Source organism: Diprion similis, chromosome 10 (genome assembly GCF_021155765.1).
Source record: "Diprion similis isolate iyDipSimi1 chromosome 10, iyDipSimi1.1, whole genome shotgun sequence".
In the NCBI taxonomy this organism is placed as follows: domain Eukaryota; kingdom Metazoa; phylum Arthropoda; class Insecta; order Hymenoptera; family Diprionidae; genus Diprion; species Diprion similis.
In genome coordinates, this window is record NC_060114.1 from 11,264,814 (window position 1) to 11,552,499 (window position 287,686).

General features: G+C 40.6%; 4 protein-coding genes and 3 non-coding genes across 7 annotated transcripts; 5 read left to right on the forward strand and 2 right to left on the reverse strand.

The window, feature by feature from the left end:
* Nucleotides 1–9,928: 9,928 nt before the first annotated feature.
* LOC124411005 lies at nt 9,929–205,079 on the forward strand. The gene is made up of 3 exons (XM_046889814.1): nt 9,929–12,091; nt 50,315–50,598; nt 203,834–205,079. Exons 1-3 carry the CDS (start codon nt 10,963–10,965, stop codon nt 204,599–204,601), a joined length of 2,181 nt encoding a protein of 726 aa, XP_046745770.1. The 5' UTR covers nt 9,929–10,962; the 3' UTR covers nt 204,602–205,079.
* LOC124411008 lies at nt 189,406–193,305 on the reverse strand. Its single transcript, XM_046889817.1, has 2 exons — nt 193,080–193,305; nt 189,406–189,849 (listed from the first exon to the last, which is right to left on the reverse strand). Exons 1-2 carry the CDS (start codon nt 193,288–193,290, stop codon nt 189,629–189,631), a joined length of 432 nt encoding a protein of 143 aa, XP_046745773.1. The 5' UTR covers nt 193,291–193,305; the 3' UTR covers nt 189,406–189,628.
* A 5,202-nt stretch (nt 205,080–210,281) lies between the features above and the next one.
* Nucleotides 210,282–215,984, forward strand: LOC124411006 (glutamate receptor 3-like). The gene is made up of 8 exons (XM_046889815.1): nt 210,282–210,587; nt 211,571–212,032; nt 213,488–213,660; nt 214,373–214,600; nt 214,715–214,898; nt 215,129–215,340; nt 215,450–215,683; nt 215,757–215,984. The coding sequence occupies exons 1-8, from the start codon at nt 210,289–210,291 to the stop codon at nt 215,921–215,923; spliced, it is 1,959 nt and encodes a 652-aa protein (XP_046745771.1). The 5' UTR covers nt 210,282–210,288; the 3' UTR covers nt 215,924–215,984.
* LOC124412024 lies at nt 212,797–212,915 on the forward strand. Its single transcript, XR_006929748.1, has one exon. It is a non-coding gene; the product is annotated as a 5S ribosomal RNA (ribosomal RNA).
* Nucleotides 212,993–213,111, forward strand: LOC124412025. The gene has a single exon (XR_006929749.1). It is a non-coding gene; the product is annotated as a 5S ribosomal RNA (ribosomal RNA).
* Nucleotides 213,189–213,307, forward strand: LOC124412027. The gene has a single exon (XR_006929751.1). It is a non-coding gene; the product is annotated as a 5S ribosomal RNA (ribosomal RNA).
* Nucleotides 215,985–216,968: 984 nt separating the features above from the next.
* LOC124411007 (phospholipase A1 2-like) lies at nt 216,969–219,426 on the reverse strand. Its single transcript, XM_046889816.1, has 7 exons — nt 219,337–219,426; nt 219,094–219,190; nt 218,530–218,680; nt 218,302–218,429; nt 217,499–217,806; nt 217,319–217,421; nt 216,969–217,239 (listed from the first exon to the last, which is right to left on the reverse strand). The coding sequence occupies exons 1-7, from the start codon at nt 219,404–219,406 to the stop codon at nt 216,984–216,986; spliced, it is 1,113 nt and encodes a 370-aa protein (XP_046745772.1). The 5' UTR covers nt 219,407–219,426; the 3' UTR covers nt 216,969–216,983.
* Between the last annotated feature and the right edge of the window lie 68,260 nt (nt 219,427–287,686).

Below are 287,686 nucleotides of genomic sequence, written 5' to 3' on the forward strand. Positions count from 1 at the left end.
AATAATTATGTACGGTGACGTAAAGTGCCCAGAGTGAACTGCTCATATTCCTTCTTTATGCATATATACAATGCAGTGCGTGCTGCATTTCGTTTGCAATTAAGCCGTCGAGCAATTAAAGCCGAGATTATTGTAAGCTTGTATTGGTTTAGTATTAGGAGCGAAGGCGTGTTCATATATTGAAATCGCAAACCATATTGGAAAATAGTGACCATAAAATCGTTAAAAAATCGCATGCAATCACTTGTGATCGTTCAAAATCACGTTTAATCGAGTAAAGTTGCGTGTAACCTTGTGACATCTCGTGAAATTACTTAAGATCCCTTGAAATTGCACGTGTATTCACTTGTTGAACTTGAAAAGCAGTCACTTTAATCGCATGGTATCTCTTGAAATCGTTTGAAATTGCGTGCGATCGGATGAAATCGTATGAGATCCCTTGAAATCACATGAAATTGTATAAAGCCTCATGCAATCGTATGAAATCACATGAAATTGCATTCGAAATCGCGTGAAATCACACGTGTGTACTTATTGAAATTTTAAATAAATATGGAAAGCAATCACTTGAGGATCGTTTGAAACCACTTTCAATTCATTTGATATCATACGAAATCGCATGAAATCCCTTGAAGTTGCTTGAAATCTCTTAAAAAAAACCTAGAAGGTTTGAGATTATTTAGCGCAACAAGTCTTTACTGATGATTATTTCTCCTTAGTGAAAGTCACTATCATCGATTGGCAATTAGCACACGGCTTTCTATGGTATTGAAGGCTGTCATGATTGAGCAAAGATCCCGACTAACCGCGTCGACGTTTACGATTACTCTTATCAAATCTCCAAACTCTCAAGGAGCGGCCAAACAATATTCATTTTGAAGTGTGTAAAGTGCACTATAAAAATTACGCAACAACAAGTGAGTTCATTCTTGTTTTAAAGCTTACTTCAATACATTTCAAGAAACAAAATTCACTTCGCAGTTCCACTTCGGCTTTTATCCCAGTTATTTTTCTCTTACTCGCAACAATCAAGACCCGTATTTCATGTATCCCTTATTGGGTGTAATCGTATAATCGATTATCGATAGTCAATCACTTGAATTTAGAAACCAAACGAGGTCTGGTGGCTGAGTGTCGATCAAGGCGACGATAATCGTCGGGTCGCTTGATTTGCATTAAGTCTTTGTGTGCGAGAGTCGATGATGCTGCGACAGACGTAAAATCTATGGGTGTGTCTATGTATGCATCATTCACATACCTACATGTGAAGCTTCGATCGGCGTCGAATTCAATTACCTCCAATTATTAAAATTTTAATTGGCCATTGATACAATAACATTCTATTATCATCATTGCTATCTTTGCTTGCAGCATATCTTTGCGTTGCCAGGTATAGTCAGCTGTCAATTATAACATCGAGAATTTAATCATGCATCGACCTTAATATTCTTTTATAAATATATATATATATAATGCATATTTGCTCACAAAATATATTTCAGGTGAGTAATTTATTCGAGGAAGCTGCATGGCGATAAATTATTCTTTCGGCCTTATCATTATGTTGATATTATAATCTGTATAATAATGTGTGTGATTGATATGGACCCCATCCGTATAATTGTACCTTAATTCAAATATGATCGAGCCAATTATTTTTCAAGGTATATCGTCCATAATTGCATGCTGTGTAAAATAACACATTAATTTTTCATTTTCGTATAATTTCAATATGCACAAGGCATGCGGCCTTCATCAAATATGCAATAACGCACAGCTGCAGTCATGCAGTCATGTTTTGGCTCAAAATAGAGTTTTATTTCAAAACTTCTGCAGGATAGATATGAGCAGGATTTACGATCAAGATTTGCTTGAAATGTCGTAACTTTTTCGTCATAAATTTACAAGACATATTCTGTCGAAGCAAGGAATTCTACGGAGATCTTTTGATAGATAATAAAAAATTTTAATTCGTCTTTCGATCAATGACATCTCACAAATTCCACAGGATTCCATTGGAATCGCATAAACGCACTTCAAAATGACCGAATTTTCTGATTAGCGTTTTGAAATCGTTTTCTAACGTCGCGTCATATTCTGCAAAGATCTCGATGACTTCGCGTGATTTTTTACACTAAATATATAAATAGCCTCTCGTTTTCTCGTTGTAGGAGACAGATTTTTCACCGAAAGTGACATTGACTTAGTTGATTAACGGTAAACATATCGAGGACAAGGATTTTCCCAGGATGACGACGATTCCACGAGGCGTTTTAACAACTCTATTCTTCGAGTTTGTCGCCGCGAAGCGATTGTGCGCAACAATATATAATGCAGTAAAGCGTCGATGTATGGGGCGAGTGACGTGACACGCGATGCCATAAAATTTTACCTATAGGTATAGATAAATATAACCTAGAGACGCGTGAAGCATTACTGCAGGGTACGTGCAGCGAGAGTTAAGACCATAAAAACGGCACTTCGATATCGTATCTTTCACAGTTGTACATGCCTCCCTCTATACCCCTATAGAGAATCGTAAAACGTACAAGGTCTTTGTGTTAGAACGACGAAAAACCGGCGATGGACTTCGAATGAATTCTATCATTTTCATAACGACTATACGCACGAGCACCGGTATAAACGATCATGCAATGCACTGGAAATATAGAAAAAATAAAACGGAAATGAAAAAAGTTTGAAGCCCCAGTGAATGAGCATCACAATATAGGTACCCATTCAGAAGACACTTTTGTACCCTCACCGAAGAGTTCTGGAGTTCATTCACCAGTTCCTTACTTTGTTGCTCTTTGATTCGAATCAGGAATATTGTGCTCCGCCACGCATTTTTCACGACTTCACAGTAAGGGAGAAGATCCAATTCCTTGTTCATCGATCCGTTTGATAGCACTTGCTGGTCTTGTTTAGTGTTTTTCATTCGTTTTTATTTAAAATTAATTCTACCAAATGGAGATCAAAGGTTCCAACTATCGCAACAAGACCAAATACGACTTCTTCAGGGTTAGCAGAATTAGCAATTTGAAAAAAACTGCTAATCCGCATACTCAGAGAAAACATTTTGCTTTTTAGAAAGAAAACAATTTTTAGAAAATTTTTGCTCGGGAATACAATATTTTATTGTATTTCTTTGTCATTGTTTGATGCGGCACTTGATTCATGTAGCATAAATTGCAATGAAACGATAACATTCTTAGTTCCAACAATTCAACAATCTTTACTCAATCTTTGCAAAATGACTTGACTGTTTGGATCTGATCTCGCAATCGAAACAGAACCCGTAGAATTACATTGCCAAACATTGTCTTAAAGATTACTAAAACATTTTCTTTTTTTGCTCACTATAAAATCAACTAAACTTTTTTGACTGTGTGAAAATAATGTTTGATCGGATGTACAGTATATATAATATATAATATCCTTATCCTTGAAGTAGGAGACATTTCGGATATAGTTTTTCGCGGTTCCAAATCTAACAGACAATCCGTTTTGCGATAATGGCTAAGGGTGCGTCACTTCATCATTTTATCCCGCTTCTACCAACGTTCCAGGTTGAATATGAACGAAGTGGATGAATGTAATGAACCACATCCCCTTTTCATTGTATTCGAACGGTAATTAGTAATTCGCGGTGGTTCGAGTCCGGCTGGTCGAGCGGTCAGAGCGATCCTGATAGCGGTTTGCATTGCTCATCGGAATTCGATAGAACGCAGTCCTCATATGCGGATAGAATTTTGATGGGAGAATTTTTTCTCCCTCTATTTTTCCGTCATTTTTCTACTTCATCATTGGCATTGACAAAATTTCGCTCCACTTTCATCATAAAAATCACTGGACGCTGATAATTTTCTTATACGAGCCTTTTATCCTCGATTTCCAATTCCAAAGGAGATAGGAATATATGTATATGGAGAAAGAGAGAGAGAGAGAGAGAGAGCTCGTATCCATCGAGTTGGGCGCATGTTTCATATACCTTCGCTAAACGGTGCGATCGACGCCAGCAAGCCCTTGAAAATTGTTGCTAATTAGCAATTACCACCCACGTAATTAGCTCGTAGTTAGACATTACAAGGAGGGTGACGGATACGGATTGATGTAATAAGCCGTAGGTATGCCGCGGGTTTATTTGAATGCAGGTGTGAGAGGGCAAATGTCGACACGAGTTATTTTTCAAAAGTTTAAAACCCTGCGTATTTGATGTATGCACGCGCCGTTGCATTCGTATATGAGGCACTCCGCATTAATCCACCTACATTTAACCAGTCGCTGGTAAAAGTGGTAACGACGTTTTTTTCGACTAGTTTTTCATTTGTTCTCCTTACTTCTTTTCGGTCTTAATCGCATCACGCTAATCCGAGTAGAAATTTTCATCGGGCTCAGATAAGCCTATCATTTCATCAAACTCATCTGGCTACCCGATCAGGGCCTAACCAGAAACGTAACGAGCCGTTCTAGGATGCCCTGATCAGGTGACCGTGAGTTTTAAGATTTTATCAAATGAAATCACAGATGTATCAACAACCAACTTCACATGAATAAGATCGCAATATTTGCCCTGCATTGTAAACACAAATCGTACTTTGTATCACGTACAAGAGCTTTTCAACATTGTTTACGTTCGATCGGTAAAATTAATTACGAGATGCATTAAAGTGCTCCGCGCTTTGTTTGCAGGTTTCTAAATTAGTCACACTTAGAATTTATAACGCGTTTGGGTAAATAAATCATCGTTTACGGATATAGCGATACGTTCTATTCGCTAAAACGTCCGTCACTGGCAAGTAGATATAATACCAAGTCAAAAAAATTTATTCTCAACCGGAAGTGATACCTACTTGAAGAAATCATCGAGGTCAGAGAGATTTTGGTTCGGGAGAAACATGGGAAGAAAAAATCGAGACGCAGTGCAAAATTGAAGAAAATAACAGTTTTGAATGAGGTTTATCTGTCGGTGTTCAAGAGCAGTTTTCGTAATCTTCCACATTTCGATCGGTGCTTCTCAATTGTAAAGCAAGAACATCCTCCTCGCTGAAGAAGAATCAACTTTTTCTATAGATCGTTGCATCGTGGATCATTGGATGCTGATCCCTTAGGGAGAGTTGAGTGAATACAGCTGCAGCGAGGCACAGCTGAAAAGTACAATCGTAATAATAACAGTTGAGTAAAATAAAAATCAAAGTGTAGGTATAGTTGTTTTTTTCTTTATTTCATTTTTTTTTCTTTTACATCCTATCGCGTCGCATCAGTGCTGCACTATGAAATGACTTTTGCGCGTAGCTCCGGTCTATAAATCTGGAGTCTTCGTTTTTGGAAGGGCTTGCAACGAGATGCGACACGAGGGAATAACGCTCGGTAATTCCGAAGAATTTACAGAGCCATTATGCAGTTTGTTTTGCAAAAGCATTCCCGCACGTCGAATCGCGAATCAGTTTTACCAGTGCTTATACATATATAACATAGATGGGGATTCCATGTGATGGTTAGTGACTGTTTAGTTAGCTTTTATTCCACATCCAAAAAAAAAACATCGTATTTGGAAAAAAAGCTTCTTTTTTTTTTTTACAGAAATGAGATATACAAAAAACGTATAAATTTTTCACAATCGTTATCAATTTTCAAGAGATATGAAACGTGTTTATTTAATACATTGGAAATTGTGTTATAACTTGACTCTATTAATGTCTCAATTCAAAAAAGACAAAAAAGTTTCAGACCAACGTGCTCATATGTGCATGATGCACGCTGAATGTGCATTGCCTACAATATAGGTCTAGTTTGTGCTCTAGGTGAGTCGCTCATTAGTCTGCAACTGCAGGATTATGTATAGCTGATATACCGCGGTAACTTATCTTGAAACGGCAATGTAATTTGCGCTGGCTAACCTGCGCTGGTAGAAATCAGGCTAACAGTATGGAAACAACTGTGGACGATCAATTCGCTGGAAATTATACCGAAGGTAGCTAAATGGGTAGATAGAAATAAACTTTTTCAACAGGAAGCGTGAATAAATTGAAGGTATCCACTTAAATGAGTTTTGACAAAATATGATTTTTTACGGTTGTTCAGACATTAGAGCAATGTAAAGTTAAAAAACTGAATTTTTGATGTTTTATTAATCGTTAATAAATACGTATGTAATAATTTTTTTCGAAAGATCTAAAAATTGGATATTTAACATGTAGTTAATAAGGAATGTTGTGTAAGGAGCATATTTTTAAAACAATTTAAGCACAGCTGCTAAAGGTAAAAATAGAAAAAATTGTAATTTATATTAACCAAATTTCCGTAGATTACGCAAAAATGATTAAAAAGAAATTCGTGTTCTGACGTGTATTGTTGTAAATATTTTAATCTAAATGATCGAAAATTCATGAAAATATCAGTCAGCCATACTTAAAAATTTGTTAGATGCGTTATTGCCAGATCAATTTTATGCTAAAAAATACTTGAGATATCTTAGATAACATCTAAATTCAAGTTTTTAAATCACATGTTCGAATTCTTATTTCAGTCAAAAAGGGGAAATATAGAATTCATTATAACTTTATAGAGTACAGTCTGTATTACGTTAAAAAAAAAAAAAAAATTACAAGTAAAATTGCAAACATATTGTCTAATGAGCGGGATAATCCGTCGGTAATTAAACTGAACTTATATACCGACGTGGAAAAGAGGCCTTCAGTTGTACCCCATCCATCTGCAGTACGTGTTTGCAAATAATTGCAATCATATCTGCATTATAGCGTGCGAGCAATCTCTTCCAGGAATCACCACGATGCTCACGATCAGCTGCAACGAGTACACGAGGCTTGTGATATCCAATTGCATGCTTACCGCTGTACCTGTACGCATATCCTCGCTCGCGTAGTGTTTCACTTCGCGAAAAATTGAGTTTGATATTTTCGGGGGCTTATGAACTACGTGTTTGATATTGAATTGATGATTTTTGCAAATTCCGAACTTCTGGATACTTGACAACAGCTGTTTCTTACTAATGGTTATTTTTGGAAGAGCATCAAGTTACTCAAAGGCTTGAGTGAGGTTATAAGCTTTCATCTTCACGTGTTCACGTCCACACACGGCATAAAAGTTTTTCAATTCGTATCGGAGAAACAATTTTTTACAGAATATTCAAAGATAATTCAGGAAGAATCCTTTTTTCAATATCAAATTGCTTAGCTCAAGAGTTTTGAGAAGGTACATTGTTCTGAAAATTCTGAATTTTCCATGTACAAGATGAGATAAATTTTCGGCAAGTAGAAATTCTATAATTACACAGAAAGAAACAGGAAATCATGAATTATAACCAAACTCGTGTATCATCAAAATAAAAGAGTTCCAAGAATGTGAAATTAAATACGTATATTTTGAAGGAGACGCGTCAGCTGTAGCACAATATTTGTAAACAACAGAACTCAAGAAAACAGGTACCTAAATACCGGACACCGGAGCCGGATTCGCTATTGCAGAGGTATCGCATAAACAGTCGAGAAAGGCACCACCAGGCAGTCGCCCTTCACCCCCGATCGAAGGTTTCCTCCTCTGTAATCGGCGAGAGCAAAATTGCGGTCCATACAGTTTAAGAGCTCATTGTCAGGCTGGTCGAAGAACCCGAAATTAACTTCTACGAATCGTCAGTCTGTGATTTATACACACGCGTCGTACGATCGGTCCTGTTAGCTGTCAAGAATTCTGTGGAAGCGGGAATTATTATGAAGCGATTCGGGCGATAGCGAGAGAAAGAGAGAGAGGAAAGGGGAAGAAGCAAAAGCGCGTTTCCCCGAGTCGGGCGGCAGGCCCTATCAATAATCAGTATGGAAGATCGCTGTTTTGTCCGCTAATTGCCAGCCCCCCCCCCCCCCCCCCCCCCCCCCCTCCTCACCCCCCGCGAATCGCCTCGCGCACCCTGAAATCAGTTCGTACCTACTTGCCGGCTGAGCGCGGCTGCCGTTTTCCCCCGCCGCCACGACTCAGCTCAAGCCCCACTACCGATATGATGGCCCCACTTTCGAGCCAGTCTCCGCCCCTGCCGACCGCTGAATGATGCACGCACGCACACGCACGCAGCGGAGAAACACATCCGCGAGACGATGAACTGACCCGTGTGTGCCCCCGGTAAGTGCGATCATCGATCTAGGCGTCGCGATTTTATGGATGTAGTGGAGTTAGTGGTGGTAGAAAAGGAAATTGGTTTATCGGATATCGCGCCGATGATGGTGTGTAGATAAATTTGTTGCAAGCAGGAAGTGAGTTACCTTTGTTGCAAACACCGTGTACAAGTGAATACACGATTATAGAGAAGGACATAGAGTCGAGCTGTCGTTAGTTTAAATCGTTGCATCCGGCGATGGTCGAAACTGGCTAGTATTATACCAGCTGAACGGTAATTAGTGTGCATAATATTGCCATTTGGCAGTAGTAAGGGGGGGGGGGGGGGGGGGGGGGGGGGGGGGGGGGGGAGGGGGCTATAGCCAAGAAAGTCGGCTTTTAACCGAGTAAACACCGAACGCCGTCATAAAACAAAGCTGCTTCAATCTTCATCGGCGTATTAGTACCTAACGAGTTACCGACGGGGCGTCGCGAAGTTATAGGCTTGATCCTCCAGGCAACGCGATGCGAAAACGTGAGGCGTAAATTAGCCACAGTCCAGCAATGCTGTAAAATAACAACAAATAAATCGTGAAAACATAACCATCCGCCTCCGAATAAATTGTCCTTTCAAACGCCTCCTCCTCCTACTCTTACCGATGCTTCCTCCCACTTGCAGCACCGTGTATCAATCCCTCCGCGCGAATAGCGCGACGATGAAATGGGTGGAGGTGGAGGTGGAGGTGGTGGAAGAGAAGAAACAAGAGGAGCGAGAGGAGAGGATCGAGGTCGCCGGAGGGGGGCGCGCGCGCCGACAGTTAACTCCTCGGTCAGCTCCCCCCTCCCTCCCGCCCCCCTTCTGCCACCGCTCGGGGCGACGAAGCCGTGCCGCGCAGAGCGAGTCGCACTCCCCCCCCCCCCCCCGCCGTTCCCCCCACCCCCACCCCCGCCTCTCCGCCGCAGTCCATCCCCACCACGTGAGCCGCAACCCTAAATCTTGCGGCAATCAGTCAGTAATCGGGCGGCAGCCGGCGCACGCGTTCGTTCTGTGTATCGCGTCTCGCCCCCACGTTATATACACCAGTCAGCTACTCCCACCACTTTAACCCGCCCGGACCCGGGGAACACGTGCTCGTCGCTCCTCTCTCTGTACCCGGTACTACACACCGTGTTGTTATAGTCGCGTGCGCGCTGGGTCACCTGTGATTTGCCCCGTAACACGTGGGTGCTCGGATCTTAGTCGCGTTTCGGTCGGTAATGTGTCGATGAACGCGATTTCGCCGATTTTCATTTATCTTGGTTTCTGTTACGTTTTTTTTTTTTACGATATTTGCGGTTTTTCGTTTACTTTTAGTGTTTGATCGTTTTTTTTTTTTTTTTTTGATTTATTGAATTGTATGTACGTTGAACGCGGATTTTGTGCACTGTTTGTGATATGATATGATATGATATGCCTGACAAGGTTAAACGGTATTTTCCGCGGTTGTTGCAGTGAATATTTTTCAATTTCTATTGAAAGAAAGAATATATGTTATAGTGGTTTTTGACAGTGGAAGGGAAAGATGGTTTAAAGGATTCGAATGTTCTTTATCCCCGATTTTGAGTTATAAAATTTAAACAGTTCGCATTTTACACTTGTACTCTATTATTGTACGCAGTGGTTAATCAATAGTGAAGTGAGAGATTAAGTGTACGAGCTGCGGTTTGAGATACACCAAAGGATTCACGGTCGCGTTGAACAATTGTGCAATTTGAGAAGATTAAATAAATAAACTTGAAAGGAGTAGAGAATAGAAGATACGTAAAAAATCCAAACCAACAACAAGACTCTGCGCACCTGAACGCTGCGTGCGTAAACAGTGTAAGTGGAGTGAAACACGGTGGGGTTAAAGCGCGCGGAGAGGAATTACACCGTGGCACAAAATTAAAAACACCACGAGTCGCGGAGCCCTGTATCATAAGCCCGCGCACATCTCCTGCGCAGACACCAAAATGCGCGAGCAATAAGCTTAGTGGCTGGCCCGCTAACTGCTAACGGCCCGAGGGCTGGCTGGCTACACAGTGACGTTGAGCTAATTAACGAGATTTAATTACGCGCGGGCAATTAGTGCCGCGAGACATCCTCGAGGGGTGACTTCGGCGTCGGGAACGAAGAAGTAGAAGAAGAAAAAGAAGGAGGAGGAGGAGGAGGAGGAGGAGGAGGAGGAGGAGGAGGAGGAGACGTAAAAGATGACGAGGAAGAAGAAGTAGAGAGTAAAAAAGAGACACGCAACTGCCAGCGAGTGCAGGAATAATTAACGGGCACTAGATGTTATTGAGCGTCTCAAACGGTCTTCGTCTCAATTCCGTTGAATCGTTGTACGACCGCCACTTAGCCGCGACAAACTGGATCGATACCGTTACACAAATAACCCTGAGGATATTATTCGAGTCTCCTCGTGTGACTCAATTTGTGGATAGAAAAAAGCCTCATCGTTCCCGATAACAATCACGCGGTGTTTTAATTGCTACTGCTGCTCGGTCGTTTGGATTATACTCGTCACCGTAGTCATTATATATCGTTTGCATGTACGCGTACGGTGTACATGTGATAACGGTAGTGATCTACCTTACAGAGCGTTATTTCGTGGGAAATAATGTGCAAAATGAAGAAGATTAAAGTACTAATCGTCGCCAGCTAATGACAATTAAAGCATAGAACTCTGGTTTCCCAAGTATAAAAGGAGGAGGAATTGTGATCGTAGTAATATCAAGAAGAATCGTCGGTCTTCTGAAAACCTAACGAGTCACGGCATGTCCAAGATGGATGTTTTTCAAGTCGCACGACGATGATTGTGCACGATAAATTTCCGTCGAATGGTAATTCGGGACCCTCACGGTAAGCAAGGTAAAAGGACATACACACATCGCGTGATGACGGACACAGATAGCATGCAACAACAGCAACACCAGCAGCAAAAGGATGAAAAGGTGGTTGGAGGTGGCGCGGAGAACCGTTTGGAGTCGATAGTGCCATGCGAGAACAACAACGAGACCAAGGCGAAGTCCGGTGTCGCAACGGTGACGAGTGAATCCGATGTTCACGGGGGTTCTGCCCGCGACATGCAGGGCACCGAGGGCACCCTCGCAGCCGCATGCGACTTGCCGATTGAAAGCGGTGCCGGTGCCGGCGGAGGCGGTGACGGAAGCGGTGTCACCAGTGGTGCCCTCCAGGTGAACTCGTGGCACGCGCACGTCTACGCAGCGCCACCTCGGGCCCCAACGCCCCACAGGATCAGCGACATTCTGGGCTGGGGTCGAGCCACTTCGGGCCTGAGCATGCACCACATCCATAACCACCTGAACAACAACAATAACAACAATAACAACAACGTGGTGAACAACAACACCGCGAACGACAACGGCGGGACCACCAAACTCCTGGCACCGACACCCCGGAGGTTGACAAGTCCGATGATACGGGCCCCCCTCGCCCTTTACTCCCCTCTTCCACCCCATTCACCGGCATCGATGCCGGGCTGTTTAACCTCGCCACCGTGCACGCCGAGCCCAGCACCGCCGTTAAGGTCGCCCTCATCTTGCGCGAGTATCGCCTCTCCGAAACTGATTAATAACGCCGGAATCGACGCATCGGCGGCTAGGTTGTCTCATGGTCAACAAGGCCCCGGGTATCAGGATGGGGGTGGTCACGGTGGAGGGTTGAATCATCTCGCCGCTGAGGAGGAGGATGATGCTCCGCTTAATTTAACCACGACACCGAGGACCAGGAGTCCCCCGACGTCGCCGAGCTCTTCTGTTCTCAGTGGAAGGTCGTTATACTCGAGAACACCGCCGAATCCGTTCCGAGAACCACCGCATATCGAACACCATCACGTTATGGCTGCTCATCATAACGCCAATCAGGCTTATCTTCACAACGGACGACACCCCGCTGACGCTGCGACCCTCGTTGTGCCTGGGAAACCTGCCAGACAACCCGTCAAAGGTTAGCTGTTTTTACAAATATCGGATTTTTCAAGTTTTTTAATAGAATTGGAAAGCAGGCACACATGTATGACGGAATTTAGAACTCAATTTATGTATGTGGCGCCTAAATTCAAGCAACACACGAGTGTTGTCTGATAGTAGAGCGATACATGACATGTCCTTTGTACCTATTACGTGCCACGTTGATAACCGTCTCACGATTCACGCGACAGTTCGACCTTCCGGTAAACTTTGGCAATTGATCTATTTACGGTTTCAGTAACAATGCTGTAATGGTTTTATACTATAGTTTTAATTTTACGGTGAACGTGATATCATTTCAGAATCAAAGTTCGAATGCTCTGCGGTCACGACAGTCCCTGCGATGGTGTTTGTAACTAGAGGGGGAATAAACGCCATTGGCAATTGTTTGGGCGTAAATTCCGTGTCGATGTATGTCGCCTACACGCCTACTTGCAAACGTGTTTGCGTGAGTCCAAGGAAGTGACACGCGTTGTTACTAGCATATCTCATTGACGAATATATCAACATATCTGCGGCGGACTCAATTCGGAGTTTCAGCTAAATGTATGCATATCCTACGTATATGTGTACCCGGACTCTCGATCTTGTCGTTAACAATACATTAGTCAACGATCATCTCAGTCACATGTCGTGGACGCACGTAGGTATATCGCCAACCGTCTCACTAATCAGCGTTAGAATAATTTGAATCAATGATCCGATCGGATCTCCATTTTCATCTGTATTCGTCGTATGTATTATTGGTGTACATTCATATGTATCTAACACGGAACAGTAGTCAGCCGTCACACAGATCTCAGATCATATTCGATCCGCGTGCTGCTGATCGTAGCGCGAGATGATTAAAATTATTCGAAAATCAAATGTCGAAGAAGCAACAGCGCCAGTGACCGTCAACGGCAACAATTTCCGTACCATCGAGTACAGTTTGTAACTTTTACCTTAGAATCGTAAACATACCATCTGGTTTTTCTGAATATTTGTAACAGTTTGAAAACAAGTCGTAATTGGTAGTAAGTTTTTCAATTTCTCAAGTCCTTTTGGTCTGAGATCATTTCTTTAGACTCGTGCATGTCATTATCATAGGTGTTTGTCATTGGAATAATCATAAGAAAAACACTCGCATCTAACTTCGATGATTATATACTACTGCATGTTTTTTTTGTTCGGAATGACATTGTTCTGTAATTTGACTTAACTAATACCATTCGAATTCACGGCGTGATGTTGTGTATTCATTTCGAAAGAGATTTCAAACTTTGAACAGCTCAACCTTGACGAGGAGGAAAAAAAAATTGTGTCGTTATCTCATTTACGACGGCAGAAAAACAATATCGTTCAACGAATACCGGAGTCTTAGTTAAACCTACAAATCCATAGAAGTACCCAATTAAACCCAGTGGTTCGAGACATAAAAAAAAATCTGTATTCCTTCAAACCTTAATTTCGATCCTCCGGACTTCCCCTCTATGTCGGTATCTGGAACTGAAGTATCGGATTTAGGTGACGAGGAACCACTCAACCAAATTGTGATCCAAATAAGGTATTGCGCGACCCTCTGCCTCCTCCTTCGCCGGTTCCTCGCCGCGTGATTAATTTTTATTCTAACCGTGTAGCCGGTGCTAGTCATCGACAGATTTGCCCGCGTTTTATGTCGGTTGTAAAGTTCCGTGGCAATACGAGCGTTGATTTGATTATTCAACGTAGATCGGCCGAAGAAGTCTCGTTAGAGTTAAGAGCTTTTGAAGACGGCTCTTATTGTCAGTTGTTTCGACTCCAGAGCGCATATCGCAGGCTGTATTTAGAACCAGAGACTCTCAAAGAGGCTTTTTAATGGACGCAGCAACGCCACTGCCTCATACCCTGCCATATACATTATACACCAATGCGATGTTCAACATAATGGGCTCCGTTCTGTCTGCCACGTTTCTCCTCCGTTAGAATATCCCATGCTGAAGGCCCCAGACCGCGTGGGCCTGCCAACCTCTTCTATGCCTGCGCCATGTGTCGAGCTATAAGGTATTTTGACTGGGCGGGAGGATTTCCCCATTTCAGGTCAAGTTTCGCTCGCTCCCGTCCTTTTGAAGGCTCGTGATATATCACAGACAGGCCCCGCAAGCAAGATGCCACACCACACGTGGACCCCGCCAGAACTCGAAGCTTGAACGGGCGTGAAGCTTGGCCACCGCAAAGACGCTCGAGGGCACCTTATCTTCTTCTGGTTCCAACGTCGATTAGCTCGACATTTAAATCGCTCTGAACAGTCCCACATGTGTTACCACTCGATATGGCCTTGGTTGTGAGATGCCCAACCAGAAGCACGTCCTTGACTATCTCCTGATGTACTTTCTTTGTTGGTAGTATACCTACAGCTATCGGAAATTCATCTCAACACAACGGCGCAATTTTCGCATCCACTTTACTCTACAGCCATTAGGTATTATATACTCCGTTTAAAATGGAGTAGCGGAACACCGGGAACCTTATACATAAAGAACGGCGAGAAGAGGGGTGCGGGTCGCTGGCTTGGCGGCTGCTTGGTGGAAGAAGCCACAGGTTCATAAACTACGCTCTGCGGGTGTGGAGGGAGTGCAAACTGCCTCTTAACACCCCCCAGCAGCCCATTCTCCGCATTCCCTCCGACGAGTTAGTTCGTTTTTCCAACCGCACGGCGTCCATCGACCCACCACCGACCAAATCGCAAATTGCCTTTTCATTCATTTAAAACGCTTCTTTCAGCACACTTGGAACATTTTTGATAACCCAAATTTATCATCTTCCGCGGCGAATGCCACAATCGTATTTACATCATCTACCTAATATTCGTTCATCCGCGGAAGAGATGTGCATAAAAGATCGTTGTCTATCGCTTAGGTACAATGCATGACGCTCGGATATGCATCAGTGATTCTAGATTGTGACGAAAATCGTTTTCACAATGCACCACGTCCCTACTTCATCGTAGATCCTCCGCTCTGCGGCAACTTTCCCACTGTTGACACCTGCGTTGTGTGTATAGTATAGAAGTCAACGGTGAAGAGCACTCGAGAAGAATGAGCATCGTCGTCTTCGGTGCTGGAGAAGATGAATAAACAAAGTCCTCTGCACTCTGCCCTGGCATTGGTATGATATGTGGAGCTCTGTCGCGTTACCATATATTAATAATTTATTAGTTATGGTTGGTCCCGCTGCACAGGGCCAGATGGCCTTTTGGAACAACAATGAAGTGGCACCGTATGAAACCGATATTTACTATCGAACCACGCTCATGTACGCCACCGCGTCACACGTTAGCGATGACCTCTATATTTCCGCGTCTCTGCACGCTGGCAATCAGTGTTCCATTTAACTAAACGGCTCCATACCCCGGACCTTGCATTCTGCAAACACAGCTTCGCGTGTAGTTTTTATAACCAATGTCGAATGGATGTACGAGTAATTGCCGTACCACGATCATCGTTAGAGCGTCGATTGGTGTTATTAAGTGTCGAGCAGTCTCGGCATAACCGCGTAAGAAACTGATTTACAAACTCATTCAACATCGGCTCAACGACTCCTCATATCCATCGCACGTATCCGGTACCGAACGATCTTTTGACGATTTCGTAAGTAGGTACCATCTTATGCAGCGACTGGCACATTCGAATTGTAATATTTTTTGCGCACACCGCGTCGTACCTTAGTGACAAAATTCGTGTAGGATTAGTTCTTCCCCAAGGCTCCGTGATCCTGGCAGCAACGACCATCAACGGCAGCAGCAGCGAGTTTCTCAACCCTTTTCATTGTATTCAGTAACGTGGGTGGGAAGCGGCTTGCAAACAATGCGTCATTTTATTCAAGGCTTGGTCTCTATCCCACTTTCGGGACTTTCTTCTTCCTCCTCTTCGCTTCCAATCTCCCCCTCCCCCCCTCCACCTCAGTAACCCTGGACGTTGATTTTTTTTCTTTTTTTTTTTTTCTTTGGTATTATTTGAATATTTATGCGGGCAGCGTTAAGAGAATTATTATGCCGTTCCTGAGGTTTCTCGCTGACACAAGCCGGGATTAGGACGATCTGCAGGCTCGGCGTCGCCAGGTTTCTCGTTATTCTTATTCTTCTCCCACACAAACGCTGCACGCGCGCAGACGGTCATCGCCGAACCTCGAACCCTTTGCAGCGGCGTCCGAGGTTTGCCAACTTCTTAGTTCATCAGTCGGGCTCCCGTATTGCGTGGGTTCAGTTTATTGCTCGTTAACAGATCGCCGAGCGTCGGTACACGAATCGATTGATTCAGACTAAATCGACTATTTAATGGGGCACTTGAGGATCAAGTACCCGGATTTCATCGAACTTCCAATCGCGTCGCATCGCATCTTTATCGCGAGCTCGATAATTGGCTCTCGTTACGGTATGTATACCCAAAAGATGAGGAAACAAAAATTATATATTGAAATATATCTACGTAATTGATTCGATGACGAGGCCTGACTTAATCATGCTCATTACAATAATGAAGTCCGAACAGGAATATGAAGCTCTTATTTCATATATACTGTATGTATATAATACAAATACCTACTTGCGCGAGGAATGGGAAACTAGGCTCGGAGGTTCGCATACCTTCTCCACAGCCGCGCACAGATTGCTTTAATATACATTTGCATAATTGGTAAACTTCTTGGGTGGGTGCGCTATAGGTTATATAACCAGGCAAAGCCTTCCTGGGAAGGCGTCGAGGGAAACCGCTCATATCCGAAACGAAGGAAACTTCCTAACGAGTCGTCGGGCGCCCCGCCTCGCCCCGCCGCATCCCGCAGGGTAAGATTATAGCCCTCGACCAGCTGTACACAATACACGTATATTACATAATACGTCTATATAACAGAGGAACGTAATAATATTATATATATACCAACGGAATATCGTTATAGATTCCTACTATTTTCTACGAATAATTATTTTCAAATCCGATTTTTTGGGTACATTCGGCAGGTGCATCTGATGGTTAATCGATTATGGAAATAGTCATGGAGGGGGGTTACAGTTTGCGGGTGCAGTCCGTAGGAAATCGGTGTACAATCGTGGGCGTGACTGTCGCTGCTGGTGATTCACCTTCGGAGTTAAGTGCAACATGTGTTAAGGCAGTCAGGAGGTATTACTGTATGTAACGTATAGGCACAACGTAAGAATATAACGGTATAAACGTACGGTGATGATTTATCCGTGTATATTTTCACCTGGCAGGTAATATACAATCTACTTGGATATTTACGCGCCGCCGTTGTTCAATTGGTACGTGAACAGTGATGTATCGTCGAGCGTGTACACGTTTGTTACACTCACGACGTGTAATAATGACGAAAAAAAAAAATTGTAAAACTCATAAGTAATGAAAAATTAATACTTTGAATGCTATCTTTTTTTTTTATTAAAACTTCCCTAACTAAACTATTAAAAATAAGACCCCAAAAACTATACGAGAGATATGAAAGAACGTTCGAGAATGGAATTATAAATTCAAAGTACGTATGAAAAGAAATAACGAATCAAGACCAGTGCTGATCTCAATAAAGCGTATGATTCAAGTCTCGGGAAAAGGTTGGCGCATCAATCGTATCAAACAGGATATCGAGGATCGCGTGTTAATGCGTCGCACACGCGAGTTACAAGCGCGAGTCCATTCCAGCAAGACGACTCGAACGAGGGCCGCCGTCCTGGGTTGATACTTATAGGCGTTCGCGGACTGCAGGGAACGGAATGTGAGATAATCAAAAGGTTATCACCTGCAACGCAACTCTACGCCTTCCTACACTCCGAGCCGTAGGTATAATGCCTCGCGTCTTTCAGCTCGGTATGCGCTCCGATGTGTGATCGTGGGCTCGAGGCGCAGACACAACGCCACAACACACTAATGTCAGACAATAATATGCATGTGCCCGAGACGACGCGTCTCGCTATCATTCAACATGTTGGACAGGACTGACCCCGGCTCTCATTCGCTCTGGACCACGGAGTTGGAGTGAGGAGTGCAAGGTATAAGGTAGCACTGACCGATGTCAGACACTTAATAGCGTACTTGTTCCTACAGCCGTGTGGACAAGCATGCAGCTCGGTTTTATTGCATGTGGATTACCGGAATCGTATTCGAATGTTGCTTAGCTTGTAAACTATGTTATGTATATATTAGGGTGCTTCATTTGAAACGAAGATTTTTTTTTTTCGCTGACACATAAAAATTTTGTTCCTTCTATCGAAAAAGAAATTTCCTGAAAATTTGAGCCCGTAATCTTAATTTTAAGTGGTTCCTCTCGATCGATGTATATTTCCCATATAACATGTAATTCATGATTTTTTTAATTTAAATTAACACAGCTCCGTTTGATTTCATGGTATTTCAATGCGATTAGTCAGAATTTGTAGTATGTTAGTGACTCTTTGAAAGTACCCACTAACATTTTTTTGTACTTGAACCCGTCTCATCGGTGTCGGTCTCGAAAGCCCAATTTTCTTAAAAATTGTTATATTTTCGTACTTATCAACAAAACAGTTGAAGTTATAAAAAAATTGTCAAGGAACAATTTGTAGGAAATTAAATTTCCTACAAAAATAGCCCTGTATGGATTTTCTGAGGTGCGTAGTCCAAAAGGTACAAATAGTTTAATATATTGAAATCCCCAAAAAAATATGAAATTTAATATGAAATACCGATGAGACGGGTTCAAGTACAAAAAAATGTTAGTCGGTACTTTCAAAGTGTCACTAATATACTACAAATTCTGACCAATCGCAATGAAATACCATGAAATCAAACGGAGCTATGTTAACTTAAATTTAAAAAATCATGAATTACATGTTATTTAAATAGGAAATATACATCGATCGAGCGGAACCACTTAAAATCAAGATTAAGGGCTCAAATTTTCAGGAAATTTCTTTTTCGATAGAAGGAACAAAATTTTTATGTGTCAGCGAAAAAAAAAAAATGTTCGTTTCAAATGAAGCACCCTAGTATATATAGATACAATGCTAAGTCGTCATGCACGGAATTAACACTCTAATGTTACTCGTCATAGTCCCAAGTTACGATGTTCATTCATAGTGATTTTCTTCGTACCTGTGCAGCTTGGTCGTTCATTTTATCGTAAATTTATCTCATGGATGTTCAGTTTGTCATTCGTGCCTATTCCTTGTTTTTAACGGTGGTTACTCATGTTCGGTAATTCAACTGTACTGTAATTTTGATTATCGATACTTTATAATTGTTGCACGAATTATTCAGTATTGATTGCGATGTTTACTGAGCAACGTAGCAGAAGAGTAAAAAATAAAAAAGCAATCGCACGGTGTAAGGGTTAATATCGTCATCTCTTATCCTGTAATTGATTTAGAACGCGTATAACATAGGATGAGAAGGTACTGGGAACGGTGACAAATGGCAATTATTCACTGGGAAAAAGTTGCTTTTCACAAATAAATATTATTCGATTGACACCCTTTATTTTTTCATTACAGTATTCATTTGTTGAATTTAAATAAGACGTACCTATTTAGATTTCATAAACTTACTAATCGTAAGGTCATGCAAAGATTGTTTGATTCAGTTTTCCTTTTCCTTTTCCAATCACAAGTGAAGACTGGCTAAAGAGTATTAAAATAATTTCACCCCATTTAAATCTGCAAAATAAGTTTTTGTTTCGAAAAAATGTACCCAAACCGAGGAATTTTTATTTCAATCAGGTAAATGTTTTTGGGATTCCCAACAACTAAATTATGTGATTATTATAATACTTAGCCAATATTTTCTTGTTGTCAGAAAGGAAAAATTGTATCAAATGTACACTGCATTGATTTCAGTAAGTTTAGTACATCTTACGTGTATCCAAGAAATGATTGAACCAATAAAGTAAATCAGGGAAATCAAGTGAACTTCATTTATTTGTAAAAAGCAATTTTTATTTTTGAATCCGTAGAGAGTCAAAAATGCATTTCTTCTTATGTATAACCGGCGTAAATGACGACTAATAGAGGCTTTCAAAAAATGAATCCACAAACGGAGAATCAAAACGATAAACAATTGCAACAACGATAATTATCGGCCAACCATTAACGAGAGGGTTTTCTAAATTGAGTCGACACTACAGGAACTGAGTTAATAAATCCGCGTGTTGCCGAGGATACTTATAATACGTCAAATGCGACCACCAGGTATATAAATGCGGCAAAGTGGCAAGTAAGGGAATGGAACTGCTGTTGGAGATGGTATTTCGGGAAGCGTGAATCGCTTATTGATCGTTTGCCCATCCAGTGCCGTGGAGTAAGTTACTCCTCGTTTTCTCCTCCGCCTCTTCCTCTTCCTCTTCCTCTTCCTCTTCCTCTTCCTCTTCCTCCCCATAACCGGTCCCCCGTATTGCCGTGCGAGCGCGCCGCGCCGGTCCAAGCTATGCGATACACCCCACCCAATTAACACCCCTGAACACGCCACCGCAACTCAGAAACCGGGGCGAGAGGAGTAGCCTGGAGAACTTGGTCGGGTGTTAAGGGATGAGGCAGAGAAACTAAGGGGTAAAATACATCCAGGTTCACAATATTTCTACACTGCTGCGCATTGCCGACTTTACCTCGTCATCCTAGCGCCACCAGGAACCAAAGAAAAAAACGTGCAAGAAAGAGGGCGAACATTCATCCACGGAATGATTGGAAAACCCTTTTCAGCTTGGACAGTGTAACCACGCACTTTAGATTCTATCTTTGAAGAAAATATTATCTTTGTGGCTTTGAGGAGCTGGTTAGCCATAAGCGACGTAGAATTATAGACGTCAACAAGCGTACGTACATCCATTTGCGTGAAATTGTGTAATCGCGAATATATATAAACATGTTGGCTCGATGACGTTTCGCAAATTGAAAATAAGCTCCTTCACCGGTACTAATTGTGGTCAAACCATCACCAGATACTCGTTGTAACTGACTAGCTATCACGACTACTTCCTACATCGGTACATCGGTGTTGGAACGACAATGGAGCTCCGTTCACTTGCCATAGACAAAGAAGGCTTCGTCATAATTGTGGAATACAAATAACTTGTTCGAAGCTGTGAAGCCTTACATTGTACAATTGCAGACAGTACGTGAAACTGCACAATGATACTTAAAGCAACGTAGATATTTTTTTCATTATTTCTTTCCGTCGCGATACTGTTGAAGAAAAGTGTTTTTATTTTTTCCTAGCGTCTTTACCATTCTTGAATTATCGCGTGCTACGTTTAACGCCGAATCGTCATGAAGATAAAATCCCGGTGCGGTGAAGTTCGACAGCAATTCATTTCCGTTCGGAAGTGTATACAGGGATCCACAAAGCCCTTCTTAGATATACCGACGACGGGTTTTGTCCCCACGTTCTCAAGTCATAAGTCTCAATAAATAGTCTCAACACGAGTTCCAGTTTGTTTTAAAATTAATTTTTTTACTTTTATTATGTAATTGAAAAACAAAAAGAGCTGATGACTGTGGTGTCTCGAACTGACAAGGAGTACATACGAGAGCATTAGAACGTTGAAGATAAATGGAAAGTGTCTACACCACATATGGAGTAGATAGATACATGCGCGAAGTGGGAAGACGATACCTAGCTAGTGTGATTCGTGAAGTACCGCCGAAAACGCTTCGTGCAGGGACGGCATGGTGTCGGAATCCTTAGAAGTTATGGCGATTCTGAGAAATCTGCTTTTATCTTTAATTTGTACGCTGCTAGGCTTCAGCGTCTCTTCTCTGAGCCGTCTCTCCCGGTCCTTGGCTGCGCTGCTGCGGCTAGGCTTCTACCTCTGACTCTCTCGCTTTATTACTCCCATACTTTTCGTTTAACAAGTCGCCTCTTTGTTCCCTAAGGCGTGTTGTTAACGCATAATAGCTTTATTCACTCCATTCAGCGCATCCCGTTTACTGACCCACAAGACCGCCTGAAGAAATCCTTGATAACGTTCCTCGATTCCGTCGCGGTAATTATAATATTGAAAAATAAACCAATTTATCGACGTCATTCTGTTTTCGATACGTTCACGTTATTAACGAGTCAAGTTTCTCACTGATAACCAATAGATTTTACATCTTGTTTTTCTTAAACGATTTTCAAAATTTTATCCCAAAGTACACTTTTCCGAAGTTATAAGTTTTTACTAAATTGTCATTTTTTCATCGGTCTCATGTTACGCGTCTATAATCTTTCGAGATATTCGCTACATGCTATTTTAATTTTGTTTTTCATAGCGGAAACGGTGTTCAGAGACTTGTGGTAACTCTTCAAGATAACCATAAACGAAGTTTTTATTATTCCATTTGTTTTTCACGATCGCAAAGTATCTTTGAAGGTTTCAATGTATCTTGAAACTGTATGCAGAAAAAAAAAAAAAAAAAAAAAAAAAAAATTTGAACCAGATGATAAGTATAATAATAAAAGACTTTAGTTATGATTTTATCTTTTCATTTTCAATCCCAGTTTTGCAAAATCATTTCTTATCTCGTTATCAGATCAACAATTTCTAATGACAGAATATCTTTGTTCGGTTAATATTATTCTTAATTTATGAATTTGGAGTTATTTCGGTCAAAGCTGCAATATGTGCTGCGCGAGTGAAATCAGTAAAAAACTAAAAGAAAAAAAAACCACAACTTTTCGAAATCATACGAATCACATCAATTCTTTGACGTTGCGAGAAATCACGTGTAATTTCACCTGTTTAATTTTCAAACGTTCCGATAGTCAAAATAAATAAATAAATAAATAAACTATTAAAGAAACGTGAAATATAAGTGTTTATAACGAACGTGTAGTAAATATTTTGAGCGTTCGGTATGCTGATATGACCTCTACATAGGCATTCGCAAACCTATAAACCACGGAATATTTTTTGCTTACCATTAGGCTATAATATATCACTGGGTATACGAAATTGTGGTGAAATTTAATGGCTCAAGTTTTATGACCGTCCAATACGTTATTCCTACGACCTCCGAGGCGAGAAATCTGATTTCAACCATCTAATTTATTATCTGAATAATGAATGGGGAGAGGGGGGGGAGGGGGGGGGGATAGAAAAATAAATAAGAAATAAAAGACCTATCACGAACTATTATAAAATAGACTACGTCGCTATTTCATGAATAATTAGTACTCGGAAATTGGGATCACTTATTTTCCTCGAACTCAGTACGCAGCATTAACGGACACTCGTGGCGACGTAGCGCAGAGCAAATGGACGGAAAGATGAGTTCCCACATCCGCTCAGAGCTTCCAACATGTGTGTAAAACGTCGCACGTTATATACTTGCATGAAAGAATGCGAGATGTATGTTCTATTCTCGTATCTAGTTTCCGCAACGTGTACAATCAGCAGATTAAATGAATATATATAATGATCGGGGCTAGATATAATTTATAAGAAAAGAAATTTTTAAACAACTAAAAACGAGTTTCAAGTTGTATTCAATTTTTACGTCATTCGTATAAAATCTTAAGGATTTATAAAAGTTGATGAGAGATTCCGTTTTCCAAATCACGTGGTCTCTAGGTGTTGTTGATTTATTTGCGGAGAATATTATATTACGTACTTTATACCAACCGACGCGGCAAGTTGTAGCGAAGTTTTCCGGAAGTCTGGAAACTTCGGAGGGATTGAATCCACGTGGAAAGCTAGATGGCAAAACGTGACTGCGAACCTTTTGCCTCGTCTTCGTCGTTTGTGAAAACCTTTTACAGAGTTGCAGTTACGGCGGTTTCGCAGCAACAGTTGCAACGAAGTATAGCTATATACTAGAAATAAAATAGTTTCTCGTGTAGGAGACAAGTTTTTATCAATGTGATTGAAAAATCAGAAACAACCTAGAAAACCTACGCGAAATTCCGGGTAATGATTATTTGCACCGGAAGCTGATAGATCCCTGCACTTCAGCTTCTCTGATCGTGTCTCTATCGATGAGAGGAAGAGGAGTTTTCAATTTCTGGGAATCGGAAGCTCCGAAATCAATCTCTGGTATAATTATGGCTCGCACATCCGGCGTTATGTGTGGCCCTTGTTCGGCGCAGAATGTAATACGTGCCTGATACACGACACGCGCGGTTTTCCGTGTCAACGAGCCATCTCTTGTCCTTCGTGTTGAGAAATAAATAATACCGGATATTCGAAGCAGTGAAAAACAAGTAGGATTATTAGCGAATTAACGACATTGTTTCTCGCAGAGACGGATACGATGATATGAATATTGCAAGTAAAACAATTGTCTTGTGGGATTTTTTTGCGGTTCAATTATGATAAGAAATAAGAACATTTCTAACCAAGGATCTAAGTGAGTCCTTGACGTGTCGATGCGATACGTATAATGACAGATTTTACAATCAATTGTGAGAATGTAAATAATATTCAACACTTTTTATTAGTTAGAATTTATTTGCGAATTATGTCTTTTGGTAAGATTTTTCATTGATTAATCGAGTCCAAAAAATAATCGAACACGACTCGATTGTATCGGTAAGAATTAATGGATTAATTCATTAGTTCGTATCTTTTGAAACGGTGCATTTGAAACCAAAATTTCGTAAATTACATTTTGTAATCCTAATAGTTTGAAAAATAATCGATTCTACTCAATTAATCGTCATTCCTAAGACTTTAATCAAGTAACATAGTGGATTGGATTGAATTTGTCGTCTCAATCTTTTACAGTTATATAAACTCGAAGAGAGAAAAAAAAAAAAAAACAAATTAGAACAGAGAAACAATGAAATCTGACTTAAAAATTTCGATGCGGATTTCTCGTAATGGAATGTATGTACGTGTGGTTTCCAAAACTGGGTGACAAAAAAGTGAAATAAAACAATACCGCAGGAGTATTTTGACGAGGATTGTAACACGCCGAAGTAAGACGAATCGAACTTCTCGAAGGCTGGAACAAAATTGTCTCTTGAATGAAAACGTGATTCCATTTCGAATCTTTTTCCTGCCCTCCCGAATAGATCCCGGCCTTGATCTTCAACAATATGGCTCGATATTTTCGATTACGTTTCTGTATAGGATTCAAGCGTATCCACGTCGTTGGACACGCTTGACTCATCGGTTTCCCCATCAATTGTCAGCGAAGATCTGCCATATCCAGCTGTGAGTGGAGGGTCAGCTGCATCCTTGTAAGATGCTGGATCAAATTCGTCATCGAGCTATTAGGCCTGAGAACAATTCAATGTACTCTCTCGTCTATTTTCACACTCTCTTATCTCAGATCTGGTAGCCGTTCGTCCGATGAATCGATCGTGAGAATACGCTCGATGAATTGTTATTGCCTCAAACTATAAACGAACACCTTTTTGGCGGTTGGACTGTAATTTTTTTTTTGTTTTTTTTTGTTTTTTTTTCATACATTTTCTTCAGTATCAACAACGCTTCGGCATAAAATGAAAAAATAAAAGACGAGAAATAAAAAAAACCACGAATAATTGGTCATTGGACTCGCGTAGCTTCTTACTACGAGATTGTTTGTATAAAAATAAAGTCGTGTTTCAATTCCTTAACTACTTTATTGGTTTTTTTTTTTTTTTTTTGTTTCCTTTTTCGTGACCTTGAGGCCCTGAGACGCCTTCGCCAGGAGGAATTCCACTTTTTTTTCTCTGTAGGTTATGCTAATTTTATGCTAGAGTGTGAAAAAATAAAAAAATAAAAAAATAAAATAAGAAATTATTTCGCCGCGAATTATAAGCCCAATATAATCGTGTCATTGAGCCGTCGTGTAGATCTCTCGCCTTGGTTATTATACGGATTTATATTTAATTGCCTAGCTGTCATGTCATATACATATATGTATATGTCATGTATGGATATGAGCCTGCTGGCGGAGCAAAAGTGAGTGCCAATCTTGAATGGAATCCGCGGAACTACCGGTGCTGCAAGGATGTGCGCCGTTGCTGCTGATGCTGCTGCTGTTGCTGCTGTCGATTGCCAAACGGTTGAAAGAAAACCGGTTGGTTTACAATTTACACTACCGTTAATAAATTACTGGCGGTGTCCGTATAATATTTGTATATATATATATATATATATATATACATTTTATACATAGATATAATATGCGTGTGCTCGAGTCCCTTGGAACTAAAACACTAAATCTAACGCTCATGCGATTATCTTACTCAGATTTCCGGCTACCTACAATCTTATATTCGTGTGAACGACCTGTGCCTCATCACGGATAGACAAATTGAAAATCAGCGAGTTGGAAAAAGTTTAAAGTACTTCTGAAAAGCAATCAATGAGTATTTACGAGGTTGAAGTTAGTTACGTTAACGTACCTAACGAAACATCATAAAAGAATCATTATTTTGCAATTTTTAAACGGTTTTCAACGAGCTGACTTTTAGAAATGTATGTGTATGTTTTGTTCGAAATTGTTCACAAAATTTCAGAAAATACTAAATGTGTGAAGTAACGATTTTTTCTTAAACATGCAACGTTACTGTAACGTTACTAACTTAATACTCAGGTGTTTGTGATGATTGTGTGATTGAAAATTTTTATCCGCGATACTTCCTTTCATATCAGCTAGGCGGAATATGTTCTCAGATACGACTTTACTACAACACGTTTTGAACTAATGATGAATATAAAAATTTCTTTTTCATGGTATCGATCTTTGGTATTCTATAATATATGGGTTTGATGAAGTGTGATTTGAAAAATGTACAACCGGTTTTGCGGTTCGGTTTATATTCGGCGTCACGTTCACCGACCGAATTGGGATCAGATTGTGAAAGAGGTGGAATGCAAACGCGGGTTCAAATAAAAGTCGTTTCCATCCGCTGATGTAACACAGAGGCTAAATCCACAGACAGGATTGTTATGACATTGTGTTAAAAAAAAAGAAAAAAATATATGTATACATACATATATATATATTTGAATCAATAATTCGAGGGCTTCTGTTATTCACAAGTACTATTATTCAACTGTTTTATATATTAATCCTGAGTGATGGAAATTTTACCACGATTTATTATTTTAATATTCAAATCGTTCTCGCTATCGCGTTACGTGGGTTTCTCTGATTTTATTATCTCGGACCTGCTACATGATTAATTTGATTTCAGAGAATGGGACTGACCCAGAAATCTTGACTAAATATAGTATCTAGTTCCATTATCCTTGCGGGCATCAAATTGTATGTTCAAAGGGACGTTACGCAACCGTTTTACTATATTTGATAGATCGTGAGTAAAAAAAACATGTTGATCCAAAGTTTGTTGAAATGACCCGACAACTTGCTAAAAAATTTATACATCCATTCGACGCGCATGAATGTTGAAATGTATAAAAAAAAAAGGTCGAAACAACACAAATATGAGATTTACGAGTTTGAAAATTGATTGACACCTATTAGTTATAGCGAAAACTCTATTAACAATGTTAAATTTAACATTAACTATGCGACTGCCGAGAATTAACGTTAATGCGAATTGAAAAATCAATTTTAAAAACGTGCAAATTGAAATAAAAAATCTTGATAATCGAGAAACATTTGACTTCGATGTAAATAAATTCCGTCTATGTGTGGATAGCAATGACATGTAAAGTAATTAGTCGCGCAGCATTAATTTTCCAAGTGTATAGATTTAATAGCCGTAACAGTTGATCGTCATTCGTATTACAGCAATATATATAGCTGTCGGTGTGATTTTAGCTGTGTTTTTTCCGTCTGGTATTGAATATCGCGGATGCTGAAGAAATTTTAAATTCTTCACATAACTCTGCATCCTGCATGTTGATACATATACATATATATGGTCACTTAATTGCTCGGAGGTAATTGGAGCCCGGCTTGTCTGCCACGGCGCTCAATACAGTCATCGATTTCCCCGCAAGTTCCAATTAGCATTGACTCGCGGAATAAGTAGCGGCCATCAATAGATCCATTAGAATCTACATAAGTGCACAGATATACGATCTTCCTCTGCTCTGATTGACCAATAATAATGCGATTTCGACCGTGAACTTATGGCGTAATTATTTTTTAAACACTGATCTGTTACAAGACGAGTCACAAATTATGTGAAGAGTAAGAATAATATATAAAGACGAAATAAATAAATAAACCAATAAGTATCACGTGACTATTTTTATTCTTCTTTCACTTTTACGCGTCCTCTCAATTTTTGCAGAATATTTCGTTCCACAGTGTGAATACAATACGACGCTCTGTGTTATTCGAATCTGAAAATGCGATTTCGGTAGTCTCAATCATTTCTCTAACAACTTGCAAAACTTTTTTGCATGCTCATATCAACGGAAATGCAACATTCACACTTTAAAAATTGTGTAAACCTCAATTTGATTGAAATCCAAACAGACAACAGACCATTCAAATATTCAAAATATTTTACTAGAACGGAGTATGGTCAGTGTAAAATTATTCAGATAATCGAATCAAGTTTTACCCCCATTGAGAACTACCATCTTCCAGAATTCAACCAAATTACCACTTACTCGTTTCAGAGAGTGAAAGAAAGACGAGAAGAGCAAGTATTTCGTGATAAGAGGCCGAGTCGGTCGATAGATGAAGAGTTTAACCTCCTATTGGTTAATTGATCAGTGAACGATCGAACGGATTATCTAACTAACAACTCGGAGCTCATTTGATACGCTAAACCGATCCTACACGCCTAATCTATGACGGTGCGCACGGTGTTTCGTTGAGTGGCTGGAAGTAAAGCTGCGGTACACTCGGCCGCAGTAATTCTGTAACGTCTGATTTTTTCCAACAGTTGGTTACGTTGGTAATACCGATTCAGCCACATTACAGGATTCAACATTACAGGATAACGAGCCGAGGCTCAGGAAAAAAAATTTGTGCCACCTTCCGGCTCAGAGTTACTTAGTATAAGGTTCATCCACTCCGAGCGTACTTGACGTTCGGTCGTTTAAATATTATAATTATTGAGTCGAAGCGAATTGCCTGTTACACAAAATTCAATTAAAAAAAGAAGCGATTTGTCCTGCAATTGTTTAGTACACGTCAGCGATAAGTATCGACAAACATTCGAAACTCCTCTACTATCTACTCCTCGTCCTCTTAGTCCTGACGTCACTCGATCCACTTCCGCAGCCGGCCGGTGGTGGCGCTGTGTGCTGAATCAGTATTGCCAGCGCAACAAACTTGTCAAAAAATCAGCCGTTCACGATCAGAACTCGAAGTCAATGGAGCCAAATGTACGCGAAGACGCGGAGTGAATTGCCCCCGAGGTCTGCAGCTGGCAACTTGTGCTCATCGCTGATAATTCCGCGACTCCAATTATCGACGGCATGCATCGGAAGACGCGGCGCCAAGCTGGTTTCACCCTTTCGATGCACTGCAGTGCAGGATTGAATATCCTTACAGGCGTGTAGGTGTCGTTAAAATTTAAGTAGCGCCGTTGGTATATACGAAACCACGAAAAGAAGCCTCTGGTGGGCAATACTCGTCCATCCTTAGGTAGGTATGTATGTACCTGCATTCACAACCCGGGTGTTTATGCATCTATGGTTCACGACGCAGCTGCTCCCTCGAGTCTACGCCACTTTCTTCGACGCTAACGACTCAATTCCCTCGATACCGACGATCTTGTTGTGTAGTATGAGGCTGTTATTTTACCGGGGACGAATATACACGCCTTCGAATCACGGCCCTCCAGGTTATATGTGCCTGTAAGACGCTAATTGTATTAGCGGAATATAAAGGTTAGTGCTGTTATTTACGACCTCGTATGCACTGCTCCTTCTCCACATTGCTTCGGGTAACAACGCCTCGATGTTTAAATATCTATTTCATTTTTTTTCTCACTTACTGTCTTCATTCAAGCTCAATTGAAAGGTGGTGCATGCGACTTTGCTCGTTCAGACTCGATGTCCATTATTTCTTACGGTATTAAGCTGTTGATTCATTTTATTGGATCGTTATACGATCTTAAACTGATTGATTGTTATTCACATACGAAAATGGCAGACGATATGCTGTACTAATTCAAAATGACATGGTATCAATCATGGATAACGCAAATCGTTAATCTATACACTTATTTCTCGACTCGATTGACGTTTCCGCGAATCCAAAAACTTATACGTTCCACTTATACAGGTATTGCAATTGACAGCATATGACCGTAATTTGTCAAAAACAGATGAAATCCAAACCGATCAGTCTTCAACTGACAAACCAAGGTGAAAGGAGGTCCTAAATTACAAGCACTTCTCGAAAACCGATTCTTCTCACGAAGTTCCAAAGATTCCCGACAGATCCCGCTACTTTCTCAGCGCGCTCCCCCAAGTAAAACGGGATGAGTATATACCTACACCCACTCGGTAGAGTCAGTGGATCTCAAGCATCCATTAGCTCGTTCCGGAGATGTGAAGTTGTCGAGATTCGTGTTCCGGGAGGCTCCATGCTCCTTCTCTTGAGCTCACTAGGCTTATAATAGCGCCAGGTCGCCACGCAAGGCTCGACTTTGAATTCGTTTTATAATTTCTTAATTAAATGCAATAACAGCGTCGCCGCGACGCACCGCAGCCCCACTGCAGACAGACGGCGTTAACGGTAATGCTGCGGTTAAACGCGGATGCTCCTGTTATAATTAGTCCTCGGAAGCTTATATACCTACCCAGCGTGGCGTTCCCGATTATGCTACCACTCGCTTCGACGTCACCCTCTTTTCCGACGGTCACAGGTACTTATGTTCATCATGCATGCGCAGGTTATCATCTCCGCACGACGTTGGCCTTAGTTCTTCCTTTCTGGCGTGGTAGGATTGATTGTTTTTTTTTTTGATTTTCAATTACTCAAATTGTCATTTAATTTTATTTCTCTTCTGCAATTCCTTCTATTACTTACATTACTACAGAAAAATAATGAAAATATCCGTCATTATTGTACAGTAATTGATTCTGAAGAGGAAATTGACTGTCGAGTATATTTCCAATATCGACTGGCATTTATACGAGATTGTTCGACATTTGATTTAATTGATTTACTCACCTGAGGGCGATTCTATTAATTATCGATCGATGATCTCTTACAAGTTTTAGATTCGAGGGTCTGTAATTAAGTTTCAAATCCTCGGGACATATTATATAGATTATATATTATTCACGAAAAACACGTAGAGCAATTTATCCACACATTTGATAGAATCGTTATGATTGAATTTGAATTGTTAATATCATCCTTAAGTGCTAACGATTAGAAAAAAAACACGATCCCGACATTAACAGTCTCATATTTTCAATTATGTAATACCGGGTTCAGCCTTAATCGTAAATAACTGTCTAGAAACTGCTTACTTCATGCACCATTTACCCCGATCTAATTGATCTGGCAATGCTTATGCGAGAGAAATTAGCTTCAAAACATTTCAGAGTGCATTAATTAATAGGTGTGCGAAAAGTGACGTGGCAATGTGTTCTTTACGTAGTGCTTGACACGTAGATGCAGTTCAGACATGTTTGTTTTTGGTGCATATTGCGTCCTGTCAGTGAACGAAGAATTTTTCTTTTTTGGGACTACCATGTCATTGCAATTATCAACTCGACGTAATTCAGGTCAGGTTGGGTTAATGGAATGCGGAGCGATTTCCAATTTCGTTATCTAGAGCTGCTGAGAAATCTGAACGAAACACACATCGAGTGTTATGTTATACTTTTAACACCCCGCACTGCACTAGTAAGGATAAACGATTCTACTTGTATAAATCAAACTTTCCAAACGGGCAGACTCTGATTCACTTTTTTCTCTTTGGTGCTTTACCGATCATTCGCAATACTTGTGAAAACGAAAATTCTCACTTACGATCCATCGTGAATTGGTATCGTATCGAGACTTTTTTTAAACTGGTCTGCATCCAATTATCATACATCTTTCCGTCAAGTTGGTATGAAAAACAAAATATTCAGAAATTCCTTCAATCAGTTCAGAAAAATGAAAACATATTAACCTACTTACAAAAATCGATCGACAATCTGACTCCATTGTATAAAAGTCGTTTGAATACTGCACTTCATTTGAAAATGTCATCATTGAAATGTCAATGACGTCACATTTTCCAGTGGATGATCCGGACCACTAGATGATAATCGATAGTTGACGCTTATTTCGACATCGATCATCGTTAGGTTCGTTTCACTTTGCTATTCTCTCCGCTCCGGTTCTCAGCAGGTATCTTGTCGACAGTGTAATTGAAGTAATCGTTCGAAACTCGATTATAATTCAGAGATAGCTGGCCTCGTTAGCTGTAGTATACGTGGTAGCTGAATCTTTTTCATCCACCATCTCACCCTGAACATTTCCGCATCAGCAACCTCATTCCCGCGAATAATTATCCGTGACCAGACTGTCTGCTCTGCCAAAATCAACCCCGCTTGGTGATGCAGTACGTTACGTACGTGTGATTGATACTGTTATGTATGCACATGTGTGTACATGTATGTATGTACGTGACGACGTCGCGCGATAATCGCAGAGTCATTTTGTACTGAAACCAATTATTACCACCAGGCTATTGTTATCGCCCGTTTAAAACGCCGCCACGAATTAATATGCTAGGTATCCGGGATACGCCGCAAAAAGGCGGAACGTGTTCAGGTATAACGCCGAGTGCTTTTAAAGCGGTGAGAAAACAAGCGCGGACACGGATCACCGGCTGAATTAAATAAACCATTGCTTGGATTAGAAACTGATGATAAAATTAAAGAAATAAAATAACAAACGTTCAGAGTTGAGGTGAAAAACAGTAAAATCACGATTAACGATAAAACTGATCAATTTAAACGTCGAATCGCGCACGGATTTTCATTTGTTTTAATCAATTTGGACAGGTATGTGTACATACACCGGTAAGTTATGGTGATGCAATAGGAGAAAATACCCGGTAAAGTTGATGTTACTTGTAAAGTTTGGATACCGAAATGTGAGTTCTGAAGATTTAACGTAAACAAAAAGGAAGAGAGTAAGAAAAAATCAGTTAATGGAAATTGAACAAGTTTTTAATCAACAATTTGACACTGAAGTACCAGAATTTAATAAGCAGGTTATCCTTTCGTCGATTAAGGTGCCGATGAAACAATGTCCAGCATTGGCTTTAGAAGTTGCAAAAGGAAGTTTTGGGTAACTTTTTGATTACCTACGAACCTAAGTGGGTCAAGTTTCATCCATTCTTATTCCAAGTATAATCACACCATTTCTCATCTATCAGTAAAAATCCTGCAGTGATTTCTCATCAAACAATCTAGTAGTTTACGCTTGATATTGAGTGAATCTCACTGATCCAGATTTGCATCGTACACCTTCTCAATGCCCTTAATGTTGATGACACTTGAAAAGTGTTTGGCGTTCAATTTCATTAACGTTTTGTCAATTTTATCTGCGACTACCCGCGTATAAGCAGTCTTACAGTGGATCGACTTCGAGGTTCGACTGGGCGACTGAATAGCGGCTTCTGGAGTCCAGGACTAGTCTACTGGACGGTTCCAAGTTTATTACTTATTAGCTAAAGACAGATTACTTCCTGGCTTGGTTTCCTTTGAAGCTGAAGCAGTCGGATATGATATACAGCGGCAGGATTGTTCAGAAGTCTTGATGGTATTTCGTCTACACTTACACACAACCAACCAGTCGTTCCTGAGTCAAGCACGATTGCATTCATACGTTGCCTATGAGATCCGAGGCGAGCGTGCGGCTCGACTCTTTGACTGCAGAACCACGGGGGCAGGAAAGTATCAACTGTCAAGACGTTTGCTACACAGCGAATCCTACATACCACCACCAGCAGCTACTTCGCTGCTCTCGGAGGTCAATTCCTCGGGCTGTGCGTCGTTCGTTGGTCTTATAAGTTCTACGCTTCTTTTCTGACGCATGGATAACGATACCCGAGACACTCGTTTTCCGATCTTCAAAGGAACAGGAACATTTGCTTTCTTTGTACACGTGGCTAAACTGTTGAAAGGAATGCGGTGATTTCAGCATTTGTCAAATATTTATCACGAGTATCGGAGTACATTAAAGTCATACGTTATGCTCGAAAATTGTTCGATTTATGATCAGCCTTGAACGATGGCACGTTTGTATGTCTCAAAATAAATATTCATGTAAATCTCATTCAAAAACATTGCCTAAAACAATGTCGATAATTCACCAAATTTTCACCCAATTTTAGGGGTTGTGTCTAGTTTTATTAAACTTTTGCCAAAACCAAAACCAAAACAAAAAACTACGAATTGCCTGACTCAAAGGATTAAGGATTGCTTCACTATAATATTGGAGACTGCGAATTGCAACTTGTCTATCGAACTGCCATCAGGTCTTTGAGCCGGTCGTCCAATCGATTGAAGGGGCAGCTTTTCGTGATAACAAAACTACCCTCGTTCCAATCCTTGGGAAAAATTCACCCTGTCGTTTATGTACATAGAATGAGCATTATACCCGGGGTTGTTGCCGCGGGGATGTCGGTGACTCGATGATGCGATGCCGAGTGCAGGCCTGAGGGGGGTGGAATCACTGAGTGAAACGAATCCGATCGGTGGTACGGAAGGACGTTGAAAAAAAAAAAAAAAATTAAATAAAAAGAAAGAAAGGAAGAAAAACGATGAAAAAAAAGAAACAAATGAATCGGATATCAAAGGCAAATTGACAAATTCTAATAACAAAATAAATGTAGGGTTATAACGGGGGTGGTGAGCCGGCTGTACATAACGGGGGCTTTCGATAATTGGAATGTTGCGGTCTATGTATTTCATTCTTTTGACGTCAACTTCGCTTGATATTCGCGTTTTTGTTTCTCTCTCTCTGTGCTCGTGCGCGCGCGCGTGTGTGTGTGTGTGTGTGTATGTATGTGCAGCTTATGCCCGATGGTTGCTATTCGTCCGTAACACAGTCGCGATCATCCCTGATTGCTTTCCGCCAGTTTTTAATACGGACTACAATCGCCGATTGACTTCGTCGAGTCCCGAGGATACCGAATTATTGTATTCGTTTATACATGTATATTTGCTTGTCATTTCCCTCGCAACAATATGTTACTTTGAAATTCGTCAAAATTTTGTGCTATTTCTTTTTTTTTTTTTTTTTTTTTTTATTGTTTTTTTCCGTTCTATTCTGAATAAATATTTTTTCTGCGGTCGCTTACGTCGGCTTATGTGACGGGGATAAAATTTTTTGCCTGCACAAATCTGTAATAAAATATTTTTACCGACTGTTATTTTTATTATGTATAATCAATAATTGATTCATTGATGTCGGTTCGTTTGTCCACGAGATTCGATGTTATTAGCAGAATTTTATTCATGCGTGACGTGTGATTTTTTTTTTTTTTTTTTATTCTCTACATGGTATTCCTCTTTATTATCGCCCAGGCAAATTTTCAGTCAGATGAAAAGTTTATTTCGCTCAACGAAGTGGATTCAATATTTCGTGACCGATCGAGCGCGATAAATAAATATTCGATTGTGACAAAAAGGATCGAGTATAAATTATTTTTATTTCTATTTCGTACAATCAATTTCTATAAAGAAAATAATAATAATAATCATTATTATTATTATATTTCAACATAAATCAGCGAAGTGAAATTCATTTTTACACTTTTATCACTGTAATTTTATACAGTTAATAATTAACATTTATTTCTTAGCAAGAGACATCTTGTATCGTCGTTTTCTCTTTGAAAAATCATTCGCGGTGACGTGTGTGTTGAGGTTTTCTTCTTTTCCTTTCTTCTCTCGGGATATTCAACAGCAGTTTCGTTTTATCTTTATCCTTTATCCGATGATCCTCCCTTTCGTTTTGTTCTTCGTTTTCATTTCCATTTTCATTTCCACTTTCACTTCCACTTGTCGATCGGGCTAATCTTCGCCAATTTCCCGCGGGGTGGCTACACTTTTATTTTGTCACCCGAAAAGCTCGTCAAGCTCGTCATCCTCGGAATTTACTACCCTGCGAGGGTAGACTCCGGTGATCTTTTCGCCTGTATACGGACACCCACATGCTTGGATGTGTATATGCATGGGTAGATCGCTCGCCCCAACGAAGAACCAGGCAATCTGTTTCGCATTAACTTACCCTTACACAGTTTGCCGGGATTTTCGCTGCAGAGCATTGTTATGGCTGTTCGCGTTCCGCAGGATCTCTTCCTTTTTCGTGCGGCTCTAATTCGCTTCGCTTGCTTTACTGTGTAAAAGATCCTCTTTAGTTTGCCGCATGACTTATCCTTGATCTTTTGAAAATCTTCCACAATCTCTTGGACGTCGGTGAATTTGCTCAGCGTAACTCTTTTCCTCGGATATTTTTATCTTCCTTCAAAATAACAACGAATAATAAGTTTTTACTTCACATTATAATTATGGTTGGAAATTTTTTGTCACATATTTCATTTCAATGTTTTTTTTTTTTTTGCTTTTTACACCATTCTACGCGATGTGTTTAGATTGTTTTTTAACCTCCGGTTGAAAGAAGATTCAGAATTCAAAGTTCGTAAATCATTATTTTTAGTCATTGGTTTACAATTCAGAGCTGCGTTTATATTTCAATTTTCATTCTGAAATAGTGTTTTACAATTCACAGTTGTCGATTTAAATCTTATCGGTTCTTGAATTACAAATTGCAATTCGCGAATGGTTTTTCGAAAACGTCTAATCTGCAATTCCAAACCAGCATTTATTGAGAATTGATAATTATGATTACGGAATTGCAGAGCAGTCACAATTCGAAACACTCAATTCGCAATATTATCAAAGCAGATAATTCAGATTCAGAAGCGGAAGCCAACGAGGCTCGTTAATTCTTTCGGACGAAGCTGATTTGCATCGCAATCTGTTACCGCGGGAGATCAGTCAGTCATTCCGTCCCTCGTCTTTCGTCTCTAGTCTATCTCTCTCTCTCTCTCTCTCTCTCTCTCTCTCTCTCTTTCACTCTTCTCTCCTCATCCCGCGGGATTCTCTCCGCAGCACTCGACCGCGCGCGCGTTGCTTTGAAGTGCTGCACTTTGAATCTGCCGCGTCCGGGCGACCCGTCGATGGCTAACTCGGCTTAGCCGACACGCGACGTCTTCACTCTCGGCCTAATAAGCGAACTTTATCTCCAGCCGCCGTCCAATTTCTCCCGCCGCCAATTCCTTGCATCTTGTATCCATCCGTCCATCCCTCTCCGCACGAAATTGCACACACGGAAATCCAGAAGCTCGAATCCAATTCACTGCTCCTTGAATCACTTTGCATATGTACAAGGTGTCTGGAAATTTACGATAAGTAAACAAAAGATCTTAATTTTTGGTCAAATTTACAATATAAGTGATTTTTTTTCTTTCTATTCAGTATTTTTTATGTACATACAGAGATCTATAGATTATGACAGAAATCTAACGGATTTTTTAAATTCCAATTTGATACAATAAATCGATTAATAGATTTCAAGCTCATTAGGATCACGGAATTTGAATGGATTTTGAAAAGTACCATTGGACGTGAGAATTTAAATCGATTTTGAGTAAAAATTGTTCACAAGAAGTCGAAGACGTTGAATAAACATTCGAAGCCCTAGTTGGATACAATATTGAACCAATTTCGTTGCGTCCCTCTGTACCTCCTTCGAACCTCAAAATTTGGTCTTCAAACTATATCCTTCGAAATATTTGAGATTCCTGCGCCGAATCTCATGTTACAATCCATTCATTGCACCCAACACTCCATGAACATTACCTTAGATTAGGCTCGATAGATCGAAACTTGAGATACGTACATCCTTATCTATAAAGTTGAGAAATCATGTGCAGTAGCTAAAAAAAAGGTGCAATTTGCCCCATTGAAAAGCACAGTAAATATACGTGAATCCAGTAAGTATTGGAAAATTTCCTCATGACGTCAGAGCCTCGTTGTCGGCGCCATTTTATCACCACATAACCTAAGTTTTTGATTTTAATGGAGGCAAATGGTAATTCTTCGGGCTTCAAATTACTCATGTCACATGATATACCTGTTCTACTATCCACACATCCTGGTTGTATTAGTTTGATTGTTTTCCACCAGATGACGCATTGTAGAGTCACATTAGTCGTGACTTTTGAGCGTTGACACTTGAGAAAAATCGTAGACAAATCGAGAAGCACTATTCATCCATGATTTTCCACGACGGTTAGGAACATGTTCGGTTTGTCATCGCGAATACTCGGACACCTTGTACAATTGCATGCTCACTCAGGATTCGTTTTATCTCGCCAGGTCACCCATCCATGCATATGCACACGCGTCTACGCTTGCGCAGTGAACTGTCGAACGCCTTCGGCTAACTAAGAAGGTAATTTGTAGCTATTCTAGCAATGGGAAAATAAGGATGCAGAGGTTCAGGTATGCGAGTAGGCGGCTCACTCCCTCGTTCGTTCGTTTGGCTCGTTAACTCGCCCGCTGCACCGCGTCTAGATTCAGATTCAGTTTAGCCGGCACATACATACATTCGCGCGTCTATAACACGGTGCTATTTCGTGCCTCTGCCAATTTCAAGATACCTAACTACTTGGAGGGAACTGCGCGTTCCTTGGCTCATTCGCTTACACGCTGAAGTAGCGAAATCCTGTTAGAGAAAGAAAGAGAGAAAACGCAGAAAGTTAATGAACCGCGATTACAGGCTTACCGAACGGACGAAACATTCTGAATTCCTCAAAGCAGTCCAACCTTTCAACTTCTCAAGAAATATGTATCTGACTTTCATATCCAAAGGATAAAAATTCGAAGTTGTTCAAACATCGAAACGGTTCAAAATTCCCTTGACAATCTCGGAAGTAGCATGAAAATCTGCCATTGAATGTCACTAATGAGACCTTGCGAGTCTAAGTCCAAATAACGAAGTGTCTTGGTAGTTGAATAAAATTATAACCGTACAACAGATGCTCAGCTCACAGCTAACTATACCACGATTTGAGTTTACCAGAAACGAGCGGGTGTGTCGTATAATCCGATGGCGAATTACGTCCCGAGTTTTCTTTCTTTGCTCTTCCCTCTTGGGGCTGCTGCTTCTTCTTCCATCTGAAACGACATAAGTTACACTCGCTTCTCCGCATGCTTCGGTAAAGATACATAAACGCAAACGGGCGTAATTACCCAGCGTCGAGGCTTAAGCTCACCCGAAGAAGACACTCACGCGTGTTTATGCTCATGCTTTTCTGCCTGCCGCACCGACGCCAGCGCCACGGCACGACTCGCACCGCGCGCCACTGCGGCGGAAAAGTGAAGCTCGCGGATCAAGGAAGCCCCTGAGAAAGCTGCGCCTTGTAGCGGGAGTCCCCGGCTCGCGATAATTACCAATCCAACCCTGAAGAAGCTCGAGGCGTGCACCGAGCTTCCGCACAAAGCCTCGCCTCCTCTCCTTCACTTTTACCTTTACCCACCTTTCAAACCCCGGCATCATCGCCGCCCGGATCTACCACTTGACGCGCTCCGGTTCAAGCTCAACCTCTAGCATCCTAGCTCCCGCTCTCTTCTCCCGTGACATCCTGAACTAATTAGTTTTCATCTTCCTGTAACCCCGTCGCCGCTGCTCCCTCGTAACTACCTCGTCTTTGCATCCAGGAATACCAGCCGCAGTGAGATACGTGAAAACGTGGTAACTCACGCATGCTGCTATCCGATTATGACTGTATTTTTATTCTCGCTTTCTTTCTTCGCGTTAAGAAGTTTTTATAGCGTTTAGTAAGTGGAGTTTTATCAGAAGTCATCCCACCGGTGGTTGAAAATTTTTAATTTAATTTGATTGAATTTAAAAATTTTATGATGAATGGGACACCCTGTATACTTCTACTTATCCCCTGATTCTCTATACTCTTATTATTATCCGCGACAACTCTCGTTCCATATCCGTATCGGTGCTTGCACTTTGATACGAAAAGTATAGAAGACAAAAATGCATTCTTCCGGTGGAACAAAGTGCTGAGACGCGGTAATGCGAAGCTCAGTCTCCGGCTGGAGCAGTCAAGGCAGTCTCACGCGATGTTCATCAACAGATTTACCTAAGCTCACATATATACAATATATATACAAAATCCCTATAACAGATTGGGCTGCAGAATTTCATCGCGAATTGCATGATTAATTAGTTACTTTGCAAATTCGATATCACGAACATTATGAGTATTTTTAATCTTATTAATTGTTTTGTATTTATTTTAATCTCCATAAATTTAATAATATATATGGTTCATTCGATCTCTGGACAATTTCTAAGATATTAGACTCAAAGACTCATTGATCATGCACAGTTATATTTCTGAGAAATGGAATTAGATTTTCCGACTCAATTTGTAAGATTCATTTATTTTCTTATCCCGTCAAAGTTGACTCGTTACCTGTAACGTTCACCGGCGTTAATCACTCAAGGCTTCAAGAAATTATAAAGAAAAAGAAGAAGAAAAATACGAGATAAAAAAAAATGTCCTTCGGAATGGGAATCGCGGTTGCAGTTTAGACACTGCACTTTTACGACGACGTTGAGATTCGCATATGTAATCGGTTGTTTAGGAAATGCTGAATCGCTCGTTAGAAATGGCAGCTGTATAACAGATATAAATAACCAATACACGCTTGGTGAATAATTGACGTTGAAACGCGTGGTGGATTATTGGGTTGAGTTCTGTTTGGTTCAATTAAGTAATCGCCTTTGAACGAGCAACGAGCAACGAGCAACGCGTTACGCCATAACCATACTGCCTGCTCTGATGGTTAATCTCCCGCTCTTATTATCCCTCCTCCTCCTCTTTTCTCCTTCTCTCCTTCTCTCCTTCTCTACCTCTCACTCTCTTTCATAACGACTCTTCCCTCAGCACGTTGTACATTATAAGCGACGCAGCATTATATTCCGTGTGCTTTGCTGATGATGCTGTTAACGTATTATGATTGCTTATTCGCACTTTTGCATACCCATTCAGATTATGTGAAACATAATTGTTACTAACTCTCTTGAAGTATTTATATTCTAATACCGTGAAATTGGATTCTTCTTCTTTTCTAGCCAACTTATCTTACTACAAAATATATAGACTTGCATATTTCCATTGAGAAATAAGACGAAAATTTATCCGATTGATCGATTGCGTAAAAATTTTCACGAATGCCGGGCGAACAATAATGACTTTCTGATCCTTGAAATTTCCTTTCAACTTTCGTGCGTTAGTCTGTATTTTGTTGTTATTTTATTTTTTTTTACGATGATAATTAGACGAAGACGTGTCAAGTATTAATTTCCTTATCTCCAAAGACCAGCAAATGAATCTTGCATAGTATTCGTAAATTATCATGGTTCATGGAAATGTGATCAAAAAGGAGAAGTGAAACTACTTTGTTGAAGATTTTCCTCAATTTAGAATTTTCAGATCTCGACTTTGAAACTCTGTTGAAAATTATATCTAAACCGGGAAACGAGAATCTTTAAAATAGTACCAAGCACCAGTACCAGCACCATTACATCGATCATTGTTTCTGTCTGCGTAAACCTATTGAATACCTTTCTTATCTAGCATCAGGAGAATCCATTAAAATTATTACCGTCAGGGAAATTTTCACTCATACAGACGAGCAAATTAAATTCTTGTCGAATTCATCGATCAATACCTACAGCAGTGGCCATAATGTGATTGAGCATTACATAATACCCATTGAGCATCAATTATACCGATCAATATATAATTGTAATTAAATAGGAACGCGAGAGTATAAATATAGTTGCAGGAAATAGATTAAAATCGTTGTAAAAAAAAAATAGAACAACTTTTCTCTACGCCAATTAATTATTGCCTTGATCGGAACTTGTTTTATTCACTATTACGCACATACAATCGTTGACTAGTCGTCGATAATTTTCATTCCGTGAAATTTTTAACGGAAATTTTATCTACGATATGTACGACGCAGACTTGCTCGTATTTTAATTCCACCTGAGATATTAACGCTTATAGATACGTGGCAGGAGGCATCCTACCATACAGCTAAGTAATTAGCTCCACAGGTCGTTTATCCGTATTATATCTGTATAATATCGTGCGATAGTGTAAGTATACGAATTGAGAAGCGAGTGTGCTACGGTGTGTATATACACGTATAATGGCGAGATAGACCGTTAACGGAAGCAAACTAAACGATCGAGCGGCTTCCGCGACTAGCTTGCGGAGAATGTTATTAAACTTTAATTGGCACCATTATGAGATGATCCGTCTTAATGATGCACCGCCGTGTTCGAAGTCATTAGCGGACCAGACGAAGATGACAACGATCTTGTCTCGGGAATATAGGAAAATACAAGAGTCAAGTTTTCTCGATTTTAAACAACTTTTTTGCTATTTAAGTACATTTTTATAACCAACATTGCGGACAAACAGTGAGGTGTTTGACATACACGCACTGTTTGGAATCGATGCGATCCGTAATTGAGCTTTAAACGCCTTTGATTCAGTTTTTGTCTCCAATTCAGGGAATGCGATCGAATTTAGGAGATTGTTTAATTAAGATATCAGATAAATCAGTGTAGAATAATTAACAAAGTGAAATTGTAGGATCAATGTGTCATCTTTAAAATAGAAGAAGTTTGGTAGATTATCGTATATTCGATTCGTTCGATTTATATTTTCCACAAACTCATTGAAACACTTTTGTAAACTGTTGGCATTTTTAATTTAACAAATTTGCATACAGATATTAATAATCACGATGAACAAGTAGCAATATCGAATTGACAACTAAAGAAAAAAAAGAAAATTTGTTCCAGTCACTTTATAGAGAATAATTTATCAATGAAAATAAGCCATCGTAGAACGAAATCGAACGAATTTGTTTGATTTTCAACAATTTTTAAGCGTTTTGCAATAAAGTGATGGAATATATTAACTCTTGTTCACAAACGCAGTACATTCTATTTTTGTATTTTTAAATAGATCTTCCAAATAATTTGATAAGCACTTGGTGTACGATCATTTTTCAATGAAATTGATAAAAATTTACATTTTTGGCCATCGAGCCCTCTTAAATCCTGGAGGTCGATCGAAAAGTTTCATTTTTGGGATGCTGATAATGACTCACCTTCCGCTTCTTTGTTGTCTGATAAATGAACAAGTTCAGTGATTCTAATCACCCTGAAAATGAAAACTTGACTTTTCACTAGATCTCCACGTTCTACGACGTTTTTGTCCGACAACATATCGAGAAGGAATTACCGAATTTTAATAATTTTGGTCTGAATCGACGCGGCCTTTCCAAACATAGAACCGATTAAACTTTATCTTCGATCTGTTCGACACATTTAGAATCAACTAGATAACAAAACTGATTAGAATTTGGCATCAATCGGTCTACCAATTTTTCTGTTACTCGAATGAAAGAAGCCACCATTAAATACAATGAAAAATTTCAGTTTTATCAACTCGAAACGCATGTCCAAACGAGAAGTTCTCAGGCTAACCCATCAAGTTCCGCCACATTACCCACTTCTTCTTTCCTTTATCAAACAGAGTAACATTATAAGCGGAAATTGAGGATCCAGGTGAAATTGTAAAAGGAAAAATTCTTCTCGACGTCTTCCGGGCGAATCGTTCGCCTTCCGCGTTCCTTCTTTCTTGGCTCATGCTGCAGACTCTCGTCTCTCTCTCTCTCTCACTCTCTCTCGCTCCCAATAAGTAATTCAGCACGTACGTAGGCCAATCTAGGCATTTCCCCGCGGTGTTTACGGTCGGGTGGTGAGAGCTGGTAGGTCGATCGGTTGCCCGGTCGGCGCGGAACGGAACGGAACGGAACGGAACGGAACGGAACGGAGTCGGACGGTTTGCCGAGGGTAAACCAATCATCGACGGTGTAGAGCCCCATGTTTCGCGTTTATGGTCTCTTGGCCGAGCGGCTATCGTTACACCGCGAGCGTTTGCTGCTCGCACAACCACTGCACTCACCCTTCTGCGTACATCCATCCACATTCTACACCTACGCAAACGTACCTACGTACCCCCGGCCACCCGTAGCAATTGCTAATCCGCCCCAGAAACTACCTACCCTTCACTGTTCTCTACGGCTAACGAGCCTCGCCTGACGTCATTTCCGATCGCCTGACCATCGCCTGATCCCCGAGACCTCTAGGGGTTGTTCTGATTCACTCATCAATCGTAAACAAATCGGAAACGGCGTATCGACCTCTTTTACGTACCTCGGATTCAACCGAGTCACCGTCTTCTGAGACTGAAAATATTTTAACCGATTCGCGGTATGTTAAAATGCCTGATAAACGATCACGAAAAGATTTCTTCCGAGGGTAAAAAAAAATATTTGAATCGACAAAAATGTTTTTTTTTTTTTTTCATCTGAACGGAGTCAAAATGTTCGATAATTTGCGTACAAAAAAAAAATTGACATATTGAAACATATTTACTGTCGCACGTATTTAATATTACGACAGAATCAAACTGTTTTTTTTTTTTTTTTTTTTTTTCAATATCGATTCATTAGACGTAGAAAATCTGGTCGTATAATGTTGTAATAAGTAAATTTATAAGCTTTGTTATAAAAATCGAATAAAACATTGTCACTAATGATTGGACTGAAAAAATTTTCCCTTGTTTACTGATTCCTCTCAGGTCAGTAATGAATTTCCCGAGACTTCTTGGACTTTTGATCATAAAATTACCCGTAATTGTGATGAAAAACTAAATGAATTCGGAACAATTTATCATTCTGTGTAGACGAAATACTTAGTTGCATATTAATCCATTCCCGAAAGTGCATTTGCTGTACATAAACGTTCACCTGAATAATCATCGAAATCGTTTTTACTCCCACAAATTTACGTTCACCGGGTATGAATATTAGCCTAACTTGACAGTGCGAAGAAAAAATTTCTTCAATTAAATTCGTTTACATCTGTTTGCCACGAGTGAATTGTTCATCGGATTATTATTGCTCGACTGAAACTTGAGTTTTATCCGGCACTTTATTTTTCTACGTAACATCCCGTCGGTGGGATGAAACGATAATCTTTCTCTCTCTCTCTCTCTCTCCACCAGCTTTTCGCTCCAATTTCTTCCTAGCTTCTTCCCCTTTTATCTCAAGCTTTTCTTCTCTCATCCTTGGAGCCTTCCGGAATAATATTATAATTACTCGTCGTTTGTGGTGTACAATATACGTAAATGTATAATAGAACGCCTTTTGTTTCGCTGGCAAAAGCGCGAGACGCGCTGCATCATCAAACTCTTCTCCTCTTTTCCGGTCCGCGTCTCGCTCGCTGCTCGCTCGAGCGAATCGCGAATTCGCTTGCGTCGGCGCTGCGCGCGGACGGACAGCCTACGTGAAACAATGTTACGCTAATCAGGAAAGATAAATTCGCGTTGTAAGGTATACCAGGCTCTCTCTCTTGCTCTCTTTATTTCTTTCTCTCTTCCTCTTTTCACCGCTCTAATGTATTTATCGCATCGCACTCTAACGCTCAAGAGTCTATCAAAATCCTCGGAATTATTGCGCACTGCGCCCCTGAATGAATACCTGCGCATTAGACGCCATGTTTACTGAATCACTGCAGCCTATACTAACCGAAGAACAATGCTGGTCGTTATAGCTAATTTGCTACCAGGATAATCCGCGTTTTCTCTTTTTCGCCAATTAATTTCCAGGCTCACTTTGAACTTTAACATTTCTTCGACGCTGCCTTTTTCACCTTTTACTTTTTCCTTCTTTTTATTCTCATGTTGCACGGTATACCTAATTACTCGAGATATTTCGCAACTATACTAGATCGACAACCAAACGGTGTTTTTTTTTATACCATCGTTGATTTCACTTTTTATATTTTAATCAGCTGTAACCTGATAATCAATGAACTTAAGACTCGCATTATTTCAGTCTGGTTTACTGAGTCTCGAATATTCATAATAACAAACCTAATGAATTCAACAATGAATTATGCAATAAATTATTCTCGCTGGCGAATTATTTTTATCAACCGTTCAGAATTTAAATTTTACACCTTTCAATGAATGATTATGTTTTCATGGTTCGTATTAGTCTATTAACCCACTTTGTGGCATTAATTCAACAAGTTTTTTCTCTACATCATCAACTTCATTACGATAACAATACAGATAAAAATTGAACACCGAAAAACTTAGTTTTCTTGTGTTTGGTTTTGTATTTCTAGACTTCGAAAAATGGTCCACTTCAAGAATTTACTTATTCCTGAGAGATAGTTAGTTAAAGAAAAATATTGTAACATATTCTATATCTGTAGTAAATGTATGGGGACAGCACTTTGTTGGAGTTAGATCTACAAGATTTAGAAATCCGATTAATTATACACAACAGATAGAAAATCTCCATCACATTGTTTTTCGGGCAATTCTGTGACGTCAGTTTTTCTATCGACCGGCTATTCTGGTTTAGAGGCTCGATTTCGAGGTGATTTTACGGACGCAATTGAAAGAAAACATCTTTGGTATCCATGTTTTTTATCAGTTTTTTTTTCGTTTACATTTTAAAAGTATAAAAATGTATTTTAGAGGAAAAAAAAATTCAAAATTGAAATTGTTACAGACCGGCGAAGTGTCTGTACTGGTTGAACTGATTCCAACCCTTCCGGTGATCTGAAACATAAATTTTTTGTGAATTCTCAAAAAATGAGGATGTAGATTCATAAAATGGCGTCAATGTAAAAAAAGGTCATTTTTTTTTTTGCCTCGTTTATTCAACTTTGGGAATTTTTTAAAAACAGTGAATAAAAGAAATCGATTTTTTCAAATTTCGATACCAGAATACCCTCGTAAATGTTTTCTTAACGTTTTGAAACGAAAAAGAAAATCTAAAATTATTTTGACAACACTTTGTTCACAATTACCTTTGTGGCTACGCGCAACTACCAGACAGATAGGGGAGTTGTCGAATCTTTGTCGAACGAAGAACCTCTCTCTCTCCCTCTCTCTCTCTCTCTCTCTTGAGGCAATTACCATTCACAGCAGGAAAGAGGACCGCGGCCTGTTGAAGTAGCAATCCATTCCTATTATGTATAAAGGTAGGTGCCCGTATCAAAGGAGGGAAATTCACGGCACGTGCCTCTATCCATTCCCTTTCACCGTGCAGTTGAACCATAATTTCCACGCGCTCCAGTAAACGAAAAATTTTCACCGTTACGTATCTTATACATGGAAAAATATGATAAATTATTGATATCCCGAAAACGGTTTGATTAAAAAAATTATTCATACTTTTGGCTTAGGTGTGAAATTAAAGTTGCGATGAAATATTTTTTTCTTAATTTTTGTGAACAGTTTTTTTTTCTTCCTACTTTTACAACTGCGTTCTGTGGAAAAAAATTATGGTCGTAATACTTATTATTTGTTTTACCACTGAGATATTTTTCTCCATTTGTTTTCATAGTTGTTGTGGTGACTCTGATATGTTTTTGAACACTTTTTGTGTATTTTCAAGCTATAATGAAAGGAACGCACCTGCATCTTTCCACTCGAATCGTTTAATTTCCAATCAAGCTAACGGTTATTACTGTCCTCATTTTAAACACGTAATTGTACCCTGGTTAATAGAATTCTATAAAAATGTTTTTCCAATATTTTTCGTTAAAATTGAATTTTAACGATTTTCTTGTAACTAAGCATAATACTTTTATTAATAGAAGTGTATCCCGAATTCCTCACATTCGTTCGCATCTAACGGTGAAACGGATGATACATTATACGGTATAATTGAATTTCTTTGTGAGTCAAGAACACGGATCTTAATCATTCTCAAATTCAATCAAATGTACTGTTGGATGTACTACGGCACAATATAATGATAATACGCTAAGAAACATATTATTCAGTTCGTGATTCTTTGATTCAATAAAATGAATTTTCATAGCCTTGAAGAAAAAAACAATTGAGAAAAAAAAAAAAAACAACAATTACGCTCTTAAATTGCGTAAACAAAATAATTTCTAATCAAATTAGGAACAGTTCAATTAGTCATATGAATAGTTTCATAAGAACAATTTACGACTGAAATTGTCGAAATAAATTATTTCCCGTCAATTACCGATAGTTTCAGAAAGTTTCAGAGTGAATACAAATTTTCAGTCAAGTGATTCAGGTGTCATCGAAAGTTGAATGTGTTAAAATTAAAAATTTGTGGTGAATTCGAACATACAGTGTACCTGTATACCTACCCTGCGGGAATGGGCATGAAGGTCGGGGTTGAAATTCCGTATTATAAACGTTACGACAGCGCCTAATTCCGAATTATTTGGTGGTGAAACTTGAAGTAAAGAAATCAAGCCTTGAGAAAACAACTAAGTTTCGAACGATCGAAAACCCGACGACTCAAAGTTTCGAAAATTCAAGTTCCGAATGAGAAAAATTTCAAAAAATAAAGTTACGATTGAGTAAAATAGTGAAAATCAACATATAATCATACAGCGTAGTTAACTCAACGAGTTAGTTTAAAAAATCCGAAAAACCAAAAGTCAGAATGACCAGAATTCCGACCATGAAACTATCGAAACTCCAAAACAAAGAAAGATTAAAGCGGTGAAATTCCACCAAGCCAGAAATTTACAGAACAGAAAATATTTACTCATTCGGAATTTCGATATATTTCAGATTTTTTAAATTTCTTCCTCAATTTTTCCCTTCCGGAACTTTGAGCGTCGGATTGCGGACCGTTCCAAACTTTTGAAATATCGTCAAAGTTTGATTTCTTAACTTGAAGTTTCACCTGAAAAAAAAATCCATTATCAGGCGCTTTCGTAACATTTCAAATTCGGAATTTCAACCCACCCCGAACATACAAGCGTCGTCGAACCATCGAGCCCGTCAAGCCACGGATCTATCTGGTGAACAAATAATTGCATCGATGGTTTATACAAAACATTTTTATCCCCTCTCACCCGGCTGCCCTAACAGCTTCCACTCGCAATCAGCGAGGCGTAGCCAAGCTCACTGCCTGCGTATACATAAGCGGGCGGCTCGACACGGGCCGTCATCATCGATTAGCGATTAGAACTGTTAGCACGAGGCTGCGAGGCGACTACAAACAAAGGGGCTCCCCCTCCCCTTCGAAGCAACGAGACGCGCGAACGAAGCGAGCGAAGCGAGGCGAACGCGATGCTAGCGAGCGAAAAGCGATCATGTCGGCTCTCCGTCCTTCGCCGATGACCCAGGCCTTTGTGCGCAAGCGGCCACGTCGCGTCGTTACATGGCTTACCTGCTACCCCCTCCACCCCCACCCCCAACCCCTCATCCTTCCCCGCCGCGCTCTGTGTGTGTCTATACACGCCGCCGGATACCCGCCAACTTGATCCTATTAATGCAAGCTTCGCGCTAATTAGGGTGAATTGCCGGACGACGATATACCTGCCGATCGATAGGTTTTACCCTGCAAGGGGTTGCAGGGGGGGGGGGGGGAATGGTTACTTGTACAGCCCTTGGCATTGCCGGAGAAAGATCTACGGAAATATATATATATATATATGTGTGTGTGTGTACTTGTAGATTATATGAATTTATTGGTTCAACCGGTATCGCTCAGGTTTGACAAATTGGGGGCAAACCGGGCTTTTCACACGCTCAAATCGACGACTACTGCACGCTGTGTGGAACGTGAGTTGGGTTCGTGGCTTTTCAGGGTTGTGTGACGGGGAGAGAAAGGTGATAGTGAAATTATTTTCAGATTTTTATCTTGGGGGAGAAAAAAATATGTAATAGCGTTTTTAGTACTTTTATGACGAGTTGAGAAGGCAAGTGTTGCGAGTCAAGATTTTGCTGATTTCAACTTGTTGGCTGAATAAAATATAACCGAGAATTGTTATAGCTAGTTAGTAATATTTAGGCAGTAATAATTTTGAATTATTTTTAAGAAATACAAAGGTTTCAATTCTTCGGTAAAATTGACTATCAGAGATAGTTGGTTTATATTCTTTGGTAAAACTATTCTTCCAAGAATCATGATTTTTCTGACTGACCGTATGACCTTATAAATATTCGACCATTGTTGCAATAAATTTTATTCAACTTGATCTCGTCCTCTTATCTGCACATATTTTGCAGTAATTTTTCAACGTAACTATAAAGCGATTAAATCACGTCGTAATCGGTTTCTTGGGTTTTTGTACATCAAATTAACAACAACAATAACAACATGTTATAATCCTAACGATTTTCGCATTTCTTTACAGACGGTGGCGTTCAGATAGCCAAGACGCCGCCTGCGAAACGGAAGAAACTCGATTCCGGAGTGAAGGAGGTACTTCCGGTTCTTAAGGGTGGGGGTCCGGGAGAAGTGCGGGTTACCAGTGAAGCTGAGGATGCCAGCGAGGCCGAGAGGAAGAAGAAGAAAGCGAGGACAACGTTCACCGGGAGGCAGATATTCGAGCTCGAAAAACAGTTCGAGATCAAAAAATATCTTAGCTCGTCGGAGAGGGCGGAGATGGCGAAACTACTCAACGTAACGGAGACACAGGTAAGACCTCCAACAATTGTAGTCTCAGTATTGTTATCATCATTTTATTTACCATCATCATCACTGTTCACGAGATCCGGGAAAAAGGTTTCGTTGAATCGTCAAAAACTATTCTCGCGGGGTCCATTTTTTTCAACCCACAGGTCTCATAGGTTCTATTTTGCACAAGACGGTCAGTGAATAGATAAATTATGACATTATTCAATTAATACGAATCTTCAATTTTCACGTTATTATGACGTTGTTCATCAGGCGATACAAAAAATCCGGATATTTTTTGGAATCAACATACTCGCAGTTGGTGTCGAATCTAAAAATTTATTCAATTCCGAGGAGATCCAGAAAATAAGAGAAAAGAGGAACAATTGGGAAATTTGACAGCGAAATCGATGGATAACATATAATTTTCATTGCATTTTTTTATTTTTTTTTTCATTGAACACTCAAAAATACTATTCAGCGTTGTGACGTCATGGTTTTATAATTTAAAACTAGCAATAAAACTCGATCATTTCGAAAATTTAAAAAATTCGCAAACCGTTTAGAATGAAATTTGAGTATGATTTTCCAAAGAATGCAACAAAAAAAGACAGTGAAAACTTCTTTTTTAGCAAGTTTTTCGTAATCCTATCGAATTTCAATACGTTCCTAATTTATAACACACCATTCCACCATGGTTCCATCAGAAATAAATCTAGTTTACGTGAAAGCTAAGTATCGAAATAGAACGTATACGAAATTTAATGAAAATCATTAAAAAGTTTTGAAAGACATCGTTTCGAGTGAAATGAGTGCAAATTAGTCGATCAATTGTTGCTCGTTTTTTTTAATTAAAAAGCTCCAATGAAAGGTAAAGAAAGGTCAACCACCCCTTCAAATTTTTTTCACAATTCAAAGAGTAAGCCACCCCGATTGCGAATAAATATATATATATGTATAATGTACATTTAGCAAATCATTGCATGGCGCGGTACCGAGAAGCGTATGAAAGCGTCGATTAAATAAACTGGTTTTCGAGGAGAGTTCAGGCACCCATGATGCATTATGGCCGTGAGCCTCGATCAGGTGAAAAATACCAACCGATTCCGTCGACGGTATGGCCGCAGGTTTAATTAACGTGGATTAAATGGATCCGGGCGTCGAAATTCGTTCGCGCTGCAGGTATCGAAAATTAAAAATCGAGCAAATAGTGAATGCCGTTTGTGTTCGCCATAGGGACGAGACTTTTTTCTTTATACCCTTCTTATTTTATTTATACCCTCCTCTTTATCTTGCCCTCTCTTTCTCTCTCTTTCTTTCTTTCTTTCTTTCTTCCTTCCCTCGGATTCTTCAACCGGACACAAAAGTCCCGTCCACGCGATTTGTCTCGCCTCCTGGAACACCTCTCGCGTTTCTCTCCTCGCCAGCATCCGAAGCCACAGCAGCCACAGCAGCCACAGCAGCAGCAGCAGCAACAGCAGCTATCTTATTATTAAAGGACGAGGAAAAAAGGACGAAAAAACGTACGAATGCACGGACGGGAAAAAGAAAGATCAAGAAAAGAAGGCTAAAACTGCGCCGCCGGAGAGAAGGAGTCAGCTAGAGGATGAGAGGCGGAATCGGGAAGAGGGAAGAGGGAAAAGGGAAGAGGAAAGACGAAAGAGGAGAGAGGAGAGAGGGAGGACCCAGTTAGTCGTCGACGACCTGTTCCCTGTCTTGTTATACCTGGAGGCGTGTTACGCGCGTGCAGCAGGATAAATCTAAAAACCTGCACCACCCGACTCACTTACACGTTCGACAATGTATGTAACCTGTCACCCGTTCGATCCTTTTGATCCCTTAGATCTTCGGACGATCGAATTTGCTATTCCGTCAGCGTTGTTTCCCCCTCGTTGGTATATTATGATCGTTTCTTGCCCGTGAAACACGTCGCGTTGGGGCTTAGAAATGTCGACGAAATGACTCCTCGATGCGGTATAACATCGTTCCTTTATTTATGTCAAGATAAAAAATCAAACACAACAAATAAATAAATAAAATAAAACAAAAAAACTTCGTCTTGAGACAGAACTAAACAGACTTCGTGACGTCGTCAAATCTCGATGAATCATCGCGAGCTTGAATGACGTCAGATTTTCAAAGTTGTCTGCAGGATAGGTGTGAAATCATTGTGATTAAAATTGTGATCCAAAGACTTTTTTTTAACGGACGTCAATATTTGACGAGATTTGAATTAATGTTCATAAGAAAAAAAAAAAAAAAAACTTGTCGAATACTGTATCAATCCAAACAGGAAAGAAATTTGTTTAACGGTTTAAATTTCATTTCCGTTAATGAAGTTGAAGTTTCCTGACGTGTTTCCTTAAACAAGAATAAGTGTTTTGCAAAATTATCAGTTGAAAAAAGTTCTAGTTGCAAAAATATGAGTTTCTCAGTCCTTTATGACGGTTCACCGAATATTAAATAATCTCAACGTTACGAAATATCGTGTTTTCCAAAAAATTGCATCGTTATGTTAATATTACAAACTTCAACCTCAAGATAAATTATGCATTCGAACACATTGAAAAATTTTTTTTAATTTGATTCGAGTGAAGTATAAAAAATTTTCAAATTAAAAAGTCCAAAGACGTATTGAATTAGCCTACTTTTCTCTGTAATAAACTACAATATCACCTTTTTAAAAAAATTATGACACAATATTGCGAGGGTTGAATCTGTTCCGCCGATTTCTTGCAAATTTTCATTATTGAATTATGAAACACGACGCGACGCAGAGAGAATTCCAGAAATCCGTACGTATCCACGTAACTGTATCTTTGAGACGAATGTAATCGCGGATCTGGAAGCGAATAATTGACGAGCATGAAAAGGACATCTGCCTGTGACAATCCGTCGTCTGTCGTTGACGCGCAGTTTCCTCATCCCTGATATCTGCAGAAAGAAGGGAGTGGATGAGGAAGTGGACGAATGATGATGATGATGATGATGATGATGATGATTACGTGAACGGATGGACAGTATTCATCCTTTCATACAGTTTGCAGTCTAGTCATTATCGCAATTTTATCATCATTTCGGTCCGTTTTGATCCGGTAAAACTTACAACTTCAACGATTTTGCCGAGTTTTTTTTTTTTTTTTTTTTTTTTTCCATCGAAATGCAATTAAACAGACACTTCATAGTTTGAGTAACCAGTAATCGAAAATAGAAGATCCTGCACTCCTGCACTTTAAAATAGAAAAAAAATCTCGTCATTCTTATGTCAGAAATGAAAATATTCTCAATTTTCGTCGAAAAATTTACACCCATTTTTTCTTGCCAAAGTTCAACACCGTGCGTATACGAATATATCTCACAGTGACATACCTACTCAAAGCATATGAACCGGTGTTTTCTCGTCAATAGTTAAAATTGAAAATTCTGAAAACCGTATCATCCCCCGGAAAAAAAATTTCACCGTTTTCGTGATAAAAATCTGAAATCATCGGTAAACTCCTGTAGTTGAAATTGAGTGGCCGTGTCCTGGTTTAACGAAGTCTTTACGAGCGGCCGAGTGTGTCATCTGTACTCTGAACTGAAGGGTGCATACGCATCATGTGTACATACGTGTACATATGCATATATATATATATATATATATATATATATATATATATAGTTTAATGTAACGTGGATATGATGTGCATTATGTTATACGGTATTTACACACGTATAAAGCACCCACATGCAGGAGGCCACACATGCGGACGCGTGTGTATGTTCAACTGAGGTTGTTAAGCACGAGCCTCGAACGAGCGGCTCCGCAATATTATTATCGGTGATATACGAGCCACGCCATTGCCATGTCGGGCAGCCTGCTAGTCGGCAGAGACTGCAGCGTGATAATAACTAATCGCTCGGTAATAACTGTACGTTGTAATTGTCCGAGTGTTGCCTGGCAGAGACACGCGTCGCGACTCTTTCTCTTGTATTACGATTTTTTTTTTTTTTTTATCCGGTGGAAGATGATGAGAATCAATTTTTTTTTTTTTTTTTTTCCCCCCCTATTTTTGGCAAATTTTTGTACAAGTTTGAATAGATTTTTTTCTTTTTTTAAAGACCGATGATAAAGAACTGTTGTGTTAAATTGAACCGCGGTATAAAAGTTTGTTCAAATTTTTTAACGCTCAATTGTAGACTCGGGAATTTTTTTTTTTTTTTTTTTTTTTTTCCAAGAGCAAGGAAATTTTTTTACTTTGGTTTATTCCGTTTTGTTTTTATTTAAAAAAATTATACCGTTGTCTGATTTTATTTCTACCTGCTCGTTGTCATTCGTACAAGTTCATATGTACACGTTGTATATATAGAACGAACGGTTTAAAAATTTGTTCATTCAAAAGACACGTCGATACTCAATTGCAACGATGATTTTTTAGTGATTGAAAATTAATAGCTCCGAATACGTTTATAATGGTTAAATCGCCCGGATGAAATTTGAATATCTACATTGAATACATCATGATATTTATTGAACTGACGCGCAACCGGATAAATTGAATACATTCAAATTGCCAGTCAGAATCCGTTTATCAGTACCGTGTTTTAGTACTTTAGTGCTCTACGTAATGTTTTTGACAAAAGACTGCTGTTTTTCTGGGAAAAATATTCCATATCAATTAATGAATTATGGGATGAAATGGAAGAATTTTTGTTGATTATACTTTCACGTTGGGTTAGAAAGTTTTGATGTATCTGTTTTTCATTTGAAAGTGATACCCGAAGTATAATTTATTTGCTATACTTTGAAATGGATTTCCAAAAAGCATGATTGGATTATTTAATGCCTCGTTAAAAAAATCGAACTTATCAAACCGTCGAGAGTTTGAATCATACAATTCTTTTAGCGAATGAAATATTTCATCCATGGAGAAAAATTTAAACGATTCAGTATTCAGTATTCATCAATTTTATTATGACTCTTTTCCGTTGTTGAGAAGAACTTTGCAATTGATAGACAAAACTTATTTGCCGTGAGAAAATCTCAAGTGCAGATTAAACAAGTTTAATATCGAAAACAATATTTGTAACTGAAATTTTTTATCTGCGCGATATAGTTCTTAGTAAACTTATAGTTGTTTTCGATCGCTATGCATGCGTATGAATCGATACGCGTTTCGTTGTTGATGCAGATCAGAACTTGAATTTCTTAAACGGTGAATTGCAAAGACAAAATCCTTGGAATAACAAAAAGTTAATTGCGCAGCGATAGTAGCGAGTGAATAATCGAGGTACGTGTTACTCAGGCAGCAACGTCCACAAATCCTGGCTTCTTGTTTCTCTGCTTTTGCAGTCTCTCTCTCTCTCTCTCTCTCTCGTATCTTGTTGTTGGTTGTGCTTTTCGCGCCTCGACGAGCCGCGGTAAGCTGCAGGCATAACTCGAGGTGATGGCGAATTGTGCATCGGAGGTCAGGCCGAGAAACTAGCAACGCGACGTGCCGACCGCGTGCCTGGAATGATGTTTCAAATGCCAGCCAACACTGCACCGGGCTTCCTGCTGACTACCGCATCTCTGGACGGGACCACAGATGGGTTACCCACCATGCGAACGAGTTTGGTTATGGATACGGAATTGAACCGACCAAATATCGAGATACTATGTTTTCAATCGATATTGGAAACGGTGATCGAGTTTGCAACTTGTTGTAAATTCAAAGGTAGATTCAATTTTGTCGAAAGTCTGAAGATTTCGCAATTTCACACCTGTTCCCGTGATTTTTTTGAAAAATGAATAGCCAAATCCAATTCCGCTAAATAATTCCATTTTTCCAATTCGTCGGAGTTTGATTTGGAAATCTACTTTTCCGTGTTCTACGATAAAAGTTCATACAGTAGAATTCATATGGTCTCCAAACTTTAATCCAACAGTGTTTCCAGCCTGATTTCCCATAGAATCTGGACAACACGGATTCCATAGTTTTTCTGAATATCGAAAAAGAGAATGCAACCAAAAGTTTTGAGCTAGAAGCAGCTATTTCACGTAGCATCTTATCCCCCACAGAACCGGAAGTCGATACATCGGCTCGAAAGTGGTGTTATCTCTTTCACCATTCAACCCAATGATATCAACAGCAATGTTGTGGGACCTCTAACTGAAAAGTCGAAAAAAAATGTCAAGATCCTGTAAGGGTTAAAGTTCTGCGCAGCAGGGAAAACTCATATAACCGCTCGTCACTATTCTGACCGAACATGTTTCTTCGAGCGGCTCCATAATGCACGTGCAGACACGTAATACACGTTGGCCAACAGCACAAGCCTCCAGAGCAGCTAATGAGACAGTGACTAAAAACCATTCCTCCCAAGCGTGGGTTATATCAGGAAACGGTGTTCCATACCCAGCTGGCGTATAATGGACACTCGATACGGCTGGTAGGAACACTGCGTAGGTACATGTATGTACGTACACGCAGCCGTGTGTAGTATCTGGATGCGCACATCGCATCGCATCGCATCGCATCGCACGTAGTATCAAATAATGCGGAATAACATTGTGTTACGAGGGATAACTGATGCTCGGACCATTAATTCAATTACCAATGAATGATACCTACGTCCGGTAATAATAATTAGCCGATAATCACGTGACGTTGCATATACCGCGCTGACGACGTCATGTGTACCTACGCATAACGCAAATACATAACCAGGTAATCGTATACAGATCCGTGAACACCGCGTCACCCAAGTGCCATGATGCAGAATCACGAAGAGGACGCGACTGCAGCTGGCCCCGACGTTATTAGCGTTATGACGTCATTATATCAGCCGTGGCAAATGGGCTTGTGTAGTTCGAGACGCCACCGGTCGGGGCGCCAGCATCGCTATGAGGAACGGCCGCGCGAATCGGCCAAGGAGAGGCTTCCGTTGTGCGGATGGTGAATAGAGGCAGTACAGGTACCCGGTAGGTATTGCTGGGTCGCTGAATTATACCCTTAATCATGCGAGGCATTACGCTGCGCGGTTATGTAAATTGGTTTATGTGCACTCGGATATGCCGATGCCACCGCCGTCGCATACCTGCCTGCCTGCCTGCCTCCGCGACGTCGACCTGCACTAGGAGGCTAAAGTCTGCCGGCCAATCAAAGCGCCGCCCCCGATGGGCGTCGGGACCTCCTGACCCCTCTTCACGTATGCGGTGTTTTACGGCGGTCGGATTTACTGGTGACCCTGCAGAAACGGCGATGCTGGAAATTAATGACGGATGGGCAAATTTGATGGTATAATTAATTAGCGATTTGGCACTGATTCGATGATGTGTTTGCACTTTTTTATGTCGTGATCTCTCATTGTTTATTGCTGAAGGATAATTCTTAGCGGGGCTTTTAATTGCGTTAAATTATCTATCTTTGAAGATCCTTTTATTAAACATAGGATCTTATTCAAATTAGAATTCTGGCACTCGCTGTTGAGTTCTATTGTTTGTAAATTCGACGTGAACGTTAAAAGATACGATCATAGCAGCGTGCTTTTTGTAGGATATAACAACACCTGATAATGAGAATGAAAATTTATGACAATTGTGGAGGAGTTCGGTTGAGAATAAATACCGATCGTATTATACTTCAAACTTTTTGTTCTGTGATAAAGTTTTTTTTTCATAATTTGAAACTAATGAAGAAAACTTTTACCCTGTGAATTGAAAATTTTTACTCAGGATTCGATATGATGGAAAGCGTTTTTTGTTCATAAATTAGGCTGCGGTGTACTCACATGAATATTTCGAAATGCTGATGATGTTTCCATTGGAAATGTTCTTCGTTATATGATCTCTTTGACAAGTTTTACAAACACCATAGAACGTCACTCAAATACACCTAATGCACGCAAGTTTTCTGCAACACACAGACGTCATTAGAGCATCAGTTGGGGACAGAAGTTCGTTAGCTTTCGGCACGCGGTTAGAAAAGTTTACGGTTGCCTGATTTGAAATGCTGCAGCACAGTTAGTGCAGCACTCGTGAAACTTATGCTAGACACTAAATGTCAGCAGCCACGACGGGTCTAACAATGTGTTAATGAGCGTAGAAAAAGCGAAGATTTAATCAAATTTGAGCTTGCTAATTTTGTGTTTACGTTTTAGACAGTGGATTTGAACTTGGTGCACTGAGCAGGGTGCGCCTAGAATTTGAAATTACAATCTGCGATTCTCATTCCTGCACAACTTATTCCATACGCAAATCCATATTGTTATGGCGAAAAGGGAGTTACTACTCAATTTTATTCACTGTGAAAATGCATGTATCCTTTCAGAAGATTTCACTGACCAAGGTTAAAATTGAAATGTTGAAAACTTGTTGATGTAAAGAAACTCTCACGGTATGGCTATAAATCAGGAAGCCGGAAGTATAAAAAATGAAAGGTAAACTGATCAAGTTGAAATGTTGAAAAAAAGTTGCATATCAAAAGTTTCCGAGACATTTTTTCATCGCCTACAATTCTTATGTTTCATTAAATATCCGTAGAGGAAATTACAATTTTGAATTACATATTTTAGAACCAACTTGATAAAGATATTTTTAAGCTGGTAATTTTTACACCAAAAACACATTCCAAGGTGTCAAGTGCTAACGGCTGACAACTCTTGCCACGTGTAACAGGTGCCCATATTACCATGATTTAAAAAATCACTCGAAAATTCAGTTATAAAGTAACACAACACCATTATAGATATTATTACATTGATTTATCAGTCTTAATTTGAAGGTGAGACTAAAAATGTCTCTCTCGGAAATCCGAGTCGAAGGGATCGGGGTATGCAGAGAGCAGTAATTGAAATAAATGTCATCTGTAGTCAGTTCAGTCGCCGACCTAGTAGCCTCTGACCTCCCAAGCATTGACTACTCTGGCATTCTATCGATTTCCGATTAGTTGGCTGAATAGCTTGTTAGGATTTTACGGCGAGAGGGGGCGTGGAGGAATCGCGAACGAGGCAAGCGATTTGACGCAGGCAACTCGCACACATAAATGGATGAAAAACACTCGTGTACAACACTAACTCCACACAGTGTTACCAAAGTGAGAAAGCTGGACAGCCATAGACTGGATCGAAGGAGCGGGAGAGCAGGGAAGACATTATGAAGAGAGAAAGGGAAACGGAACGAAGTTCGGGACCCAGTCAACCATCCCTGAGCTACTGGAAATCAGTTTTTGCCCCTGGTACCCGGGGCTCTTTCAGTTCTTCGAGTCATTTCTTCGCCTCGTGGCTCATCGCGTTGTCTATTGTCCGGGCTACAGGCGGGCTGGAGTTTCGATGAGCTTTTTGTCCTCGCAAGACAAGCTCGGCGCTGTCATCCTCTCGGCTTCCGACCTCTTGCTCGTCACTCTTGGACCGGGTCTAGTACCAAACCTGGACCGTTTAAATCCGAGCATCATCCTCGCAACCAATCATCTTCAAGCCACGCACGTTTGGGAGGCACATATTCACGCACACTTCTTCTTCGAATCATGCTCGGGGAAGAATAAGGCAAGAGTGGCTCTTTGAGCCAGGATTATTCCAACAACCTTAGGCTTAAAGGCTTCGTGGTGCTGAAAAGAGAAACTGACAACAGTTCGAGTGTATGGTATATCTTCATGGAATAAGATTAGATACTTTTTAGACGCATTTTTTTATGGTAGCCATAGGTGGTATTGCTATTGTGTCTATGCGACGTTTTATCGCGTATAGACGTTTGACACACGCGTATGATAAGATATAGCTATGCTACTCCATTTCTGGAAATTTGATCAGTTTAAAAGTATCTTTGTGAAACTGACGTGTGAGTATCCCATGGCATAAAAATAATGGTACCAACCTTGTAAGTTATAGCACGCTATTTATAATACGTTATTTCCACCATTATTCGCAAAGAATTTGCTATCAATCTACATTTATTTAAGCGAAACCTAAGCAGTGATCAATGCATTATTGGCACGGACGTGATCCTTATCTTATTGAAGTACCGTGGATTTAGTTTCAATCACAATTTCTGCGAGGTAGTTTGATCAGGGTGAAGGTCTGCAGAGGTAAAGATCAATGGCCAGCCTTCTATGACGCTTGGGAATTATTAGGATAATGGGGATCTAAGACGGCTGAGTGAGTGAGTGAGTGAGTGAGTGAGTCAGTAAGTGAGTGGGCGACATTAGCGTTCCTCCGGGAGATACTCAAACGATTAGCGGTTCCAGCTTCCAGCCCCAGCCCCCAGCCTCCTCCTCTTCTTCTTGGCTCTTACACAACACGCCAGAGCAGTCGACGGAAGACCCCGTCTCTCCACTCAGCTCGCCGCATATAATCGATCCACTTGGGTAACAGGATTCAACCCGTTTCGTTTCTGCCCTCGCTTTAATCTCGGCATCCCCGATCCCCGCTCTCATCTCTATTGCCTCTCGTTCTCGCCGGCCCGATTCCCCGCACCCTCTATTAATGGATATTACTGACGTCAGAGACTTGGCCCAAGGATCATCTCCAGCCTCCGTGACCTCGACAGTATTAAGCTGCAAAGTGGCGATGTAGTCTGGGTCGCGGCGGATTATGGAGTTGCCGTCGTTTCACCTCCTGCGAACTCGGCCTCTTGCATCTGTGTGGACGTGTACAATCTACGGGGACGAGCCAAATTTAAGCGTGTGCTTGTGCACACGCAGCTGTTACTACCTCGCTCAGGTTTTATGCGACCGTAAGGAGCTGACGATTAGGTCCGCAGACCTCGTCAGGACTTAACGATTCCTGGCCTGTTGAGTTATAACCGCAGCCTGACGCTACTCCGGATATAGTATATTTACATAGCCGTGAAAGTTGTAATTTCTTTACAATGCGGCTCGGTAAAGCACCTCGTAAAGCTATTGCAGAATCGCTGTATAACAATGCAGTTATCACATTGCTTGGATAGTATTTATGACAACTGTGCAACATTCACGCTTACTTTTCATTTGACCAGTTATATGTTGATACGTTTCGGAATATTAGAAACTTCTTTTAATCAGTGAGCAAAATTTTGTACAAGTAATTGTCAATTAGACTTTAACTGCGATTGAACAAATTTTATTGGCACTTTAACGCTAAATGATGTCTTAAGGCTCCGTCAAATACGCTGAATTGTAGTGGGAAATGATTTGGTCCATGATTGTACTTGTAGTTTGACTAAGAAAAGTTCGAAAAATTAACGGAAATTTCCAAATATTTGAAGCTACTCTTCGCTCGATTGTATATTATCAGTTTTCACGATAAGTCTTATGGTCAATCCACAAGTATGATCGGAAAAATCGAAGATTATAAAATACCATTTGCCTTATTTAACGAAGATATTTCGGTCAGTGATATTCCAAGCAATATCCGATTTTCCTTTGATACAGTATCGAGTATGATAAATTCAGGAATTGAGTAACAGCAGTGTATGCCTGATGATGATCAGCGACTAACCTCGCGGCTTTTGCTGCGATGATGAATCAGGACTGACGGAAATTCCCCGACTAGTCAGTGCTAGTGTGGGTGCGGTGGAGCAGTCTGACAGTTAATTCAACTCGTCTAGCCGAACCCTAGTAGCGGCTTGTTAAATCCAAGGCAACCGATCACCCTCAGTCAAGATTTTCCCAGCACTATAAAGTGGAGGTTCAGAAGTGAGTATTTGTGGTCTTCATCGTGATTCACAGTACCTGAGCCTCGCACTCTTACTGTTATATTCAATGCATCGAAGACTCAATTTGAAAAAGTATAATCACTCATTATAAACGATAAGGAGAATCGTTGAACTGACTGTTTGACGGACTGCTTGCTTTGCAAGAGAAGTAAAGGTAACGTCTCAACTTGAGCAAGAATTCGGCATCAGTATAAGGTACAATAAATCCTTGTTGAAATCCATTAGAAAGGACATGTCTTTGGTACTAGCAAACACTGCAGGATGATGGCCGTGCGGGAAATGTTTTGCGGACAATTTTTATCGATGATGGATCGAATGATAAGATGTGAAGAATCGTTTGGCGAACGAACAATTGTACATTACAAATACTCGGCTAGCTGCCTTTTGATGGATAGTTTTATCGTTATACGGCTTCACGGTAAAGCCTACCTTCCACTTACGTCCGAGCAATTACTCTCAACGACGTTATTATTAACGAGATTCTGATCACTGCTCGTGCTATTAGTGTTTCATTTTGTATTCAATCACTCATGATGGTTAAGGCGAAGTTTATTGAGTAGACATTTTTGGGCCTGATGTATGGTTGAAAGACTCGAAGAAGAAACACGCGTTTTCTTTGAAGCGTTTGCTAAATGAAGAACGTGAAATTCTTACACAGCTGTACTGACTTTGTGTTTTATCATCAAATAAAACCTTAACCATTATGGCTCAACACTTAATTAAGCCTGAAATTTCTACACGATGGTGTCATAAATTCGAGAGAAATTAGTATCCGCAGAGCAAATGATGTCTCACGTTTTGGAAATAGTATTTCAGTACTTTCTGCACACATTGAATTCATGCTAAATACGACGCTATGCCGGATTCTGCGAAAACTGAAGAGACTTCTTCAGTCATTAATCACTGCAATTCTCGGATTTCAGTTTCGAAACAAGTGAATTCGTTCATCAATCACACTTTCATTACAGTTCATTACAGTGTATTTAGAATAAAACTAACGACTATTTTATACCCGTAAGAATGATTCCAACATGGTGTTCGGTTAGAGTTACCAACCTTAATCTAGTTGCGATGTAATTTTGGGAGTGTAATTTTTTTCCTTGTATATATATATATATATATATATCTATCTCGCAGAGACGTAGTACTGGATGACCGTTTACCGAAGTGATAAATATCTCGGAATCAGTCCCGAACGTTTAGTTTAGCCGGATACATGCAGGTAGGTAGAAACGCTTGCTAGAGGCGTGATTAACTATTTAGCCTGAGCGGCGAGACGCGGTCCGACCCGGCTCGAATAAGCTAGGAATATGATAAAAGCTGACCGGCCAATGAGAAACAGGAATCTAATTGATTGCATTAGCGGTGGCTAATGGCCAGTAAGTGATATTCTGACTCCTTTCGTACCGGTTGTTAGCAGGAAACTCAGCCACTCTGTTTCTACTCGCTGCCTTCTACAGACGAATATATAGTGTATACCCTGCAGCTATATAGCTTCGGAGATCTCCACGTTATGCTGACCCGTAAACACGCTCGTGCAGTTCAGAATATACCTTATTTATCCTACAGGGCATTCCGTATCAATTTGATCTGCAAAACATTTTATTAGAGATTCAAGTCAAGCTACAAGGGCTGAGTTTTGGTTCAGGCACGGAATGCCTTATACGAAGAATTTCAGTCATCGTAGCGAGGAGTGCGAGGCTTACGATTGACACTACTGAATGCCTTATTAACGAGGCAAATCATTGACTTGTTAAACTTTCGCGCTCAAACTTGAAAGCAACGTTCAAAACTGTGATAAAAATTGGACACCCTGTACGTACGTGAATCATCTATATCTAAAAAGAGAGGGCTCGCTTAGATGGTAACAGTTGGTCACGAAACACGGGTGTGTAGGTTCTTCTTCTTCTTCTTCTTCCACCTTCGCCACCTCTTCTTCTTTTTCTTCTTCTTCTCTTTCTCCTTCTTTCACTTTTCTTCTTCCTTTTATTTCTCTTCGCCTTTTTTCTTTTATTATACTCAGAGGCACTTACAATCAGCTGGCTTCTTCTTCTTGCGGCTACCGAGCCGCAGGCGCTGAGCTATTCTTCGTCTGACAGTTCCTTAATTTGATCCGTTGATCTTCCTTCGATTAAAAACTCTTGCTATGACCAACGTAACCCGTCGAATCCGACATCCCAGATCCCTAGATCGATGCGATGGTGCTGCCTTTTCGGCGCCCTTTGTGGCTCACGAAGTCCCTCAGTTTCCATTTGATAAGTGAAACGTGAGAATGATGAAAAATTGAAGTGGTAATTGGTATGTAAATTCGTTTCCAAAAAAACAAAAAAATAATAAATTCGTTTTAACTCCAAGCATCCACCAAGGATGGGGTGATTTAACTACGCTTACAAATTTTTGTAAAAGCTAAAAGCAGAAACGACATAAGTTGAAAGACATTGAAATTTTGAAGTTTGAAATAAATTTTATAATTTCCTTTTAAGAAATGTTTTTTTTCATCAACAGTATTTTTATTATTATTTTACTTTTATTTTTTGACGTTTCATTCTTTCACTTCGTCTTCGTCTACGAGCACTACTTTTTATCTAGTAACTGCATTCCGTTTGATTTGTGGACGTGTGGGTATGAAAATGGACAAAAAATATATCGGGAAAAAGTGTATATGAAAGAAAGATACTTGATTGAGTACAATGCCTTCTTCTCGCCTTTGGACTTCAGAAGTCTAGACGTTTTGAGTTTCTCTTATGCGGCATCACGACTCTACGTGGTATTCATGTCGCGTAGTGCTAACGAGGCGTAACAAAGGACAGTCCTATTGGGGCGCACTTTTTCTCTGAATTACTGAAAACTGTGCACCCCTACGATTCAAACAACGAATTCGATGCTTGCCCAAGATGAGATGAGGGTTCCAATCGAAACGAAACGAGCAGGCATTCAATGCAGTGCAGTATACCCGCATATCACCGAACGCCAACTCCGCCATTGCCGAATTTATCACCTAATAGAATGCTGCGATAAGGAACACCGCGCGGTAAAACCTCCTCCTCGTCCTCGTCGTCATGTTTCTATTTGAAGTGGGAAAGTTTATAGGGTCGTATACAATAGCAGGCATCAAATTTAACGTGTCGACAATCGAAGTTTATCCGGTTCCAAAGAGGATCAAGTGTTAATGAAATGAATCGATGACACGTGTTTTCTGGTTTTGCTACAATATAACAAACTTTTGGATACTGATCGTGTATAATGACGCAATCAAATTTCGGAACCTCTAAAATCTAGTCGCATAACTTCATCGTCGTCTGTATCTATGCACTTACATTGGGAGTTTCCTGGAGTACCAGGACTGCTCTGGATCACCTGGAGCTGGTTACCATCTCGCTTATTGTTGGCGTATGGCTGTATGGCGTTGAGTGCACCGTTTAGTTGAACCGCGTTTAACGAGAGGCATGAACTTTGCCCGTTATACGTTATACGTGCATGCTAAGATATTATATAGGCTTTCGTCCGTTCTGCTTCCACTGTGCATTGCTCCCTTGTAACTCATACACGAATGCAGCTAGACGATGATACTAAGACACCGTGACGCCGTGATTTCCAGCACTCCGAGTTACCTTAGAATCGCAAAATGTGTATGGGGCATTCCGGTTCAATGGTGCCAAAAGTTCTTTCTCTCTCTCTATGCTGGTAATAACTAACATTTACACACTTTGGCCTGTATTAATCTGAAATATTCTTGCTCATATTCCACAACATATTCTTACGACGAGAGAATGATATGCAAAATATATTTATATATGTTTCGATCGAAATTCACTGGAAATTTAACAGAAAATTCAACGTTCATTTTCTCATGGTAAAATGGAAATCGGTAGCTTACGGGTTTCCATCAAGCTGCAATGTCAGTACGAAGTTTACGGTAGTATACAACATTATTCACAGATCGATACCAGTGTTTTTAAACGTTCATAAAAACGAATCATTCTAACCACGAATCCATCAATCTTAGCCTGTCCAGTTATAAATTGAAGACAATTGTGACAGTGTGAAATAATCACCGCAAATCATGAACTTTTCTGTTTACTATCTTCAAATTTCAGATACCAGTTATTCGATTTGATAGACGAGCGAATAGTGGCAAAAAAAAAAAAACTGATCCAAAAGATTCATAACAATTGTAATTCGGTCGATTTCAACTAATTGTTTTTGCATATTGCATGAAAAATGAAAAATTGAGACGAAAATTAATTTTTCCAATATTCAGAAGCACAAATAAAGATCGGATTTGTCATTTCCATTAAATTAAAGATTTTTAATTGATTAAACACACAAATTATTCCAAAGTACTTGTATCTGATCTTCTGTGAGGAAATTTGTCTTCTTACAATTAAAAACACTTTGAATTCGAAATTTAAATGTTGAGAATATTAGTGATTTCGAGTCTTGAAATCCACCTTATTGTTTGTTATTCTCTACTTTTTGGATCGTAAAAAGGCATATAAACTGTGGGGCTGATTGAGCTTGGTTGGAACGCCCGATATGTGTCGACTAACTCGCGCATACCTACCTAAGTGGTCACGCCTGACTGCAGCCGTTGCGTTGAGTTGCTGTACCGTGGCGTTCAGATCTTCGATCTCTCAAGAGCAATCTTGGGAGAATGACTTAAATCTTTCATGAAACAATCGCCACTTCATTGCGAAGCCGCGTTAAATAAGAAGAAAAAGAAAAAGGAGATGCGCCGATGCGGAGGGAAGGGGGAAGAGGGAAGACAAGGAAAATAATGATCTGGAAATGAAAGATGATGGTGTAATTTACAGTTCAATACCCATTTGAAGGTAGGAAAACAGAAGGAACGATGACGGTGAAGTCGAGTTATCATTAAGTGGAAACGAATTGATTCATTCGGATGGTAAAATTCGTTTAGTGGTAGGAAACAGAAGAAATAGAAAAGGATGAATATAAAATTTGAATCTCGATGAAACGGAAAGGATGAAAGTGAGGATGGAAAATACCGATGGTGAAATGTGGGAATTAGAGTATGAAGTGTAGATCTTCATAACTGTAATTACTGTAATTAACGATATAAGATGATAATCATATAGTAGAAGGCAAATACTGAAGAGTAAAAAAACGGAGGAGATTCAGGTCTCTCATAATAGTTTAACAAAGAGAAGATGTTTATCGAGACAGAGGCAATTAAGGAAATGAGAAAGTGTATATGATGAGATTTGTATATACCTACTAAGAACCATTCAAAGCGAAGAAGAAGACTGAAAGAAAAAGAAAAAGAATCATAAGGCGATTAATAAAACGTGAAAGATCGATGAAGTTCAACGTGTGGTGTACCTCAACCAAGAACGAAGCGATAGATTATAATGGAATGGTTGAAAAGTCTTCGACGAATTTATAACGGTCGGTAATTGGCTTCTAGTCCGCGACGAGTCTATTATCTTCAATTACACTTTAAATGGGCTTTTAAAAGGCCAGTTAAAAAGTATAAACAAAGCATTAACGCCGTAAATTACCGCGAGCCGGTCAATTAGTCGGCGTTAAGTTTAAGGTCGTTATAGCAGTACGTACGTCCATGGCAGCTATGCCGGTACGTCGGGTCGCCCAGCGTCGCGACGCGACGTTGCGTTGCGTTGCGTTGCGTTGCGCCTCAGCATCCTTTGGACGAGATGCTCTTCTCTGAGCCTCGGTGGGGAGGGACGACGGACGGCGAAAACCCCGGGGCGTTTCACGCAGCTTAAAGCCCGACAAAAACTGTGGCATTAAGATGCCTGGGATACCGAAGCATGTTTGTTACTTCACTTGACTCCACTTCGCTTCACTTCACTCCACTTACACGTCATAGTGTTGGACTTAGTAGTTATACCTCGCTCGGCAGTTATCCACCACTCTTATTCCTCCTCAATCTCTTCACCGAGACACTCGAACAGATTTTACTGCACTACGTTTTTATTCTGCGATATTCACCATTTTTTGCAAATTTTTCGTTATTTTGCGTTCACTACTTGTTTCACACATCGTTTTCCTTTATCTTCATCACGCGAAGACTCGCTTTGTTCGTCGGACAGATTTTTTCGTCTATCTATCATATATTTTGTAAATTATTTTTTTGTCATTTCGGAAATCCAACAATGTATCTTTCCATATTTCTATATCGAAGTAATTCAAAGATCCATTTCGTATCCGAATCGGTTATGAGTAGATGATGATGATGCAAAATTTCCGACGATTTATACATCGGTCGATATATTGTCCGAAGGAATATAGTAGTACAATCGTGAATAGAAAAAGGTAGGAATGTTGTCTATTTGTAGAGACCGACTATTAAAATAGTAATGTGTTTCTTATTCGAGGATCTTAATTAAGCTCAATTGTGAATTTCCATACTCGTGCAGACATTTCTATAAAAAAAAAATCCAATAAACGACAAGAATTCATTTGTCCAGTCGACACCTTCGTAACAAGCTCCGCTGAATAGAACGACCAATTTGATTTAGCGGCAGCGAAGTCATTATACGGTTTTGGGAGACCAGATACATAAAATAAATGACGAGATGGTGGTTCTTGAAATATTCGAAGTGTCTGGCTCGTTTCAGATGCAAAGGTTACGCGTCCCAGAAGTGAATGACACAGTAAAAGATTTACGATCCGCAACCGTGCGCGATACGCGAGAGCCGCAAGAATATTCAACATATTTGCCTCACCTTGTGTAGGGAACCGACTAGGTCCCGTTTAACTATATTTAAACCATTTATACGTAAATATGTAGTTTGGTTTGAATACAGTGTCTCAAGTAAGCAGGAAGCAAAGTGATACGATCTCCTTACCGCAGACTTGAACCTCACAAGATGAAGATAACGTTTAGTCGTATACCAGCTGATATTGAGTCCGTTTCAGACAGATCACAATAAGAAATACAGCAATGACGTGATTATTTATTTATCTTGCATGCTTTCACATGATCAAGCATCGAACGTGTTTGCGATCCCAATATGTCAATTGGCATTGCTGAGTTCTTCGCTAACATGGAGTACGATATCGGCAAGCCATTGACTAGGATAGGTGAGATTTGGCTCGTGTTGGCTTTGAGACGTCGGCTGATCCACTAATGATCACAGCTTAGGATTAGAGACCATTGAGAGTTGGCAAATCAGCAGACGTCCAATTAGGAATTGGATCTATTTCAAGATTGATCTGTGGGAGTGAAACAGAGCTACACAAATAGTCTGACAGATAGTGGATAGAAATTTGTACACCATTGGCATGCAATTACTGAAGGGGCAATGAAAGGGAGTCGACCTTGGGTCTTACAAAAATTGGATAAATCTGAAAAGGATATTTTCAATGAAACAGTGAACAAAATATTAGGAATCAGTTTTTCGAACGATGAACAATCAGCGGTTTGATCAATTTTTGTGTGAAGTTTTCGATTTATTGTGAGTGTCCGAGGACCGAATAGTCACTATGCAGTTCGTTTGCATCTTACTTGTTAAGGTTATCGTCACAATGGAATTGTAGCGCAGTGTAAAAGCACTTGGCCAGCTCGAAACGATTTATAAACGTGCTACTTCTAAAGGGGAAAAGAGCGATTGATACCGAATTGTCTGGTTTTATCCGTGAGCATAAAACCCGATATTGGCGTTGTGAACGCCGCAGCGGTTAAGCGCGAGTTTAACGGTCGCGTAAACGGCCCTTTCCCCCAGTTTCTTCATCCTTCTTCTGCTGCTGGACCAGAGGCTACCAGTTCCAGCAGCCACTTTAGCCTTGACGTTGGAGCTCGGAAGTATACCGCAGCCGATTTTCTTGTTACTTCTCTTATTTCTGTCACAAAACGTAATAAGGGATGAAGAAAAAGCACTTCAGCAACGTCTGTTACATTGACGCTATAAAGTGCGATGCTGTCCGACGGCGATCCTTCGGGCAATACCGAGCCAACAGGCAGAGAACATCTCCTTCCTTCTCACTTCCATCGACGAGCTAGTGACCCGGGATGCGTCCATATAGAGTTACTGCATCACTTAAGATGATGGATTTTGTGAGTTGGCTTGCTGCTCCGGTGCTGCATTTCTAAAGGATCCATAAGCGAGTGCATGGGCAAGTGTCTGTGCATGCCAGGTACAAGCCAGTCTTCTCTCGAATCTCTGAACCGCACGAGTGCAGCCCGTTGAATTGCATCCTATATTCGACGAAGGGGAGGGTAGGAAGAGATGAGAGATGGGAGAGCAAGAAGAAGTGGAAGAAGAAGAAGAAGAAGAAGGAAAAGAAGGGTCAGGGGCAACCAGCGAAGAGCATATTGATGGGTTGCCACGCTAATGCGCGAGGAGCTCGCAAAGAAGAAGAAGAACCGGTTGGCTGGTTAGAGTAGGATACGCGATGAAGAGCAGCGCCAGGAGAGATTTCGATCGGGTCTTTATACTCTCGGGTGATCTCCTTTCCCCTCGTTTTCGCCGATTTCTCACCCTTTCCTCCCCCCCCCCCCCCTCCTCCCTCCTTCTTTTCTTCTCATCTCGTTCGTCCGAGCGCTTTACCTCTAGTGCTAATCTCTACTCGTGATCTATTCTCACGCCCGTCCTTGTCTCCACGAGATAATTTACCCGCATCATTCCGCTACATCCAGCTGGGTTTTTTCTTCATATTACCAATCCTCGATGAGGCTCAACGATGTTGTGCATGCTCGTTTATGTATAGTGTTACATGTTCGTTGAGACACAAGTGTCGTGCCAGCCTGCGTATACCTACTCTGGATGGATAAGAAAAAACACATGTCTAGACTAGCTTCTGTTTATTCTAACGACCTAAGTAGTCAACATTACGTTTAAGTGCAGTAGCTTACTTGTTTTCATTTTTCGTTCATTCATCATTTTTTTTTTTTTTTTTTTTCTTTTTTGCGATTGCTTACATATATTGATCCGTTTTATAAAGTGAAGTAAATCAACGCAGTGATATCTTCAAGATATTCATTTCAAACAATACTTGAAAAAGTTTGAAGTATACAAACGTACCCCTTAATAGTACAGAACATACCATTGAAGTCTTTTGAATACACTTAATTATTGGTTGGAGTGAAGACCCAATGAACCCAATCTTTCTTTCTTTGATCATCGTAAAAGATGATCTCGTTGCGAAGGTTTAAATATTCGAGTAAATAGGTCCGCGCCTTAACATTCCAGTACCATTAACAGCAAGAATCAATAAAATTTGAGACTGAGAAAATTTAACAACTATCACTTCTGTACGCCACAGTGATGGTCTTCAGATTATTCTGCAAGCACCCAGAGTCGCATTTCAGAGCTTTGATATGCTTTACAAACCGCAATGAAAACTATTATCTTGTATCGTAATCAATTGATTGAAGATTAACTTTATTAATCTTCCTTTCTTTTTTGTTTCAGGTAAGAGACGCCATCTTCTAAATACCACTTAAGCGTCATGGGTAATCTGCTTTGCTGTAGTAAAGGTAATAACTATGCATCTGATCTGCATTATATTTGTATTGGTAGTGAATATAGCTATAATAATCGGTTCTTGTTTCCCGTCGTACAGTAGCTGCCTTGAAAAGTTTCTTTTTACATTCTTGTTCGTCGAATTGTTGTCCCCAGTTGCTAAAGATCTTTGAAAATTTTTTCGAGGTCTCATAAAACTTTATGATATCCTGTAAAGTACTTTGAATTCCGCGATGTCCATATTGAAACCTTTGGGATATCATGATTCACGAAAAATCCCACAAATCCCTATAAAGATCCATTAAATCTGTACAAGAATTTGAAAAAAGTCTTTCAAATCTCGCAGTCTTATGCACATACCCTTTCGCAATGACTAACATTTCGGTCAGACTCTTGACACTCGTGTGTTGATTGGAATTTTACTTACAGCGTGAATATCAAGACTCGCTTTGTTCCATCCTGATTTTATGGAGCGTGCAGATTTAAGGGATGATCGGATTCAATTACTGTGACCCGGCAATCGGCGCTACAGTTATGCTAATCTATATAGACGTACCTACGTGCTTGTATATGTATATACAGTGTTTGCAGTATAAGTTCCTCGATGTCTCTCGATTATTGGCTGTCTAGCTCATTTGCTCTTTCGCAGCAACTCAAATGCCGGTTATTTTCTTCGACTCGCGACTGAGCTGTATCCTGTTTTAGCGCAAGAAATCAAACTACATTGGAAAGTAGATAAGTAGATAAGTGGATACGTGCATGAGTGTATCGGTTAATCGCAGATTTCACGCTCTTTATACGTACATTATACTTAGGTATACGCAGTAATCACCACGATCTCGATTTACCTACGCTACTTTATTGCTCCAGCAATCACTCTTGTCAGTTAACCACGCCACTCGATATATTCTAGCTTCTGTTTGCGATTCTAACGGATCGAAAAATATCCTGAGCCCAGAATTTTACAGGGAAACAACTCGATCCTCCCTCCCTCCCTCACCCCTCCGAAATGGCGGTTGTTAACAGTTCAGAACAGAGGTTTGTTCGATAATAGACATCCCTATCTACTCCCCATACTCAACTTGAAACGGTACATACAAGCTAATGGGTCGAATAATCGATCAATTACAGTTTCAATTGAATTGTTCCGATGTTGCATCTGTGCAAGCAAAGAAGCGATGTGCGAGGAGAGGAGGGGGAAAACGGGCTGGTGAGGGTAATTGCTTTTAATTTTCATTCTCTCTCGCGTCTTGATGCTCGCTTCGATTCAGGCTAATCGACAATTGCCAGGTTGATTTGAACTGGAAAACGTGATCGAGTTTGAACGTCAAAATTTGCTGGGTTAGATTTTACGTGCGACGATCATTTGAAATCAAATATCAATTTACCGGTTCTATTATTGTTGTCACTAAGTTGTTCCGTACAAAAATATTTTTACATTTCTTGACCAAATTTTAATTTAATCGGGCCCAAAAGACAAGAAGAGTGTGACTAGAGTTTAGATCTTGTATAAAATTTCACAAGTTCCTTTTCATGAGCTGTTTTTTACTTTTTTTTTTTATACAAAGATCATAGATTTACGTACCGCGAAAGCTCTGGCAACTTAAGCTGATATGCAGCAACAGGTCGTCGCCGGAAATGAAACCGCCTTGCATACTGCTAAACAGAAGCTTTATACTCATGTCCGTGATGCGTAATTAAACCTTACCAGTTCTCTAATTAACCCTTCTCCACAAGAACCAGATACACAGAGACTTCTATAATTGTGCTCCGCAAATTACAGGCGATTCAGCAAAGTTTTATACCAATCAAATCTTTAAAATCTTTAAAATTGGGTAAACGAAATATGCTGTTGAGAATCGAAAAGTGGCCCGTTTCAATGTGAACTATGATAACTTGTTCATTATTTAATCATATTCTACTTCCATTGAAATTACTTTAACCCTCGTTTGAAACATTTCTGTAGAATCACAGAAAACAAATTTTACTCAATTTTTTTGGAAGTTTTTAAAACCAAAAGGTTATATGCCAAGGGTGTCGAACGAGGGTTCAAAATTCAGTTTTTTTGGGTTAGAATACATTGTTTCAATTATGTTACGAAGTCGATAAACTAATTTCATTCTCGTTCTGCTCCAACATTTGCTTCATCGACTGCTTGACACTCTTCCAGTTTTCATAAAATTAACCTAATTAGCTTAATAATTATACAGTAATGTTTTTCACTGACAATGAGACAGTTTTATTTGCAAAGAAAATAACCTAACCTAACCTAATCCAACGCTCGTCGGCTTCATGTCTTTTCAATTAGGCAAGCACCACGTCAGCAATGGGTACGCGTGTTAGTCACGTAGGTATACCAACCACTCGAGCTGCACTTCACAGTCGTAAAACGGATCGCCTAAACTGTGGGGACGGTGTATTATTGTTCCCCCTGCACAGCACACACTGGCGGCAAACGGAAATGAAGGATTAACTTAAGGATGTCCCTCTAGACTCAAAAGCCGCGTCCTTACCCAGCTAAGAGCTCCCTAAAAACAAGACAGCTGCTGTCTTCTGGAACGCTAAATCTTTTTTCGAGACTTCTCATTTATTCATACAGCAAAGAGACATTAATAACCATCATAAAAACGCAGTAACAGTCTTTTACAAATTCGTATCTGCAGTAAATTCAAATATGAAATCGCATAATGGATGTGGGAACAAAATTACAAACTACTTTTGAGAAATACGACAGCCTGAAATATAAAAACGACTATTTTTTTAACTTTGTTTTGGCTAGATATACAGAATTTCTTTTTCCAACTGAATACTTTAAATTGGAATCGATTTTTTCTACAGGCTTAGTAATTTTTTTATAAACGGTCGCTTCGGTCAGCTGATTAATCCTCTTTCTTCTCCTTCTCCTTGTTAATTTCTGCTCTCACCCGCATGAAGAAGGCTCATTGTCATATTAAAGGGTGTTAAAACGGTTCGTAGAAAAATCCCAAGAAATCTTAGGGTTGTTTAGTACTTGAAACAATTAAAAAACAAACATGGATAAGACCCGATATGATAGGGGTTGAATATCGGTCAAGATGTAACGTCAACCCCTATTATAAGCAGCATGCTTACGTGTTGGATAAATGTCGTGAAAATTGTGATACAAAAGAAAAAAAGCCACTGCTAATTACAACTTCACAGCATTGATTGGTTCACATGCATGTTACACATCTCTTTGAGCCTGCTTGAAGTTCTCTGTTCGGCACAAGGTACTAGGGTAGGCTATAGTAGGGTAGGATAGGATATGTAGGTACTAAGAAAAGACACGAGAGCGTCTTTGGCGTGGCTCTATATTTAAACGTCCATCACAAAAACCGAGGAGCTCAAAGCCGGCAGCCGCTGCGTGTGAGTGGGTGTTGCTTGGTAAGAAGACAGAGATGCGGTTTAGCCGAGAGTAAAAGAGAGAGAGAGAGAGAGGCGCGAGGGAGAGAAAATTAGGGGCGGGGGAGGAGATTGAAGCGGGAATATTTACTCAGCTTTGTCGCCGCGGCAATATCTTAACGTAAACCAATTAATTGTAACGAGATACGGGGTCCTTTGGTACCCTGTATCATCTTTTCTCTCTCGTCCCGTTGCCTCTCCTTTACCTATACTTTCTCCTTTCACGCTGCAGGGGAATTAGGAAAACCAATGCGTCTTTGTTGTTGATTTTAAGTAGCTGCAGAGCACCGCTGTTTACGAAGATCTTTCTTATGAGAATTATCCCGCCTCCTTCTTCTTACCCGCCAAATTGCCAGACCGTTGGAAAACGAAGATTAATTATCGGATTAAGGGAAATTTCATCCCCTTTACAGCCTATAAGCTTTTCCTTCGGCCCTCAAATTTTCCTTCGTAATTTATATATGATACCTACGTTGTTATTACTTGTGGTAGCTCTATATATTTATTACAACATCGATGCTATCGTATCGAAACGATGGTAATAATTAAACGGGGTTTGTCTTATGTTAGTAACGTTTACGTAAATTCGAACGAGTTAAATTTACAAAAATATCGCCAAGTGGAAACTGATAGAAAATACGTGGCAGAAAATTCGGAACATCAGGCTAGAAGCAGTGATTCGCATGTGCTGGCTGGAATTCAGTTCACACAGTCGTTAAACACAACAATAAGAATCTTAAACATTGAAAACCTCGTTGAGTGTTCTTCCAACAACTCCAAAATTGCTTCTGAATATTTACGATGTTGAAAAACCTAAGAAGAATTCGGTTGCAAAAAAATTACCAAACGCCAGAACATTTTGGGATTGTTGAAAGAGTTTTTTTTTTTTTAGGTACTCCTCACTTTTTTTAGCTTGACAACAATACAAATATTTTCAAGCAACTTTGAGGTTGTTGGAAAAACACTCAACGAGGTTTTCAACGTCTACAATTTCTGTGATTACGTTCAACGACCGTGCGAACTGAATTCCAGCAAAAAAATGAGAACCACTGGTTCTAGCCTGTAGTTCTGAATTTTCTATCAGTTTCCACTCCTTAAAACTATGCGGTTCTTGATGCTGTGTAACAGTCTAGTGCATTTCAAACAATACCAAAGTTACGAGGTAACGAATTTTCCCCAAAAAATACATCGTAACATCAACCCAACGAACTTCATCCAAAATTTTTAAAAACCCCGGCGATAAACAGTCGGTTATAAATTATTGTAACGTGGATGAAAATTCGTGACACAAAATGGCGGAATGAGCTGAGTACGGGAGTGATTCGTTACGGGAAAAAATGGATAGAAAAAAAATAAATAAAAATAAAAAATTGTCGAACCGTTGGCGGCTTTTTAAGATACTCAGGGAAGACTGGGGGCATCAAGGGCTTACGAAGCTATTAAAGGACCCCCAGGGCCGTCGTTCGGCTCCAGGGTAGTTTTTGCTGCCACGAAAGTCGAGCCGAGGCAGTCGTGCCTCCCGCAGCTTGTGACGACTTTTTTGTTTTTCATTTTACCGATCTTCCTGGGTTCTTCGTCTTCGCCTCTTTATTCCATCTCTCGTGGAACGTTTATTCCTATGCTTATCGCTGGTATTTCTGGGTATACTTAAGCATCCATGTTTACTTTGGATGTATCCTATACGTATAATGGAGATATTTCAAATGCATTTTGTCGACATGGTTGAGGGACCTTACAGTCGTGGGTCTGTTTTACAATTTCATCAATGAAACGGTCGTTAGTTACTTGAGAACGCTATCTTTACTGATTGTAAGACTTTCTTTATTATTCATTTAATAAATTGCTTCTTTTTTGTTACTTTTAACTCAACTGACAACCATAGTTAACGTTTCTATTCACGATTGAAACTTTGAATTAAGTATTGCACGATTTTTGAATCGTACATTCTATTCCTTCTACAAATATATAGCTGTCTAGTATCACTGTACCAAGTATATGGGCATTTCTACCCTATGCTATTGTCCTAACTCTGAAATAGTTCTCCGATTTTTTTCAGATTTTTTATTCAACTGGTTTATTATTCATAAATATTCAAAAGCGTGATTTTGAAAAGGACTTTTTTTTTTAACTCTCAAAAACTATATTGTCTTTTGAAAACAATTCGAGACCGAGTCCACAATGGACCGATTTTTTTTTCTATTTTTTTTTTTTCAACACTTTCGATCAACTCAAACATTGTTCAAACGATCTAAGAATTCCCAAAAAATTCTGAAAACCTGTATCTTTCACTGGAAACATTTCTAGATTGGTTTCATTACGAAGTTGATGATGAAGTTGAATGAAAAATAGAAGTCTCGAGGATTTCTCGGGAATTTCTAGACCGTTCAAACACTGTTTCTGTCAATCAAAAAATTGAAACTGCTGAAAAAGAAAAAAAAAAAAACGGAAAAAATCAGCCTACCATGAGTCTGGCCATGAAACGTTTTCGGATAACGATAAAAAAAAATCTATTTTTCAAAAATTTTACACCACGATGATCCCTTGACTCATCAAACCCGTGAACTGTCGTCTTTTTAGAAAGACGCGTTTCCGACCATCCGCTGCGGCAAGTCTCGCTCTTCAAACTCCCAGAAGCATCATAGTAGATCACAAGAGTCTTTATTTACCGAAATACCGACAATCGAGCATATACATACGGCGTGCTTGAAACGTGCCGTAGAAGTAATTATGACGCACCACGTGTTAAAGCACTCGCAGCGGTAAAGGGCGATTGTCAGTTCACTGCGGGCCTCCCTCGGACGAGGTTCCCATTAACGCGTCTATTTCCGGCCTCTCCTTAATTTGTTTCTATAATTGGTCCTTCGCCCTCCACCCTTCTCACCCTCCGTTCCTCCGACTCCGCACTAGGCCATCGAAAGTAACGCAACCACCGCGTGCACATGCAGGCGCAATGCACATGGTCCTGGAATCCCGCCCTGACTAAGTGCGCGACTCGGGACCCTCCCTCTGGAAATGCAGGAACGGGATCAACATCGTTCCTATAGGTTATACCTAAGTTTATACCCTCGGGTTTGTGTTCTCAGCCGCTTCCTCTGGTCTTTCATATTATACGCATGTGCTTCTATACCTGCAGCCCTGAGTTTCGGGGTTGTTTGCGTGCGGGTTGTTGGGACCCTCCAATCATCACACCTCCTGCACCTCATAATTCATCCTCGTCGTCTAGCCTCGTCCCTTGTCCTTGAGACGACACGTACCGGGGGTTCGGTGTCCACTTTGGTTCAGACTCACTTCCCGATTCGTTTCTCTTTCCTCGTCGTGTCAAGTATGAACGCATTTTTTATTCTGAAGAGAGGAATTTCTCAGAAATCATCAGTTTTATTGTTCGATAATTGTAATGCTTGCACGGATACATGAGGAAGTTGACTTTAACTATTCAAAAGACAGTTTCTATCAGATTTAGATCTATCTTTTACTGAAAAATAGTTTTTTAAGATAGATGTTAAAATTTTATTTCGATTCGAACGTGTGAAAGTTAATCCATGTTCCTAAAGATCTTGAAATCATGATTGACGATATATTTTACAAGAATCGAGTCATTTTTTTGTGTCGTTATATTTTACCTATCTATTTTGTTAATTAAAGATTGCATAAAATTGCAACAAAATAAAAAACATTCATGAGCTATTCTAAACATTATAAAGTATACTAACTAGATTCAATAAATATTTTGATTAGGACATCGGTGTAGATTCGTGAGTTGGTACCATTTTGAATTTATTTTATACCTCTTACATCATTTCATTACATTCATTTCAGTTTACTTAATATATTCTCCCGTTTTATATCCAGAGTTATTATAAATTACGAAACACAGCGTGAAAAAAGTTTGAGAAAGCAAAGATGGTGAAACAGTGATCGTAATCGGAATGGTTTTATTTGCATCGGGTATACAGTAAGATGGATTCCTTCTTCTTCTTTTTCCTTGCAAATGCATGCACGTTGGTATATTGAAGCAATAATTTGTGTCTGAACATTTCTCCTACCGTACATCGCATCTCGTTTATCATTTTTTTTTGTCGTTCGCGATTCCTTGTACGGTGTAAATTAATTATGACAAACATGGTATAGTTTAATCGAAGCGAACGAATGAATCCATTTACCACGTCTACGTGTAACGGATGTAACTAGAAATTAATCAGATTTGAAAGTTGAAATATAATTAGACCACAAAATTAATCAGAAAAATACGTCGGTAAGCCCAGATGTCAGGCGGAAATGTCAATTAAGTAAAAATCTTGATCAGTTTACAATATATCGCAAGTCCGTGTTTTATCTTATTTTTATCAATCACAAAATTTGTTTTGATCTTATATCTGAGTTTTGTTGGAAATCGTATTTGGATCTTGAAAATACTTAATACTCGACAAGTTACATTGTAATTTTATAATTTCATGTTTCAGAAAGTTGTTATAAAGTCTCGATTAGCCTTACCTTGGTTCAGAGTGATTAATTAACCATTAAGAGTGATTAATTCATTCCGTCGCAATTCTTTTCATCAATGCTTCTCGGTTGTCATATTTTATTTTCCAATTTTTTTTTCAATTCTAGGAATTGAAAAAAATTCTCATTAAGATGCGATTTCACCTATAACTCAATTTACGATTAGCGATATACATCTTTGCATTATTTATACAGTAGTAATTTTAATGATGAAATACTGCTTACGAGTCACCAACCGGATGATCATTGACAATTTGAATAATTTGCGGTATTTTTTGTATTCGTTCAAATATTTTATCGAGCGTAATAAGAAATGATCAATTATAACGACTGTTTCATTGGTTGGAGAAAGAGGCTCGTTTCATTCGACAAATTCAAATTATTTGAATATTCCTCGACCTCGTCCTCGCTTGTCACTTAGTTTATGTCCAAAAAAATATCTGATCAAATCAAATTGCAAATGGGATACATTCTTTGAATAAAACATATCGATGGAAATTAATTTCGCACGGAATCTCATTATTTCAGTCTTAATCACTGCTGTTCTACCTATAAACTCGCAATAAAAACTGACGAGATCTTGAGCAAAACAGGCAAAGCTGTTTCTATAAATTGATTAAAAAATTGAACATTTTTTCCTCAAAGATTTATCGTAGTAGAAAAACGGCAGTTCCAAAAATGGTCCTGGAAGCTTCAAAGTTCATCAAATCAACGCAACGGAATAGTCTTCGACAAACTTGTCAAAAATTGAGTAAAACCACAAATCTTTCGTCGTGTTGTCGTGTCCTTCTTGATCAATATCTTGTAGATTCTTAACTCGAATTTTACTGAACTGAACGAATTTGAAAAATAGTGACCAATATAAGATGCTATAATAGAACATAAAGTATTGATTTTATAGTACTTGGTCAATACTTGGAGTCCCATTTTCGACCTCAGTACCGTTTTCTGTTACCTAGAGTCTCGAAAAATCGAATTCGCTTATCGTCGAACTTTTATTCAGATTTTTTATCAGATCCAAATTTGATTTGAGATCTCGACAATGCTCAATAGGACATTCGCCCTGCCAGAGGAGTGAGTTGAAGAATGAGTATCTTCGGGCGTGTAGTGAGCTCGTTGAGGTGCGGCGAGTTAATAAATCGGCCAATCTGGTCAGAGCGAGCATTAGCGTCTTGTTAAAGGTGGCGCCGAACGATCGCTCAGACGATAGGCGATAGCCTAAATTATTCGAAAGTGGTTGCGGACAGGCATAATGGCCTCCCCTGTCTTCGGCCACCCGGCTCTACAGAGAAGTCAAGAGCCCAGGTAGTCGGACCGTCGCCCAATTACTACCCACTTAACATTCGTCATTAAAACAGCTACCGACGCTTCGAATATGGGCGTAGATGACATGGAAGGCCCGGATAGACGTCTAGGGGCATTCGTTGATGCCGATGAAGCTATCGACCTGGCAGGAAAATCTACTTGATATAGAACTCCATACATTGTTGGAAAAATTTATTTATATAATTCTGTCAGTGAATGTGATAAGAATTTTTGGAATTTTAGCTTCAAAATTGTGAGCAATCAATCCAAAAATTTTAGCAGACCTGCGGGACATTTTTTTTTCTAGCACTGCAATTACACGGACATACGAAAAATAGCCGGAAGAACAGTTTTTTAGAGTCTGGTAGTCTGTTCGACAAATTGATAGTGCTTGGCATGAAATCTGTTTGTTTAGTTTACTAATACTTTTAATGACATCTTGACATGAATTTATTTCTTCATCAGCAACAAATCGTCGCAATAGTTTTAAGAAAACGTATCACGAGTGACTATATTCGAGACGAATAACAACGCATGAGAAATTTTATAGTTACAGTTAGGTACTAGACTCATTTTCATTTTTCACCCTCAACGACAATTTCGGTTATAGTAAAAAAAAAAAAAAAAAAAAAAAAAAAACGAACATATATAGTCAAGAACTGTATAGATATCCACAACTAGAAATTTCTACTTATATAAGGATCGAAATTATATAGCTAACGCAATACATTCCGGGTATAAAGTACAACGATTCGTGCAGAGAGTAAAAATTATTGTGTAACAAGCGTTTCGCCATATATAGTAGACATGGTTTTTTCCTCGCTCGCCTTAAAATGACTAGGTCACATGTATTTTGCCGAATTACTATACCTGCTGGACCGAATCGGTTAGCTTTCTAAATTTAGTGAAAACAGTGCAGGGTGTAAATATAAAGGGCGTAACCAGAGGTGCAGCAGAGGAAGGACGGGGGTGAGCATGAAAAACGTCGAGAGAGAAAAGTACTCTATGAGGTCGCTAAGGTTGACTGCATTTCACTATCGAACTAGTTTCACATTACTCTTACCTACCTAGATTGCAACGCAATAAACTATGCGTCTAACGTATGCATATATATATATATGTATATACACTGGGACGTGGTACAATAAATAATCGTACAACGATTTACGTTGGAATTCGAATTGAGAAATCACTCGAGTCTGTAAGTTCTTGGCTTTGTTCACGTTGAAGAGAACAGAGAAGACGTTACGAAACTGCTCAGTGTTTTTGTCCCAGAAAAAAAAAAATCAAGTACCCAAATGATTTCTTCCACTTTGCAAATTCACTTCGGAAGGTTCAGGAATGATTTGAGGAAAAAACCTACTTTCGGGCGGAATGAAAGCGAAGAATTGCATCTTGAATTCAAGATGATCAGGGTCATTCAGGGATTTCCTAAGTTTGCATGAAGTGCTTTTTATTATACATTTCAATTTTAACCACCCAATGACGTATCGTTTTTTAGTAATAACTTTACCATTAATGAACCTTACAGCGACTGGATAAACTTCGCTAATCAATTACCGACAGAGCTATTGCGCAACTGCTATAGATCCTTGATCCGCGCACTGCAAGCTTCTCTAAAAAGTACATGGGTATGATCTATAGTCTATACCATGCATGAATACACCATACGCACGGGGTCCAGGGCATACTTGTGCATAGGTGCATCTACAAGCTGTAAACACATATGCAGGTACTCAACCTGCATAGTTTATCGTTTATCGACATTCACGCTAGATTATAAACACCGTATCACCTACCAAGTATGTGTATGTGGCTATAACGCGTTGGCCTCTCCCTCTTCCATTATCGGCCGATAATGTCAAACCAACTGAACATCCGAATTATCGCTTCGTTACAGTCACGAAACAATAATAAAAAAAAAAAACTGTTTTTATTACATGATAATATAATTATATTCATAGTAGTGTGAAAATGAAAAGAATACGATGAGTTCAGGTGTTGTCTTCACGTACCAGCTGCCGCAAAAGTTTTATCAAGTTCAGGAATTATCTCTCATAAAATTTTCAAAAACCTCATAAAATTCTCATAGATATTTTTTTTTCATTAGATTTCCTTCAATACCACGAAAAGTCTCGATGTCCTGTGGAATTCCCCATAGCAATCGGTTATCAGAATTCTTTCAACGATTTAAAGAACCCCATTTAATTCTAGTATGTAGGCATGTTAGTCTACATTGTTAGCAATTCAATATTTTTCAATCATCCCAACGATTGTTAGATAATAAAAATCACTCGTAAAAATCCAAAAATATTTTATGAAATTTCCTAAAACCTTCCGGAGTTATCTTTTTCATTCTTCGCTTTATTTGGAAGAGAAAACAAAGAGGACGTGAGGAATCACTTTTGGATGAATCGTCACCACATTTACACCCACGTTACCTGCGGGAGGTGAAGAATCAAATATTCAGGATTGTTCATTCGTCACGTATCATTAAACCGACGTAGGTGTTACAGGGATATTGCCCAGGTTATAGCTGCCGGGCAAAAATCGGTTACATTTTATGGTACCTTTGATTTTCCATTTACGACATAGCTGGACAATGAACAATGTGCGCCCGATAACGCCGTAATCGCTGCATCACGTAACTCGTCATACAATCTGCGATACCGTTATTTAATCGTTAACGATTATTATTACCCTCAATACGCTCGTGACTGTTGCGAATATTACGCTTTTTATACCGATGATAATATAGTACGTTCTGTACTTTAAGAACTCCTTAGCTCAGCTGTGAACTTGATAACGACTAGTTGTAAAAATACCAAGATTGCAAGGTAAATTGATAATTCAGTGCTAAAAAAAAGTTCAACAATTTACTCCAGTTTTCGAATTCCGAAGCTTAAAGTGAAAATGAAACTAATATCCCTCCCGTATCACTAGCAGAATGAATTCTCGATCTTTTTCAAATTCCAAGAATTTCTCACTCCAACAGGCTCTCGATATCCAAATGGTTCTTTTGACCGTTAATGAATTTCTAAAAAAAAAAAAAAAAAACCTGTTTCTATTGTACCTGGTTAAAATGCGGTTGTGTATGCAAGAAGAATTAAAGAAAAAAAAAAAAAAAAAAAAAAATTAATAAAAACAGTGACAACGAAAAGAAAAAGAAATAATGAGTCCTGTAGGTATAATTTAATCGGGAACGTGATACCAACGTGACAAATAAACCGCGTTACATCGCGTATAGCTGCAGAATTTTCCTCCGGACGACCGCGACGTATGATCACGTATCGAGTTTCGCAGTCCGGCACGCAACTCGACGTACGGTCAAGAACCCTCGGCATTAACTCTCGTCTCACGGTTCGCGCGGCAACAAGTACGCCTAGTTATACTGTATACATATATCGACCTGCCCGGGGTGAGCAGCGAGACCCGTGCCCGCGTAATCAATTCGTGTAATCACGCGAACCCATTAATATCGCCAACGAGGGGCACAGCGATGTGCAGCGATGATTCCTCCCGCCTCAATGGAAAGGAACCTCCTCCGGCCCGACCGATTCGACCGCCATCTATCGACGCCGCTGGAACATCTCCCGTATAAACAAGTCGTCAGCGCCACGGGGAGGCCGAGAATTATCTATACGGACACCGGTGTTCATCGGCGATAATTCTGGACGAGAGCTGGGCATTTGATGGTTTTCGAATATTGGACGTGGTGGGAGTTTATATGGTGTGTCTAGAAGTGCGGCTGCTTTTTTCCGAGAAAAGTTTCTCTCTTGATTTGGACTGGACTTAAGTAAGATGGTAAACCGTGTACCAATGGCGACGAAATACCCTAGATCGGTGGTGATTAATTTTTGTCACGTTGAATCTGCGTGGGGAAGAATGAGCGGGACTTTGAATTACTCAGGTTACAACTATGCGTGATGGTATTATCGAGCAGGGTAGCGTTAGTCAGAATAATAATTCCCTAGACGTATGGGGATTTTTTTTCAAACAGTTGGTACTCATCTCACTTGAAAGATTTAACCTCGCAGAGAGGGGAGTGTTATAGGAGTTTCAGTAGGCTGATGTCGAATTGTTTGGCGAATTTTAAGGGGACCATTTCCCATAAAACTTTTTTGTTTCTTTTTCTCTTTTTGGAGGGTAAGGAACGTATATTTCTTTCTAGGGTTGTAGGTGCTTTTTATTACATAGTAGTGGTTTTCTAAACGATTTTTGTTGCTTAAAAATAATGAAAAATGGCGGATGCGGTGTGCACTCCAGCATCTGGTAGGATTAGATGAAATAGTCTGCGCAAAAAAATTAATCATAGTATAGACACGTGTTCACTTGAGAAATCCAATAATTATTATTGAAAAAATAATGCTAATTATATAAAGAGGCGGCCTTAGAACAAAGAAGTTGATTTTTTCGGAAACAGATTTCAAACTTTGACCTACCCTTTGACATGTTTATTTTGATAATTTTTGAGTCGATCTTAGGTCCGTCAATTAGACATAAGTATGATAAAAACGTGTCCCACATATGAGCTCGATCGATCAAATATAGTTTTTGAGTGATCTTGTACACCGACTTTCAACTCGTTGGAAAAAAAAAAATGTTTTGAGATAATCGCGTTTTCAAGTTTTGACCAGGGAAAAACGTATGATTCTATGACTTAGCGGCTAGTCAGCTATTCCAGCAGCATGTAATAGTCTTTCAGCTTCCTCGTAATACTCATTTTGTCTTTCCATCTACTCTCTGCTCATCTGACTTACGGGCCTTTTTTTGTCGCCAAGTAACTGCGCTTCTCTTGCCACTCGATTCTTTGCCGATCGGATTTCACGGCGAAATTCTTCGCGACGCTTGCTTCCAACGTCGCTCTCGGGACGTCGTTTTTGAGAATTGACCAAAATCTCTAACTGCATCGAATTCTAAAGGTTTCAAATTATAAATTTGGGTAGTAAAAAAAAAAAAAAAAAAAAAAACGCATCTTTTGAAACCTCTATAGGGAGAAAATTGTTTCCATAAAAAATTCGATCCTTCTTTTATCCGTGTTACTCGAAAATCGGTGTATAAATCATGCAATTCAAATTTTCCGTATCGATTTTAATAACTTTTATTGGAAAATAAAACGCGGAGATTTTCCAGCGCAGGATTTCGGCTGTACCTAACAGAGTGGATTTCGGACTAGGATCCATCGCCTGTGTCCATCACGTGTGCGCAATGTAAGCCAAGATAAACGTTTCGGAGTGTTCGCTTTTCGCGGCCGGATGACTGTAGCAAGTCTGCCAAACTGACCATCGCATCGTTTCGCCGGAATGATTGCACGGCAGGAATTCTCTAACCATGTGTTCGTTCCATTTGACGATAATAAATCATCCGGTTGATTGTAGATATTGCTTCTGGCTAGTCTATTTTCGGCATATGCATTTGTGAATCCTTTTATTTTTATCAATTTTTTTTTTTTTCATTCTTTTCAACACTCCTTTCATCATCCAATTTCTCTTCAGTCACGTGAATTGTCAAATTTAATTCATCGTATTCTGGATTTGAAGTGAAGAATGTCTTACGGTGTAATGTAAAATACTCGATTCATCACAGCTAAGCATTCATGTACGTGTCTTTGAAAAATCCTTTGCGAGGAATCTATAATGTACGTTTTTGTAATACGTTACAAGTTTGATGAAATTTATTCACACTACAAAATTCCGGAATGCGCTATGCGTATGAGGCTATATAATTATAAATACTTCAGTTTGAGTTAATATAATAATTTCTTTATGTTGAAGTGTAAATTTAGTTTATTAGCTCGCATGATCAAAGTCGGAGGAATCTAACAGGCTCTTATAATTTAGTACAGAATTTTACGGGTTTGACGACATCGAGGAGATATTAGGGTACAAAATACATAGTTCTTTATTTGTAGATCCATAAAATTACATCAAGAAAAAACAAACATTCAGGATGTTCTTCTAAAATTTTGGTGACTTAGCAAATAGAATGAGTAACTAATATATATATTAAAGAACTAAGAATATTAGTTATTATGGTTTATTAGAAATAAAAAAAAAAAAGAAAAAACAATTGTCCGAGATACGAAATGTACGACAAACTGTGAAATTGTGTCAGTTTTAACAAACATATTTTGGCAAAAAAAATATTCGACACTCGGGCAAATTATTTTCAAGATTGTATGTATATTTCTTCAAAGCCTTACCACCGGCGCTGTGTATCCGTATATTAAATATTTGTTTTGGCGCAAATACCAAAACTTGTTGTAGCCTGATGTACAATGGACCATTTAAAAGTAATTATGTTGTAGAAACTTATTTCGTAACTCAAATGTTACTATTGACGCAGGTCAAGCGTTATAGAACTCGCGACTTTACGTCATGGTATCTCATTCATCGTACTTGCAAGGTTGTCTATTCGCCATTACGGATATTCACGTGCAATTTTAGTGTGATGTATTTTCGGCTGTGAACTAATATACGGCCAACGGCGATGTCTTTGACAGAGCGGTCTAACATCTTTGAAATATCTTTTACTACAGCACTTCGAACAGAAGTCTACCTCAGTTATATTCAGTTCTGAATTATTAACAATTTTCTCACATTTGCACAAGTTTATTGTTTATTCATAGAAGTGAACTGCAGTTTTTATTTTTAAATCGTTTCCTCAGCAAAGCGTACAAAAAGGATATATTAGCACTTTTGCTTTTTCTTAGCCTGTAATTGATTTTTTGCTTCAAGAATAAACGCTTCGGAAAATTGCATTGCATATGAAATTAATCAACCTTCTTGTACTCAACGGAGTTATACGATATAGTGCAAGCTAATCGTAATGTTCTTGAAATATGTCTTCGGATTGATGATCGTAAAAAACGTTCTCATAACTTGATACTCGTTCCAGAGAAACGTGTAATTAAAATTTATGTACGCAGATCATGTTCTATCACTATACTATAATTATCGCAGTCTATATTTAATATTGCTCATTTGAATATGTCTATTTAATTCGCCACTTGATTCCCATTGAAGTTCGTGAACACGTCAGACAGGAAATTCTTGTTCGTAATTGAAATTGACAAAATGATTCTAGGAAATTAGCGGGTATATGGCTATGAATAATTATATATGACTTTCAACATGTCTGCAGGTTTCGCAAGTTCAAATTATGATCTATCGATAAATCCGAAAAATGCACAGACAGAGAATCCTGCCTATAAACCGCAAAAACATCAACGAATAACGTTATCTCAATGCAATGATACAATAAAGAATAATGAACCAAATAAACAGAGTACAAAAAAGAAAAAGAAGAAGAAAAAAAAAAAAAAAAATACAAATCCAGACGGAAAACTGAACGAAAATCGAGACTTTAGAGCGACGCGACGACAAAACTCTGCAAAGTCGAGCAAAGCTTGTGGGGATAAAATGGGTGGAGTCGTGTTCTAAGAGCAAGATGAAGATGGCTTCGAGCCATGCCCAACACATTAGCGGATAAACAATCGTCGTAGCAATTCCGCTTGTCGTCTTGGCGATGGATGTCCGCGGCCGGTTTCTCGCCCTCGCAGCTTCGTCCATAATAATAATAACAACAATCAGGATACTCCGAGTGCAAGATAGAGCGAGAGAGTCTAGCGGCGATATTTCCCCGTTTTATTTAGTTTCTGGGAAAGACGTCGACGGCGCGCGACGCCCGCCGGCGGGGCGGGAGTTTTGAATATTTATCGTCACACTATCGTTGTTGGGTCGGGTTGCGTCGTCGCGCGGTGGGTTATCGTTATATCGAGCGTTATTATCCCCGACTGGCAGTGTCTCCGGGGCTGCCGTCCAGGATTTTATTTATAATGTTTTACGACTACACGTTCACGTAGTGGCCGAGCGGGCCATGCGCCCGCAGTATTTATATCGTCAAGTAAAGCGGCTGCGGTCCACCGCGAAGATTCCATTTAATTGTCACCTCGGATATACAGCGAAACTGGCATGTCGAGCCAACATCCTCCCACGTCTCTTCTCTGTAATCTTCTCAACATCATTTTCAACTCTTGCCGAATAATCATAATCCAGATTTTCGTCTATGGTCCTGGCCTTAACAAACAAACCAAAAGTATCAACCAGCTAGACGATGGATGTTTTCGATTTATATTTTGTTTGAGAAGAACTCGACGAGACACTTTGTGAAAATGATATAAATTCGAAAATACGCGGTTTCCGTTTTCTCTACTGGCTAATCGTAGAGCATCACAGATGCTTACTCACCGGAAACGAATTGATTTTAACTCAAAATTGGTAATCCAGCAATTGTTTAGTGAACTAAATCGAGCAAATGACTAGGTATTAAATCCTAGTGACATTAATCCCATCTTTTTTGCGTATTACTCGAGTTTCTTACTAGTTCTTTTATAAAAACCATTAGAATGAGCTCGATGGTCTACTCGATGAATAAAAACACGCTTCTCTTATACAGTGTGCGAGATTTAAATAATCCGTAAACTACTTCCGCACCAAATACTTCCGTATACCTTACCTTACGTTTTCTGTCTTCGTTTTTCATTCCTGGCATTCGGTGGCTGGATTCTTCCACGTTGGTTCAAAATCGGCATACAAAAAATTCAATACTCGTTACTCTTTATTCTTCGGACGTGCATATTACCATGCGTTTACGGAGAATCTAGCGCTGACGGATGTCTTCAGCTGCCGTGTGCCTAACTCACGAAAGCTATCTTGCGAGTCGAAATGAGATGCTGGCTGGCTGGCTAACCACCAAAGTGCATCTTATTAGTACCTTCGTAATATGTCTACGGTATACTTGTAGTAGCAGCGTAGGTGTGCAAAGTGAGCGTTAACATTTAAATATAGGTCAGAATTCCGCGTAGAAATTGGTTTCAGGCTGCGAGTAATAGGGCCCCCTTTGCTTGCTCGCTTTTGCAGCAGGCCCTCGCAGTGATGCCAAATGACTACGGAAGGTTCGAAAGACTTTAAAAAATACGACGATGTGACTTTTTCTGGTTTTTGACTGACTAACTTAATGCCAATATGAATGAACTTTATTTTCCAAGAAATCTTTAAACGTGGAAGTCTCGATTAAACCTGTTTCATAAAAAGAACATTTTCACAAAATTTCGACACGGAATGGCGTAGGAGAGGAAATAGAATGAGACGAGATTTGACGGTGCAAGAGCTGCAAGCTACTCAGCGTAGCTGAAAAACGAGAAGTTCCAAGCGCGTAAGCTGACTACGGAACTAACAATAAGCGTCCAAGCTCTCAAAGTCAAGCAAAGTTTCATCTCTTGGCACCAAGGCGTACCGTTTTATCGCCGAGAGCTGAATCGAGTCAATAGGCGTCGACGCGAAGCTACTCGACGCCTAGGCAAGTATTTATACCAGAGGACGTCAGTTTTTGTCAACTGGTTATTGTCGGTGTGCTTATAGAGCAGGCCTGTCTCTAAGACGAGTGGTGGGAATGTGAAACGTGTTCTAGCAATCAGTGCCAAGATTTTGGTAACGCGGTACCAAGTGCCAAACGCTCGCCACGCACGTTAAAGAACGAATCTACGCGCTTCTGGGGGTTTCAGTAAATAGTTGTGGAAGATGACAGTAGCGAACGGACTATTCAAAGGGTGTCCAATCCTCGAACTTCAGAAAAGTAATGAAGCACCAAGCGAACCAAGCATCCCAAGTTGTTTAATACATTGTAGCAGTGATGAATAGTAGTTTCATTGGTCTGAAATGCTTCATTTTAGACTTGAGAATAGAATAAATCGAGGAATCTTGTCACATTAATTATGTCCTCGTGTGGTAATTCGATCATAATGCAGCATTCGAAATTTCCACTTTGCGTTTTCGGGATAATATTTTGTTCTGGTTTCTCGAATGAGATGTTTGCCATTCTGTGGTAGGTGCCATTAACGATTCAAGCTAGACTAATATTAGTTCTCCATCCCATCTCGTCGTCTTCTCGACGTTGCAAAAATATGAAAAGATCTATAGATTCAGTAACAAACTGTTGACCCAATTAACCTATATCCTTACTAGTTTTGAAATGTGATTGTGAATTGATGCCAGTATTATTATCGCCTGGCTCACCGCCACTGCGATCCGTAATCATATCTTCCCGATCCCCGAGGTATAATAGCAGTCGTCTGGCAGTCTGCGGAGGGTCGATTAACGCCCTACCGCACGTCCTTCCATCATCTCATCCTCATCCTCATCCGCGTCATCCTCCCGACACTGCTGCGGACCGAGATCTGCGTTAGAACGTGTGCGTCCACATGGGAGGGAACGACTCGCTCGCATTTTGTGCTACAGGAAAAATAAATCCAGGACAGAATAAGTAATGCGAGTCAATTGGTTAACCGTCGGCGCGTGCATAAACGCCGGCTAAAAGTAAGTAGGCAGTTAGATGACAGCGACTATCAGAACCATTAGAGACAATCAGGGACAATCCGTGCCCAGCTACCGCGTCCAGTTGTTGTACCTACACCGTATACCGAACACCCGTAACGCGAACCTCCGCATACGTATATGTCTACGGGTTACGTGCCGCACTTGCGTCCGAATGCTGGTACTAGTCTGGACATACACGTGCCAACACACAAAGTGCCTCTACTTGCGCATTGCAGCCTCCCGGGCGGGCACTCGCCTATTACAGTGACATGTGCGCCGCATAATCTGTCCCATCCTCTCTAGATGCCCGGATTCTACGCGTCTCTCCACGAGAGAACTATGCTCTCGTCGATCCACCGTCTGTCCGTCTGTCTCTACGTCGTCTGTCGGTGTCCGTCCGTCTGTAACGAGGATGACTATTTATAACCGCCTATCCTGTGTACACGTACGTACCGCGGTCCGGTGTGCTGTGCATGCCTGTGTTTGCCCTACGTGTCGAGGTTCCTTATGGCTGTTCGCCACCTACGCAAATCCGCGATCTCGACTATCGCCGTTCCCCTATCAACCGGGAACAGGCAATAATCCGGACTGAAAGTGGGCAGGCAGGTAGATGGGTGGATAGGTAGGTAGGTAGAATTACATTGACTCGGACGTGTGTGCGTTGAGTAGGTACTTAGATCTACTGTACATACCAGGCTGCTGCACGGTGTCGAACAGGCGATCACTAATTGTCCGGATTCCCGGTTTAGCCTGCCAGGCGGAATTTATTTGCGCGTGGGATGTTCAACGCTGTGCCGTACAATAATTTTAATTAGAATCTGATAACGTGGCCATCTGACCGTGCCTCAACGATGTGATATAAAAATACGTTGGGACCTACATACTTTCACACGAGGGTAACACGGATTCAGGATATAGCTTTGATATCGAATGGAAAATTCTATATGTTCAAGATTTATAAATAATAAGTTACAACCTTACGTGCCATTGACGATCCTATAGTTTTACGATGTCTGCCTGTGGATGCACTTGCGTGGAAATCGCAAGGTTGTTTCAGCTGGTTTGACGGGAATTCTATTCTCGTAAGGATAGGTACGTCTTTTACGAACCTGACGATCTTTTGTATGTATAAAAAAAATTCTAGTCAGAGAAAGACCTTGCACAGTAGAAATGTCCTTAAGTTCCTATAACACGACGTCGATGTAATCCCCAAATCACATGGCTGGTTAAGTGAGTGAAATTCTTTCATCTTTCACCAAATTCTCCGATGATACTCTTGAAGCTTGAAACTTGAAGGCATACCTACAGAAAAGAAACATGGAAATTTGATCGGCAATTCAGGAGCCTCCGGTTCATCCTTGAAGAATTGGCCGTAACCATCGGGGCCGTTTTACACTGTCGTTAGTTGGATATGGGGCTAAGCTAACGACGTCAAGTGGAAGAAGTTGGGGTACAGCCTGTAATAGCGGTGAGCTAAAGCGATTCGCTCCGTCAAGATTCCGTGCGTTTATTATGCTCCTATATAGCGAGCGTATAAATGTTTCACGAGCGATTCGTATCTGCGGAGACTTTTCTGTGGTACGGCTGCACTTAGGAGGACTTTAAACTACTTCTTCGAGATCGGTGGTGGTGGTGGTGTTACCACTGCTGGGGAATTTAGTGCCCCGTTAATGACCGGCCAAAACGGACGCCACGAGTGTTACACCTTGGCCAAATCTCGCGAATGAGCTGGACGTGACACGTAGTCCAAGTTCGAAAGCGCAGTTTCCATTTTACCACTTTTCGTGGGCTTATATCGACCCCCGAAGACCCCTGATCGGTCACGCTGGACGGCTAATCTCAACCTCGATCGTCAGCCGCACAAAGTGCGATCGGAAGACCCCCGAAGGGCGAAGAGTCCAAGGTGGTTATCTGCTTGGTTGACCTCCTGCCCTTCCTCACCGTACGTATTATCCGAGTCCCTTGGGGCGCCTGCAACATTCCTCAAAGCGATAAGCGATTTCCTCTGGGCTATAGACCCTTTAGTGAATTCTGACGTTAATTGGAAGAACGAGTAGTGAGGAGTGAAGAAAAAAATGTCAAGGTCACTGATGTTTTAAACTACGATATGTACCATGACTTGTAGTAACTTATACAACGTGGTCCTTGAACGATTGGCATCCAATTACACTATATTTCGATTCAAGTTTCCCAGTAATTGATTACTCTTGTGAAAAAAGAAATAATTGTAAATAAAAAAAAACAAAAAAAAAAAAAAAACAAATCAATTTCAAACAAATAAATTCATCGCTTGGTTAGACTTGTAATGAATAATGGCATATTCAGGCTAATTAAACCGTGCGTATAGGTATGCCTGATACATGCGGCGCAAAGCACAAGTGGCGTTTCAAGCCATGCGACTGCATTTGCAGTGGCATTCCAACTCCACATTATATACGTATAACTATGTACACATATACGTACTTCGCATACCTCTGCACGCTGGGCCAATATGCACCCAAACACAACTACCTATCGTTGCATATACATATGAGCCCGCGTAAACGAGCGTCGCGATGCTGTCTCGCATGCAGCGTTGCGATGCGCGTTCCGCAATTAAATCCCGCTGTTATAATCGATCGTCTGCTCGCACCGGGCTGCTGCTATTGCTGCTACTGCTGCTACTGCTGCTGCTGCTACTGCCGTTGCTGCGGTGCAGAAATTCCAGTGTTATATCTCTGTGAAACGCGTCGGTGTTTTGTCTACATGTCTCTGATTTGCGCCAACCGAAAGTTTTCAATTCCCTGCAATACTATTTTGCTGCACTCGCGAAACGTCCTCCGCATCATAAGCCGACTAACGCTAGCCGTGGTCCAGCTGTTGCAACTCATACGATCGCGAAATTCCCTTCGCATGGCGCAGCGGATTCGTCGCTAATTTGCACTTTCGACTCATTGCGTGATCGTTAAAAAAAATGATGTTTCTGCAGGGCTAAAGATTATACAGACATGCGTAGATCCAGATTTAGTTATACTGAATGGCATTTTTTGTAAAACTCAATTTTATACAATGTAACGGAACAACCTAGCCTATTTTTATGTGAATTCATTTTCACCTGTAATTCTAAAGGGCATTTTTTTATTCATTGATCATTTGCGATCGGTGATAATTACAGGAAGACAAATCACGACGGTTTTTCAAAAAGTGATATTCTCCATGTTGTAAAATTTTTGAGTTATACCTACAAGTTTGTTTCATTTTCATTGTAAGGGTATTCAAATTAGAAGCTTGAAGACCACATGAATAAAAAATAAAAAATTGAATATTTGCTTGCAGTTGCCAGGATCAACGAAAAATTTGATTTTGTTAACTGATATTTAGTTGATGTAACACAACTTGTTTGAGTCTGCTACGTGTTTTTTATCTGTATTATAGATACCCATCGTGGCTGACATCGTGAATCCACATCTTTCGTAACTCGGTAAATGTAACCTTGAATTTAGTCTCCTAGTTTAGAATTCGTGGTCCGGAAATGACAGAAATGCAGAAGTACATTCTTGAGTCAAAGACAAAGAGGAAAGGGTGTTCAAATTAGACTTGAGTTTCTTTTCTCTCGCATATACAGTGTAGATACTCGTTTAATCGGAAATAACTATAGAGCTACATGTATCTGTAGGCATCTGTGTATTTTGATTTTTACGTTTTGAGAATGACTCGCTTTTCTTTCAGCCTATTGGAATCTCGAGTTTCTTTCAATTGTAAAACCATTAAAAATTGTCCTTGTCCGCAAGAGAAGGGAGAAGAAGAATTGCGGGATTATAATTTTAAATCGTTCTGCGAGTTTTCGAAGTGTGTTTACTCATCCACGTCAACTTCCAAATCATCGAGATTTATTGCTTGTTTAAAATCCGTCGTACTTGAATAATCGGTGATCCGGAGTGATGAATATACACAATTTCAAACAATTTTGTGCCGGGGCTGACGGGCTGCGAGCGTCTAATTCTGCGGGAATTAGACTGTCATTTATTATGGCACGGATGGACGCCTGTGGTTCCCGAATATCTGGTAACGAAGGCTTCCACGAAGAACTTTGCCCAGACACAGCGAGCCCGTCCGAAGAAGCGTGTTTCGCATCACTCCTTGGACTCTTATTTACCCACGCCTTCGGTCAACCGTCTTAAAACAGTTTACAAAACCCGATTTCCCGCCGAGGTTAAAACCAAGGCACCCCGCCGGCTCCTCATTCGCAATACCGGAAGCAAGAAATAAATTTTCTCGCAAATATCCAATAGAGAAGAAAATATCAGATACGAATTATGATCAAGCTTAACATCTCTTGGATGTCGAACAAGTGTTGAAGTATGTTCGATGATCGTTTTGACGCTTGTGTCAATTTTTTCTCAGTCAGATTTAATCAAATCCTGACTCCACCATGCTTCCCTTTATTTTATTTTTTACTTTTCTCTCCAGCGTGTACAACGTCGCGTCAAGTACTTAGTACTCCGTCAGTTTTGGCTTTGTAGAAACCGATCGCCGAATCAGGATCTAAACGTCAATGGAGTAGGAGGAAGCCTTTTCTCTTCCCAAGCTCCCATCGCCCCCGCGGTCATCAGATAAGCGTAATTTGCCGGCGCGATGTATCGCACCGCCTAAAACTCAGCTTTGGACGAGCCCGCATCCACATGCGAAAGACTTATGAATACACGTGATGTGTGCACATTAGATGACCGGGAGATCTGGCCGTCGGAATTTACCGTGTGACCGAAAATGGTACCTATGAAGAAATGGCTTATTGTTCGAGCCCATCATAAGAGCTAGGAAAACTACTGGAGCAGCTCCAATGGCTGCAGACACGAGGATTAATAAAGCATTTTTCTCCGTAGTGAGTCACTGTCGAAATTTCGAACCGTGTAACGTGGACTGGACCGCATCGCAGAGCAGACGACGAGCAGACGCTTGGTACACAAACTTAAACATAATTAGCACACGACGGTTGACTTAAGCTCAAGTACTTGAAGCGACAACTGCGAAGCCTTCGTTGGAATTGAGGAGCCCCAGTAGTCGCCGCCAGTCACTACGACCAGTCGTCGTACTACTACACAAAGAAAATGATATGAGCTCATATAAGTGGTCAATTTACACCTTGGATATGGTCGTGGTAACAGAAATTTGAGGCTACATTGACTAGTTTCGGAATGTTGCCACTGTCAACAGCTAATTTTTATTTATATAGATGTTACAATTTCTTTCATATGAGAGAGTTCTGAGTTGAACACCAGTGACTTTCACCAAACGTCATTAACGTGTCATTAAATTCCAGCGTACAGTCACACGTCGTCTTCACCTTTCTCAACCACCTATTGCCTCTACTTGCTAACTCTTCCACATTCCATATAGTCACGTTTTAGTTTTTATCATGTCCTCGTATTTCCATCCAGCCTCAAACCACTTGTTACCCCCCTTACTCCGCTGATTCTATTCATCATTATTCTGTGTTCTCAATCATATTCTTTGTCCCAAGCCAATTTTATTCCAATTTTTTTTTAAGTAGACTTCTAATCCAGCCTTTATCAATTGCACTTGAATCCTACGTCCAAACACCTCAACTTCTAATTTAAAATCCCAATTTCATCTGTTCCAAAATCCACTTCGTTTACACGTTTACTTTCCTCACTAGTCCAATAAATCGTCTGCCCATTCAATTAAACCTTCCGCAGCTCATTTATTGCTCCTTTCTCCTTTCCACGAGCCAAAGGCACGCTTGTCAACACCAACCCCTCTATTCCCTAACAAACGCAGCAGACATTTATTTTTGGGAAGTTGAGAAGAACATAACAAACGTAACAGTCCATTATCCTCGGTAAATTTTTGAAGACTAACCATCCACCATAGTCATGGGTAAGGATGGAAGGTCCTACTTTGGTTCTGATCATCAGATAAGTTCGCGGCTTGCGACGTTCAGAGTAGGATCTTGTTGCCACTAGGCACGAAGCACGGGGCGGCTGGCGAGATGGGATCTTGGATCTAACAAATTACATTAGTGTAACCACGGTGCTGAAGTGCGAGGTGATAAAGAGACCAAGAGATGCTAAGAAGGGAGTGAAAAAATCACTGAGACAATGGCAGCCCACGCCGGTGAAGAACCGTGGAGGCTAGAGAGCGAGGAACGTGGATTTCAGGCAAGGTCCGTGAGTGAGCGAGTAAGCACGATGGGCACGAGTAGGCACACCTATACAGAAAACCTGGGCCGATGTGCATGATCACAATGGGTCGTAAGGCGTGACCGAGAATCTATTGCCCGATGATGCCGGAGTGACGATGCTTATCCAGGTCTGATCTCAGCCCATAAATATCCGCCGTCTTACGGTCCAGCCCGTTGCGGAGTCGATCTTCGAATTTATACCCACCTCCCGTGTGACAGTCGAAACGAGACACACAAGATCGCCCATTTAACCGACGATCGTTCTCTCGCTAAAAGCAAACAGTCAACTAACGACCGATCCGAATCTCAAATCACGTTTGCGACGATCAAAGATCATGCTGATCGAGCCTAGGACCGATACCTCGACCGATAAACACCTTTACTACACTCGAGAACTTCGATCTTTTCAGCGGTCCGCTGAAGTTAGGTTCAAGAATAGTGTGTTCCGCGTAGTAAAATCGCTTTTAACAGTTCTCACTGATATACTAATACTCTCTGGGATTGCCAGGTGTTAATTAGACAGTATGCTGTTATTGTCGTCGACCGAGGAACTAATCTCTAACCAAACATTTGTCATTTCGTTACTCGGCTCATAAACTATCGTCATTTCGGTCTTACCGAAAGGTACACTCGGTTACATCAGGGACACCCGATAGGTTTTGTAAACAGTGAAATTGCGTTTCGATTATAGCTCAAAGTTCGATGGACCTCTCGCCTTTCCATTGACGTGCCTAAATTTCTCCTCGCATTCTTGTCACAATGAGAAGTGCCCTCGCCGACTGGTGATCGGTGATCCCTAACCCCGGAGAAACGCAAAAAAGGCGATGATGATGATGATACTACTGAACTACCGCACTGACAGGTAGTGAAAGTGTATTCTAAAAATGCATTGTTCACATAAGTCCGACGAAAAGCCTGCGGTGGTCAAAAAATTCTAGCTAAAACAAAAACAAGCATCAAAGATCAAGTTTTTCAGGTTGAAGTAACCAAATTTGTAAATCTCAATTTGGAAAAGAGGTGAAATCTGATTTGGTACAATGTATCTCAGAGAGGAGTCGAGGCGTGACGATTGAACCAGTGTAAATGGTACAGGTGAGCCGGATGAACGAGAGAAGTGTATCTTTGGCTGGTCTCCCAGACGTATAATGGACTGCTTACATTAACTTCTCACTCTCCGGGCATATCGACATCTAGAGAGCAGGTTTTTCGACACAGTCGCATAGAGAGACAGAGAGTCGAGAGAGTGGGAAAACGATCGTTGGATCACGTGTCACCGTTGAAATGATGGATCACGTGAATGTGGTGTAACACGGTCGACCATCCTTCTAATGACACAACTACCACGACGAGGATGGCTGTGCCCACACTCTCGTGGGCAAGGAGGTGCGGAGATGAGGAACGCTCCTGGCGTTGGTCGTTGAGTGACGACACGCCTGTCAAACCAAACCGAACCAAACTGGAAGAAACGTAACGAAACCGAACCTTTCAGATATAGACGCAACGTAATAACGATATGCCTGACCGAATCCCCCCGGTATAGTCGCGGCATGGCAGAGTGACGAATCATTGCTGTTATCATCATCAACGTTATTACTTTGTAACATCCGGCCCCTGTGCGTAGCACGCGAGTTGGCGTTTTATGGTAGGTGTGGGTACAATGCTCTCTCAGATTCTTGTCCGAATTATATTCCTCTATTCGAGCCAGCATTACTTACACCGATTATACTATATCCATCTGGAGTTCCACATGTCTATTCTTTCCTATTCATATCCAAGGTAGGTATAAACGAAGGGTCTTCCATGAGAAAAATATGAGTTTGTATATATATAGGCGGTCAGACCTCCTTACCCTCGACTCCTATCTTATGTCTATTCCCAGTACGTACGAGAACATTGAAGGCGATGTTGAATCACGTCATTGATTACCACAGTCGTCTATTATCTTATAGTAGAGTTAACCATAGCTTAGTCCGCGAAAATGCAGACCCTCACGAATCGCATGCAACCTATCCATCAACTCACCGTTTTCACATCTTTAACTATTCAGTAATCACATTTACCGACAACTACGGTTTATTGTTGTACAGTAGAAGCCTTTGCTTTTACACAAAGTGAAGAGAAATCACTGTCACTAAACAGGTTTCATTAATTTATCAATCGATTCGTGACATGGACAACTGTGATCTGAATTACCAAGAATGCTCGAAAAGCGAATGAAGTAAAAAACTGTTCCGATTTCTTTGAAAGGTGAAACAAGTTTGAAGAATTACATAAGACCATAAATTTGAACGTTAAACTCAGTCTCTAATCTAGACTTGCTTACGATTCTGTGTCTATAATCATTGGCGTTGCTATGACAGATTTGAGTCGAGATTTCAATTTGTTTCTAGACTAGCCATGCATATTACCCTAGACGATCAAGGCATTCGAATAAAAGTATTCGTGGCGGTTGATGGTGGGTCGTAAAACCAAGCGACCCTATCGCTGGCCCGTCTCTGCACCTGATGCTTTTTCTCCCGAATCCTTTCCCCGATGCCACGGGGAAGAGAGATGAATCTAGGCGAACACAATCCTTGCGGGATCCTGGCAACGTTATATCCCGTTTACGGCCTGGATTCGGTCGGCTGTTTGCGTGTGGCTGTACCACCGGTATTATACATACATACATGGTAAATGGCCAAGCGGTGGTATCGAGGATACGTGCATGGCTGTTCCCCGTTATTATCCAGAGCCAAGCTGCTCCGTATGATACGATAAATTCATAAATATTGAAGGAAAACATATTTTGATAGAAATTTTATCCCTTCTTTTCACCTTTCTGCGAGGTGAACTGATAACAAAAGACCCTATGGCCTTGCGATCGAGATAAAAAAAAATATCTGGAATAACGTTTTTGGTTTTTAAAATCAATTTCGATCAATCGTTTAGTTTATAGTAGCTAACTTGACTTGTGAACTTGAATAGAAGTTTTTTTTACCTAATTTTTTCAATTCTTGAATTATAATCCATTTTAATTCTAACTTTGTTTGCGTTTCGTTAACGTTTCAATAACGACTTTCGCTAGAAAACTTGCACCGAATTCACCTGTGTCAATTAAGATAAAAAACCTGTCTTAGTTTGAAGTATTAAAATGCAGCAAACTTATTAGTTTCAACGCAAGACGTCAAATCCAGGTTGAGTGACGGCGAAAAAAAAACAAGCCCGGCAGAAGAAACGGTTGAAACAAATCGAATGCCGTAGCCAATTTTATACTTTTGCTTTGTCTTCTTTTTTTTCACCGTTCAGAACATTTCAAAATCATATAAATATATACATACGTAATTATTACCCGAAGAAAAGAAGTAGATAGCTGAAAAAAAAAAAATTACGAAAATGAAGATCACTAGAAGTAATTAATCGTGTTCAATTTCAGGAAGAGACTGAATTTTGTACTTTAACGATCTTATCGTTAGATTTCGAGATTCAAACGATCTTTAAACTTCATTCACACTTTTCAGCTAATCACCGCGATGACGAAAGCAGGAAAGGGGATTTCCCGTACTGCATATAATTCCCGTCCCGGTCTTATAGAATGGAGGCACGATGCAAGACCGATAGTAATGCACTCATCCCACGCAGCTAAGTCTTGTATGCGTGGGCACAGCTGAACGCTGAGATGATGCTAATGCCTATTTCTCGGCACAATCTTGACTCCTCGTCGAGCGATTCATAAGCCAACCGACAACTTACGAGATGCAGTCTCGCGTCCGTCGCGTGTTACCGGGTAATTTAATTTAGCTAAAGCGACTTTTGCGTAGGCACAATATGCTGTGTACCTCTGGCAAAGACTTTGAAGGAATTGATCCAAGGATACTCGCTGTGATCCACGTGAATACACGAACACGTTCGTGCATTTTTATTTTATTTTATTTTTTTTTTAATTTTTTATAGATACGTATAATTAACATTTTTTCGTTTCGTCATCATTTTTTTTCTGTAAACCTTCTTGAATTCAATTTTAAATCTATCGTTCATCCACATTTACCTGGTGACTCTTCAGAGAGCCTGTAAAAAATTGAGAGCTATTTCTTGTCAGTATAATAACACTTGACGAATTATCAACCCTGTAATACGAGACTAATTTTTTTATTTTTTTATTTTGCACCTTTCAAGTGTGAAAAACGAAGAATCACGAGCCGAGGACTTGATAACGACACATTTTCAGCGTTACGTCGACCATGCGAGAATGGAGAGGGGTTTTATTTGCAGAAGAAATTTTTAACGAGCGTCGAGTCGTATCTTATTCGGTCTATGGTGCCTGCTCGCGTCGACAATGTCGTAAATTCGATCGTTCGTGCGTGATACAGTTAGCATCGTCAGGTGTATGTAAATGAAGGTTTTATATCCATATACCCTGCATCGTAACATGACGATCTGTGAGTTGGGCAGCGTTTAATAGGGGAAATCGATAGACATCTTTCGTAGGCAAGCATTTATCTGCACGTTACTGGGGCTGCTCACGCCCCTGGTTATAATCACAATGAACCTCAAATCGAATACAATGATCAATAAATAATTCATAGACAGACTTACGATTAGCACGCCTGTAAGTGGTAGCTAGTCTAACTGTCCTCCACCCACCCGATTTCAATGAAGTACAATAAGTGAGCGCGTAAAGTAGAATAAATTTTTTTGGAAATTTTATAATTCCAAAATTATGTTCAAGATAAAATGAATGGAAAAAATGGAAAAATTTTTTTTAAATGAGAGTGATTGAAGGGGAAGAATCCAAATTTATTTGAAAATGTTGAAATTTATTTATTGTAATAAAAAAAATCGGCCTACAGGCAGAAATATATAACGTGTAATACTGATATGTAAAACACGGAGGTGTGTTGGACAGATTTGTACGACACGAGGACACGGCACACCTGACTAAGTGTGGATATATGTAACGATGTGATGATGTGCGGTATAATCATGAAACCGAGTATTATAGCGGTAAAAAAATATGCGTTTCATTTAAACCGTGCCCACGGCTAATGGCGTATGACACAGCATGTAGCTGAGGTCATTAATTCCGCTGGTGGCGGCAGTCGTTCGACCAGTTTACTAAATAATTAATATCTGTAGTTACATATTTAACACCAGTGGCAGTTTTCTTTTTTCTTTCTACATTTTACCCGTCCGAGATCAACACTTGCTGTCGAGTCCGGCAAGTTTACTTCGTGAAGCGCCATCTTTACACGTGTAGGTATAATATAACGCCGGAAAAGAGCTGGAGGGAAGGCTAATCGGGAATACTGTGAATATCAAGGTGCTTGTTATTCATTATTTGCCGCATGTTCACCCGGCTCGAAATGAGGGCTGCAAAAGGTTTCGCTTGGAAAACAATGGGATTTGGAGGTTAACCGTTTTCTCTTCTCGTTTAGATTAATAAATTAAATTAGCTACCGGTATACTAACGCTGCTCGATTAGTATGTATACAACAACTTTGTAACTCCGTGCGTATAGTTCTCTTCTTACATAATTAATTCCGTGTAGCTTCTGAATTCGGGATTTCAACAGATAACGCGAATGAAATGTAAACTCGATATAGTAAAATGTCGTAACACGATTTTACTCAACCAAGAACGATGGGCATTAAAAACTTGACATATTTGTTCTATTCAAGGGATTCGAGTTCAGGCAATATCAGGTATTTCGTTACATATCGTAAGTTGCAGAATATCGTCGTGATACTTTCAGACTTTGCAGAACATCATTCCGACATCGAATTTATATAGCTTTTTCGTGAAACTGTATATTTTGGCTGTCATTCGACACGAGTCTTGGATTTTTTTATTTACAAATCATAGATATCGTGATACAGTGTGGACGCGACTAAATTTCGTAAGATGATATACTAATTCAATTGAATCTTCAAATTCTTCGTCTGAGCGTTAGACATTTAGATTCTGAAAGAATACTAGTTTCGTCCTTAATGCCACGTTGAGATCGATACAACCTACACTAAACACGAGATGAATAGGTTCTGATATACTAGAGTAATTTCTTCTACCACAAAATATGTCGTGGATGAAACCGAGAGTTATCGCAATGTACTCGGTACAATGATGGCCAATGCGTCGGAACTGACACGACGACTTTTTCGACGTCATAAAACGGTAATCTCGTATTTATTTTTCCAACGACAGGTACTTGGCACAACTGAATCGACATTGATAAAACTGAACTAATCAACTCACGACACATTTCACACTTCATCCATAAAATAATACTCCGAAATCTCACAACTAACGATGTAACCGAACGTTGGTTCGTTCTCACAAAAAATGGCAAACTGAAACTAACATGAAATCCAACATCAACTGCCGAAATATCACAATGACAAACCTTCCATCAAGAGACGACATTAAGCGGAATACTTTATCTTTGAAACAAATATCTCATCAACACCTTCTTGGGTATAATTGTAAATGGTAAGAACCAACCCCGACCCATATTTAGTAAAATGTATAAACATTGGAGCAGGCTCGTTGGGTTCATTACCGTTAGTGTGTAAGATGAAGGCGGGCATGATACAATATTGTCTAGGCAGTCCGAGAGTAGTGGGTGACAAACGAGCCGTGGCTGGGACTGACTGGGCCCACTTTGCCCGGGTGATCGGCTGGCTAATTGCAGGGCCGTGTACCCAGGTACCCAGGTATACCTACTCGCTTGGTCGAGGTACACGTAGGTACTTGGACGACCCTCTCACGCACTTGCGACATAAACGCAGGGCTTCGCAGGCACGTAGACGTGCGAGAGACCCGCAAACACAGAGTTAATGATGCCGATGGTATCGTGTCCGTGACCAATGCACACAGCCACACTTGCTGACTCCTTCCTCGGCGGCTGCCAGCGCAGCGTCTTCGAGACCTCTTCGCCCGCCTCCGGCCACCTTGTACAGGACATCACCGGGGCTCACGTCTCGTCCAATCCTTATAAATTATAATCTACCTTGCGTTATTAATCGTCCAGCCCGTTCATACATTAGTTAACCACCCTCAAGCTGCCCACGTATCTAGCTATAAAGTGCGCGCACCGCAAAGGACGCGCCAGGCCAAAGGCTTCAAAAGCATATCCCGCGTGACTGACTTCGCTGAGGGTACCGACATGTGTACCTCGGGCATTCCAGCCGAAGTCGACAAACCCTGGATATGCATACTCGCTTACTTACTTACTTACTTACTTACTTACTTACATACTCACTTACTTTGTCCGTCTTTACGTCACTTTGCAGTCGTGTAGAATCGCGTTTGCCATGAACCCTCTCCTTAATTTTGCAATGAAAAAATTTACTCAGGTACTTGAAATTCGGCTGTAGTTGATCCTTGGAAATCAGGTAAATTCATGTTTACAGAATCGTAAATATGGATTGCGGTGAATTTTGTTTCGATTGATAGGTTAGGCACATAATTCACGTACTGGTTCTTAAGTCGATTTCGTTTGTCTTCATTTCATAAATTAATTCTTGAAAATTTTGACAAAATCATTAGAACACCAATAAATTATTGACAATGTTTTCACTAACAAGAATTACAGAGAGAATCCATCGTAAAAAAAAAAATCGCGATTGATCACGGTATGTATTTGAAACGTTATGTTTTCCATATCAACATTGGAAGAATTGAAATTGAGTAGAGAAAGAAGTTACCTGCCCATAGATTTCAATATTCATAACTATATAACGATATCAAATTTTCTTTTTGTTTTTGTAAGGAACGTTTATTTTCATTGGAAGATCAATATTATTTACCTAATGAACATTAAAAATCACCATCAAGTGGACACATGATAGAGATGATGCTGGTGTAGTCTCTAGTATCCTTCGTAATTCGGGAAAAATAAATAAATGAATGAAAAAATGCGTGAACAAAAGAACAGATTTTTTCCCAATGTCATCAATGTATTCTCTATTGATTCAAACTGATGAGCGTTGAATCCGAGGCTAAATTTTTTATGTTATTACATCGTCTTTGCTAATGTGAAGTTGGATAACTATAACTTCGAATACTTACCTACTTTCAAATAATTGAGATATTCTTGTACAAGCGTACAAGAGTTTCGTCTCAGCTTTTCCTTTTTTCTTCTCTTTAGTTATGCCAACTGCAATCGATCACACGGGCTAATTACCCCGTGGTATACAGCTGGAAGATCGCATCTTCACTCCAAGTGTCTCCTACGCCCACGTCTCTATACAGATATACATTTACGTGCGTTGAGTATCCGTGATCGTTAATGTAGTTCGACGGCTATACGAATTTGTTCCAAGTTCTCATCAGAACAAGGTGAATTTGTACGATCTCTAAATCAAGAAACGATCAATTTCGAAAAATACGCTTGCACTAGAATTCCCTTTTTTACAAATTTCGTTACAAAAAAATTAAGTCGTTTGAGCAAAGTACGTTTTGTTCACATGATACCGATTGTTATGTACACATAAAAATATTGAAAACTTTCCATTTTATAGCCTAGAATCGAAAAAGCGTCCCAACAGCACTTTCCTCCCCTGACAATAAGTGTAAAAAATGAAACTATCCTCAGTGCGAGTGTCGCACATGATCTCTCCCGCATAGATTATCACGCTGGTAAGTTCGTTGTGGCTTCGACGTATGACTATGGGCGTAGCGTTTAACGGTGTGCAGAGGCCATCACGTTCCTTGTATAATTCATCAGCCAGTAGACTCTGGCTAAGCGAGTGCAGCCTGGCCGAGGCGTGGGCGGGACGACGAAACTACAGCTGAGTATATATTCGAGAAGGACGGATGAACTACTAACAAACTACACGGTGTGACCGAGCAGGCGAGGCGAGGTGAGCGAGCGAACGTTTCGGCCAGGTGTGCCTCGACAGCCTACATATGTGTCTCTTGTTCCTGGATATCATTTACATCGCGGACCCCGCACGTCCGCGTACCGCGCGTCGGGCCCACACCACACCTCCAGGGCCTTAGTAGTCAAAATCGGTAGGCATTTTGTCTAATGGACGCTATTTCTCGTGATTTACGTGCCTAGTCTCGGCGTTCATCCTGAATACCCGGTCGAAATATCGAGGTGTTTAAAAAACAAGTATCAAAACCAACCTTAATCACGATCGAAGACAGGTCTGACTCGCTACGATATCGATTTTCTTTTTTTCCGTTCTGTATCACTGAAAAAATTAATTTTCGGTACATTTGTTCTTCAATGAACCCGCATTATCAGATTGACAACATGAAATTCAAAAGATTCACAAACTCACTATCCAAGTATTAGGATTTTGATACTTAATTATTTGATCAGTTTTTTAATCCAATTTTGTGGTTTGAATCGTTGAATTCAAAATGATGTATCCAAGGTGGTAGATTCAGTGTTCAAAATTACTTCGATTACCATAGTAAGTAAATAAATGGCCGGTCATTACAAGGTAATTGCTTTAGTTTTCCGACCACTTCAGACACTGGCTTGTACCATACAAATCGCATTTGTATTTCCTTCACGACATATGTCCCCCACTTTGGATTCTCGCCTGAAATTCTAAATTCTCAATCTTAGACCCGCCCGAATCAATTACGCCATTTTTGATCACATGTCCCGCAGCCATCTTGTTTTTGCCCATTCACGTACAAACCCACACATTGCAGACTTTGAATATATACTACAAGTGCATCTGATGTCGGAGAAATTATGCAACACGTTTTTAATGCTTGTGCATCCATCCGAGTAGTAATTTTGAGTTGGATAATGATGCCAAGAAATGGGATTGAAAATTGAACGAGGTGCGGAGGGTCCTAGTAAGTTGGCACCGAACGCCTAATTGGAATAAGGCATTCATATTAATGCTCGTAAACGATACGACTGGACAACGCAATGCATGTAGGATGTACGAAAATACGTAGGTGGGAATACGGTTTGGTTCAGTCGTGATTGACGCGGGTTATATTCTATTTACGTTACAATCCGTCACGTTCTCCACTCTGGCTCATCGGCAGAGCTGCATGGCTGTACAACCGGCTTGCGGTCGTGTTACATTTCTTTGCGCTTATCTCTTCCATCTACATTCTGAACTGCGGAATGAGTGACACGCAAGAATTGCAGTATAAAGTGATACAAGCGTGAATACAAGCTGTTATTTAATCTTTCGGCCAGTATACTTCGGCTGCAAACAAGTGCAACGACTTTACACCTTCCGAATTTCTTGCCTTGCAGGTTATGAGTCTCTAACAAGTTAGGCGAAGCGCGCTCTCGCGGTGGCGTCCGGTACTTTAAGTCGCTCCGTGATTGGTCCAGAGCTTCGACTGACTCTTATTGGAAAACTGTCAAACTGATGTGATTCTCACTCGATCAAAAGCAACTGTTTTTTTTTTTTTTTGATCGTACGACTATTAACTGACTATATTCTTCGACAGCAAATTTGAACGAAAATTAATAACGGTTAACTCGTTTAATCTCGAGTCGCCGTTGGACTACTGTTTTGTGTTCTGAATACTGCGTGGAAATGAACTTGACGCCCAACTCCATTTACGCGTTATATGTACGTAGATTATACGCGGAGTGTACTCTACGGCGGTTTCAATATTCTAGCATGACTCATGACGACAGGAATTATCTATATAACGTGAGCATGTTTTACATGTTTTTCTATTCGTGTTTTACATACACAAAGTACCCGTCTTTATTACGGTCGAGTGAGTCTGCGAATGCACATACGCGAAGTACTGAAAAAAAAACACCATTTTCAAGTCCTAGCAGTTGAAAGTGGTCTTTTCTGTACTGCATGCATGCGTTGTGGCAAGCAAATCTAACATTATGCGACGCGAATTTACAATATTCATCTTTGCCTCTAACAATAACAGCCTGGACCATGGAAAGAGGGTCGTTATTTTTCGCAGTTTGATTAAGGACTTCGGGACATTACACAGCGTTGGTGGTTGTGAACTGAAACGGCATCTTCCATTCCTCCTTTCATTCTTTCTCTCTACCATTTTCGTCTCTTACAACATTCATCGATTCATCGCATGGCCTTATCTCATATACTCGGAGCAGGTATCTTCCCACGATTATCTTGTACAGATGCGGTGTACCACCCGATTTATCACAGCAGCAGACGCGTGTCGGCTTGACTCGTGTTTTCGGTACCTCTGAGGAGGCGACACCTGGGTCATGGAATAACAAGCTTCGAGTCGGGACAAACGCGTCGCTATTGAAACCCCAAATCAAATCTAACTTCTTGGCATTCCGGACACGAATTGTGCTTCCTTCTTTGCCTGGCGTGGGGATTCCCCGTACTAAAGGGGGCAGCTATACCAGGTGCGAGGCGTTACGATGTATTAAAGAGAAGGAATAGCCGGGCGTTATTCCCCACCCCGTCACCCTTTCCCATTCCACGTCGCTTATTTTGATTCGCAAAATTGTTGTGTACCGCGTCCTCGGCATCAATAATGCATGAACGTTCCGTGCCCACGAGGAGTGTCCGTGATACTTGTAAACAAGCCGACCTGGGGAAAGAAATTGGAAGAAATTCTGGGTAAGTTACTGAAAACGTTAGGTCGAGTCGAGAGAATGAAAAGCTGTGGCTAACAATAAGATCTGCAGAAATCTATAGAAATTGATTTTTCTTTTCAGCCTTGCTTTATTTATTTAGTTTTATTTGTTTACAGCAAAGCTTCCGAAACAGTATACTGAACGAATAAAAATTCACGTTACCGTTTAAAATTGAGTCGCGTGATTTTCGTATTTGAATATTTCTTATTGTTTTCACATCGGTGATGAGATTTACGTAGGAACAAGTTTACGGGACGGTTCACTTGAATTATAAAAATCAAGAGCATGCTGCACTGTCAACTTGGTTACCTTAATTTGAAAACAGTCTTTTCAGCATTTCAATCATAGGCGGAGTTCATCGTTTAGATAATTCTTGCAAATCGAAGTAATTACAATTAGAAAGAAGATTACATGTTGGAAAAAAATGAAGCTCGAAAGAGACGTGATAATGAATTTCAAAGTTTTTGTGCTTGATATTCTGACTCGTTCAGCATCACGTAAGAAAAGCAATCAAATTTGACTTCATACTCCTTTTTCTCCGTACTTCTCCCTAATCACTTGAACCCCTCTCGAATTTTCTCCGCAGAGATAAAAACCCGCAGTTTAATACTGCCTTACCACCTCTTTTTTATCATGCTTTATGCGGATCAACAGGTAGTAGAGGTTCTAAAGTCCATAGTAGAGGCATTTCGGTCCGGTTCTTTATTTCAGCTCATTTCTATCTCCAGTTTATCCGTCGAAACTGGCGTAATAAGGTCATGTTTGCGTTGAACTAACGGCGTGTATTCCTACCCACTGAGCAAAAGGGCGGCTTCGATTTTGGCTTTAAAAATCGACAAAATGTGTCACACGTGTTTTCGGCAACGAACCCTTTGAGTTGGACTCACAACGCCCCTATCCACGTCCTTCGCAGAGGGCGAATCCGCTTTGACAATTATTACCAAGCGATAACCCTTCTGGTTCCGTGACTGCTTCGGAGATAACGTTGACCTGTTATAACGCGCCACAGTCTTTCCCACGTCCTGTTGATCACTTCAGGGCCCTTGGCTGGTCTCGTGGCAAAATATCTACCTCACTGCGGTAATAGAATATGCATATCATTGTCGGGGACTCACTATTACCGGTTTGCTTTAAACTCGACTCTTGCCTGACTTTCGTTGCGGTGAAAATTTATCTGAGAACTCGTCAAACCTGCGGTGAAATTCTTGCTTATTACCGAATAGTGATACGTGATCGTATGAATATATTAATAATGTTTATAACAACAGTGCATATACCTATCGTAAGACTTGGACGAACTTTTCATAAGAACATCTGCCACGAAGTATCTTCCATCGAGTAAGTATCATGCAAAATCTAGAATCTGCTTGTAGATAATACCCAATGTTTGCGGTATCAGTCACGTTTCAGCCAGTATGATACATTTTCTCGTCCATAACATTCAGTTCTTACTATTGCTCAGAATATCACGCACGTACTCTCCGATGATTGTATCAATTTTTGACCTACACGAGTTGGAATCCACTTTTAGTCTCGTCTTACATTCAGCACAAAGTCGTTCCATGGTACCTGATTCTGAGTTCTTAGTCATAATTGACTTTGATTCCGCGCTGTCCGTTGACCGCAATGACTTAATACTCTGTAGATTCTGTGCCAGATGAATGGAGCTGCAAGAGTAGGTACTGATCTAAATGCGACCTCGTGTTTTCGAGAGGATGTAAAACCTGGTGTCACCCTGCGACACTCGAGCTTAACCCCGAATAACGAACCGCCCACAGTGCAGCCCAGTCTGCACTTCCATGCAATGCTCTGCAAGGACCATCGCTCGCCCAGTTATGCTGCTCCATGTATATTCTATACCAGCCCTGGATGCTGCACCAGAGCGTTATTACACACGCTCGCACACCTAGCAGAGCTGCTTCCTGTGTGGTGTTTGTGAGCAACTCGTTCTTGTAGCGTTTATAGACACGTGGTTCTTGTCCGACACCGCTGAGACAGTGACCGCCTGTTTTAAAGCTCGAAATCCACTTCGCCGCCGAGTCAAATGTTTTCACAGCGCCGGCGATCTGCTGTTATTCCATCTCATCTTGACTAATGACCTCTCGCCTCGTGCACACTCCTCCCCCCTCTCTTCTATCTTCTCCACCACCGCGTCCCCTCTTCGACCTTCTTCGAATCTCTCTTTTCCCTCTTCAACACCGTGACTTCGTACCCGCGATCTATTTCCGTGAACGAACGGAGCAGCGAACGCCTGAGAAGTCCGTACCCCCTACCCCCTACCCCCTACCCCATTTCACTCTTCTTGGTTCCTTGTGCTTTTTAGACTCTCGGAAGCGCGCCTCTTACGCACTCAGAATCAAAGAGATATATGCCCGAGTTTGAATCCCGACTCGTCAAGGGTTTTTGGGAATCGGACATTTCGAATTGAGACGTGGAACATGCCGCTGCATCAACTCGGCTCAGCCTGCACTCTTCGGCCTTTGAAGAACTGCGCTCTAGAGTAAGTAGTTTAACAAACCAATTCCTCCTGGTTTATTCACTTTTCTGCTGCGCGTTTAGTGTATTATTAGGTGCTTGATCAACATTGGACGTGTCCTGTTTCGAAAAGACTTCTTCTTCAGGCGTCTTTTGGCTTACCGTGAAGATTTTGTTTATGTATTACCTTGTATCGGCAAATCTGCGGTGGTTATGAGTCGAATTCTCGCTAGTTAGAAAACAACGCGTGGATTTAAGTAGGCTGGTATATGTCTGGAGCTCGGAAATACCAGATTGCGGTGATGATAAGCACTGGCCGCGGTCACACTCAACTCCCAAAAGATTGACACGCAGGACTGAGCATTAATAGATTTTCTTTCGAGTCTACCATCTCTCGGATCTTCGAATCGTCCAACGCGTAACAGACGACGAGCAGACGTTCTTGTTTCCACGAAATTAAAACCCATCATAAAGTAATTCTGACGACTTTTAGAGATTGATCATTCATATTCATATTATTCACGACATAGCAGGTCGTACTTACTGGAAAATAAGTTTGATAAGCAAATTCAGTCCTTCTCCAAGGATTTGGTAATTTTTTTAAACGACTGTCACCGCTATATTCACTCAAAAAAATCACAAAAAGACTTCGTTTCAGAATGAAGGTAAGGATTGAACTCATGGTGATGTGGCAATGATCAATTTAATCTTCATCGTAATTTTCGATAATGACACAAATTTTTCTTGTTCAACCATAAATATGTATTAACAAATTACTATGAACCGATAAAATTAATTTCGATTTAACGTATCCTAGTCACTAATTACCGCAAGTCGGATAGCATTGTCATTATTAGTAATTAACTTTATCAATGTGATATCGTAGTGTATTTCGAATATAAACGTCTGGAAAAAATTCCACTTCACGATTACGGGATGCCTAAAGAAGTATCACGTCATTCACTTTTATAAATGACACGAAGTATCCAATAGATGATAGAATGAAAAATAGATTCGAGTACTGAATTCAAGTCTTTGATAAATTGTAATTTTATCATTCTAAAACTTCATACCATATAAACGATTAATAAATAATTTCTCGTTTTATCAGCATTCACTTCATAAAATTCATCTAAAGCATCAGTGAATTCTGGTTAATATCAATGATTACCCTTTATAAACTATTTCCACGGATGAACGAATCAGCAAATGAATCTCTACATGTCATTTTTTTTTCTACTAAAAATTATATCCTTTTGTCACCGAGTTACGAAATCATCCAAACCCAGTCAACCACGCTTCAAAACCTCGGGACGAAAAGCGGCTGGCTTGTTTCCTGTTTTTCTGACGGCTGTTTACAAAATCACTATAATTTATTAAATGCTGCGATAACTTGGCGAGGAAGTGGTCGTCACGATATACAGTAGATAAGAGGTAAACCTATTCCCAAGCCGCGACTGATTCTTTCTAAAAAAAAAATAAAAAATAAAAAAAAACCACGTTCAACGGTGAAACATGTTATCCAAATTTATCGAATCGCTGTTATAAATTCGTAAATGGGAAAAAATTGTGAAAATAAGTAAAAGAAGAGAGGAAAATTCAAACGCGTGGATACACACACGCTGCGTGTCTATGCACCGTGCGGAGCGGCGTGGCGGGGCGGATTGAAGCGCATTAAGAGTGACTCATCCACTCCTGTATCTTTATAGCCTCTTGCTCACTTGTACATTGTGGGCGCGGCTGCGCTCGGCTGAGACGAATATTTACCCACTAATCGTATATAGGTACCTGTATTTAACCGACTATCTGACCCCCTCACAAACAGAGAGAAAGACCGCAAGAGGAAAGTGTGAAACTAAACGTTGCGAGTGCATGAGACTTGGGGCTCGTGCTGCAAAAGCGAGCAAATCAATTTGCAAACTAGAGCGTTGAATAACGGATCCCAGAAAGTAATGTTAAAGAGGAGACATAATTACGCGCTAAAAAAGTCCACCATATTTTGGTCAAAATTTTTTAGTGCCAATTGCGCTATTCGTAGTGCTGGTATCGTTCGTTGAGCTGCGCCTGATCGCTGGTAACACTAATAAACCATCAAACTTCTGCGCGCGCACAAACGACACCAGCGCTGCGAGTGGCGCTATCGGTACTACGAACTTTGACATAAATCTGTTTCACTTTTGCCGTCCGACATAGTAGGGAGATATGTCTCCTCCCGGATGTTACTCAAAGAATTTATGGTTGAAGTTGACAATGACGAGTAAAGTAGAATGAATTTGTCGACTTGAAATATTTCTTGGGTACAGTTATTCAGAAATGCGGAATTGTAATTAGGATTCTTTTCAATAATCATCTGATTAGCTGAGCACGTTTAGTTCTGGTTTGAAACTATCTTTTTTTCATTTTCATTTTCATATAATTTGGGCTTTCTAAATTTGTTGAAAACTCTAAACCGAATAACATTAAAAATTCGATATTTCATCTCTAATATAATTCCACCGTATGATTATTCTGCTCTTTGATCCTCACCCAACCTTGCACCTCCTTTTCTTTTAATTTTCTTCCGAATCTTTCCGGGAGGAAAAATCGTAAAATATTTTTACCAACCTGGTCTGGGTAAAGTGCATCACGACTTCGGGAAAATCGGTTCAAACGCGCCTGACTGGAGGGACTGAAACAGTGTATCGCTTTGACGACACGAGGTGCGAGACGATATCGGCCATAATCCCTGCTATTAACGCGCTCTGGCAAAGACTTATCTTTATGCGCTGAACCGAGTCGGTGGAACTTGGAGTAGGTATGATTGCCTTCCACGTGTCGGCTCACACATCCATGCATCGTAGATGCAGCCGGAGAGAGCAGACTGCAGCTGCAAACCTCTCACAATCAGTCCCGTGGCGAGGTTCGCTTCGAAATCTGTGCAAGGATTGCAACGCTACGACGGAATTAAACCAGTCCACCTATCCAACCGCCGGCGACTCCTCGATAACTTAGCCGAGGTGAAATTCCACCGCGGATATCGCACGCGGATTTAATGCGCTGTTTAATTACACCCTCGGCAGACGCATATATATTTTCAAACGCCGTGAAAATTATTCTCTTTTTTTTCAGCTCTCTTTTCGCCCACCAATTCCATTCGTTTCGTGTTATAAATAATTCTAATTTTCTTATACCAAGACCCGAAAAACGAAGGGTGTTCAAAGTTTAAGAGTGAAGATTATAGCAATACGAACGTCACGAAATATTGAAAGAAAACATCAAATAATCCACAAATTTACAATTTTAAACAAACTGTCATAATTGCTTTCGAATTAGGTCGAGTTAGGTTAGCTTAGGTTAGGACAGGTTAACAACAACTTATGCACAAATTTACAATTCTCAAGAGACTATCACAATCGATTTTTAATTAGGTTAGGTTAGGTTAGGTTAGGTTAGCAACAACTTACGCAAAAATTTACGGTTCTCAAGAAATCATCATAATCGATTTCAAATTAAGTTAGGTTAGAGTCTGTTAGGTTAGGTTAGGTTAGTTTAACAACAACAACTAACACATATATTACAAATTTTCACATTTTTAAACTAATTACGTTCTTGTCAGGGTAAATCATGTTTCTGAGGCGTTATTGGAACATTTATACAGCCCTGTACGCATCAAAATTGATCTCTCAACTGCGAACTCATTCTCTCTCCCACAATAATCTAGAATTTCCCGAAAGTCAGTGATATGCATGCGTGCATTCCTTCGATAGTATAGGTATAATCCGTAAGTTGCAGGAGCATTGGAAGAGCGGCAATCGAACTGCAATAGGCGATAAGATGCGGGAGATTTTCGAGTCAGTCCATTGTATAAATTAGCATTAATCGCTGAGACGCGTGTTTCGGACAAAACATTTCCGGCGGACGATTCGATCTGAACCACTTTGTAGCGCGCCGCGCAGACGTTGAGATGCACTCAGTGCCGCGGGATGCTGCGAGCCGAACGGCGATCCAATTGTCCAATTAACGCCAACTCGGACTCGACCGTCGAACTGTGGGTGGCGAGCAAAGCGGAATCGTAAAACCAATGGAGGCACTCAACGACCCCAGTGACGAATAATTATTAGCTTCGATTCTGCCGCGGAAAATATATAAATACGCGAAGTGATTGCGGTTTAAAAAAACGCCGGAAAACTGTATTTTTTATTTTATCCTGATACTAGCGAATTCTGATTGAATTGTATATGTATGTTTTTAGTTAAATGAGGTATCTGTAACAAATTATTGTAATAATCACATGAAGATATATAGTTCAAGTGTGTAAACTAAGGCTGTGCGACTAATCGTTTGATCGGGTTTTCAAAATAATCGTTTCTCCGATTAATCTGTAACAAAAAAAGGCCCAGAAATTATTTTCAGACTCGGATCGGAGACGCTTTTTTTAAATTAATTTCGATTACTTACCTTTTTTATTCCGTGCAAGACTTCCATTCAAACTAATTATCCCCTTTTCTCTTTTCTTCCTAAATTGCTTTTTAAGAATCCCATCTCCTATCGAATGGCTGACACTCGGCAATCCGCAAAAAGACAAGGGTCAAGGAAAGTGATTCTGCGTGTATGGAACCCCTTATTTCGATCCCGTGGGAATTGACAGACGCCTAACAAACGATTCTTTTCTTTTTCGCAAGAATCACGGCTCGGCGACGCCAATTAATTTTTACACACTCGTGTAATCGGGGGACCATTTGATTAGGATTCTTATAGATTTATCACCGCTAATTAAACGCGGCGTGACTCAAAAAACCTTTTAACAATGAATGAATAAATTTTTTTTTGTATTTTCACACTAGATTTCTTGTTTTTTTTTTCCAAACGTCCGCAACAAGTGGTTTGTTCCTGTAAAAAAGTCTTCATCAAATAACGATTCCAAAAAAAAAAAAAACCGTGTGCACAAGAATATGATTATATGTTATAGTTAGCAGACTATTCTAAAAATTGTAGAACGCTCCGCAGGTTAAACGTCGGTCAAATTGGCGTGGAATTAGCCCTATATTCTTTGACATAAAAAAGCTAAAGTGGTATTGTTATATTCATCATACCGGCTCGTCACCAAGACGAAACTATAACAGTACAACTTTAGATAAAAAGATATATATACCTACTTGAGAGTTGGTACGGCGTAAGCGCGAGTCGTTATTCAGGTTCTGCTGAGTAATTGGCTAATTTACGGACTTTTATAACTACCCTCCGCACCCCAGCTCCAAGCAATCTCACTGTGTTCGAGATGTTTCTACGTCGTCCAGAGTCGCCTGGAGGACCCGTAGAGGCGTGGGAGGCGGTTTTTATTACCTTTCATTCGACTCTGCGCCACGTTCAATGTTCGACTTTCAATGTTCAATGCTCAGGGCAGCGCAGCACCGCCAGGAGAAAAAGCAAGCGCTCTCTTCGCTGGGTGCTAATTGCTCTGGCAAATTACCGATGCAATTATTATTATTCTACGTGTCGCCCGGACCCGACGCGTATGCTAATAGATCCTTACGACGGTGATCGCCGACCTCAGAGTAGTGCATCGTCATCCTGTTACTCCCTCCATCTCGTGTGTACCTGACCCAGACGCAGCATCCAGTAGGTACCACTCGGGATGAGTGGATCCCAGTTATCGTTACGTGAGGATGAAACGCGTTCATTATGACAGTGGAAAGAACGCCGAGAGAGATGTAGATGACGCAAAAAATGGAATGGGGTACTAAAACGGAGATTCATGATCGAGCTTTTCTCAGATCGTTTTCTTAATTTTTGTCATTACAGAAGTCCGTCACCCGCAGTCTATGTGTTAGACATTTTATATATATATATACCCGTACCTGCCAAAAATATTGAAATCAAAATTCTAAAGCGAACTGACCATTTTATACAGATGTTTTTTTTTTTTTTTTTTAATGTACTTGGTTTCTTGATTAAGTACCTAATAATAGGGTTTGAGTTTCACGTTGTCGATCTCTTTTTCTCTGAAATAGATCCAAGCCACTTTTTCGCATAGTCAATTGGTATCCTTGGAAGTATAGAAATTAATGAGTAGAGAAACCTTTGCGGTTATTCACATTGAATGACATGCTTCATTCAAGGATACTTAAGTGCGATGAAACCATATTGGTACTCAACGTGTTTTCCTGCATGTACGTGCATAATTGAAACAGAGCTACTCATTGATCGTTTTTTGTGCCTCTTTTGTAGATCAAGAATCGCAGCCAGCAAAGTTTGAATTCACTGTTGTACTCCATCTGATTTCAAGCATATTTTATGACATTGAGAAAGTGTGTTAAAATCAATAAGTCTCTATAAACTCTAGAAGAATATCGAACCTTCGACTAATTTGCAAATGTGGGAAAAAACCATCCGCAAACGGTCGATAATATTCATCACTTCAGTCAGAGATTGAGTTTCAGTACACTTAAGTATAAAAATTCTGGAACTGTGTATGATAAACTTAGTTTTGAAATGTAATTTCTTCGGAATTCACCTCTCCGCTAAACGTGACTAGATAGAAAGTAGAAATAAGGAGAAGTATCTCAAATGGGTTGTCAACTGAAAAAGTTTGCACCAAAAAGCGACGGATAGTGGTTCAACAAGTCATCAGAATGGCGTTAAAGCAATCCGGGTTCGATCTCAACTTGGTGGATTTAGCTGAAGTTTTTAAGGTTAGATGCACTCCCCATCTCTATAGTGCTTTCTTCTAAATGTAAAACTTTGGCTACAGCAACGCCACCTTAATTGTACTCTATTTTATCGAAACTTTCTATACACGGAGATAATCCCCCTCACATCCACCCTCCATACTCGTGAAGTATAGCTGCCGGGGTCATTAAGAGTTCCAAACCGATTAAACCAGGCCAAATTCTCGATCCACGATCTCTTGACGATGAAATTCGAAGTACTTCAAAGTACGACAGAGGCTCCATTAACGTTCCGCTGAATAAGGTTAAACGAGGTTCAGGTTCCGGCGCGAATTCATTTTAAGAAGCATTAATTACCTACCCACGGTCGCGCTTATATATATAGAAGAAGCAATTACGACTCCTGTACGACGCTATTCGGAACAATCATGGTTAAAAATGCGAATACTCGACCGCACAAGCATGACACGCTCACACTGCCGCGCATGTGCGAAGCTAATGCCCAATTACGAGTCGCGTATCTAAGAGGAGAGAGAGCAAACCCTAACCATGCCGGAGCGGCTGATCAGGCGAGATCGATGTACGATAGAGTTAATTGCTTAATGAGACCAGGACCCGCGGAGGCCGCTTCGAACCCCCCGCCGCCCCCCGACGACCGGGAATAAATAAAACCCGGGACAAGCCGAACGGAAGATCTCTGGACTCTCTTCAGGGATCCTGCGATCTAGCACAAGTATAAGTCCTACGCCGCTGTTGCGAGGACCACCAGTGGCGCTCCGGGCCCCGTGTCGTTTCGTTAATTGAAAACTGCGCCCGGGAATATTTATTGGACCACCTACCGCAACGTTCTCTTCTGTATCTGTGCTACCCGGTAGTATATATCCGTGTATGGAGGCTCGATGGACCAACCGGACGGAACTCGCGTGGCCGATGCACACTCCAAGAGTGCATTGATCGATGGTGATTCGACCTCTTCCACCATCCTCGATCTTACTGGTTTTTTCACTTGCGCATCTTTCATTTTTTTTTTATGGATCACATGTGCTTGATACCCTTGATGCCAGGTTGATAGATTTCTGACTTAATCATCGCGTGCATACTTGTTGTGTATAATGCTGATGTCACATCGGAGTCGCTGGAGTTTAGATGGTCGGTTAATACTCGAGTTTTTTGTTTTACTAATCAAGCAACTTCTTGGTTCTACGTATTAAAATGTTCGTAGAATTTTTTTCCTTCTTTCAAATTCTCAAGTCTGAACACCAGACGTTTCGATGAACTTGATTGATCCAAAGAGAAGCCCCAAGTACAAACTCAAATCGATTGAAAAGGCTTGTGACCAAACGCTACTTCACGTGAGAAAGTGAAGTATGGTTTTCAAAATCCTACAAAGTGCCGCAGCAATATCACAAAAAGAAGCTCCGAAATGAAAAAAGATCAACTTTGAAGGCATAAAAAATTCCATTCCCATCAGAATCACAGTGCAAGTAGTTTGGCTCAGTGTTTCCCATATCTCAGGTACTTGTAACTGCATATTTGATAACCAATATCCAGTTAAGTTAGGTTAGAATTCATATTTGAATGGTCTTCTCGTGTATGAGAAATAGAGCACTTGACCGTGTAATTACGACAAAAAAAATCCACAAAGAGAAACAAGATTTTCTCCCAGTGTCACATGTTCTCGTGTCTTCAACTTTTATAGCTGCCATACCATAAGCTGCTAAGTCAGGATTATTTCGTCGTCAGGAGCGCTTTCCAAAATCTTAAAAAAACCGTGTAAATTAAGCTAGCGGACGTTTAGATCGGCTCTGAATAAGCGGGATGGATTCATTCGGATTCCTCGGTATCCAGTCGGCATGGTTCAGTGAGGCGTGCAATATCCGACCAGGACGTTTGTTCTTGAGTACAGGACACCTGCAACCTTCGGATTGGTACTTAAATTTTGATTTACGCGATATCACGCTTTGCAAATTGCACGCATCGCATCGTTCCATAACGCTGGACGATAATCTCGCAGCTATTTTGAAAGCGTATAAATTATAAAAATAAACATTACCAAAATACTCGAGGATTTTCCTGCACTTAGCATTGACATAACTACACTGTTGGGAAGAAAATGTAAGTATTGGATTGTTGGATACAGAGTTAATCAGGTAAGAGTTTACTATTTGCTCTTGTTGCACGTCTGTTTGGCTTTATCTTTTTTTTTTTTTTTATTTGTTTTTGTTTGTTTTTGAGGAAGGGGCGGGGGGGGGGAGATTAATATTTGTCAGCCTCGATTTAATTAACAATAAGCATATTCAAATGTTAATTCTGACTATAATTCGCTCGCGTACTTGACATTTTTGTCAATCAAATGCCTTTTTAGTTCGAGAAACTAAAGAAACGTTACGTCGCGTTCGTGTTACTCTTTCGTATGTCGACTCGTGTCTGTCAATTTCTAATCACTGCGTGCGATTAGAAACTGTCAACATTCCTACAGAATTATAAACTTTCTTTTCATAGGCGAAATGTCTTTACCGTAGAAATTTATTTATTTGATCATGACAATTTATACACTTTTCTTAAATTAACAGTATCTTCGTATAAAAAAAAAAAAAAAAACCGCCCGTTATTCTCAAGTTTTTTTAATCTAGTTTCATAAGAAATAACAACAGTGATAATAAATCATCAAATCGTTTCGCTCGTCTCTACGCCATAACAGCTGGGACCGATTCTAGCTACTTCGGCGTACATGACGCGGTTTAGTACAGCGATAATCGACCTGCCGTACACACACATGGAGATATTCTCGTACCTTATATATACTACATGAATAATACGTCAATCGAGTCTGTCAACCAGTCATAATTGGCTCAACTCGACCTGCAATATCGAATAATATGGCTACACATATCCGTGTATGTATATATAACATATCACGTGTCTATTGGCATAAGATCGCAGCCACCAAAAATGCAATTTTTATTACACTGGTCAATATTTTTTGGACAGTATTTTTATAATTGTGATTTTTTATGTTGCCTAAAAATGTAGAAACAACATTTTTATAGTTTCAGGCATTTTTTTCCAAGCTTATCACGACATTCTCAAAATCTGCATCTTCATACCAATACGAATTTACTGGATTACTGCTTTGAAACTGATAAAAATATTCATTCCAATTGAGTTACTCTGACAAAAGAATCTCTCCATAAAAAATCATGATGTGATACGTAAAAATGCAATTGATATCCGGTATCAGCAGACCAAAATCTTTAGTCATACGAAAAATTGAAGATCTGACATCCGATGACATCAGTTAAAAAAATTAGTATCACCTGATTTTGCACCTGATACAATTAGAAAAATATTACTTAACCGATTGTGAGAAGTATGAAAAACTATTCTCCGTGTCTATTATGTATCATAGAATATGATCTGAAGTGTAAAGCGTGGTTATATATTTTGAACCTTCAAAAATACATCCAATTATTTTTTTGCACTACACACATTGGGGGGTAAAAAATTAATACGTACAACATGACACACTTCCAATCGAGAACCTCAGCCGTATTTGAATTCTTCGGCATTCGAATGCTGAACACTTTTTTTTAAATTATAGTACAATCATGGTTACAATCTACTGGTCAAGGTTTATGCGTAAATAGGCGAATACGTGAATTATTGAAATATCAGATTGTTACGCATCGACAGTCTTCTAGATTAAAAAAAAAAAAAACGTTGTATTACGTGTCCGAGGTTTAACTATTATTGTATCACCTCAGAAAAATCAAAAGAAGTTCGACTTATTTCTTCTAAACATATAATAAATAACATTTAATCTAAAGAAAAACTTGTAAACTTAAATGAAATAGAACTTTGAAAATAATTAATATTATAATTATCAATGTACGTATATCCAATTGAATAAATCCAATTCAATCTATCGATCAAAAGTAACGTTGATATCAAATTTTATCAATATTTCTAACATACAAAAATAAAAGAAAAATAATCACGGATCGGAAAGAATTTCTCCCCTCGACCCCTTTTTTTTTTAAATTCTCTCACCCTTATTTCCGATCTTGCGTCCAATTTAGCTTCTTGGCGCTTGGCGATAAATTGTCACGTTACTCGGATTTTGTACAACTCTCGGATCAAGAAGAAAGGGGGGGGGGGGGGGGGGGGGGTGAATAAAAGGCGTAAAAAAAAAAACAATTCCTTTCCTCGTTCAGCATACGCGGCAAACGGACCGCGACGATTTGTAACTCTCTGGCAGGAATTCAAAGGCCATCTTCAAAGATACGGCCACTTTATTTCCCGGCCCAAAAGAGTGTCTGACAGTGATCGTGCCTGGTAAAAAGATAGATCCGCCGCTTTGCGCTGCGCAGAGACAGACGTAGACTCAAAATTTGTTGTAAATATTGCAACTAGATTTTCCACATTTTTGTCTTCTTTGTTCCTGCGAAATCTGATGAAGAATTTTTAGCCTCTCGAGTTAATACATTTTCCAATAAACACTGTGCTTTGTATTTCATTTTATATGTTTAAAATGACAGATTGGTACTAGAAATTTCATATACCTAGTCGGTGTGATATTTTACATTAATGGTTGTGTGAACTTTTTATCATTCAATTCATTTTAGTCTGGGGATTTATTATTTTTCGTAGACTAGGAAAATGTCGGAATAACTCGTTAACTGTGTCATCACTACAAAACTAGCCTGAACATAATTTTTTCTCTAGTTGTATTCCAGATATTTTATTCCTCAATGTTCAACGCTGCATGACGCGCAAGTGTAAATTCTAAACATAAATCGGTTAGTGGATCTTCCGGGACGTTGAAAAAATATAGAAATTTTCATTATATTATTTTTACAAACGTGTAGAAAAGAGGAGAAACGTTTTTCTGAATTATATCTTCGTAATTTTATAACGACACAGATATCTAATGGTTAACACCAAGTAAATTTCCATAAATACATTATACCTTGTGACATTATTTGTTTTATTTTACTCTCTGTTACCGTTTTGGATTCTTTCAGTATTTATGTTATTCTTTGGTCTCTTCCTCGTACCAATCTTCTCTTGAATGTTTTTTTAATTTTTAATAGGACTGTGATAAACGATCTCATCTCTTAATTTCTACTCTCTGAATTCTCCTGACTCTTATTCCTTAACGCTTATATTTAGTCATCGAATACAAATTTTAAGAATCTATTTAGAAAATCACATTCGAGTCTAAAGATGGTTGAGTTCACAATCATTTTTTAATCGAAATCTTTCATTCTTCGTCGACAGAATTCAAAGAAAATTATTCCATCACGTGTAAATATTGCAAGTTTATTGAATATAAAATCGGCATGGGGTTAATCGGCCAGAAGCAGATTATCAAAAGTCACTTGTTTGTAGCTTTTGCATAACCACATGTAACGAGCGAGAAAAAAAATACAGAGTTAATTTTCTCCAAGTGGATGGTTTACCTGTGATTTTATTCAGTAATAATCTAAATCCCTCACTTAAAGCTTACACAGTAAATCACACCATTCCAAAAAGCAATCCATTGGTACGAAAGTGAAAATGTGATGAAGAAAAAAACGTTCCAAACCCTTAATCACTGTGGAGAAACTGCCCTGAAATATGGTCAAAATCAGCTTTGTACTGGAAAAAGTCTTCAGCCACACCCAAAGACGATTTCGTTTTTCTCTCATGATTCGTTTCTTCTTCTCGTTCGTAGAGAGCAGTTAAAATTTTTATGTAATTACCACCCAGTGGGTCTGACGCGCCGACGTCTATCATCGGTTGGGGGTTATCACTGCAGTGTGTTACACCGACACGTGGGCCCAAATAAACGCGAACCATACACAGGGTGCGGCAAAAAATGCAAGGAAAACGAGCATTCGAGCATAGAGAGGAAGATACAGAGCGAGACGAAAGGGAGAAAGAGAAGGAGGTAGAAATAAACAGGGACACACATTTGCTGCAACCAACGGTCGTGTAAAAATAGATATACTCACGCTCTCGCTTATAATAATACTAATCGCGTTGTCTAGTCCTCCGTCTATATCTCGCCACCTCGCAGTCACACTCCAAACACCTTGTCACTCTGTAACTGGAAACTATACGTACATTTTCTTGATCGACTGTCAGGTACTCTGCCGGTAATAATTTGTGGAGGGTAAGAAAGATTCGAGTAGTAATATTTTTTTTTTTTTTTTTTTTTTTAACGAAATTGGCACACTCCTCGAGTGCATAGATAATAAAAATATCTTGTTCGTTGGGTCGGTGATCTACCTGTTATGATCGATGTTCTATCATGAAGGATCTCGAAGTGATTTTTTACTATAGAACTAACCTTCGAGTCACACGTGCACTTTGTTAAGAACAAATCTCTGAAAGAGCTATAGTTTACTGTCAAGGTTACTCAGGATTTTCAGATCCTGACTCGTTAAGAACCCTTCTTATCACATCCTCATCATCCACGATCTAGTCTCCTTATTATGCCTCTCATTCAATGTTACTTGAAAGGGTTCAGCACAAGTTCTTTAGACAGATGCCATTCAGATTGGATAGACCTCTGGCTTTGGAGAACCACGACTATACTGATATATCAAGAACTCTAAATATTACTCACCATTTATCTTGATGTTCTAATATTATTTATGGTGTTTAACAATGGATAGATTGCCACGAGATGGCGGACAGTTTTGGAATGCATGTTCCGAGGGACATGCTCACCAACAATTTTTCGTTTCGATTCCCCTTGTATTGATTTTAGTCATCGAAAAATTCACAATTTGTGCCGTCAATATTATAGTACATTAACTGGATCCAAACGTGACAATAACTGGTACACTTATCTTAAGTGAGTTGTCAAACTGTCATGTGAGATGGTTGGACCTATTTAGCCATATCATCTCTGGGTACAAGACGTTATGTAGAACCAATCTACTTTACTTCGAGTATGGTTTTCGTCATTTTTCAGTATTCTTGTTTCCTTTAATGTACATTTGTATGCTATGTGTTATCGTTTCTCTTTATGTTACCTTTTCTCTGTACCTTCACGGGCGGTGAGCTGTGTCCCAGACTGCTGGCATTTACTTTTTATTTATGTTGTAAAGAGCAAGCCGTGAGTGGATAAATAAATTAGGGAATTAGTTTCATTACGTTATAGGATATAATGAAATGTCATTTTAAAGCGCTTTTCAAGTGACGATGGGGTTGAGTGGAATGAAAGTCGTGAAGTTGTTTTCGAGTCTTTGAAACACTTGGGGGATGTCGTAAAGACGTTCAAGCTGTGCTGAACAATGATTACGAGTTGAATTTTATAAGAAACCTGAGACCTTTTCAGAATACGCCGCTTCAGAAATATCTTCAACACTCTCGACAATTACGTTAAGGAAGACTTTTCATCCCCCCCTGTTTTTGGAGAGGCAATTTATAAATTGTTTTAGTCATCACGATTTGATCCGGCAGAACTTTTTGCATACAAATAAAAACGGAGTCACGGATTCAAATTTAATTTTACGCAGATGTCAACATTTACAGATTTTTTAAATATCTTCATATCCTTCACACTTGCACTGATTTACAATTGAAAAATAAGTATCCATACAACAAAATTCCTATTTCACAAGTGAACAAGTATATTCTTGTTTTACTGGGAATGGAAGACGTTTCTAGGATGAATCAAAAAATCTTTCTTACAAGATGGGAAAGCATCGTGTTGGTCTCTCGCTGTTGTTTTAAGGCATCTTTCAAACGATCCAAGACCCGACTGAATACCATCACGTTGTTTACATGTTTCCAAAATACTTAGCAGACGTCATTACATTTAATTTTACGGTGAATGTGAATTCGAATGTTATGACGATGTCGGAACATCGTAAGGTCGCGATCTCTCTTGCACGCTATTACTTATGGATATAACTTTCGCCTGAAATATATCCACACTTCGTCAAGATGTCATAAGAACTTCTGCGAGATGTCCAACATTATTCTAGACTTCTTTGAGACGTCGGTGCAGCCAGGATTAAGAGCAGACTAATTTCAGATTTATTTCAGTCTTGACAACACAAAATTCAAGACAAACGGACTCGGTCATTTGTAAGAGTTGTTTTTTTTTCATTTTTTTTTTTTTTTTAGAATATTTTCAACTTATTTCGAGAACTGCTTCTGACGTTAGAATGACGCGATTGAATGCAGGCTGCACTCGCAGACCACTTATTTTCCGCGTTCATTCAACTTTGCTTCTAACGATGTGTCCTACACCCGACTTGCAGTGGCGCCTCTGTATACACCAAGAGGAATATCAGATTGCATCGAGTACAGTCCGTGCCATGCAGCTGCAAAATCGTGATTATTAACTCGAAGTGGAGGCAAAGTGTGCAGAGGAGTTCTCGTTTAAACGCTACATGAATACTCTCTTCATCTTCGATCTTCTCCAAACTTTTTCAATTCGTCTAGACGCTCCGCAGCAAAGTACACGCAACTTTCTCCTCGTCGTCTTTGCTTCCAACTGCTATTCCAAGATCGAATCAAAGTCTCAGAAAGATCGATGCAGCCATCATGATTGTCCGATTTACTTTAATTGGCCATCTGCAAAGTTTTTTTCCTCTGGAAATATACGAACCTGAATGAACTTCAGGGTCAGAACCGCATGGAAAACGTTGATGGATTTTAATGGTGATATATTTTAGTACAGTTTTATCGAACATCGTGAAGTTCAAGTGTTAATTTTAACGATGTCTGATAGTAACAGACCATTACATACACAGCTTTGAAGTCTTTTGACCGCTGATTGTAGTCCGCTCTTATCAAGCACCAATAAACTTCAACTTTTGATTCGAACCCAAATCTTGAGGGTGATAACATTCAATAGAAAGTACCGTAAATTATACCCGTTGATAAATAATCCGTGAATGTAATTTCTCGGTGTTCGTGTTTCGAGCATATATGTAAGTCTAGGTCATTGAAAACTAGAATGAAGCAGGTACTCGTGGCATCGAACGGAGGTTATGTAATATTGTACTGAAATGTGTCATGGATAAGTTTAAGAGCTATAAACTCTAGTATCACAAATTACCTTGTATGGTCAGCGTTATAATCACCGACTTTATTATGCACTTTAACTACCAGTTTCGTCATCCTGCACTCACGATTGCGTATCATTTTTTACTTCTTACTTATTTAACTGACATTTCAATCATCCGTCGCGGACTAAACTTGCGTCATAAATTTGACCAGTCCTCGAAGCCTCGAAGCTCGTTTCGTGTATTCCGAATACCATCACGGTCCGCGATCATACCGAGCCGTCTTTGAGGCGGCGTTTTGCTTCCAACTCTCAACTCTCGCCTCTTGTCTCTTGTCTCTTGTCTCTTGTCTCTGGATTCTCGTCCCTCGAACGCCAACTGTTGCCGCCGATCAATCAGACCGAGACGACGTGGAGAGGTTGTACCTCGGGGAAGAAGCCCCCTCGTGGTATCCTCATCAAGTGGCATCCGCGCTGCACTGATGAGTCTCGATATTGCTCCACTTAACGACTCTGCTCGTACAGATCAGAGGCAATTGCTGGCTCGCGATGCTTAAAGGGGTGCATTTCAAATGGTCGGACTCTTTTTATCGAAATACCTTCTCCCAGCAATTTACCGTCTCTTTACTCAAGTAAAGGCGCACGCGGAATCCCAGGATTTTCGATTTTAAGACATTGTGTTAAGCATCGCTTTATCTCTCGGCACGTTTTACTTTACAAAACGATCGCACTGTTCTTATCGACAATTCGATGTCCAAAATCTTCTCGATAGTAGACCATGACCATGAGTCTTTTTTCCCAGAGCAAACCAGAAATCTCATTTCAAAAGTTAATTGGATATTTTTTAAGTTATTTCATTTTTATCTCGAGCAATTTTACTTTGTTTCATTGATTGTGTTCGGAAAATTTTTATCGATCAAGCATCGAAAACTCAATTTGCCATTACCATTGAGGTCTAACAATGAATATTCTTTTAATGTAAATCAGCATGAAGTTGAATATTGCATTCAATTAAATAGTCATGTTTTGATATAATTCAGCATTAATAACGTTTCAATTCATTTCAACGCATACAAATTACCTTGGAACAAAAATTAGAAATGATGGAACAATTTCAACATAATTTCAATCACGTTGTTCTACTTCAAGGAAGCTTCGAGTGCTTCCAAAATATCTTTTAACGATTGACGTTAAATAATTTCAACCTGAAAATTATCTTAACAATGAATTCAACCGACGAATACATTTCAGACTAGTATATTTCCATAAGGAGAAAAAAATTTCACATCAACTCAACTCGCTCTCTCCGATTGCTCCGCATCTTGTCCAACATTGTTGTGGATAATAATAACAACCTACCCATCCATCCATCCATCCATCCATCTCTCTCTCTGTCTCTCGCATGCGGTAATTGAATGATTAGGAGTTAGTCTAGGCGCTGGTTTAGCCCCTGAACGATTAAGCAGAAGGTACACATTATGAGGTACAAGTTCAGCACGCGATGCCAAGTCATGCCAGCAGCCCCGCAGCTGAATAGAGTGATGTTAGGAGTCAATCTTGTCCTCCAGCTGATCATCGCGTGTTCAAAACCGCTGCCAGCTGTTTATTTTCCGTTATAGTGTCTGCGGTGTCTATAAAATACGCACGTGCATCACGTACAACGTTGAATACGGAGACGTCGCTTTGGTAGTCTAGTACCTACGTACCCATACATGAAATTCGTTGGTGTGACGGACGCTGAGAGTGGGGTGCGTGGAAATTCGGTTAGCTTTGAAATTAATCACGGTGCTCAAAAGGGGCCGAGAGAGAGAGAGAGAGAGTGTCTATGTATACATACAATAATCGATCTCCGAAACCGGCTCGATCTTCCTCAACGCGTTACAATGTCTATCGGCATAACCGTGCACGTGTATTCATTACACCCACAATCTCTGCTGCTCCGCGTTTTACGTGTATGAACACACGTGTGTGTAACACGCGAATGCGTTCACACACGCACGCATTACACGGGGCTAAAGTTAGAACGGATAAAAGGTTCGGAGCGTTAATGCCTCGTGATTCGCAACTGAAATATTGTCCCTGGTCGATCAAAGACTGCCTCTTTGATGTTTCAACTCTCAAATGCACTTCCGGCAAGACAAAGGGACGTTTAGACTCACGCCTTTTTCACCGATCGATTAAATTTATCGCTTCAAATACCCCGCGAAGTATTCCTGTGATATTGTGGGGTTTAGGGAGTGTTTCAAGCATTAGATGTGTGAACGGTAAGTTCTAATTTATCAGTAAATAGATATTCTTGTGGACGTTGAACGCGAGGAGACTCTGCGAGCATTCAAAATATCAAAGAATAGGGGAAAAAAATACGGTTCTTGAGAATTTTTTTTTTTATTTTAAAAAAGGTACTTTTTAAAATCGATATCAATATTAATATTTGACCAATTGAATAAAAGATACGAAAAAAAAAAAAAAAAAATTGGGTACTGTTTCAGAGTTCGGACAGTTGCAGAAAAAATTTTCAACAAAATCGAAAATGGTGAGGGTCAGAAGCTGGTTACGTTAACATGGAATTCCCCAAATAGAAGTCTGATATAGTTCGCCTAAAGCTGTTTGTGCTTTGATATTCGCGTTATGTACCTGCAGAAACAATTGACTGATTGCATCAACTTTTTGCCGATATTAATTCTTGTGAAAAACTTTACTTGTTAAAATCACTTTCACTTCGCAGGTAAATAACTTCCGTGCAATTTTATAAACCTACGAACGTAAATGATTGTCGATTTCATCTTACTGTCAAAACGTCAGAAGCAATTTCAATTAATTCAAAATTGAAGAAAGTAAAAAAAAAAAAAAAAAAAATTATATCAGAAATCGAAAAAACATTCAAGTTTCTAATTACTATGGATCATAACTACATTTTTATTTATTTTTTTTCATCCGTTACCAATTTGATTCGAAAATGAAACTTACGGTACGGTAAATTTCTGACCAGTTTTTCAGCGGAAAACTATATGGATTTCACATTCAGAAACAAATAAAGATAGTAAAAAAAAAAATGAATATTTCACTTCAAGACACTGTAACATTACAATTTACATCGTACTTTATCCGAAACCGAGAGGATACGAAACAGTGTGTTCAAATATTGCTATTTTCGATAAAGATGAAAAGCAGAATAGGGACACAGAATAAGAAACCTCAAACCCACGTCTCTCTCTCTCTCTTTCTCTCTCTCTCTCGCTATAGTATATCTAAGAGTGTTTAAATCGAAACTCGGCGAAGGGGTTGAAGTGTGATGGGTGAGGGGGTGAGTTGGGCAGAAAGGAGGGGGGGGGGAGGGGGGGGGGTCGAAGCCCTGGCGAGGTTTTTTCACGTAGGTGTAAATTAACCTCTCGATGCTGTTAGCGAAACAATTACCATTACAAAATAATGTAAATATCTATGTACCTACGTAGGGAATATCTTGCGCATGTATAATGCATCATCGCGTCGAGAGATATAAGCGCGAGCGGCCGGCGCGTCTGGTTGTCGGAAGAGCTCAATGAACGGGATGGGAAGAGAAGGAGAAAGAGAGCGAGAGGGGGAATGGAATGGAAGAGAGACGGGAGAAGAGAGGGAGAAAGAGAGAGGGAGAGAGAGAAATGATGCCTTGAAATTATTGTCGCCCCGCCAGCGTGCCTTGCTTGCTTGCTTTGCCGTCAAGGCATATTCATAGCGGCAGGAAACGCCTTTTGACTCACCACCGCCAGTTCGGCGTATATGCAGATGACGATGATGGTTAGGTACTGGTTTGCCTTACGATTAGATACTAGATAGCCGATCGAATTGATATACGTCTGTCGAAACTTCTAATCACCGGCTCATTTTACCGCTGAATCGGGCTTCTCTCATTTTTTCAATCTTGAAAGATTAATGGAATATTAATATGCGAAGTACAGATTCGGATGAATTTTCCTGGTGAGGCGGGAATTTTTTTTTTTTTTGCATTGATATCGAATAAAATGTCAATTTTTTGGAAAATTTTTCGGTCAACTTTTCACGAAATTTCGACGATTTGTTTCTCGTATACATTGGTTGACGGTTGTGTGATAATATGTTGGTTTTTTTTTTGTCAATTCAAAGATCAACATTTTTTTAGCACAACTATTTGGTACTAATTTTTATTTTCAGACAAGTCATGAAATAACATATTTCAATGACTCTCAAAGAAGTATGAGTTCTTTCGGAAAAAAATTTGAACTTTTAGAAGCTTTCGAATGAAGAAAATCCTTTACATTACAAGAAAAATCGAAAATTAAACGACAATTTGATAAAAGTTGGAAAAAATTCCATTATCATAAAAACGAATAAAAACCTGCGCTACAGATCCGATTCCTAATTCCCCTATTCAAAACTTCGACGTTACTCATGAAGATTTCTAAAAAAATCTGTTCTCCCGAGAATAAATACCATTTTTGAAATTCAATAACGCGTCAAAAATTGCTTTATATGAAAATTTCAAACGTGATAACTTTTAACACAGAATTGTTGGTGAATCTAAATATGTTAAACAAAGTGTTTATCACCTCCAGATTTACAGCTGGATTGTTTATTGTAAATTGTTGGTGATCTTTCCTCTCTCACATTAACAAGACATTTATTACTGTATTTTGAAAAACCTAATCAGAATCAAATTGAAATAAATTTCCCGAGTTTTATTCCTAGATTTTGTGTACCTATATAATTCGAAAATTTTTCACTCTTTCTTCTTGGTTTTTCAATTTTTTTATCACGAGTTCCGGGCGACGTCGAGGACAGAAAAATGTTGATTGCGTACAGCTGCCTTCGTTGCGAGTCGATTTCCGCGCGCGGAGCGAGTCAATGATGGCCCGGCATCGTGTAGCTGAGAAAATAACGTGACGTGGTACAAATTAACCGCAACGTTTTGGTTTATTATACCAACGCTCGCTCCGGGCTTTTTCTCGAACGGGAATCGTTCAAGACTATGGCTTGGCAATGACGATGATACGTGAGCCCGAGTCGCTGTATGCTGTCAACGACAACCCAAGTCATTGTGGACATGCTTCCACGTACAATGGCGTATTACTTGAAATTTAAATTTTCAATAACGAAATAAAAAAGTTTCTTGGAATATTGTTAGTTTCATATTTTAGGATAGGTTAGGAGAAGAAGTAATTTGGTTGGTTGATTCCCTTTTTCTTTTTTCTTTTTTTTTTCTCTTTATTGTAAACAGAGTTGAAGCAGATATACAAAACCAGTTGAAAAAACTTAGGGTGAAGTATATTGTGCATATCAAAAGTGTTGAATTTCCATTGCATATTAGTTTTGCGGTCATAACTTTTAACGGAAATTAAGAAATACGATATCATTATTTTTACAAGTACTATACTTTATGCTTACATGAAAATTTAGAGAAAAAAAATGTTCTCCTCAAGTTTTCCTAGTGTTATTATAAAAAAACTGAGTTGGGTATTTTTTTTTTTTTTTTTTTTTTTTTCCAATAGTTGTAAATTAAATTTACAAATTAAGAGAATCTACTTGACTGAAATACTCTTCAAAATAACGGGGAATCAATCGAGATAATTGCAATCAATGGAAATCATCGCTAATCGCTTGAAACCACAAAACAGTGTTGCAGAATTCAAAATGCCGTGAATGTCAGACGGTTTTAAATCATTAACGTTCAATTCATTTCTACCCGTAGACCAAATGATTTCGATTGATTTCCAATTATCCCGGTAGTTTCCAATGCTTTACTGTGGTCTCCTGTGAATGTATCCAATTCGAAAAGAACCAAAAATCATTCACAATGCTCGGAAGTTATTCGAAATAAAGTAGAACCCTTGAACTTTTCACTCAACCGTTTTCCACATCATTGCGAAAGTTTGTTGAACAGATTCGACAGAATCTTCTCTTTCCGTGGCGATGAAAATTATCGCGAAAAAACTCTTTTTCCGGCTGATTATTATTATACCTTTTTTTTTCTTGCCAAATAAACTAAATTCTTGTCGAGAAAATTGAAATTCTCGCATTGTGTCAGTCGAGCTGCTTCACGCCGGTGATGAATCCTCGAGTTATTCCCCCCCCCCTTCCCCCCCACTCCCCCCCCCCTCAATCTTCCCAACCCCCACCGTGCGCCGGTATGTACCGGGATACCTAAAAGATGCCGCGTCTGGAATTCGTGTCCGGATCGTTGTTGGGAATAGGTGAGATAAATTTCTCTCCATCGTTCCAATCAATTATTCAATTACTAACGCGTGACACGTAGTCACGCCTACACGTGCGATGCCGCGTTCTTAAGGTATAGACTTTCCGATTATGCCTATGTTTATTAATAAACATCTTCTCGATCTTGGCGTAGAATCACTTATTACGGCACACCGTTTTAATCTATGATCCAACATTTATTCGGCAAGTTATATCAGTTTTTAGTTTTTGCTTTAGTTGTTGAACGCATTTTTTACTCTTTCAACACGTTTCAATAAATTGCTGAAGAAAGAAAAATTGATGAGAGAAATGAAAAAACCACTTGTACGAATTTTTACAACCGAATTCTTATTTCTCGTAATCTATTCTTCTTTATTATTTTCATGATCGAACACAATTTCAGGAAAATATTAACAAGGTTTAATAATTTATTACGTTTGTTTGTTTTCAGGTAAGACGGCACTTTCTTCTATTCTCAGAATTATCTTGAAAACTTTGATTATCCTTCGTGTGGCTAACGTGAGTACTTCAATAATTATACCAATTCAACGTTCGTTTGCATAATTATGTAATTACAAATCATTTTTTTTTTTTTTTGTTCTTTATTATCACGTCACTTCACTAGTTTTTGTGCAAAGTTTTCTAACAAGTTTTACGTTTGTCACTTCACCTTCTTAGAAATTACACTTTTTAGCTCTGTTTAGAAAATGTTGGAAGCAGTTTGTAATACGTACATTCTTTTTAGGGTTTCGTGTTAGGTTCGAGATTTTATATTTCGTATTTCTGTCAATTTTCTAAAACGTTCCAAACTTCGTATCCAACAAACTTTGCTCGATGAGGAATAATTCCTTACCGAGAAAAATGTGTTAACGAGGTCGGCTGACCGAAAATTGATACTTTTCATTAATTATACTACGAAATAGTTTCACATGTAGCATTTATCAAATTATTAATGTAACGAGCCGTCGTAAAGTGAAATTGAACGAATATACTAAGCTTGTAACAAGTTTTAAAGGGATTCGAACGAAAACATCCATATAATCTAAGCCCTTGTTTATAATTCTACTACTTTCTATTTTTCTCTTTTTAAAGAACTATTCAATGAGCGGTGAAATCTGATAATAAAATTTCCGAAAAAATTTCCTTCAAAGAGCAGAAAGCTCCGAATTTAAGTGACACGTTCAGAGAGAAGCGCGACACCCGTTGTTGCAGTCAATCGCTTGGCGCCACGTCGTTGGAGGCGGATATTTCCGTGACATAAATTTTTGTTTATCCAGATTTCGCCATGCATCTGTTTCCACTCGCGAGATCATCGCGATCTGGTTAATCAGTGACGGGTGGACGCGCTTCGGAGCCCATAATTATTTCCACGGCTATAAATATAACCACGCCGTCGTCGGTCGCGTGGAAACAGGGACATGGGGATGAGACCTGGGCTACCGGGGGGCGACGACATCGATAATTACAACACCGAGGTGGTGGTGTGATAATCAGAGTGCTCGTTACAACTCGAGCGGTGATATTCGCTGCTTGTCTCAATTTGAATCTACTTCGTTTTCCGAAATTCGAATAGAGATATTATTCGTGACGACTTTGGCACATGCGACAAATACGATGCGAGCTAAAATGATCGTGAAACTAGGATCGGAATCTTGATCGATTATATGTTGAAACTGTTTTTTTTTTTTTTTTTTTCTTTTTTTTTCTATAATGATTTAGTTTTGTTCAGAATATTATAATAGTTTTAATTAGGTCCCAGACTTTTTGAGTGATTTTGTAATTTTATCTTTGTAAGCCAAGAAACTCAACACACACAGATGAAAATCGTAGTAATAGTCAACCATTCAATCAATTCGAAAAGGAAACTTTTGGAAAACTAAATTATAAAATAATACTGTAACTTGCTTTGTGCAAAGTGTTTTTTCATAGATTTTTTATAATATATTATTATTGTAAATAGTCGTGGGATCAAGAAGATTTATAATCGAAACTATGCAAACAATTAATTCGAAATAAAATTAACACTTTCAAAATCTCACGGTTGAAATAGAAACAGGTAATTTATGTCTGAATATTTTACCCGTGGGAATAGAAGACCAGAATTAGCATAACAGCTTTAAGGAATATGTTTCATTAATTGGCTTGTAGATGGACGTCAATAAACTTTGTCACTTCAAGACGAAAAAAAAAAAAAAAGAAAAACAATTAGCAAAATATTCTAAGGAAAGTTTTTACAGCTTGCAGGTTGGTGGAAGTAAAACTATAGAAATATAAAAAAAATCAAAGGGTCACGAAGCCGAATTTTTGAAAGAATAAAAACCTAATTTAGAAAAGTTAAATTGTAGAATCTTCAAAAATCGTATCAATGTCGTTTCATGTCTTGACCTTTCTATTTTTGTTTTTCTTCCCTTCGACTTTCTATGTTTTCAATTTTCTACACTCCGACTTTCCGCATATTTAAATTCTACGATAAGACTCTCATGTATCGTTTAACATCCATACATGTTCAAAATGTAGATAAAAGTAAGTCCTTGAAGGTCTTTGAGAATGGAATTGTCCGGCAATCAGTGCCGTCTCAAGCAGGACCGATTTCTGGGATTCTGGTTTAGTTTTGAAGGGGGTCGATTAGCAGCTGCTTTGGTGGTCCCGAATAACTTAATGTTCTGGTCCAGCTGAGCCCAGGCAGCTTCTGCATCGGACGAGGCCCGGAGGGCAGGTCGGTCGGAAATGGCGCCCCTCGACCCGAGACCAAGGATCGTTGATCAGCCCGAGAAGGTAACGAATTAACGATTACATCGCGGGAATTAATAGCCCGCCGCGGTATATAAAGCTGAGCCTCGAATGAATCATTAGCGGTTTTTAGGATCACAGAAGCTCGAACCTCGAACGTCAATTATAATTTCTAATGAAGCGATGGATCACCCGCTGGGCTCCTCTCGTCTCTCGTCTCTCGTCTCTTTCGTATTATACAGTCGTTTGAAATTAATCTAAAAGACCCGCGGAGAGTTCTCGGTTTCATCAATTTTTTTGCTAACGATCGCACGTATAACTTATGCATCGTAGTTAATTTTTTTTTTTTTTTTCCTCAACCTTCCTCTCTCTCTTTCTCTTTCTTTCTCTCTTTGTTTTAGCATTCTTAGTTCTTCAAGTGCTTAGTTCGGTGGCCATCGATTTGGTGTCCCCCTCTGATTTCGTTGAGACTCATGTATGTTGTAGAACATTGAAAACTAAAACGATTTAAAGGGGTGAAAAAAGACGCACTTCATGTATTTGAACGAAACCAACACTGAAATGTTTTTTCAATGAATGAAATCCATCAAGAAATCACCTCGCTGGGTGCGCATTTTTGGGGGCCGTTTTCACCCCTCCAAATCAAAGTGGACATCAAACTGATGTTCTTTGTTATTCCTAAATAGCAAAAATCCTGGTCATTGCAATCTATTTCCCCTTGATCCTGCCCCTTGATCCTCCCCTGCAGGGCATCCAGCATACTTACTTTCTTTGTCAGCGGAGGCGAAGTCGGGAGTGGGAGAAAGCCGCCCACGCTGAGGGACGCTAATCAAAAGGAGACACACTCGCAAGCGATGCACTAATGAGATAATGTATGGCCGCCTTGTTGGGCCGGTCAGGCCCGATGCCGTGGGACGCTTCGAGGCACAGGTATAGCCGGCCCACCTCTTCCACTTCGCTCCAACGTCCCAGTCCTCGTCCTCGTCCTCGTCCTCGTCCTCGTCGTCAAGAAGGTGCAGTGCTTACGGAGACTCGAGAGGAAGATGACGAATGGGACCAAAACTCGTAGGCGCCATCGCCATCGCGTGATCTTGCATTTATTACACACCCTGTGGAACCGTCGGCTTTCCTTCACAATCAAACTCCTTCACGAGTCTAAACTCAATGTCAACGTCAAGCAAAAAATATTTACTTGATACGCAATATCGATGCTTTTTGAAAATTTTTGGAGAAAATTCAAAATAACGCTGAATAATGTTTACAGAAGTTATTTTTTACTATTTAAAAAACATTTTGAGAAACGTGATTTTTTTATAAAGTTTTAAGGGTACCCCGTTTTGCCCACCCTGCCCCTAATTTCTTTTAAGAACCGTCTTAATCAGTGTTTTCTGATTCGAGATTTAGTAATTTTTTCCACAAGTGAAACGGAGAATTTAGCGTTTGAGACTATTTCGTTACCGTTAAGTGTCCTTGCATGTAGCGCGATTCGATTTTATGGAAGAAGCTCATCAAGCATTCCTCTTCCTGCTCCTAGGGGGGAGGGGAGCTAGAGGTTTGAAGGGCACGTAACTTTATTGCAGTGTCACGGTAAAAGACGAAGAAAATCGACCAGTAATCCCATTACTATTCCATACACCCTTCAACTTTCACGAAGTTCAAACTGGAAACATTGTCAAATGAATACTGCTGGAATAAAAATCGAACCTACATCGGGATCAGAAGAGACACCGAGGGGATTAAACTACTGGAATAACATCATTAATATCGCAGTATCAGCATCAGTAGCTTTTCACGCGAATGTTTATTGTGACTTGACCATAAAATCTGACTTCAGACTCGTACCTAATCAGCTGCCCCAAAAAACCCTGGACAGAGTTTTTTCTCCGGATTTGGTGAAATTTGAAATTTTCGTCCACCATATTGGACCCACCGTCTTGAATTTTGTAAACCCTATTTCAGAATACTAATCAGCGATCGGAAAAACGTGTGGGAAATTAATGTGAAAGATGTAAATGAATTATTCTTGCGATTTCCACGACTTCTTTCAATCCATTCGTTTTTAAAAATAATAACTCACGTTATATCACAATAGTTATTCTCGAGTATGAAAATCTATCATCAAAATTCTATCAGAGATAGCAAAAAACCGCGAAGAAATATGTCGACAAGTTCTCTAGATACACAAAAAAATATGGTAAGAATACTTAGCACCGCGACGAAGATTGCCAAACAATTACGTACCTACCTCTGAAAGAAATTTCCTTCCCTTCGAATCCTGCGATGAATGGCAGGAGAATTTCGGTTATTTCAGCCCAGATTCACCCCAGCGCATAATTTAAGTTGAGTCGTGTTGGCTAGCTCGACATATCGCTCGTCGTCGTGCACAGAGAAGAATAAGGATAAGGTGGTCCATCCAGGTAGCCGGAGGCTGCGCCGAAGGAAAAGGTCGGGGGTTTTATCTCTCGGAGATATAATTCCCGGACTGAGATATTGAAATGTCATTAGCGCTGAGCTCCAAACAGTCGCTACTGTGCTGCGCGGCTTGATCTGGGCGGCCGAAGACCGGTTAATCTCTGGTCGGCTGCTCCCGGTTGGAAATCGATCGGGAGTCAATAGTTTCGCCGCGTCGCGTCGCAGGCTGGAGCATATCAGAAGCGGCGGCGCCGGCCCCGCGTAATTGATGGTTTTATCTCGATTGCCTATTCAGGCATTTTTATAATCCCATATTTAAAACGAATGATAATTTTACGCCGGTGTTGGGGAACGGCTGTCGGGTGAGGGGTGAGGGGGCGGGAAGGGGGGGTGAAGGGGTGGAATGGGATGGGATGGGATTTGCCTCTATTAACGCGATAATGCTATTACTTGGTGGGAATTAATGAACGTCGGTAGGGTAGATCGGCCTCAACGAATGCTCGGAATGTCATTCAATTACCCCCCTCAACTCGAAGTCTCTAGGGGCGAGGTGCGGAAGGCAGGCGACGAGACGAGGGGGTTGCTTAAGTGCTTTTTGCCTCGCGTCCTCTCCCCGATGTCTTACCTACGCTCAATTCTTCATCTCGCAATCAGCGTAACGCCGTTAACTCGATATTATATATGTATATGTGTATATATATATATATTGTATATATATTTCGTCGGCTATCCAACCGCTTGTGTGAATTTACCCACGTGATTTTTGACCCAACGACAGGCTTTTTTTTCTCTCGTCACACTGCGTGTAAGCAGGCTATTATTCAAATTTTTTACTCTTCGTTCTCTCCTTATTTGCATGGTGTTCGCGCAAGGAAAGGTATAGGGGAGGGTGGGGCTAAGTGGGCCCCCTTAAGAAAGTAATGCCTAAAATCAGAATAAAATGTTTACTTTTCATATAAACGATTATGTTAAATTATTGTCCAGTTGAGAGTAAAGCACAACTTGAAACGTTTCGCGTTATGAGCTGTGCAATTACTCGAGTAAATAATTTCCGAATAATTCATATTTAGGAAAAAGTTTAGGTGCTTAATTTTTTCCCTTGTTATTTATATACCACTTTGCCCCCAAATTTCTTGGGATATAAAAAATTTTAAACTGCCCACTTTGCCCCAACCTCCCCAACTCGAGGTTTTCCTCGTCGATTTTTGATCGATGACGTCTGATTTGTTTTGTGTAAAAATTTTTGATGATTGTTTAGAAATTTTGAGCAATCGATTTTTAGAGAATAAACCCTGGGGTGGTTCTGTCTAATACTTTTTGAGGTACGACAGCATGTCACGGAATGAAGAAAATCTTTGAGTCACATCTCGGGAATTTTTCTGGTCTTTTGTCTTCTTCGTTTCTTAAATTTTCTTCTTCTCCCATTTCTGAAGTCCACTATATTCCGAGATCAAGATTAACGAAATTGATTAATTATACTTTCTGGAACTTGTGATCCCGATTAATGTTCCACGTCGTGTGTTTTTCCGTTAAATTAATAACGCGTTTAAACGAAACACGCGCTTTCGTTAGTGTCACGCAACCCATCGTGTTGAAAAAATCTATACATGTGACTTGAAACAGCTGATTCAGTTTTATTTGACTTGAAAGATCTTTATTTCGCTCAAAGAAAGTCATCATTACTTCTACAACGTTGTTAATAATTTCATCAAATTTAAGAGTTTCACTAAGAATATCGTTTGAAAATCAGTAGACATAAACGTGTCGATGCAGTTTTTATTTCACGTTTATAGTTATTGTTTAAAACACGTTCAATAAACATTTGTGCGTCTACGCAATCTTCCAACTTCACAGCAGAACGTTGAAGTTTTTTCAACTTCAACGTATATGTGTAAAGGATTCTCAGTGAAAGGTCACTAATAATGTAAAAATCAATTGACGTTTCGGGCCTAAGGCGGGCCCTCCTCAGAAATGTAAATACTATGTAAGCACCGTGTGAGGTAAAATTACCGGAAACACAGGATGTATAGAATCATACAAACGTGCAGACATCGTGAGAAAAAAGACAAGAAAATTCGAAAAAAATTCCTTATCCTTATAACTCTCCAAAGTCATACCAGACGAAGAAGAAGCTACAGATTATTTGTCTGGTTTTTTCGGAAGCATGATTTCTTTTTTCGAAAAAGGATTAATAAACCAATTCAAATTCTCATTTCTGTCAGTCGTATCAATCTTACAATTGTGCATCTATTTCGCACATCGATTATTCGACGGCTAATTGGTCGGCCTTGTCCAGACTGCAAGCTGGTTGTCGCTCATTGTCTTCTTCGAGGAACCAGCCGAGCTGTGCAGAGCTCGATACGACGTTGAACAAGGTACCTATAAGCTTTTCCAGTGGAGCTATATCGCGCAGCTCAAATCAGATCGAGGCGATAGATACGGAAGAGAGAGAGAGAGAGAAGGGCGAGAAGAGCAAGAGGGAGGACGAAAGGAGGCTGGTCCATGTCCTTCTGCACATAATTGCTGAGCGTGCTCGCCGCGCACCGCTCGAAGAAACTGGCATCAGAGAAGCCGACGCCGACGCCGACGCCGCGTGCACGCAGGCGTCGCCCACGCACTAACAAATTGATATCTCCCAGTGTGCTTAATCTTTAACCCATGGGCTCTCGCTACCGGGTATACACTGGGGAAAATTTAATTCCCTACTATAACCATAAAATTATAGTAAAATTAGCATCGGCACGATAACGGTTTGAATGTTGTTCGAATGACAGGAAAACATGGTACAAGAGACTATTCACATCGTGAATATACTTGACTACATTTTTTTACTTTAATAGATCTGAACTGGCGCATAATCGATAAGTTATCTCAATAGTTGGAATAAAATTTAGTACAAGTGACCATCGTGAAAGAAAAAAAAAAAAGGAACAGTGTTACAAAATTTATTTTCGTTTTGTACCGAGATCTGTATTTCTTTTTTTTTTTTTTTTTTGTCTTTTATCTACAGCGTATTTTGTACTTTTTATTCTCTTACACGACGCTTTTAAAACTCCCCCGAAATCCGGCCTCTCGATTCTCTTCGTCTATATTCAAAGCTTTGAAGTCCACGCCGCTTTTGCCGCCCGTTATCACTTTATCAACACCGTTGACCCCTGACTGGATCGAGCTCTAAAGAGAATCCTTGTCGATACTCGATCTGTATCACTGATTCATTAATGAATCAGGCCTGTCCATCGGCTTGAAATACAATTTGGGGTCGACGGGTAAGTGCTTTTCAATATTACGCCACACGTCGCTAAGCCCCTGTAATTAAAGATGCGCGATTGACGCCGTCGGATAAGAATTATATTGTTGAAAACGCGTAGCTGGTATCGTGATCTATCAAATCTAGGCTCACTCTTCGTACACTGTGTTTCCGTGTTTGAATGCTCAGAGTGTCCGGAAATCGCTGAAGAGCTGCTCGACACGTTGGGGATTTCGAAAAAGAATTATTGCCGTTTGGTAAAAGAATGGAATCGCTTCTTGGTATAATTCAATTATAAATTGGTTTGTAAATCGTACGTTATAAAAAGTTGGGAGTATATTCCGGTTTTAAACAGATGAATCGATTCACAGTCATAATGAAAATTTTTTGGAAGAATCTGAACAAATAAAAGGCTCGAAATGCAGAAGTTAAACGAAAGTTCAAAGGAGGGTTGATCGTGCTGACTTTATTCGAATGTACAGCAACAAAATATAAAGGTTATTAAGAATTCATGTGACGCGATTTGTAAAAAATCCACACAGAAGCAAAACTAGCTATAATTATCTATCGAAACCTGATAATTAGTGCAATTTTGGCATCGAAGAAATCAAAAAGCAACTTCACGTTTCGAATCAAAATCAACTCTGATTTAATTTTTTGAATCCTAGATTCGTTTTTTTCTCTTTCGTTTGTTTGTTTTAATTCGTTGCAATTTTTGGACTATACGCTTGATACACCTTTTTGGAAAAAATTCGACCAACTACTTCGACACTTGCGAACGTAGCATCGCAATGCAGGTGCTGATATTATATTTCAATAGAGATTTTGAAGCACCTATTCTCAAAAGGCTACAGGGTGAGTGTAAAATGGGATTACAGGGCGGGCGATGATGACAACTCAAACCGTTAAATTTTTCGGTTCAATAAAACCGCGCGGCATAAAACCGAGGCCGCAAGGCGCAGTTTGCTGGCGCGGTGAACGGGGCGAGGGATAAAATATCGACTACCTGTTGTAAGGGTAGTTTCGTCTCTGCCTCGCCCCGTTCCGAGAGGAATAACGTTTACCGTGAAAGTACGTTCAGCGCGGACTTTACTTTCATAACCCATTCCTCGTCGTTCCGGATAGAGCCTCTGAAATTTTTTAAAAATTATGCAAAACGAACCGATTTTTTCGCGTGAAGTATTATACTTTATTATTCAAAAGGTGATTTCGGGACAATGGAAGAAAAAATTTAATATATTCATGGTTTTATGGTTTAGTAATTTCCAAGTGTGAGTAAAACAAAATTCCGAATCAAATCCGATTTTGAAAAAATGAGGAGAAGAAACATTGCAGAAATCTCTGTTTTACAGAACAAAAATATTCTACAAACATCACGAATTTCGTAGGTTCGGTATTTTTGTTTAATTTTTTTTTTTTTTTTTTTTTCGAGTTTCAACAACTTTAGGTTGAATTCATCAACGATATTTCCCAAAGTCAGTTCATTCTACGTTAAGCGTAGAAAAAAAAAAGAAATTTAAGAGTCAAACAACGAAAAAGTAAAAATTGCCAAACCTTTGCAGCCACCTTACTTACCTATTTGAACAAAAATTCGTCGAATACACGATAAGAAAAAAAAATGACAAAGATTATAAGGAATCTGTACAACTTCACAAGTTGATTTGCGCTGGTTTAAAAAATCGTTGTGAAACAATGACTTTCTATCATTTCATCACCTACTACACACGCATTTTCCTCACTATTGTCATTTGCTTTTTAGGATTAAAAAACGGGGCAATTAGATACAGATTGCACCTGGGCTTGGTCAATTTGGTATAAACGTAGATGGGCCGGTGTGTTTGGCGGTGATGAAAGGATTAAAATAACAGCGTACCATGTATATAGAGCAATGGATCATCAAACGTGGCGTATCGCGTTCCCATTTTGCGGAGCAATTAATATTTCCGAATAATAAACAGGCGCCATGCCGGTGTTGGTTCCTACAGCAGTGACATAGGCGTCGCCCCTAGTTACTCAATTACGCCTCCTATAACACAGAGAGGACTAGGAGTGCCCGGGGTCACGGCAAAAGCCAGACATTTCGTGTGCGAGTGAGCCGCACAAAGCGTCGGCATGACACATCTGGTCCCGTCCTTTGTTCCCCGGTGAAGTCCTGCAAACAAGTCTTTACTAATGCAGAACGCTTCCAGGATGGGTAGAGAGAGGTTCGTCCTCGTCTTGTGCCTTGGCTGTGGTTCATGCCGCGAGCTAAACGGCTCTGTGCCACCCTCTCAAAGCTTCACCCCAAACGGGCGGCTTGACAGGGATGAAACCGAACCGCTGATATTCCGCGCCAGCGGTCTGATCCTTTCGAAAAAGATCCTGCACTCGCCAAGGCTTGATTGTTACTAGATTTCATGGAGTCGTGGAATTTTCACACATTTCTAAACTGGGAAAATTGAAAATTTTCACCGGAGGAAGAAACATTTTATTAATTTCAACGCGTCCTGTTGCGCGCGGAGGAGTTAAGCTGCAGGATTAGGCGCATGCGCAGGAGCAAAGGCGGTATCTGCGCGTCTCGGGACATGTATTATTCATCCCTTCACGCCTCAAACGCCACCCCTGTCTCGATCAACGATTCTCATCTATTATTCTCTGTCTAGTTTACGTCTATCCAGACTCGGTGGCACAGGGGAATACTCGACACGGTCGTCGGGCCAAGAGGCGAGAGATAAATATCGTTAATCCGAGGGGTAATCGTTGGAGGCGACGATTCGTCGCTCATACTTAGGTTATACTGAAAGAAAACGGTCGTCTAACAAAATTTACTAGAAGTCCGAAATATGCATTTGAAGGACAATTTCAAACGTCAACCCTGTCTCGACTTTAAGGGAGGTTTCTACGTTGCTGGACCAAAGGATGTTCGATTTTTCACCAATTGTTGTCGAGATAAACACTAAATATAGAATTTTGATGTATGGTATACAGTTTAATGAGCGCTCTTTATTAAACAAGACAACATTTTTTCTAATTCGACAAAACAGGATGCTGGGAATGGGAGAAGCCGATTATATTCTTCGCTTGCGGAAGTCCCAATTCGTAAATTACAAGGCTGAAATGGAGGACGATTACAACCGCAACAGCAAACCTTGGATGCTATTGGTTAGTGCGGTTTCAGCAACCCCGGATTTTGGTGCCATTTGACGCGTTAACCGATTCTGATTAGTCAGTTCATGCAATATACGTGATTGTGTACAGAAGCATTGACGTTTCCAGTGACACGGTTGTCCTGTTTCTGGTTATACTAGGCATATAGAGAAGATAGGCATGCTGCCGGCAGATGTTACTCGGGATATGGTAACGGGAGTGCAGGTGGGATGAGGTGACCTCGATCCAGTACTTGATTTTTATTCGGATGACGGAACGCTAATAGTGCCATCGGCTACGGACATGAATATTCAATCAAAATCTAATAGAAATTCACGATGTGACGTCGTTTCGTGTTTCGTCGGATCCGCTGTGTACGTTCTCTGGTGTCAGATTGAACCGATTTTTCGCTAACACATTACGATCCAACGAACATTCGTCTCTTTTGAATTGGACCGATGCAAGGCTAATCATGGGTCGAGAAAGTGACACAATGATAATGGAGAACATTGACAAACGCCGCTGTTCTCGTCGTTCTCCCCCATGACCAAAATCATCAGCCACATGTTTCCACGAACAATGACTTCCAGCCATTTTAGCCAATGTATCTACGATTAGTTTCGTCGCTCCAAGTTACATCGAGAACTGGTCACCTCCTCCTTGATTCTCGGACTACACGAAGCTAATTTACCTACAAACGTGTGAGCTGGCCTGAGTATCGATGCTAATTGAATCCACTCGTTCTTCTTCCTCACCATGTTCACCTCTTTCCGTTTCTTCATCTCTTCGAGTATCTACGACGGTGTCTTGGAGATAAAATAAATTGAGTTCATTTACTTGACTGACCCGGGTCGAAACCCATGCGCATCCTGCTTTCATACAAGAATCTTGGATTCTCTCACAGTGTCTCGGGTGTATTTATACCGGTTCAGTTAGACCTAGAGGCGAACGTGTTGCGCGAAGTTTCAGATGCTGCATTTGCCCCACGTTTTCCGCGGCTGAGATATCGTTCGAGAGCTCGAATAAACCGCGGGAGGTCACGCGCCGCGTGTCCCGGAAGCGAGGAGAGATCTCGGCACCGCGCGTGTCTCTGCAGTTTCTTTATCCATCGACCCAGAGACACGCTATTGCCTCTAGAGTCGAAGATCGAGCAACGGCGAAGACCGTTCCTCCGCAACGACTTCGGGGCGACGATCCTACCTCCCGCCGGCTAGAAGGTCAACCTCGTTCCTACCTTACCCAGTGACAACTACACGGACAAACTTTATACCCCTATCCCACGTTGCTGGGCAAAAAGCTTTCCATGCTTCTTTTATGACTCTAGCTTATCCATCTTCACGTGTGGTAACCATCGGTTAGCATTTTGCACAGATTTCTGCAATTCATGGTGTAAATTATGATAGGACAACAGTGTTTGACCGTAACAAAATCAAGGTGAAAGTGCTGAAAATCCACGTCATCAATTTCCTTCCCGTTCATCAACAAGCAGACATTAATTAGCATTGAAAGGCATAGTTGTTAGGTAGGGCTACTCAACATATCAGTAGAAATCGGAAGCTGAGTAGTAGTAAAAATATCGTCAAGGTATGATAATAGTGATAATAATGATGATGATAATAATGATACGTAATTGACGGGATCCTAGCTGAAGGGTGGGATGAGGCAGGGATGGATATTCGATGCCACGGGCTGTCATCATGAGTGTTACATGATCCGCTCGTTGGAAGTTCGATGGTCTGTAGTGGCTGATGAAATATATGAGAGGTAATAATTCACGGGTCAACCGTTGCCAATAACACACCATCGGGTTTGCTTCATCGTGTCCGCGTTCATACAGCTTCGCTGAAAGCTGAAAAAATAATATCACGGCACAGGTACACACATACAATTGCCTCACTGCCCGTCGGCGTGTGCGAAATTGAACATGAAGGGTGGCGGGCGAAGGGTGGCTGCTTGTCATTCCGACAATTTCGTCAATGATTCATATACCCTGTATTTTCCGATCCGATACCCCGTCGAGATAGCTCAGCTCGACTCTCGACATTTTATTGATGCATTTGTGGATGAGATACTGGAAACGGATCTTCTTATACTGACTTCAAAACAGTTTTTAATTCTCTTAATTTAAATCAATTTTTCATTAAATATTGTTACGATTAAACATTTCAAAACGTCAATAGTTTACAAATTGATCGAATAATCGAATGGATTTTTTTTTCTGCATGTAATCGTATAATTGGGTTTATATATTTGACAGTAAGCAATTTTACTTGATAGTGATGATCTTGCTTTATGATGGTTTTAACAGGGGATCTGAGTGACGCTTTTTGTTTACACCAGTTATTGACAAGATTCTGCAAATGACATTTAATGCGAGGTTCGTAAATACAATTTGAATTTTTTTTCACCAAGGGACTCTACCTCCCAATCCAATTTCAAACTACATTTACCACAGTCAGCTATTCGTAGAATTCAAGGAAAATATTTTAGATCAACATTCTCTCTCCTTCAGGCAGTCTTGTACGATTCAGCTAACGGGATTCCCGAACTTCTTTGTGATTCATGGTGGGTTCGAATCAATTTTTCACGAGTAAGAATTTATGGGTTTGTACAGACATAGGTCTACAAGGTTATGATCTTCCAAAGTTGAATATCACTGAAAGTATTTTGTAAAAATTACTCTAACATGATCCTCTTAAACCAAAGCTTTCGATTTCTTGTATCCTCGTGTGATGTGGCAGTCTTAACGGTGTAAACGAAACCTCGACTCTCGTAGCGAGATTGACCTAAGAGAGAAGAAGATAAGGTGTGCTTGAGTTGTGTATAGCTAAGAAACGGAGGTGAGTACATCGGTGCATCTCGGCAGGAGAAGAAAGAACGGTAGTGGGTAGGTATCTGCCAATTAAAGTACTACGCGTCAGTGGTAACCTTTTACGGTAAAAACGACGTACAACATTCCCGGCTAACAATGGTTTGAAAAAATCAAACACCAAGCCGATCAGGCGTCCTAGATAAGGTGATAAAAAGCAGTAGTACCCATCTTCCTACCTACCTGCCTACTCCAACAGCAGGATCAGCCGGCTGGAAGAGGGTTGCATGGATCTATCGCGCCTCCATACATCATCTGTTCAAGGATCTTCTCGATAGCATGGTCGGGATATCCACTCTCTCGTTTTTACGGTGCTCACCAACCACACACGTGTGTCTGCACGGTACACTGACACTGTGCTGCTTCTCATGGTGCCTCGGAAGTCCGAGGACTCGGAAAGAAGGTCCGTTTGTCCGTTGCTCCTGCCCATCCTCCCGCTCTGCTCCATCAGCCACTGATACAATTACGTGCCTCGTTACGGCACCGACGCCGCGGTGATCCAAGAGAGGAAAGAGGGTTTTCCGGTCTGCCAATAGGGTCGGTGGTGCCGGGGAATCGCTGCTAATTGCAGAATCAGGGCGCGTGTCACGTACCGGGTGGGTTCCCAGGATTTGGAACACCTGCCAGGGATATCAGCCTGACATCTTGTCTTTTGGCTGATTGATTGATTGATCCAAAATGTATCCTTAGATTCGATTCGTCAAGTTTGATCTAAGGACTTTCAATTACACGCGTATGGATCAATGCAATATTCAGGTATAATTTCACTGTTCAATACTCCTCTCACGTAGCTATGAATAACTCATGTCCAGCTTATGATCACTCCTTGAAAGTCTATCGTTGAATTGCAGTATTGGCATAATAACAGTATTCGATCGATCTTGAACGATCGGAATTTCAAGTAGGTACCTGATCCGAAAAGAATTCTGCCTCAACGATTCTTCATCTTTTGGGTTGTTGTTGATACGCTTTAGTTTCTGGATCTATTAATGGCTGACAATTGTTGAGAAGTCACAGAATGATCTTCCGAAGTTACAATGGATAGTAGGGAAAAAAGGGTCTATGATTTGGGGGTGAAAAATGTGACTTCAAGATACATTTTCTCGCTATGGAATTCGAATTTTCCAGCCTTTACATTCACTTGTTGTAAAAAGAAAAAAACATCAATCGCAGCCTCTTAAAACATAAATTCTACGATTTATCTCCTAAAGAAAGCTTTTTAAAGTATGAAGAGTATAATGATGATATGTCTGCAGGTAGACTTTGCTATGTAATTTGATATTTCCTTAGAGAAATTGGGTAGAATCTTTTCCAAAGTAATTTTTCCCCGGCAATCTGAACGGCGCTGGAAATTAATGTGGCAGGAGCAGGGTCGTGCAGGGAATGAAGCGATATTTTTCAAACGAGAGCACTGCATCGATAATCGATATATCGAGGAGTGAGGCGAGACCAGGGACGAACGATTTTCCGTGTGAGAAGCGAACGTTGTTAGTTCGTGTTTCAACGGTGCGAAAAAATTAGCCCGGCTCACCTGCTTAGCTATGGATCCTGTCGATGATCACCTGTCGCAGGTTACCGAGCTGTGATATGCGCATGCATGTGTAGCCATAGGTGTGCAGCAATGCCGATACACACGTGACACCCCGGGCATCGTTACAGACGTCGTTGCCGTCGCCTTCTCACGATCACAGCAATTTTCCATCCCATTTGACGTCAAAAGCTCGACTATAAATACCTGCAGGCTTATAAACCACCGACCTACTCGTAGGTGTTATACATATATCGCGTGTCTAATGGTATAAGGATCACTATACAATCTCTTACCTGCATCCGTACAGGTAAAAGGGTGTACTTTGTTTCCTCTTCGTATTTTCGCGAAAAATGTGAGGATATATTCGAAATCGTTGAAAATCGAAAATGGTACCCTACCATAAATTTTTTTTTTACCACATTCAATGCAATATTTGTCTTGAATATCCAAAATCTGATTTCAGATTCGCTATCAGCGATCCCGTACACCATAGAATACTACCTGGTTGTAAAAGTTGACTCAGCACAATAATCTGTTACTGAAAGGGCTAATCGGAAAACGTTGTGTAATCAGAGCAACTCAGGGGTTGTCGGAAGAGGGTTAAAATTTCCGTTTCGTATTTGAACAAAATATTATAGCTCCGTAATTAGCCTTCATTAGCCGACACGGTTAATTAAAATGTGGAATTACCCGACCGTTTGTAATCATGCCTGGTGGGGAACGAGCCTCTATCTCTGTAAAGTGCAGCCGTGCATTCGCGCGTTTATATTTGCAACGGGTAGGCGTGTGCCTATGTGTTTCCTCATGACGCGGATACACACGTGGACGGATGTACGCAAAGCGTGGATACACGCTTCACGATTACACACCGAGGTATAATCCACCGCGTATTCAGAGTGAACTTTGCGCCGATTTAAGGGCAGTGGATAAAAAATTTAGTCGACATTGCCGATTCATGATTCGCACCACTTGCGTTAACCCGAAGGCAATTTCATTTCGTATTTCTCATCTCCGCGTTAAACGAAGGGACGGAAGAGAATGAAAATTAAATGACCTCGATCACAGCTTTCTTTTCCTTCATTTTTGTTCAACCAATTTTCAAAATGAATTTTATACCTCATTTTTCGTTCTCGTTTCATTGACAATAACGTCTAGTTTAGATTTGCAAAATTTCGATCAGTATCAGATCCTTTTTACTGGGTATAAAAAGATAATTCGACGCAGAATAAATTAGAGAAGTACTTAATCACAAATAAAAAAGAAAAAACTCTTCCCTGAGAGTGTAACTCTGGGGTGGTTTGAAATCTGATATTTAATGGCCATCACTGTGTAGCTGGTGAAACGTAGGGTTGGAGCCGTAACTCGGTTATTGGATTTCCGGAATCGCCAGTTCGGTAAAGGGATGTCGGAAACGGATGAAAGAGGGGAGAAAATTGGAAGGGTTCATTTTCCGATTATTGCATGCTCATATCGGTATTCGGTATACGCATAGTGCGTGAAAGCGTAACACATATGCGTTGCTGGATTCCAGCAGCAGAGGTATTAACCGAACGACAGAATTTCAATTCGGTTATCGGAGACGCACGTAAAATTACCGTTAAACTCGGATGATCGGCTCACTAATAACGTAAAGCAATTCAAATATTTCCCCGCCTCTGCCTCCTCCCCCCGCTGTAACCAAATAACGATTTTAACCACGGCAACGGGTCAGATAACACCACGCGACTTCACTTCACTCGCGCCTACGTAACGTGTTTCCCAAATTTTCGAGGTAATACCCGACGCAAATTATTCTTTTAAACTGACTGGTGGGTGGATGATTAATAAACGTTGCGATTTTATTTCGCAGGTAGAATCGAATCGGAATTGAAGTATTAGCTATTCATTCAAGGTGGTTATTGTAAAAAAACGTTATAGTATCAAAAAATCTGAGTATCGCGAGACAGAATTTTTGTCATCCGCAGCGAAGCAGGAATATCAAACGATTCTCACGCAACGATCAGGAAGCTTGAAAAAATATCAATTGATCTGCAAACAATTTTTGCTTTCTTTTCTAATTTCGATTGACGTATATTCATTCAAATTAAGGGGACATATCATACAAGTAGAATATTTTTTTATTTTACCGAAAGTTCGAAGTATGAGGAATATTGTGTATAAATTACATGATGAGATTCGAAGAATTGTCAAAGTTACCGCCGATTCGCCGAACTTTAAACCTTTTGTCCCCTTAAGGTAGCTACTTATGCCAACGACCTGTTAATCGTCTCCAACTGACAGTGTTAGATTATCTTAAAAATTGTAGAGGAAATACAGTACCTAAAACCTGAATTCAACAGGTCAAAAATGTCTGTGTTTCATATTTTGATGTATAAACGTGAATTGGACGTGACCGGAAGTACTTCTACCCTTGATGATTTTCCACTTGACCATTTCGAATCTTCAAAAATTTCCAAACCCTTATCGGTCGTCTCAGTCCCTTTTCTCTTGTGTTTTCCAGGGCTGGTAAAAAATCGTGAGTATGAACCGATTGAGCTCTCACCATTTCGGTTTCAGCCACATCTGTACGCTCAATGTGCAGTAGGTACATGTGTGGCACGCGTGCAGCCCTCAGATCGTGAATCACGCGACTACTACGAGCATCGTCAGTTTTACAGCAGTTTAACGGAGGCAGGCGTGTGCTGACAGGCTCTGCCGTAAATGAAAAGTAATGAATATACCTACACCGAATGTATTCCGCCCCAACCCTCGGCCCTTCCGTCATCCCTTTAACGTTGGCGTGTCTGTAAACCCTCCCCCGATGAGACCGCACGATGATAAATCTCTCGACGTATAAAATCACGTTCTGCCGTGATATTACGCGCTTCGAAAGCGTTGCATTCGGATACGAGGTGTGGGTAGCTTGTTTATTCATACTAAGGTATAATTCGAAAAATTCTTTGATGATGATGATTTATCAAGCAATAATATTGCCTGTCTAATGGTATAAAGTCGTAATCGCCAAAAATGCAATTTTAGTGGCAAAAGGACGTATAATTTTTTTTCTTCTTTCGTCATCTGACTTTTTTACATTAATAATAACATGAGAAAAAAATATCCAACGGAAGGTTGTAACGACCATTTTTTTTGTTTCCACAATCGTTCTGGAAACCATTGAAAAGCACAGATAAATCGAGATCTGCCAAAATTCAGAAATCTTATGAAATAATCCTCGAAGATAAGAACGGAAGATCGTAAGCGCCAATTTTTATATTTTTCCAAATTTTTTGCAAACGCTCTAAAAACTATTAACCCTAATAGATCACTGGGGGTGAATTTCTTAAACTCCCTCTTAGAGTCCCTTAGTCGTGGAAATGAGCTAAATCGTCAATTCTCGAAATGATAGGAATAACAATAATAATTTTCGGCAGTTACGCTCTTATGCAATTATCGTCGTAGATCAGTTTTTCAATTTTACCAGCACATACGACATCTTGCTTTTAGTCGATGAACTCATACTTGGACCGAAAAAAGTTAAAAAAAAAAAAAAAAAAAAAAACATATTTTATTGCAGATGGGACCTTATAGAATTAATCGACATAGCTTTTTATAATCAAATCACTATAGCAGAAGATCGTATCTACCGGCACATACAACCTTTTTATCAGACTCTTAATTAGGTTATAAAAAATCTAAGAATAATACGCTCAATCTCAAAAAATTGTTAACACAATTTCTAACCGTTTCAAAGGCACGCCAGGCACACGACCAATTTCCAGAACAATTTTTCCACAATTCTCAAATTTATTGCAAACAAAATGAGGTTGGGAATCATTCACGACTAACACATTCAATTCGGTGTATATATTTAATACATTATGTCGGTACATGTACACGGGGAATACCGGGGTTGGCAGTGGATCCGAGAGGGATTTGCCGAGGGGGAATTCAAGAGTGGGGGGGTGAGGGGGAGGGGGTGGCAAGGGCGAAATTGGGGATGGGGCGGGGCGGGGCGGGGCGGGGCGAGGCACGGCAATACATTATATGCCGCATTTCTCATGCGGTATTAGCGTCCTCGACCGCGTTAGGGGAAGAACCTGCCCGTTCTATCATATTCAACATCCCACGGGCGCTTGGCTTGCCTCGAGTGTTTGCGCAGGGGGTTAAGTTTATCGAGGGCGCAGTATCCACGTTCTGCTCTTCATCCACACATACCTACGTATTGCGGGAGACTCGCTGCTTTATTTTCGTTGCCCCCCTCTGCAATCCTGAAAGCGATTTCGATTACGCACGGAAAAACGTTATCCAAAAAACAGAAACGTAAAAAAACAAGAGAAAAGAAGTAAAGAAAAAAAATAATAATAATATCAAAATGAATAACTTGCTAATTGGCTACATTCGTGTTCATAAAAACATATAAATTATTTATTGATATTTCAAAGAAATTTCAAGATACAAAAATTTTTACAATCAAATTATTACGACTATTAGGTACGTGTTATTCCAAGGACTTGAAAATCGCTCGCGAACTCGTGAACTTAATTAGGTGTCAATTGCTGGTTACGTTTCACTGTTTCAACGTCTGTTCTTATGCTGCAAATGATTTTTCATTTTAATCAGCACTGAAAGGATCAGGATTTCCGGGCTTAATTTCAAGATCCTGAAATAATTTGATTATCTACAACCTGCTTTAATGTTGTGAGAAAAAAACAACGCATCAAGAAAAACGTTTAAAAAATTAGAAGCAAGAAGTCATTTCACCATGGATATTTGCTCAAACATTTTTATATGTCAAATTCGATTCTTGAAAATATTTTCATATTTTTCACAAAATATTTTTTTTTCATCTTCATTTTGCTGATAAAAAGAAAATTGAAAATCGTACAATGGTTTAGATAAATCTGAAAAACAATTAACGGAACGAATCACGTCTATCACGACTGTTTCCCGCTTATTATAAAAAATGCATCCTAGAATCAATGATATGTTCATGTATTTCAGTGGGTTGAGAGTTGGGATTGTCAGTGAGATTCCGATTCTCTTAGTCGCAGACGTTAATACAGAAATAATCAACCGATCCGTGATCGGTGACGTGCGTTTCGACAGCAAGGGTTTGGTTCATCCCATTTCCACCGATAGTAGGTATAATAGAAAAGGTCCGATGCACGTGCACACACAATACACACATATCATATATATATATTTACACATCTACGCACGTAGCCATAGATCCGACTCTCGAATTCGGAATGACGGATATTAATACAGCAACGCGATTCTCGATCGTGCGACGTGCACAGCCATAAGCGATGCTCCCGGTCCCCAATCGGCCAGACAATACTTGACCGACCAGCCTCTCCCCTCTGCAGATATTGGAAACGTGGAGAGTGGAAATAATTAAACGTCGCAGCATCGACTTCCCCGGCCTTCACAGTCGCCTGCTTCACCCCTCGTACAGGTCCGTGCAAAGTAGCTTGCAGTCACCCTTGAAAGAGGGTTGAAAGTGAAAACATGCCGGTTTGCATCGCCGGGTAAATTGTGTCCAAGAACGTTGATCGAGTCATTGATTTATCCGACGCAACCACATCGGTTCAGCTCTCCATTGTCTCCAGATTCATAGCTGAGTAAGCTTGACTTGAATCACCTTGTAGAGTGTGGAAGGGAGGGTGGCAGGATACAACCTCAAAGCTCGCGCGAATAGATCGGCCGGGGGTCGCCGCTCGAAGGATGAGATTTCCATTCCCTCCGAGTGACAGGAGGCCGAGCCTATTTCGTGCAGCTTCGATCGTACCCCGGTTATTATGATCGTTATTAATACTGTTATCATTATCATCGGCGTCATTGTGTTTCGCTTGTACTCAAATCCGTACGGCGGCGGTGAATCGTGGATTGAATCACAGTTGTATGGGTATTATATCCAAACCCTTCTGGTCCCGTTACACGACTCTGAAGCTTGGTAATGTTATTCCTTGATTGTAATTGAATCTGGGCTTGAAGCGAAAGTCATCCTAAAGACGGGGGCTGCTTTTGTCTTCTGCCCCGTGTTGCGCTAACGCCATTTCAAATAGGCCTTGGATTGGTCTAACGTCAGTCTATCGTGTGTTCCGAATAAAGGGCGAAGAAATGACTCATATTACGTACCAATTCTTCTAATATGTAGTTATCCACTGCTTCCAAATAATAGAAGCTACAATTTACCTCATCCTAAGGAAAGAGTGACTGATTTTCAAGTCTAGTCACGACAAGTTCACAAGTAAAATCGTTTTCGCCTTATGCTCAATGCGGAGATTGTTCAAAAGATATAGAAGTCTTCAGAAAGTTTTACGGAGAATTGATAGTGGTTCTCAAATCTCATAAATAGCTCACGTAATTGTCTCGAGGATGTCTCTGGTTCGTCATAAAATTCTAATCGTCGCTCAGTAGCACATAAAAGTCCTAACGAGGTACACTGAGTGCTTAAGAGTCCCATAAACAACGCGACGACTCTTGCACATTACAGCTAGATCAAGTCGTATCTACAGCACATACTTTCATCGACTTGAATGAAATGTTTTCGATACATATATATACATCTACAAAAGTTTTTCCGTAACTGAAACTTCACTGCAGTGCGATATCACTTCCACAACATCTCGACGAGAATAATTTGTCGACGGCTTGATTCTCATGTAAACGATTGATTTTCATGACACATATAAACCTGGCAAACATGTCAGTTCACTTGACGGAAGATCAAATAATCGGTGATTACTTCATAAATGCAATTAATGTCAGCCTTCCAATTCTGATCTGGCTATCGGAAAAGCAGCAAATGTCGTAACTAATGTATGAAATCAAGTGATTTGTGTCCTCATTGCATTAACCCCATCTGTTTACGTGAAGTGTATTTTCCGTGTTCCGTGAGAGGTTTGAATAGCTCAGCGGAGGTTTGCTTCGGGGGTTGGGTTCGTCGCTATAACTTCCAATTAGGCAAATAGTTCTCCTCGCCAGAAGTGAGCCTTCCCATTCCACCCTCCGGCACTTCCGTCGCTCTTCTCTCCCCTGTCTGTATCCACACTAACGCTCCACCACGGGGATGACCAACGATCGATATCGTAGCATCGGTAAACCGAGTATCACTGGTAAATCAGAGACCTCTAAGCTGTACGTGCGATTTTTGGCATATTCTTCACTCTGGAAGACGCCTGATTTCGCTCGTAGTTCTCAGAACTTTGGAAACGCTTACGTTGATTTCAACGTTAGCATTTGGCACGGAAGACCAAGTGGACCCCGAAGTTTCAGATCGAAATGAGGATTCACCGTCCTGCAACTGAGGATGTAACGACTGTTAAATTGACCCTATTCTCTTCAACTGCAAAACGAAAAGTGCAAGAAAGCAGTACCAGCAGCCAACATTCGGTACCCTTCAAGTAACGATTACCTCATCCGTCCACAGAATTCTATACTGATTTGTGCTCCGCACAGGTGGATCGTGTCTTAAAATTCCGCGGGTCCTATAATCCCGTTATTCTTAGCTGTCGTTGCAGCGTTCTCCTTCGGCATTGGGTCCATTGCAGCTGGAACTGAATAGTCCGATCTAAGCTCATCGTCGGTAAAGTTGTCTCCAGCCGTTCGTCCCTCGTCAGATCTTTCACCCGGAGAAATCCACCGTCTTTATCCCCGCGTTTCCCATTCCACGGCGCATCCCTCCCTCGGCCATTCCTCCTTCCCCAAGTTTCCTTCTTCCTTTTCCCTTTTCTCTATTCCCTCGTCAAAGTGGCATTTGTCTCCTTGCTGGAATATAACTGTCCCGTTGAATATATAAGTTATTCCACGTGATCCAACCTCCCCTCGGGCTCGAACCTTGACTGTATTTAATTGACGCATAACTCGTTTAGCGCCACGCGCAGATTACGAAAAGCTTCTTCTCTTCGCGGCGTGGCTCAAAATGCGCGGCGACACTGAGTTTCAACGATCCCGGAAATCTTCGCGTTCCCGACTCCTCGCACCTCCTTATACGTCTTCCGCCTTGATCCTCGCTTTCGCGTCCAGAGCGCCGTGAAGGGCTATTGTCACAGACCACCCTCCCCTTCTCTTCATTTTAATCTTATTTTCTCTTTTCTCGGTTTCTTGCGTTCACCGTCGAAGAGCGCTGGCAAAGCTAGTTCCCGCTTTGTTCTTTCGGGATGCAAAACGTCGCGGGGCGTCGCTACGATGGATGTTACGTAATTTGAAAGGCACGTGGGTAGTCGCGCCCCGTATCACCCCAAGGGACACGGCCGCCCCGCCGCCGGGAAAAACTTTACGGCCATTCTCCGACTCCCGGCTTTCTCTCTCTCTACGTTTCGCGGATGGGACCTTTTCCACCCTCGATTTGCCCTTGGCTTCGAGCACAAAAGGGAAAAGCATCGCATCCAGACGCTGGGAAGCGGACATATTCAAAGAATGAAAAAAAAAACCACTTGGTACAACGCCGTGTGGAGACTGACGATCGATTATTTACCCCAAGACACACACGTATTAAATGCATACAATCCAAATAATATATATATATATATGTATATTTATCGATTATATTACCGCAGCCCCGAAACCTCCGACAATCCAGTCATTAAGGAAATTAAAAGGAAGTAAGTTGAGGGGCGCCTGCTTATAAAACTCAGCGTCCCTCGGGCGCGGATTAAAGATGAGGAAGTCGTACCGCTTACGCAATCCACTTACGATCCGGTGTCTACACTGGAATAAATTAGAACTCACGTCTTATCGTGCTGGGGTTCAAGTTCCTGTTAAAAAAATAAAATAAAAACTGCAGAGGCCAACTCAGATTGGTACTGAAACCGTACTTATAAACGTGCAATACTTTTCAAACGACAGGCATTTCAATCCCCGGCCAATAGCAGCTCGCTAAAGAGTAACGGTTATTCTGCTTCGGGACGCCACCGCTAGTCGGCGCCTCAGTCTCTCCCCGCGAGACGTATTATGACGTCGCGTTGTATTGGATAATTTCGGATTTTTTCTCGTGGAATAATACCGGTGATCGAGAGCTTTCTGGTTGACCCGTTAACGCGGTGTATAAGCTCAATAAATAATTGCGCAATAAACTGGGGCGCTTGGCACGTCGTGTCGATGCCATGGGCAGCATCGGGCGCGGTTATAGGTATACCGATAATACACGGCACGTTTGTCGTTACTGTATTTTATTTTCACTTTTATTTTTTCATTCTTTCTTTCTTTCTTGTTTCTCTTGTTTTTTTTCTTTCTTTCTTTTTTTTTTGGTTTTTCCCAGAGGCGTTGTAAAGGCCGACAATAATTAATGGTTATTTAGCCAGCAGAGCGAGATAATTATGTGCAGGTGACGCGGTCTGCGCTGCAGGGCTGCTGGTCGGTCATCCCAATAAATACGACGAACTCGTCAAAAGGGCGGGGGTGAAGGGAAGGAGAGAGAGGCGCCGGTACAACCATAATGCATGTGCAAGTAGAAAAAATGAGAAATCGGTGTGCAACAGCGTGTGTTGAAAAAATTTTGGGATAAAATTTGGATGACTAAATTTGGCAGAAGGAAAGAAAGGAGAAGAATGAAAAAAAAAAGGAAATCAAAGATGGAGTAGGGTGAAAATAAAGTGGCGACGGCGCTGCCTCTGGGGATTAACTTACACCGTTTCTTTCCGCGCACCCGGAAGTCGGTGGCTGGCATCCGGTTGTTGAAAAAGAGAAGAGACTCCGCGCTTGGATCGCGCGGCTTCGGCGCTAGTATAATGCACCTACCTACGTCGTTGTAAAATGAAAATAGAAACGGAGAAATGGAGGAGGAGGACCGCCCGCGTCTTTCCACCTTGCGCAACTATGCGCCATCACCATTCATTCGACTTGGGATTATTAGATTTCAAGTGGAAGGGGGGGGCTCGGAATAGAATGATATAGCGTTTAATTGATAATATTTAATTATTTAATTATCGTATTATCGTATTACACTTTTTATTCATCGCTGTGATTCCTTTTTAATAATCTCGTCGTTGATTTTGTTACTCCTAATGATTTGAATGATTAAATCAATCGCTTGGTGTAGTTTATTTTTAAAGATTTTTTTATTTTTATTCACGCCATTCAAATGTTTCTTTACCTGGTTTAAAAATCATCAGGTAAACAATGATAATTTTTTTCGTTAAAGATGCTTGAAAAGTTATGCACGGTGGGGAATAAAAAACATTCTAAAGAACTCGTTCGTTATCATCCATTTTCCATCTGATATCACGATTTTTTATTAAGCTTGTTTGTCAATTGACAAGAATTGAAGGGTGCTGTAATCAGAATTTCTAAATTCATCTCCTCGATCGAACGAAAACGGTATTTGCCGGCATGACGATTATGAAAAACATCATTTAAATGAATTTTGATGCACAAATTATTAGCCAAAAGAATGAATAATAATATCGCATGAATTAAACGAGGACCGTTATAATTTGAGGTGCAAGTAAATCGCATCATAAAGTAAATAGTGTCTTTCGATCATTTCAAAGTTATATTATTTATTGTATCCCATATGGTGTCTTGCCGCGTATAAGTTTTCTAAATGTCGATACCACGCAAGCGCTGCGCTATCACGTAAATATATGGAAATAATCTGATGCGGCAACAGGTTAAAACCGTTAAAACTTGTCAATAATTCAATCTGATTATTCGAGGAAATACGTAAAATAATGGCGAAAACGTACCGCAGTCAATAACGTTTACTTTATTGCATTAGTTACGATGCGTGTGGTTTGACGCAGCGCGTACATAACTGTCGATGGTGTGGACCTACACTTCGACGCACTTTATACACGTACGAACACAGCTGAATAACATCCTACGAGTAACCTAAAATGGATTGCGGACCACTCAAACGCAGCGCTGGAAGCACAGTTGAACAAACCGTGTTGAATTTAATCGCTCGGTATCACGTGCAACGTTTCACGTGACGTGCTGGCAAAACTCACGTAATAAATGCACATATATGTATACTGTATGCATATCTATAAGTAGACGTTTGCTTGATTTTCTATATCACTTGTACGATCTCATTTAAGGGGTGAGGTGGGTGCAAGACGGCGTTTTTAGGGTGTTTTTCATGATTTTTTTTCAACAGATAAAGAATTTATATGATTTATTGATGTCGTGAGGTCATTTTATACATATATTTCTTATAAATGTATATATAGCTTCTGAAATTTTCAAACATTTTCCTCGAAAAGTAACGAGATACCAGCCGACTGAGCAGATTTCGTGCACCTTGGAAGCTGCAATTTTTATCTGAAATGAATTGGACAAAGAATTTACTTGTTTTGTATGTGTCTCTTCTGTGTAAGCTTCAATTCCTTCGAAAAACTTGAAAATTAGTATTGTTTAGAGGGGTGTGAAGATAAAGCATGACATTTTGCTATTTTTTCGTACACTTTTAAAAACTTTTTAAGCTACTGTGTACGCAAATTTGAAAAAAGTCTTTACGAGAAAAAGGTATTTGAAAGACAAGTGTCAGAAAAAGTAAATTAAAGGCAGTAATGCAATCCTTCTTCAGCTTCACATGCTTCGTTTTCAGCTTGCAACATATCTTTTCAAGCTATTCGTCCAAGGAACTGCGTCGATTTTGTCGGCTTACACTTAATCGCTTATAACTTTTGAACGAATTAGAATTTTGATTTGAAATTTTAGGAATATATTTTTGAATACTTTTACAAGTGACTTCTGAAAAAAAACATTGAATTTTTTTAATCTTCTACACCAATTTCCACTCTTAAGGGTGGCCAAAGTCATTGAAAAGAAACGGTTGAACAATGTCTCGAAGAAGCAATCATGCTTGTCAATTCAAGGTGACATAATTTCTTCAGCTAGTAGACTTATCGTAATCTGTAATTAACCGATATCGCACTTTAAAATCGCGAAAGAATAGGTACAAATTCGCGAAGTGTAAATGTGAGCAAAGGTCTACCTCCACGTCTCGCTCGTATTACCGCACCCCTTGTGCGTATAGTACATGAATACGTAACTTGTACACGCAGACGCGTGCAAATCTGTCGAAGGAGGTGTTTCACTCAAAGAGGAGGCAATCAACACGGAAGCATTGAGGGCACTCGTATAAGGCCCGCAGCTTCGAAGGCTGTAACGCGTTTCTAATCATCCGGCTAATTACTTCGTCGTATACTAATTAGTCCGGCGAAAAACCGCTCACGTTCGTCGAGTGAGAGGAGGGAAAAGGGGGGGCGAATACTTGGGCGCGATAATTGCCTTCCGGGACAATGAACCGCGCCTCGAAAATGAAGGTATCGAGAAAAAGGTGGGGGTGAAAAAAAAAGCAGAGAAAAAATTGTACGGAAATCTCCCCCTTCGGATAAACCGCGGTGGCTATATCGGCAAAAATATTGGGAGAAAAAAGATTTTTATGAGAAAAGAACCGTGTGATCATATTTTGGCAGAGAGTTTTTTCCAAGTGTAACTTCATTTTTTTTTTCTCTCTTTCTCTGGGAGGACCCGACTGTAACCTGTTGCAGTTGCGGTTATGGGAGGGGAAATATATAAAAATACAGCCCCATATTTATCGGAATACGAGAAAAGCCGGAGCTTCTCTCTAATTGGGACTCATCCTTGCAATAAATGTCAGCGTAAACCGCAACTTGGGAGCATTGCAGTTTCAAGGGAAATAGGAAGGGGAAGGGAAAGGGGAGAAGGTATATTAGGTTGGCATGAATTTTTTTTAATCCGCTTAAAAGGCCGGCGTACGAAGCCTCCAAAATTTAGTATCGATCGTTGGTAGAGTATAATTGACGCTCTTAAGCGACGTCGTCGCTTCGTCCTCGACGAAAGCGAAGGAAGAGAGAAGCACGGACGGCGGAGAGACATTCGTCTTCATTAGCGCGTCGTTCTGCTGGATTTATGAAGTCCGTCCGTTCGTCTTTGGCGAAGTTTCCTCAAGCAAAGTCTAAAGTATCGGTAACGGGAGCTGCCGAAAGACTAAACTGCATTTTATACATATACCGACAATAAAAGCAGCCAGCTTTTTCCTCCCTCCCCTTCTATTGCTCGAAGATTTATTCGAGCGTTTTTGAGAAAACTGTAGGCGGTTTATCCATTCGGCCACTCCGATTATGCCGAGGACTAATTAAGATCGAGTCGTTAGCGGACTGCAGCCTTGACGACGTCGCGTTATTTCAACTCGCTATTTATGTCGAGGGGGGGGGGGGGGGGGGTGGAATAAAACCGTCAATACGTCTCTCCTTCTCTCCTTCTCTCCTTCTCTCCTCGAACCCTTCGAGCCTGAATACCGATCAAGTCCTCAAAGATCCGATCATCCGAGCCTCGAGCCTTTTTGCCCGGCTGCTGTTCACCTGCCTGTCTACCTGCTGTGATTTCCTCTTCTCTCCCTGCCGGAGAGCTTCTTTGATCGGAGATATCGAGGCTCGTATTTACCTGAAATGAGACACGTTTTACGGCGAGTTCTTTCGCCGCAAAAGATTCCTTCCTCGGCGGAAGAAAAAGAAAGAAAAAAACGAAGAATAATCCCGCGAATATTTTTTCATTTAGCAAATTTAGCGAATATTAACTCTGATTTATAACTATCACGATCGTAATATAAACCCCGCTTGCAAGATGACGGGTGGCCAAAAAAAAAAAAAAAAAAATCAAACAAACTGGCTGGAGGTGACATTTCTTATTCGTGAATATTGATTATTCTTCATTAGCACCGTCGCTGGCGTTGCAAAAAATGAAAGAAATAACGGGTCCAGCCTCCCCCGGTTAACATCATTCAAATTGCTTTCAGTCCGAGCTTACGAGAATTTTATACGAAAGAAATACAAACTTTCAGCAGATACTGTTTAATGTCTAACTAATGCTACAACTCGTCTTTGGTATCGGTGAATGAAACTTACTTAAAACTGAACCCAATATTTGCTGAATCAAGGTTCGATCTACTTGAGGATCCAAAATTCCGTAACTAGCTCTTCAAATTGTACACACTTCTCTCAAATAATGATATAGCTTTTTTGCCCCTCCATCCATTTCTCGGCAACTCCTCCCTCCTACGTTCAAACCCCAAAATCATGTCTAACGGGATAATCAGTGTTGCACCTGAACACACATCCCAAGGGTGCGGATAGACACAGAAGACAGAGAACAGACGGTGGTCGTCGTAGTGGTGGTGGTGGTAGTGTTTCCACTCCAGGATGCTTCAAAACGAACCAGACAGATTGGTATAATTTGGGGAGTTCCGAGTATGGCAAGTGCACGGCGCCCCGTAAATGGTGACAGTGGTGGGATGAAGAGGATGTTGCTACCAAACTGACTGGCTCCAGGGAGGTTAAAGAGGGGTTAGGGAACGAGCGTGTGTTCCCCAGAGCGGGCGGCGAGAGGGGCGAAGAGGAGGGCGGGGGGGGGGGGGGGGGGGATGTTGCCGCTCCGTCGAGCTATGGCACACTACGCGATGGAGAAACATTTATCGATTTACTGCTGTGCTCTCCGGAGCTCGACTCGCTCGCTACCCGTACACTCGGTTCCCCCCGTGTTGTTGTTATGCAATCCAACATACATACCCCCCAACCACCCTTTATCCCCCACGCCCCACCCCCACCCCGCTACTTTCCGCTTTACGCCAGCCGCCCCGCGCCTGCCCCAAACTCCACGACTTCTCAAACGACACAGAGGTTCTCAAACTGCGTAATACTTCCGTTGCGACCCTCTTTCTTCCGTCCACCTTACCGCCTGTTTACTCCGTAACCGCTGAGCCCCTTTAGCAAACTTGTGCAATAAGCGAAACACTTTGCGGGGGACGCTTTTAAATGTTGAAGCACCTCGCTCGGTGTGTGTTACATTCATCTTGTTTACCGCTGGAACTGCTTAAATGCTCTTCCTGATACGTTGGTCTTATGTGTATTTTCACTACGTTGCACGTGGATCCGTCCATGTTGACTCCATTTATCTCTGACCTTTGCCAACTTTGATTTCTTCTTTCTTCTCTTGAGTCGCAGTGAGTCACTTGTGAGATATATGTACTCAGATATACGCTTTTAATAGTTCTAAAAATGTGCTACTCAATATTCCGACCATTTTATAAGTAAATGAGACTGTTTTCTATTACACCTCTTCGAATTTAATGATTTTTAAACGCCAGATCTCGATTATAACTCGTTTCAAAAACACACCAGAATCGGTAGCAAAAACTAACAAGTACCACGGAAATCACAAAAATGATACCTTTCGTTTTTTTTTTTTATATACGACAAAAATCTTTCAATTTGAGTTAATTCGAAGCTCTGAAGAATGTGTCAAGTCTTGTGGTCAGAATTACAGAATTATATTTCGTCGTTATGCGAAGACTTCATGGTAACTTTTACTTGAATCTAAATCAATACCAGACCCAATCTAAAGTTAGTTATTACAATTAAACTTGTAATTTTTATCAAATATTTTCCTCACCATTATTTGAAATGAAATGAAACATCACGATTAAAATGTGACAGACGTGTGCAAGCAATTTGCAATTTTTAATATTTCCAGGGAATTTTTCATACTACTACAAAAAAACAATTCTACGTAAGTGGAAAGAACAGTGTTTAACGTCACCAAGCATACCTTCTAGTAACCAGCTATCGGGAAAACGTGAAAATCTTCACGCATCACATTCTTGAGTTACACCTCCACAACGCGCTAATTGGAATAACGAAGATCGTAAGGGTTACGAGCGGGTCGAGTTAACATGGAACGCCCCATACACTGAGAACAAACGGGTTCGGCTAGCCCGCAGCAAGGTTATTATGGCGGGAATTTCGATGGTGCAAAATCGGGGGTGGCAGCTGCTACCATGTCCAGTCGGCCTGAATTACCGTACCAAAGCTGGTCGAGCGCGGCGCTATGCATGTGCCCTAAACACATTCAGTCTGTACCAACTATACTGGTACGCTTTGCATTCCGAATCACGAATCTCTACCTCCGGATCCCATCAAATTACGTTCGGTGCAAAATGCACCAGTCACCCCCACCACGTGAGGGGGATGAGATAACACCCCACCGATTCAACTTCCACTAAATTTCAAACGAATTGGAAGTTGCGGTTTAACGAGCAGAACGATGTTTATTCATTTACTTAGTCAGGTTTATGGAGAACACAGTTCACTGGTACATTTTGTGACAGCTATATGTCATCGTTTTAAAAACTCGTCGGTTTAACATGTTTATATACTCTCATCGAAGCGAAAAGTGTAGCCATTCGTGTTGTCCGGAACGATACTCGTACGTTGTTCTTTTGCAAGAAAATATAAAATCAATAATTCAAATAATAAACATAAAATAAACAAAAATCAATATATCAATCCATTGGGTGTCCATCATCAAAAAAAGTTCTCAACCATTTAGATCGATCTAGCCATCTAGCTCTCTGTGATCCGTACAGTGTCTATATTCAAACTTCTACAAACGTTGTCATTCGTTGAGAGTATGAATGAAGTTTTCGAGATTTATAAACTTGCGTGTGCTTTGGTACGCCACAGATTGTAAGCTCTGAGCTCACACGAGCTTTCGCGTATACAGCTATGATCAGTGAACAATCCAAAAGTCATCTTGGATGACTTTTAGCTATGGTGAAAAACCCGACCATTGAACTCTTTAAAGAGAGCCCTTTACATCAGTTTATTGGCTCCATTGTCGAAAGGCAAATACAATACTGTGAGTCTGAATCCAACACAACTCCCACAGTAATTGCTTTATAAAACAATGGTAACTTTACCTCCTTGTAACAGAGATTCACAGCGCAGTTACAATTCCGAGTACATCTATCTAGTCACCTGCGTCACAGGCGATTCCGTTAACCATTTAATTCCCTGAGCCGACTGTACCTAACGGCGAGTGGGTATCAAAGTATCGACATGTCGCCTGCACGGTCCGCCATATCTCATCCTGGCCCCGTCGCAACCCCTCGCGTTATCCCCCGACCTCCATACGGGGCAATAGTTGTCCCGTCAGAATCAGGGCTTCAAATCGATTCTTTCGCTACCGCGTCAGCTCGCAATAAATCAGAAGCTTCGCAGTTCAATAAACCACCAGGGAAACTCATGCCCAGCTAAGTGTTTTCTTACCGCAAGTATATATATACTATATATGTATAGGTAACACATATATTTCTATTCGAACACGTAACGTAACCGCTGCGAATAGCGAATGAAAATAAATAAATAAATGAAACGGACGACGAGGCCCTAATCGACCGTAAGTCAATCGAGAAGGTGGAAAAAATATTTTATAGATACGTAGGTATCAACCATTGATGATTATTTACTGACATGCATGGTCTGGTATGGTCAGTCAAATTACCACATTTCGGAATTCTGTAGTCATTTCTGATTTTTTCTGCAATATCTCTGGCCCGAAATAAAATTCCAGATGTGCTTACTATACACTCCTTCATTGTGTTCATTTTCTACTCCAATAACAAAAAAATGTGACTTTCTATACCAATTTACAAACATACGTGTCACAGCTGTCAGCAAAAAATCTATCATGTGCTTTTTGGATTCAGTCACCCATATCGTAAGGTTTCATTGGATAATTTTGGTAGCTACACAAACAGATCAATATCGCAAAAATATTAAAGCATAATTTTATCTGCACTTTCGCATTCACCAAAGCGATAAATTAGTGTGAACAAAACACGTCAGCAAATGTTCAATTCGTACAAGGCATTGGAATATATCCAGAGAGCATTTTGATCGTCCTCCGTTACCGAACATTCGAGTACGAATTAAGAGGTAACGTCCGAGCTAGATTTACGATCTGAACAGTATCGATCGTCGTCCCATTGTTACATAGACGTGTGTTATAGATGACTTTGAATTCCGTTTCTATTTTCTTCTTGCTCTTGAAGTGGGTGAAACCCCCGACTGGGGTGGCAAAGGGAGCTATTTTTCCGTCTAGCGGTAATGATATTTCACTCCGTTACCGATATCTAACTATATCTATATGTGCTCACACATTCGAACACACGAGTGTTTTAGACTGAATAATGTATAATGGATAGCAGGCGCCCAGTTGTTATGACAACTTATCATCGACGAGCCAGCGCCAAATCGTCGACCACGCAAACACACACACATATGAACATGCATGTGTGAAAACGGGACAGGGATCTCCCTTGTCACAGGATTTTCATCTTATTCAATATCGTTTCGTATCTTCTCTGCACACGTACCACTTTGGTCGTAACTAAAACCGTCGCGACGTTTCGAAAAGAACGGAGAATAAGAGAAGCTGTTCTTTACGGAATGCTCTTACGTTGGAAAAGATATAAATGACCCTGGGATGAAACGCCGACGTCGACATATCTCTCCGATTCTTGCTCGATTTCCCAAATACCGTTTCTCTTCATTGTGCTCCAATGGATACACTCCGGAATCTCTGCTCGGCATATCGATTTTCTTTTTTTCACAAAAATCGAGAGGCTGCCAGTCATCGCGAACACTGCTGAGTTCGAGTTGCGTACAAATCATCGTTTCTCGCGCCGCCTACCGGTGGCGTCTCACATTAAAACGACCGTTACTCCGAAAATCATTTTTCTTCGATTTGAAAACAGCTATCACAGTCCCAATTGTTCAACATAGAGACTTACTCCACACCAAGGAAGCGTAAAAGCTACTGAAGTTTGCACTCTGCAAAAGGAGAGCCAGATTCTGCTTTGCTACATTTTCTAACCCAGGGGGCAACGTCGTGGTTTTAGCAACAACGTTACAAGGAGTGAGCTTGGTGATCACTCCGTTTGATCCACTTACGGTCAGAAAGCGTGGCTGGACGTGAGGCATCCTTGCCTTCAGCGTCGCGTTGCCATCGGGCACTCGGTCGAGAAAAAAAAAGGACATTGAGATGTGCTGAGAGAAAAGGCCCGAATCGCTGATAATTAAAACAACCATATGTGCATGTATGCATTGAGTGCGTTAAACGCAACAGATCCAAGAGTCAGGAACTTGCAAAAGGGAGCATGTCAGCTACTGAGCTGAACTTTTTGCACTTTGAAAATAACGAATAGAATAATATTATTGTACCGAAAGAAAATCACAGGATAAAAATTGCTGATAATTAACAATTTTTTTTTTTATCCTGTCTGTTTCAGGTAAGCTGTCAAAGCGGGGGAGCAATATCGATTGGAAAAATGATCAAAGCCACACGAACACGGTACTCTAGCCACGTAATTACCTCGGACAGGTTGCCAGTCGAGCGCTCCTGGAAACTTTCGAGGTAATACCCATACCATAAATAATACGCGTTACTTTGATGAACAGGCAGCAAAACGCTCCAGTTATACTCTGGATATACAGGCGCCTAGTCACTCGAACATGAGCCAATATCCCGGACAAATCTTTGCCTGCAGCCTCCGTAATCCACGTATACATAGACGTACACCCGTCTTCGAACAAACGGCATCCTCTCCTCGACAAATTCTCTCCATCTCCTCTTCGCATCTGCTGTAATGCGATTGAGAGAGGCTATATACATTGCATGCCGTATTATCCGTGCATCGCTGCAATTGCAACGAGGATAGATGAAGAGATGATTTAAGGATGTATCGACGGGTACAGTCGGATCATAAATGCGTCGAAACAAAAACATGACAAATAACGATTCGAAAGGTGCAATTGAGGCGAGTCAAGTTGAATCCGATTGAAAATTTGTCTTTTTTTTAAACACTAAGTATTAACTGTAAACGTCTTGTTGTTTCAACAACGTCAGAGGATTCTCATGATTCTGCTGTTTCTTTTTTTTTAAATCCGTTTAGTTCGATCGATATCACTAAACAATAGCTCATATATTGGTAAATAAATTCTTTACATATCGTCTGAATCCATTTCTTTCGTCAGCTCGTCGAGTGACAAGAAATCTCGCATGTACAGATTTATCATAATTTACAGGATGATCAACTCATGATTCAATAAAAATCATCTTATCATTAATCACGATTTTTCGTAGCTCATCAGCAAAAACGTAGAATAATGTTATTTCTTCTGATCTAGTTGAAATAATGAGAAGATTACAGATAAAATAATTTCTAATCGATTTAATTAATCCTTGACGAAAATTTAGTCATTGTAATAACTAGGATCTTTTCATCTTTTGTTTGCCAGTGTCGTGCTGCGTGTTTTTAAAAACACCCTCAGTGACTGATTTTTATTAAAAACCCGTGGTAACATTAGCCTCGTTGGATGTATTTAAAACGATTCGCGTGCGGCATGCGTTACAAGCTAGACAGGGAACGTTTAGTCTTACAAAGGCGCGGGTTCCGCTTCCAGAAGGAGCGCGAGTGCCGCGGTGCAGAGGGTGGATATCCTTTGTTCAGGGTCTGTTCAATCGCCTCGAGGAGGGCCGTGCTCGTCCCACCCTCGAAATCTGCCTACCGAACCGACTCCATTGAATCAGATTCGCTCTCTTACCTCGCTTCGGATAAACCAGCCGCGACTCGAGGGTCACCTTACAAGAATAATAAAATTGCGCGAAAATCTACTTGACTAACGTTTCTCCGCTACGAGAATCTCTACGAAATTCGAGCAGGCTGCTAGCTGCTTCCGGCGACACTCGACGAAATCTTTTTGGTAAAATAACGAAAATTAGTTTTTTATTCTATGCAGATCGGAGAAAATCATGCTGGAGGTGAAAATGTAGAAAGATTCGAAAATAGATGACATTTTCGAAAACTGGAAAATTTTGTCGAAATTCGAGATATAGAAAACTGTCAGAATTCCGAAGATTCTATATCTCGGCTTGGTATTATATAATATTCTTCTTAATTCTGAGGATTTTATATTTACCGTTTTTCATCCTTTCTTTTATACCCTCCTAAGTTTTAAAATCCTTTCGAAATCCCGCCTATTTACATTTTGAAATTCTACGAACCAAATATTCCCGTCCTCGAAAATTCGGCATTGCGATCCCTCTTCCATTTCCTGATCTTTCTATAAATTATCACCCCCACTCGAATGAACGACAATCTCAAGTCGTAAAATCGGATTTTCCACATTTCTCTTAATTTCTCCGCTCCCCGCGCGATTTGCGCACGTGGTAGCTATGAAAACACTCTGAATATCGGTAAAAACCAATTAGAGGATCCTCGATTAATTTAATGGGGTATCTTTCGGTGCTTGGTCCATATCGCTCGGGAGAACGTCAGGAGAGGGGGAAGAATCGTGTGTTCAGGGATGCCGCAACGGGGTAGTCGGGGTGGTGGTGGCGGGACGGGAAGAGCGAAAGGGGGATGGGGGTAGGGGAAGAGGGAGAGACGATGGGGCTGGCGGGAGACTCCGGAACAAATTATCATCCCCGTGTAACAGACCCTTCCAGCGAGTCGATCCCCCGGGGGACCAGGAGGGAGGGTAGGAACGGCAGAGATGCAGAGGGCGAGGGAGGAAAGCTCATGGTAGTCATGGCAACTCCGCGTCTCTCTCCATCTCATTGTCTCCGCCTCTCTCTACCGTCTCCGTGAGTCTTCGAGTCTTCGAATAAACGGCGAATCGTGAGATGACTGAAACTGAGCGAACGAAATTCCGCGACTATGTGTGAATATGATATAGACACACATCGAGGGTCGTCGAAACCCTTCTTTGGATACGATACCATCGAGTCACGTCAACTGGAAGCTCACTCGAAATCGACGGCTTATCTTCTGAGCTGAGCCGACGTTGGTCATGTGATAGAATAATTTTTGTACCTTGGTTTGGTGTGATTCAAAGAGAAGAAAAATCGTTCGAAATGTCGGTAATCTATTACGGATCGGTTAAACGAGAGGAAAATTTCTTTGCACCAGGGGTTAACGCGTCGTAGAAGGACGTCGACGCGGGCGGGAATAACTGGAAGGATTTCAATAACTCAGTTTTCTCTCGCGCTTCGTGAACTGGTTCGCGAGTCAAAAAGGTAGAGCAGTGTAAACAGTGTTTCCGTCGGTATGGAAATCGCGAGGCGTGGAGGGAGCGAAGAAGCGACAGGACGGGGGGACAAGAGGGACAGATAAAGTGGAGGAGAGATATTAATTTGCAGAGCGCCAACACGGAAGGATGGGATCTCATAACGCGGAAAACATTTCCTGCGGGGGGAAAGGCCCCAACCCCCGAGTAAAGTTGAAAGTCGACAGGATCTCCTCTGCAGCGGCGTGGAAATTCATAAATTCAGAAAATTCATAAATTCATAAATTCATACACACCCTCCCCACCTACCGCATCGCGTCGTCGACAGCGCGGGGGCTTAAGTGCCTTTCACAATCGCAGAATTAAGAGTGCGTCACTCATTCCTTCCGCGTGCAACCGACTTCCCCCGCGCTTCCGTACACATTCGCGAATTAAACATTCACGCGTGAGTGACTTAGGGCCACGCATAAACGTGTAACTTGAGGTAAAGCCTTGACTCTGTTTTACGACGTAATGTAAAAACATTTTTAAATCATCTCGTCGGGTCATAGCTTTTTAATAATTATCCGAGATAATTTTTCTTAGAAAACAAGTGGTTTTAAACAGAGCTACGTTGATTGATACCAAAATCATCGAAATCCGGTGATCCGCTCTCGACATGTCATCATTTTTATTGCTTTTTTGATGATAACCACCTACTCCATCATTTCCAAAACCTAATGAGGTCTAATTTAGGGAAATCAGTGTAGATTGAGACCTAAATCAAAAGAAATAAAAATTAGCCACAAACCTAAACGTTCATCCGGAAATCGTCGGAGGAGATTCTCTAGATCTTGAAACGTCGTATTATCTTTTCGTTCTCCTTTTCAACTTTTCGCTCCTTTTTTTCTGGAGAGAAAAAGAAATTCGGGGGATTATTATAATCGCCCGAAAATGAAAAGTTCATTTTTCACTAGATTTCAAGTCTAGATAATTACCTACGAACAAATGCACGGATTTCTATGAGTTTGTTCTGAACCAAAGCGGCTCTTCTGTTCCAAGAATTAACTATAGATTTTTGATTTTATCGGCAAAGTATATTTCGAGTTATTCGAATTCGATGATATGACGTTTTTTGAGCTCAAAACGCATCCGAGCGAAAAGTTCCGACATTTTTCCCATCAGGGTCAGTGAAATTATCCAATTATTTTTTCTTCACTCCAACCGTCGTGGTCATGAAACTTGAAGACTGTCCGATTTTTGTCCTTACGCCCTCGAAGTAACAGAGAATTTGTTTAAACGTAGTACATAAGCTGCATAGCGAGCATAAGGAGGGTGCACATCCAGACACGCGGAGGGGTTGATGAGGGTAATAGAACGATGGATAGGTGAGAGGGGAGTGGGGAGTGGGCGGGGTCAGAGGGGTTGAAAAAGTAATTTAATTAGCAAGATAATGATCTAGCTAAGTGCCGAATGGCGTTCTTCGTGCTGTACGAAGCGCAGCTTTGGGGTGGCAGAGGGTGGCATGGAAGCGCAGCAACGACCAAACATCCTACCCCGTTTCTACTCTATCTATCCGAGAAACTTTGCCCCGGCTCATATGCACGCTGTGTTTACTCGCTCTGGCTAATTTCGAGCTTAAACTCGCTTTCCCCAATTAACAGATACGCAGAAATTATTCCTCGTGTGCAGAAGAACTCGTCACAAAATAGATGCGTTTAATACGAGTGGGTGATAATCACAGAAAAAATATTCAAACCTAATTGTCATACCGAATTCGTTAAACGGATGAAAAAAACTTGAATTACAAAATTGTAAACGAGTATAATTATTATCTTTGAATTAACTGGACAGTTTTACATAAAAAAAAAAAGAAAAGAAATTACATAAACTATTGAAAAATACAAATTTCATTTGATGCGCAAAAGTTGCCATAAATCAGTCATATTATGTAGAATTCAGGCATACTTTTTTCCTAGGTGTACTTATAATAGTTCTGATGATTCGGTAAAACAAATGGTAATCCGCAAGATTGCAATATAATTTACAGACCGAGTTGCTCTCACAATCAGAGGCGATGACAAATTGTCTGCGAGGAGATTGACACCACGGCTGACGCGATTGAAGATCGGTAATTAAGGCAACCCTCGCCGTTAGATGGCTCGTTAAGTGGTCTGATCACTTTCCGTTTATGTAAGTCACGACGGTACACCGATTGTGAGAGACTTTCTGACCCATTCTCACCATCTCCTGATTGTGAGGCAAAATTTATTCATTCTTCAAAATGAGCCATAAGCTCATTTCATTACCATGAAATATTATCGTTAGTAGAAAACCTTGTACAGGCAATAGCAAAAGTACTAATTATTTCAATAAATCCAAAGCGTCGTTAGGAAGTGCTAGAAAAAAAAGAACACCGGAACTAAAGCCTAATTTCACAGTGTGAAAATTAAAGATTGGTATACGTGTTTTTTCGGCATAAAGCAAGTTTTTCAGTATACTTTTAATTTTGGTGAAATCAAATTTGTTTGAAAATATTTTTTACTATAGAATTCGAGTGTATTCAATTTAAAAAAACTGGTTTTTGTCGATCTGGTCGATTGAGATATAAATATGGCATTTATACCGCTTAAAAAAAAAACGGTATCTCTTTTTGTAGATCTTGATGAAAATTTCGTTGCCGACGACTTGTAGGAAGTTCTCCAAAATTTATTTCGCACTGCATCACACGGCGTAGTTTCAAACGATACATATAACGACCCTGATTCACATGAACTGCTTCATCCGTGATAAGCGTAGCGCAATGCAGTTCTGATGCTCTAAGTTTAGACGGTGTTTGAAGCGGGGCGAGAGGGACTTTAAAATTTGGTATCCATTAGGTGCCATGAAATCTGGAGAGCCATCAGGTTGATACATGGGGCGATAAGTGCACCCCGTATAACGTTATGGCGATAAAATGAAGTAGTTATAAAATTGAATATCAGTCTTGGATATCGAGCGCAACGCGGTGCATATAAATCGAGCCATTAATGAAGGGTCATGTGAGAGAGATGGGATGGCGTAAGGCGTCGGAACCATTACCCTAACCGCTAGCTCTCTCATTCAGGTCCTGATACCATCCTAGAGTCGTTTATAATATAAGGTTGATCCTGGCACCTCGTTTGTATTCATTGACCGTGTTAATTGTTTAATGGTTTTTTTATCGCGCTCCCTATGGACTCATGGGTACGCATTCTCATAACAACCATCTTATATGATGATACGTATTGTGGTGCTTCATGCAATAATCGCATCACGCACATCAGATTATCCAGCTCATCCATTTGCTACATTACCGCCATTGTAATTCGGTGCTCACCTAGTTTAAAAGTTTAGTATCCTGTCAGTTCCAAGCCATCGTATCTTTCATTTCAAAAGCACGCTTCATCACTCCCGCATATTTCTTACTTCTTCATTTTCAGACATGTCGCGATTCTCACTGTATACATACAACGACGACCATCTTAACGTTGGAAAAAGTCTCTCACAAATTTTAGTTAGATAGTTTCATTAATTTTTGTGCATAGAATTCGAAACAGTAGAGTCGCGTATGTACTTTGCCAGCATTATGAATATAAAGTCACGAAAAATTATATGCTATGTGCTAATGCTGCGATATATATATAATTTATTTCTCTATTGTTGTATCCGAGGCAAATTTCATATTTATTCATACTCTATAACTTATTTGTAAATAAATTTAAAAAGTCGAATCCCTTTCTTGACTGGATACAGAACTTCGAAACAAGGCTATCATTCCAACGACACCGCTCACCAACTGCTCGCAGGTCTGCATCAGTGAAGGCAATCCGTACGTGTTCAGCCGTTTAAATCTTTCACGACCGGCTGTAGCTGCAGACTGAAATTAAAGATTTCGCCGGGTTGCGTTATTTATACGTAGACATATCTTGGTTAGCATCTATGTACGAGTTGCGAAGCAAAGACGCAGCCATTTGCCCCTTGACTTCTTGGTTCAGCTGAACGAGAGAATACGCAATCTTGATTAATGTCTTCATCTCGTTTTGGAGTTTACGATTTTCTAAACGTCCCAAATGAGACGCCGCTTCAGCCGCCAGTGATCCTCGTAATTGCCGAGGTGTGCTAAAAGAACGCATTTGAACAGCCGCGCGTCGTTTTTATCCACTTCGAGAACGCATTAGCTCCCCCTCCTTCGGCCGCCCATCGCACCGTAAAAAGGCAAGTAGGCCTTCACAGCGCCATCATCGGGGTCTGCAACTGCTTTTGACCGCCGCGCGTATCCCGGTAGTCTTAGCTTCGTTAGTATGCGGGCCGAAATCTCTCATCGGCTTAAGGTGCGGTCGAAACTTTTTTCGTCGATAATAGTTCCTCTTGAATTATTACAATTTTTATTATTACAGGAAAACTAATGATCGAAATTGATTCGTTTGAGAATTTATAACGATAAAATAATTTAACCGGAATTATAATATTGAAGCTCAAAAACAACAGAAGCTCATAGCAAGTAACAACATCGAGTTATTATAAAAAAGTTTTCAATGCTTGGTTTCATCGTGTTCAACCGTCGTATTCAGCTCACAATCAGTTTAATAAATAATATCACAGTGTTATTTTTATTTTAACCAACATCTTTCCTTCTCGAACAACCAAATGCGCAACTAATTATCAACAAATTATCGTCAGAGGCATAAAAATTCGCGGTCGCCTCGAGGTTATGTTGCGTTCAAAATTTCAGTTAGCCAAATAATGTCACGGATCTACATTTGACTCAACATAACTTAGAAACGCTCGCGCGTATCGTCAGTTCGCGCTGCGATTCAACCAAGCAAGGTTGGCGAGCCTGGCTGAGCAAACGTAAATCTTAGCGCATGCGCACTCGGATGTTCAATTTCACGAATCTGTTAGGGTATTTAGTTGCAGGAGTGAATGGACTTTTATTGGTGCTCTGTAACTAGATGTTTCTCCATATTCAGAGCTCGAGCTCTCAGATCCAATAATAACCTGTGAAACGTCTACTGAATCAAGAACAGTCTCACCTTACCTAACCTCAAAGCAAAATTGGCAAACGAAACGGCATCGTGAGTACAGTTTTGAACCGTTTGCGAAATTTTGTACCAGGTTCTAACCGCGCTCTGACGTCGAACCCGGTTCGAAGTGTGTGTGAGTGTGTTGGTCGGTATGACATGCCTACCCGTAGTCGTTTATGCGCCGTTTAATTCGGCGGTTCATGCTGGCAGCATCTGCCGAACGTATATGGGTATTGTATAGATATACCATGTACTCGGAGCCATCTACACATAAATTAAGCAATTACAACACGGCTGGTATGTATTCCACTTGATAACTCGATCTCCCTCGCAGCAGCGCACCCGCGGCCATTCTCTTTCTTTATTTCTCCCTTCCTCGCCCAACACTCGCTGCTTGTTCGACCCTTATCACGACCGCTTATACCGCGCGCAAAATCCCACTTTGTTGACGACAAGCTTAGGCTTATAGGTATGTTTGACGCGTACGTCTGCGTTTCCACATATATGCGGGTCATCGCGTGATTTCTGCATGGTTACTTAGAACGTGCCCGGACTAATAAAACTCGCCTTGTATCATTCCTCGCGCGTTGAGTCCAGCTGCGAAATATTATTCATCGTCGTCTTATGTAAGTCTCCGTATTTGACATCGTATAACCACTTTACGCGACAATTGATACATCCAACCCCATCAATCGCTGTTTTTCCTTAATTCAACGAACTCTGTGAACGCAACTTTTTTCCAGTAGCGATAGAAAAAAACTGTTATACTTAATTTACATGCCAAGGATTTGCTTCGTATGTTCAGGGGGGACAAACTGTGCTCAAAAGGACGTTTTTCTGGTAATCGGTTCACTGTGATCCGTAAAGAAAAAATTATCACTTTACAGCACTGGTATTTTTTCTTTTTATACGATCGATTAGGGAAGGCATTTGACCGTCTAATTAATTGCTACCTCAAAATGGCACACAAAACTTGCACTGGCCACTTTCTATTTCCTCATTTGTTCCTATTGATTATTTCAATCTTCACAGTCACAGACCGATAGTGATAGGCATGAATTAAAGTCTAAATAATTTAGGTATGAGTAAAGAAGTCGTATTATTATAAAAGTCGTTCCCCTCCCTTTCCTTTCCTTTTTTTTTTACTTCCTCCCGACTCCTCATCGAAGCGATTCCCAGTGCCACTTTGTCCCGGCTTCCGACTATAAATCAGCTGGCAATCGATCCGCACGGAAAAGCCGGGGAATTGAGGAACGAGAAACGAGGACCTAAAGGGGAAGAGGGTGATCGGACGAAACGAACGAGGACGAGAATAGAGAGAGGAAAAGAGACAGAAGTAGAGAAAGAGATGGAAGCCAAGAGAAATATGAGCACGAAAAGGGAGACGGAGGATAAGAACGTGTCTTATCCCAGGATCAATTAAGTGGCGGGCAAGCGGCGTCGGAGGAGTCTAAGAGGAGGGTAGAAGGGGTACTTTTGGTTCTGTTGCCTGCGCCGACTCTTCCAGCCAACATTTTCTGCCCCGGTATACAGGGTGTACCGAATACTAACCCGTACTGTTAGTGCCTGTGGTATTATTCGTTGTGTGAATCTGAAAAATTAAACTATCGATGAAGTCAGGAGTCTCCAATAGGTTTCAAGCACCAGTGAATTGAAAGTGCCGACTGTTCACTGAACAGGGTTAAGAAATACGAGCTTGCGCTGCCAGATACCGCCACGAATTGGTGCACAACTTGCTCTTGCTTAATGTCAATTCCACGATAAACCCAATTTTCGTTAATTTTTCATAGCACCGAGTGTTAATCGTTTTGTATATTTGAAAATACTTCAAACAGTAAGAAATAAAAAAAATACTCCATAGGATCGTACGGTACCTCTTGAAATGATTGAAATTGGAAACACCATTTTTTAAAAGAAGTGTTATTATCGTCTGAAAAAGTCTCAACCAAATTAAAAACAGTGAAGTTCAAAACCCTGTTATTGGAAATGGAATGCTCCTTATAGAATTACTTGAATTAAATACGTCGAAGTAACATCCAACAATTATTCATCACTTAAAAATGCAGCTGGTAGTTTGCTGAAACTTGCAATCAGCTATATGACCAATTCCATCCATGAGCAGGCCTGATCTCTGACTCACTGGCACTTGAGAGCAAATGTTTCAACTTTCTTGTATAATAAAAATTATCTTCAACAATCGAATCTCTCGGATCAATCTGAACACCTGCAGCAGCTAGATGGTAAGAGTAAAAGTGCATCGTGCGTATTTGTGGCAAACTTGTCCAGCACTCCCTTTTCCTGTAGGAAAACCTAAGCGAACGTACTTCACTCCTCCCATCATAAAACGTGAGCTTACGCTGATACCTGCTCGTTGATCAATAGCGCCGCGCCTATCTATGCCCTTGTACCTACCACTACCTACTACCCGCCTCACGCTGTGTCCGCCTTATTCACCCTCTTTCCTAAAGCGCCCCAGCTACGTGTCCAAGTGTCTGCCTGACGGCTCCGCTTAACCAACCGCGGAGCTCCCCTCCTACAAGTTCAAAGAAAATTGTCATCGCAATTGTTGAAGGGCTTCTCGGGAATTTATTACTACCCATCTCTCAATGGTAACCAGTATAAAGCAAGCAGTTAGAAGAAAAAGAAAGTGCATCAGCCATTGAAGATGATTAGCGATCGTGTGGTTATCCATCAGTTTTCATCACCATACGGAATAAATACTCCAGCTGTAGCACTACTCACGATTAAGAACTTCCATCAAATCTGGCAGATGATGAAAGTACACCTGAGTTCATGAATGAGGTACTTATGACCATAGCAACACCGCATAACGTGACGCGACGGTACAAATGAATCCATTTTTATCACTGACAATGAGTTTCTCCGTCCCCTGATCTCAGTTGTTTTTATCTCTGGAGAAACTCAAGGCACGTGTCTGTATAAGGCATGGAATTGGTTACGTGGCAGTGCTGATTCCTACCATACAAGGTACTCCTCAATATCGATATCCTCACCTCGTGGCTCTCGTACATTCAGCAGATAATGCCGTTGGCGACACGAGGGGTCCTCTTACCTCGAGCAGCATCCAACTATTTCGTGGTTCGGAGTACCTTCCTGATGTCAACTTTGTCTTCAAAAAGTGAGATGGAACCCATGTGAATGCAGAAAAGAGAGAGAGGGAGAGAAAGAGAGGAAATGTACATCTGAAGTGGTAGCGAAACTCCACCTTCACATCGCTTTCTCGCAACGAAGCAGCAGAAGCGCTGAGGATCAAGTTAACGTGGAACTGGGGATGCGAAGAAGGAATGGAAACAGAATTGGGGGCGGGGGATGGGTGGGATATGCTGGCATGAAGGGGTGGCTGGCTTCGTGATGTAATAAATGTTGGGAGGCGGAAAGCCGGCCAGGCGACGCCGCGTATAATCGAGTGAGAGAGACCAGGAACGGAATGAAAAGTAGCTAACTCCGAGACTGCCGGGTTGAGTGGGAAGCAGGGTTTCACCCATTTTCCACCGACCAAGATTCCTGAACCGTCATATCTTTCACCGAATCTCAAGTTTCCTTTTTTTGATATTTATTGTTCCTCTTTCACGGACAAGTCAGAACAATTGTCCTTACATTCAGACGCTTCAACCCACCGTGAATTAATCGGCGAACAAAGGGACTGGAGATGGAAAATTTTTGCATCTTTTGCAATGGGGTGGATCAAAGAAGGAAGGGACAACCGAGGATGAGGGGTTGAAGAGGGGTGGACGAGGAGGAATTTTCACCGCCCTGTAATGCGCTGGCATTGTAGGTGTCTGAGGGAGATAACTATTCTATGGAAATAAACGTCATATCGTTTATATCCAGAACGCGCGAGGGGCCATGCAGTTTGAACGGTGTGTACCCACCGTGTTGAAACGGTAAATCACTTTATTACAACGCAGTCAGGTTGATAAATATTCTGGCTGCATCGTTGTAGCGCGAAAACATCGCCTTGGGGGGATCTTGCAGGCACTGTAAGTAACATTCTATCTTGTCTGAAGAAGAGAAATGATGAAACAAACGTTAGCACCGTCACCATCATCAATAAAGAGGCCATATTTCAACTTTTCAGTCTTCTGATATTGGCAACTGTACTGAACGTCGTACCCATTTTCGAGCCAACAAGTCCGTACCTATAATTCCATTTTGTTTTCCAAACAGCTCTCAAGGTGCAATATACAACTGTAATTTGCTCACCAGAAATTTATTGACTTCACTTCAATATATACAGCGAAAGAAATGTTTTGTCGATAGAAAATATGGGGTTTCATATATCAAATAAAATAGTTCTTCCAATCAGGTTTACAGAAGATTGCCGTTTTTGGTAACAGTAATCGAATCCTTTGTGTACTTTTTATTGGATATGACACTGCTTGAACAGTCCAGAACGTTGGATAAGAAAACTGATTCGGCTTTTAAAACTGAATCAGAAATCATTCACGTGTTTCGAGTATGGATTCCGTGGTACCAAAGATTTCCTCATTCCTGATCTCGTTCCCATTTCTTTTCGTTACCTTAGCGTCTCTTCCTTTTCTTGGCGAAACCCTCGTAGGTTACCCTGACATTTATTTCGCGGTATTCTCGCACCGCTGACATCCGTTTAACTCGAGCTCCGGAAACTTTCCGCACGATATAAAAATCACCCCATTAAGTGGGCGAAATCGGCAAATCGTGGAGGGTGCGAGGTGAGCAGCAGTGATATAATGGCTGCCATGACGGCACTCGCTAATATCACACCCAGCCATCGGCGCTCCCCGTTCCTCAAGGACTCTGCCTGATGCCGAATGATATCCTTTGGCTTCAGCTTGGTTTTCGTACGTGAATGATGCGAGATATCAGAAAGAAATTCTGAAAATCTATAGCACGCTTTTCAACTCAAAACTTGAAGTTTGGGGTTCCAGAGTAGATGCACCATTCATGGATACTGTACCATTTACTACCACCTTTTTAAATTCCTATATTTCTTAATATGACTCGGAATCTCTCAATCAGTTGAACAACAATTTAATTATTGGTAGACTTTATTGTTTGAAAATATTTTACTGGTGTTTGTGTAGTTCAAAGCACGTTTGTGCCACTTGTGGACGTAACTTCTGATTTCATGAAATAAATATGGCCAGTTACTGGTACTCAACTCAGATGACCGAAACCGGTACATTCACCCTACACAAGTATGGGTTGGAAAGTATTGATATATATGTGACTACGGGAACAGCTATTATTGCGATTTATTGATTTTACCTGCACAGCGGTGAATTAATCTCTAATTGAGGGAGTGGAAATGGTAGGTGGGTGGACGGCTGGCTTCAGAGCGAGCGAGCGATGACTATTTGGACATTATGCACGGATATAATGTACCGTGAAAATTATAAGCTTGATCTCTAACGAGCTTCGAGCTCTAACGGGGCTGGTTGGCAGGTTAACGGTGTTTGAATAGCTGCGTTTGACAAATGGCTGAATTGCTAAACTATCCATTAGGATCGGTGGAAGGGTGCTCTTGGCCAGCTCCCGCGTTGTGCAGGATAGGAGCCAAAATCCTCCCTCCGGAGTCTCTGGCGGAGGATTTATCACCGAGAAAGGCGATAATCTCGATTCCCGACTTTCTTACGTAGACTTTGCCGGGCTATAAGTAAGTGTGGCGATTTTGTTCCTGGCAAAACCTGCGGGAAGAGTAAAGACCGTTGATCCCCACCCGACGTTCCATTTCCTAGTAATCAATTGACTCGACCAAAAGTAATGAGAATCCATTCTGCTTTTACTCGTGTCGATCCAATTCGTGCGTACTTCTATGATCGAGTAAAAATGGGATGAAAACAAAGGTATAAATAATGGAACCGGACTTTTCGTGAATCAAATAGTCGAGAGTCAAATACAAGTCGAGTGGGAACTAGTTGAAATTCCACACCAATCACAATTCACAACTGGCAGAGACTGAGGAATGGGCCAACTGATGCGAGCTTCTGCTAGTAGAACATCTACATTCTCCATCAGTTTATGATTGATCGGCAGCTTCCATTTTCTCATTTCAAATCTATCACACCCGGTTCTTTTATTTCAACTTCCCGTTTCGCTGTATTTTGAGAAGAAGTGTACTGTCTCATGTTCTTGTATTCTCATGATTTTTGTATGGACCAATGTGGTTTTACTAACTCGGAGTTTCTCATATGTTATTTAGAAAAGTGTATTTTTTTTTCGTTTGTCAACAATAACTGGAAAACAGACCGACCAAAAAGGACCGTATCTTAAGTTTTCCATGAAAACAGAAACCTCTTTGTCGATATTATTTAATTTAACAAATAATGAGAATGCCGGGAAATCGCATATATCGCTGCGGTTATCCAAGATATGTAGTCGGATAATTGTACCCCATCTAGAACGTGAGATCTGCGCACATGCAACGTGTAGACCGTTGTAATTAATATTCGTGCATTTACCGAGCTTCGCGCTTTGAGCGTCCTGAGTTCAATCAGTCCTAGCGGTAGGTTCAAATTACGTCGGGACACCGATCACTGTGTCGATAAGCAAACCGACGTTGGACGTCGCTCTATGATGTCTCTAATTAATGATGATTTGCCTGACAAACCACAGCGCAACATTCGCGACGTTCAAACAGTTGACGATGTTGATTGTTAGTGGGGTAGATTCGGATAAATTTCACAGACACCGAAACGAGACGGAGTTGGTTCCGCGATCATCAAGGCCTATGCAGTCCACTATGCAGACATCAAGGAAAATGAATCTTTCCACTTCCGTGTAATATTTCAAGGTCGTTAATCCCCCACAAGAGAGCGAAGAATCCGATAATCACCCTCATTATTCGGTATAGTTATACACGCGTGTACCTCACATTTCCGAGTGCGCCCATCGTCGATCCATTACCACCCCAATAAACCCGAAGGCTGTCTGTGTACGTGTAGCGAAAGGGGGTGAAAGTAGCAATGGGGGTGGTGGGTCAGAAGTGGGGATATATAGCTGAGCAATTGATCGCAGTCAGCGGCGTGTCAGTAGTTTCGTGCCGTTGTCGTCAACGGAATGATCAGAGGGTGGGGGGATGAAATTGCGGCGTGACTGCAGGAGCTGACGAAGGGGCGGAAATTCTCCCATTCCCATTGCCCCGACTCTATCATCCCCACTCAAACCCCCTACGACAGAACGCGCATCAAACACAATTTACCGCTCAATAAAATGTAACAAAGAGCGCTACTAACCGACTGAAAAACATCAGCTGTCAAGCCGACCCCCCCCCCCCCCCCCCTTCCTCACGCGCCGGCCAATCACGCCTTGCGCGGCTACCCAGCAAAGTGGGGGGGACGATACTACGCGCTCGCTGCTACAGAAATCAGTTATACCGCGTTATCGGCAGAGCGCTTACCAACCGAACTTTCCGTCGTTCGTCGCTACGTTGGCGACCTTCTTCCACGAATGTCAGTGCGCGAGGTTAACCGTGGGTATCTACTACACGTGTACCATGTGCTGCGTAGAGATGATCGTATCTAGAAACGGATGAACAACGGTACGCATTCAATTCGACATTTCATGTCCAGTGTATCTAGAGTGAGGTGGTCCTTAATTTTTAAAGATTTTTCTTATTAACGCCCCCCCCCCCCCCCCCCCCCACACACACACTTGGTGCAAATCGGTGAAAAATAACAGTGCCGCAAAATTTCAACCACCTAGATTAATGCAAACTTGAGAATCACTAAGCTGGGATTATCATCACTCAGGATTGATACTCAGAGTAAGGTAAGAGAATTTTTTTTTTTATGGTTTGCGAAACTCTTCCTATCACAGAATTTTGATTATTGCTTGTAGAAGAATATAACTCGACTAGCCGTTGAATTCGGTTGGAGATGTTATTTCATAGAGAAAAAAATCATCAAACCATTATGAGAACAAAAATTATCATTAGCTGCAAATTGTTTGTTTTATTTTTCATCAAAGATTCAATTTGATAATGAAAAAAATTGAGTATATTTGTATGAATTTATACTAAGACCTGCGATAGCACAAATGCAATTGAAGAATTGTCTCGTCAATGTCGTAGTAAAAATTTTAAATTTAGGGAAACAACGAATTCGTTGTAATTTATTTTATTAGGTAGATAATCTAGATAGATTGTCCGTACCTTGTATGCGAATTCCGTGTTATTGAACTGAATATCGTTGTGATAACAGAAACAAAATAGTATTATTCCTTCTTCTTTTCTTTTTTACTAATACGTTTATTTACTTATTCATTTACGGGTTTCTCGGCCGTTGAGAACCAACCGGTTCGATGTAAACATCAAACCAAAAAAAAAGTTAGAATCAGTTCGCGAAAATGTTTAAATCCATTGACTCATGTCTTGACAATTAAACTGATTATGCATAATAAGTATAAGAAACATACACGAATGCGTTAAGGTTTTCTATGTTTTGATAAATCTAAAGCGATCTAGTCTTGTTTTAATCACAAAGTCGTGGGTATCAATATATAAGCATGTTGGTGAAGATTATAAAATCATTGATTACAATGAACGCCTAATTTCTCGTTTTGTTTGTGTCATGCGAAATCAAAACAAAATCAAAGCAGAGGTTACTTTAAAGTGTACATTTGTTTACTACAATGGCATGAGTGGGGGATTTCATTAGAAAATCAGATCATACGAAACGTTTATATATTGTAAATGTATTGAAAATATTGGTCGGTGATTACAATTATACAATTATCTAAGATATGGACCCAAAATGCACGCGCATTAGGATTTCTTAACATATTACTCGCTTTGCGTAGATGGGATGAACTGGATCATTGGCTTTGAAAGCGTCTTGTTTTACACCGGTTAATAATAAATTTGTCAAAACAATTCAAGATTATCTTCGTCACTAACTTAATTTTTTAACATTACATAAAATTCATTCACAATCCTATTTGAACGGTAAACATATGATTCGAACTGATTTCGTTGTTCTTTTGAAAAACTCTTAACTCTAGCAATAATCGACGACGGTTGTACATCTGTAACAAATTTGTATTGTTCCAAATTCAGGCAACGACTGGTTAAGATAAGACTCAAAATTCGCAGTTCACAATAATTGACATTTTTTTCTTATATTACATTCCCTGAGGATATGTGATTATACAAATCAAAAACTGAAGTAACATTAGTGCGATCCACTCCTATCACATGTAAGAGACATTTGCGCTCACACCACACACCATACATGTAGAATGGTTAGGATGAGTAGTCGACTCGGGAATACGTTTGGTACTTTACTCGTCCTGTGTCCTGTGAGAGTGCGATCACTAATATCAGAATGATAGGCACCGCCAAGATAGTTAGTACGGCAATTGTTACTAAGATCCGACGTAGGGTGCAACAAGATTTGCTCGGTGGCATGATGCGTGGTCCATTCATGTACGGGATCGTCACTACAGACACCGGATCTACAACAATATTCAGAACATCAAATTAGGAATAACTAAAATAATTGCACTTACTGTACTAAAGTGACTCTCGTAGACGATGAAGGTTAGAATTTGCAGAATAATGGAATAGGCAGACAATATATCGGGCCTAAAGGTGGAAACAAACCGCCTTGGCGCTTCCAGATAGGCAACCGGAGTTACAATTTGAAATGTCATCAACATTTGTCAACGCCCGGTTGCCCATCTGTGGGCGTTGAGGTGGCTTCTTTCCATTTTTAGGCCCGGTATATCGACCTTAAAAATATTTTGCAGTATACTTTTTAAAAGTTTCTGATCTCGAAATATGCAGGATGAAGATTTCCTATGGAAATCGTGCGAATGATGAAACGAAACAAAAATAAATTGCGTAAAGTTGATGTGTAGAGATCAGAAATCGTGTTACTTCGCAGCTTTATCACTATCCAAAATTCCATAAACTGTTAAGGTTACCAACTTCAACTTGGTGAGGAAAATGCGTGTAAAAAAGAAGGGCGAAGAGTAAGAAGTAGAGAAAAAAAGTCAATTTTCTGGGATTTTTACAACAGATTGCAACACTAGTATTTTCTAGGTCCACCTCGTGAATTCGCAGCATCTTCTCAGTAATCCTATTTTGGCTTGATCGATAACCCATGAGTTTTATGAGTTAGCAGACTCTTCCATTCGTTAGTATCCTTCTTGTACTCTTACTAGCCTTTTTCTTAATTCCAGTTTACGTTGTAGATATTGAATAATTGCACCAGAATCGATATACATTTTTTTCCCATTGCTATGCTGCTCGTCATTTAAAGATACTCTGTATTCAAAAAATGCAGTTTCCGAATTTAAGTTGCTGAGCCTGAGAACGTTACCAAGTTTCAATGTTTTGCGTATTGTGCAAAAAATTTCTCAGAACTCCACCCAGTTTAACTGTACAAGTGTAGCTCAACGAACGATATAGTTGACCTCGGTTAAGGTTAACAGGATAAAAATATTCGAGAACCACTGGTCAAAACCATGCGTCAGCGGTAAACCACGAACATTCAACGAGATAAGACTGTTTCCTGCATTATAAATCGACACAAAGCGAATATCTTTGTTTGCAGAAAGTAGGAATTCGCCGGACCAGAATATTTTAGTCTTGATCTAGTCAGAGTAAGATTTTCGAAAATAAAATAATGCAGTCCAGTTGTTATCCTCACAATTCTATGAAACTGTTAGGAGCTTAAGGTATTTCACAAAATTTTCATTTTTGGACTTCACTGCCTTATTCGAATGAATATTGGAACGTTTAGGTGCTCATTATGACTCCCATAAGATTTAGTCTCGTTTATCGCTGTAACGACCGCTTGGTAACTTGAGATCCAGATTACAAAATGTATACCTATAAGTCTATAACGCTGCGTTTTAATTTTGCGGCGTAGTTTCACATACTCGGGAAAGAAATTACACTGGACGGGCACGTTTATTCAAAATGAAGAAAGTTCACTCAACGAATTGTTACGGGTATACGAATTTCACACAAAGCATGATAATTATTCGAAGTCCTGAAGAATATAGCATAAAATCATTGCTAACAGGGACATACAACGTCTATTTCCCATTTATCCAATTCACGATGCAAAGTAGGTACGCGATGTTTTAGACATTAAAATGTGCCTAGTTCGCAATCCACGTATTCGTGGAAGGTTGCAAAAAGAAAAAAAAACATCACTAACTGGCGTAGTCACTAATCTCAGGTCACAGATTATCGCAGGCACAACAAAATCGAAATTCATACGGACAACCCAGCGAAACGCAACTAGAAAACCAAGAGCAAGTCGCGATATTCACCTACTCGTGAAGGTATCGCTATTCTTGTTATTTCTCCAAGACTATCACTGCATACTCACTCTCGAGAGGTCTGTACGGGGACGAAGCGTGATCCATGTTGAAGCTTAGACATGAACTGAGCCTGAGCAGACTGTAGAATGAGATCGAGTAGTCGGTGTAGCGTTGGCGCTGCTGTTGAGACAGGAATACCGCGTGGGTACAAATGCATGCGACAGACCGACAGCGAGGAAGATTATTCAAAAGCGGAATCTTGTCGTCGAGACATTTTTCATTTCCTGTTCGTCTATTTTCCCGAGAAAAGATAATCGCAAGCAAGGAGGTGCGGGGGAGGAGAGTAAGAAACTCTTGATTGAGGAAAAGTGTGGATCTTAGTATAACGAACGGAATTTAGTATAACGGAAGATATTCGTCGATTTTGGTCGTGATAGACGTTTTATTGGAATAATGTGTTTTTGCGATGTTTTAGACTTGGCTCGGCCGATCATCTTCAAGCTACTGTTAGCACGGAAAACAAACAAAAAAAAAATGTTTGATAGAGCATTTATCCTGGACATTTGACTGATCCAAAATTCATCTTACATATTCGTCTTTTTGATTACTTCGATTGTCTCAAGAATCATCCCAATCGGTTAAAAAGTTTAAAACATATCGTCAAATGAAAAATTTGGTGAATTTTCGGTAACACATTATTCGGAATGAATGAGTCTAAAAAAAGAACGCTTCGAGACAGAATTTTGCGCTGCAAAACTTTTGTTTTACAAAATAATAGTGGTCAAAATTTCAAATACTTACATCATGGGAACACGAGTACTGCTAAGCTTGGAGAAAAATTCTTGTCATCGGAAAATTGGTAACAATAAGGATAACAATTCACGATTATAACGCGTTTTTTTTGGTTCACCATCGCATTTCACAAACAAAAAAATAACCATCAAAAACCATTATGCTATCGAAATTTATCATCAGCTTTAAATTTTGTTTTACTTTCCATCAGAAATTGCGTCTATCTGTATGAAACTATACAAGAAACTGCGATAGGGAAAAATGCAACCGGAAAATTGTTTTGTTGGTATTAGTTTACATGGTAATCGTGGGGGGAAAGCTAATTTCTTATCATTCATCCTCTCAGGTGAATAATATATAATCAATATTCTATAATCGAAATCTGTCTTAATGAACTAATGTTTTACTTATTCATCTACGGTTTTGTCGGCAATCGCAAAGCTACCAGTTCGTTGTAAGCTTTCGAAAAAAACAAGAGGAAAGTTATTTAATGTATATTTATTGATCCATGTTTTCACAAATACACTGATTGTCCACGATAAGTACAAAAAATGTGCACGCATACACTGATTGTGAGGTATTTTTCTTATGGATACATGTAAAGTCATGCAGTTTTGTTTCAATCAGAACAACGCGGGTATCAATAAACGTGTATCAATGGAAATGATAAAATTGTTGATTATGTTTAATTGAGTAAAATATATGATTTTTTGTTTTGTTTCATTGAAACGAAGCCGAAACAAAATGAAGGAAAAGTTTGCTTTTGATTATATATTTGCTTACTACAATGAGATGAGTGGGGAAATTTCATTAGAAAATCAGATCATACAAAACGTGTATATTATAATAATTGCATTAAGAACATTGGTCGACGATTACAATTTATTATACCACTATCAAGTAAATGGTACCAAACATTAGGATTTAACATATATGTAACTCGCTTCAGGTATAATCGATAGATCAAAAGTTTCGAAACCGTCATGTTCTTCGTTGAGTTATAATCGATTTTTCGAAACAATTTAATATTTTCTTTGTCTCTAAATCGTTTCTTAATACTACGAAACATTTAGTTACAAAAATCGTATATTACATTGATACAAGTATTCACATAAGCGTGAAAGTGTGTACATTACTAACAATTAAAACGGTAAGCATATGATTTGATCTGTCTCGTTGTTATCTTAAGAAGTTCGGAATCTGGCAGTAGTCAACGTTGGCTGTACATACTTATCATGATAAATATTTACCGTTTTTGGATTCAGGTATAAGGCTCAACATTCGGATTCACAATGACTTACATTTACTTGTTACATACATAAGACTTAAACAAAATTAGCGTAATGCAATCCATTCGTATCACACGTACAAACGTTTACGCGCGTACCACTCAACACACACGTAGAATGGTTAGGATAAAAAAAAATTCAATTATGGAATTCGTAATCCTTCTCACTCGAGGCTACGATTGCGGCCACAGTAAGGAGTGGCGCTATAACGAAGAATCCAATAACCACCAAGTACAACACCGTCAGAATTATTACGGCTATTATTACTAAGGTCCGACGTGAGGTGCAGCAGGGTCTGCTGCTCGGTGGCATGATGCGTGGTCCTTGGCCATACTGCTCCATCGGTACAGATACCGGATCTGAAACAATATTCAGAGCGTCAAATTAGTATTAACGAAAATAACTGCTATTACTTTAACAGTCTTTTACATTTTACTAAGAACACTAGTAAAATCATGCCTCAAGAATGGCAAGTATTAGGCGGAATAATTATTCATTGTGATTCTCGTAGAGGGTAAGGGTTTGAAGTTTCAGGGGGATTTTGATATCACTGCAGAATACTATAACAGTTTTTTCCTTCCTTCCTTTCTATTCGACTTCCCGATTGCCTACAGTGTATACCTATAGGCTTCAAATACTTTACAGTATACTTTCGATAAGTTATAGTGTAGACTATAGTAGTAGAAAATTGTATGTTTGGTCATGTTTTTTACATGCGGAGGGTGTTAACGAACGGTTAGATTTACACCAAGTGTTGCTGATTGCATTGTGAAAATTGTTCGCTTTCTCAAATGTCGAAGTGCTATATTATACTCCAGCCTCAACGAGTCCGGTAACTCGTGATTGGATCGAAAACTTTAGCCTGTATGATGTGGAAATTTCCAGCGATATCATTAACATTCATGGATGTTTACTATTCTTCAATGGATTCTCAGAACAGGTAGTAAAAATGGAGGATAACAAAGAAGAAGATAAGAAAGTAGCATGACGCAATTAACGAGTTTAAATATACCGAGCGAGGTCAGTTGATATCCAAAATATCGAGCTGTGTCGTGAACTTCTGAATAAAAACTTGAGAACCAGGTCAAATCAGAGATGTATTGGTCAGGCGCTTCTATTTCCTTTGTCCGTTCAGCTGTATGCTTTCGTCACCAATTCACGCTGGGAATCGTATTTATGTTGTAATGTACGATTTTTGTATCAGTTCGTGATTCATCTCGCTGGAGGCAGAGTCGGGCCTAAACGAAAGCTACGCAGTTGTAATATATACAAGATGGTCCATTTTAATTGCCCCAGGCGAATATCTCGAAAATTACAAGAGATACAAGAAAAACTTTAATACAAAACTTGAAGGGTTTTGAGGGGGAAAAATTATGGCGATACGTGTCGACTTACGGATTTTTCCACTTCCGAGATCTTGCAAGTAACTTCGGACGTTGGATAGGAAACACATATTTTGGATATGAGCAACTGATAGCGAGATTGAAAACTAATTCTTTTTTTTTCATCATCATCTCTTGTAGCTTTCGAGATATTCGCCTGGGGAAATTGAAACGGACCACCCTGTACACATTCGTTTTCGTGGATGGGCACCGGAGTCCCCTAATTATAGGCAATTCAGGGTACAAGTCCCGCAAACAAATGAACAGCGGAGTCGCTCAGAGTTGAGATGATGGTGCTCATCCACGAAAACGCCCGGTACGCCATTTGCGTTTAGTTTTCAAGCTGCAGGTACCTAACCAGTGTCAGTGCGTAAGGCCGTATCAGACCTGTGTAAACTTATTTGAAAACTTCGTGTTACACGCTACGCAAACTTCAACTACTCAGTCGAAAAATGAAATTTTGTTTTTACGAATTAATAGGCTGATCCAAATGTTACTTAAAAATATTGCAGATCTATAACGTAAATGTTTAAAATGATCTCAACAATATAAGACATTGTGACATCAATATTTCAACTATTATAATTACCCATTTTTCATTTTGAATAATTAATTCGGTATGATTAAAATAATATTACTTCCAAGATGTTGCTCCATGAAAACGAGCGTTTGAAATTGATTTTATAAAATTATTCATTATTGTCTTTACATCACTGAAATACGTCCATGGAATCAATCCAAAACGAGAAATTATAAAACTTGTTAAGGGGTTGCGGAATCGCAATAGCTTATTGTGAAGCAGGAATTTTTAGTAATCGTACAAAGGTTTATCAGGCAGTACGGAAGAGACCGAGGCGAGCACCGAGGCTTATCGGTACACGAGGCAAGTCACGCTACTGTGGGCAGTGTTGCGCATTTTTTTAATTAATTATATTCTAATTAGTAATTACAAATGTATAATTTTAATAATTTAAAAAACAAACATCCGACAAACTTCGGATCCTAACCGTTTAATTCCACCGTATCTTTTGTTTCTCTAAAACACAAGCCTTGCTAAAAATATCTATTTTGTAACTTCAGAATTTTCGTTGCAATACCTAAACATTAAAATAAACTTGTCCACCGTGCTTTGACATTTTTTTTAAACGCGTTTGTGCTGTATAAATATCATGTGAGTATCAACGTCATAGATAACTTATTCTGTTACGGTAATTTTCTCCTAAAAGAATTGAAAACTTTTTTAGGTCGTGGCTGTTGATAACAACTTTTCTCAAGATTGGTCGTTAAACACTTTACTTAATAATAATAGTTAGCAGGGCAAATCTTGGTTTGAAGTTTAAAACCGAAATGCATGAAATTATTAAATACGATCGTGAGTATCAGTGAATCTACTGATCTTTAGTATTCCAATTTTATATCAGATATTTGTACAAAAGTGAACTGCATGGAAAGTAGAACGATTTTTCTTCCCGTCTTTCCTGCCAGCAAAATAGACAAGCTTCGCTACGATAGTATTTTTGGACGGAAGGCTCGACTTTATGAAAACATGGCTAAAGGGACGTATCTAGTACAGCCAAGTTAAAGAAATTTTGTCAACAAATTTTGAACACGTCGCGTACGCTTCTTCTTTCATTCCATAACTGCTCTCTGTAGCACGATTGTCTTTATAATACTTAATAACTCCTAATTGCAGTTGAAAATTACAGTCAGTATACAATATCATGTCACTGTCAGTATTTCAAAGATTCCAGTAGTTCGTTTCGAACAAATTCTGAGATAAATTTTATTCGCTCAAGACAGTAGCGTTACAAAGAATTCCGGGATTTTCATTCTCCTGCGATCCGATTTCCCAAGTGTTATACCAAAATCGTAAACAGTAAATTTTCGTTAATATGATTATTCGACAGAAAGTATTTGGCAACTTTGACACTGTTTCCATTCTCTGATCGAACTAGTTTCTTTTTCCTTTGAAAACAACTCACGTGTTCGTAGAAGGTCACAAGCACAAACAAGATCACTGATTAGTGTATGATTAAGGATTTTAGGACACAACTATCGCCAACACCACAAAATCCAACCTCACGAAACACACGTAGAAAACTAATAACGATCCACAATATTCACGTTTCTCATTATGGTTTGGCTTTCACGCTATCGCTTTGGGATTTTAGGACACTGGGCTTATCACTACTCTATGGAACACTCACCCTGATTAAGAGCGCTGTACGTAGGTAGATCGTGAGACATATTGAAGCGTAGACCTGACCTGAACGTGGATCCGTGGCACAGTGGGATCCGAATATCCGTGCACTTTCGCCGCCGCGGCGCCGAGACGGGGATCGGTCTATAGGACGGGAATGCTTGTGTCCAGGCCCGGATTAAAGGGGTGCCGTGGTCCACTTTAACGTTGGCGTGCATATCTTCGGGTATCAAAGTTCACGTATTTCAAACGCAAAAAGGGCTTAACAGCCTCATTCTGTACTCAATTCTGATCAGAAAGACTTCGAAACATTTTTATTTTATGCAGAAATAAAGAAACTACACCATAACTAGGAATTTACTATTGCGATTTCGTAGTTTTCTTGCCATTTCTTTATTGTTGCATCAAATAAAAATTTATTACAGTATTTTTGTTTAGAATTGTGTATAGAATGGGGCTGTTGAGTCCTTTTTGCGTTTAAAACACTCGATATCTGGAGATGTGTACGTGAACGATACGTGGGGCACGATACCTAGGGCTCTACAAGAAAGGCCGAATTTCGGTCCTGCAAGATGGTCCGATAGGTTAAATTTAAAAAATTGGCGATAGAAAATTGAATCGAGTAAGGTTAGGAAAACATTTTTATTATAATATTTCCCTTTTGCACAAAAATTGTGTTTTTATAAAATAGTATCGTGCAGGGAAACACATTTTTCATTACGATATTGAGTGATTATATTTAATTTTTTTTAGCGACTTACGATATTTTGTTCACGTGTGCACAAAGTTCTCGAACTTTATGCAGGAGATTCTTTGGAATCAGATTTCAGCGAAGATGTCAAGGCCTAAGGTTATTACGGTTTAAGGTTATTACCCTCTTTAGCCTTACAGTTAATTCGGTCCTGTAATACCGTAAATGTCTGCTGGAACAGTCCTTGTAGACCATGCCGTCACCGCTTGCGCCGATACATGCGCAATATTTGGCCGATAGCATTTGTCGGCCACGTTTTAGTCAGACCTGCATGTGTTGAAAAAAGACCAGCTGAAATCGTAATTTCTGAATAAGATTATCTTCATTTCCTAATCGTTGGGGAAGGTCGTTGGTATTCTGAATCCAGAATTTGGACGACATTTTGCAGTAGCTTCGGCCGCCAGCTTCAATTTATAGTTCGAATCGGAAAAATATCGATCGTGGATAAGAAATTATTCCTAAGTTGTCGAGAGTTTAAATTGTCTATAAGTTGAGTTTATTATCATTTTTATTAAAGAAAATTGCAGTAAGCGTGTTATTTGACGAAAAGAAATTCCCCCATAAATTCAAGATGGTGGGCAAAAAATTAGACGAATGTGGTAGTATTGAAAAATTGCAATTGTTAATTTATATTCGAACTCGACTACTCGGCACGCCCGAAAATTGTTTGTGTGTGGCGTAGGCGATGCCCATGTAGCTTGGAAAGGCTTACATCCGCAGCGCCGAGTGGGGAGCATCAGGAGCTGCAGTCCCGGACTACACGATTTCAGGGGCCCCACACTATTAAAAAAAAACAATATGTTTACGAATAGGTTTCAATATTTTTCAGAAAAATTCTCAAAGTGAATATTTCAGCTTTTTTTTCCCTATTTTTGACGAATTTCTTCCGATCGACCACCCCGATCAACTTCAAATAATTTTTTCACATTACAATATTTTCCCCAAATGCACAGTTTTCGAGTCATGGAAGATAAAATACCTATTTATAAACGGCAGGTGGAAAACATCTTTAAACTAGCAGTAGAAGCTGGAGTTTCTTTGCTTGCGAATGCTATGCATGTTTACAGCGTTGCGTCTCGGCACAGCGAAAAGAATCGAAGCGTAGCGTAGGTGTTGAATTTTCGTTGACTGCGCAGTTGTCATCTGGCGTATCACGAATCATCGCAGGCGTAACACGCATACATACAGAATTAGGAATTACTCCACCTGGTTGACCAGGCAATCGACTTACCGACGGAGCACTGCGAGCCGCGTACGCAGCTGCGTGCTTGATCGAAAACTCAGATGACATGCTTCTGGACTGCGCATTGCCGCTGCGATCTCTGCGCAAGAAGTTGCAACGACTTTCGGATGCTGACGCGCATGCGCGTCTTATGACGGAGTATCATCTCAGCAGGAAAGCGAAACGGAAGGGGAAATATCAAGTTCGTATTACAACCAGACTCGGGATCATATAGTTTACCGGTTGAGAAGAAGGAAAATAGAATCACGAGAAGATTTCAGAGATCGTCATATCGTTGATTACGCAAATCAGAAGATAACTCCTGGGAGATTTTTTACCTTGTTGTATTTCCTTATTGCCAGATTCTAGCGGTAAACAACGTGTAGACACAGCGAAGACTTTGCAACAACGTTATAACTATACTGTTATATTTTCATGCTCAGCTTGAGTCAAAACTGTTTTTTCTGGTACTGTTTATAAATATAAATATATAGAAAGGAGTGCAACGCTGTCGTGGGAGTTCATATGAGTTATTTTCATTCAGCACATTTCGAATTATGACTCCAACATTCGATTTAAACACATTTTTCGAGTTACTTTTCTTGACGTAAAACTGCATCGCCAAGCGTTGTTTTCCTCCGTGCTTTTTGAATTTGAATTATCGATTATCGGAAATTTCAAAAAATTACCGTTTGTGAATTTATGACATTGTTTGTCTCAAAATGATACTAAGCCAAAAATTTCGGAGACATAAAATGTTTATTTTTACTGGAAGTTTGCGAAAAAGAATAATTTGAAATCCCGTCGTAAACTGCAAGATCAAAAAATGTAATCGAAAAATTGTTTTGTCGGTGTTAAAATTGAAATAGTTGACTTGGAAGAGAAAACAAAATTCTGTGTAATTTGTCCTGCCAGATAGACATGATCCATATCTTAGAATCAAATTCCGTCTTATCGGACTGAATATCGTTGTGATGACAAAAACAGAATTGTTAAATTCTTATAATTTTTTTCTTGTATATTTTTATACTTATTCATCTTCGGTTTTTTCGGTTGTTGCGAAACTCCCAGCTAGTTGTAGGTTTTTTAATAAAACAAAAAAAGTTTTGGTCGGTTTTCCAAAATATATAGTTATTGATTCATGTATTCACAATTGAACTGATTGTGCATAATAAGTAAAAAACTGTACACCAATTCACTGACTGTGAGGCTTTCTATTTATCGATACATGTAAAGTCGTCCAATTTTGTTTTAATCATAGCAACGTGGGTACCAATAAAGGTGTATCTATGGAGATGACGAAACTTTTATTTTGTTGCAATGAAACAAATTTGAGAAAAATTCTTCGCTCGTTTGATGTCTTAATATCATAAAAAATTCACCCATAAAAAATGTAAATTATATTTATACAAGTATTCATATATGCCTGAAATTGTGCACATTACTAACAATTAAAACGGTAAGCATATGACTTGACCTGACTTTGTTGCTGTCCTGAGAAACTTGGAATGTGGCAATAATCGACGTTCGCTCTACACATTATAACAAATCTTTACTTTTACTCATTTTTACAACATTCACATTTACAATAGCTTAAATTTATTCGTTATGTTCTGTGGATGGATGATTAAACAAATATGAAACTTGAGGAAAGTAAGCACAAATAATGCAATCCAATCATATCACATGTACAAACGTTGGTATGCGTATCACACATATAATGCTTAGATAGAAAAGTTAAGGGGTGCCCTGGTCTATTTCGCAGTTGTTGCAGATACTTCGAATTATCCGAGTCCACGCATCTCAAACGCGCTTTTATTTAACGCAAACATGTAATTTCTGTACTTCCGCATCAAGTTAAAATGAATTGGACCGTCTTTGTCTAGAATTGCATATAGAACGGGACGGCTTACGTTTTTTCGCGTTCGATATACGTGTGCTTCCATATTTCGAGATTTATACTTTAACGTCGAAATCAATCAGGACACCGCTTTCGGATCAAAAAATTCCATCAGTGTTTCTATGAATGAGAGTTTACAATCTCCTCGAAGACCACAAATTTCACTGCGATCAAAGCTATAAAAAGGATCGTCAGAATTATTACGGCTATTATTACTATGGCCCGACGTGAGATGCAGCAGGATCTGCTCGGTGGCATCATGAGCCGTTGTTGGTCCAACAGGTCCATCGAGACAGATGGTTCTGCAACAATATTCACAGCGTTAAATTAGTATTAACGAAAATAATTGCTATTACTTTAACAGTCGGTTTACATTTTCATAAAAACACATTCATGCGTCGAAAATGGGAAATATTCGACGAGAAATTGTTCATAAGTTTCCATACTTAGTACGCGTGATAGAATAACAATGTTGCAGCAAAATCGAAGTTTTGAAAACAAAGTCGATTAACCAGATTGCCATTTATATGGATGTAGTTAAAATAATGAGGTGTTTACGATTAAATTTTAGTATTTCAAAATATTCTTCTTCGTGACGTGAACTTTTGTAATTGAATCTAAATAGATTTTATATAAAGCTTCGTCGATCGAAATATGAAATAAATTTGCCTGGCCCGTCGCTAAAAATATTTAAATTGGTAAGCGGTAAGAAAAAAAAATTATTCTACTATGTCGTTTTCTGAAAAGTCAATCCGAAAATCAGCAATCGTACTTTATTCAAGCATAGCATCGACCTGACTATATTCGTTTGACCTTTTACATCGCGATACCTGTTTGTTCGTCGGTTGCTATTTTTTTTTTCTTTTTGTTTCAGCCACAATGATGAGTACAAAAAAATTCGAGTTTCAATGTTTTACCAACAAATATTATATACTTTCTTCTCCATATTATTTCCTGTAAGTAAACGATTATCTTTTTTCCCAATTTGTATATTTAGTTTTTGAAAAATGCATAAATCTTTTATTCTTCAAAATTTTCTTGTCTAATTTTTCTTTCAAACTGTTTCATTTATCTGCAAAGTCCTATCGCTTTCGGATTTGTCACTCCACCATTTTCGAGATCATCACGTAAGTTTCTCGGACAGACCTAGATTTTTCCCTTTTCAGTTTTTCCGGCTTGTCCAGCTTGTCCAGCTTGTTTTACATCTATTTTTTTTTTCGATTCATTTGTTGTTCAAAAACGCATTCAACTTGCCAAATACACTATTGGTCTGAAGAAATATCGATATTTCTTTACGATACTCTGTGCGATGTATTAAATTTTATCCCTTCAAAAACCCTCGGTTTTAACAATGTTTTCTACAACTTTTCCACTTTAAAAACAGCGACAATTTTTTTTTATTCATTAGAAAATTCATTTCACATCTAAAGAATATATTTCCAAAGTTTGAAACACGAAATCGAGCCACAACTTTATGCACAGACATGAATCTCACAATATTCGTTATCAATCTAATACTCTACCCATCGACAATCTGACCTCATTGAACTTCTGAATTCACCACCAAAATTATCTTGTAGTAGTTTTATGCTTTTAAGAGATAAGTCAAAGAGTTAAAGCAAAAAGTGTTTCTTCGAGATACAAACGCGGTATAAATGAAAACATTCAAAATGAGATGCCGGAGCAATACGGTCTCTCGACGAATTGCTAAAGCCACACGCTCGCAGGTCAAGGGTCGAAGAGCAATAAGAAAGGTCGCGAGAAAAGAAAAAACGTTGATGAGAAGGCAGGTTTAAAGAGAAACATTTTCTCAGAGCCGTCTCACGCGTTACACTCAAAATACTGGTTTGCCATTTCGACACTAGATGGCGCCACCGCCAGAAAAAAGCTATAGCTTATGTTGGTCTAACGGTTGTTTTCGAAAAACAAGGTGTCGCTAAGCGAACAATTAACAATAAGAGGCAACTTAATACCACTTTTATCTCTATGCTGGAACTTTGACCGTGTTTTTCTCAAAATAGTATATCGTGTAACAAGAAGGCAAACTCGATTGTTGCTGGCCGAGAGTAAGTTTGCGAAAACACCGAGTTTGCCTTCTTGTTGCACATGGGTCTTCATACAATAAGAGCAGGTTACGAGTTTTTTTAACAAAGTACGAAATTGAGGTTAGGATCACGTAATGTCAGATTAGTTCGCTGTGCTTGTCGCAACAGCGCAGGAATGCCGAACTGAATAGACTACTTTAAGTCCTAGAAGGGAAAAGTGGTCTTTTCAGTACTTCGTGTATGCGCATTTGCAGACTCACTCGGCTGGTATAGAAACGGGTACATTTTGTACGGAAAACACGCATGGTAAAACGCGTGAAACATTCTTGCGTTGTATAAAGTATATATTCGCGTGCCGTGCAATGTAGCTCAGCGATTTCTCGGTCGATGTTGATAAAATTTTAAACAGTTAATCTTCAACTTCAAGGTCTTTGGGTGAATCTAAAATTTCAGAGAAAAATTAGAAAGAAATATTGTTTTTTTGGGCATGTGATGATCGAGAAATAGTGATTTCTTTTTATTGAATGGTCTTGAAATCTTAATTTTTCATATTTCTTTTTAATTCTAGGTGCACGCGATGCGTATTTACGTATTTTAATGAAACAAGTAATGTGTGCTGATTATATATAAGAATTGCGACTTGGGCGGTCCGCTGCGCAAATCGATGTGGCCAACTTCGAGCAGCTGCTGCGTGGCCATTTGAAATTTTTTCTACATGAAATTTTTTTTCACATAATGTCAACTGTCTCTTCTACGAATATCATAAACTTCACTATTTCTTCGTAAAAAATTCTTTAAAAAACTACCGTCCAAACCAGTCTACCCCTCAGTCTCCCCTACAACGTGAAATGCTTATGGTTGTAAAATGTGAAGTTGCATACCTGTCGATAATTGTCCTCCTGTCATTTTCAGCCTTTGGCAAGAACTTTCGCGAAAGCACTTTTCTTCAAATGTTTGTCCACCTTTTATTCCGTTATCGGTACACGATAAATCCGGCACGAATATTATATATCCACGCTAAATTAATAATCTTTGCGGAATGTTTTTCGGACGAGGAAAACCTGTTTTGGCGAAGCGTGCCGAAGGTACCTGTTACCGCAGTCAGGGACACAGTTCATCTGACGTAATGCGTGGCCTAGAGTCTGAATATTGAGTCTAGACTTCAGGATCCCGATGACCTCATGTCGATAACTCGAGATTTTCGGTAGAGTCGAAGCTTCCTCTCGAGAGATCGAGCTGATCGAGATGATCGATATGCTTCACGCGTGTTTTAAAAACTTTTATATCCGAACAGATTTTTACGAAAAATGAATATCTTCAGAACAAATTTATACTGCATTTTTTTCATCAAGTTTCAGAACGATTTACTCATAAGTTTCCTAGATAATAATGGATCGAAGTTCAAAATTTATCTTAAAATTCTACAAGTTTGAGACATGGAGGGGATGGCATAGCAACGCTGTAGACGTGGCACACAGCACCGACTCGTTTTTCGGGACCATGCATGCTGACGAACTCGTAACACGCACAGTGAATGTGTGTAGTCCGAGAAAAATAACTAAATATTTTTTATAAATTATTTGTGCCAGACATTTCAGCGTAGAAGTTCCAATCGCTTTGTGTAAAATTATTCACAGTACCAAAATTTATTTTGAGTATGAAAAAGCACGAAAAAAGTATGACGTAGGAAAAGGATTGAAAAAATGTTTTTTGTTATGTTCTCTGAACATATGACTGTACAAATTTAAAACTAAAATGAAATTAGAGTGAATAATGCAATTCATTTGTATCACATGTAAATACGTTTATTTTCCTACCACGCAGCACACGTGTAGAATAGTTAGGATGAAAAAAATTCAATGGAATTCGTAATGCTTCTCATTTGGATTTCGCTGTAATGTAGAGTTTGAGAAGTACCACGTACAACACCGTCATAATTATTATGGCTAATATTACTACGATCCGACGTTGGGTAAGCCAGGAATTTCCCTGTGGCGCCGGCATGAGCACCCGAGTTTTGTTGTTCGAGTTCATCGCTACAGATACTATGCCGGATCTGCAACAATATTCAGAGAGTTAAATTAGTATTAATGAACATGATTGCTTTTACTGTAAGAATGTTTTAGTTTTTTATAAAAACACATTCATACGTCAAAAAATGAGAAATATATAAATATAATACATGTAACCGGGAAGGGTTTGAAGGTCGAAGCTTTTCATAACTTAGTACGCATGATAACGTAATAATATTCCAGCATAATTGAAGTTTTCGCCCGTAATCGTTCATTTACATACAACTTCTCAACCTGAGGAAAAGAAACTTTTTAAGATACTTACGATAAAAATTGAAGCGATTTCTAAAATATCTTCCTTAAAAAATTACAAAAAATTCGATACTTTGATTTATCATTTTTTGTATCATGATTATATTCTTAGCATCTGTCGCTGTGAAATACTACAACAGTTTCTCTCTTCTTCTGTACTGGATTTTCGGAATTTATCCAAAATTCTGCGAGCGGCTAAAGTTATCAACTTCAACCTGGCGAGAAAAGTGCGTGGAACTCGAGCACGTTGAGGCGAGAAGTTATCGCGCAAAAAGTTGCAAAAAACTCGCTGTATCAGGCGTACAAAAACCAGTATCGTAGAGCTTGTAGCCAAGTTTAAATGGATGCACCGTTCAAAGTCCGAGTGACAGGCCTTCCTTTTCACAATTCCGGAAGTTTCGTGGCTGTTGTTCGTCTGTTGAACTCACTAATGTTCGGATGTAGCTACGGTGCGTTGATTCTCGTAGCAAAGAGAATGAAGGAGAACGAATAAGTGGTGAGAAGAAAACTCTTGGCTGCGCAAAATTTCCCCCTAATTACGGAAATCTTCAATTTTGTGTTTGAATTTCAAAATTCCCCGGCCTTATATACTTTAAAATATAATTTATATTTTCTTAAAAACTTGGAATGAAGATGAACATTTCACGAACAAAATCTGATGCATACATAATCGTGATAATTTACAGACGGTGGACTTCTGATTCGACAATGAATACGTCGTTATTGTTTATCACAATTTGAGTTGGATGATCTACGGAGAATTCATTTACGAAGAAAATCAACTGCTGCTCATTAAAAACAGACAAACCATAACGAGTTTTCGGTAAAAAAAAAAAAAGGAAATTAACCAGATTGTCATTATGGATTTAGTAAAAATAACGTTTACGGTTGAATTTTAGTATTTCAACATTTTATTCTTCATAATGTGAACTTTTATAATTGAATCTAAATAGATTTTCTATAAAACTTCGTCGATCAAAATATGAAAAAAATTTACTCGGCCTTTCGGTAAAAATATCTATTTTGCGTATTTACGTATTTTAATGAAAAAAAATAATGCATGCTGATTGTAGATAAGAATTGCTATTTAGATTTAGACGTTACACGGCGCGAATTGACGTAGCCAATTTCGAGCAACCGCTGCGCTGCCATTTTGGGTTTTTTCAACATGACTCGAATCTTTGTTAGGTTGGAAACTTTTCAGACCACCAAACTCATACATGTTATATCAAACTCGAACATGAATATCCCAATATGTGTAAACATTTTTTTTTTATATCAAAAACGTAGATTTTACATAAAGCGTCTATTCCAGTGCAACGAATATACGTCGTGTGATAGTTCCGAGCAATTAACACTCAGTGACGCAGCTTTCATATGTCCATTAACTACGTATACGCACCTATGGTTTGACCTTGATCGAAATAAGCATGTGTGTCCCTTTTCTCGAATTTTAGTGCATGTTGGGTAGAAACCCACTATTAAATAACGACTGGTCTATAAGTCAATTAAATATTCTTGTGGCTGGTCTAACAGAAGGAATTAGCTACTCGCTAACTTCTTTTATTTTCGTATATTATAGAATATATTTATTCTTCGTATCTAATTTATAATTCTTTCGCATTAACGCAATTCTGTTCTCAAGCTGGTTGTCGTAGCGTGAACTTCATTTCCGCGAAAAGAGAGTTTACAGTTTCATTTAAATGTACAAGGGTTGTATAGAAAATGCACAAAAGAACGAAACACTTGTTCTAGCTACTCACGCTTGATTAATTGCGCAGATTAAAATCTCACCCCTGTCATTCATTTTTCGCAATTGATAATCAGGCAGCAAGTACACTTCGGATATCAATCAATTACTGTTGCCTGTTGTCAATAGCATTCAACACGACTAAAAGCATGCTCCTTGTGCGTCAATATCCACTTGAAGCCTGTCTCCGGGTTTGATTTTTGATGCTTGAATGATTGAACATGATCGTATACCGCTTTCCGGCATTTTGAAATGTATTACGCCTGCACAGAGTTTCCTCGTGACATACGCGTATACATCCACGTCAAATGAAACTCATCGGACTGTTTGAATTACCATGGAATATTTATGATACAATGGTTATTGCCGGTTGTGAGTTACCGTCTCGTTCGAATGGACCGCGATTGTGGCCCTTGGGGGTGGATGGTCAGGTGGTTCATGAATTTATCTCCAAATCTCCACGCGTCGAACCAACACAGCCGAATCACGTTGACCCTGTTCATACCCTGGTTATCCATTAACAACCATCATCACCGTATTTACGGAACTTTTGGGCGATTGCAGACCGTTCAAATGTGAAAGATCTTATTCCAGTTTTCAGTCAGATTCATTATCAACTAGTCCACCACTACCTTAAATATAACCATAAGGATCCATATCATTCATCGATTCATTTTTCAAGCATATTTTCTGATATAGTCATGGATCAACATAATTGGTAATCCTTGTTGCAACGTGTTACTAACGAACGAATCGTTTTTGATTTCAGGTGAAGATCTGGTTCCAAAATCGGCGTACCAAGTGGAAGAAACAGGACAATATCAGCAACGCCGAGGCGGCGGAGCACAAGAATCAAAACAACCCTAAGACCACTCAGCCGAAAACAAAGACGGGGTCATCAGGCGGAGGGGTCAAAAGTTCTGGACCTCCGCGAACGTCCGTCGAATGCAGCTCCGACTCGAATAATTCCCTCCTGACCGGGGATGGGTCGGTATCGGAGAGCAATGCTTCGGAGCAGAATTCCATGCCGACAAATCTCTCGCTGGCTCCGCCGGAACGAGTTCCTCAGCCTCATCTAGCACCGGGAATACACGAGCAGTCGATACAGGAGAGAACTGTTTTATCGCCAGAGCCGACGAGGTTCATATCGAGGAATTACGACGCGGTGAGAGACCTGACAATGAGCAAACCGCTCCTGAGAGAGTACGACTTCAACAGGGAGCTGAAGATAAACCTGCGGGACTTTGCAATTGGTAAAATGGAGTCGAGAGGACTGAGCGGGAAGGAGAGTTCGATACTTCAGAAGAAGACAACTGCCATGCCGGCTGAGATTGACAAGAATCTAAAGGACCTCAATTTGGACTCGGACGCGAACTCTGAGCCAATCGGATTCGTCGTGGCTCCTGCGACCCTCAGGCCCTCCGATGGCGAACCAATGGAAAGCAGTGATCGGGATTTTGAAGAACCAGCATCTCCGCAGTCCGCTCTCCAAATCGACGAGAGGGACGACGATGCCAGCCCGGAACTCTCCAGCTAACTAAGGCTGTATTGAGTCGCGTGTTTCGATCATCCTTTCGGCAAATGACAGTTCAAAGATTCGAAATTGCACTAGCTTATAAGCGATTAGGACTTACTCCTTGAGTGCTTCTTCCTTTGTTTTTTTCTTCCTTCTTTTTTCAATTGAGAAAATGGATTATCCGCGGAAAATACAGATACGCGAGATTCTAATCAGTTTTCAGATGGATTTGAACTGATAGCTTGTAGACCAAGTTGATATCAGAAGACACTGAGAATGAATCTTCGATCTGTGATGAGTGCATAACCTCAAGTTTCTCCCAATCGAAAACTACAATATAGACCTTTTGCATTCGATGAAATAAGATGAACCGGATATTTTTACAAATTAAAAGCGCTTTGTAAAATGAAAATGTACAAGTCTGGCATGTTTACTGTTTAGAACTTTATGGTAACGAATGTTCCCTTCTTTTTTCATGATTACTTTGTTGAGTATTCATTTCACGCACACAACTATTGTGTCAGCTGCAAAATTTTTTATTGTTTATAGAAATGAATAACGCAGCTACGGGATAACTTTGCTGCCAAATGCGGTAAAGTCACAAATTAAATATACGCCTTAGGGTCGATTAGAAAAAATACACAAGCGTTCGCGTGAAATGCATACAAATGTATGCAAAACCGAGAGCCAAAAAATTACGATTCTACTTTTTTATCAACAAATCTTATCTACTTTACCCACTGAACCGATCTTTACCAACTGAACGATAACAGCAATGGTGGGGGTTCCGAAAAGAGAGATAGCTTAATAGCTTAACGTACACGTGTTGTCTCTTTCTACCAGCTACTGCGCATGCGTCGGACGGTCTAAGCAAAAAGTTAATCCCACTAACTTACTCGTTACGTATTCATGCAAAAGGAGTGTATAAGATTTTTGAAAGGCTGTACGCCGTGATCGTTCCAGTTAGAATAGATTTCAGTGACTTTACACCGTCTTTTAAAAATGTCTCTCTTTTCTCGACACAGGGGGCACGACTTTGCACGTTTCGTACGCACAACATTGTTCTCGTTCATTATGACTTATGTCTTAATGTGAAGTAGTATTGTATATTTCTATTTCTTCGAGCTCTCGAATGCATATATATATGTACATCAACCCGCACAGTGTATATTAATTATTGTGATTTCTTACAGGAATAGCCAAGGTTCATTAGTGATCAGTGTTTACTTATAATCCGGCACAAACTCGATCGGTCGATGTGTAAAAAACGGTTTGATTGATTTTTGAAGCATAAAAAGTGACTGAAAGTCAACAAGTCAGACCAAATTGACGCCAAAGCTTCAAATTCGTTTCGGTTTCTTAGCACGTTATATCTTTACTTTATCTGCAGAGTGAGAAATTCTTGTATAACGGGTATTTAATCGGTGCACGGTAGTTTCATGTCCGTTTAGTGTCGTATCACATACATTTTATAACGTGAGTCTTGCTTTAGTAATTGCCATTTGTCGTGCCATATCTTCTTCGGTTTTTTCAATACCTGCGGGTGTAAGGAAATGCCCACGTTACTACATAATAACTCCCTTAATAAATTATGATAAGTCATGAAATTTTTTTACATCTCTATACCTTGTCGTTGTTATTATTACTATTGTTGTTGTTACTGTTATCATATCGACTACTACTACTATTACTACTAATACTACTACTACTACTACTACTTTTACTTCTATATTTCTACAAATTTTTGTACATTTCACTGTAAATTATTAGATCTTCGCTATATAATAATACGCATTGTATATTGTTCGGTATGTTATTATCCGATAAATCATTTCATTGGATCTGTATCATTATAGTATAGATTTTCAAAGACAGCAAGGTATACGATTAATTATGGAACTAATGTATAGATAGTTGTATATATCTGCTTTACTACTTACTACACGTACACTCAGTGCCGAACGTATAAAAGTGAAGGAATGAAATATTTTATCGTTCAGATTGTATCGTCACAACAATATCGTATCTCAAAATTTGTTTCAACAACATCGTATGTGAAATTAAAATTCCGAGTTTGCATCATTTTTCTGTGTAATATTGTATAATCATAATATTATAATAACAATTATTACCCGAAACGTTGAATTGTTTTCATGGATTAATTACCGATTATGTTCGAGTGATGAACATTACAAATATTGGAACTGAGAATTTATTAGAATCTGTTTCAATCATCCAAGATTTTTCGGCGTGACCCAATGACATCGGGATCCAAACAACATTTTGTAAATTAAAGAAAACCAACATTCCTTCAAAAATCTTATCTACCTATCAGTGGCATAGCCGGGGAAAATTGTTTGGAACAAAATCTCAACTGACGATACGATACTGATATTGAAGAAAGTTCTGAGATACGACGTTGTTCTTGTGCTTAGAGTGAGAAAGGATTTCGTGAAGATTTCTTTAAAATTCCACCAGCTAAGAATAACTGAAAACAGGAAAAATTAAATCACTAATGTTTTCTGCAAGTCGTATTGAACTGCGTCACTGAGTGGTTACACGCGAATAATCAAAGGTGGGTTAAACCTCCTTGCAAATAGACGTACTATTATACTCGGTGAGTGAATAAGTAACAGACACCGTAATTAGACTGTAGAATTGATAACTTACGACCGTACTGTGCATATATGTATAACAATACATAGAGTGTACATATCGCTGCTCCGTGTTGTAAGAATTAGAAGGAAAAGCGCAGATAGTGTTAGATATGGTAATTATGAAAACAATAGAAACAATAATGGACAACAATGTTGATGATGGTAATAATAACGACAATGAAATCAATAATAATAACAACAACAGTAAGAAGAATAATGATAATAATGGTAATAATTGTTATGAAATAATTGATACTAAAATAATAACGACAACCAGGAGAATAAGAATAGCATTAATATTAACAAACCAAGAATAAAAAGTTAAAGTTGTAACGATAATAATGAATAATAGGAGGGAAATAATAATAATAATAATGATATAGTACATATTTTACACAATTTGCCATATTTTACACCTGTCACACAGTCTGTATATCTTTACATCGGTATAATTATATATATATAAAATACATATATTACATATATATTTATACATACACGCAAATTGTAAGTAAATATATATGTATATATAATATGTGATTATCGATTGTTATAATTGTTCCAGTAATAAGCATAACAACTTTAATACTGATGTGGTTAATATTAATAATCATTGTAATAATATAAATAATAGGATTAATGAGGACTATACATATATACATATATGTATATATATATATATTCTACCGAAGAACAAGTGCAATTTAAACTGTAATGCAGGGACGCGGAATCGCGTGCATTGCAGGACCCTTTGATGTGTGTACATAAATATTCAAGGACATAGTGAATATGTGAGTAATATGTGTGGACATCCTGTGTAAGCACATGCAACTACACGCAAGCATATTACAAATTATACAAATATACGTATATATATACAAATATATATACATATACATATACATTAGGGTGGTCCTTAAAGAGGTCATCCTTGAATTTTGACCGGCTCACCGCCAAATTGATTCCAGATTATTCGATAAATAATCTCTGATTTTTTCACATTTCTTCCTCGACTCTAACCCGTGTCCCAAAGAGGGTGGATTTCCTCATCCACCCCTGTCAGGGGCACATTTGATATCGATCAAACTTCTTGGTACCCGAGGGTTTTTGGGTCGCTGATTACGAATCTGAACTAAAAATTTGAGAATTCAAAGTGGCGGATCCAATGTGGTGGACCAAAATCCCAAAAGACACTGGATATTTCTATGCTGGATTCATCATTTTAATTTTTTTCATTTCGAGTTCAGATTCGTAATCAGCGACCCAGAAAACTCTCGTGTACCAAGTTTCATCGAAATCAAATGTGCCCCCGAGAGGGGTGGATGGGAAAACCATTCTTTTAGGGCATGAGTCAAAATTGAGATAAAAATCTGAAAAGATCAGGGAATTACTTTTTAATTATCTGGAGCCGATTTGGCGGCGAGCCGGTCGAAATTCAAAAATAACCTTTTTAAGGACTGGCCTAATAAACACATACTGTATACAGATAAATAAGCATACGAGTGTATACTAATTGATGAGAGAGAGAGAGAGAGAGTGAGAGTGAGAGATAACGTAAGGAGGCAAAGGTACGTTGTGTATGTTGTCGGGCATAAAAGTGATAACGTCAACACACACACACACACACACACACACACATATAAATATATATAATACAAGCTGTACAAGATGCTTTCCTCAATGTCTTTTTTAATCGATATTTCATAAAATATTATAATTATTATACACTCTGAGTTGTAGTCCGTAGTCTGAAATGAAAAATTCGCTCGCAGCATCCTTTTTTTTTTTTAATTTTAATCATAAACAAACCGATAATTCAGATTAAATATCCCAGTTCCGATATGAAGAAAGGAAATTACTCTGTAAGAAAGCCAATGTGTTTACCGGTTTGTTGTCATGTTTAACCAATTCAACGCTATTTTTAACACCCGATAAATTGAAAGGATCACTGTGTGTAGGTTGTGAAAACTTTTTTTTTTCTTTCTTTCTATCGTCACTTTGACTGTGGCGGTATCACATCCTTTATTTTGTTTCAACGCAGGCACAGCTTTTGAATCAACCGAATTTCTTACTCAATATCTTACCATTTTCACAACGTTCTAAAGAATATTTGCTAAAGTATTATATTCGAAGACAAAGATACGGAAGAAATTGAAATTTTAAGAAAATCTGACGCCGTCAGCAACAACTGTGGACTTCCGTTTTCAATATTAAGATTTTTACACAATTCAGAAAGTGAGATCAAAGAGTATCTCAAATGATCGATGATTCATAACTTTTCTTCCCTTTACTTCCCTATGCAAATCCCGCATTGTACCTATTCCACCATGATGAAATTATAAATCGTATGTCTACACGCAGAACAAATGTATTTATTGACAGAGTATATTCCGTGCAATAATCGTCCGATGTCTGAAACCGTGATCCGATGTGTATCCTACGTATTTACTTGAAGATACCGCTCGAAGTGGCTAAATTTGCATATCCGCACTGCGGTGTCGATCAACGGTCTTTCGGACGATCGATCTTCACACTTTTGCAGTGCGATTACTCATATTTAACGCGTTAATCTGACAGATTACTTTAGTGCAGCGAATCTAGTGCAAACTTAAACTCCCTCAGAACTCGTTCAATTTAATGATCTATTGGAGAAAATAAAAATTTATGTGTTGATTTAAGGTAATAAATACGTAAAACCATTAAACAAACACGGCGGTATGTACTCATTTGCTCAACCTGTCCTACTGTTTACCGATTCACTTTCCTCCGTGACTTACTATCGCTACTTCTCACCGCTTATGCCTTATTCAGAAGTGAATTGCAAATCAAAGTTGTGCTTGAACAGTCTTTTGTGTTTCGATTGATTCATCTTTCTTTTACAAAGTCTCCTGTGTGAATTTTATTGACTTGTCAAATGGCAACGTCTGCATTTGCAAGGTGTTTATAAAAGCAATTTGCTTGGTTGCTTTTGCCAATTCTCTCGCAGTTCAGTCCCTAAGTCCCTAATTCGTGACTGAACACACTTTTCTTCTCAAGCTTCGCGATCTCACCATGTTAACGGTTCTACTAGTTCAAATTACACTAATTTACAGTGCATCGATCGGAATTGAAATTGTAACTCCGGATCAGTTGAACAAGATTGCAGACACCTTGATTGAAATGTACATGAACGATCGTTGTGCGGTTATAATCTCGGTGAGTGGATACATGGCATCCAGTTCTGTTCCTGCAGTCTACGTGAGCCCTTATAGCCAGAAAACTGCCGAGAATTTGCCAAATGCGAGCTTGGCTTCTGAAGAGAGTTACAAGAAAGACGTTCTAGCACCGGTCCTTGAATTAGGGTGCACTGGGTATGTAAATGCATTGTTGTGAAAAGTTACACTGGTTATCATTCACTAGTAATGACATGCTCGTTAGGAAAATTGAGTGAATATAGGCTTCCGGCATTATTTTAGAACCGTTGTTCGGTCGTGCATAGCTTAATAAACTTGGATATACCTTACTAATCATTATAAAATTTTGTAAACAGTTGATCTGACTCGTGGAATTTTCCAAACCACGAGCGGAGCTAATTCCAGGCCAGGTTTTCACGTGCTATTAAGAACGCACAATTTTTCTAACGGGGAATAGTCCAGTCAAATAAGGTCTGAATTGAAAATTTTAAGCAAAAGGCTGCATTTTTTCATATAGGGGTTTTCGACCCTCAGAAACTCAAATATGAAGTTATTTCTGATTCTTCTGAATACGCACCAACTTTAACTATCAACCAAAACCTTCAAGTCTTATTTATCAATGTAGAAAAAACAAAACCTATTTCATAAGTAATAAATAAAGGTTTTGGTTATTGATATAATCAAAATTTATTTATCTTAACAGAAACTCAAGAAAAAATATTGTTTTTTGATCTGTGTAATTGTTCAAATGTAATGATATTGTAACCACAAGACTTATCGTTAGCCGACAGCTTATCAACGTACAAAACGCGGCTTTCTCGTTTGGAACGCAGTTCTGAATGGGATTTAACTCAATCTCTAGATCCACAATATATGTAAGTCTACATGAACACGCGACTAATGAGGTCATAACTTTCATTAGCAAGTCAATTAGTCATTGCTGATTAAAAAAACAAGTCATTCAATTCCGATGATGGAATTCAGTACCATTGGATTCTTTATACGTTAACAGTGGAGTTCAATTGATGAGTGAATGGTAATTAATGTAACTTTTCCTGCCGAGAATCGATTTAAAAAAGAAAAAGCAAAACCGACTAATTTCTCAATGAAAGATTCAAGATACTGATTTGTAAAGAAGGTTATTGTTTAAATTTGCACAGATATCTCGTGCAGGCCGAAAATCCTGAGGTACAGTTTCGGCTTATAGAGAAAACGTTTGTTCACGTGAAATCAAGAACCCAACGCAGATTTATTTTTCTACCAACAATCGTCCAGATCAGTGAAGGCTCTACGTGGTTGCCGTCCGAGGTCCTAGATACCAGTAATTTCGACTTCCAATCAGTCTTACAGGGAGAATCTGTGCAGTATGTTACCGACGTAGTGTTTGCCGTTCCAAATAATCGGACCGGTGACGTCGATCTATTTACGCATCGCTTCTCTGGCCCAGACGATGCTGGCAGACAGGAAATTCTTCTGGATACGTATGAAGTAGAGAACAGGAAATTCAAGCTTGGGGCGAATCTTTTTCCAGACAAGGTGAAAAACCTTGAGGGTAAAACTCTGAGAATTGCAGCGTTCGACTATCCACCGTATAATGTCATGGTTAATAAGGAAGGCGAAAAGTGAGTGAAAAGATTTTACACTATATACTAGAGCAATTATCCGCAGTTTAGAATCGAATTAGGAAATAAAAATGTATGGGGATAGTACGTGTGTGAAATATAACCATTTAAATTTAACTGAGAATCATTCAACTCTAGATTGTAAGTATATCTACTGCTTTTATGACCAAGTATCGCAAAGTGTTCTTAGATTTGATTTGTTACCGGTTAGAGAAAATCAAACTAACGTGACATTGAAACTAATTCTTCAAAGCCAATAGTTTAGCATACACGAACCATGATTTGTAGAATGTTTTATTAATACCCCCATTGTTTGATGACTTACAGTCTGTTGCATAAAAGTTGGTTTTAAATCGACTTTTCGTCATCAAATAATGACGGAGAAGTACGATGGAGCTGTTTTACAATTTACGCTAGATAATTTTCATTATTCTAGTTTAGAAAGTACAAATCGTTGGATTGAACTCATCACGAGAAATAAGGATTCCTTAAAATCTGTAAACGATTATAGGATGGCTGTTCATTTAGAAGGATTTTATACGTCGTGAAGCCTCCCTTATTAATCCCATGAGCACATAGACCATTACATACGTATCTTCAAATACTGTTTTTTCGGCGGCTTTACAGAGGTAACCTATGATATACTTAAGCGAGTACAGCTATGGGAAATTGAAGACATTGGTCATAAAGATTTATTTTGAGAGGATCTTCAACATTTTTTATATCTGTCGATTAACATGAGTGAGTGAAGATTCAACTCTTTCGGCAACGGCCATACCACGTTGAAAGCACCGGTTCTCGTCCGATCACCGAAGTTAAGCAACATTGGGCGCGGTCAGTACTTGGATGGGTGACCGCTTGGGAACACCGCGTGCCGTTGGCATCTTTTTTTTCCCAGAGACGGATCCAACATTTGGCACCATTTTTAAGGATATGAATATGCAGAGATTCCTCTCCTTCGGCAACGGCCATACCACGTTGAAAGCACCGGTTCTCGTCCGATCACCGAAGTTAAGCAACATTGGGCGCGGTCAGTACTTGGATGGGTGACCGCTTGGGAACACCGCGTGCCGTTGGCATCTTTTTTTTCCCAGAGACGGATCCAACATTTGGCACCATTTTTAAGGATATGAATATGCAGAGATTCCTCTCCTTCGGCAACGGCCATACCACGTTGAAAGCACCGGTTCTCGTCCGATCACCGAAGTTAAGCAACATTGGGCGCGGTCAGTACTTGGATGGGTGACCGCTTGGGAACACCGCGTGCCGTTGGCAACTTTTTTTCCAAGTTGTCTCCAAAATTTCGAAAAGCAATGTTTCTTCAGAGGCACAGTAGCAGTTGCATCGTCTAACAAAATCAGTACTTTTTATTTTGGGGATTCAGTCGCTCCAACGCATTTGTCATTGTAATAATCCTTTCTGTTCCATGGCCATTATTGTTGGAACCTGTTGCAGCTACCAATTTGATGGTGCCGAATGGCGATTTGCCGTAGAATTTGCAAAGCTCCACAACTGCTCTTTGAAACCGGTTGTCGACAACGAGGACTTGTGGGGTGTCATCAACGAGAACCTTACCGGAAATGGAGTTATCGGAAACTTAGTCGAGGACAAAGCTGACGTGGGAATAGGTAATGGTCTATTTATTGCAGTTGTTGATGAAAAGTTTGTGCACCGATATTATCTGCAGTTTTGAATAAAAAAATCTTACCACCAGTGTTTTTTAACATTTTAGATTAGAAAATTTGTAATTTCTAATAATTAGATCACATTGAACATGGCATATTTATTAGTATCTCATGATTAACCTTACTAACCACATAAAAAAATATCAGTGGTAAAAAAATGGGTCTGTCCGTAATACCGTACAACAGAAGTAAAGCTTTTTGATGTAGTCGTGGAGGTGAAAGAAGCAAGGATTGTTATTAATTGCAGGTTTCGTTTTTCCTCGGTTGGTGATTTAACCGATTAATTACTGGTAACGCGTCAGCGACTAATATTGTAATATTTGTCCAAAATTAATTTCATAAGTTAGAGATGAGGTTTTACTTGTTTTTTTCAGAACATTTTTCGTCACATTGCTCGATTGGAATCACGTCTATCCACCGCACCTGAAAAAATGTCACTACAAAAATTCTTTGTCCGGATAAGAGAGCTGTAAAATCACGACACCAGGCTTCTAGCTTCTTTTTACTCTTCACTACTTTCAAAATTTCTCTCTTTGTTTCGAATCCATTCTTTCGCATCTTCCAAACGGAATCCATACCCATTTCAGCTGAATAAAAAAGTAAACAATCAAAATATCCTTTATACACATAACTGAATTCTTCTTTTGTTTTTCAGCTGCCCTGTGGTCCTGGCACCACGAGTTTCGTTTCCTGGATTTTACTGCGCCTTCTTATCGTGCGGGAATGACATGCTTTGTCCCAGAACCGAAACGGATCCCGCAATGGATGTCACCAATCTTTCCATTCGCTCCATCTCTATGGGCTACCTTCATAACCATGATATTCGTATCCATTGCTTTCACTGGTATAGTAATACGTGGTGAAAGCTTTGTTAGATTCGAGAGTAAGTATAAGAACAACTCAACGCAATATGTCGGTATATCACTGAGTAGTCCCGGTGTTCTTACTTGAATAAGAAATTGGATCCGGCGTGACATGGAAATGTGGTTTTGTGCAGGTTCTTCCAAAGTGAACTCAAGCGAGATCGTGCTGACAGTGCTTGGAGTGATGCTACTGCAGGGCCTTGTCAAGGAACCCGACAGACCTTCATGGGCCGCCTTAGCAATGACTCTTCTAGTCGTCTCGCTGCTACTCGCTACAGCTTACGGAAGCAGTCTAGCATCTGCTATGACGATACCTAGGTGAGTGAAGGTACACATGCATTTGACTGTAAACAGTGGTATTACAGCAATCTTGTAGTTGCACTCTTCGCGGAAATGTGTCTGTAACTGGCATTTTGGAAAGGAACCGAGCATGGAACGATAGAACACATCGCTTATTCATTTTCCAAATCGCTATACTTTCAACTTCACTATCCAAAATTCCAAGAGTCTCTTTGTTCTGTTTGATTATTCAACTTATCATATTTTAGATTCAAAGCGCCGATAGACACAGCGATGGAATTGGCGGCCAGTGGGATTTCATGGGCAGCTAATCACGAATCCTGGCTCTACTCAATCATCAATGCCGAGGAGCCGGAAATGCGGACCCTGGTAAAAAATTTTCGTGTGCTAACTCCAGCGGAATTGACCAGAAATGCTGCCAAAAATGGTTGGGCCTTTCCAATCGAGCGACTTCCTGGTGGTAAGAACCAATCGCCGAATTCTCTTTTTAAGATGATTAAAACTGACACCTTCCAGAGGATGATTCGTAGAACAACGGTTTTAATCAAAGAATACTTATTTATGCGCAGGTCTTTACAGCATCCAAGACTACCTTAACAGCGATGCAATTGAGAAAATGCACATGATGAGAACCGACATTAATTTTGAATATTGTGTAGCAATGCTGCGAAAAAGTTCACCATACACGCAGTGGTATACTCGGCGTATACTGGAGATTCAGGCGTCAGGAATCCCTTCTTACTGGGGAACCGACGTCGTTCAACAACACCTTGATATCCGCACTCAGTTGGCTGTTCACAGCGGTAATTAAACTTGCATGACGACGATGCTTACTGTTTACAATTTTATCCACAAGAGTTTATTACCTCCCCACAGACAACATAGTGACCCATGATCCAGTGAAGATGACAGTTGGCCAGGTGCAAGGAACGTTTTACATTCTCGCGATTGGACTCGCGATAAGCGGTTTGGTTTTTCTGAAAGAGTTGTACAGTGCGCAAAAATCTTCTCGTCAACGCAAAAAGGAGATAAAAGGGTATTGAAATATTGACGACAACACGGAAAAATATTCACTTTCACAGCCTCAAATTCTTTCCTCGTACTATCCACAGACTTCGAAGAACTGCACTCAACCCAGTGTTTGAATGTGAATGTCATTTAGAAGTAAAAATTTGTGAATCGTATTATTAGATCGATACCGTTCAACTTTAGCGTCTGAAATAATCTGTTTCTTGAAGAGCACCATAAATACACGGTTCGAGTTTAACATCGCTTATACTTGGCCACAAATGTTTTAGTACTACTTGAAAGTAGTCACTGTGAATTTTTTTCAGATGCTTTAATTATACCTATAAGGAGATGAATTCGTTTGTTATAATTCATGCAATCACTTGGTTCGGGTAGGTCAGGCAAAACAATTTTAATTACAAAGAAATTATATTTTTCACTGAACTCTGTAATGCCAGAAATATTACATTTTCATCATTACGTATTGCAGAGAAAACTTGAAACAAATTTTTTTTCATACACTCGATCATATTGGACATAATTCTTAATCTTAGCCAATGTACAGTGCTCTGTAGAAACCTACTATTGAATAATTGGCATAACGGTTTTCGGCTACTAAATGGTGTTATAGATTTTTCGCTCAAGGTCTGAGCATGATATTGTGGCAGACGCAACCATTTTCATGAGCCGCTGTGAATCCACCAGCCACCAACCATTCAAATAGTATTATAATCAATATTATTATAATCGAAAATATCCTGCAGTTCTTGACTATAGATAGCTATTGTACACTAAAACTTCTGAAAAAAATACTCCACTCCCATTTTAGATAAAATTTAAAAAATTACAGGCAACAAAGAAAATTTCAAAAGCATTCTTAAAAAGTAATAGATTAAAGGTACTTATAAATAAAACCAAATCTAGCTATATAACAAAACAAAGTTTTGAATTCTATAAATTCCTAGATTACGATTAAGAAAAGATTGCGGCAGCTTAGATGATAATTTTAATTTAAAAATTATTACTACGTTACTAAACCCCCCCCGTGACATCGTCTGTTGGATCATCGCCAGGTCACCAAGGTTTACCGAAGAGTTAAGTTCCACGTTTCCTCATGGGAAGTTCTTCTCTGTAACGAAAAATCTCGTCGATAAGCAAGCCCACTTTCTTGTGAAAAAACAATTTTTTCAAATCAGGTACACGGACGCATTTTGAATACTCACCGCAGGATAATGACAGATTCTTAGTGTCAACATAAAGCGATCCTCTGGCTGGGTATTCATAAGCTTTTATTCCCGGTATCGAGCATGTGGAATTGGAACACTCAGACTTGGGAGGAACACCGATGAACCTATGTCAAAAATTGAAAACGATCACGAGTCGTTTGCGCTCAAAAAAGTCCAGCACATATTACTGTCCCAAATACAAACCAGGTCCACTTCTTGCCAATGATATTGCAATCGGAATCCTCAAAGGAATAGGTCAAGTAGTCAACCGCTTTGCCATGCGAACAAGACACATCTGTCAGCGAACCTGTCGAATCAATTCAAAAATATTTTCGCATTAATTCCAGGTGTATTCACAGTGACAGAGCACACAGTGTAACTCACATCCAGGCTGGTAATGCCCGCCATTATAGTAAAAATCGACGTCTCCCAAAGGCCAGATGATGCCCAGATCCGACGTGTGAAAGACCTGAAGAAATTCAGCGTCCGTCTCGCAAACTCTGTCCGAGCACGGACTGGTCAAGAAACCTGGTCCCGCTGGGTCTAAGGCAATAATCTGTGGGATAGTCCCAATATTTTCCTTCTGCAACTCCTTGCTTGAAAACCCAACCACGTGTGCACCCAGACTGTGCCCAACCATGAGCATGTTCTCCAAGGGAATACCATAGTCACTTATAAGTTTAGCGATGAATCTGTTGACCGATTCAAACAGTGTTAAAGAGTAGTTCTCAGAGGGTGCGATTACGAAGTTATAGAACCATTCAGGAAAGATCTATCATTTTTTAGACAAGGTAAACGAAATCGAGGTCTGAAAACTAATCGGTAAAGAGTCGGTACATTTTTAATGAAGATTAGTTATCAATTCCTAACATGGTTTTCCTCGGTTATTTAATATTTTTATAAACGATTTGAAACTCGTTTTGAAAAACTTTGGTTTGCAAAGCACAGGACCGAAAAATAATGAAATTGGATATCAAAGGTGATGAAGTTGAGTTCTGAGTTGATCTGGTAGTGCAAGTCTAGGATAAGCGACGAATGAATTCGATTTCCGTTGATCTTTGCTTTTCGTGAGAAATTTGGAAACAATTTGCAGTTGAAAACAAAGATAAAGACACTAATCATCAGATTATTCCAAACACATTTGCACCAAAATATTTTCATCCATAGTAAAGTAATTAATTACGTACTCCGCGATGTTCCGTCCGACTTCATGGGCGTTCTCGATAGATTTGGGGTAACTCAGGTACTGGGTAAGCGCAATCCCTCCGGAGCATGCTCCTTCTTTCCAATCAACAGAAATGATGTTAACGTCATACTAGATACAAGACAGTTCAACAAATGGTGGTCCCTGTAAAGTCGCTTTCTTAATTTTTTGTCTAGTATCGCAATGTCATCAATTGATTTCTTCCAACAACCTTTTTAAGCCAAGCTTGCGTCAGATTTTGGTAACGTGAGTTATTTGCTTCGGACGTGAACCCGTGAACTAGAAAAGCTACTGGCAGACCACTTTCCACTGGGATGCTGCTAGAATTTAAATCGACGACCACACCATCGGTTGAAATGTTTCTGTAAAAAGAAGTTTGCAACGGTTCTGTCGGATGAATGCATAAAATTCTTCTTCTACAGTAACGATAACCATTCAGATGTTGATAATTCGACTTGCAAGTGCAGAAATCTAGATTAACTGGAGAGTGGTGTATCTAATCACCCTTCTACACTGGAAGACAGTGTTTCACTTCAAATATGCTGAACTAACATTGCATGCTGGATTTCAACTGAATATTTTCCAGGATGAGACAAAAATTGAGATTTCAAAAACTGAGAAGTTTGTTCACAGTGTCCATGTACAGTCTTGGCCCGCAGTGTCTAACTTCCATGATCGTCAGACATTGATTAAATTACGAAGAAAAGTAAATACACATTTTTAATCTCAAATTAAACGCTATTGTAACCCTTGCCTTTTACTTTTGATACCTCACCTGTTATAAATGATATAGTTAATTTGGTTAGCCCCCAATACGCAGGAAGGGACTATTTCTGATATCAGCTCATCAACTTTGCTCTGGCAGAGAATACCTTGAGAAAATAAAGGTTTTTAAAAAACAATGTTTAGGATGGAACTTGGCAATGGATAAGAAATCATTAAGAAAAATTGTCAAGAAATGAAACGTGATTAGTGTTTTGAAAGTAATTACCCAGTTAGTGTCTCATTGGCGACTTACCGTTTACAATGGTGCTGAAAACAATGACTGCGAATACAACGCCACATTTTGAAGCTCTGAATCGTGCCATACTTGGGGTTTGTGGTAATAGATATCATAAACTGGTCGTTTTATAGTATCTAACTACTTATATAAGGCATCCTTGAGGACGTGCACGTCGTAAAAATAACTATGTAAGTATGTATTTCCTGGTTAACAGTTATAATCATCGTATTGCAAATTTTTGTTTCGCATATCTCATTTCTTTGCATAACAGCATGTCACATTTCAAATTTCTTAATTGATACACATGTGTCACGATAATACAACGTGCGCATAACTAACTTAACGCATAGCGCTAAACTTCGTGGCGCACTACAACTATTAGCCATATCTGTACGACAATATTATTAGAGCGCGATTAGAATTATTGCTTATTAAAACATCGACTTTATTTTTATCGTAGAACTAACCCGAATCGCTGTGAACTTGGTTAGGGAATGCTTTCCAAAAAGTGAAAAGAAAATTGGTTTTAGAAAATTCTGTTGGAGACTCATCGACAGCTGTTTTTGGAAACGCAGAAATGTGACTTCTGAAACTTTTCGATTATTCAAATTTTCTTTACGAAAGTCGTTTCCGATTTGTTGCGATCAATCGACTACAACATGTAGTAGTAATAATAATAACGTTAACTTTTTCAAGTTCGGAAATAATGATCTGTTTTTTGAAGACCAAAAATACGAATAAAGATTAATTTTTTTGAATCGAAATCGGGATTTACTAGTTACAATTGGGTCGAGATTCAATTTCGTAATTGGACTGATTTTCAAAAATCATTTAATTTCATATTACATGAAAGCAAGTAGTAATCAACGTTGCATCGAAGAATTGATTCAGGCATTTTTCAGCGTTGGTCTGATTTCGAATGAAAACATCCAAAGGGATCTCCTAGTTTTTTTGGTATTTTGAGAGTCAGATACTATTCTATTCAGAAGACAATTTCTGAACTAATTGGGCCCCGAGGATTGCGAACGGTGTACTTGGAGCATGTTGTAACCAACAGCTGAGAAAATAGAAGGAATTTATGAAGTTACTATTCATTTTATTGCTGGTTACAAAGGATAGTGATAACATAATATTATACACCTCGTATCCAGCAGAAATGCATTGCACGTGGACGCAAGCTTGAGCTAAACCTGCCTTGACAAACTACAATAACAAAAAACTCATACAAGATTGTTAATTTTTAGCCTAATGCAATGTATATCGCAGTGATTATTCCTTATGAAGTAGTCAGATTTCGTATGTAATGTTCGTTTCTTGTATTGCACGTTTTTTTGCCTTGAACTCCAAAGCTACTGAAAATATACTAATTGTATCATCTATTATAGAATTATATTATTTACTAGTATGATATACCGTTATTAGTATATTGTAGTATTACAAGATATTATAACTACACTACGCTTGGGAAACTTGGTACAGACTACGTAGTCTACACTGGTAACTAAAAACTTGTACTACAACTTAGGTATGCTGAATAAACTAAAACTTGATCGAATTGTATACATGAATTTGCAATTTTCGTCTCCCACCTTTATGAAAACCCGATGAATATTTAATGATTTTCAGCCATAAGTTTGAATTCATTGCTCGCAGCGTATTCGGATAACGTCGAATAACTTCTCTCGCTGAATAACGTCAAAATAGTGCGATAAGAAAGTATTTGCGGCACTTTCAAAATCGTCAGAATTTTCACCAAAAACCCAGAGGGGTTAGCCTGACTTTTTTTTGAACGAAAAATCTTCTGTCTCCAAATCGATTCGTACGACCCTTTCTCAACTGATTGGACGCCCAGGAACTCAAAAAACACATGGAAAAGAGCGTAGGACCAACAGCAGAGAAATGAGGACGAAAATAAGCAGTTTTTCGCCTGTAACTTCTCAGGCGTTGCTCGCAGCGTATTGGGACTGCGCTCAATCGATTTCTCTCGCAAAATTACGTCGGAATAGTGTCTTAAAGAATTTATTGCAGCACTTTTCAAACTCGTCGAAATTTTTGCAAAAAATCCAAAGGGGTTAGCCTTAGTTTTTTCCTCATTTCCGGAGCCGAAAATTTTGCGTTTCGGAATCGAATTGCATGACCCTTTCCGGAGTAAATCGACCCCCAGGAACTCAAAAAACACATGGAAAAGAGCGTAGGACCAACAGCAGAGAAATGAGGACGAAAATAAGCAGTTTTTCGCCTGTAACTTCTCAGGCGTTGCTCGCAGCGTATTGGGACTGCGCTCAATCGATTTCTCTCGCAAAATTACGTCGGAATAGTGTCTTAAAGAATTTATTGCAGCACTTTTCAAACTCGTCGAAATTTTTGCGAAAAATCCAAAGGGGTTAGCCTTAGTTTTTTCCTCATTTCCGGAGCCGAAAATTTTGCGTTTCGGAATCGAATTGCATGACCCTTTCCGGAGTAAATCGACCCCCAGGAACTCAAAAAACACATGGAAAAGAGCGTAGGACCAACAGCAGAGAAATGAGGACGAAAATAAGCAGTTTTTCGCCTGTAACTTCTCAGGCGTTGCTCGCAGCGTATTGGGACTGCGCTCAATCGATTTCTCTCGCAAAATTACGTCGGAATAGTGTCTTAAAGAATTTATTGCAGCACTTTTCAAACTCGTCGAAATTTTTGCAAAAAATCCAAAGGGGTTAGCCTTAGTTTTTTCCTCATTTCCGGAGCCGAAAATTTTGCGTTTCGGAATCGAATTGCATGACCCTTTCCGGAGTAAATCGACCCCCAGGAACTCAAAAAACACATGGAAAAGAGCGTAGGACCAACAGCAGAGAAATGAGGACGAAAATAAGCAGTTTTTCGCCTGTAACTTCTCAGGCGTTGCTCGCAGCGTATTGGGACTGCGCTCAATCGATTTCTCTCGCAAAATTACGTCGGAATAGTGTCTTAAAGAATTCATTGCAGCACTTTTCAAACTCGTCGAAATTTTTGCAAAAAATCCAAAGGGGTTAGCCTTAGTTTTTTCCTCATTTCCGGAGCCGAAAATTTTGCGTTTCGGAATCGAATTGCATGACCCTTTCCGGAGTAAATCGACCCCCAGGAACTCAAAAAACACATGGAAAAGAGCGTAGGACCAACAGCAGAGAAATGAGGACGAAAATAAGCAGTTTTTCGCCTGTAACTTCTCAGGCGTTGCTCGCAGCGTATTGGGACTGCGCTCAATCGATTTCTCTCGCAAAATTACGTCGGAATAGTGTCTTAAAGAATTTATTGCAGCACTTTTCAAACTCGTCGAAATTTTTGCAAAAAATCCAAAGGGGTTAGCCTTAGTTTTTTCCTCATTTCCGGAGCCGAAAATTTTGCGTTTCGGAATCGAATTGCATGACCCTTTCCGGAGTAAATCGACCCCCAGGAACTCAAAAAACACATGGAAAAGAGCGTAGGACCAACAGCAGAGAAATGAGGACGAAAATAAGCAGTTTTTCGCCTGTAACTTCTCAGGCGTTGCTCGCAGCGTATTGGGACTGCGCTCAATCGATTTCTCTCGCAAAATTACGCCGGAATAGTGTCTTAAAGAATTCATTGCAGCACTTTTCAAACTTGTCGAAATTTCTGCAAAAAATCCAAAGGGGTTAGCCTTAGTTTTTTCCTCATTTCCGGAGCCGAAAATTTTGCGTTTCGGAATCGAATTGCATGACCCTTTCCGGAGTAAATCGACCCCCAGGAACTCAAAAAACACATGGAAAAGAGCGTAGGACCAACAGCAGAGAAATGAGGACGAAAATAAGCAGTTTTTCGCCTGTAACTTCTCAGGCGTTGCTCGCAGCGTATTGGGACTGCGCTCAATCGATTTCTCTCGCAAAATTACGCCGGAATAGTGTCTTAAAGAATTCATTGCAGCACTTTTCAAACTTGTCGAAATTTCTGCAAAAAATCCAAAGGGGTTAGCCTTAGTTTTTTCCTCATTTCCGGAGCCGAAAATTTTGCGTTTCGGAATCGAATTGCATGACCCTTTCCGGAGTAAATCGACCCCCAGGAACTCAAAAAACACATGGAAAAGAGCGTAGGACCAACAGCAGAGAAATGAGGACGAAAATAAGCAGTTTTTCGCCTGTAACTTCTCAGGCGTTGCTCGCAGCGTATTGGGACTGCGCTCAATCGATTTCTCTCGCAAAATTACGTCGGAATAGTGTCTTAAAGAATTTATTGCAGCACTTTTCAAACTCGTCGAAATTTTTGCAAAAAATCCAAAGGGGTTAGCCTTAGTTTTTTCCTCATTTCCGGAGCCGAAAATTTTGCGTTTCGGAATCGAATTGCATGACCCTTTCCGGAGTAAATCGACCCCCAGGAACTCAAAAAACACATGGAAAAGAGCGTAGGACCAACAGCAGAGAAATGAGGACGAAAATAAGCAGTTTTTCGCCTGTAACTTCTCAGGCGTTGCTCGCAGCGTATTGGGACTGCGCTCAATCGATTTCTCTCGCAAAATTACGTCGGAATAGTGTCTTAAAGAATTTATTGCAGCACTTTTCAAACTCGTCGAAATTTTTGCAAAAAATCCAAAGGGGTTAGCCTTAGTTTTTTCCTCATTTCCGGAGCCGAAAATTTTGCGTTTCGGAATCGAATTGCATGACCCTTTCCGGAGTAAATCGACCCCCAGGAACTCAAAAAACACATGGAAAAGAGCGTAGGACCAACAGCAGAGAAATGAGGACGAAAATAAGCAGTTTTTCGCCTGTAACTTCTCAGGCGTTGCTCGCAGCGTATTGGGACTGCGCTCAATCGATTTCTCTCGCAAAATTACGCCGGAATAGTGTCTTAAAGAATTCATTGCAGCACTTTTCAAACTTGTCGAAATTTCTGCAAAAAATCCAAAGGGGTTAGCCTTAGTTTTTTCCTCATTTCCGGAGCCGAAAATTTTGCGTTTCGGAATCGAATTGCATGACCCTTTCCGGAGTAAATCGACCCCCAGGAACTCAAAAAACACATGGAAAAGAGCGTAGGACCAACAGCAGAGAAATGAGGACGAAAATAAGCAGTTTTTCGCCTGTAACTTCTCAGGCGTTGCTCGCAGCGTATTGGGACTGCGCTCAATCGATTTCTCTCGCAAAATTACGCCGGAATAGTGTCTTAAAGAATTCATTGCAGCACTTTTCAAACTTGTCGAAATTTCTGCAAAAAATCCAAAGGGGTTAGCCTTAGTTTTTTCCTCATTTCCGGAGCCGAAAATTTTGCGTTTCGGAATCGAATTGCATGACCCTTTCCGGAGTAAATCGACCCCCAGGAACTCAAAAAACACATGGAAAAGAGCGTAGGACCAACAGCAGAGAAATGAGGACGAAAATAAGCAGTTTTTCGCCTGTAACTTCTCAGGCGTTGCTCGCAGCGTATTGGGACTGCGCTCAATCGATTTCTCTCGCAAAATTACGTCGGAATAGTGTCTTAAAGAATTTATTGCAGCACTTTTCAAACTCGTCGAAATTTTTGCAAAAAATCCAAAGGGGTTAGCCTTAGTTTTTTCCTCATTTCCGGAGCCGAAAATTTTGCGTTTCGGAATCGAATTGCATGACCCTTTCCGGAGTAAATCGACCCCCAGGAACTCAAAAAACACATGGAAAAGAGCGTAGGACCAACAGCAGAGAAATGAGGACGAAAATAAGCAGTTTTTCGCCTGTAACTTCTCAGGCGTTGCTCGCAGCGTATTGGGACTGCGCTCAATCGATTTCTCTCGCAAAATTACGCCGGAATAGTGTCTTAAAGAATTCATTGCAGCACTTTTCAAACTTGTCGAAATTTCTGCAAAAAATCCAAAGGGGTTAGCCTTAGTTTTTTCCTCATTTCCGGAGCCGAAAATTTTGCGTTTTGGAATCGAATTGCATGACCCTTTCCGGAGTAAATCGACCCCCAGGAACTCAAAAAACACATGGAAAAGAGCGTAGGACCAACAGCAGAGAAATGAGGACGAAAATAAGCAGTTTTTCGCCTGTAACTTCTCAGGCGTTGCTCGCAGCGTATTGGGACTGCGCTCAATCGATTTCTCTCGCAAAATTACGTCGGAATAGTGTCTTAAAGAATTTATTGCAGCACTTTTCAAACTCGTCGAAATTTTTGCAAAAAATCCAAAGGGGTTAGCCTTAGTTTTTTCCTCATTTCCGGAGCCGAAAATTTTGCGTTTCGGAATCGAATTGCATGACCCTTTCCGGAGTAAATCGACCCCCAGGAACTCAAAAAACACATGGAAAAGAGCGTAGGACCAACAGCAGAGAAATGAGGACGAAAATAAGCAGTTTTTCGCCTGTAACTTCTCAGGCGTTGCTCGCAGCGTATTGGGACTGCGCTCAATCGATTTCTCTCGCAAAATTACGCCGGAATAGTGTCTTAAAGAATTCATTGCAGCACTTTTCAAACTTGTCGAAATTTCTGCAAAAAATCCAAAGGGGTTAGCCTTAGTTTTTTCCTCATTTCCGGAGCCGAAAATTTTGCGTTTTGGAATCGAATTGCATGACCCTTTCCGGAGTAAATCGACCCCCAGGAACTCAAAAAACACATGGAAAAGAGCGTAGGACCAACAGCAGAGAAATGAGGACGAAAATAAGCAGTTTTTCGCCTGTAACTTCTCAGGCGTTGCTCGCAGCGTATTGGGACTGCGCTCAATCGATTTCTCTCGCAAAATTACGTCGGGATAGTGTCTTAAAGAATTCATTGCAGCACTTTTCAAACTCGTCGAAATTTTTGCAAAAAATCCAAAGGGGTTAGCCTTAGTTTTTTCCTCATTTCCGGAGCCGAAAATTTTGCGTTTCGGAATCGAATTGCATGACCCTTTCCGGAGTAAATCGACCCCCAGGAACTCAAAAAACACATGGAAAAGAGCGTAGGACCAACAGCAGAGAAATGAGGACGAAAATAAGCAGTTTTTCGCCTGTAACTTCTCAGGCGTTGCTCGCAGCGTATTGGGACTGCGCTCAATCGATTTCTCTCGCAAAATTACGTCGGAATAGTGTCTTAAAGAATTTATTGCAGCACTTTTCAAACTCGTCGAAATTTTTGCAAAAAATCCAAAGGGGTTAGCCTTAGTTTTTTCCTCATTTCCGGAGCCGAAAATTTTGCGTTTCGGAATCGAATTGCATGACCCTTTCCGGAGTAAATCGACCCCCAGGAACTCAAAAAACACATGGAAAAGAGCGTAGGACCAACAGCAGAGAAATGAGGACGAAAATAAGCAGTTTTTCGCCTGTAACTTCTCAGGCGTTGCTCGCAGCGTATTGGGACTGCGCTCAATCGATTTCTCTCGCAAAATTACGTCGGAATAGTGTCTTAAAGAATTTATTGCAGCACTTTTCAAACTCGTCGAAATTTTTGCAAAAAATCCAAAGGGGTTAGCCTTAGTTTTTTCCTCATTTCCGGAGCCGAAAATTTTGCGTTTCGGAATCGAATTGCATGACCCTTTCCGGAGTAAATCGACCCCCAGGAACTCAAAAAACACATGGAAAAGAGCGTAGGACCAACAGCAGAGAAATGAGGACGAAAATAAGCAGTTTTTCGCCTGTAACTTCTCAGGCGTTGCTCGCAGCGTATTGGGACTGCGCTCAATCGATTTCTCTCGCAAAATTACGCCGGAATAGTGTCTTAAAGAATTCATTGCAGCACTTTTCAAACTTGTCGAAATTTCTGCAAAAAATCCAAAGGGGTTAGCCTTAGTTTTTTCCTCATTTCCGGAGCCGAAAATTTTGCGTTTCGGAATCGAATTGCATGACCCTTTCCGGAGTAAATCGACCCCCAGGAACTCAAAAAACACATGGAAAAGAGCGTAGGACCAACAGCAGAGGAATGAGGACGAAAATAAGCAGTTTTTCGCCTGTAACTTCTCAGGCGTTGCTCGCAGCGTATTGGGACTGCGCTCAATCGATTTCTCTCGCAAAATTACGTCGGAATAGTGTCTTAAAGAATTTATTGCAGCACTTTTCAAACTCGTCGAAATTTTTGCAAAAAATCCAAAGGGGTTAGCCTTAGTTTTTTCCTCATTTCCGGAGCCGAAAATTTTGCGTTTCGGAATCGAATTGCATGACCCTTTCCGGAGTAAATCGACCCCCAGGAACTCAAAAAACACATGGAAAAGAGCGTAGGACCAACAGCAGAGAAATGAGGACGAAAATAAGCAGTTTTTCGCCTGTAACTTCTCAGGCGTTGCTCGCAGCGTATTGGGACTGCGCTCAATCGATTTCTCTCGCAAAATTACGCCGGAATAGTGTCTTAAAGAATTCATTGCAGCACTTTTCAAACTTGTCGAAATTTCTGCAAAAAATCCAAAGGGGTTAGCCTTAGTTTTTTCCTCATTTCCGGAGCCGAAAATTTTGCGTTTCGGAATCGAATTGCATGACCCTTTCCGGAGTAAATCGACCCCCAGGAACTCAAAAAACACATGGAAAAGAGCGTAGGACCAACAGCAGAGAAATGAGGACGAAAATAAGCAGTTTTTCGCCTGTAACTTCTCAGGCGTTGCTCGCAGCGTATTGGGACTGCGCTCAATCGATTTCTCTCGCAAAATTACGTCGGAATAGTGTCTTAAAGAATTTATTGCAGCACTTTTCAAACTCGTCGAAATTTTTGCAAAAAATCCAAAGGGGTTAGCCTTAGTTTTTTCCTCATTTCCGGAGCCGAAAATTTTGCGTTTCGGAATCGAATTGCATGACCCTTTCCGGAGTAAATCGACCCCCAGGAACTCAAAAAACACATGGAAAAGAGCGTAGGACCAACAGCAGAGAAATGAGGACGAAAATAAGCAGTTTTTCGCCTGTAACTTCTCAGGCGTTGCTCGCAGCGTATTGGGACTGCGCTCAATCGATTTCTCTCGCAAAATGACGTCGGAATAGTGTCTTAAAGAATTTATTGCAGCACTTTTCAAACTCGTCGAAATTTTTGCAAAAAATCCAAAGGGGTTAGCCTTAGTTTTTTCCTCATTTCCGGAGCCGAAAATTTTGCGTTTCGGAATCGAATTGCATGACCCTTTCCGGAGTAAATCGACCCCCAGGAACTCAAAAAACACATGGAAAAGAGCGTAGGACCAACAGCAGAGAAATGAGGACGAAAATAAGCAGTTTTTCGCCTGTAACTTCTCAGGCGTTGCTCGCAGCGTATTGGGACTGCGCTCAATCGATTTCTCTCGCAAAATTACGTCGGAATAGTGTCCTCAAGAATTCATTGCAGCACTTTTCAAACTTGTCGAAATTTCTGCAAAAAATCCAAAGGGGTTAGCCTTAGTTTTTTCCTCATTTCCGGAGCCGAAAATTTTGCGTTTCGGAATCGAACTGCATGACCCTTTCCGGAGTAAATCGACCCCCAGGAACTCAAAAAACACATGGAAAAGAGCGTAGGACCAACAGCAGAGAAATGAGGACGAAAATAAGCAGTTTTTCGCCTGTAACTTCTCAGGCGTTGCTCGCAGCGTATTGGGACTGCGCTCAATCGATTTCTCTCGCAAAATTACGTCGGAATAGTGTCTTGAAGAATTTATTGCAGCACTTTTCAAACTCGTCGAAATTTTTGCAAAAAATCCAAAGGGGTTAGCCTTAGTTTTTTCCTCATTTCCGGAGCCGAAAATTTTGCGTTTCGGAATCGAATTGCATGACCCTTTCCGGAGTAAATCGACCCCCAGGAACTCAAAAAACACATGGAAAAGAGCGTAGGACCAACAGCAGAGAAATGAGGACGAAAATGAGCAGTTTTTCGCCTGTAACTTCTCAGGCGTTGCTCGCAGCGTATTGGGACTGCGCTCAATCGATTTCTCTCGCAAAATTACGCCGGAATAGTGTCTTAAAGAATTCATTGCAGCACTTTTCAAACTTGTCGAAATTTCTGCAAAAAATCCAAAGGGGTTAGCCTTAGTTTTTTCCTCATTTCCGGAGCCGAAAATTTTGCGTTTTGGAATCGAATTGCATGACCCTTTCCGGAGTAAATCGACCCCCAGGAACTCAAAAAACACATGGAAAAGAGCGTAGGACCAACAGCAGAGAAATGAGGACGAAAATAAGCAGTTTTTCGCCTGTAACTTCTCAGGCGTTGCTCGCAGCGTATTGGGACTGCGCTCAATCGATTTCTCTCGCAAAATTACGTCGGAATAGTGTCTTAAAGAATTTATTGCAGCACTTTTCAAACTCGTCGAAATTTTTGCAAAAAATCCAAAGGGGTTAGCCTTAGTTTTTTCCTCATTTCCGGAGCCGAAAATTTTGCGTTTCGGAATCGAATTGCATGACCCTTTCCGGAGTAAATCGACCCCCAGGAACTCAAAAAACACATGGAAAAGAGCGTAGGACCAACAGCAGAGAAATGAGGACGAAAATAAGCAGTTTTTCGCCTGTAACTTCTCAGGCGTTGCTCGCAGCGTATTGGGACTGCGCTCAATCGATTTCTCTCGCAAAATTACGCCGGAATAGTGTCTTAAAGAATTCATTGCAGCACTTTTCAAACTTGTCGAAATTTCTGCAAAAAATCCAAAGGGGTTAGCCTTAGTTTTTTCCTCATTTCCGGAGCCGAAAATTTTGCGTTTCGGAATCGAATTGCATGACCCTTTCCGGAGTAAATCGACCCCCAGGAACTCAAAAAACACATGGAAAAGAGCGTAGGACCAACAGCAGAGAAATGAGGACGAAAATAAGCAGTTTTTCGCCTGTAACTTCTCAGGCGTTGCTCGCAGCGTATTGGGACTGCGCTCAATCGATTTCTCTCGCAAAATTACGTCGGAATAGTGTCTTAAAGAATTTATTGCAGCACTTTTCAAACTCGTCGAAATTTTTGCAAAAAATCCAAAGGGGTTAGCCTTAGTTTTTTCCTCATTTCCGGAGCCGAAAATTTTGCGTTTCGGAATCGAATTGCATGACCCTTTCCGGAGTAAATCGACCCCCAGGAACTCAAAAAACACATGGAAAAGAGCGTAGGACCAACAGCAGAGAAATGAGGACGAAAATAAGCAGTTTTTCGCCTGTAACTTCTCAGGCGTTGCTCGCAGCGTATTGGGACTGCGCTCAATCGATTTCTCTCGCAAAATTACGTCGGAATAGTGTCTTAAAGAATTTATTGCAGCACTTTTCAAACTCGTCGAAATTTTTGCGAAAAATCCAAAGGGGTTAGCCTTAGTTTTTTCCTCATTTCCGGAGCCGAAAATTTTGCGTTTCGGAATCGAATTGCATGACCCTTTCCGGAGTAAATCGACCCCCAGGAACTCAAAAAACACATGGAAAAGAGCGTAGGACCAACAGCAGAGAAATGAGGACGAAAATAAGCAGTTTTTCGCCTGTAACTTCTCAGGCGTTGCTCGCAGCGTATTGGGACTGCGCTCAATCGATTTCTCTCGCAAAATTACGTCGGAATAGTGTCTTAAAGAATTTATTGCAGCACTTTTCAAACTCGTCGAAATTTTTGCAAAAAATCCAAAGGGGTTAGCCTTAGTTTTTTCCTCATTTCCGGAGCCGAAAATTTTGCGTTTCGGAATCGAATTGCATGACCCTTTCCGGAGTAAATCGACCCCCAGGAACTCAAAAAACACATGGAAAAGAGCGTAGGACCAACAGCAGAGAAATGAGGACGAAAATAAGCAGTTTTTCGCCTGTAACTTCTCAGGCGTTGCTCGCAGCGTATTGGGACTGCGCTCAATCGATTTCTCTCGCAAAATTACGCCGGAATAGTGTCTTAAAGAATTCATTGCAGCACTTTTCAAACTTGTCGAAATTTCTGCAAAAAATCCAAAGGGGTTAGCCTTAGTTTTTTCCTCATTTCCGGAGCCGAAAATTTTGCGTTTTGGAATCGAATTGCATGACCCTTTCCGGAGTAAATCGACCCCCAGGAACTCAAAAAACACATGGAAAAGAGCGTAGGACCAACAGCAGAGAAATGAGGACGAAAATAAGCAGTTTTTCGCCTGTAACTTCTCAGGCGTTGCTCGCAGCGTATTGGGACTGCGCTCAATCGATTTCTCTCGCAAAATTACGCCGGAATAGTGTCTTAAAGAATTCATTGCAGCACTTTTCAAACTTGTCGAAATTTCTGCAAAAAATCCAAAGGGGTTAGCCTTAGTTTTTTCCTCATTTCCGGAGCCGAAAATTTTGCGTTTCGGAATCGAATTGCATGACCCTTTCCGGAGTAAATCGACCCCCAGGAACTCAAAAAACACATGGAAAAGAGCGTAGGACCAACAGCAGAGAAATGAGGACGAAAATAAGCAGTTTTTCGCCTGTAACTTCTCAGGCGTTGCTCGCAGCGTATTGGGACTGCGCTCAATCGATTTCTCTCGCAAAATTACGTCGGAATAGTGTCTTAAAGAATTTATTGCAGCACTTTTCAAACTCGTCGAAATTTTTGCAAAAAATCCAAAGGGGTTAGCCTTAGTTTTTTCCTCATTTCCGGAGCCGAAAATTTTGCGTTTCGGAATCGAATTGCATGACCCTTTCCGGAGTAAATCGACCCCCAGGAACTCAAAAAACACATGGAAAAGAGCGTAGGACCAACAGCAGAGAAATGAGGACGAAAATAAGCAGTTTTTCGCCTGTAACTTCTCAGGCGTTGCTCGCAGCGTATTGGGACTGCGCTCAATCGATTTCTCTCGCAAAATTACGCCGGAATAGTGTCTTAAAGAATTCATTGCAGCACTTTTCAAACTTGTCGAAATTTCTGCAAAAAATCCAAAGGGGTTAGCCTTAGTTTTTTCCTCATTTCCGGAGCCGAAAATTTTGCGTTTCGGAATCGAATTGCATGACCCTTTCCGGAGTAAATCGACCCCCAGGAACTCAAAAAACACATGGAAAAGAGCGTAGGACCAACAGCAGAGAAATGAGGACGAAAATAAGCAGTTTTTCGCCTGTAACTTCTCAGGCGTTGCTCGCAGCGTATTGGGACTGCGCTCAATCGATTTCTCTCGCAAAATTACGTCGGAATAGTGTCTTAAAGAATTTATTGCAGCACTTTTCAAACTCGTCGAAATTTTTGCAAAAAATCCAAAGGGGTTAGCCTTAGTTTTTTCCTCATTTCCGGAGCCGAAAATTTTGCGTTTCGGAATCGAATTGCATGACCCTTTCCGGAGTAAATCGACCCCCAGGAACTCAAAAAACACATGGAAAAGAGCGTAGGACCAACAGCAGAGAAATGAGGACGAAAATAAGCAGTTTTTCGCCTGTAACTTCTCAGGCGTTGCTCGCAGCGTATTGGGACTGCGCTCAATCGATTTCTCTCGCAAAATTACGCCGGAATAGTGTCTTAAAGAATTCATTGCAGCACTTTTCAAACTTGTCGAAATTTCTGCAAAAAATCCAAAGGGGTTAGCCTTAGTTTTTTCCTCATTTCCGGAGCCGAAAATTTTGCGTTTTGGAATCGAATTGCATGACCCTTTCCGGAGTAAATCGACCCCCAGGAACTCAAAAAACACATGGAAAAGAGCGTAGGACCAACAGCAGAGAAATGAGGACGAAAATAAGCAGTTTTTCGCCTGTAACTTCTCAGGCGTTGCTCGCAGCGTATTGGGACTGCGCTCAATCGATTTCTCTCGCAAAATTACGTCGGGATAGTGTCTTAAAGAATTCATTGCAACACTTTTCAAACTCGTCGAAATTTTTGCAAAAAATCCAAAGGGGTTAGCCTTAGTTTTTTCCTCATTTCCGGAGCCGAAAATTTTGCGTTTCGGAATCGAATTGCATGACCCTTTCCGGAGTAAATCGACCCCCAGGAACTCAAAAAACACATGGAAAAGAGCGTAGGACCAACAGCAGAGAAATGAGGACGAAAATAAGCAGTTTTTCGCCTGTAACTTCTCAGGCGTTGCTCGCAGCGTATTGGGACTGCGCTCAATCGATTTCTCTCGCAAAATTACCTCGGAATAGTGTCTTAAAGAATTCATTGCAGCACTTTTCAAACTCGTCGAAATTTTTGCAAAAAATCCAAAGGGGTTAGCCTTAGTTTTTTCCTCATTTCCGGAGCTGAAAATTTTGCGTTTCGGAATCGAATTGCATGACCCTTTCCGGAGTAAATCGACCCCCAGGAACTCAAAAAACACATGGAAAAGAGCGTAGGACCAACAGCAGAGAAATGAGGACGAAAATAAGCAGTTTTTCGCCTGTAACTTCTCAGGCGTTGCTCGCAGCGTATTGGGACTGCGCTCAATCGATTTCTCTCGCAAAATTACCTCGGAATAGTGTCTTAAAGAATTCATTGCAGCACTTTTCAAACTCGTCGAAATTTTTGCAAAAAATCCAAAGGGGTTAGCCTTAGTTTTTTCCTCATTTCCGGAGCCGAAAATTTTGCGTTTCGGAATCGAATTGCATGACCCTTTCCGGAGTAAATCGACCCCCAGGAACTCAAAAAACACATGGAAAAGAGCGTAGGACCAACAGCAGAGAAATGAGGACGAAAATAAGCAGTTTTTCGCCTGTAACTTCTCAGGCGTTGCTCGCAGCGTATTGGGACTGCGCTCAATCGATTTCTCTCGCAAAATTACGTCGGGATAGTGTCTTAAAGAATTCATTGCAGCACTTTTCAAACTCGTCGAAATTTTTGCAAAAAATCCAAAGGGGTTAGCCTTAGTTTTTTCCTCATTTCCGGAGCCGAAAATTTTGCGTTTCGGAATCGAATTGCATGACCCTTTCCGGAGTAAATCGACCCCCAGGAACTCAAAAAACACATGGAAAAGAGCGTAGGACCAACAGCAGAGAAATGAGGACGAAAATAAGCAGTTTTTCGCCTGTAACTTCTCAGGCGTTGCTCGCAGCGTATTGGGACTGCGCTCAATCGATTTCTCTCGCAAAATTACGTCGGAATAGTGTCTTAAAGAATTTATTGCAGCACTTTTCAAACTCGTCGAAATTTTTGCAAAAAATCCAAAGGGGTTAGCCTTAGTTTTTTCCTCATTTCCGGAGCCGAAAATTTTGCGTTTCGGAATCGAATTGCATGACCCTTTCCGGAGTAAATCGACCCCCAGGAACTCAAAAAACACATGGAAAAGAGCGTAGGACCAACAGCAGAGAAATGAGGACGAAAATAAGCAGTTTTTCGCCTGTAACTTCTCAGGCGTTGCTCGCAGCGTATTGGGACTGCGCTCAATCGATTTCTCTCGCAAAATTACGTCGGAATAGTGTCTTAAAGAATTTATTGCAGCACTTTTCAAACTCGTCGAAATTTTTGCAAAAAATCCAAAGGGGTTAGCCTTAGTTTTTTCCTCATTTCCGGAGCCGAAAATTTTGCGTTTCGGAATCGAATTGCATGACCCTTTCCGGAGTAAATCGACCCCCAGGAACTCAAAAAACACATGGAAAAGAGCGTAGGACCAACAGCAGAGAAATGAGGACGAAAATAAGCAGTTTTTCGCCTGTAACTTCTCAGGCGTTGCTCGCAGCGTATTGGGACTGCGCTCAATCGATTTCTCTCGCAAAATTACGCCGGAATAGTGTCTTAAAGAATTCATTGCAGCACTTTTCAAACTTGTCGAAATTTCTGCAAAAAATCCAAAGGGGTTAGCCTTAGTTTTTTCCTCATTTCCGGAGCCGAAAATTTTGCGTTTCGGAATCGAATTGCATGACCCTTTCCGGAGTAAATCGACCCCCAGGAACTCAAAAAACACATGGAAAAGAGCGTAGGACCAACAGCAGAGAAATGAGGACGAAAATAAGCAGTTTTTCGCATGTAACTTCTCAGGCGTTGCTCGCAGCGTATTGGGACTGCGCTCAATCGATTTCTCTCGCAAAATTACGTCGGAATAGTGTCTTAAAGAATTTATTGCAGCACTTTTCAAACTTGTCGAAATTTCTGCAAAAAATCCAAAGGGGTTAGCCTTAGTTTTTTCCTCATTTCCGGAGCCGAAAATTTTGCGTTTCGGAATCGAATTGCATGACCCTTTCCGGAGTAAATCGACCCCCAGGAACTCAAAAAACACATGGAAAAGAGCGTAGGACCAACAGCAGAGAAATGAGGACGAAAATAAGCAGTTTTTCGCATGTAACTTCTCAGGCGTTGCTCGCAGCGTATTGGGACTGCGCTCAATCGATTTCTCTCGCAAAATTACGTCGGAATAGTGTCTTAAAGAATTTATTGCAGCACTTTTCAAACTCGTCGAAATTTTTGCAAAAAATCCAAAGGGGTTAGCCTTAGTTTTTTCCTCATTTCCGGAGCCGAAAATTTTGCGTTTCGGAATCGAATTGCATGACCCTTTCCGGAGTAAATCGACCCCCAGGAACTCAAAAAACACATGGAAAAGAGCGTAGGACCAACAGCAGAGAAATGAGGACGAAAATAAGCAGTTTTTCGCCTGTAACTTCTCAGGCGTTGCTCGCAGCGTATTGGGACTGCGCTCAATCGATTTCTCTCGCAAAATTACGCCGGAATAGTGTCTTAAAGAATTCATTGCAGCACTTTTCAAACTTGTCGAAATTTCTGCAAAAAATCCAAAGGGGTTAGCCTTAGTTTTTTCCTCATTTCCGGAGCCGAAAATTTTGCGTTTTGGAATCGAATTGCATGACCCTTTCCGGAGTAAATCGACCCCCAGGAACTCAAAAAACACATGGAAAAGAGCGTAGGACCAACAGCAGAGAAATGAGGACGAAAATAAGCAGTTTTTCGCCTGTAACTTCTCAGGCGTTGCTCGCAGCGTATTGGGACTGCGCTCAATCGATTTCTCTCGCAAAATTACGTCGGGATAGTGTCTTAAAGAATTCATTGCAGCACTTTTCAAACTCGTCGAAATTTTTGCAAAAAATCCAAAGGGGTTAGCCTTAGTTTTTTCCTCATTTCCGGAGCCGAAAATTTTGCGTTTCGGAATCGAATTGCATGACCCTTTCCGGAGTAAATCGACCCCCAGGAACTCAAAAAACACATGGAAAAGAGCGTAGGACCAACAGCAGAGAAATGAGGACGAAAATAAGCAGTTTTTCGCCTGTAACTTCTCAGGCGTTGCTCGCAGCGTATTGGGACTGCGCTCAATCGATTTCTCTCGCAAAATTACGCCGGAATAGTGTCTTAAAGAATTCATTGCAGCACTTTTCAAACTTGTCGAAATTTCTGCAAAAAATCCAAAGGGGTTAGCCTTAGTTTTTTCCTCATTTCCGGAGCCGAAAATTTTGCGTTTCGGAATCGAATTGCATGACCCTTTCCGGAGTAAATCGACCCCCAGGAACTCAAAAAACACATGGAAAAGAGCGTAGGACCAACAGCAGAGAAATGAGGACGAAAATAAGCAGTTTCTCGCCTGTAACTTCTCAGGCGTTGCTCGCAGCGTATTGGGACTGCGCTCAATCGATTTCTCTCGCAAAATTACGTCGGGATAGTGTCTTAAAGAATTCATTGCAGCACTTTCCAAACTCGTCGAAATTTTTGCAAAAAATCCAAAGGGGTTAGCCTTAGTTTTTTCCTCATTTCCGGAGCCGAAAATTTTGCGTTTCGGAATCGAATTGCATGACCCTTTCCGGAGTAAATCGACCCCCAGGAACTCAAAAAACACATGGAAAAGAGCGTAGGACCAACAGCAGAGAAATGAGGACGAAAATAAGCAGTTTTTCGCCTGTAACTTCTCAGGCGTTGCTCGCAGCGTATTGGGACTGCGCTCAATCGATTTCTCTCGCAAAATTACGCCGGAATAGTGTCTTAAAGAATTCATTGCAGCACTTTTCAAACTTGTCGAAATTTCTGCAAAAAATCCAAAGGGGTTAGCCTTAGTTTTTTCCTCATTTCCGGAGCCGAAAATTTTGCGTTTCGGAATCGAATTGCATGACCCTTTCCGGAGTAAATCGACCCCCAGGAACTCAAAAAACACATGGAAAAGAGCGTAGGACCAACAGCAGAGAAATGAGGACGAAAATAAGCAGTTTTTCGCCTGTAACTTCTCAGGCGTTGCTCGCAGCGTATTGGGACTGCGCTCAATCGATTTCTCTCGCAAAATTACGTCGGAATAGTGTCTTAAAGAATTTATTGCAGCACTTTTCAAACTCGTCGAAATTTTTGCAAAAAATCCAAAGGGGTTAGCCTTAGTTTTTTCCTCATTTCCGGAGCCGAAAATTTTGCGTTTCGGAATCGAATTGCATGACCCTTTCCGGAGTAAATCGACCCCCAGGAACTCAAAAAACACATGGAAAAGAGCGTAGGACCAACAGCAGAGAAATGAGGACGAAAATAAGCAGTTTTTCGCCTGTAACTTCTCAGGCGTTGCTCGCAGCGTATTGGGACTGCGCTCAATCGATTTCTCTCGCAAAATTACGCCGGAATAGTGTCTTAAAGAATTCATTGCAGCACTTTTCAAACTCGTTGAAATTTTTGCAAAAAATCCAAAGGGGTTAGCCTTAGTTTTTTCCTCATTTCCGGAGCCGAAAATTTTGCGTTTCGGAATCGAATTGCATGACCCTTTCCGGAGTAAATCGACCCCCAGGAACTCAAAAAACACATAAAAAAGAGCGTAGGACCAACAGCAGAGAAATGAGGACGAAAATAAGCAGTTTTTCGCCTGTAACTTCTCAGGCGTTGCTCGCAGCGTATTGGGACAGCGCTCAATCGATTTCTCTCGCAAAATTACCTCGGAATAGTGTCTTAAAGAATTCATTGCAGCACTTTTCAAACTCGTTGAAATTTTTGCAAAAAATCCAAAGGGGTTAGCCTTAGTTTTTTCCTCATTTCCGGAGCCGAAAATTTTGCGTTTCGGAATCGAATTGCATGACCCTTTCCGGAGTAAATCGACCCCCAGGAACTCAAAAAACACATGGAAAAGAGCGTAGGACCAACAGCAGAGAAATGAGGACGAAAATAAGCAGTTTTTCGCCTGTAACTTCTCAGGCGTTGCTCGCAGCGTATTGGGACTGCGCTCAATCGATTTCTCTCGCAAAATTACCTCGGAATAGTGTCTTAAAGAATTCATTGCAGCACTTTTCAAACTCGTCGAAATTTTTGCAAAAAATCCAAAGGGGTTAGCCTTAGTTTTTTCCTCATTTCCGGAGCCGAAAATTTTGCGTTTCGGAATCGAATTGCATGACCCTTTCCGGAGTAAATCGACCCCCAGGAACTCAAAAAACACATGGAAAAGAGCGTAGGACCAACAGCAGAGAAATGAGGACGAAAATAAGCAGTTTTTCGCCTGTAACTTCTCAGGCGTTGCTCGCAGCGTATTGGGACTGCGCTCAATCGATTTCTCTCGCAAAATTACGTCGGGATAGTGTCTTAAAGAATTCATTGCAGCACTTTTCAAACTCGTCGAAATTTTTGCAAAAAATCCAAAGGGGTTAGCCTTAGTTTTTTCCTCATTTCCGGAGCCGAAAATTTTGCGTTTCGGAATCGAATTGCATGACCCTTTCCGGAGTAAATCGACCCCCAGGAACTCAAAAAACACATGGAAGAGAGCGTAGGACCAACAGCAGAGAAATGAGGACGAAAATAAGCAGTTTTTCGCCTGTAACTTCTCAGGCGTTGCTCGCAGCGTATTGGGACTGCGCTCAATCGATTTCTCTCGCAAAATTACGTCGGAATAGTGTCTTAAAGAATTCATTGCAGCACTTTTCAAACTCGTCGAAATTTTTGCAAAAAATCCAAAGGGGTTAGCCTTAGTTTTTTCCTCATTTCCGGAGCCGAAAATTTTGCGTTTCGGAATCGAATTGCTTGACCCTTTCCGGAGTAAATCGACCCCCAGGAACTCAAAAAACACATGGAAAAGAGCGTAGGACCAACAGCAGAGAAATGAGGACGAAAATAAGCAGTTTTTCGCCTGTAACTTCTCAGGCGTTGCTCGCAGCGTATTGGGACTGCGCTCAATCGATTTCTCTCGCAAAATTACGTCGGGATAGTGTCTTAAAGAATTCATTGCAGCACTTTTCAAACTCGTCGAAATTTTTGCAAAAAATCCAAAGGGGTTAGCCTTAGTTTTTTCCTCATTTCCGGAGCCGAAAATTTTGCGTTTCGGAATCGAATTGCATGACCCTTTCCGGAGTAAATCGACCCCCAGGAACTCAAAAAACACATGGAAAAGAGCGTAGGACCAACAGCAGAGAAATGAGGACGAAAATAAGCAGTTTTTCGCCTGTAACTTCTCAGGCGTTGCTCGCAGCGTATTGGGACTGCGCTCAATCGATTTCTCTCGCAAAATTACCTCGGAATAGTGTCTTAAAGAATTCATTGCAGCACTTTTCAAACTCGTCGAAATTTTAGCAAAAAATCCAAAGGGGTTAGCCTTAGTTTTTTCCTCATTTCCGGAGCCGAAAATTTTGCGTTTCGGAATCGAATTGCATGACCCTTTCCGGAGTAAATCGACCCCCAGGAACTCAAAAAACACATGGAAAAGAGCGTAGGACCAACAGCAGAGAAATGAGGACGAAAATAAGCAGTTTTTCGCCTGTAACTTCTCAGGCGTTGCTCGCAGCGTATTGGGACTGCGCTCAATCGATTTCTCTCGCAAAATTACGTCGGAATAGTGTCTTAAAGAATTCATTGCAGCAATTTTCAAACTCGTCGAAATTTTTGCAAAAAATCCAAAGGGGTTAGCCTTAGTTTTTTCCTCATTTCCGGAGCCGAAAATTTTGCGTTTCGGAATCGAATTGCATGACCCTTTCCGGAGTAAATCGACCCCCAGGAACTCAAAAAACACATGGAAAAGAGCGTAGGACCAACAGCAGAGAAATGAGGACGAAAATAAGCAGTTTTTCGCCTGTAACTTCTCAGGCGTTGCTCGCAGCGTATTGGGACTGCGCTCAATCGATTTCTCTCGCAAAATTACGTCGGAATAGTGTCTTAAAGAATTCATTGCAGCACTTTTCAAACTCGTCGAAATTTTTGCAAAAAATCCAAAGGGGTTAGCCTTAGTTTTTTCCTCATTTCCGGAGCCGAAAATTTTGCGTTTCGGAATCGAATTGCATGACCCTTTCCGGAGTAAATCGACCCCCAGGAACTCAAAAAACACATGGAAAAGAGCGTAGGACCAACAGCAGAGAAATGAGGACGAAAATAAGCAGTTTTTCGCCTGTAACTTCTCAGGCGTTGCTCGCAGCGTATTGGGACTGCGCTCAATCGATTTCTCTCGCAAAATTACGTCGGGATAGTGTCTTAAAGAATTCATTGCAGCACTTTTCAAACTCGTCGAAATTTTTGCAAAAAATCCAAAGGGGTTAGCCTTAGTTTTTTCCTCATTTCCGGAGCCGAAAATTTTGCGTTTCGGAATCGAATTGCATGACCCTTTCCGGAGTAAATCGACCCCCAGGAACTCAAAAAACACATGGAAAAGAGCGTAGGACCAACAGCAGAGAAATGAGGACGAAAATAAGCAGTTTTTCGCCTGTAACTTCTCAGGCGTTGCTCGCAGCGTATTGGGACTGCGCTCAATCGATTTCTCTCCCAAAATTACGCCGGAATAGTGTCTTAAAGAATTCATTGCAGCACTTTTCAAACTTGTCGAAATTTCTGCAAAAAATCCAAAGGGGTTAGCCTTAGTTTTTTCCTCATTTCCGGAGCCGAAAATTTTGCGTTTCGGAATCGAATTGCATGACCCTTTCCGGAGTAAATCGACCCCCAGGAACTCAAAAAACACATGGAAAAGAGCGTAGGACCAACAGCAGAGAAATGAGGACGAAAATAAGCAGTTTTTCGCCTGTAACTTCTCAGGCGTTGCTCGCAGCGTATTGGGACTGCGCTCAATCGATTTCTCTCGCAAAATTACGCCGGAATAGTGTGTTAAAGAATTCATTGCAGCACTTTTCAAACTTGTCGAAATTTCTGCAAAAAATCCAAAGGGGTTAGCCTTAGTTTTTTCCTCATTTCCGGAGCCGAAAATTTTGCGTTTCGGAATCGAATTGCATGACCCTTTCCGGAGTAAATCGACCCCCAGGAACTCAAAAAACACATGGAAAAGAGCGTAGGACCAACAGCAGAGAAATGAGGACGAAAATAAGCAGTTTTTCGCCTGTAACTTCTCAGGCGTTGCTCGCAGCGTATTGGGACTGCGCTCAATCGATTTCTCTCGCAAAATTACGTCGGAATAGTGTCTTAAAGAATTTATTGCAGCACTTTTCAAACTCGTCGAAATTTTTGCAAAAAATCCAAAGGGGTTAGCCTTAGTTTTTTCCTCATTTCCGGAGCCGAAAATTTTGCGTTTCGGAATCGAATTGCATGACCCTTTCCGGAGTAAATCGACCCCCAGGAACTCAAAAAACACATGGAAAAGAGCGTAGGACCAACAGCAGAGAAATGAGGACGAAAATAAGCAGTTTTTCGCCTGTAACTTCTCAGGCGTTGCTCGCAGCGTATTGGGACTGCGCTCAATCGATTTCTCTCGCAAAATTACGCCGGAATAGTGTCTTAAAGAATTCATTGCAGCACTTTTCAAACTTGTCGAAATTTCTGCAAAAAATCCAAAGGGGTTAGCCTTAGTTTTTTCCTCATTTCCGGAGCCGAAAATTTTGCGTTTTGGAATCGAATTGCATGACCCTTTCCGGAGTAAATCGACCCCCAGGAACTCAAAAAACACATGGAAAAGAGCGTAGGACCAACAGCAGAGAAATGAGGACGAAAATAAGCAGTTTTTCGCCTGTAACTTCTCAGGCGTTGCTCGCAGCGTATTGGGACTGCGCTCAATCGATTTCTCTCGCAAAATTACGTCGGGATAGTGTCTTAAAGAATTCATTGCAGCACTTTTCAAACTCGTCGAAATTTTTGCAAAAAATCCAAAGGGGTTAGCCTTAGTTTTTTCCTCATTTCCGGAGCCGAAAATTTTGCGTTTCGGAATCGAATTGCATGACCCTTTCCGGAGTAAATCGACCCCCAGAAACTCAAAAAACACATGGAAAAGAGCGTAGGACCAACAGCAGAGAAATGAGGACGAAAATAAGCAGTTTTTCGCCTGTAACTTCTCAGGCGTTGCTCGCAGCGTATTGGGACAGCGCTCAATCGATTTCTCTCGCAAAATTACCTCGGAATAGTGTCTTAAAGAATTCATTGCAGCACTTTTCAAACTCGTTGAAATTTTTGCAAAAAATCCAAAGGGGTTAGCCTTAGTTTTTTCCTCATTTCCGGAGCCGAAAATTTTGCGTTTCGGAATCGAATTGCATGACCCTTCCGGAGTAAATCGACCCCCAGGAACTCAAAAAACACATAAAAAAGAGCGTAGGACCAACAGCAGAGAAATGAGGACGAAAATAAGCAGTTTTTCGCCTGTAACTTCTCAGGCGTTGCTCGCAGCGTATTGGGACAGCGCTCAATCGATTTCTCTCGCAAAATTACCTCGGAATAGTGTCTTAAAGAATTCATTGCAGCACTTTTCAAACTCGTTGAAATTTTTGCAAAAAATCCAAAGGGGTTAGCCTTAGTTTTTTCCTCATTTCCGGAGCCGAAAATTTTGCGTTTCGGAATCGAATTGCATGACCCTTTCCGGAGTAAATCGACCCCCAGGAACTCAAAAAACACATGGAAAAGAGCGTAGGACCAACAGCAGAGAAATGAGGACGAAAATAAGCAGTTTTTCGCCTGTAACTTCTCAGGCGTTGCTCGCAGCGTATTATGACTGCGCTCAATCGATTTCTCTCGCAAAATTACGCCGGAATAGTGTCTTAAAGAATTCATTGCAGCACTTTTCAAACTTGTCGAAATTTCTGCAAAAAATCCAAAGGGGTTAGCCTTAGTTTTTTCCTCATTTCCGGAGCCGAAAATTTTGCGTTTTGGAATCGAATTGCATGACCCTTTCCGGAGTAAATCGACCCCCAGGAACTCAAAAAACACATGGAAAAGAGCGTAGGACCAACAGCAGAGAAATGAGGACGAAAATAAGCAGTTTTTCGCCTGTAACTTCTCAGGCGTTGCTCGCAGCGTATTGGGACTGCGCTCAATCGATTTCTCTCGCAAAATTACGTCGGGATAGTGTCTTAAAGAATTCATTGCAGCACTTTTCAAACTCGTCGAAATTTTTGCAAAAAATCCAAAGGGGTTAGCCTTAGTTTTTTCCTCATTTCCGGAGCCGAAAATTTTGCGTTTCGGAATCGAATTGCATGACCCTTTCCGGAGTAAATCGACCCCCAGAAACTCAAAAAACACATGGAAAAGAGCGTAGGACCAACAGCAGAGAAATGAGGACGAAAATAAGCAGTTTTTCGCCTGTAACTTCTCAGGCGTTGCTCGCAGCGTATTGGGACAGCGCTCAATCGATTTCTCTCGCAAAATTACCTCGGAATAGTGTCTTAAAGAATTCATTGCAGCACTTTTCAAACTCGTTGAAATTTTTGCAAAAAATCCAAAGGGGTTAGCCTTAGTTTTTTCCTCATTTCCGGAGCCGAAAATTTTGCGTTTCGGAATCGAATTGCATGACCCTTCCGGAGTAAATCGACCCCCAGGAACTCAAAATACACATAAAAAAGAGCGTAGGACCAACAGCAGAGAAATGAGGACGAAAATAAGCAGTTTTTCGCCTGTAACTTCTCAGGCGTTGCTCGCAGCGTATTGGGACAGCGCTCAATCGATTTCTCTCGCAAAATTACCTCGGAATAGTGTCTTAAAGAATTCATTGCAGCACTTTTCAAACTCGTTGAAATTTTTGCAAAAAATCCAAAGGGGTTAGCCTTAGTTTTTTCCTCATTTCCGGAGCCGAAAATTTTGCGTTTCGGAATCGAATTGCATGACCCTTTCCGGAGTAAATCGACCCCCAGGAACTCAAAAAACACATGGAAAAGAGCGTAGGACCAACAGCAGAGAAATGAGGACGAAAATAAGCAGTTTTTCGCCTGTAACTTCTCAGGCGTTGCTCGCAGCGTATTGGGACTGCGCTCAATCGATTTCTCTCGCAAAATTACCTCGGAATAGTGTCTTAAAGAATTCATTGCAGCACTTTTCAAACTCGTCGAAATTTTTGCAAAAAATCCAAAGGGGTTAGCCTTAGTTTTTTCCTCATTTCCGGAGCCGAAAATTTTGCGTTTCGGAATCGAATTGCATGACCCTTTCCGGAGTAAATCGACCCCCAGGAACTCAAAAAACACATGGAAAAGAGCGTAGGACCAACAGCAGAGAAATGAGGACGAAAATAAGCAGTTTTTCGCCTGTAACTTCTCAGGCGTTGCTCGCAGCGTATTGGGACTGCGCTCAATCGATTTCTCTCGCAAAATTACGTCGGGATAGTGTCTTAAAGAATTCATTGCAGCACTTTTCAAACTCGTCGAAATTTTTGCAAAAAATCCAAAGGGGTTAGCCTTAGTTTTTTCCTCATTTCCGGAGCCGAAAATTTTGCGTTTCGGAATCGAATTGCATGACCCTTTCCGGAGTAAATCGACCCCCAGGAACTCAAAAAACACATGGAAAAGAGCGTAGGACCAACAGCAGAGAAATGAGGACGAAAATAAGCAGTTTTTCGCCTGTAACTTCTCAGGCGTTGCTCGCAGCGTATTGGGACTGCGCTCAATCGATTTCTCTCGCAAAATTACGTCGGAATAGTGTCTTAAAGAATTCATTGCAGCACTTTTCAAACTCGTCGAAATTTTTGCAAAAAATCCAAAGGGGTTAGCCTTAGTTTTTTCCTCATTTCCGGAGCCGAAAATTTTGCGTTTCGGAATCGAATTGCATGACCCTTTCCGGAGTAAATCGACCCCCAGGAACTCAAAAAACACATGGAAAAGAGCGTAGGACCAACAGCAGAGAAATGAGGACGAAAATAAGCAGTTTTTCGCCTGTAACTTCTCAGGCGTTGCTCGCAGCGTATTGGGACTGCGCTCAATCGATTTCTCTCGCAAAATTACGTCGGGATAGTGTCTTAAAGAATTCATTGCAGCACTTTTCAAACTCGTCGAAATTTTTGCAAAAAATCCAAAGGGGTTAGCCTTAGTTTTTTCCTCATTTCCGGAGCCGAAAATTTTGCGTTTCGGAATCGAATTGCATGACCCTTTCCGGAGTAAACGACCCCCAGGAACTCAAAAAACACATGGAAAAGAGCGTAGGACCAACAGCAGAGAAATGAGGACGAAAATAAGCAGTTTTTCGCCTGTAACTTCTCAGGCGTTGCTCGCAGCGTATTGGGACTGCGCTCAATCGATTTCTCTCGCAAAATTACCTCGGAATAGTGTCTTAAAGAATTCATTGCAGCACTTTTCAAACTCGTCGAAATTTTAGCAAAAAATCCAAAGGGGTTAGCCTTAGTTTTTTCCTCATTTCCGGAGCCGAAAATTTTGCGTTTCGGAATCGAATTGCATGACCCTTTCCGGAGTAAATCGACCCCCAGGAACTCAAAAAACACATGGAAAAGAGCGTAGGACCAACAGCAGAGAAATGAGGACGAAAATAAGCAGTTTTTCGCCTGTAACTTCTCAGGCGTTGCTCGCAGCGTATTGGGACTGCGCTCAATCGATTTCTCTCGCAAAATTACGTCGGAATAGTGTCTTAAAGAATTCATTGCAGCACTTTTCAAACTCGTCGAAATTTTTGCAAAAAATCCAAAGGGGTTAGCCTTAGTTTTTTCCTCATTTCCGGAGCCGAAAATTTTGCGTTTCGGAATCGAATTGCATGACCCTTTCCGGAGTAAATCGACCCCCAGGAACTCAAAAAACACATGGAAAAGAGCGTAGGACCAACAGCAGAGAAATGAGGACGAAAATAAGCAGTTTTTCGCCTGTAACTTCTCAGGCGTTGCTCGCAGCGTATTGGGACTGCGCTCAATCGATTTCTCTCGCAAAATTACGTCGGAATAGTGTCTTAAAGAATTTATTGCAGCACTTTTCAAACTCGTCGAAATTTTTGCAAAAAATCCAAAGGGGTTAGCCTTAGTTTTTTCCTCATTTCCGGAGCCGAAAATTTTGCGTTTCGGAATCGAATTGCATGACCCTTTCCGGAGTAAATCGACCCCCAGGAACTCAAAAAACACATGGAAAAGAGCGTAGGACCAACAGCAGAGAAATGAGGACGAAAATAAGCAGTTTTTCGCCTGTAACTTCTCAGGCGTTGCTCGCAGCGTATTGGGACTGCGCTCAGTCGATTTCTCTCGCAAAATTACGTCGGAATAGTGTCTTAAAGAAATCATTGCAGCACTTTTCAAACTCGTCGAAATTTTTGCAAAAAATCCAAAGGGGTTAGCCTTAGTTTTTTCCTCATTTCCGGAGCCGAAAATTTTGCGTTTCGGAATCGAATTGCATGACCCTTTCCGGAGTAAATCGACCCCCAGGAACTCAAAAAACACATGGAAAAGAGCGTAGGACCAACAGCAGAGAAATGAGGACGAAAATAAGCAGTTTTTCGCCTGTAACTTCTCAGGCGTTGCTCGCAGCGTATTGGGACTGCGCTCAATCGATTTCTCTCGCAAAATTACGTCGGAATAGTGTCTTAAAGAATTTATTGCAGCACTTTTCAAACTCGTCGAAATTTTTGCAAAAAATCCAAAGGGGTTAGCCTTAGTTTTTTCCTCATTTCCGGAGCCGAAAATTTTGCGTTTCGGAATCGAATTGCATGACCCTTTCCGGAGTAAATCGACCCCCAGGAACTCAAAAAACACATGGAAAAGAGCGTAGGACCAACAGCAGAGAAATGAGGACGAAAATAAGCAGTTTTTCGCCTGTAACTTCTCAGGCGTTGCTCGCAGCGTATTGGGACTGCGCTCAATCGATTTCTCTCGCAAAATTACGTCGGAATAGTGTCTTAAAGAATTTATTGCAGCACTTTTCAAACTCGTCGAAATTTTTGCAAAAAATCCAAAGGGGTTAGCCTTAGTTTTTTCCTCATTTCCGGAGCCGAAAATTTTGCGTTTCGGAATCGAATTGCATGACCCTTTCCGGAGTAAATCGACCCCCAGGAACTCAAAAAACACATGGAAAAGAGCGTAGGACCAACAGCAGAGAAATGAGGACGAAAATAAGCAGTTTTTCGCCTGTAACTTCTCAGGCGTTGCTCGCAGCGTATTGGGACTGCGCTCAATCGATTTCTCTCGCAAAATTACGTCGGAATAGTGTCTTAAAGAATTTATTGCAGCACTTTTCAAACTCGTCGAAATTTTTGCAAAAAATCCAAAGGGGTTAGCCTTAGTTTTTTCCTCATTTCCGGAGCCGAAAATTTTGCGTTTCGGAATCGAATTGCATGACCCTTTCCGGAGTAAATCGACCCCCAGGAACTCAAAAAACACATGGAAAAGAGCGTAGGACCAACAGCAGAGAAATGAGGACGAAAATAAGCAGTTTTTCGCCTGTAACTTCTCAGGCGTTGCTCGCAGCGTATTGGGACTGCGCTCAATCGATTTCTCTCGCAAAATTACGTCGGAATAGTGTCTTAAAGAAATCATTGCAGCACTTTTCAAACTCGTCGAAATTTTTGCAAAAAATCCAAAGGGGTTAGCCTTAGTTTTTTCCTCATTTCCGGAGCCGAAAATTTTGCGTTTCGGAATCGAATTGCATGACCCTTTCCGGAGTAAATCGACCCCCAGGAACTCAAAAAACACATGGAAAAGAGCGTAGGACCAACAGCAGAGAAATGAGGACGAAAATAAGCAGTTTTTCGCCTGTAACTTCTCAGGCGTTGCTCGCAGCGTATTGGGACTGCGCTCAATCGATTTCTCTCGCAAAATTACGTCGGAATAGTGTCTTAAAGAATTTATTGCAGCACTTTTCAAACTCGTCGAAATTTTTGCAAAAAATCCAAAGGGGTTAGCCTTAGTTTTTTCCTCATTTCCGGAGCCGAAAATTTTGCGTTTCGGAATCGAATTGCATGACCCTTTCCGGAGTAAATCGACCCCCAGGAACTCAAAAAACACATGGAAAAGAGCGTAGGACCAACAGCAGAGAAATGAGGACGAAAATAAGCAGTTTTTCGCCTGTAACTTCTCAGGCGTTGCTCGCAGCGTATTGGGACTGCGCTCAATCGATTTCTCTCGCAAAATTACGTCGGAATAGTGTCTTAAAGAATTTATTGCAGCACTTTTCAAACTCGTCGAAATTTTTGCAAAAAATCCAAAGGGGTTAGCCTTAGTTTTTTCCTCATTTCCGGAGCCGAAAATTTTGCGTTTCGGAATCGAATTGCATGACCCTTTCCGGAGTAAATCGACCCCCAGGAACTCAAAAAACACATGGAAAAGAGCGTAGGACCAACAGCAGAGAAATGAGGACGAAAATAAGCAGTTTTTCGCCTGTAACTTCTCAGGCGTTGCTCGCAGCGTATTGGGACTGCGCTCAATCGATTTCTCTCGCAAAATTACGTCGGAATAGTGTCTTAAAGAATTTATTGCAGCACTTTTCAAACTCGTCGAAATTTTTGCAAAAAATCCAAAGGGGTTAGCCTTAGTTTTTTCCTCATTTCCGGAGCCGAAAATTTTGCGTTTCGGAATCGAATTGCATGACCCTTTCCGGAGTAAATCGACCCCCAGGAACTCAAAAAACACATGGAAAAGAGCGTAGGACCAACAGCAGAGAAATGAGGACGAAAATAAGCAGTTTTTCGCCTGTAACTTCTCAGGCGTTGCTCGCAGCGTATTGGGACTGCGCTCAATCGATTTCTCTCGCAAAATTACGTCGGAATAGTGTCTTAAAGAATTTATTGCAGCACTTTTCAAACTCGTCGAAATTTTTGCAAAAAATCCAAAGGGGTTAGCCTTAGTTTTTTCCTCATTTCCGGAGCCGAAAATTTTGCGTTTCGGAATCGAATTGCATGACCCTTTCCGGAGTAAATCGACCCCCAGGAACTCAAAAAACACATGGAAAAGAGCGTAGGACCAACAGCAGAGAAATGAGGACGAAAATAAGCAGTTTTTCGCCTGTAACTTCTCAGGCGTTGCTCGCAGCGTATTGGGACTGCGCTCAATCGATTTCTCTCGCAAAATTACGTCGGAATAGTGTCTTAAAGAATTTATTGCAGCACTTTTCAAACTCGTCGAAATTTTTGCAAAAAATCCAAAGGGGTTAGCCTTAGTTTTTTCCTCATTTCCGGAGCCGAAAATTTTGCGTTTCGGAATCGAATTGCATGACCCTTTCCGGAGTAAATCGACCCCCAGGAACTCAAAAAACACATGGAAAAGAGCGTAGGACCAACAGCAGAGAAATGAGGACGAAAATAAGCAGTTTTTCGCCTGTAACTTCTCAGGCGTTGCTCGCAGCGTATTGGGACTGCGCTCAATCGATTTCTCTCGCAAAATTACGTCGGAATAGTGTCTTAAAGAATTTATTGCAGCACTTTTCAAACTCGTCGAAATTTTTGCAAAAAATCCAAAGGGGTTAGCCTTAGTTTTTTCCTCATTTCCGGAGCCGAAAATTTTGCGTTTCGGAATCGAATTGCATGACCCTTTCCGGAGTAAATCGACCCCCAGGAACTCAAAAAACACATGGAAAAGAGCGTAGGACCAACAGCAGAGAAATGAGGACGAAAATAAGCAGTTTTTCGCCTGTAACTTCTCAGGCGTTGCTCGCAGCGTATTGGGACTGCGCTCAATCGATTTCTCTCGCAAAATTACGTCGGAATAGTGTCTTAAAGAATTCATTGCAGCACTTTTCAAACTCGTCGAAATTTTTGCAAAAAATTCAAAGGGGTTAGCCTTAGTTTTTTCCTCATTTCCGGAGCCGAAAATTTTGCGTTTCGGAATCGAATTGCATGACCCTTTCCGGAGTAAATCGACCCCCAGGAACTCAAAAAACACATGGAAAAGAGCGTAGGACCAACAGCAGAGAAATGAGGACGAAAATAAGCAGTTTTTCGCCTGTAACTTCTCAGGCGTTGCTCGCAGCGTATTGGGACTGCGCTCAATCGATTTCTCTCGCAAAATTACGTCGGAATAGTGTCTTAAAGAATTCATTGCAGCACTTTTCAAACTCGTCGAAATTTTTGCAAAAAATCCAAAGGGGTTAGCCTTAGTTTTTTCCTCATTTCCGGAGCCGAAAATTTTGCGTTTCGGAATCGAATTGCATGACCCTTTCCGGAGTAAATCGACCCCCAGGAACTCAAAAAACACATGGAAAAGAGCGTAGGACCAACAGCAGAGAAATGAGGACGAAAATAAGCAGTTTTTCGCCTGTAACTTCTCAGGCGTTGCTCGCAGCGTATTGGGACTGCGCTCAATCGATTTCTCTCGCAAAATTACGTCGGAATAGTGTCTTAAAGAATTTATTGCAGCACTTTTCAAACTCGTCGAAATTTTTGCAAAAAATCCAAAGGGGTTAGCCTTAGTTTTTTCCTCATTTCCGGAGCCGAAAATTTTGCGTTTCGGAATCGAATTGCATGACCCTTTCCGGAGTAAATCGACCCCCAGGAACTCAAAAAACACATGGAAAAGAGCGTAGGACCAACAGCAGAGAAATGAGGACGAAAATAAGCAGTTTTTCGCCTGTAACTTCTCAGGCGTTGCTCGCAGCGTATTGGGACTGCGCTCAATCGATTTCTCTCGCAAAATCACGTCGGAATAGTGTCTTAAAGAATTTATTGCAGCACTTTTCAAACTCGTCGAAATTTTTGCAAAAAATCCAAAGGGGTTAGCCTTAGTTTTTTCCTCATTTCCGGAGCCGAAAATTTTGCGTTTCGGAATCGAATTGCATGACCCTTTCCGGAGTAAATCGACCCCCAGGAACTCAAAAAACACATGGAAAAGAGCGTAGGACCAACAGCAGAGAAATGAGGACGAAAATAAGCAGTTTTTCGCCTGTAACTTCTCAGGCGTTGCTCGCAGCGTATTGGGACTGCGCTCAATCGATTTCTCTCGCAAAATTACGTCGGAATAGTGTCTTAAAGAATTTATTGCAGCACTTTTCAAACTCGTCGAAATTTTTGCAAAAAATCCAAAGGGGTTAGCCTTAGTTTTTTCCTCATTTCCGGAGCCGAAAATTTTGCGTTTCGGAATCGAATTGCATGACCCTTTCCGGAGTAAATCGACCCCCAGGAACTCAAAAAACACATGGAAAAGAGCGTAGGACCAACAGCAGAGAAATGAGGACGAAAATAAGCAGTTTTTCGCCTGTAACTTCTCAGGCGTTGCTCGCAGCGTATTGGGACTGCGCTCAATCGATTTCTCTCGCAAAATTACGTCGGAATAGTGTCTTAAAGAATTTATTGCAGCACTTTTCAAACTCGTCGAAATTTTTGCAAAAAATCCAAAGGGGTTAGCCTTAGTTTTTTCCTCATTTCCGGAGCCGAAAATTTTGCGTTTCGGAATCGAATTGCATGACCCTTTCCGGAGTAAATCGACCCCCAGGAACTCAAAAAACACATGGAAAAGAGCGTAGGACCAACAGCAGAGAAATGAGGACGAAAATAAGCAGTTTTTCGCCTGTAACTTCTCAGGCGTTGCTCGCAGCGTATTGGGACTGCGCTCAATCGATTTCTCTCGCAAAATTACGTCGGAATAGTGTCTTAAAGAATTTATTGCAGCACTTTTCAAACTCGTCGAAATTTTTGCAAAAAATCCAAAGGGGTTAGCCTTAGTTTTTTCCTCATTTCCGGAGCCGAAAATTTTGCGTTTCGGAATCGAATTGCATGACCCTTTCCGGAGTAAATCGACCCCCAGGAACTCAAAAAACACATGGAAAAGAGCGTAGGACCAACAGCAGAGAAATGAGGACGAAAATAAGCAGTTTTTCGCCTGTAACTTCTCAGGCGTTGCTCGCAGCGTATTGGGACTGCGCTCAATCGATTTCTCTCGCAAAATTACGTCGGAATAGTGTCTTAAAGAATTTATTGCAGCACTTTTCAAACTCGTCGAAATTTTTGCAAAAAATCCAAAGGGGTTAGCCTTAGTTTTTTCCTCATTTCCGGAGCCGAAAATTTTGCGTTTCGGAATCGAATTGCATGACCCTTTCCGGAGTAAATCGACCCCCAGGAACTCAAAAAACACATGGAAAAGAGCGTAGGACCAACAGCAGAGAAATGAGGACGAAAATAAGCAGTTTTTCGCCTGTAACTTCTCAGGCGTTGCTCGCAGCGTATTGGGACTGCGCTCAATCGATTTCTCTCGCAAAATTACGTCGGAATAGTGTCTTAAAGAATTTATTGCAGCACTTTTCAAACTCGTCGAAATTTTTGCAAAAAATCCAAAGGGGTTAGCCTTAGTTTTTTCCTCATTTCCGGAGCCGAAAATTTTGCGTTTCGGAATCGAATTGCATGACCCTTTCCGGAGTAAATCGACCCCCAGGAACTCAAAAAACACATGGAAAAGAGCGTAGGACCAACAGCAGAGAAATGAGGACGAAAATAAGCAGTTTTTCGCCTGTAACTTCTCAGGCGTTGCTCGCAGCGTATTGGGACTGCGCTCAATCGATTTCTCTCGCAAAATTACGTCGGAATAGTGTCTTAAAGAATTTATTGCAGCACTTTTCAAACTCGTCGAAATTTTTGCAAAAAATCCAAAGGGGTTAGCCTTAGTTTTTTCCTCATTTCCGGAGCCGAAAATTTTGCGTTTCGGAATCGAATTGCATGACCCTTTCCGGAGTAAATCGACCCCCAGGAACTCAAAAAACACATGGAAAAGAGCGTAGGACCAACAGCAGAGAAATGAGGACGAAAATAAGCAGTTTTTCGCCTGTAACTTCTCAGGCGTTGCTCGCAGCGTATTGGGACTGCGCTCAATCGATTTCTCTCGCAAAATTACGTCGGAATAGTGTCTTAAAGAATTTATTGCAGCACTTTTCAAACTCGTCGAAATTTTTGCAAAAAATCCAAAGGGGTTAGCCTTAGTTTTTTCCTCATTTCCGGAGCCGAAAATTTTGCGTTTCGGAATCGAATTGCATGACCCTTTCCGGAGTAAATCGACCCCCAGGAACTCAAAAAACACATGGAAAAGAGCGTAGGACCAACAGCAGAGAAATGAGGACGAAAATAAGCAGTTTTTCGCCTGTAACTTCTCAGGCGTTGCTCGCAGCGTATTGGGACTGCGCTCAATCGATTTCTCTCGCAAAATTACGTCGGAATAGTGTCTTAAAGAATTTATTGCAGCACTTTTCAAACTCGTCGAAATTTTTGCAAAAAATCCAAAGGGGTTAGCCTTAGTTTTTTCCTCATTTCCGGAGCCGAAAATTTTGCGTTTCGGAATCGAATTGCATGACCCTTTCCGGAGTAAATCGACCCCCAGGAACTCAAAAAACACATGGAAAAGAGCGTAGGACCAACAGCAGAGAAATGAGGACGAAAATAAGCAGTTTTTCGCCTGTAACTTCTCAGGCGTTGCTCGCAGCGTATTGGGACTGCGCTCAATCGATTTCTCTCGCAAAATTACGTCGGAATAGTGTCTTAAAGAATTTATTGCAGCACTTTTCAAACTCGTCGAAATTTTTGCAAAAAATCCAAAGGGGTTAGCCTTAGTTTTTTCCTCATTTCCGGAGCCGAAAATTTTGCGTTTCGGAATCGAATTGCATGACCCTTTCCGGAGTAAATCGACCCCCAGGAACTCAAAAAACACATGGAAAAGAGCGTAGGACCAACAGCAGAGAAATGAGGACGAAAATAAGCAGTTTTTCGCCTGTAACTTCTCAGGCGTTGCTCGCAGCGTATTGGGACTGCGCTCAATCGATTTCTCTCGCAAAATTACGTCGGAATAGTGTCTTAAAGAATTTATTGCAGCACTTTTCAAACTCGTCGAAATTTTTGCAAAAAATCCAAAGGGGTTAGCCTTAGTTTTTTCCTCATTTCCGGAGCCGAAAATTTTGCGTTTCGGAATCGAATTGCATGACCCTTTCCGGAGTAAATCGACCCCCAGGAACTCAAAAAACACATGGAAAAGAGCGTAGGACCAACAGCAGAGAAATGAGGACGAAAATAAGCAGTTTTTCGCCTGTAACTTCTCAGGCGTTGCTCGCAGCGTATTGGGACTGCGCTCAATCGATTTCTCTCGCAAAATTACGTCGGAATAGTGTCTTAAAGAATTTATTGCAGCACTTTTCAAACTCGTCGAAATTTTTGCAAAAAATCCAAAGGGGTTAGCCTTAGTTTTTTCCTCATTTCCGGAGCCGAAAATTTTGCGTTTCGGAATCGAATTGCATGACCCTTTCCGGAGTAAATCGACCCCCAGGAACTCAAAAAACACATGGAAAAGAGCGTAGGACCAACAGCAGAGAAATGAGGACGAAAATAAGCAGTTTTTCGCCTGTAACTTCTCAGGCGTTGCTCGCAGCGTATTGGGACTGCGCTCAATCGATTTCTCTCGCAAAATTACGTCGGAATAGTGTCTTAAAGAATTTATTGCAGCACTTTTCAAACTCGTCGAAATTTTTGCAAAAAATCCAAAGGGGTTAGCCTTAGTTTTTTCCTCATTTCCGGAGCCGAAAATTTTGCGTTTCGGAATCGAATTGCATGACCCTTTCCGGAGTAAATCGACCCCCAGGAACTCAAAAAACACATGGAAAAGAGCGTAGGACCAACAGCAGAGAAATGAGGACGAAAATAAGCAGTTTTTCGCCTGTAACTTCTCAGGCGTTGCTCGCAGCGTATTGGGACTGCGCTCAATCGATTTCTCTCGCAAAATTACGTCGGAATAGTGTCTTAAAGAATTTATTGCAGCACTTTTCAAACTCGTCGAAATTTTTGCAAAAAATCCAAAGGGGTTAGCCTTAGTTTTTTCCTCATTTCCGGAGCCGAAAATTTTGCGTTTCGGAATCGAATTGCATGACCCTTTCCGGAGTAAATCGACCCCCAGGAACTCAAAAAACACATGGAAAAGAGCGTAGGACCAACAGCAGAGAAATGAGGACGAAAATAAGCAGTTTTTCGCCTGTAACTTCTCAGGCGTTGCTCGCAGCGTATTGGGACTGCGCTCAATCGATTTCTCTCGCAAAATTACGTCGGAATAGTGTCTTAAAGAATTTATTGCAGCACTTTTCAAACTCGTCGAAATTTTTGCAAAAAATCCAAAGGGGTTAGCCTTAGTTTTTTCCTCATTTCCGGAGCCGAAAATTTTGCGTTTCGGAATCGAATTGCATGACCCTTTCCGGAGTAAATCGACCCCCAGGAACTCAAAAAACACATGGAAAAGAGCGTAGGACCAACAGCAGAGAAATGAGGACGAAAATAAGCAGTTTTTCGCCTGTAACTTCTCAGGCGTTGCTCGCAGCGTATTGGGACTGCGCTCAATCGATTTCTCTCGCAAAATTACGTCGGAATAGTGTCTTAAAGAATTTATTGCAGCACTTTTCAAACTCGTCGAAATTTTTGCAAAAAATCCAAAGGGGTTAGCCTTAGTTTTTTCCTCATTTCCGGAGCCGAAAATTTTGCGTTTCGGAATCGAATTGCATGACCCTTTCCGGAGTAAATCGACCCCCAGGAACTCAAAAAACACATGGAAAAGAGCGTAGGACCAACAGCAGAGAAATGAGGACGAAAATAAGCAGTTTTTCGCCTGTAACTTCTCAGGCGTTGCTCGCAGCGTATTGGGACTGCGCTCAATCGATTTCTCTCGCAAAATTACGTCGGAATAGTGTCTTAAAGAATTTATTGCAGCACTTTTCAAACTCGTCGAAATTTTTGCAAAAAATCCAAAGGGGTTAGCCTTAGTTTTTTCCTCATTTCCGGAGCCGAAAATTTTGCGTTTCGGAATCGAATTGCATGACCCTTTCCGGAGTAAATCGACCCCCAGGAACTCAAAAAACACATGGAAAAGAGCGTAGGACCAACAGCAGAGAAATGAGGACGAAAATAAGCAGTTTTTCGCCTGTAACTTCTCAGGCGTTGCTCGCAGCGTATTGGGACTGCGCTCAATCGATTTCTCTCGCAAAATTACGTCGGAATAGTGTCTTAAAGAATTTATTGCAGCACTTTTCAAACTCGTCGAAATTTTTGCAAAAAATCCAAAGGGGTTAGCCTTAGTTTTTTCCTCATTTCCGGAGCCGAAAATTTTGCGTTTCGGAATCGAATTGCATGACCCTTTCCGGAGTAAATCGACCCCCAGGAACTCAAAAAACACATGGAAAAGAGCGTAGGACCAACAGCAGAGAAATGAGGACGAAAATAAGCAGTTTTTCGCCTGTAACTTCTCAGGCGTTGCTCGCAGCGTATTGGGACTGCGCTCAATCGATTTCTCTCGCAAAATTACGTCGGAATAGTGTCTTAAAGAATTTATTGCAGCACTTTTCAAACTCGTCGAAATTTTTGCAAAAAATCCAAAGGGGTTAGCCTTAGTTTTTTCCTCATTTCCGGAGCCGAAAATTTTGCGTTTCGGAATCGAATTGCATGACCCTTTCCGGAGTAAATCGACCCCCAGGAACTCAAAAAACACATGGAAAAGAGCGTAGGACCAACAGCAGAGAAATGAGGACGAAAATAAGCAGTTTTTCGCCTGTAACTTCTCAGGCGTTGCTCGCAGCGTATTGGGACTGCGCTCAATCGATTTCTCTCGCAAAATTACGTCGGAATAGTGTCTTAAAGAATTTATTGCAGCACTTTTCAAACTCGTCGAAATTTTTGCAAAAAATCCAAAGGGGTTAGCCTTAGTTTTTTCCTCATTTCCGGAGCCGAAAATTTTGCGTTTCGGAATCGAATTGCATGACCCTTTCCGGAGTAAATCGACCCCCAGGAACTCAAAAAACACATGGAAAAGAGCGTAGGACCAACAGCAGAGAAATGAGGACGAAAATAAGCAGTTTTTCGCCTGTAACTTCTCAGGCGTTGCTCGCAGCGTATTGGGACTGCGCTCAATCGATTTCTCTCGCAAAATTACGTCGGAATAGTGTCTTAAAGAATTTATTGCAGCACTTTTCAAACTCGTCGAAATTTTTGCAAAAAATCCAAAGGGGTTAGCCTTAGTTTTTTCCTCATTTCCGGAGCCGAAAATTTTGCGTTTCGGAATCGAATTGCATGACCCTTTCCGGAGTAAATCGACCCCCAGGAACTCAAAAAACACATGGAAAAGAGCGTAGGACCAACAGCAGAGAAATGAGGACGAAAATAAGCAGTTTTTCGCCTGTAACTTCTCAGGCGTTGCTCGCAGCGTATTGGGACTGCGCTCAATCGATTTCTCTCGCAAAATTACGTCGGAATAGTGTCTTAAAGAATTTATTGCAGCACTTTTCAAACTCGTCGAAATTTTTGCAAAAAATCCAAAGGGGTTAGCCTTAGTTTTTTCCTCATTTCCGGAGCCGAAAATTTTGCGTTTCGGAATCGAATTGCATGACCCTTTCCGGAGTAAATCGACCCCCAGGAACTCAAAAAACACATGGAAAAGAGCGTAGGACCAACAGCAGAGAAATGAGGACGAAAATAAGCAGTTTTTCGCCTGTAACTTCTCAGGCGTTGCTCGCAGCGTATTGGGACTGCGCTCAATCGATTTCTCTCGCAAAATTACGTCGGAATAGTGTCTTAAAGAATTTATTGCAGCACTTTTCAAACTCGTCGAAATTTTTGCAAAAAATCCAAAGGGGTTAGCCTTAGTTTTTTCCTCATTTCCGGAGCCGAAAATTTTGCGTTTCGGAATCGAATTGCATGACCCTTTCCGGAGTAAATCGACCCCCAGGAACTCAAAAAACACATGGAAAAGAGCGTAGGACCAACAGCAGAGAAATGAGGACGAAAATAAGCAGTTTTTCGCCTGTAACTTCTCAGGCGTTGCTCGCAGCGTATTGGGACTGCGCTCAATCGATTTCTCTCGCAAAATTACGTCGGAATAGTGTCTTAAAGAATTTATTGCAGCACTTTTCAAACTCGTCGAAATTTTTGCAAAAAATCCAAAGGGGTTAGCCTTAGTTTTTTCCTCATTTCCGGAGCCGAAAATTTTGCGTTTCGGAATCGAATTGCATGACCCTTTCCGGAGTAAATCGACCCCCAGGAACTCAAAAAACACATGGAAAAGAGCGTAGGACCAACAGCAGAGAAATGAGGACGAAAATAAGCAGTTTTTCGCCTGTAACTTCTCAGGCGTTGCTCGCAGCGTATTGGGACTGCGCTCAATCGATTTCTCTCGCAAAATTACGTAGGAATAGTGTCTTAAAGAATTTATTGCAGCACTTTTCAAACTCGTCGAAATTTTTGCAAAAAATCCAAAGGGGTTAGCCTTAGTTTTTTCCTCATTTCCGGAGCCGAAAATTTTGCGTTTCGGAATCGAATTGCATGACCCTTTCCGGAGTAAATCGACCCCCAGGAACTCAAAAAACACATGGAAAAGAGCGTAGGACCAACAGCAGAGAAATGAGGACGAAAATAAGCAGTTTTTCGCCTGTAACTTCTCAGGCGTTGCTCGCAGCGTATTGGGACTGCGCTCAATCGATTTCTCTCGCAAAATTACGTCGGAATAGTGTCTTAAAGAATTTATTGCAGCACTTTTCAAACTCGTCGAAATTTTTGCAAAAAATCCAAAGGGGTTAGCCTTAGTTTTTTCCTCATTTCCGGAGCCGAAAATTTTGCGTTTCGGAATCGAATTGCATGACCCTTTCCGGAGTAAATCGACCCCCAGGAACTCAAAAAACACATGGAAAAGAGCGTAGGACCAACAGCAGAGAAATGAGGACGAAAATAAGCAGTTTTTCGCCTGTAACTTCTCAGGCGTTGCTCGCAGCGTATTGGGACTGCGCTCAATCGATTTCTCTCGCAAAATTACGTCGGAATAGTGTCTTAAAGAATTTATTGCAGCACTTTTCAAACTCGTCGAAATTTTTGCAAAAAATCCAAAGGGGTTAGCCTTAGTTTTTTCCTCATTTCCGGAGCCGAAAATTTTGCGTTTCGGAATCGAATTGCATGACCCTTTCCGGAGTAAATCGACCCCCAGGAACTCAAAAAACACATGGAAAAGAGCGTAGGACCAACAGCAGAGAAATGAGGACGAAAATAAGCAGTTTTTCGCCTGTAACTTCTCAGGCGTTGCTCGCAGCGTATTGGGACTGCGCTCAATCGATTTCTCTCGCAAAATTACGTCGGAATAGTGTCTTAAAGAATTTATTGCAGCACTTTTCAAACTCGTCGAAATTTTTGCAAAAAATCCAAAGGGGTTAGCCTTAGTTTTTTCCTCATTTCCGGAGCCGAAAATTTTGCGTTTCGGAATCGAATTGCATGACCCTTTCCGGAGTAAATCGACCCCCAGGAACTCAAAAAACACATGGAAAAGAGCGTAGGACCAACAGCAGAGAAATGAGGACGAAAATAAGCAGTTTTTCGCCTGTAACTTCTCAGGCGTTGCTCGCAGCGTATTGGGACTGCGCTCAATCGATTTCTCTCGCAAAATTACGTCGGAATAGTGTCTTAAAGAATTTATTGCAGCACTTTTCAAACTCGTCGAAATTTTTGCAAAAAATCCAAAGGGGTTAGCCTTAGTTTTTTCCTCATTTCCGGAGCCGAAAATTTTGCGTTTCGGAATCGAATTGCATGACCCTTTCCGGAGTAAATCGACCCCCAGGAACTCAAAAAACACATGGAAAAGAGCGTAGGACCAACAGCAGAGAAATGAGGACGAAAATAAGCAGTTTTTCGCCTGTAACTTCTCAGGCGTTGCTCGCAGCGTATTGGGACTGCGCTCAATCGATTTCTCTCGCAAAATTACGTCGGAATAGTGTCTTAAAGAATTTATTGCAGCACTTTTCAAACTCGTCGAAATTTTTGCAAAAAATCCAAAGGGGTTAGCCTTAGTTTTTTCCTCATTTCCGGAGCCGAAAATTTTGCGTTTCGGAATCGAATTGCATGACCCTTTCCGGAGTAAATCGACCCCCAGGAACTCAAAAAACACATGGAAAAGAGCGTAGGACCAACAGCAGAGAAATGAGGACGAAAATAAGCAGTTTTTCGCCTGTAACTTCTCAGGCGTTGCTCGCAGCGTATTGGGACTGCGCTCAATCGATTTCTCTCGCAAAATTACGTCGGAATAGTGTCTTAAAGAATTTATTGCAGCACTTTTCAAACTCGTCGAAATTTTTGCAAAAAATCCAAAGGGGTTAGCCTTAGTTTTTTCCTCATTTCCGGAGCCGAAAATTTTGCGTTTCGGAATCGAATTGCATGACCCTTTCCGGAGTAAATCGACCCCCAGGAACTCAAAAAACACATGGAAAAGAGCGTAGGACCAACAGCAGAGAAATGAGGACGAAAATAAGCAGTTTTTCGCCTGTAACTTCTCAGGCGTTGCTCGCAGCGTATTGGGACTGCGCTCAATCGATTTCTCTCGCAAAATTACGTCGGAATAGTGTCTTAAAGAATTTATTGCAGCACTTTTCAAACTCGTCGAAATTTTTGCAAAAAATCCAAAGGGGTTAGCCTTAGTTTTTTCCTCATTTCCGGAGCCGAAAATTTTGCGTTTCGGAATCGAATTGCATGACCCTTTCCGGAGTAAATCGACCCCCAGGAACTCAAAAAACACATGGAAAAGAGCGTAGGACCAACAGCAGAGAAATGAGGACGAAAATAAGCAGTTTTTCGCCTGTAACTTCTCAGGCGTTGCTCGCAGCGTATTGGGACTGCGCTCAATCGATTTCTCTCGCAAAATTACGTCGGAATAGTGTCTTAAAGAATTTATTGCAGCACTTTTCAAACTCGTCGAAATTTTTGCAAAAAATCCAAAGGGGTTAGCCTTAGTTTTTTCCTCATTTCCGGAGCCGAAAATTTTGCGTTTCGGAATCGAATTGCATGACCCTTTCCGGAGTAAATCGACCCCCAGGAACTCAAAAAACACATGGAAAAGAGCGTAGGACCAACAGCAGAGAAATGAGGACGAAAATAAGCAGTTTTTCGCCTGTAACTTCTCAGGCGTTGCTCGCAGCGTATTGGGACTGCGCTCAATCGATTTCTCTCGCAAAATTACGTCGGAATAGTGTCTTAAAGAATTTATTGCAGCACTTTTCAAACTCGTCGAAATTTTTGCAAAAAATCCAAAGGGGTTAGCCTTAGTTTTTTCCTCATTTCCGGAGCCGAAAATTTTGCGTTTCGGAATCGAATTGCATGACCCTTTCCGGAGTAAATCGACCCCCAGGAACTCAAAAAACACATGGAAAAGAGCGTAGGACCAACAGCAGAGAAATGAGGACGAAAATAAGCAGTTTTTCGCCTGTAACTTCTCAGGCGTTGCTCGCAGCGTATTGGGACTGCGCTCAATCGATTTCTCTCGCAAAATTACGTCGGAATAGTGTCTTAAAGAATTTATTGCAGCACTTTTCAAACTCGTCGAAATTTTTGCAAAAAATCCAAAGGGGTTAGCCTTAGTTTTTTCCTCATTTCCGGAGCCGAAAATTTTGCGTTTCGGAATCGAATTGCATGACCCTTTCCGGAGTAAATCGACCCCCAGGAACTCAAAAAACACATGGAAAAGAGCGTAGGACCAACAGCAGAGAAATGAGGACGAAAATAAGCAGTTTTTCGCCTGTAACTTCTCAGGCGTTGCTCGCAGCGTATTGGGACTGCGCTCAATCGATTTCTCTCGCAAAATTACGTCGGAATAGTGTCTTAAAGAATTTATTGCAGCACTTTTCAAACTCGTCGAAATTTTTGCAAAAAATCCAAAGGGGTTAGCCTTAGTTTTTTCCTCATTTCCGGAGCCGAAAATTTTGCGTTTCGGAATCGAATTGCATGACCCTTTCCGGAGTAAATCGACCCCCAGGAACTCAAAAAACACATGGAAAAGAGCGTAGGACCAACAGCAGAGAAATGAGGACGAAAATAAGCAGTTTTTCGCCTGTAACTTCTCAGGCGTTGCTCGCAGCGTATTGGGACTGCGCTCAATCGATTTCTCTCGCAAAATTACGTAGGAATAGTGTCTTAAAGAATTTATTGCAGCACTTTTCAAACTCGTCGAAATTTTTGCAAAAAATCCAAAGGGGTTAGCCTTAGTTTTTTCCTCATTTCCGGAGCCGAAAATTTTGCGTTTCGGAATCGAATTGCATGACCCTTTCCGGAGTAAATCGACCCCCAGGAACTCAAAAAACACATGGAAAAGAGCGTAGGACCAACAGCAGAGAAATGAGGACGAAAATAAGCAGTTTTTCGCCTGTAACTTCTCAGGCGTTGCTCGCAGCGTATTGGGACTGCGCTCAATCGATTTCTCTCGCAAAATTACGTCGGAATAGTGTCTTAAAGAATTTATTGCAGCACTTTTCAAACTCGTCGAAATTTTTGCAAAAAATCCAAAGGGGTTAGCCTTAGTTTTTTCCTCATTTCCGGAGCCGAAAATTTTGCGTTTCGGAATCGAATTGCATGACCCTTTCCGGAGTAAATCGACCCCCAGGAACTCAAAAAACACATGGAAAAGAGCGTAGGACCAACAGCAGAGAAATGAGGACGAAAATAAGCAGTTTTTCGCCTGTAACTTCTCAGGCGTTGCTCGCAGCGTATTGGGACTGCGCTCAATCGATTTCTCTCGCAAAATTACGTCGGAATAGTGTCTTAAAGAATTTATTGCAGCACTTTTCAAACTCGTCGAAATTTTTGCAAAAAATCCAAAGGGGTTAGCCTTAGTTTTTTCCTCATTTCCGGAGCCGAAAATTTTGCGTTTCGGAATCGAATTGCATGACCCTTTCCGGAGTAAATCGACCCCCAGGAACTCAAAAAACACATGGAAAAGAGCGTAGGACCAACAGCAGAGAAATGAGGACGAAAATAAGCAGTTTTTCGCCTGTAACTTCTCAGGCGTTGCTCGCAGCGTATTGGGACTGCGCTCAATCGATTTCTCTCGCAAAATTACGTCGGAATAGTGTCTTAAAGAATTTATTGCAGCACTTTTCAAACTCGTCGAAATTTTTGCAAAAAATCCAAAGGGGTTAGCCTTAGTTTTTTCCTCATTTCCGGAGCCGAAAATTTTGCGTTTCGGAATCGAATTGCATGACCCTTTCCGGAGTAAATCGACCCCCAGGAACTCAAAAAACACATGGAAAAGAGCGTAGGACCAACAGCAGAGAAATGAGGACGAAAATAAGCAGTTTTTCGCCTGTAACTTCTCAGGCGTTGCTCGCAGCGTATTGGGACTGCGCTCAATCGATTTCTCTCGCAAAATTACGTCGGAATAGTGTCTTAAAGAATTTATTGCAGCACTTTTCAAACTCGTCGAAATTTTTGCAAAAAATCCAAAGGGGTTAGCCTTAGTTTTTTCCTCATTTCCGGAGCCGAAAATTTTGCGTTTCGGAATCGAATTGCATGACCCTTTCCGGAGTAAATCGACCCCCAGGAACTCAAAAAACACATGGAAAAGAGCGTAGGACCAACAGCAGAGAAATGAGGACGAAAATAAGCAGTTTTTCGCCTGTAACTTCTCAGGCGTTGCTCGCAGCGTATTGGGACTGCGCTCAATCGATTTCTCTCGCAAAATTACGTCGGAATAGTGTCTTAAAGAATTTATTGCAGCACTTTTCAAACTCGTCGAAATTTTTGCAAAAAATCCAAAGGGGTTAGCCTTAGTTTTTTCCTCATTTCCGGAGCCGAAAATTTTGCGTTTCGGAATCGAATTGCATGACCCTTTCCGGAGTAAATCGACCCCCAGGAACTCAAAAAACACATGGAAAAGAGCGTAGGACCAACAGCAGAGAAATGAGGACGAAAATAAGCAGTTTTTCGCCTGTAACTTCTCAGGCGTTGCTCGCAGCGTATTGGGACTGCGCTCAATCGATTTCTCTCGCAAAATTACGTCGGAATAGTGTCTTAAAGAATTTATTGCAGCACTTTTCAAACTCGTCGAAATTTTTGCAAAAAATCCAAAGGGGTTAGCCTTAGTTTTTTCCTCATTTCCGGAGCCGAAAATTTTGCGTTTCGGAATCGAATTGCATGACCCTTTCCGGAGTAAATCGACCCCCAGGAACTCAAAAAACACATGGAAAAGAGCGTAGGACCAACAGCAGAGAAATGAGGACGAAAATAAGCAGTTTTTCGCCTGTAACTTCTCAGGCGTTGCTCGCAGCGTATTGGGACTGCGCTCAATCGATTTCTCTCGCAAAATTACGTCGGAATAGTGTCTTAAAGAATTTATTGCAGCACTTTTCAAACTCGTCGAAATTTTTGCAAAAAATCCAAAGGGGTTAGCCTTAGTTTTTTCCTCATTTCCGGAGCCGAAAATTTTGCGTTTCGGAATCGAATTGCATGACCCTTTCCGGAGTAAATCGACCCCCAGGAACTCAAAAAACACATGGAAAAGAGCGTAGGACCAACAGCAGAGAAATGAGGACGAAAATAAGCAGTTTTTCGCCTGTAACTTCTCAGGCGTTGCTCGCAGCGTATTGGGACTGCGCTCAATCGATTTCTCTCGCAAAATTACGTCGGAATAGTGTCTTAAAGAATTTATTGCAGCACTTTTCAAACTCGTCGAAATTTTTGCAAAAAATCCAAAGGGGTTAGCCTTAGTTTTTTCCTCATTTCCGGAGCCGAAAATTTTGCGTTTCGGAATCGAATTGCATGACCCTTTCCGGAGTAAATCGACCCCCAGGAACTCAAAAAACACATGGAAAAGAGCGTAGGACCAACAGCAGAGAAATGAGGACGAAAATAAGCAGTTTTTCGCCTGTAACTTCTCAGGCGTTGCTCGCAGCGTATTGGGACTGCGCTCAATCGATTTCTCTCGCAAAATTACGTCGGAATAGTGTCTTAAAGAATTTATTGCAGCACTTTTCAAACTCGTCGAAATTTTTGCAAAAAATCCAAAGGGGTTAGCCTTAGTTTTTTCCTCATTTCCGGAGCCGAAAATTTTGCGTTTCGGAATCGAATTGCATGACCCTTTCCGGAGTAAATCGACCCCCAGGAACTCAAAAAACACATGGAAAAGAGCGTAGGACCAACAGCAGAGAAATGAGGACGAAAATAAGCAGTTTTTCGCCTGTAACTTCTCAGGCGTTGCTCGCAGCGTATTGGGACTGCGCTCAATCGATTTCTCTCGCAAAATTACGTCGGAATAGTGTCTTAAAGAATTTATTGCAGCACTTTTCAAACTCGTCGAAATTTTTGCAAAAAATCCAAAGGGGTTAGCCTTAGTTTTTTCCTCATTTCCGGAGCCGAAAATTTTGCGTTTCGGAATCGAATTGCATGACCCTTTCCGGAGTAAATCGACCCCCAGGAACTCAAAAAACACATGGAAAAGAGCGTAGGACCAACAGCAGAGAAATGAGGACGAAAATAAGCAGTTTTTCGCCTGTAACTTCTCAGGCGTTGCTCGCAGCGTATTGGGACTGCGCTCAATCGATTTCTCTCGCAAAATTACGTCGGAATAGTGTCTTAAAGAATTTATTGCAGCACTTTTCAAACTCGTCGAAATTTTTGCAAAAAATCCAAAGGGGTTAGCCTTAGTTTTTTCCTCATTTCCGGAGCCGAAAATTTTGCGTTTCGGAATCGAATTGCATGACCCTTTCCGGAGTAAATCGACCCCCAGGAACTCAAAAAACACATGGAAAAGAGCGTAGGACCAACAGCAGAGAAATGAGGACGAAAATAAGCAGTTTTTCGCCTGTAACTTCTCAGGCGTTGCTCGCAGCGTATTGGGACTGCGCTCAATCGATTTCTCTCGCAAAATTACGTCGGAATAGTGTCTTAAAGAATTTATTGCAGCACTTTTCAAACTCGTCGAAATTTTTGCAAAAAATCCAAAGGGGTTAGCCTTAGTTTTTTCCTCATTTCCGGAGCCGAAAATTTTGCGTTTCGGAATCGAATTGCATGACCCTTTCCGGAGTAAATCGACCCCCAGGAACTCAAAAAACACATGGAAAAGAGCGTAGGACCAACAGCAGAGAAATGAGGACGAAAATAAGCAGTTTTTCGCCTGTAACTTCTCAGGCGTTGCTCGCAGCGTATTGGGACTGCGCTCAATCGATTTCTCTCGCAAAATTACGTCGGAATAGTGTCTTAAAGAATTTATTGCAGCACTTTTCAAACTCGTCGAAATTTTTGCAAAAAATCCAAAGGGGTTAGCCTTAGTTTTTTCCTCATTTCCGGAGCCGAAAATTTTGCGTTTCGGAATCGAATTGCATGACCCTTTCCGGAGTAAATCGACCCCCAGGAACTCAAAAAACACATGGAAAAGAGCGTAGGACCAACAGCAGAGAAATGAGGACGAAAATAAGCAGTTTTTCGCCTGTAACTTCTCAGGCGTTGCTCGCAGCGTATTGGGACTGCGCTCAATCGATTTCTCTCGCAAAATTACGTCGGAATAGTGTCTTAAAGAATTTATTGCAGCACTTTTCAAACTCGTCGAAATTTTTGCAAAAAATCCAAAGGGGTTAGCCTTAGTTTTTTCCTCATTTCCGGAGCCGAAAATTTTGCGTTTCGGAATCGAATTGCATGACCCTTTCCGGAGTAAATCGACCCCCAGGAACTCAAAAAACACATGGAAAAGAGCGTAGGACCAACAGCAGAGAAATGAGGACGAAAATAAGCAGTTTTTCGCCTGTAACTTCTCAGGCGTTGCTCGCAGCGTATTGGGACTGCGCTCAATCGATTTCTCTCGCAAAATTACGTCGGAATAGTGTCTTAAAGAATTTATTGCAGCACTTTTCAAACTCGTCGAAATTTTTGCAAAAAATCCAAAGGGGTTAGCCTTAGTTTTTTCCTCATTTCCGGAGCCGAAAATTTTGCGTTTCGGAATCGAATTGCATGACCCTTTCCGGAGTAAATCGACCCCCAGGAACTCAAAAAACACATGGAAAAGAGCGTAGGACCAACAGCAGAGAAATGAGGACGAAAATAAGCAGTTTTTCGCCTGTAACTTCTCAGGCGTTGCTCGCAGCGTATTGGGACTGCGCTCAATCGATTTCTCTCGCAAAATTACGTCGGAATAGTGTCTTAAAGAATTTATTGCAGCACTTTTCAAACTCGTCGAAATTTTTGCAAAAAATCCAAAGGGGTTAGCCTTAGTTTTTTCCTCATTTCCGGAGCCGAAAATTTTGCGTTTCGGAATCGAATTGCATGACCCTTTCCGGAGTAAATCGACCCCCAGGAACTCAAAAAACACATGGAAAAGAGCGTAGGACCAACAGCAGAGAAATGAGGACGAAAATAAGCAGTTTTTCGCCTGTAACTTCTCAGGCGTTGCTCGCAGCGTATTGGGACTGCGCTCAATCGATTTCTCTCGCAAAATTACGTCGGAATAGTGTCTTAAAGAATTTATTGCAGCACTTTTCAAACTCGTCGAAATTTTTGCAAAAAATCCAAAGGGGTTAGCCTTAGTTTTTTCCTCATTTCCGGAGCCGAAAATTTTGCGTTTCGGAATCGAATTGCATGACCCTTTCCGGAGTAAATCGACCCCCAGGAACTCAAAAAACACATGGAAAAGAGCGTAGGACCAACAGCAGAGAAATGAGGACGAAAATAAGCAGTTTTTCGCCTGTAACTTCTCAGGCGTTGCTCGCAGCGTATTGGGACTGCGCTCAATCGATTTCTCTCGCAAAATTACGTCGGAATAGTGTCTTAAAGAATTTATTGCAGCACTTTTCAAACTCGTCGAAATTTTTGCAAAAAATCCAAAGGGGTTAGCCTTAGTTTTTTCCTCATTTCCGGAGCCGAAAATTTTGCGTTTCGGAATCGAATTGCATGACCCTTTCCGGAGTAAATCGACCCCCAGGAACTCAAAAAACACATGGAAAAGAGCGTAGGACCAACAGCAGAGAAATGAGGACGAAAATAAGCAGTTTTTCGCCTGTAACTTCTCAGGCGTTGCTCGCAGCGTATTGGGACTGCGCTCAATCGATTTCTCTCGCAAAATTACGTCGGAATAGTGTCTTAAAGAATTTATTGCAGCACTTTTCAAACTCGTCGAAATTTTTGCAAAAAATCCAAAGGGGTTAGCCTTAGTTTTTTCCTCATTTCCGGAGCCGAAAATTTTGCGTTTCGGAATCGAATTGCATGACCCTTTCCGGAGTAAATCGACCCCCAGGAACTCAAAAAACACATGGAAAAGAGCGTAGGACCAACAGCAGAGAAATGAGGACGAAAATAAGCAGTTTTTCGCCTGTAACTTCTCAGGCGTTGCTCGCAGCGTATTGGGACTGCGCTCAATCGATTTCTCTCGCAAAATTACGTCGGAATAGTGTCTTAAAGAATTTATTGCAGCACTTTTCAAACTCGTCGAAATTTTTGCAAAAAATCCAAAGGGGTTAGCCTTAGTTTTTTCCTCATTTCCGGAGCCGAAAATTTTGCGTTTCGGAATCGAATTGCATGACCCTTTCCGGAGTAAATCGACCCCCAGGAACTCAAAAAACACATGGAAAAGAGCGTAGGACCAACAGCAGAGAAATGAGGACGAAAATAAGCAGTTTTTCGCCTGTAACTTCTCAGGCGTTGCTCGCAGCGTATTGGGACTGCGCTCAATCGATTTCTCTCGCAAAATTACGTCGGAATAGTGTCTTAAAGAATTTATTGCAGCACTTTTCAAACTCGTCGAAATTTTTGCAAAAAATCCAAAGGGGTTAGCCTTAGTTTTTTCCTCATTTCCGGAGCCGAAAATTTTGCGTTTCGGAATCGAATTGCATGACCCTTTCCGGAGTAAATCGACCCCCAGGAACTCAAAAAACACATGGAAAAGAGCGTAGGACCAACAGCAGAGAAATGAGGACGAAAATAAGCAGTTTTTCGCCTGTAACTTCTCAGGCGTTGCTCGCAGCGTATTGGGACTGCGCTCAATCGATTTCTCTCGCAAAATTACGTCGGAATAGTGTCTTAAAGAATTTATTGCAGCACTTTTCAAACTCGTCGAAATTTTTGCAAAAAATCCAAAGGGGTTAGCCTTAGTTTTTTCCTCATTTCCGGAGCCGAAAATTTTGCGTTTCGGAATCGAATTGCATGACCCTTTCCGGAGTAAATCGACCCCCAGGAACTCAAAAAACACATGGAAAAGAGCGTAGGACCAACAGCAGAGAAATGAGGACGAAAATAAGCAGTTTTTCGCCTGTAACTTCTCAGGCGTTGCTCGCAGCGTATTGGGACTGCGCTCAATCGATTTCTCTCGCAAAATTACGTCGGAATAGTGTCTTAAAGAATTTATTGCAGCACTTTTCAAACTCGTCGAAATTTTTGCAAAAAATCCAAAGGGGTTAGCCTTAGTTTTTTCCTCATTTCCGGAGCCGAAAATTTTGCGTTTCGGAATCGAATTGCATGACCCTTTCCGGAGTAAATCGACCCCCAGGAACTCAAAAAACACATGGAAAAGAGCGTAGGACCAACAGCAGAGAAATGAGGACGAAAATAAGCAGTTTTTCGCCTGTAACTTCTCAGGCGTTGCTCGCAGCGTATTGGGACTGCGCTCAATCGATTTCTCTCGCAAAATTACGTCGGAATAGTGTCTTAAAGAATTTATTGCAGCACTTTTCAAACTCGTCGAAATTTTTGCAAAAAATCCAAAGGGGTTAGCCTTAGTTTTTTCCTCATTTCCGGAGCCGAAAATTTTGCGTTTCGGAATCGAATTGCATGACCCTTTCCGGAGTAAATCGACCCCCAGGAACTCAAAAAACACATGGAAAAGAGCGTAGGACCAACAGCAGAGAAATGAGGACGAAAATAAGCAGTTTTTCGCCTGTAACTTCTCAGGCGTTGCTCGCAGCGTATTGGGACTGCGCTCAATCGATTTCTCTCGCAAAATTACGTCGGAATAGTGTCTTAAAGAATTTATTGCAGCACTTTTCAAACTCGTCGAAATTTTTGCAAAAAATCCAAAGGGGTTAGCCTTAGTTTTTTCCTCATTTCCGGAGCCGAAAATTTTGCGTTTCGGAATCGAATTGCATGACCCTTTCCGGAGTAAATCGACCCCCAGGAACTCAAAAAACACATGGAAAAGAGCGTAGGACCAACAGCAGAGAAATGAGGACGAAAATAAGCAGTTTTTCGCCTGTAACTTCTCAGGCGTTGCTCGCAGCGTATTGGGACTGCGCTCAATCGATTTCTCTCGCAAAATTACGTCGGAATAGTGTCTTAAAGAATTTATTGCAGCACTTTTCAAACTCGTCGAAATTTTTGCAAAAAATCCAAAGGGGTTAGCCTTAGTTTTTTCCTCATTTCCGGAGCCGAAAATTTTGCGTTTCGGAATCGAATTGCATGACCCTTTCCGGAGTAAATCGACCCCCAGGAACTCAAAAAACACATGGAAAAGAGCGTAGGACCAACAGCAGAGAAATGAGGACGAAAATAAGCAGTTTTTCGCCTGTAACTTCTCAGGCGTTGCTCGCAGCGTATTGGGACTGCGCTCAATCGATTTCTCTCGCAAAATTACGTCGGAATAGTGTCTTAAAGAATTTATTGCAGCACTTTTCAAACTCGTCGAAATTTTTGCAAAAAATCCAAAGGGGTTAGCCTTAGTTTTTTCCTCATTTCCGGAGCCGAAAATTTTGCGTTTCGGAATCGAATTGCATGACCCTTTCCGGAGTAAATCGACCCCCAGGAACTCAAAAAACACATGGAAAAGAGCGTAGGACCAACAGCAGAGAAATGAGGACGAAAATAAGCAGTTTTTCGCCTGTAACTTCTCAGGCGTTGCTCGCAGCGTATTGGGACTGCGCTCAATCGATTTCTCTCGCAAAATTACGTCGGAATAGTGTCTTAAAGAATTTATTGCAGCACTTTTCAAACTCGTCGAAATTTTTGCAAAAAATCCAAAGGGGTTAGCCTTAGTTTTTTCCTCATTTCCGGAGCCGAAAATTTTGCGTTTCGGAATCGAATTGCATGACCCTTTCCGGAGTAAATCGACCCCCAGGAACTCAAAAAACACATGGAAAAGAGCGTAGGACCAACAGCAGAGAAATGAGGACGAAAATAAGCAGTTTTTCGCCTGTAACTTCTCAGGCGTTGCTCGCAGCGTATTGGGACTGCGCTCAATCGATTTCTCTCGCAAAATTACGTCGGAATAGTGTCTTAAAGAATTTATTGCAGCACTTTTCAAACTCGTCGAAATTTTTGCAAAAAATCCAAAGGGGTTAGCCTTAGTTTTTTCCTCATTTCCGGAGCCGAAAATTTTGCGTTTCGGAATCGAATTGCATGACCCTTTCCGGAGTAAATCGACCCCCAGGAACTCAAAAAACACATGGAAAAGAGCGTAGGACCAACAGCAGAGAAATGAGGACGAAAATAAGCAGTTTTTCGCCTGTAACTTCTCAGGCGTTGCTCGCAGCGTATTGGGACTGCGCTCAATCGATTTCTCTCGCAAAATTACGTCGGAATAGTGTCTTAAAGAATTTATTGCAGCACTTTTCAAACTCGTCGAAATTTTTGCAAAAAATCCAAAGGGGTTAGCCTTAGTTTTTTCCTCATTTCCGGAGCCGAAAATTTTGCGTTTCGGAATCGAATTGCATGACCCTTTCCGGAGTAAATCGACCCCCAGGAACTCAAAAAACACATGGAAAAGAGCGTAGGACCAACAGCAGAGAAATGAGGACGAAAATAAGCAGTTTTTCGCCTGTAACTTCTCAGGCGTTGCTCGCAGCGTATTGGGACTGCGCTCAATCGATTTCTCTCGCAAAATTACGTCGGAATAGTGTCTTAAAGAATTTATTGCAGCACTTTTCAAACTCGTCGAAATTTTTGCAAAAAATCCAAAGGGGTTAGCCTTAGTTTTTTCCTCATTTCCGGAGCCGAAAATTTTGCGTTTCGGAATCGAATTGCATGACCCTTTCCGGAGTAAATCGACCCCCAGGAACTCAAAAAACACATGGAAAAGAGCGTAGGACCAACAGCAGAGAAATGAGGACGAAAATAAGCAGTTTTTCGCCTGTAACTTCTCAGGCGTTGCTCGCAGCGTATTGGGACTGCGCTCAATCGATTTCTCTCGCAAAATTACGTCGGAATAGTGTCTTAAAGAATTTATTGCAGCACTTTTCAAACTCGTCGAAATTTTTGCAAAAAATCCAAAGGGGTTAGCCTTAGTTTTTTCCTCATTTCCGGAGCCGAAAATTTTGCGTTTCGGAATCGAATTGCATGACCCTTTCCGGAGTAAATCGACCCCCAGGAACTCAAAAAACACATGGAAAAGAGCGTAGGACCAACAGCAGAGAAATGAGGACGAAAATAAGCAGTTTTTCGCCTGTAACTTCTCAGGCGTTGCTCGCAGCGTATTGGGACTGCGCTCAATCGATTTCTCTCGCAAAATTACGTCGGAATAGTGTCTTAAAGAATTTATTGCAGCACTTTTCAAACTCGTCGAAATTTTTGCAAAAAATCCAAAGGGGTTAGCCTTAGTTTTTTCCTCATTTCCGGAGCCGAAAATTTTGCGTTTCGGAATCGAATTGCATGACCCTTTCCGGAGTAAATCGACCCCCAGGAACTCAAAAAACACATGGAAAAGAGCGTAGGACCAACAGCAGAGAAATGAGGACGAAAATAAGCAGTTTTTCGCCTGTAACTTCTCAGGCGTTGCTCGCAGCGTATTGGGACTGCGCTCAATCGATTTCTCTCGCAAAATTACGTCGGAATAGTGTCTTAAAGAATTTATTGCAGCACTTTTCAAACTCGTCGAAATTTTTGCAAAAAATCCAAAGGGGTTAGCCTTAGTTTTTTCCTCATTTCCGGAGCCGAAAATTTTGCGTTTCGGAATCGAATTGCATGACCCTTTCCGGAGTAAATCGACCCCCAGGAACTCAAAAAACACATGGAAAAGAGCGTAGGACCAACAGCAGAGAAATGAGGACGAAAATAAGCAGTTTTTCGCCTGTAACTTCTCAGGCGTTGCTCGCAGCGTATTGGGACTGCGCTCAATCGATTTCTCTCGCAAAATTACGTCGGAATAGTGTCTTAAAGAATTTATTGCAGCACTTTTCAAACTCGTCGAAATTTTTGCAAAAAATCCAAAGGGGTTAGCCTTAGTTTTTTCCTCATTTCCGGAGCCGAAAATTTTGCGTTTCGGAATCGAATTGCATGACCCTTTCCGGAGTAAATCGACCCCCAGGAACTCAAAAAACACATGGAAAAGAGCGTAGGACCAACAGCAGAGAAATGAGGACGAAAATAAGCAGTTTTTCGCCTGTAACTTCTCAGGCGTTGCTCGCAGCGTATTGGGACTGCGCTCAATCGATTTCTCTCGCAAAATTACGTCGGAATAGTGTCTTAAAGAATTTATTGCAGCACTTTTCAAACTCGTCGAAATTTTTGCAAAAAATCCAAAGGGGTTAGCCTTAGTTTTTTCCTCATTTCCGGAGCCGAAAATTTTGCGTTTCGGAATCGAATTGCATGACCCTTTCCGGAGTAAATCGACCCCCAGGAACTCAAAAAACACATGGAAAAGAGCGTAGGACCAACAGCAGAGAAATGAGGACGAAAATAAGCAGTTTTTCGCCTGTAACTTCTCAGGCGTTGCTCGCAGCGTATTGGGACTGCGCTCAATCGATTTCTCTCGCAAAATTACGTCGGAATAGTGTCTTAAAGAATTTATTGCAGCACTTTTCAAACTCGTCGAAATTTTTGCAAAAAATCCAAAGGGGTTAGCCTTAGTTTTTTCCTCATTTCCGGAGCCGAAAATTTTGCGTTTCGGAATCGAATTGCATGACCCTTTCCGGAGTAAATCGACCCCCAGGAACTCAAAAAACACATGGAAAAGAGCGTAGGACCAACAGCAGAGAAATGAGGACGAAAATAAGCAGTTTTTCGCCTGTAACTTCTCAGGCGTTGCTCGCAGCGTATTGGGACTGCGCTCAATCGATTTCTCTCGCAAAATTACGTCGGAATAGTGTCTTAAAGAATTTATTGCAGCACTTTTCAAACTCGTCGAAATTTTTGCAAAAAATCCAAAGGGGTTAGCCTTAGTTTTTTCCTCATTTCCGGAGCCGAAAATTTTGCGTTTCGGAATCGAATTGCATGACCCTTTCCGGAGTAAATCGACCCCCAGGAACTCAAAAAACACATGGAAAAGAGCGTAGGACCAACAGCAGAGAAATGAGGACGAAAATAAGCAGTTTTTCGCCTGTAACTTCTCAGGCGTTGCTCGCAGCGTATTGGGACTGCGCTCAATCGATTTCTCTCGCAAAATTACGTCGGAATAGTGTCTTAAAGAATTTATTGCAGCACTTTTCAAACTCGTCGAAATTTTTGCAAAAAATCCAAAGGGGTTAGCCTTAGTTTTTTCCTCATTTCCGGAGCCGAAAATTTTGCGTTTCGGAATCGAATTGCATGACCCTTTCCGGAGTAAATCGACCCCCAGGAACTCAAAAAACACATGGAAAAGAGCGTAGGACCAACAGCAGAGAAATGAGGACGAAAATAAGCAGTTTTTCGCCTGTAACTTCTCAGGCGTTGCTCGCAGCGTATTGGGACTGCGCTCAATCGATTTCTCTCGCAAAATTACGTCGGAATAGTGTCTTAAAGAATTTATTGCAGCACTTTTCAAACTCGTCGAAATTTTTGCAAAAAATCCAAAGGGGTTAGCCTTAGTTTTTTCCTCATTTCCGGAGCCGAAAATTTTGCGTTTCGGAATCGAATTGCATGACCCTTTCCGGAGTAAATCGACCCCCAGGAACTCAAAAAACACATGGAAAAGAGCGTAGGACCAACAGCAGAGAAATGAGGACGAAAATAAGCAGTTTTTCGCCTGTAACTTCTCAGGCGTTGCTCGCAGCGTATTGGGACTGCGCTCAATCGATTTCTCTCGCAAAATTACGTCGGAATAGTGTCTTAAAGAATTTATTGCAGCACTTTTCAAACTCGTCGAAATTTTTGCAAAAAATCCAAAGGGGTTAGCCTTAGTTTTTTCCTCATTTCCGGAGCCGAAAATTTTGCGTTTCGGAATCGAATTGCATGACCCTTTCCGGAGTAAATCGACCCCCAGGAACTCAAAAAACACATGGAAAAGAGCGTAGGACCAACAGCAGAGAAATGAGGACGAAAATAAGCAGTTTTTCGCCTGTAACTTCTCAGGCGTTGCTCGCAGCGTATTGGGACTGCGCTCAATCGATTTCTCTCGCAAAATTACGTCGGAATAGTGTCTTAAAGAATTTATTGCAGCACTTTTCAAACTCGTCGAAATTTTTGCAAAAAATCCAAAGGGGTTAGCCTTAGTTTTTTCCTCATTTCCGGAGCCGAAAATTTTGCGTTTCGGAATCGAATTGCATGACCCTTTCCGGAGTAAATCGACCCCCAGGAACTCAAAAAACACATGGAAAAGAGCGTAGGACCAACAGCAGAGAAATGAGGACGAAAATAAGCAGTTTTTCGCCTGTAACTTCTCAGGCGTTGCTCGCAGCGTATTGGGACTGCGCTCAATCGATTTCTCTCGCAAAATTACGTCGGAATAGTGTCTTAAAGAATTTATTGCAGCACTTTTCAAACTCGTCGAAATTTTTGCAAAAAATCCAAAGGGGTTAGCCTTAGTTTTTTCCTCATTTCCGGAGCCGAAAATTTTGCGTTTCGGAATCGAATTGCATGACCCTTTCCGGAGTAAATCGACCCCCAGGAACTCAAAAAACACATGGAAAAGAGCGTAGGACCAACAGCAGAGAAATGAGGACGAAAATAAGCAGTTTTTCGCCTGTAACTTCTCAGGCGTTGCTCGCAGCGTATTGGGACTGCGCTCAATCGATTTCTCTCGCAAAATTACGTCGGAATAGTGTCTTAAAGAATTTATTGCAGCACTTTTCAAACTCGTCGAAATTTTTGCAAAAAATCCAAAGGGGTTAGCCTTAGTTTTTTCCTCATTTCCGGAGCCGAAAATTTTGCGTTTCGGAATCGAATTGCATGACCCTTTCCGGAGTAAATCGACCCCCAGGAACTCAAAAAACACATGGAAAAGAGCGTAGGACCAACAGCAGAGAAATGAGGACGAAAATAAGCAGTTTTTCGCCTGTAACTTCTCAGGCGTTGCTCGCAGCGTATTGGGACTGCGCTCAATCGATTTCTCTCGCAAAATTACGTCGGAATAGTGTCTTAAAGAATTTATTGCAGCACTTTTCAAACTCGTCGAAATTTTTGCAAAAAATCCAAAGGGGTTAGCCTTAGTTTTTTCCTCATTTCCGGAGCCGAAAATTTTGCGTTTCGGAATCGAATTGCATGACCCTTTCCGGAGTAAATCGACCCCCAGGAACTCAAAAAACACATGGAAAAGAGCGTAGGACCAACAGCAGAGAAATGAGGACGAAAATAAGCAGTTTTTCGCCTGTAACTTCTCAGGCGTTGCTCGCAGCGTATTGGGACTGCGCTCAATCGATTTCTCTCGCAAAATTACGTCGGAATAGTGTCTTAAAGAATTTATTGCAGCACTTTTCAAACTCGTCGAAATTTTTGCAAAAAATCCAAAGGGGTTAGCCTTAGTTTTTTCCTCATTTCCGGAGCCGAAAATTTTGCGTTTCGGAATCGAATTGCATGACCCTTTCCGGAGTAAATCGACCCCCAGGAACTCAAAAAACACATGGAAAAGAGCGTAGGACCAACAGCAGAGAAATGAGGACGAAAATAAGCAGTTTTTCGCCTGTAACTTCTCAGGCGTTGCTCGCAGCGTATTGGGACTGCGCTCAATCGATTTCTCTCGCAAAATTACGTCGGAATAGTGTCTTAAAGAATTTATTGCAGCACTTTTCAAACTCGTCGAAATTTTTGCAAAAAATCCAAAGGGGTTAGCCTTAGTTTTTTCCTCATTTCCGGAGCCGAAAATTTTGCGTTTCGGAATCGAATTGCATGACCCTTTCCGGAGTAAATCGACCCCCAGGAACTCAAAAAACACATGGAAAAGAGCGTAGGACCAACAGCAGAGAAATGAGGACGAAAATAAGCAGTTTTTCGCCTGTAACTTCTCAGGCGTTGCTCGCAGCGTATTGGGACTGCGCTCAATCGATTTCTCTCGCAAAATTACGTCGGAATAGTGTCTTAAAGAATTTATTGCAGCACTTTTCAAACTCGTCGAAATTTTTGCAAAAAATCCAAAGGGGTTAGCCTTAGTTTTTTCCTCATTTCCGGAGCCGAAAATTTTGCGTTTCGGAATCGAATTGCATGACCCTTTCCGGAGTAAATCGACCCCCAGGAACTCAAAAAACACATGGAAAAGAGCGTAGGACCAACAGCAGAGAAATTAGGACGAAAATAAGCAGTTTTTCGCCTGTAACTTCTCAGGCGTTGCTCGCAGCGTATTGGGACTGCGCTCAATCGATTTCTCTCGCAAAATTACGTCGGAATAGTGTCTTAAAGAATTTATTGCAGCACTTTTCAAACTCGTCGAAATTTTTGCAAAAAATCCAAAGGGGTTAGCCTTAGTTTTTTCCTCATTTCCGGAGCCGAAAATTTTGCGTTTCGGAATCGAATTGCATGACCCTTTCCGGAGTAAATCGACCCCCAGGAACTCAAAAAACACATGGAAAAGAGCGTAGGACCAACAGCAGAGAAATGAGGACGAAAATAAGCAGTTTTTCGCCTGTAACTTCTCAGGCGTTGCTCGCAGCGTATTGGGACTGCGCTCAATCGATTTCTCTCGCAAAATTACGTCGGAATAGTGTCTTAAAGAATTTATTGCAGCACTTTTCAAACTCGTCGAAATTTTTGCAAAAAATCCAAAGGGGTTAGCCTTAGTTTTTTCCTCATTTCCGGAGCCGAAAATTTTGCGTTTCGGAATCGAATTGCATGACCCTTTCCGGAGTAAATCGACCCCCAGGAACTCAAAAAACACATGGAAAAGAGCGTAGGACCAACAGCAGAGAAATGAGGACGAAAATAAGCAGTTTTTCGCCTGTAACTTCTCAGGCGTTGCTCGCAGCGTATTGGGACTGCGCTCAATCGATTTCTCTCGCAAAATTACGTCGGAATAGTGTCTTAAAGAATTTATTGCAGCACTTTTCAAACTCGTCGAAATTTTTGCAAAAAATCCAAAGGGGTTAGCCTTAGTTTTTTCCTCATTTCCGGAGCCGAAAATTTTGCGTTTCGGAATCGAATTGCATGACCCTTTCCGGAGTAAATCGACCCCCAGGAACTCAAAAAACACATGGAAAAGAGCGTAGGACCAACAGCAGAGAAATGAGGACGAAAATAAGCAGTTTTTCGCCTGTAACTTCTCAGGCGTTGCTCGCAGCGTATTGGGACTGCGCTCAATCGATTTCTCTCGCAAAATTACGTCGGAATAGTGTCTTAAAGAATTTATTGCAGCACTTTTCAAACTCGTCGAAATTTTTGCAAAAAATCCAAAGGGGTTAGCCTTAGTTTTTTCCTCATTTCCGGAGCCGAAAATTTTGCGTTTCGGAATCGAATTGCATGACCCTTTCCGGAGTAAATCGACCCCCAGGAACTCAAAAAACACATGGAAAAGAGCGTAGGACCAACAGCAGAGAAATGAGGACGAAAATAAGCAGTTTTTCGCCTGTAACTTCTCAGGCGTTGCTCGCAGCGTATTGGGACTGCGCTCAATCGATTTCTCTCGCAAAATTACGTCGGAATAGTGTCTTAAAGAATTTATTGCAGCACTTTTCAAACTCGTCGAAATTTTTGCAAAAAATCCAAAGGGGTTAGCCTTAGTTTTTTCCTCATTTCCGGAGCCGAAAATTTTGCGTTTCGGAATCGAATTGCATGACCCTTTCCGGAGTAAATCGACCCCCAGGAACTCAAAAAACACATGGAAAAGAGCGTAGGACCAACAGCAGAGAAATGAGGACGAAAATAAGCAGTTTTTCGCCTGTAACTTCTCAGGCGTTGCTCGCAGCGTATTGGGACTGCGCTCAATCGATTTCTCTCGCAAAATTACGTCGGAATAGTGTCTTAAAGAATTTATTGCAGCACTTTTCAAACTCGTCGAAATTTTTGCAAAAAATCCAAAGGGGTTAGCCTTAGTTTTTTCCTCATTTCCGGAGCCGAAAATTTTGCGTTTCGGAATCGAATTGCATGACCCTTTCCGGAGTAAATCGACCCCCAGGAACTCAAAAAACACATGGAAAAGAGCGTAGGACCAACAGCAGAGAAATGAGGACGAAAATAAGCAGTTTTTCGCCTGTAACTTCTCAGGCGTTGCTCGCAGCGTATTGGGACTGCGCTCAATCGATTTCTCTCGCAAAATTACGTCGGAATAGTGTCTTAAAGAATTTATTGCAGCACTTTTCAAACTCGTCGAAATTTTTGCAAAAAATCCAAAGGGGTTAGCCTTAGTTTTTTCCTCATTTCCGGAGCCGAAAATTTTGCGTTTCGGAATCGAATTGCATGACCCTTTCCGGAGTAAATCGACCCCCAGGAACTCAAAAAACACATGGAAAAGAGCGTAGGACCAACAGCAGAGAAATGAGGACGAAAATAAGCAGTTTTTCGCCTGTAACTTCTCAGGCGTTGCTCGCAGCGTATTGGGACTGCGCTCAATCGATTTCTCTCGCAAAATTACGTCGGAATAGTGTCTTAAAGAATTTATTGCAGCACTTTTCAAACTCGTCGAAATTTTTGCAAAAAATCCAAAGGGGTTAGCCTTAGTTTTTTCCTCATTTCCGGAGCCGAAAATTTTGCGTTTCGGAATCGAATTGCATGACCCTTTCCGGAGTAAATCGACCCCCAGGAACTCAAAAAACACATGGAAAAGAGCGTAGGACCAACAGCAGAGAAATGAGGACGAAAATAAGCAGTTTTTCGCCTGTAACTTCTCAGGCGTTGCTCGCAGCGTATTGGGACTGCGCTCAATCGATTTCTCTCGCAAAATTACGTCGGAATAGTGTCTTAAAGAATTTATTGCAGCACTTTTCAAACTCGTCGAAATTTTTGCAAAAAATCCAAAGGGGTTAGCCTTAGTTTTTTCCTCATTTCCGGAGCCGAAAATTTTGCGTTTCGGAATCGAATTGCATGACCCTTTCCGGAGTAAATCGACCCCCAGGAACTCAAAAAACACATGGAAAAGAGCGTAGGACCAACAGCAGAGAAATGAGGACGAAAATAAGCAGTTTTTCGCCTGTAACTTCTCAGGCGTTGCTCGCAGCGTATTGGGACTGCGCTCAATCGATTTCTCTCGCAAAATTACGTCGGAATAGTGTCTTAAAGAATTTATTGCAGCACTTTTCAAACTCGTCGAAATTTTTGCAAAAAATCCAAAGGGGTTAGCCTTAGTTTTTTCCTCATTTCCGGAGCCGAAAATTTTGCGTTTCGGAATCGAATTGCATGACCCTTTCCGGAGTAAATCGACCCCCAGGAACTCAAAAAACACATGGAAAAGAGCGTAGGACCAACAGCAGAGAAATGAGGACGAAAATAAGCAGTTTTTCGCCTGTAACTTCTCAGGCGTTGCTCGCAGCGTATTGGGACTGCGCTCAATCGATTTCTCTCGCAAAATTACGTCGGAATAGTGTCTTAAAGAATTTATTGCAGCACTTTTCAAACTCGTCGAAATTTTTGCAAAAAATCCAAAGGGGTTAGCCTTAGTTTTTTCCTCATTTCCGGAGCCGAAAATTTTGCGTTTCGGAATCGAATTGCATGACCCTTTCCGGAGTAAATCGACCCCCAGGAACTCAAAAAACACATGGAAAAGAGCGTAGGACCAACAGCAGAGAAATGAGGACGAAAATAAGCAGTTTTTCGCCTGTAACTTCTCAGGCGTTGCTCGCAGCGTATTGGGACTGCGCTCAATCGATTTCTCTCGCAAAATTACGTCGGAATAGTGTCTTAAAGAATTTATTGCAGCACTTTTCAAACTCGTCGAAATTTTTGCAAAAAATCCAAAGGGGTTAGCCTTAGTTTTTTCCTCATTTCCGGAGCCGAAAATTTTGCGTTTCGGAATCGAATTGCATGACCCTTTCCGGAGTAAATCGACCCCCAGGAACTCAAAAAACACATGGAAAAGAGCGTAGGACCAACAGCAGAGAAATGAGGACGAAAATAAGCAGTTTTTCGCCTGTAACTTCTCAGGCGTTGCTCGCAGCGTATTGGGACTGCGCTCAATCGATTTCTCTCGCAAAATTACGTCGGAATAGTGTCTTAAAGAATTTATTGCAGCACTTTTCAAACTCGTCGAAATTTTTGCAAAAAATCCAAAGGGGTTAGCCTTAGTTTTTTCCTCATTTCCGGAGCCGAAAATTTTGCGTTTCGGAATCGAATTGCATGACCCTTTCCGGAGTAAATCGACCCCCAGGAACTCAAAAAACACATGGAAAAGAGCGTAGGACCAACAGCAGAGAAATGAGGACGAAAATAAGCAGTTTTTCGCCTGTAACTTCTCAGGCGTTGCTCGCAGCGTATTGGGACTGCGCTCAATCGATTTCTCTCGCAAAATTACGTCGGAATAGTGTCTTAAAGAATTTATTGCAGCACTTTTCAAACTCGTCGAAATTTTTGCAAAAAATCCAAAGGGGTTAGCCTTAGTTTTTTCCTCATTTCCGGAGCCGAAAATTTTGCGTTTCGGAATCGAATTGCATGACCCTTTCCGGAGTAAATCGACCCCCAGGAACTCAAAAAACACATGGAAAAGAGCGTAGGACCAACAGCAGAGAAATGAGGACGAAAATAAGCAGTTTTTCGCCTGTAACTTCTCAGGCGTTGCTCGCAGCGTATTGGGACTGCGCTCAATCGATTTCTCTCGCAAAATTACGTCGGAATAGTGTCTTAAAGAATTTATTGCAGCACTTTTCAAACTCGTCGAAATTTTTGCAAAAAATCCAAAGGGGTTAGCCTTAGTTTTTTCCTCATTTCCGGAGCCGAAAATTTTGCGTTTCGGAATCGAATTGCATGACCCTTTCCGGAGTAAATCGACCCCCAGGAACTCAAAAAACACATGGAAAAGAGCGTAGGACCAACAGCAGAGAAATGAGGACGAAAATAAGCAGTTTTTCGCCTGTAACTTCTCAGGCGTTGCTCGCAGCGTATTGGGACTGCGCTCAATCGATTTCTCTCGCAAAATTACGTCGGAATAGTGTCTTAAAGAATTTATTGCAGCACTTTTCAAACTCGTCGAAATTTTTGCAAAAAATCCAAAGGGGTTAGCCTTAGTTTTTTCCTCATTTCCGGAGCCGAAAATTTTGCGTTTCGGAATCGAATTGCATGACCCTTTCCGGAGTAAATCGACCCCCAGGAACTCAAAAAACACATGGAAAAGAGCGTAGGACCAACAGCAGAGAAATGAGGACGAAAATAAGCAGTTTTTCGCCTGTAACTTCTCAGGCGTTGCTCGCAGCGTATTGGGACTGCGCTCAATCGATTTCTCTCGCAAAATTACGTCGGAATAGTGTCTTAAAGAATTTATTGCAGCACTTTTCAAACTCGTCGAAATTTTTGCAAAAAATCCAAAGGGGTTAGCCTTAGTTTTTTCCTCATTTCCGGAGCCGAAAATTTTGCGTTTCGGAATCGAATTGCATGACCCTTTCCGGAGTAAATCGACCCCCAGGAACTCAAAAAACACATGGAAAAGAGCGTAGGACCAACAGCAGAGAAATGAGGACGAAAATAAGCAGTTTTTCGCCTGTAACTTCTCAGGCGTTGCTCGCAGCGTATTGGGACTGCGCTCAATCGATTTCTCTCGCAAAATTACGTCGGAATAGTGTCTTAAAGAATTTATTGCAGCACTTTTCAAACTCGTCGAAATTTTTGCAAAAAATCCAAAGGGGTTAGCCTTAGTTTTTTCCTCATTTCCGGAGCCGAAAATTTTGCGTTTCGGAATCGAATTGCATGACCCTTTCCGGAGTAAATCGACCCCCAGGAACTCAAAAAACACATGGAAAAGAGCGTAGGACCAACAGCAGAGAAATGAGGACGAAAATAAGCAGTTTTTCGCCTGTAACTTCTCAGGCGTTGCTCGCAGCGTATTGGGACTGCGCTCAATCGATTTCTCTCGCAAAATTACGTCGGAATAGTGTCTTAAAGAATTTATTGCAGCACTTTTCAAACTCGTCGAAATTTTTGCAAAAAATCCAAAGGGGTTAGCCTTAGTTTTTTCCTCATTTCCGGAGCCGAAAATTTTGCGTTTCGGAATCGAATTGCATGACCCTTTCCGGAGTAAATCGACCCCCAGGAACTCAAAAAACACATGGAAAAGAGCGTAGGACCAACAGCAGAGAAATGAGGACGAAAATAAGCAGTTTTTCGCCTGTAACTTCTCAGGCGTTGCTCGCAGCGTATTGGGACTGCGCTCAATCGATTTCTCTCGCAAAATTACGTCGGAATAGTGTCTTAAAGAATTTATTGCAGCACTTTTCAAACTCGTCGAAATTTTTGCAAAAAATCCAAAGGGGTTAGCCTTAGTTTTTTCCTCATTTCCGGAGCCGAAAATTTTGCGTTTCGGAATCGAATTGCATGACCCTTTCCGGAGTAAATCGACCCCCAGGAACTCAAAAAACACATGGAAAAGAGCGTAGGACCAACAGCAGAGAAATGAGGACGAAAATAAGCAGTTTTTCGCCTGTAACTTCTCAGGCGTTGCTCGCAGCGTATTGGGACTGCGCTCAATCGATTTCTCTCGCAAAATTACGTCGGAATAGTGTCTTAAAGAATTTATTGCAGCACTTTTCAAACTCGTCGAAATTTTTGCAAAAAATCCAAAGGGGTTAGCCTTAGTTTTTTCCTCATTTCCGGAGCCGAAAATTTTGCGTTTCGGAATCGAATTGCATGACCCTTTCCGGAGTAAATCGACCCCCAGGAACTCAAAAAACACATGGAAAAGAGCGTAGGACCAACAGCAGAGAAATGAGGACGAAAATAAGCAGTTTTTCGCCTGTAACTTCTCAGGCGTTGCTCGCAGCGTATTGGGACTGCGCTCAATCGATTTCTCTCGCAAAATTACGTCGGAATAGTGTCTTAAAGAATTTATTGCAGCACTTTTCAAACTCGTCGAAATTTTTGCAAAAAATCCAAAGGGGTTAGCCTTAGTTTTTTCCTCATTTCCGGAGCCGAAAATTTTGCGTTTCGGAATCGAATTGCATGACCCTTTCCGGAGTAAATCGACCCCCAGGAACTCAAAAAACACATGGAAAAGAGCGTAGGACCAACAGCAGAGAAATGAGGACGAAAATAAGCAGTTTTTCGCCTGTAACTTCTCAGGCGTTGCTCGCAGCGTATTGGGACTGCGCTCAATCGATTTCTCTCGCAAAATTACGTCGGAATAGTGTCTTAAAGAATTTATTGCAGCACTTTTCAAACTCGTCGAAATTTTTGCAAAAAATCCAAAGGGGTTAGCCTTAGTTTTTTCCTCATTTCCGGAGCCGAAAATTTTGCGTTTCGGAATCGAATTGCATGACCCTTTCCGGAGTAAATCGACCCCCAGGAACTCAAAAAACACATGGAAAAGAGCGTAGGACCAACAGCAGAGAAATGAGGACGAAAATAAGCAGTTTTTCGCCTGTAACTTCTCAGGCGTTGCTCGCAGCGTATTGGGACTGCGCTCAATCGATTTCTCTCGCAAAATTACGTCGGAATAGTGTCTTAAAGAATTTATTGCAGCACTTTTCAAACTCGTCGAAATTTTTGCAAAAAATCCAAAGGGGTTAGCCTTAGTTTTTTCCTCATTTCCGGAGCCGAAAATTTTGCGTTTCGGAATCGAATTGCATGACCCTTTCCGGAGTAAATCGACCCCCAGGAACTCAAAAAACACATGGAAAAGAGCGTAGGACCAACAGCAGAGAAATGAGGACGAAAATAAGCAGTTTTTCGCCTGTAACTTCTCAGGCGTTGCTCGCAGCGTATTGGGACTGCGCTCAATCGATTTCTCTCGCAAAATTACGTCGGAATAGTGTCTTAAAGAATTTATTGCAGCACTTTTCAAACTCGTCGAAATTTTTGCAAAAAATCCAAAGGGGTTAGCCTTAGTTTTTTCCTCATTTCCGGAGCCGAAAATTTTGCGTTTCGGAATCGAATTGCATGACCCTTTCCGGAGTAAATCGACCCCCAGGAACTCAAAAAACACATGGAAAAGAGCGTAGGACCAACAGCAGAGAAATGAGGACGAAAATAAGCAGTTTTTCGCCTGTAACTTCTCAGGCGTTGCTCGCAGCGTATTGGGACTGCGCTCAATCGATTTCTCTCGCAAAATTACGTCGGAATAGTGTCTTAAAGAATTTATTGCAGCACTTTTCAAACTCGTCGAAATTTTTGCAAAAAATCCAAAGGGGTTAGCCTTAGTTTTTTCCTCATTTCCGGAGCCGAAAATTTTGCGTTTCGGAATCGAATTGCATGACCCTTTCCGGAGTAAATCGACCCCCAGGAACTCAAAAAACACATGGAAAAGAGCGTAGGACCAACAGCAGAGAAATGAGGACGAAAATAAGCAGTTTTTCGCCTGTAACTTCTCAGGCGTTGCTCGCAGCGTATTGGGACTGCGCTCAATCGATTTCTCTCGCAAAATTACGTCGGAATAGTGTCTTAAAGAATTTATTGCAGCACTTTTCAAACTCGTCGAAATTTTTGCAAAAAATCCAAAGGGGTTAGCCTTAGTTTTTTCCTCATTTCCGGAGCCGAAAATTTTGCGTTTCGGAATCGAATTGCATGACCCTTTCCGGAGTAAATCGACCCCCAGGAACTCAAAAAACACATGGAAAAGAGCGTAGGACCAACAGCAGAGAAATGAGGACGAAAATAAGCAGTTTTTCGCCTGTAACTTCTCAGGCGTTGCTCGCAGCGTATTGGGACTGCGCTCAATCGATTTCTCTCGCAAAATTACGTCGGAATAGTGTCTTAAAGAATTTATTGCAGCACTTTTCAAACTCGTCGAAATTTTTGCAAAAAATCCAAAGGGGTTAGCCTTAGTTTTTTCCTCATTTCCGGAGCCGAAAATTTTGCGTTTCGGAATCGAATTGCATGACCCTTTCCGGAGTAAATCGACCCCCAGGAACTCAAAAAACACATGGAAAAGAGCGTAGGACCAACAGCAGAGAAATGAGGACGAAAATAAGCAGTTTTTCGCCTGTAACTTCTCAGGCGTTGCTCGCAGCGTATTGGGACTGCGCTCAATCGATTTCTCTCGCAAAATTACGTCGGAATAGTGTCTTAAAGAATCTATTGCAGCACTTCTCAAACTAGTCGAAATTTTTGCAAAAAATCCAAAGGGGTTTGCCTTACTGTTCCGGTCATTTTCGGAGCCGAAAATTTTTTGTCTCGGAATGGACTTGTACGATTCTTTCTAGGCTAATTGGACGCCAGGGAACTCAAAAACTACATCGAAAACCGCGTAGGACCAACAGTAGAGGAATCACGACGCACAGACCATCAGTTGAAAATCGGACAAAATACGTTTTTCGTTTTTTGGCTGTCAGCTTTGATCCGTTGCTCGCAGCGTATTGGGACTGCTTTTGATCGCCTTATTTTGTAATATTACGTTGGAATATCACCCCATCGAATCAATAGCAGCACTCTTTGAACTTGGTGAAATTTCCGCCAAAAATCCAAAGGGGTCAGCCGTACTCATTTTTTGAGCCAAAAATCTTTTGACTTTTAATAGATATCCACTACCCTACCTCAACTTATTGGATCCCCACGAATTAAAAAAACACAGTAAAAGGAGCGTAAGAACAACAGCACAGAAATTACGAAGGAAAGACCTGCAGCAGAGATATGACGAAACGGAACTTTCATTTTTTCCGTAACTCTTTATTTGCTGCTCGCAGGGTATTTCGACTGCGTCCAATCGATTACTATTGCAAACTCTCATCGATCAGTCATCCAAGATTGAATTCCATTATCCTACAAAATCGGCGAAATACCCAAAAAAGCCGAGGGTTACTCTAATTTTTTTACGATTCATTGAGCGCGGAAACTTCTCGTCTTAGAACCGTTTCGTAGGTTTTGTTTACTAGAATAAGTGGACCCTCAGGAATGCGAAATAGATATTGGACATATCGTGGGACCAACAGAAAAGAAATTACACCGAAAATCCCTTATTTGTTGGCCGTCATTGTTGATTCGTAGCTTGTAGCGTGGACTGTGCCGAATTGATTTTCCTCGCAAAATCATTCAGATGTAGTGCATCGAAGAATTGATCCAACAATTCCCTAAAATTGGCTAAATTTCAATGCAACAAATTAAACGGGAATCTCATGCCCTGTCTTTTTTATTACAATACAGGTTACAGAAATCAGTTTCAATCAGTGATGTCACGAAGATTCCCATTCGTATTCGCATTTACAAACGTTCGCATCTTTTCTGACATTCGCATTAGCATTCATATCCGCAAAAATTGCGCCAATATTTCGCGAATGTGACTATTACAAGTACTCTTCAATTCACTTATGAAAATTGTGACAATAATATCAAATAATACAGAAAATCACAGTTCATAATGAGCTATTTCTATCAAATTTCTGATACACGTTTGAATCACGCTCTATCCTTAAAATTAATCCGCTACCGCTACTAATTTGTTATTAAACAATCAAACAATCCAAATTCGCATTTGCGAGCATCGATGACAAAGCATGCATCCTCATTCGCATTCGCGAATATTCAAATATCAACATTCATTACATCGCTAATAACAATACAATATCACACATATCATTCCCTACAGAAATCCATCGTATCTGCACGCAGGCCGGAGCTCAAACTCTACTTTCAAATCACAATAATAACTATCTCTTATAACATATTTTATCCTTTTCCTAAGGTTTTTTATGTTGTACTTTTTCTTCTACATGTAATGATTATACTTTTAATTCGTGTCTCAAGGCGTATTCGGACTGCGCGCCATGAATTTCTGTCGCAAAATTACGTCGATTAGTATGTTCACGTTCACAATATCTAATACTTTTTAATTATAGTCATAGAC

What these genes read in the sequence shown, in the direction of transcription:
- LOC124411005 (XM_046889814.1), top strand. Translation starts at nt 10,963, where the DNA reads ATGGTAATTCGGGACCCTCACGGTAAGCAAGGTAAAAGGACATACACA. An exon ending in TGCCAGACAACCCGTCAAAG is followed by an intron (nt 12,092 to 50,314) that starts GTTAGCTGTTTT and finishes ATTTCTTTACAG; the next exon opens with ACGGTGGCGTTCAGATAGCC. An exon ending in TCAACGTAACGGAGACACAG is followed by an intron (nt 50,599 to 203,833) that starts GTAAGACCTCCA and finishes TTTTGATTTCAG; the next exon opens with GTGAAGATCTGGTTCCAAAA.
- LOC124411008 (XM_046889817.1), bottom strand. Translation starts at nt 193,290, where the DNA reads ATGCACGCCAACGTTAAAGTGGACCACGGCACCCCTTTAATCCGGGCC. An exon ending in GTACAGCGCTCTTAATCAGG is followed by an intron (nt 189,850 to 193,079) that starts GTGAGTGTTCCA and finishes ATATTGTTTCAG; the next exon opens with ATCCGGTATCTGTACCGATG.
- LOC124411006 (XM_046889815.1), top strand. Translation starts at nt 210,289, where the DNA reads ATGTTAACGGTTCTACTAGTTCAAATTACACTAATTTACAGTGCATCG. An exon ending in GTTAATAAGGAAGGCGAAAA is followed by an intron (nt 212,033 to 213,487) that starts GTGAGTGAAAAG and finishes AACCTGTTGCAG; the next exon opens with CTACCAATTTGATGGTGCCG. An exon ending in CAAAGCTGACGTGGGAATAG is followed by an intron (nt 213,661 to 214,372) that starts GTAATGGTCTAT and finishes TTTGTTTTTCAG; the next exon opens with CTGCCCTGTGGTCCTGGCAC.
- LOC124411007 (XM_046889816.1), bottom strand. Translation starts at nt 219,406, where the DNA reads ATGGCACGATTCAGAGCTTCAAAATGTGGCGTTGTATTCGCAGTCATT. An exon ending in CGGGCATTACCAGCCTGGAT is followed by an intron (nt 217,422 to 217,498) that starts GTGAGTTACACT and finishes TTGATTCGACAG; the next exon opens with GTTCGCTGACAGATGTGTCT. An exon ending in ATTGGCAAGAAGTGGACCTG is followed by an intron (nt 217,240 to 217,318) that starts GTTTGTATTTGG and finishes TTTTTGACATAG; the next exon opens with GTTCATCGGTGTTCCTCCCA.